The following is a 288,358-nucleotide window of genomic DNA, read 5'->3' as shown; positions in this document are numbered from 1 at the left end:
AGGGTCCGGAAACACCTGGTGGGTAATGAGGAAAGATGGTGAGATCCAGTGTGTGCCCCAAGGCAATCTAGCCTTGGGGAAGAACTAATTATGTGCTTTGAGTTGTGTTTTGCAGGAAACCAGACACGAGATGAGAAAAACCCAAACAAAGCCGGTACTGGTATCCCATGATGTCCAACGATAAGGCAGCCCTAAACTGTGGACTAGGCCTCAACTTGGAACTGTGACTCTAACCAAAAGGCAATGGACTAAAGCTAAACTGATGCTGGTGTTGATCCTTGATGACAAGACATCTGCCTTGAAGGACCGCATATGGACTATATATATATATATATATATATATATATATATATATATATATATATGTGGGATATAAGCAAATGCAATAATACAAAGATTGCGTGGAAAGACCAGTGTGGAATAAGGGGTGGAGAATGGAATGGTTTGACCCATGGCTTCCTCAGTAACCATTGTATCTAAGGAAGTTACAAGTATTCCACACGTGTCTTCCATGTAGCAGTGGGGAAGTGGTTTGGTTCTTTCTTCCAGGTGCTTGGCTGAGGAGCTGGAGGGAAGTGGTTGAAGTCTGGTCCCTCCGGTCCCTGGTGTTTCTCCTGTCCTGGGTGAGATTGTTTCATTCTTGTTCCCCTTCCCTGACGTTTTTAATTGTGTTTGTTTTGATTCATTCGGTTTCTTTGGGTTGGGTTAGTGTCTTCCCTATTTTCCGGCTAATCAATCCCCTTTTTCTCCCTTCCCCTCTCTCCTGGGGGGTGGGATCATATGTATTGTGTATACAGTGTGGTTTGTAAATGTTAGTAAATATAATTTATTCTTTTTATTCAGTTCAGTTTCTTTAGAGCACGTTTCTTTTCAGTTTTTTTTCCTTTCCTTTGGTGGGAAGGTTCTGGGAGGGGAAAGGGGGGCCAGTCCAGGGTTGGCAACAGCTAGGCCAAACCTGCGACATGCTTTTACTGTTGCCCTGGTGTTTGTACTAGGATAATACCAGTGTGCATACAATGTTATGGGTAAAAAGGTCTGCAGATACTGTGTATTTTCACTTTTGCCCTTCTAAATAACTCATTTGAATTGTGTCTGTGCACCTTGTAATGCCATACTTATTTTGAGTATTTCACAGGGTTCTACACTATTACAAAACCATTTAAGTGTTTAATGCCTGCTGACATAAGAATCCCATCCCAGAACTGGTATAATACATACACAATCATCCTGTCGCTAGTAATTACAAAGAATTTTATTCTTATTTGGTTGATTTTTTGGTTGTTTACCTTGGTTGCTAAACACAGCCAAAGAGAATCAAAGGACTGTGGCATAATAAATTTCAAACCATGAGTATTCAGCAAAGAAATAGGTATTTTAAAACATTTATATCCTGGATTACCCAGGAGTAAATCATAGTTGTTTCAAGAATAAGATTACTTCTCAAATATTTAGCTGCTCTCACTGCATAGCTGGTTAACAGCAAACTGTTGCAGAGCTTAATTCCTCACTTAGAAAGATAATTCCACACCTTCTGAGCTTAAAAATGTCAATTTACATTGTCTTAATTACATTCCCTTGGAAAGTTTGACTTTGGATTCTTAATGTAAACAGTGCATTTTAGGAAAGAAAGCACCTATGGCACCTGCAAGACGGGAAGGGGGTTGGAGACAGTCAGCAAGCAGTACCTAAGGGGCACCTACAAGAAGGCTGGAGAGGGACTTTTCACAAGAGCACAGGGGCAAGTGATAGGGTGAGGAGCAATGGTGTTAAGTTGAAGGAGAGTTGCTTTAGACTAGATATAGGGGAGAAATTCTTTACTGTGAGGGTGGTGAGGTACTGAAAGAGCCTTCCCAAAGAAGTGGATGCCCCACTCCTGGCAGTGTTCAAGACCAGGTTGGATTGGGTGGAGCTGTGAGCAACCCAGTCTAGTGGAGGTTGCCTTGCCCATGGCAGGGCTGTTGCAATTAAATGACCTTTAAAGTCCCTTCCAACCCAAACCATTTTATGATTCTGTACATTTGACAACTTCTGTGTGAAAACAAGCCTTTCAATGCTCCAGGAGTTCGTGAAGTTTCTTTTCTACCTGACTGTTTTTCATATCATAAATATAAGGGTTTGTCTAAGCCAAACTAAAGATAATATTGAGTTCTTACTGGGCTTCTTAGATAACTATTCTGTACATGCCATCTGCCATAACATTATTATAGAAGGCTATTCTATAAACTTAGTAAACCAATTTACATTTCTTTCCTTCATGTACCTATTCAGACTTCAAACCAAGTAATTCCATTTTTGAAAGCCCATCTGCCATCTTCTATCCTCTCTACTTCAAAATGCTCTTGCTTAATCAGAGCTGATGCCAATCTGCCCTTTTAAGACACAGTATGACAACTTATATATTTTATTAAACCTATAAATTATGTATCATTCATCTATGACACAATCTGAAGTTTCTCATGGCCATTTTCTCACATTGCAGTAGTCTACTAAATATTTATTTAGTTTTCTCATTTTTCATCTGGCTTTTATCATGGGATACAGTCCTGTGAATTGTAATTATCTGAAAAAGTATTTTCACAAGACCTGAATAAAGTATTGCCTTATTCTGAAAGAACTAATAGAATAAATGGGATTTTCAAAAGATAAATATTTGCAATATTATGATGTTTAGTATATAAATAAGTCCCAAATTTGTGTGCTTTTTCATCAGAGACATTTGAAATTTGCTCTTGTTTCAGATCTGAAGAGACCCTGCATAGAAAACAGTTAAGCCAATTCTTTCCAATAGTACCATCAATCTCCAAAGGATATTCCTTTTCACAGCAACCCTGCTTTTCTTAGACCCTTATCACAACATTGCTGCAAGACTCTTAGTTTAAGCACAAAAATACAAACTTTAAAAAATAAATTAGAAAAACATGAAATCAAAAGATCACTGCCATAGAAAGTTCAACCACTTGCATGCATACACATGTTCTGTTTCTTGCTCAAACTGGCAGCTGAACATACCTGCTGCTCACGGCATACTTTGTAATGTGCCTATGAAACACTACTGCAGCTCTTGATCTTTTAAGGATTTTGTAGTCTCTTAATAGATTTCTCTGCATTTAATAATCAATACCCATGTATAATTTGCTCCTATACAGATGTACTGCATTTCTGTAGGAAGTGAAACCTTCGTAACAGCCACTCCAAAGAACTGGGGAGAGGAAACATGGCTAACTCATGTCTGAGCACTGCCTCGGCAGAACCAACACGTAAGTTAGCCCAGAGGAAAGCATGGACTCAGCTGCTTAGGAATACAGCAGTAGATATACTCAACTTACGTGTTCAAGGATCCACACAAACCCTGTGGTGTCATGAGCGTTGTTTGGTTCTTACCTAACACAATGGAAGATATGGTTTAGTTGGAGACCATTCTCTGTGAAGCTAAACCAAGCAGAATCCAACATGGGTATGTTGTAGTTTGGGATTATTATGTAAATTCTCTCCCCTGCCACTAACTGCCCATGCCAGCAGTTAACAAAAGAAGCAGTTAACTACTGATCACTTGGATGGGGGCAGGTTTGTCTCTTTTGTTTTTTGGGGACATTTTTTTTCTTAGCTCCGTGGAAGGCAGGAGCGGGGGCTGCTGAGGAGAGAAGTGGCTCTGCTGGCACTGCTGGGGCTTCTGGCTGAGCTGCTTCTTTTTTCCTCCTCGCCGTGGCTGTTTCTCCCGGTTCCTGCATCTGGGATCCCGGCCTCTGTTCCAGCCTGACCACCGCCTGCACTGACCACCGCCTGCACCGTCACAGCCTGCCCGCCCCGGCTGGGGCAGTGACCCAGGAGAGAGAGAGGTTTGCAGCTGCTTTTGCAGGACACGTGGTGGTTCCCCACTTTCAGCTTTCTTTTTCCTTCATCTGGGACAAGAGACATAGAGTTCATCTGAGAGCTAACCACTCGTCTGTCTCGCTGGAGAGGGACTGGGAACTACTGGGAACTCACTCCGCAGCCAGCCGGGCTGTGACATTTGACACTGCTTAAGTATAACTTTTCCTCCTGGAGGAAAACCTGCTGGGTTTTGGTTTTTGTTTTTTTTTCTTTCTCTTGTGGTGTTGGGGAAGCGGTTTGCACTAGTCTGTTTATATATGGCAGTTAAGAACAGTTATCCTTCTTCTATTAAAATTCCTTTTTTTCTTAAATTTGATAAAGAGTGGCGTAATTATTGTGGAGAAGGCCCCCTCCCCTGCTTGTGGGTAAACATTTTGGGTTTTTTCCCCTCAAACCTAGACAGGGTAATAATGGGATGACTCTCTTTTCCAGAAAATGACATCTTAATTTAGGCATTTTTCATAATATTGCATCTGCAGTCCAAAACACATGGGGACCCCAGACACGGTTTCTGGCTTTCCTTGCTATAAAGGACACATTTAGGGAGGATTTGCACATACATATCTTCAGGAAATTAAATATGCTCATACAGTAGAGGTGGTTTCTAATAGAGCAATAACCCAGAGGAGACATCTGGAACAATTTTCCCTTAATCTCCATCTAAAGTTCAAAAGCATTTTCTCATCTATAAATTTTAACTGTTTTCCCTGTAAGTCAAAGCAGTTGCCAATTTCCATTCCACCAAGGTCCTTTCATTTTCATTTAGTATCTAGAAAAATGGCTGCATATCGTACTGTTTCCTTTGTTTTCCCAAGAAAAATCCCAGGTTTTACATTTCTGGTTTTTTAACTGAAGATCAGACAAAGACAGAAAAACTGCAGAGTTATAGGCGTCAAAATTGAAGTGCACATGGAGACCGATATACTGTGCTTCACAGTATTCAAATGATAATTATTCCATATTTTACTGAGTCAGAATCCAGTATATGCAGTATAACAGAGACATGGTTAAACCAAGCTACCATACAATGTGAGGGAAACTGCGTGGTTCAGCAGTACTTTTCCAATGGCTATTTTTATATTGAGACATATATATGCTGTAACGTTATAAACTAACACATATTAAAACATTTCAATATTGTCTGTTCTATAGATTATGCAGTGTTGGAAGGAAGGGAGAAGTCTCTGCCTGCCTCTGGATCCGAGGTGGCATGGAGAAGGTAGATAATGTGACCAGTTTGGGAGTCCAGGCAAGGAGAGTTTTTTGGGAAAATACCAAAGGTTTATAAGATCTCCAGGGGAAGGTGCCAGATCTGGGACTGGATTGTGTGAAAACTCAGGAAAGGGAAGGGTCTTAGGTACCCAGGCTAGCCAGTAGGAGAAACAAAGGGTAACAACCCAGAGAAAACCAGGGACTGGGGATAGACAGGGGCGGTAACCAATGGAATTGGGACAGGGACGGGGCTGGCTGCAGGCCCGGCCATGTTTTTCTGGCAGCGAGGCATAGGGATATCAAAAGTAGGGCTTCCCAGCTTGGACTGGCAGGACAGAGAGGAGAGGGGGCTTGGGGGCTTTCTGATTCCTGGGGATCCCTGTGGGGGGGGAAGTTGCCTGGCCCGGGACAAGACAAACCTGTTTAATGGGGATGAGCCATCCAGAGAACAAAGAAAGCTTGAGAGATACAATGGACAGGGTATGCTGATTCTAACAGCCCAGCAGGGCAGAGGTCACAGAACCAGGGAGGTGATACATAAACTTTGCAACTGACAAAACCCCATTACAATTTTAAAACTTCAGCAACAAGTCTCCCAGCAGTTCAATGTGCTTCTCCAGCGTCGTCTTCAAGATCCACAGTTGAAATCCGTTCTTTCCAGTCTTCATAATTTGGTGTGCTACCTGCAATAGATGACTCAGAGGAAACACCACTCACCCATCTCCCCATTTCACAAAACTGTCATTTCAACGCAGATACACCAGACCACATGGGAAATGCATGACTGCACCATCCAGTCCATCACATGAGGTTGGACCACTATGTAGACTTGTGCAGCATTAGGTTAAGCATAGATAAACAATTCAACTTTTGCCAAGAAACAGGACAAGTCTCCGAATACCTCCATCTGTTAGCTCAACAGGCTTTCTGACTGGGTTAATGCAAAGAAAACTTCTCCTGTCTTGAGAAATCATTAATGATAAAGGGAAGTATCAATCACCAGACATGCTGCAAAGTTTATAAAGTGAGCAACTTTGTAGTTTCCCTGTCTTTTCTCACAAGATTTGTATTGTAATATAATGAAAATGAATTATGAGTGGCCATTAATTATCAGATCTATGTCTGCCTGTGTTAGAAAAATCTTGAAAGAGGAAGATGAAATAAAAGTACCTATCGAACTAAGAAAAAACTACAAGAGGAAAACAGATTAAAACTTTACAGAATTAGCAAATTCATAACAAATAAAAAATCTGCAAGCCACAAGGGTAAGAGAATGTAATAGTCTCTCTAAGGAACAGTTAAAAGTCCAAGCTATCCAAAATGAGAAAACCGGGCAAAGTAGCTGCAGAAAAAAAGATGGGGAGAAGTTTATGGGAAAATTCACATAACACAGACTAAAAGATTTTCTAAGCACTGTAGAAGATGAAAAAAAAGTCTTCCCATTCTGAGCCAATACAGATGGGGAGAAAAAGAAGCATATGTGCCTTTTCTCTCCTTAGCACAAAGTTAAAGTCAGATACTGATGAGCATTTTACATTGTCATTTCTCCTTCTATAGTTTTACATGTTGAGCTTTTGAAACTGGACAGCAATTATTTTGTTCTCCCACTTTGTAATGGAAAATCCATTCACTGAAAAAATGATTAAAACATTTCTAGAGCTCATCTCACAAACTGCAGTACAGACTAGGAACTCTTTCTGTAGCATCAATTCTGCAGACATCTGTAGAGCTCGAGTTTACTGAAACTTGGTATTTGGCCTGCAGTTATCTAGTAGAATCAGGAGTAGGCATGCAAATGGCTAGTAATAAGTTTTCCTGCATATGGAACAATCAGCAAAGCAGAAAATGGATGAAATTCAGTGCAGAAAAATGCAAGATTATATATGGGAGAAGGATTGACCCTGATCTGGTCATTAATGCTCAGTATTGAGGCATTGCAGTTGGGGCAGGCTTTTGCCCAGAATCAGCAGCTCCAAGCTCAGTTGTAGTCAGAAAACTGAGACCTGAACTGGGACTTTTGAAAAACAAGTAGAGAATAGAACAGAAAATGCAATTGTGTCAGTTTACAAATCCTTTATCTGAATGTAGTACCTTGAATACTTTGAGTAGTTCTGATATCCCAGCTTCAAAGGAAACCCATTAGAACTGGAAAATGCTTGAATACACTTAACAAAGATACTCAAAAAACTATGGGGCAGCTTTCATGAAAACAATTTTAAATTTAGACAGCATAGACATGCTTAAGTGAAATGCTAGAGGCTTGCAGGTTCATAATTATCACAGAAGGAGTGGATAGGGACTGGCTGTTTCATATGCTAATGCAAATAAACAGAGGTCAGCAAATTATGGAGGCTGGAGTAAGGTTCAAAGCCAGTAAAAGGAGGCTGCTTACAAAGTTGGTCATATGTAGTTATGTGGAACCTCTTGCCAGAGAATGCTGTGGATGCAGGAACTTCAGGTGGCCTCAGGGAGTAAAGAAAATTATTTCACATTTTTTCAAAACACCTGTTTAGTGATAGTGAAAAACACTTCAAAATAAATAACTGCTAAGAAGATTTTTATCTTTTTAGCAGCAAAGGTATTTGTTGACAATGTTGGAGGCAAGCCAGTTCATAATGGGCAAAAACTTGCCTAACTTGTTTGTGTAAAATGAGCCATTTATACAGTCTTAAGTTCATAGTTAACATCTTCTCATTTCCATATTAATGACTGGGCAAAATCTTGGGTGGGACTTGGACATGACGCTGAGTGCCATGACCTGGTAAATGGACTGGAGCTGGACCAAGGGTTGGACTTGATGATCTCAGGGTCTTTTCCAACCCAATTAATTCTATGATTCCTTTTGACTTGAATTTGGGTAGTGGTCTCCTGACTTCATCCCTCAGGTGGTCTTGAAGCAGCTTCATCTCTGTTGGACTTATGCCTTTTCTTTGTCCATTGACATGACCTGTCAAACTTGTAAAATCTTGGCTTTAACTCTACAAAATCTTGGATCTTTACCATTTCATCCTACTGAAGTGTTTAGCTTACTTTAATGTATGACTTCTAATACATGGTACACTGGTCTCTATAATTGCTAGACAGTGTGTAACAGAACAAAGCAACTGCAGCACTTCATGCTGTTCATGAGTTAAGTGACCTTGCTGTGCAAACAACATTTATCAAAGCAGAATTATAAATTTCACAAAACTAGGGGGTTTTGGTCTTGTTTCTCTTTTTGTAGCAACAATTGAAACAGAACTCTCTTGAAACCAAAATTCCCAGCAACACCTGAATGACCTTCAGTAACAAGAACAATGCAAAAGGAAATCCATACTTTATCTTGCTTTCATCCAACCCGCTACAGTGTCTAAGCTGTAAGTTGGTCAAGGATTTAAATCCATTTTAAGCACCTGAAGCATTCTAATAGTGTTGTGTAACAGATGGACAGTTGTATGAATGAGTCATGGTCCTCTTCAGGTCTGCTTATACTACTCTGGTCCCTCTTAACACTTCATGTGCTCTCAGGACTGCAGATATCCACATGTGCTCCAAAAAATTAGTTTCCCTGCAGAATAGAGCCCCAAGGCTATGTTGCATTTCACAATATCATGGGAAAAGTCAAATTTTTAGCCCTTCAAGTACAGCTGAACAAAAATTCTGGTTATACCTAGCAGATACTAGTGAGGAGTAAAACATAATAAGATACAGAAGAATCAATTCATGAGGAATATTTTTTCAGAGACTCCATGGAATTCCACAGTGCATGCTATACTCAACATTACTGTCATGTATGAGAGCTAAATACTTATGATTTGTGCAGCGGATTTACTACTGAAGGTTTTTTAAACCATCTCCATCCTTCATTAAGTGGATTTAAGGTCTGAAATATAGAATTTAAAAGTTTGCTATAAGAAGGATTTTGAAAGTTTTCATGCAGCATTAGCTAACAATGATGTATTCCCTCATGTTGGAAGAAGCCTAGAGCAGCCCATAGCAACCAATCCCTCAATTACAAAGAGCTTTTCCAAAGCTATGCATGTCACAATGGACCTGAGCACTCAGAGATTCTGAGGTAACAGCATCTCAGCCCACATGGTAATGAAAAATGTGCCTGTTTGGAGGAAGATCAGGCATTGTTCCTTCCAGCAGCAGCAACTGAACTGGCCAATTCAAGAAAAAAAAAAAAAGAGTGAGTGACCATGATCTTCCTTATCTTATTGCTATACATCCAGCTCACATTGTTGAGCAACAAGCCTCTCTCCCTTCACACACCTACTTTGGCAACTCCTCAGTGAGCCCATTATAAACATTACTTATGACCCATACCTCCTCAATGTAGTGTTTCTTTCAGAAGTTCAGTGTGCTAAAAATAGTTACCAGACATTAAAGACCTGTCAAAAATTTCAGGTTTACATTTTTGAAAGCTCTCCTGGAAATGAGCAGCAAGCTCATTTTGAGATTATGAGGAATGTGCAGAACTAGGGGAGACATTGGAAAGTGAAAACTAAACAGCCTGGAGACACACTGGATATTCAGAAAGGCACCAAGAGGTGCCAAAGGAACATGGACCATTAACCCAGAGATTAAGAGTAAATCAAAGCTAACAAATGTCACGTGGGAGCAATAAGAAATGGACAGAAGACTCGATTCACCCCTCAGCAGAGCTCTGGTACGACGTGTGCTTGGGTATTTGTCAGGTACCTTTCCAGTGAGAGCAGCTATGACAAAGCATCATCTACAGTGTTATCTACAGCAGCTTTCTTCTCATGGCTGCCGAACCCTCACTCTGTATAATGCAAGGAAGACAGCAGCCCAAATTAAACAAGCAGGCAGTTCTCCCTAGCTGTTCAAATAAATGACAGCCCTGCCTAGCAATATCAGAACACAAATCTATATTAAATTTTTGCCAATATCTTTTGGAGCAGCAGTTTCATTTACTGAAAAGAAGGAGGAAATCAAAGGAGCAAATTAATTATACAGGGTGTAAGGTTTGCATTCTCACTGCAAGAAGCAAAGTACCATGGCCAAACACATGCCAAGTAGTGCAGACGAAACATGGGACATTACAAGCTGCTTTGCAGTTGAACAATACAGCAGAACAGCTTGGGATACAATAACGGCCCAGCTCCCACAGATGAAGACAACAGTGCTACCTGGCCACTATAAGCAATCTGAGGTCAAAAAGACGAAAAAGCTTCATGACTTTGTTTTCAATGTTATCTACCCATTCAGAAACAAGGACAGTATTACACTAGCAAGCAGTACCTGTTGGGGGTGTATGGAGACTTGAAAAAATGAAAATTCTCATCTAAGAGGAAAAATGTGTTCATAGTTTGCTACTAGTGATGAATGACAAGTCTCACACCTTGAAAAACTGTCATACCAGATGCAAAATTACAATCCTTGGTATTTCACCTTTTGCTTTTTGGGCAGATCTTCTATTGCAGAAGAGCCAGACAGCTCAGGGCAGGTTTTTCACAAACCTTTTAAGATTAGCTTAAGAAAGTCTGGCCCTTTAAATTTTTCCTATTTCAATTTATTTTCACTGACAATGTTAACAAATTAAATTTTAAAAACAACCTTTGAATGAAACAGAAAAAAATGTTGAACATTGTAGGGCTAAGGGGGGTAAGTTAGTTATGGCGATCAGAAGAGGTCGATACAGGTTCAGGCAGCAGCAGGAACAGAAGGCTTTGAACTTAGAACAAAGAGCTTTATTTTTAATACAACTTCACTTTTTATCTATTCTTGTACACAGTGTGTTATCACATAATTGGCTATTCAGTTCTCTAAGCATATATGGAAACATTCTACTGGCTACAAGGTCTGTAACATTCTTCAGGTGACTTCTTCATCCTTAAGGGTGCACTCCAAACTGCTTTTCTTTCAAGGATACACCTTGAACTCTTCAAGATCAATTCCCTCATCAATTACCTCAGACATCAGAGGATCCACAGACTCACTGACACGCCCACACAACATCTCTGATGAAACAGAATTCCTTGTATTTATTTGAAAAGGATATCTTTGTAAGTTTCAAAATATTTTGTCAAAATTAAGAATCTGTATCACCCAGTTTGAAATTAAAATGGCTTTAAAGAGTTTCTATTTCTATAAATTTACATCATTTGTTTGCCCACTCTATTATGACATATTGCAAAATAATTTCTTTTGCTGTGAAGGTTTCTAATGTCAAGATTCATTTCTGTAAAATTTTAGGACACTACAGCAAATAAAGAAGGGACAAAGATCCAGAAGAGAAAAATAAATAATTATTAAGTAGCAATAGCTCTGGGTAACTTTTGCAAGAGTAAAATTAGAACATGTAATGATTTCATGCCAGCAGCAGTGATAACACGGAAAAAGGCTTTTATAAGCTTAAACCCCTTACAACAATAAAATTTAACACTTTTCATATTTTAGAACATGGTGAAAATTTCAATATTTCTTCTTAAATTTCAAATTTTTTGGTGAATTTCCCCAAAATTTCAGAAAAGTGCTACAGTTTTAACAAAATGACATACTTGTCCAAAAGCAACCACCCTATTACTTTACAAAAAACCTAAAATCATCAAAGAATGTCCATATTTCTTCAGTGTTTTATTCTCTTTTTGAAGAATGTAAGGCAACACATTTGAGAGAAAAACCTGTGTTATTTATTTCCATAAGATATTTATCCTAGGATTTCTGGCATAAGGGACAATAGAAAAAGTTCAATTCATTGCAAAATTACATATTAGGAGTGTTGACAACTTAGAAAATGCATCTACAGTTTTAAACAAAATCAGTCCTATCTCAAAAGTAAGGAAACAGATACATATGCAAGTAGTTCTCAGTATTAATGAGACATAACAGACAATCTTGAAAGAGATTCTACTCCGGATATACTGGAGATATCTATATCTATATGACTTCTGTCAACTTGAGTCTACTTCACTGACTTTAAAAGCTGAAAACAGGGTTTATATTTGCTACCTACCTTCACGAGATCTTAAGGCAGTGGAAATAGTAACTGTGACCTGTATAAGTAACAGTAGGACTTCTCCTCCAATGACAAGATTTACCACAACAATCTGTTTGAGAAGATATGAAACCAGTCTCTTTGCACTAACTGGAGCTATCTTTTCATTTCATCTTTTGACTAAAACTGCCACACTCTGTGTCCTCTATCATAGCTTCCCTCTGTTCAGCCTGATACCACAAATCCACTTTTCCGCTTACTATTCTCATTATCAGGGAGAATAATGCTTATTTAGCTATATGACTTAATTTAAGTTTAAAATTCTGTTTTTGATATCATATGTTGCAGCCTTATTTGTGACAAGACTGGATTCTTGTATGCACTTTCGTCAGACCACTGTACTGATGGCTGATCAGCTCCCTGAAATATTTTTTAAGATTATTACTGCATATGAACTATTTTTTTCTACTTGATCACATGAAAGTAGACATGACCTTCTGAGAAATATTTGTCTAAATTAATCCAGTCTGCCTTTAAGGCAAGTGGAAACAATAGCAGGGCCAGGTGAACTTACTTTTGTGTCATCATAATATTATGTAAACTGGCCAAGTTTCTGTGCTTGAAGAGAACATCAAGTACTGTATTATGACTGACTTATAATCAGCCAGCGTAAGACTTGTACTAGAGAGTCTAGGAAAAATCTTAAAAGAAGCTCTATTTTTCTCCTAGGTTTTGTCTTTCTACAGCAAGATTTAGGTAATTATAATTTTTAGATGGACAGTTCAGTAACACTTACTTATAAACTTCTCCTTCCGTTTTATATGTGAAAAATTATGCTTTTCCTTATATCAGAAAAATTTTACTAAAATTAGATGGTTAAATACCTGCTCAGTTGCAGCTTCTCACTCGTGTTTCTAATTACATCTTGACACTACATTTATACAGTAAATGGATGTGTTTTATATCCAAAGCTGTAAAATAATCCTATCCATTCCAAAGGAATGACAAAAATACATTTCCCAAAATGTTTTTGTTCATAAATCAAACTGAGAAGTTTCCTGTTGATGATTTCATTCTAATTATTTTCAACATTTTTTGAAGAAAAAAAGTCTGGGATTATTTCAAATTAAACTATTAATACTGAAATTCAATTGCAGTATACCATACTGCATAAAACAAGGAAAGGCTCTTGGTTCACTTGCCTACTTTTAAGTGCCAGCTTTCACAAAGAGTGAGATGGGACTTCACATTAGCAGAAAGTGAGAAAAACAGTGGTGGTCGAAGTGGACCAGTTTACCAGACAGAGGTACAATAAGGAGAAATCATACTTGCCTTACCACAAAAGACATGTATGAGAAACTGGACTTTCTTAATTGCCTTAAAACATTGCTCCTGGAGTGAGCTGTATAAGCCTCCTTCCAGGGGATTGAAGATAAAGCTGAGGGGAGAAGGTCGTAGGGGAAGAGTCTTGGTTGTGTGATACCTCTTTAGGTGTGTGATTTTTACGTAAAGGAGGCCCATGGCACTCTCTGATTGTATGATTCTTGTCTCCTATGAACCAGACTGTGTCAAAGGGGCCCTATACACACACCCAGATCACTAGCCTGGGGAATACCTCTTAGTAGAGATGCCACAAAGGAACCCCTCCCCCCACCTAAATGACCTCACAAAAAACACTGCGAGTCTCTGCAAAAGCAGCCCCCATACATACACACAAGGTTGCACCAGCAGGATTTCCAAGGGTAGGTAAACCCAATGAATTTTGTGTTTCATGGACTTCTCTCCCCTACTACTCTGTGATGGACCAAGTCACCACATACAACAACCAGGTTAATGAAAAACCTCTGACGTTGTGACTTTAAACCCTTATTCTCTCTCTGTCTCTTTTCCCTATAACTCTGATTCTTTTCTTTTTCTCTTTCTCTCTCTTTCTCTCTCGCTTTCTCTCTTTCTCTCTGTCTCTTTCTGTCTTTGTCTTTGCCTTTCTCTTTCTCTCTCTCTCTCTCTCTTTCTCTCTGTCTCTTTCTTTCTGTCTTTGTCTTTCTCCTTCTCTCTCTCTCTTTCTCTCTCTTTCTCCTCCTCTCTCCCTCTCTGTCTCTCTCTTTTCCCTTACATATATTCTTGGGTGACTGTATTACAACCAAAACAGCTACATACCTGTTTTCCTTTGCAATACCTTTATGCTTTATATTGTCATACCACTGTAGATAAAACAGCTACATAACTATTTTCCTTTGCAACCAAATTGTTCTAAAATAAATCCTATACATTTATCTGCAAACAGTGATCATCTAGTATCATTTTACTTTAATTGACTCCAAGGGATATAATAATAAAACAAAAGTTACTCCAGACAGGTAGGGTGGGTTGTAAGAAAATGGGCACACCACACCCTGCCACCTTGCAGTTTCTGCATTGGTGACTCACATCACCAGCCTGCTCCATCAGAAGTTGCTGCCCCAAAGCCTCCCATCCACCACCTGTAGACCTGCCACCTTTCTGTCTTTTTCTCTTTAAACAAATATTTCAAAAATCTTGTCACAGGACCTTTGAGTGTGGATTTCTGAGAAATGGATGTATCTTGGATGATGAATATTGTGAAGGGCCTTGAGGGGAAGCCATATGAGGAATAGCTGAGGTCACTTATACTGTTCAGCCTGGAGAAGAGGAGCCTGAGTGGAGATCTTATTGCAGTTGCAACTTTCTTGTGAGGGGAAGGGGAGGGGGAGGCACTGATCTCTTGTCTGTGGTGATCAGTGACAGGACCTGAGGGAGTGGGCTGAAGTTGTGACAGGGAAGGTTTAGGCTGGGTATTGGAAAAAGGTTCTTGATCCACAGGGTGGTTGGGTGCCAGAACAGGCTCCCCAGGGAAGTGTCAGAGCAACAAGACTGACAGAGATCAAGAAGCATTTGGATGACTCTCAGACACCTGGTATGACTCTTGGGGATGGTCCTTTGCAGGGCTAAGGGTTGAACTCTATGATCCTTGTAGATCACTTCAAACTTGGCATATTCTGTGATTCTGTGAAGTCTTCTGGGGAAAGAGATTACATCTTTACCCAAATTTTAGAGAGAGAAGGACCTAAGAGGTCTAGCAACTGAGCTCTCAGTGACAGATGGCCTATACTGCTGGTCTTGCCTGTTACTTGAGAAGTCAGACCACAAGGATGAGGAAAGGTATCCTTCTTCTCCCTGCAGCTCTTTCCCAGCAACAACCGGATGCATTGTGAATCCACATCATGCAAAGTTCATTTAGAGAAGCAGCTGTCCAATGAATTGCACAGGAGGCATCTCATTTGCAGAGCTCATTCCTCACTAGCTGCCTTGATGCAGTGCGTACAGTGGGCAGGTAACTGATAGCAGAACCGGATTGCTCTCAGAAGTCCTGTACCCTAAACTTCAGATCTCTTTCTATGTTACAACAGAAGGGGGTTTTTGTATTTCCTTGAAATGTCACTAAATGGCCTAACAGTTTCCACCACAGACATTCGGAATGCATATTAGTAACATCAAGAAAATATGTTTGCCATTACCAATATTCTCTGAAAGTTGCTTGTCTGTTTTTCCCTCTGGCAAAAGCATACCCTATGGTTCCCTCCAGACACTGAGTTATCAGGAATCTTCATCAACCATCTTCAAAATTCTGCCATTTCAATTTCCTCTCCTGTTTCTTGATGTACCCTTGCTCAGACATTCAGAGCAATTCTGTGTCTGCAGCCAGTGTCAGCAGCTCCTGTGTGCTGTGAAGCACATAAATCTCAGAGCCAGCACATCAGATTAAAAAGTAACACCTGCATACAAGGGAAATTGCTAATAGTGAAATTGAAGCACTTTCCCTATTTCTCTTATTTGTGGTGGGTGTTAAAATGTTCTTCAGAACCTGGCAATCCATACTGCAAGTTGAAGACATCCCTAGACAGGCACATAAATGGTCAAAGGCAGCTGCCTACTCAGACACATTACTGTACAGCACCAGCAACCTCCACACAGCTGTAAAAACAAGAGTAACTCTACATGATGTAGTACTCAATATTGCACACCTGTTGCTTTCCAGCTCCTTCAGGATCATCAGTGGAAGAAGAGCAACATTGAACTTGAGGGGAGAGAGGAATAGGAATTACATTAATACCTTCTGCGATGAACTTACTTTGAGGAAATAAAATTATGTGCCTCTCACGAACACCACCTTTTTATGGTGGCAATTTAGAAAACTGCAGTTTCAGAGATCCAATTGTAGTCAATCTAGTTGTCTTGTAAGAACAAGTTCTTATTTTATCATTCCTTCATTAGTTCATTCTGTAATTTTTTTCCCTGGTAAATTAGCTCTGGCAAAGGATGTGGACAGCATTATTAATGTGTACATGGATGCAGCTTAGCATTACCATTATTAAGTAGTCACAGAGCAAATAAGGAACACAACAGTGCTTCATTTCAATATAATTTTCTTTCCTTGTTTCTTATTCATTGTTCCAAATTTGTTTTTTTCTCCACTGGCCCTTTTTCTTTTCATTAGAAAATGAAACTATACAATTATTCTAATTAAGACATCTTTTTTTTTTTTTTTAACTTTAGGAACTACAATAATTAACTATGAAAACAAATCCATCTGGAATTATATCCTATGCCTATGAAAGGTGTTGGCACATTTTGATTCATTTACATTCTCAGTGGTATCCTTGAATGCTATCCCACAGCCACAGAAATTGAGCCGAGTCTGAGCATAAAGGGAAATACACTATTGATTAAACCTTTATTATTTTAGTCCTGTGTAATTGGGCATCTTGCATACACTGATAATGCTTAAGGGTTGCCATTTTAAAATTCTATTCACAAACTCCTCATTATATTCCTCATTTGCAAGCTAACCCTACATTTGTCCTGGTTTTCAATTTTTAAAATAATTATATGCCTTTTTTAGATTCTTTGCTTAGCCCTTATTGAAAGTAACTACCTTTCCTTTATGTAACAATCAGCATTGTTAAAAAAGAAGGTTCAATAATTTCCTAGTATTGCACTTACAATTAGAAATGTATAACCCACAAGGAATTACATTGTGTTACTTACCTGGAATATTAAAGAAAGCCTGTTTCAGAAATTTTATTAAATTTTCTGGTCTGCACCAACAGTATTCCTCAGAGAAAGATGACTGAAAGGTTTTTCATGCCATTCATAATAAATGAATGACATTGTATTTGCTATAGGTTTTTCAGTGTTAGTGAAACTGAAATTTAACTGAAGTTGTTAACAAAATTATGTTGCTTCACAGGTAGCTAATTGCTGTTATTTGAGTCTGATAGCTGCTTTCTTTCAGCATTATGCTGTATGTTAATTCTAATAAGCATACAATATTTATGGTTGAAGCAGTTAAATGTCTTGAACTTAAGTGTAGAGCAAAATCCTAGAAGGCAGAAACACTTTTTTCCATAATTCTGGAAAGCACAGCTCTCATGGCTAGCAGGCAGGGGGCCATGTTTTAAGTAAACTTTGATTTTTCCTTTTGAAGCACAAAGCACTCACAAGTCTGTATGACACCTGCTGTGTCACTGCACACCTCTGCAGCAGTGCAAGTCTTAGTAAGGAGGATGCTACACTTGCATTGTCAAGTGCAAGGAGCAGCAAGTCTATACAAAACTGCACAAATAAATCTGTACATTTTCCTTGAGGTGATTTTATTATCCCTGCTGAATGAATGGATTTTTGTTAGGTTTCTGTGGAGGCTTTCTTGTAATTTTTATTTTTGTTTGTCTTGTTTTATTTTAAATAACATTGGCAACAGGAAATGTGTTAGAATGTCAGAGCATCCTTATTGATGAAGCTTGATTTTTTTTTTATGATGTTGCAATGCTTGCAAAACAAAGCAGCTAAAATCCTGCCTGGTGTCACAGGATTTGTTTGTTGATGTTTTTTATCCTGATTATACACCTATGTGCTGTAGCCATACTCTGTATTCCACATAAATCCATGACAAATTTAAACCAGAAGTTTTTGTCTGTAGACAGAAACTATGGAGTTTTCTTCCCAGCTCAAATCAAGCAGGGTTTGGTGTAGTAGAAAAGCTGTACTCTGTAGCAAGAATCAACAGGGTATATAGCACAGAAATCCAAAATACCTCTAAAGAGTTTTTGAAAAGCTATAGTCTAATGATAAATTTTCTGTAAAGCTTATTCAGTTCTTGAGAATAATACATTGTATGTCCTTGGGTCTGTTTTTTCTAAAAAAAATGTAAATCAGCTGCAGTTTAACTGCACTAATTGTAACTGCACTAATTGTAACAGCATGTGGAAGGCTGATGCACAGCTTTTGTCATCAGTAAAAAGGTGAGTATGAAGATATTAACTACACAGTTATAAAAAATTTACCACAGATTAGTCTGATGAAAACAAAAAAGACCTGACTTTTTTTTTCTAGATCTGTCAAGTGATATGCCAAAATATTGAAAATCTAACAATTACTGAGTGAAGTGAGGATCCCAATAAGGACATCTCCTCCCAAAACTAAATGTGATGAGTAAAATTACATAAATGTATTTGAGGGATAAACACTAATTTTGAAAAGGAACCTGTTCAAATATATGAGACCTTGAAAATTATGTAAACCTTATTTTTTTCTGAAACTCTAGGCATCAAAAACTTCTACACCCAGATTATAATAAAATCATTTAAATCCTCCTGGGAATTCAGGCAGATTTGGATAAAGTTCAGGCAAAGTCTGTTCCTGATAGAGCCAATTTTAAGTCTTTATTAATATTGAAATTATTTTTAAAGCTGAAGCTATTTGAATGTCATGCATTAATACCATGAGATGTAACAATTAACAAGCAGTTAACTTTGACATAGCAAGAACAATATTTCCTATAATTAAATTTACTATAATTTGATAAAACCAATGCCTTCCTTGTTTCAGGAACATTTCTGTGAAGTTAATAGTAACACTTTCTACTTTAAATCATTATCAGCCCTCTTTCATGTCTGATAAATCCCAGCAGATTACATATATTGGAATTATATGACCATACTATTAAGAATCCAGACAGTTTCAGCTACCATTGAACTTGATCTCAATTGGACTCTCACTTTTCCTTTGGGCTTCCACTAAAATCAACTTCTACTGAAAAATGACCTTTCCTTTCTTATATCTTGCTGACAGTTATCAACATAGTGCTAGTGGGTACTGGGTGAGTCACTATAATAATGTGCCTTGTAAACAAAGTGAAGAGACAACTCAGGGCAACATCCCAATCTCATTGCACATCCCAAGGTTTATCACATAAGATATCACTGGATTCAAGCACAGTTTACAGTGCTAGAATATTAAGATGTGTCTGAGCTAGGCTGAGAACAACATAGAAGTTGCCCTCTGCACTCATGACCACAACATCTTTATTAATCTATCTTGCTGGAAAACCTATGCTAGTTAACTTTTAATTAAATTCCACATCATGTGGCATCTTATTTTACTTCCATCCTTTAGCCTTGGCAATGATTACTGCACATCTGCTGTTGATCACTCATTTCTTCACAGGTGTAACAGATACCCTTCACTCCTGGGCATACTTTGATTCAGGTTGGCTAAGGAGCAACAGTACTCATGACATTGGAGTGAACCAACAAGCTAGAAAACCCCTGGATCACATTCAGAGGAATGAAAGTGTCTTAAATATATTTTCAGAGGTGGTTTTGAAAACCAAAAGTGCAAGATAGCTCAAGTACAGAACAAGATACCAGAGCTAGCACAAAGCCAACTATCTTGTCTGTACTACTGACTAGCAGCCAACTACTTAACTCCACAAATATTGCCATCAAGATGGGCCCAATTTGAGCTCTTCCTGACTTGCAGCTGGACTTCAGCAAGGACAGCTGTCAAGGGTAAGATTGGTCACCTGAGACTAAAAGATCTTTCACCCAAGGCAGGGAGATCACTTACCCACAACAGATCCTTAGTAAGTGACTGATAGTGTACTGAATTAATACTGTGAAATATTACTAACTGAAATATCTATTCAATATTATTATTTTATGAGTAACTCTATCATATAAAACCAGTTTACCACATCGGAAACTTAAAATTGGATCCAGAAGCAGCTAGCTCCAAAGGGAAAAGGCAAGGAGTTTAGGAAACAAGGGACTCCACTCTGAATCTTTTGACTAAATATGAGAGTACTCCTTAATCTTTGCATCTCCTGTCTCTGCATTGTTCATTCTGACTTGATTCCAACTCAATTTTCCTTACTATATTTCTTCCATGAAGCAATTAATAAGATGAATCTTGCAATCAACCTTATTAATTCTTTTCAAACCACAGTTAAAATTTCATAAATTTCATTGAACTTGTTGAACTCTGTCAAATTATTATTTTAACTTAATAAAACATATTGCTGCTTCCTTCTTTTGAGTGAGACTAATTCTACCCATCTGCAAAAACAGGAAACACAATGTGCCCTCCTTGCAACAGGTTACAGTCAAGACAAAAGTAACAGTGATGTAAAAGCTTGGCTGAAGTAATTCTGATTTTCCCTCCATTTTTTATTTTATTGGAATTCATTATAGCTGCACTGGTTTTGCAACCAGTACAACCACCAAATTGCAGAAGTAATCAGAAATGTTTTCCACCAGAGACACATATCTGTACTGTCTTCAGTTGTGCTGCTCCTCACACTCAAGATAACATGCAGTTTTCCTTGACTTGGTTACATCTTTCTGAGATGCAGTGTGTTCTTCAACACCACATACCAGCTGTAACTAATGTATCACTCACCCTACAGAACCATACATTTAGCTGATGGCTGACATCTCCCAAACTGCTTTTGAGGACAGAGGCCTTATCTTTTTTGTTTGGAAATGCATGCAAGCTGAAAATATTTATCATCCAACTTATATTTTTTATAATCATAAGATATTTTATATTATAGGATCATGATTATAAAATGTGATTTATATATTCCACAAGTCCTATATGATAAAAAGGACATGGGACAATTACTTCATAATTTAAATTGGTTGCTAGTGCATGTTCAGAATAATTTCCACTGTCTGCTGCAAAATTCATTCTGATATTTGCTATTTACAAATATTCCTGATACACAAAAGTGCTCACAAATACTGCAAGGAGAGTGAAAAAGTCTAGAATTAATTATGCAAACATGTAAACAAAATTACTAATGGAAACACAGTTCCATTATTCTAGCTACAATCAACTACATGTACTATTTCTAAAACCCCAAGAGATTGTATCAGTCATAAAGAGGGAGTTGAGATTTTGTTTGAACTCCACCTTTCCAATTGTAGTGTTGATTTTTCTGTTTGAAATTTTGAATCCTAATCTTAAAAAATGTTGTTTCTAAGTATTAAGGCCATATTTCTCCTTAGTAGTGGAATGTTGGGTCCCACCCCAAACACACATGAATAAATCAGAATAAAACTACAATGGAATCCCAGAACAGAGGGGTTTTTTTTCTAGATCATTATTAAATTTGGATAGTTAATATTTTGCTTGTGCACTGTTCATATTAAAATACAGCAGTTTTTTAATTCATTACTTCATGTGCATTGCCATTCATGTAACATACAACTAAACTAGCAAGGAAAGTCACCTTTTTACAATTTTCTTGGGTCCCGGGCGGTCTTATCTGAGGTACTTCTAAAAAGAATTCAATGCGCTAGTAATTCTACTGTCATGTCCCTGTAGCCTTTAGTCTGTGGTACAGCTACTGTGATGCAGGGCCCAGATCACCACAGCACAGCTGTGCATTCCTGGTTTAGTGTTACTGAAAAGGCAGTTATTGAGCTGTAGCAAAGTATAATAAAGTTAATGACAGGCAAGATATGAAACACTAAAAAAAATTACAAAAAGAACTTAAATCAGTATTTACAAGAGTAAAGAGAAAAACACAACATAAACCTTCTAAAGGAAAGAGTATGAAGGAAAAAGCAAAGCTAATAAGGCAGTTAAGTGAGCCTGAGGATCACCATATTCCAGTGCTGATAAAGACTGACATATCCTCACCTGACTGACAACAGTCCAGACAGCAAAGACCCACTAGGTGACTGCAAGTGGAAACACCTGATGTCCATGGTCCAGTGCTACCTAGATAATACTTTCAATACTTGCACAAGTTCTCTGGCAGAAAGGGCAGTTAGAATCATAGAATCATAGAATCGATTGGATTGGAAAAGACCTCTAAGATCATTGAGTCCAACCCTTGGTCCAACTCCAGTCCATTTACTAGATCATGGCACTCAATGCCACGTCCAATCTGCGTTTAAAAATCTCCAGGGATGGTGAATCCACCACCTCTCTGGACAGCCCATTCCAATGCCTGATTACTCTCTCTGGAAAGATTTTTTTTCTGATCTCCAACTTAAATTTCCCCTGGCAGAACTTAAGCCCATGCCCCCTTGTCCTGTTGCTGAGTGCCTGGGAGAAGAGACCAGCCCCCACCTGGCTATAACTTCTCTTCAGGTAGTTCTAGACAGTCACGAGGTCACCTCTGAGCCTCCTCTTCTCCAGGCTAAACAACCCCAGCTCCCTCAGCCTCTCCCCACAGGGCTTGTGCTCCAGTCCCTTCACCAGCCTTGTTGCTCTTCTCTGGACCCGCTCCAGCACCTCAATATCCTTTCTGAACTGAGGGGCCCAGAACTGAACACAGTACTCAAGGTGTGGCCTCACCAACGCAGAGTACAGGGGAAGGATCACTTCCCTGGTCCTGCTGGCCACGCTATTCTTGATACAGGCCAGGATCCCATTGGCCTTCTTGGCCACCTGGGCACACTGTTGGCTCATGCTGAGCTTCCTGTCAATTAGTACCCCAAGGTCCCTTTCTGCCTGGCTGCTCTCCAGCGACTCAGTGCCCAGCCAGTAGTGCTGCATGGGGTTGTTGTGGCCAAAGTGCAGGACCCAGAACTTGGCCTTATTGAACTTCATCCCATTGGAATCAGCCCATCTCTCAAGTCTATCCAGATCCCTCTGCAGAGCCCTCCTGCCTTCCAGCAGATCGACACTCCCTCCCAGCTTGGTGTCATCAGCAAATTTGCTGATGATGGACTCAATCCCCTCATCTAAATCATCAATAAAGATGTTAAACAGGACTGGACCCAACACAGACCCCTGGGGAACACCACTGGTGACTGGCCGCCAGCTCCGTTCACCAGCACTCTCTGGGCCCAACCCTCCAGCCAGCTCCTAATCCAGGAGAGGGTACACTTGTCTAGCCCATGGGCTACCAGCTTTTCCGGGAGTATATTATGGGAGACAGTGTCAAAGGCCTTGCTGAAGTCCAGATAGACACATGCACAGCCTTCCCCTCATCCACCAGGTGGGTCACCTGATCGTAAAAAGAGATCAGGTTGGTCAGACAGGACCTGCCCCTCCTAAACCCATGCTGGCTGGGTCTAATCCCTTGTCCACCCTGAAGGTGCTGTGTGATTGCACTCAGGATGAACTGCTCCATAACCCTGCCAGGCACAGAGGTCAGGCTGACAGGCCTGTAGTTGCCAGGGTCCTGCTTGCAGCCCTTTTTGTGGATTGGGGTGACATTGGCCAACCTCCAATCATCTGGGACCTCCCCAGAGAGCCAGGACAGTTGGAAGATGATGGAGAGCGGTTTGGCACGCTCTTCTGCCAGATCCTTCATCACCCTGGGATGGATCCAGTCTGGTCCCATAGACTTGTTAGGATCCAGCTGGCTCAGTAAGTCGGTCACTATTTCCTCCTGAAATACAGGAGGGCTATTCAGCTCCCTCTCCCTGTCTACCAGCTCCAAAGGCCAGTTGTCTTGAGGGCCACCTGTATTACTGGTGAAAACTGAGGCAAAGTAGGTGTTAAGTACCTCAGCCTTCTCCTCATCTTCCTTAACTATATTTCCCTCCAAGTCCAACAGAGAATGGAGGTTTTCCTTGCCCCTCCTTTTGTTATTAATGTATTTATAAAAGGACTTTTTGTTATCCCTAACTGAAATAGCCAAATTTACTTCAAATTCCACTTTTCTTTCCCTAATTTTTTTCCTACATGACCTAGCTCTATCTGTAAATTCTTCGTAAGTAGCCAGCCCTTTTTTCCATAGTCTGTAAACTTTCTTTTTATCCCTGATTTCTTGCAGAATCTCCCTATTTAACCAAGCTGGCCGTCTTCCCCTCTGGCTGGCCTTTCGGCACACTGGTATAGCCTGTTGATGTGCACTCAAAATTTCCTTCTTAAAACATGTCCAATCCTCCTGGACCCCCTTGCTTTTAAGGGTTGTTTCCCAGGGTATGCCCTGAATCAGTTCTTTGAATAGGCCAAAATCTGCTCTCCGGAAGTCCAAAGTAGAGGTTTTAATGGTGGCTCTCCTTATATCCCTGAGGACTGAAAATTCTATTATTTCATGGTCACTATTCCCCAGGTGGCCTCCAACCACTACACATCTACCAGCTCCTCTCTGTTTGTAAACAGTAGGTCTAGCGGGGCCTTACCCCTGGTAGGCTCATTTACCAGTTGATGAAGGAAACTGTCCTCTATACACTCCAGGAACCTCCTTGACTGCCTCTTCTCTGCAGTATGAAGCTCCCAGCAGATATCTGGCAGGTTAAAGTCACCCACAAGAACAAGGGCTGGAGATTTTGAGACATCTGCCAGCTGCTTGTAGAATAATTCATCTCCTTCACCATCCTGGTTGGGCGGTCTGTAACAGACTCCCACAAGGGTGTCAGCCTTGTTGGCCTTCCCCTGATTCTGGCCCACAGGCACTCAACCTTGTCACTGCTGACCTCAACTTCAACAGAGTCAAAAGACTCTCTAACATATAAAGCTATCCCTCCACCTCTCCTTCCCTGTCTCTCCTTTCTGAAGAGCTTGTAGCCCCCCATAGCAGCACTCCAGTCGTGTGAGTCATCCCACCACGTTTCTGTGACAGCAATTATGTCATAGTTTTCCTGTTGCACGATGGCTTCCAGCTCCTCTTGTTTGTTTCCCATACTGCGTTCATTGGTGTACATGCACTTCAGCTGGGCCATTGATTTCATTCTCAACTCGGGCTCTATGCCCTTAGGCCTATCTCTGGAGAGCCCAGTTGCTGACATACCTAGGCTTATGCCCTGCCTGTGCGAACTGCCGTGCAAACTGCCGTGCCACGCCCTCACTGACGTGCTACACCCCTGTTTGCCCGCTCCTGTTCACAGCACTCCAGGTCACTTGTGCTCCCTAGAGATGTTTTTAAAGCCTTCTCACTCTCCTGCTAACGAGCAAGCCATGCCTCCAACTCCCCTCTGAGTCACCTGCTGATATCTGAAGGAGCAGCAAACAAAGCCTGCCAGGCAATGTGGCCGTTTTCCCAAATAATGGTTCTTTCATCATTTTCTTTGTTTCAGCTACAACTATATGCCCTAGGAAAGATTCAGTTTGGTGAGCAGCAGCTGAAGCTGCTGGTAGTAGAAGACCTAGTCAGTATATTATCTCCATTCATTGATGGCAGGTACCCTACACATCAGCATTGTGCAAAACCCTGAAGATCTCCTGGACTTCTCCATACAGTGGGAGCAGTAGTATTAGTTTCCAAGTATTTGGGGTTTACTTTGTTTTCATGGTTTCTGTGGTTTTTTTCTCCTCCTCTTAGACAGGGACTGTGCATTTTTATCTCCACCGTGGGCTGCTAGGATGCTCCACAGCTGAAGCTGAACATGAGGATGATGCAGTTGTAACATTTGGAATTGAATGTGGCTGCCCAACTTCTCCATGTTCCAGCCTGCTGTGGATCCAACATCCTTGAAGTCTTGTTGCTTCCCAGGGACATTCTGATGACATTAAAAGCTTTTAATGCTCATTTTCACTGTTATTAATTGATGAAATCCAATGGGTATCAGAGGGTCCATTTTTGCTCTGTGAAACACTGCAGCTTCTGTACTCTGACAAGATGATAATAATAAAGCCATGCATAAATCATATTATGTTTGGAACAAGCAGAAGTATCTTACTTCATTTCAACTGATGGTGTTTGCAGAAACCTAACAAATGTTATGGTGGAATCTGTCAACAAAAAAACCTTTCATCACCTGTTTTCTGAAGGCTCAGAAGACCAACTCAAATAAGAACTTTGGTGAGGTCTATATGCTCTGTCAATATTGGAGATAAAACCACATGAGTACAATAATTTCTAGATTCATATTTTATGAGAGATGAACAAGAAAATATTCTCAGTAAGAAGATTAAGCTGTGGATTGGCATTGAAGTTAATTTAAAACTCCCTGCATCTTCAGATAAGATTGCAAGAAAGGTTTTCCACCAGTTTTAACACTCAAGATCTTGTATGCACCCCTTCATTCAAACAGCTTGCAAAGTTCTCCAATGCAAGGAAAAGGGCAAACACAATCCATACCTATTTGTCTTCACCCCTGTTAAACTTTACACAGAGGACACTCTAAAGTTTCCTACTTTCTGTAAGATTAAGCCTACTTCAAGGTTTTTTAATGTAGGTATGTTATACATAACTGTTGTAGTTTGGGATTATTATGTAAATTCTCTCCCCTGCCACTTAACTGCCCAGGCCAGCGGTTAACAAAAGAAAGCAGTTAACTGTGATCGCTGGGGTGGGGGCAGGTTTGTCTCTTTTGGTTTTTTTTTTGGATATTCTTCTCAGTCTTGGCTCGGCGGAACGCGGGAGTGGGGGCTCCGAGGAGGCAGGCTGCCCTGCTGGTTACTGCTGGGGTTTTTCCCTGGCTGTCTTGCCGCTGCCTACTTCGGACGGCTGTTTTCCTGCCGTGCTGCTGCCTGCCTTGGATTTGCTGCTTCTTGGACGGGGAACACAGGGGGAAGAGACTGAGTCCATCTGAAAGCCCACTGCTCGTCTGTTTCGCTGGAGAGGGACTGAAACTCACTCTGCAGCCAGCCGGGTTGTGACAAGGACACTTAAGTATAACCTTTTCTCCCGGAGGAAAACCTGCTGGGTTTTGTTGTTGTTTTTTTTTTTTCTCTCTTATGGTGTTGGGGAAGTGGGTTGCACTAGTCTGTTTACATATATATATATATATATAGCAGTTATCCTTCTTGTATTAAAATTCCTTTTCTTAATTTTGATAAAGAGTGGTGTGGTTATTGTGGAGGAGGCCCCTCCCCTGCTTGTGGGTAAAACATTTTGGTTTTTCCCCTCAAACCGAGACATTTCTTGGCGCCCAACGTGGGGCTTGTAAACAAAGAAGGATAACTGCTATTTTGTGGCACCATGTGGGTCTTGAGCTTAGAGTTCATCAGGACCATCCTGTATAATATATTGGCTTTTTGTTGGTACAAATTCATGCCAAAAGGAGCGGCAGGTTTAAGTCTTATCAACAAATCAATGAGCAAAACTCAAATAGCCGCAATTATTATTGAGTTCTTACTCTGGATTTATGGTGCCATGAATTCGATGCCTTTGGATGTCATGTGGGTGGTGCTCTCCAGGCTGTTTTCCTGCCGCAACCTAAGCTGCTACCTCTGGGGATTCAGTGATAATAGTACGGACCCTTGGGAAGGAACAAAGGGGAATCTCTTCTCCCAACCCTTTGTCCATTCCCCATTCAAGTCTGCTACAACAGCTTTTGAGATGTTTAAATTCTCCCTGGATGCCAGAGATATCTTGCTCTTTATGGTTTTTCTGCAGGGTTGTATCCCTGCAGCTTACAGAATGTTTGAAGGTAGGGCCAGGGTTTTTCCAGAATGCATTCAGAAACCTAGCCCAGTGAAGGGGGAAAAGCGAGAGAATAAAACCCCTGATGCCACAGTGAAGGGAGAAAAGGATGAGGCTAAACCAGGAGGACAGGCCAAGCCTATGGAAGTTGCCCCTATTCAGAAAAGGAAATATAAGACCAAATTAGACCATCCAGCAGACGATGAGGGGGCTGCTGCACCTCCACAGCAAGCAGACCCAGAGCCTGAGATCATCACTGAGTCATTGTCATTTGATAATCTCCGTAGTTTGCGGAAAGACATTGCTCGACACCCGGGTGAGCCCATCCTGACTTGGTTGATCCGAGTTTGGGACCTTATGGGTGAAACCTTACAACTGGATGGTGCTGAAGCCAGGTTTTTGGGGGCTCTGGCCCAGGACGTGGCTATTGAACAGGTGTTCGTGAGGGAATCAAAGCCCCTTTCACTCTGGGCACGACTTCTAACGAGTGTAAGAGAGAAGTTTGTTTATAGAGAAATCCTGCAGGAACATCATATTAGGAAGACTTGGAAGACGATGGAAGAAGGAATTTTACGTCTGAGGGAGATGGCAATGATGGACGTGCTTTTTGGAAGAGGTGGGCAAGCCAATAATGACCCTGACAAGGTCAGATGCACACCACATATGTGGTGGGACCTTTCACGCTCGGGGCCAGCTGAATACACCGATTTCCTGGCATCCATGTATAGGGAAGAGAACCATGAAACAGTGGGCGCAGTAGCAAATAAGCTCCGGATATATGAAAGCATGACCCACAGCCCAATGCAGGCCCGTATTTCTGCTGTAGAGACATTGGTCGAGAGTCTCAAGACGCTGCCTGCAGAGGTAAAAGCGATCAGAGAGGAAATTAGGGAAAGTCTCCAAGTGGCACCAGTGCGAATGAGAACCTCTGAAGTCAGAGCCAGACGCCCCCCAGCCAGAGGAAGTGGACAGACCTCACGAACTGAGATGTGGTACTTCCTGGCCAAACATGGAGAAGACATGGGACGGTGGGATGGGAAACCCACCCGTGCCCTTGCAGCCCGAGTACAAGAACTGAAGGAGAATGGAAGAAGGTCAGTGAGAGTAAGTGCAGTCCCAGTTTCCCACGGGCAAGAATCTGACCCACAGGAGGGCACCTCCCAGGTGTACTCATCGAGAAAAGGTTCTGACCGCTATGACCAGGATCAGTGTTAGAGGGGCCCTGCCTCTAGCCAGGTAGAGGCACGGGACAACCGTGTCTATTGGACTGTGTGGATTCGATGGCCTGGTACATCAGACCCACAAAAGTATAAGGCTTTGGTTGATACTGGCGCTCAATGCACATTAATGCCATCAGGACATGTGGGCTCAGAAACTATTTCTATTTCTGGGGTGACAGGGGGATCTCAAGAGTTGACTGTGCTAGAAGCTGAAGTGAGCTTGACAGGGAGAGATTGGCAGAAACACCCCATTGTGACTGGTCCAGCCGCCCCATGTATCCTGGGCATTGACTACCTCAGGAATGGATATTTTAAGGACCCAAAGGGGCATAGATGGGCTTTTGGAATAGCCACTGTACAGACAGAAGGGATTGAACAATTGAACTCATTGCCAGGTCTCTCAGAAAGTCCTTCTGCTGTTGGACTGTTGAAAGTTGAGGAACAGCAAGTGCCAATTGCCACCACGACAGTGCACCGTCGGCAATACCGAACGAACCGTGACGCTGTGATCCCCATCCATAAGATGATCCGTGAACTGGAGAGCCAAGGGGTGGTCAGCAAAACCCACTCACCCTTCAACAGCCCCATCTGGCCTGTGCATAAGTCTGATGGAGAATGGAGATTGACTGTGGACTATCGTGGCTTGAATGAAGTTACCCCACCGCTGAGTGCCGCTGTGCCGGACATGCTGGAGCTCCAGTATGAACTGGAGTCCAGGGCAGCAAAGTGGTATGCCACTATTGACATTGCTAATGCGTTCTTCTCCATTCCTCTGGCACCAGAGTGCAGGCCACAGTTTGCTTTCACCTGGAGGGGCGTGCAGTACACCTGGAACCGACTACCCCAGGGGTGGAAACACAGTCCCACCATCTGTCATGGACTGATCCAGACTGCACTGGAGAAGGGTGAGGCTCCAGAACACCTGCAATACATTGATGACATCATTGTGTGGGGGGACACAGCAGAAGAGGTTTTTCAGAAAGGAGAGAAAATCATCCAGATCCTTTTGGGAGCTGGCTTTGCCATCAAACGGAGTAAGGTTAAGGGACCAGCCCAAGAGATCCAGTTCCTGGGAGTGAAGTGGCAGGATGGACGCCGTCAGATTCCAACAGAAGTCATCAATAAGATCACAGCAATGTCTCCACCTACCAGCAAAAAGGAAACACAAGCCTTCCTGGGTGCCATAGGGTTCTGGAGGATGCATATCCCAGCATACAGTCAGATCGTAAGCCCTCTCTACTTGGTAACCCGTAAGAAGAATGATTTCCACTGGGGCCCTGAGCAGCAACAAGCCTTTGACCAGATCAAGCATGAGATTGCTCAGGCTGTAGCCCTTGGACCAGTCAGGACAGGACCAGACGTACAGAACATGCTCTACTCCGCCGCCGGGAATAATGGCCTGTCTTGGAGCCTTTGGCAGAAGGTGCCTGGTGAGACTCGAGGCCGACCACTTGGATTCTGGAGCCGAGGCTACAGAGGATCTGAAGCCAACTATACCCCCACAGAGAAAGAGATCCTAGCCGCCTATGAAGGAGTCCAAGCCGCCTCAGAGGTGATTGGCACAGAAGCACAGCTGTTTCTGGCACCTCGACTACCAGTGCTGAAGTGGATGTTGTCAGGACAGGCTGCCTCTACACATCACGCCACTGATGCTACCTGGAGCAAGTGGATTGCCCTGATTACGCAGCGCGCCCGTATAGGAAAATCAAATCGCCCTGGGATCCTGGAAATCATCACGAACTGGCCTGAAGGTGAAAATTTTGGTCTAGCAGATGAAGAGGAAGAGCAGGTGACACGTGCGGAAGAAGCTCCACCATACAATCAATTGCCAAAAGAGGAAATACGCTACGCCCTCTTCACCGATGGCTCCTGTCGCATTGTAGGGACTAATCGCAAATGGAAAGCAGCTGTATGGAGTCCCACACGACAAGTTGCAGAAGCTACTGAAGGAGAAGGTGGGTCGAGTCAGTTTGCAGAGCTTAAAGCCGTGCAGTTGGCCCTGGACATTGCTGAACGAGAGAAATGGCCAAAGCTTTACCTCTACACCGACTCATGGATGGTGGCCAATGCTCTCTGGGGATGGTTAGACCGATGGAAGAAAACCAATTGGAAACGCAGAGGGAAACCCATCTGGGCTGCCGATATATGGCAAGATATTGCCACCCGAGTAGAGAAGCTGATTGTGAGAGTCCGCCACGTAGACGCACACGTGCCCAAAAATCGGGCCAATGAGGAACATCTCAACAACCAACAGGCAGACCGAGCTGCGCAAGTGAAAGTATCACAGACAGATCTGGACTGGCAGCACAAGGGAGAGCTGTTCTTGGCTCGATGGGCCCATGATGCCTCGGGCCATCAGGGCAGAGATGCCACTTATAAATGGGCACGAGACCGAGGGGTGGATTTAACCATGGACATTATCTCTCAGGTTATCCACGACTGCGAGACATGTGCTGCCATTAAGCAGGCTAAGAGAGTGAAGCCCCTGTGGTATGGTGGGCGCTGGGATAAGTATAAGTACGGGGAGGCCTGGCAGGTTGACTACATCACACTGCCACAGACCCGCCAAGGCAAGCGCTATGTGCTCACCATGGTGGAAGCAACCACAGGGTGGCTGGAGACACACCCAGTGCCTCACGCCACTGCTCGGAACACCATCCTAGGCCTGGAAAAACAAGTGCTGTGGCGACATGGCACCCCAGAACGAATTGAGTCAGATAATGGAACTCATTTCAAAAACAGCTTAGTTGCTACCTGGGCGAGAGAACATGGCATTGAGTGGGTGTATCATATCCCCTACCATGCACCAGCTGCCGGGAAAGTTGAGCGGTGTAATGGACTGTTGAAAACCACTTTGAAGGCGTTGGGTGGAGGGACTTTCAAACACTGGGATCAACACTTAGCAAAGGCTACATGGCTAGTCAACACTAGAGGCTCTGTCAATCGAGCCGGCCCTGCCCAATCAGAACCCCTTCACACTGTAGATGGAGACAAAGTCCCTGTAATACACCTGAGAGGTATGCTAGGGAAAACAGTCTGGATCAACCCTGCCTCAGGCAAAGGCAAACCCATTCGTGGGGTTGTCTTTGCTCAAGGATCTGGTTCCACCTGGTGGGTGATGCAGGAAGATGGAGAGACACGATGTATACCTCAAGGGGAACTTATCTCTGGGTAAACGACTCATATTACTGTATTTGTAAACACTTAATTATTTGAAAGAAAATTTAAGTTTAATGTAGAGTATCGGCATGGAAGAGAATTTAGGGGTGGATAATGTTGTAGTTTGGGATTATTATGTAAATTCTCTCCCCTGCCACTTAACTGCCCAGGCCAGCGGTTAACAAAAGAAAGCAGTTAACTGTGATCGCTGGGGTGGGGGCAGGTTTGTCTCTTTTGGTTTTTTTTTTGGATATTCTTCTCAGTCTTGGCTCGGCGGAACGCGGGAGTGGGGGCTCCGAGGAGGCAGGCTGCCCTGCTGGTTACTGCTGGGGTTTTTCCCTGGCTGTCTTGCCGCTGCCTACTTCGGACGGCTGTTTTCCTGCCGTGCTGCTGCCTGCCTTGGATTTGCTGCTTCTTGGACGGGGAACACAGGGGGAAGAGACTGAGTCCATCTGAAAGCCCACTGCTCGTCTGTTTCGCTGGAGAGGGACTGAAACTCACTCTGCAGCCAGCCGGGTTGTGACAAGGACACTTAAGTATAACCTTTTCTCCCGGAGGAAAACCTGCTGGGTTTTGTTGTTGTTTTTTTTTTTTCTCTCTTATGGTGTTGGGGAAGTGGGTTGCACTAGTCTGTTTACATATATATATATATATATAGCAGTTATCCTTCTTGTATTAAAATTCCTTTTCTTAATTTTGATAAAGAGTGGTGTGGTTATTGTGGAGGAGGCCCCTCCCCTGCTTGTGGGTAAAACATTTTGGTTTTTCCCCTCAAACCGAGACAATAACTACAGCCTACCACAACAGTTCTCGCGTTAAGGTCAGACTAGACTGCACATTCCATAAATGCCTGCACATCTGTTTATTGCAGAATTGTGCTGGTTTGAAGGTGAACCAGCAAGGGAAAATGAACTCACCACGAGAGAGATTATAAGTCAGAGCTAAAATTTAATAATAATATTATTATAACAACACTGACACACAAGGGAAATTGCTTTCAACTCACAATACCCCAGCAGTATAACCCAGTGTCCTGGGGCACAAACCCAAGGGGGTTTGTTTGCCCTTGTGCTGAGACCCCTGTGGCTCCCCCAAGTCCAGAGCAAAAGGAAAAGAAAAACCTGTTGGTGCAGGCGAGGGCTGTGGTCTGGGCGAGAGTGGTGATCTCCTGCTGTCGAGGTCCTGCTGCTGCTCTGGATCCGACGAGAAGTCCCCGAGGTCTTCTTACCCACCACTTATGTACCCTCAGGAAGCACTCAGTCCCTCCCCCTGGGCGGGGACTCACACAATGGGTGATTGACTCTGGGAGCCAGGGGGTGTTGAGCTGTTGATGGCCCATTAGCAGCTCCGCCCCCCTCAGGCTGGGTGTGAAGGTGATAATGGCTCCCTGGGCAGCTGCTGCTAATGGCCCATTGTCCTTGGGGAATGAATAGAGGGGGTAGAATACACAGCTTTGATCACCCCCACACAGGGTTAGCTGGTCCCTCCTGCTGGACTAGGACATTATCCACCCCTTATTCTACTCCATCTAGTCATTCCCAAATTAATCCCCTTTTTACCTATACATATATATATATACATATATGCAATGAAACATTACAAACTCTTCTCGCTCAAAATTAGGTCCCCTTGTGGTACACAACGTGTTTCTCCATCTTTTTGCATTACCCACCAAGTGCAACCAGGTCCTTGAGCAAAGACAATCCCTCGGATGGGTTTGCCTTTGTTTGAGGTGGGACTCACCCAAACAGTCTTTCCTAACATACCTCTCATATGGACCACAGGGACTTTATCTCCATCTACAGTATTCAAGAGTTCTGATTGGGCAGGGCCAGCTCGATTGATGGAGCCCCGAGTGTTGACCAACCAGGTGGCCTTTGCCAAATGCAGCTCCCAGTGTTTGAAAGTTCCCCCACCCAACGCCTTCAAGGTTGTTTTCAGCAGTCCATTACATCGCTCAACTTTCCCGGCAGCTGGAGCATGGTAGGGGATATGATACACCCACTCAATGCCGTGCTCTCTGGCCCAGGTGTCTATGAGGCTGTTCTTGAAGTGGGTGCCGTTGTCAGACTCTATTCTCTCTGGGGTGCCGTGTCTCCACAGGACTTGTTTCTCAAGGCCCAGAATGGTATTCCGGGCAGTGGCGTGAGATACGGGGTATGTTTCCAGCCATCCAGTGGTTGCCTCTACCATGGTCAGCACATAGCGCTTGCCTTGGCGTGTTTGGGGAAGTGTGATGTAATCAACTTGCCAGGCTTCCCCATACCTGTATTTCGACCATCGTCCACCATACCATAGAGGCTTCACCCGCTTGGCCTGCTTGATGGCAGCACATGTGTCACAGTCGTGGATAACCTGTGAGACACTGTCCATGGTTAGATCCACCCCTCGGTCACGAGCCCATCTGTATGTCGCATCTCTGCCTTGATGACCAGAGGCATCATGGGCCCATCGGGCTAGAAACAATTCACCTTTATGCTGCCAATCCAGATCTACCTGAGAGACTTCAATCTTGGCAGCTCGATCCACCTGCTCGTTGTTACGATGCTCCTCATTAGCCCGGCTCTTGGGTACATGAGCATCTACGTGACGGACCTTCACACTCAGCTTCTCTACCCGGGCAGCGATGTCCTGCCACATCTCAGCCGCCCAGATGGGTTTCCCTTTGCGCTGCCAGCCGGCCTTTCTCCAACGCTCCAGCCATCCCCACAGAGCATTGGCCACCATCCACGAGTCAGTGTAAAGGTAGAGTCTTGGCCACTTCTCTCGTTCAGCGATATCCAAAGCCAGCTGAACAGCTTTCAGCTCTGCAACCTGACTTGATCCACCTTGTCCTTCAGTCGCTTCTGCAACTCGACGTGTAGGACTCCATACAGCTGCTTTCCATTTCCGGCTTGTCCCTACAATGAGGCAAGAGCCATCTGTGAAGAGAGCATATCGCTTCTCCTCTTCTGGTAGCTGGTTATATGGTGGGGCCTCCTCAGCTCGTGTCACCTGCTCCTCTTCTTCTTCAGAGGACAATCCGAAACTCTCACCTTCCGGCCAGTTGGTGATGATTTCCAAAATCCCAGGGCGATTAGGATTCCCTATCCGGGTTCGCTGCGTGATCAGAGCGATCCACTTACTCCATGTGGCATCAGTGGCGTGATGGGTAGAAGGAGCTTTTCCTTTGAACATCCAGCCCAACACTGGTAGTCGGGGTGCCAGGATGAGCTGTGCCTCAGTGCCAATCACTTCTGAGGCAGCTCGAACTCCTTCATAAGCTGCCAGGATCTCTTTCTCAGTTGGGGTGTAGCTGGCCTCAGATCCTTTGTATCCCCGACTCCAGAATCCCAGCGGTCGTCCTCGAGTCTCCCCAGGTACTTTCTGCCAGAGGCTCCAGGATGGGCCATTCTCCCCGGCTGCAGTGTAGAGCACATTCTTCACATCCTGTCCTGTCCTGACTGGCCCAAGGGCTACTGCATGGGTAATCTCCTGTTTAATCTGCTCAAAGGCTTGTTGTTGTTCAGGGCCCCACTGGAAATCATTTTTCTTCCGTGTCACAAGGTAGAGAGGGCTTACAATCTGACTGTACTCAGGGATATGCATCCTCCAAAAGCCCACGGCGCCTAGGAAAGCCTGAGTTTCCTTCTTGCTGGTCGGTGGGGACATAGCTGCTATTTTGTTGATCACCTCTGTTGGAATCTGACGACGCCCGTCTTGCCACTTCACTCCTAGGAACTGAATTTCCTGAGCAGGTCCCTTGACCTTACTTCGTTTAATGGCAAAACCAGCTCTTAGGAGAATCTGGATTATCTTCTTTCCTTTCTCAAAAACCTCCCCTGCTGTGTTCCCCCATACAATGATGTCATCGATGTACTGTAGATGTTCTGGAGCCTCACCCTTTTCCAATGCAGTCTGGATCAGTCCATGGCAAATGGTGGGACTGTGTTTCCACCCCTGGGGCAGTCGATTCCAGGTGTACTGCACCCCCTTCCAGGTGAAAGCGAACTGCGGCCTGCACTCTGCTGCCAACGGAATGGAGAAAAAGGCATTGGCAATGTCAATGGTGGCATACCACTTGGCTGCCTTGGACTCCAGCTCATACTGAAGCTCCAGCATGTCCGGCACGGCGGCACTCAGGGGGGGTGTGACCTCATTGAGGCCACGGTAATCCACCGTCAGCCTCCACTCTCCACTGAACTTTCGTACTGGCCATATGGGGCTATTAAAGGGTGAGTGAGTCTTGCTGACCACCCCTTGGCTCTCCAGCTCACGAATCATCTTGTGTATGGGGGTCACAGAGTCTCGGTCAGTGCGGTATTGCCGACGGTGCACTGTGGCTGTGGCCAGCGGTACCAATTGTTCTTCAACTTTCAGCAGTCCTACAGCAGAAGGGTCCTCTGAGAGGCCAGGCAAGGTGCTCAGCTGTCTGATTTCCTCTGTCTCCACAGCAGCTATGCCAAAGGCCCAACGCAGTCCCTTTGGGTCTTTGAAATATCCATTCCTCAGGTAGTCTATGCCAAGGATACACGGGGCTTCTGGACCAGTCACAATGGGGTGTCTATGCCATTCCTTGCCAGTCAAGCTGACTTCAGCTTCCAGTACAGTCAGCTGTTGGGATCCCCCTGTTACCCCAGAAATAGAGATGGATTCTACCCCGACGTATCCTGATGGCATCAACGTGCATTGTGCGCCAGTGTCCACTAAAGCTTTGTATTTCTGTGGGTCTGATGAGCCAGGCCACCGAATCCACACAGTCCAATAAACCCGATTGTCCCTCTCCTCTACCTGGCTAGAGGCAGGGCCCCCCTAGTTCTGGTCATGGTATTCACTGCGCTCTCCCTGTGAATATGACCGGGAGGTTCCTTCAAGAGGATCGGGCATAACATCATCATTCCTATACTGTCTGGAGCCTTGCCCACGAGAGACCGGAGCAGCCTTCAACCTTGAAGAATTCCCTGTGTTAGTTGTGCCTCTTTGCAATTCACGTACCCGAGCTGCTAAGGAAGAGGTGGGTTTCCCATCCCACTTTCTCATATCTTCTCCATGCTCATGGAGGTAAAACCACAGATTGCCGCGTGGAGTGTACCCTTTCTCCTTAGCTGGAAGACGCCTGCTTCTGATGGCGGAGACTCTTGTTTGTTCTGGAGAGATATGGAAGAGTCCTTCCTTAATCTTCTCTTCCAGTTCAGCCAGTTTTGTTTCCACAGCTGAGACATGGGCTCGTAATGGAGCAGTGACAGTGTCTTCATAAATCCTGAGTTTGCTGACCAGTGCGCCCACCTTGTCTTCTCCCTCTCTCCACTGCAATGTTGCAAGGTAGCGAGAATACATTTCTGGCCCAAGTCGTGCAAATTTTAACCACATCTGGGATGTGCACTGGACACCATCTGGACTTTTAGGGAATCTCTCATCCTCTGAAAAGATTATCTCCAGTACGGCTAATTCCCTTAAGCACCGGATACCTTGTTCCATCGTGTTCCACTGTCCTTGCTGTACGTGGAGGTCCTCCTTACAAAGATATCTCTCCCTCACGCTTGACAACAGTCGCCGCCAGAGGCTGAGAGTTTCCTGTCTCTTTCCAATGCCCTGATCAATGACAACATCTCGAGACAGGGATCCCAGCTGCCTTGCCTCACTCCCATCTAGAATGGTATCATTGGCTGCAGCATCCCAGATTCGAAGTAGCCAGGTCAAGATGGACTCATTTGCCTGTCGTGTGAACTCTCTCCGGAGCTCACGCAGCTCTCCCAGGGATAGGGACCGGGTGATTATTTCTGGCTCCATTTCTTCTGCTTGAGATGAAGGTCCTGACTCTTCCTCGTCATGCACTATACGAACTGATTTGGTCTTTGATTTTCTTTTCTGGACAGGGGCAACTGCTATCGGTTTCTGTTGTCCTTCTGGCTCCTCCATGGTTTGTGTGGACATGGTGCTGGTTGATGTATCTCTCTTCCTCTCTGGCTCAGTCATGGTCTGGGTGGACATGGCGCTGGTTGATGTATCTCTCTTCCTCTCTGGCTCAGTCATGGTCTGGGTGGACATGGCGCTGGTTGATGTATCTCTCTTCCTCTCTGGCTCAGTCATGGTCTGGGTGGACATGGCGCTAGTTGATGTATCTCTCTTCCTCTCTGGCTCAGTCATGGTCTGGGTGGACATGGCGCTAGTTGATGTATCTCTCTTCCTCTCTGGCTCAGTCATGGTCTTGGTGGACATGGCGCTAGTTGATGTATCTCTCTTCCTCTCTGGCTCAGTCATGGTCTGGGTGGACATGGTGCCTGTGGATTTGCTCCTTTTCTCCTCCTCCTGATGATGCTGTACCACACCAAGCAGTGTGCGGTAGGCAGTGGCCAGGGCCCAGCAGGTTGCTGTGAGCTGCACATCTCTGGGACTACCAGAGCATCTTCCTTTCACATAGCTTAGCATTTTGGCAGGGTCCTGCAGTTGTTCCGGGGTGAATTTCCAGATCATTTGAGGAGAGAAGGTCTCCAAGTACTGGCCCATATCTTCCCACTTCCCGTGCCACTCAACATCATCAGCTCCCAGGGCAGGCCTCCAGCAAGTCTCCTTAGAGAGCCCAGTTCTGACCCTAAACATGGTGTATACAGTACAGAGGAGACAAAGCAACACTAACAGCAAGATTATGCTGTCCCTAACATCAAAAGGAAGCTCAATATTTTCAATGATTGTTGTAGCAGAGGTGAAAAGGTGGAAGTAACCATCTCCGCCTGTTTTCCCCACAGTCTGGGTGTTATTTTTAATGAGACCCCAGAGGTAACAACCTAAACCAGGACAGGCACACCAGACTGAATATACATTCACAATGAAATTCATTGCTTCTGATGTTATGACAACATAAACATAGTATATTAATAAAGCAATTTTGATCCTTCTCCCTGGTATTAAAGAGAGCATCAAAACAGGCACATGGTTCCCCATGTGTCGAAATATGAACAGGCCCAGATACACCATCCACATGAATACATCAAGCAACATGGTAGTCAGGGAGTTTCTGTACCCAAATACACAAAATGAAATTGTAGTTCTGACTTCTCTCTCGTGCCCCACATTGGGCGCCAAAAGATGTGCTGGTTTGAAGGTGAACCAGCAAGGGAAAATGAACTCACCACGAGAGAGATTATAAGTCAGAGCTAAAATTTAATAATAATATTATTATAACAACACTGACACAAAAGGGAAATTGCTTTCAACTCACAATACCCCAGCAGTATAACCCAGTGTCCTGGGGCACAAACCCAAGGGGGTTTGTTTGCCCTTGTGCTGAGACCCCTGTGGTTCCCCCAAGTCCAGAGCAAAAGGAAAAGAAAAACCTGTTGGTGCAGGCGAGGGCTGTGGTCTGGGCGAGAGCGGTGATCTCCTGCTGTCGAGGTCCTGCTGCTGCTCTGGATCCAACGAGAAGTCCCCGAGGTCTTCTTACCCACCACTTATGTACCCTCAGGGAGCACTCAGTCCCTCCCCCTGGGCGGGGACTCACACAATGGGTGATTGACTCTGGGAGCCAGGGGGTGTTGAGCTGTTGATGGCCCATTAGCAGCTCCGCCCCCCTCAGGCTGGGTGTGAAGGTGATAATGGCTCCCTGGGCAGCTGCTGCTAATGGCCCATTGTCCTTGGGGAATGAATAGAGGGGGTAGAATACACAGCTTTGATCACCCCCACACAGGGTTAGCTGGTCCCTCCTGCTGAACTAGGACAAGAATAGAGGATGATTTCAGGAGCCATGCAACACAGACAATCCACACTCCTGAAAATACCATTTCCCACCATTTCTCTCCTTGCTATGCACTGCCAGACCCACTGAGATGCTGGTCCTGAAACATTATGTAGGCTCCTTTTTCTACCGGTTCTGTTGCTGCTGCTGGGCCTGGCAGCAGTGATTGTTTCCTGAAAGCCCCACATATTATATGATATACATATAAAATATGCATATAATCATAAACAAAAGAAGTTCAAGGTTATTTCAGTATTATGATTTTCCAACTGAAAAAAAACACCTAAAGACAAATAATATACAAAATGCAAAGAAATTTCCAGAAGATTTGAGCATTCCTACTCCTATAACTGTGACAAAATGTGACATGATAAAATGAACTGATATACTTGAGAACTCAGCTTTTTCAAGCAGCATGAGCCCTACTGAAACAATCCTGCACAACCTTTGGACAGGCACGATGGGACGAGATGATCTTGGAATTCCTTTCTTCAATCTCATTTGCCTGAAGCCAGGTCCAGTCTAGTTCTCTGCTATGGAATATGCAGAATTGCTTTTTGTCAATCTTAAATTTCTTTTTTCCTTGTTTATCACTAGCGTTGTTCAGGTTTTTCTTCAGTTTTTGGAACTAAAGCCTAAAATGTTGTTAAGTCAGACAAAACTCTCCCAGGTGTCAGTAGGAGCTTTGTCAATGTAAACACTTTAGTACAGACTTCAGAAATAATTGCACACACTTTCATGAAAACAAAGTTCCATGGAAGGCTTAAGTCTTGAAAAGAGTCCTACAGAAACAAACAGAAGTGAGCATTCATAGTGCAGGAAAAGAAAAATTTGTGGAGGATGGTTCTGCAAAAGACTTTACCTGAAGCTTTTTCATAATTATTTCATTCCTTTCTTTGCTTAAGCTGAATACGGATCTTTATGTGAAAAAGCATCACTAAACCCAACAATATTTACATTAGATTATTCAAATATTTGCATTTGAACTATGAAAGTCCTACAGTGATAAACACAGCTCTATGTGAGCACTGCTGCAAAAGCAGAAATTTAAGGGGCAGCTTTCTACCCAACCACACACCATGTCCTATGATCTCACCTGAAAATCATCTACATTTTCTTTTCTATCTTTCTTATTTCTTTGCTTAGGTACTCAAGGACCTTAATTCCAAATTTACTATCCAAAGAGTGAGAAAAAGACAAAAAGAGAGGGGTGTGGTCACGGTGCATTTTTACCATCAGTGATGCGGTCATGATATTTTGGGCTTATGGCTTTATTGGCAAAAGGAGGTGCTGGTGCTCTTATTTCACTGATTAGCCATTTTGACCAGATAGTATTTATATCTGAAAATGATTAATCACTTCATTTTCTGACTTTTATTGGGGTTTATAAATTAAACACAAAAATACACTTAAAATAATCACTGTTGCTCTCATTAGAACTAGTATTTAAACTCATTTCCTGATAGTCATCACAAAGGAAAGAGTGGCCATCGTTTGTAGTGAAACAAAATTAACAAGACAATAGGATCTAATCAAGAAAGATTCCACACAGACATCTCTTCGTTTAATATGGAAAGTCAAGCAAGTGAAGTGCTTTCAATTAATATTTCAGCCTCTTGCCCAGGAGACAACTGACCACAGTTGTCAGCTTGGGAAGGCAAACAGTACCAGGGTGCCCAGGGATCACACTGAAGGGTAGACTGCATTTCAGCAGAAGGCAATATAAAAAGGAGCAGCAGGAGCCCTGGACATATCACTGTCTCTCAGGCTCTTCCCATAATTTCCCCTTGCCCTGAGATCTCTCCTAAGAAGTAAAGGCATAGCTCCAACAGCAATGAAATTCGAGTGTGCCCAGAGCCCTCCCTTCTCTGTGATTACATTACTAGTCTTTCTCCCAGCCACCTCATTTTACCTGCTTCAGGTCTGCACTCACAGAGGGTTCAGCACAAGCATCAAGGCATTTTCTCAGCAGGATACTCTTCTGGCAACACTAATAAAAACCCCAAATGCTATGAATCAGTAATAATTCTGTGGTATGTGTGTAGGAAGAGATTTTTAAAGAAAACAATAAATTGAGAAATGCTCTAAGGTGGCACCATTTCATTCTTCTATTACTAATTGATTTTTTTAAGTAATTTTTTATAATTTACACAGTAAGAAGAGGAGCAAAGACCAAATAATGATCTTGATTCCCACTGGATCCCTAAAGCTTGCTCTCAAATATATATTCCAATCTAGATCATATCTATGCTGAACATAGAAACTTGTTAGTTGTTTTCTCTGGCATACATCAGCTGAGCACCAGGTGGATCAAATCTCAGTATCCCAATTTAACAGGAATTGTTGTAGTAGAATACCTCCTATAATATATGATAAATAATAATTATATATAATGTTACATATTTTAATGGCAGTTAAAATCAAAGTCTCAAGAAATTTGAGCCAATAATGAAAGATTAAAACACCATTTTTCTCTAAGTTAGGGATGAAAAACATTAACTTCCATGGGTTTTTTAAGAAAACAAAGAGACAAGCATAGTGATAGCCTACAGTCTTTTACCCTTTTTTCCACCTTAAAAACTATAGATCTAGAGCTGACATCACAAGATCGGTTGACTCCAAACCCCTTGGAAACTGCTGGTCCATAACATGAGCACATTCAGCTCTTATCCCCAGCTTTCTTTCAATAAAAACAGGATTTGCAATGTACCCTTCAAAGCTATTATTTTAATGTCTTGAAAATAAATGAGCCATACTGACTCCATGGACAGTGAAGCAGAAACTGCACCTCCTGTTTCTGTACTGTGCTGTATTTATAAACAAATTTTCATCAGCAGCACCACAGACTTACTGCTCATGCCTTACCAGACAAAAAAGAATGGTGATCATGTACAAAGACTAGAGTTTAGAGGACAACAGAACCTCCAGGATGACTTGTCAAAAGATTGGCAGTGTTTTTTAAAGTGAGTTCATTACTATTCACACATTGTGCCCTTTCAAGGTATTAACTATCATTCCAAGTGTTCTTTTTGTTAAGACAGGACTGGTGTTGTCAGCTGAGAGATTTAACATCAACTATTTCAGGATTTTAATGCCTATATACATTGATACAATGCAATCTTGACATCAATATAAGTATGGCAACATACCCATTCTCCTAATGATAACTGCCCATGAGCATTTCCAGGAATTTAAAGGTCAGTTGTGAGAATTTGAAGTGAAATTTTACATAACGTCTAGAAGAAATACTCTGTACAAACTTTACCCCAGCTGACTTGATCTTACTTAATTTCAGAGGCTATATTCTATAGTCATGTTTACATCTGGTAGGTACAGAGGACTCCCTGCCCTCCCAAACAGTTTCTGAGCAATCAGAATCTGTCCAAAACACAATGCAAATTGAAACATGTGAGACATACATGAAACATTTGCACAGGTGTGCACAGTGGTTCCTACTTCCTGAAAACAAATCCAAATTCATCAGATTTTTATACTGCTGAATCATAATGCGAAAAGTTTTCAGCTCTGCAGGAAATTATGTGAACTCAAGTCCCAGTGTGCTAAATACCATGCATGTATAGAATGACACATACTCTCTAAAACAAAGATCATAATCTAATAGTCTAATGCATGGTGAGATGCAATGAAGTCCTGGGGGAATGGAATAAAAAACAAAATAAGAAAAATAAAAGAACAGCCAAGAAGAATTTCTGAATAGACAGTGTAGTGGCTGTACTACATAATGGCATTATTATGAAATGACATGAAATTGCACCCAAACTGAGCTTTTCCTTGCCATTAAATGCAGTTTTGTTTTGTATACTGAATTCATACCTATGTTAAATTGAGGACAACAAACCTGAAACTCTACAGAGACTTTCTGTATATTTCTCCATCAAAGAGTAAGTGTTGACATGTTTTTAGTTTCTTGAAGAATTCAGTGAGTATCTTGATTACAGGAACTGGTAGACCACATTCAGCACTTAGGAGGAAACTTTCAAGGAAATTATCACTTCTTTAAAATTTATGCTTTAACTTTGGTAAAAACTTTTGCAATGCAATCTTTCTTCTCATGGGAATGTTCACTGTAGTATACAGTAGTAATTTCTTTTAAAAGCAAACACATGGAGATCTGTGGAAAAGTAGATTTTTTTGGTAATAATTCTATATGTTTATATCATTTTAGATATATTAAAAGATGCTTCTTCTTCAGAAAAATTAGAGTGCCAAATTATTTTCTGCAGTGCATATTATGTCCAACTCTCTGACCACTTCAGGTCTCCGCTGATCTCAGTGGCCTTTTAGCTAGCAGTGCCTGCTCTTCACCACCAAGACAGCTCCCTTGCTCACTCAGGACACAGTTCATACCCTCTCCTTACTCAAATTTCACGGGTAACCAAATCTGAAATTAAGTTAAATAAATTTTGTACTTCATATACTTGAAAAATGGACTCCTTTGGACAAGACATTCTTTTTAATGATTAGTTATCTTTAAAAAAAATAACCCCACCCCCCAAAAAAAAAATTACTGACTTTGTGCACACCCCAGGCTAGAGAGCTTCCTTCAGGCCTAGAGGTAAAATGCCTCTGAACAGTATCTCATCTTATCACACTGCTTAGTGCCTCAGCTACTGCATGAAATGAAATGTGCACCTTTTCAGCACGTTTCACAAAGGCTGGCCAGACCACAGCAAACTGTGCAATGTGACTGCTCTACAACAGAGCCATGATTCCTTGGGTTGTTACTATATTATGTTCTGCAGAAAGTGTCTGATTTGGCATTCAATTTCAAATTAAAATAAGTGGATTAAATCAAGTATAAATAAAATTGCAAAACTGGAAATCAAACTACAAAACCTTTTCATAAAATTTTCTCACTTATGTCAGCCTGGCTGTATGTATTATCAGCCCAGCCGTCAGATAAGATTTAATCTCCTTCTCAAGTGAACCCTGGAGGGATATAATTACACCTAATTTGTAGTAAATTACAGGAAAGAGAGCAATAATTTAGTGCTTCATCACAATTTTTATTCTTCAATAACTACTTTCACAGAGATTGGTTTTACAGACCTTTGAGACCAAAGCTGTTCACTTTGGACCTTAAAATTTCCCTGATGGGATGAAAACAGCTGAGGGAAGGGACCTTAAGCCATTTCTTCCTTCAGCGTTGTCTCACATCAGAGTTCTGGCAATCCATCAGTGGCACAGCATTGCTGGGCTGCAAGATCATAAAAGCCAGAAAGCAAGAAAAGAACTAATTCATCCTATGGGCTCATGGAAAAAGAGTTATTGGCAAGTTGAGGGACAAGGAAAAACAGCTTTAAGAATATTTACATGTGTAAACAGGAAATATTTCCTTTCCAGTCAGATAAGACAAAGATTTGATAAAAAGTAACTTTGTCTCTAAAAATGAGGTCACATGTCTTAAGGCAGTCATGGTGTTCAGTAGGGTAGAGATCTAAACAAGTCAGTAGGACTGAAGATGTTAAGCATTGCCTTGGGTTGAGCTGGCAAAATGCCAACTGCCCAACACAGAGTCAGTCTCTTTCCCCCCCACACTGAGAAAAGGGAGAAAGGGAAAAAAAACCCAAAAATCTTAATCTAGGTTTCAGTTTAAACTAACTATATATATATATTTATACAGAAAAGAGTAAATTAAAAGAAAACTGTAATATAACACACACTTACACAAGTTAGATATAACAACAATTTTCTACTTCCCACTTGGGATGTTAAAGGAAAAATTCTCTCCCAGCCGCTAATTCCCCATGCCATTGGTTAACAAAAGAAGGGGTCAATTGCTACCAATTCCTGCTTGATCGTTTTGGGTGGAGGGTAGACTGGGGGAAGCTGTGGCAGGGAACGGATTTGCACTGCCTCTTTTGGTTTTGGGGGACATCCACAGCTCTAGCTGAACGCTGCAGCTCTGTGTGTGTTGCTGTTGGAGAGAAGCCATTCTCCTGCTCATCTCCTGCTGTTTAGTGAGCTGGGGTTTTTTTTCTGGCCACTGCTGTTCTCCTGGTTTGGCATTGCGAGCCCGGTCATCGCCCCAGCTTCACGGTCGCCCACAGCTTCGTGGCCACCTGCCCCGCCATGGCAGTGACCCGAGAGAGAGACAGACAGAGAGGAGTCACAGCTGCTTTTGGGGCACGCTGCAGATCTTTCCTTCCTGGGAACAATCACCATCCCTCCACTCCCAGCTTTTTCCTTCTTCATTTGGGACAAAGGACAAGGAGAGAGTGAGAGTTCATGTGAGTGTTCACCCCTCGTCTCTGCCTCGCTGGGAAAAGACTGATAATTCACCTCACAGCCGGCCAAGGTGTGACACTGACATTGTCCAAAATATAACTGCTCCAGGAGGAACCTACCATCTGGGAGTTGTTCTCTTTTGTTGTTTTTTTTTTAACTTTTGGTGCTGGGGGAGTAGTTTGCTTTGGTCTGTTTACAGTTATATCTACATATATATGTAGATATATAGAAGTTAAGAACAATTGTCCTTCTTATATCCTTTTTCTCAAATTTAATAACGAGTGATGTGATAATTGTGGAGGAATCCTCTCCTCTGCTTTTTGGTAAACATTTTGGTTTTTCCTTCAAACTAAGACACCACCAAAACAGATTCCATCGCTCTAGATCCATAAGCATCCCACAAGACACACAGTAAAAAACAGAAAGTATAATAACAAAATGTTTCTACTTCCTTGAACTCAAACAAAATGCAAATAGCAGCAGCAGCAGCAGCAGGGCCTAAGACAGCAAGACAGCAGCTGCGTGTCTTGCTTTTACTTCAGCCATGATGGAACTGAGAAACTCCTCTTCCTTATCTCAAGTTTGCATCATCTGGTATGAAATATTTCTTTGGTTGCTTAAGTCAGGTGATACCTGTCTCTCCTAATCTACGTAGATTCTCTGAGCCTGCTAATTTGAGGCCTAGCTAAAACTACCACAACCATCAACAGAAAGTATCCATCTAGGATGTTTATTGTATCAGGTGTGTGTGTGGGGGGGTTGTTTGTGTTTTTGTTGTTGTTCTGGTTGTTGTTGTTTGTGTTGGGTTGTGGGGGTTTTTTCCTTTGGTTTGGTTGTTTTGTTGGGTTTTTTTGTTTTTTGTTTGTTTTTGGTTTTGTTGGTTTTTTTTTTAATGAGCGGAATACTGCTTCAGTAGTTCTGTAGTTCTCCATTAGAAAATAGCTAACCTCTATGCTCTTGGCCCCTCAAAACCACTACTAAGGAAAATCAGGGTTTAGTGACACAGATGTAAACAGCCTTGGGCTTCAAAATCTTGACTTTGCACAGAGCAGGTGAACTCTCTTAAGGAAAGGAAAACTGACTCAATTTACTCCAAATAAAAAGTGAGGTTGAAAAGGCTCAGCTTTTTGAGGATTTAATCACACAGATTTCCAAGATGAAGAATACTGACATTTTACTTACATTTCCCTTTGGTATATTTCAGTGGCAGCAGATCACTTATTTAACAGTGCTTTTCTCACCAAGAGGTCATGTATCAATTCAAGTTTAAGAAGTTCTTGTTCCTTTCTTTACGCCCCATTATTAGGATAATCTTCTTTATTATATTCAGCTACCATATATTTATGACATTCATTAAGAGTACTAGTCCATGAAGAGATTTCTATTCAGTACATAGATCATAAGAAAATGAAACATCAAGGATCATTTTTCAGAAAAGCCAAGGTCTTTTATAATACAGCCAAACAATGCTCTATATACAGTGGAATAATCTGTTCATTATCTTTGTATGAAGGACACTGACATCTTCTCATTTTTCTCAGTGACATGAATCCTGGCACCAAAAAATACTAAAAACTCTCCTACACATATTCATCCTTTGATGAAGCACTTCCTTTGAAGCTCTGTTCTCTGTGTGCTTTTGGCTTGTGCTCAATTTGGCATAATTGCACTACGTATTATATTTATGTATGCAAATAATCTCACTTAAAGTCAATGAGCCAACTCAAATGTTCTCTGCACTTGGGATCAAATCCTGAATCTGGAAGAATGAAGGTGGTTTTGCCCATACTGGAGAGCTGAACTTGTGAAAGTTGGTTCAGAAGCAACTCCTAAAAGGTTAAAATAATTACACATCCATTTTTGGAGTTTGTACCACAAAAAAAAAAATCTGTATATTGATAAATTAATTTTTATTTTCTTGGTTTTCATACCCAATTGGAAGGAACTTGTTACAGATACCCTTTTTTTCTACACCTAACATTTAGATGCTGTGATCCGCTAGGAATTTTTCATTTGTGCCCACATCTCTTGTCTTTCACTGATGTCCTAGTTCAGCAGTCAGAACCAGTTTATCACTCTGTGTGTGTGTGACTAAAGCTGTGTATTCTACATTCTCTATGTAATTTCTCATGAACTGTTAACAGTGGACCATTTGCCCAGGGCACACCTAACCTCTCAGGATGTAAACTGAATGTTAAAGAAGCCTGTGAGATAGGAACTGTGATAACTCCCCTCCAGGGAGTTTTTAGCACCTTCACACCCAGACTGAGGTGCAATGTCTGCTGATAGGCTGTAAATAATTCCAAAAATACCCCATGACTCACAGAGTTAGATCACCCATTATGGAACTCCCTGCCCTGGGGGACGTACTGGGCATTCCCACCTGACCCAGAGGGTATATAATCTTGGGGGCTGGAGACTTCTGGTACCACTTGTCGGATCCAGAGGAGGATCAGAACCTCAACAGGACTGAGACCACCACTCTCAGACAGACTGGGACCGTCATTTGCACTAACAGGTTTTCTCCCTTCCTTTTACTTTGGACTCAGAGGAACCACATGGGGCTCAGCTGTCCTAGTTCAGCAGGAGGGACCAGCTAACACTTTGTGAGGGTGATCAAAGCTGTGTATTCTACCCCCTCTATTCATTCCCCAAGGACAATGGGCCATTATAGCAGCAGCTGCCCAGGGAGTCATTATCACTTCACACCCAGCCTGAGGGAGTGTGGCTGCTAATGGGCCATCAACAGTTCAACAATACCCCATGGCTCCAGAGTTAATCACCCATTGTGTGAGTCCCCACCCAGGGGGAGGGACTGGGTGCTCTCTGAGGGTACATAAGTGGTGGGTAAGAAGACCTTGGGAACTTCTCATGGGATCCAGAGGAGCAGCAGGACCTCGACAGGAGGAGATCACTGCTCTCGCCCAGACCACAGCCCTCGCCTGCACCAACAGGTTTTTCACTTCCTTTTGCTCTGGACTTGGGGGGGGAACCACAGGGGTCTCAGCACAAGGGCAAACAAACCCCCTTGGGTTTGTGCCCCAGGACACTGGGTTATACTGCTGGGGTTTTGTGAATTGAAAGAAATTTCCCTTTTGTGTCAGTGTATTTATTGTAATATTATTATTAAATTTTAGCTCTGACTTATAATCTCTCTCATGGTGAGTTCATTTCCCCTGCTGGTTCGCCTTTAAACCAGCACATCAGCACAGGGACTAATGAGCACTATTGTGTTTGTGCCCCAGGGTGCTGGGTTATCCTTCTGGGGTTTGTGGGTTAAAACCAATTTCTCTTTGTATCATTGCATTTATTGTAATATTTTGATTGAATGAACTTATTATCTGATTTATAGTCTCTTTTGTGTTGGGTTCATTTCTCCTACTGGTTTACCTTTAAACCAGCACAACTGACTTGCACCTTACCCCACTGATTTTGATAAAAGTCTCTAAATCTTAGAAAACTTCCCAGAATGGCATTTCAATTAAATTCCATGGGAGGTTTTACAAATTCTGAAGTGCCCCATGTTTTGGGGGTTTTTTAGTTAATCTTTATTTCTTCCTGACATTTTCATCTGGGAAAATGGAGTAGTTTAACTCATGGAGAAACTTCTAGGTCCTTTACCTTAGCAAAGAAATTGTTCAAGTTTGTTTCATTCTTGTCATAATTCAAGCATTTATCAGAATGTGCCTCTTGCAGCCGGGCAGAATCTAAATATCAGACAAATCAGACAATAGCTTAAACTTTTATTATCAAGAATATTTGTTTGTCTTCTACAAATTAAAAAGAAGCTGAAAATTAAATCATATCAATTAGTCTTTTCCTTGCAGGTCATTCTTGAAATAAGGAATAGAGCATGATATGAGAAAAGTAAGCAAATCAATAAAATCCTAGGATAATTTCACTATATCTATCAGTTGCACATATTGTCTTGGAAAGCAATGAGAATTCTTCACACAGCTGAGAGATCTCCATACTCATCTGCTTCCTGCTAACAGCTTTTGTATTGCAACAGTAACAATGTAAAAGCACTGATGCTCATAGATGACCTGGCTATGGAGGAGCCTTTTTATGAAAAAATTATAATAATGAAGAAATACACTTCCTAGAATGCTTTCATGTTTCCTGTATGTATTCTTGTCATATTAGCTGTCGGTACAGAAAAATCAAAGGTGAGCAATTCAGATCTATATAGACCCTGTGAGACTGAAAGCAGGTATCAGCTGAGAAGCAGCAAAGCCACAGCTGCTGTTGTCTGGTAAAGGAGAAACCACTCCCTAGAAGAAGTTCTTAGCAACTCCCCAGAAGTTTCTCATGAGAACTCCTCAGGTTTCCCACAGGACTCCAGAGGTGTTCCTGAAAACAGTCAGGATGATTTCACCAAAACAATGGACTTTTGAGATATGGATTATAACCCATTAGGATTTGCAGTCAGATGATGTGAGGTTCAGTTTACCCAATAGAATGTAGTAGTACCCTCTATAAACCATGTGCAGTGTGAAATAAATGGCAGTCGCTTGATCACATTGGTCTGGTGCGTGGTGTCCTTATTCCTCTGCATTTTAAAATATTGTTTACTTTAATTAGCCACTGTAATTTTCAGATACAGACCCACTGCCATATTTCTGAATTGTCTTTGAGGTGCAGCATTGTGTACCTCTTTTTGTACAGTAATACTCTGCATAGCTATTTAACACACATTCTTACCGCAAAGGCTCATCTTGAGCATTTTAATTACCACCAGATCAATTTGGGAATAACAGGATTATTAGGTATTTGACTGCAGATCCCAAGTGGTATCTTGGTTACTTAGGATCCAAATTTGCTGTCTAGCTTAGTGACTTTTAGTTTGCAAAAAAAAGATGCACAACTTAACTAGTCATTCTAGTGAAAATGACTTGAGGTTTTCCAAACCCTTGGCATATTATTACATTGCCAACTTTGACTAACACAAAATCTGACATTTGTGCATTGATGAGAATATAATTTAAAATCCTCCCCAACATTGTAGCACATGTAAAGCAAGCCATATCAAAAGGCTGTATAGGAAGAAGAAGGGGAAGATTTTTTTCAGGAATGAAAAAAAAAAGCCCCAGCAACAGCAGATGTATTTTTTTCATGAGACTATCATGACAAGAATTAATTTCTTGTTTAAAGTAAACAAACTTCAGCAGAGAGAATGGACTTCACACAACAAATCCATGAGATTCATAGTGAAGACATTTTATTACACATAGCACACGGTTTATATAGGGTTAGAACTACAGCTTATTGGCTATAAAGAGTTACACACCAGCATGCTAGAAACTTTAATTGGTTAAACCCCGTATCTCACAAGTCCCATGTTTATAGTAACTTATCCTGGCTGTTTCCATGCACCTGCAGAGTCCTATGAATTCCTACTATGTGAATTCTTGGAGTGTAACCCTCCTCCCCACCAGCCAGCAGCAGCTGAGCTCTTTGCTGCTTCTGGCTGATAGCTAAGTCTCACAGGGTTCATGCAGGCTGGCTTCAGTCTCACAGGATCTTATATAGATCTGAATTGCTCACTTGTGATTTTACTGTATCAACACTTGTTCATGTGTTCAAATACAGAAAGACAGTGAGACCAGTGCAGACCTTTTAGCCTCTCATGGAAACTAAAGTAATTACTCAACCATAGTACCTTCTGGAAGAAAAGCCTCTCTGGCCTCAATTATACCTACTGGGGAGCAGGTTACATCCTTACATGAATTTCTTCTGAACATCCCTGTAGGGGGATTTAGTCATCCTCAGTGAAATCATATTTCTCAGGTGTTTCCCTCAGCTGCACTGTTTTCACTACAGACCAGCAAGGTCAAAAGGCAACACCCAATAACCTGGTGTCATCAGAGGAAGAGAACTAACACCGATTCAACTGTTATGTGCCCTGTCCAAAGCATGTTATATCCTAAGTTTTTACTTCTCCATAAATGGGATACACTACTGAAAAAAGATTTTGGCTCCTTCTTAGAGATTTAAAACTTGACTATTCTAACTATACCAACTCTATTCTCTTTCTAGAAGGTAGGGTAGCAAGTTTCCTGGGAAGTAATTTTGAAATTCTTATATACAAGGGAAAATGTAAATGTGTAATTTTTTTAATATGATTACTGCCAGCATATACAGAGTAGACATGACCTGGTTTCTTTAGGACTCCCTAAAAAAAAATTCCTATGAAATATATTTGGAATTCAATCTGTGTTATACAAAAAAATGAATGCTTTTAAAAAGAGCATGAGGTGGGGATGGTTTGTGTGTATCTACATTGTTCATAATAGCATGACAGAACACAGAACCCTGGTTGTGAGGTATTTAATAGAAATCTGTCAATAATAAATAAGGAAGTGTTACTGAATTGATCACAATATAACTAATATTTAGAATTTTAAACAAACTCTTCATGCAAGTGGATTTGTTCCACTTACTTTGAGCAAAGATGTAAAGATTTCCTCATAACAACATGTTGGGTCATATGAACAAAAAAAATAATTCCACAGGATGTATGTTGACTTCATCAATTTAAACCAGGCACCATCAATTTAAACTATGCTGTGAATAATGGTGGGAGCATTTTACACTTTATTCAAGAGGAAATTTGAGGAACCTGCAGCCTAAAATCTGCTTAAGATAAGCTATGGGGAAGAAACACGATTCCAAACATGTGATATTTTCTAATTGCAAGACTTTTTTTCAGTAGCCTCTTCTTACCTGCAAAACATTCATCAGAAAGACCTGGGTGTTGAGTCACACAGTACTTGTCAGCATGGTAGTACCATTCACTATTAATTGTCTCAAACCTTGCTAAGGAACTTTGCCAGGGCACACTTCATGCACAAAATACTATGATCTACATAGGAAGGTCTGGTGCTTGAACTAAATTCCAACATTTTGTTTGTTTACCTTTGGGAAAAATAGCTTTTATCCCTTAAAAGTGGCAGCTGTTTACATGATTTACATAAATAGGAGAAGTGTGGTCTGGATTAGAGGCTCTGCAGTAGTTTTGCCATCTAGCCCAGTTCCAGGCAGGTTTAGATATTGCTATTCAATTTGATTTTGCACCCAAAGTCAACTTTACTGAGTCTGAGACAAAGTCTGGTAGCAAGAAAGTTAAGAGAATCGTTATACATAACATTGCTACTGATGCATCCATTCCGGGGGACTGAAATGGGATTTAGACAACACAGAGACACTGGCTTGTTCCTCTGGTCATGGGTAAATGTCTTTATGATACTGCAGGAAGCAAAACACTCCCTTACCTCAGAAAGCCTTGGTGGTATTGTCAGAGAGCAAGAATTCCAGCTGATGTTGTGACACAAGTTGCAGCATTACATGTCCACTCTTGCAGAACTCAAGCAATGATAGAAACCCCAGAATTTTACTAACATTTTTAGAAAAAAAACTGCCAAGGTACATAAATATTTCAGTATACAGCATTTGTTCTTATATTGACAGATGTGATAATTCAAAGAAGTCGTCTTACAGTGTTCCTCTGAAAGTATATATACAAGAAAGCTGCTATTTACCAAATGCTTCAGTCACAGAACACCACAATAAGCTTTATAACACATTATCAAACATTGAATCCTCACTAAGACATGTCATTTAGTAATTTAAATAAGACACATGCAATGTTGCAGTCTTAAGAACTCACTGGCCATTACTAATAAAGCTATTGGAAAGCAAAACATCTTGGAAAATTTCACCATTTTATCAATCTTTCCAAATCATCAGCTGTTTCTACAAATAAAGTTTCTTAACTGAAGTGGAAATGTAAATTTCAGAAGAAAACAATATAGCCACATTAAAAATAGAAAACCATGTATTGCTATTTTTTTCTCTCCAAGTAACTAATGATTTAATTTTTTAATAAAGAAATTAATTCAAAGGTTGAATAAGACAGCTACTCCAAATTACTGGAAGATCTCCCAGTCGCTCTGGGAATGAAATGGTATAACAAACAAGTATTGTACGTATCATAATCTGACACAGTTGAAATTAATACAATGGTACAAAACCTTTCTACTAATGAAAAGGACCAGAGTAGGAATCAAAATGATGGTCTGATTGACTAGAAAGGATTGGAAGAATGAGAATGATGATGGGACCTACCCATGGAAGTGTGAACTTCCATTTTCTAATTTAGAGCATTTACAATTTGTGATTTAAACAATGATAAAAGTATTTTGGCTTTAACTGGTATAATAACATTGATATAGTTCACTAATCCTGAATGCTGATGTTATTTAACACTCCCTTCTATAAGAAGCCTTTTTAACTTCAATTGTTATGTTCAGTTCTTCAGGGCTGTAAGTTTTCTTACTTACTCCATTTTTTTGTTTAAATTCAGAGAGGTCAAATATCTAGAGAAATATCTCTCTGAAAAGGCAAAGCACAAACATGTATTTCTGGCAAAATACAAACCCACAAGCAATAAAGCTTTTTCTTTGTTCACAATCTCAACAGCCATCAATCTCTGATTACTATTTAAAGATCTCTGTAGACATATTCCTCTTCTGAACAGCCTCTATTGAGACCAAACTTTCAGAAGCCTTTATAAATAGTGCAGTTGAGTAATTTTATTTCATTTCCAATAAAAATCCAAACACTTCAGCTTACTCCCTGGACAGAAGGTATAGACATCAGTTATAAACACAATTTGCTTCAACTACAATGACTGGAATGGATAGTTTTCTGCTGGGAATGAATGGCTAAGTAGGAATAAATGATTTACTAGCCTATATCCAAATTCAAATAACTGCGATTCATTCCTGTCCTGGGAAATGTGAAAAATTTCTTTGAACAGGAATGCATTGGGGCAATAGTAAATTGAAATTATATGTCAAATCTGCATGCTTCTCTCTAGTGGTGACCTTTGAGCACAGGGACTTTGTCTTTGCTTTAGCACTAAAGAAAAAAAGATATATTTAGCCTTCAGAATAAGCAACCATAATACCCCCATATTACCCAGTATTGTAGTCTAAAGTATATATCAAATACCCAGTAACAGCCAATTCTCCCTCTAACTTCCTAGTTCAAACAAGATGGTAAATTCTTTATAATTCTTTACTTGTCTTACATAAGTTTTACGAAAGGAAAGTATTGTTGTTTATAATAGTGACACAAGCCTTTAGGGTTGAGGAATCTGGGAGATTTCATGACATAGAATCCAAAACAGAAATGGGGGGAGCAGCAGGTGAGATCATCCAGGGCCAGGGGTGCCAGTGATGTAAATGTAAATGACAATCAGTAAAGAGGAGCCTTTGAAAAGAATCAACTTACCTTGTATTTAAAACTATATATTTGCGTTTTTTCCAATGACACAGCAACTTTCCACTGAAAACACAGCTCTTTTGTGCTGTTCACTTTTTAATAGCTGCACATTTAAAATCTTCCAAAGTCAAAACCATCTCTGTTTAAATTAAGAAAGTAACTAATTGGTGTAAGGTGGTTTTGTTTTGGTTTGTTTGGTTTTTGTTGTTTTGGTGGAGCTTTTCCCGTTTGTTGGGTTATTTTAGATCCACCCATTGGGGTTTTTGTTTGTGGGTTTGTGGGATTGGTTGGTTCATTGGTTTGTTTATGTGATGGTGTGTTTTTATTTAGTGCTGGGGTTTTTTGCTTGTTTTGTTTTTCTGTTTTATTTCTTTTTTTAAAATAATCTAACTTACTCTATAAAATTTGTAGTAACAATTTGAATTAGAATTCTCTACTTGTCAATTTTCCCTTCAACCTTCTATCCACTCATAAAACACCTCATTTCATTTTTTCAGTGAGGAAGCTCAGATTCAGGGTTCCTTCTGCTAAAAACTGCCTTTGTTGTGCCTCAGTCAACTATATTTTGTAGCTGTCCCCCTAACTGCCTGCTGCTCACTCATCTGGTGCTGGAAAGTCAGGTGCAAAGTGGGCCCAGAGCACTTGTATCTAGAAACAACTTTTCTCTAGAATCCAGAAAGTAACATAAAATCATGTGGTGGACAAAATGAAAATTTGAAAATATTTATTAAAAGGAATTGTCAGAGAATTTCTTGAAAACCATTAGTAAATTCTGACATCTCATGCCCTCTGCATATCTCAAATACAGCTTTGTTACAAATGACAAAATATTTTGAAAATACAAGCCTGTGGGAACTACTCACTGTTTACACCACTGCTTTGCAGCAAGAAGCAGGTTGTAGTAAGGCCAAAAATATTATGGAATATAATAACACAATAAGGGTAACTACTTGATATAAATTTAGAATTATAACATTTCTGGTAAGAAAAATCTTAAACAAGGAAGCAAATTCCAAGATGTAGTTTTGTCTTCATAACTGTGTTTTGCAAAACTGAAAAATAAGTCTCTCGTGCATTATAGAAGTAGGTCCATCTCTGAAAAGCAGCACCAGATACCAAATTGGAGTAATTTAAAATTACAAGTAGTCAAGCCAAAAAGGCTTGTAAAGGCTTACTGCTCCTCAGCAAAGGTTGAGGAACATGTACAGGAGTACATGTCTGTGTTATAAGAAAAGATGTCATTTTACAGTTAATGTATGATGTAATAATCCTCTAAAACACATGACTTTACAACAACATGGGATTCTTTTTACAGAAGCCAGTGTTCCAAAAGTTGGCCACTTCTTATTTCCTCTAGTTTTCAAAGGTCTAGACATTTCACCTTTTGAGAATTTTATGTCACCAGGAATTTCTAATTCTGAAAGGTTAATTAGAAAATACTAGCACTTTCAAACTATTTTCCATTCTTTTTTTAGTCTTCTATTGGTGTGCACATGGAGACAGAAAAAGAGCTTTCTCCTTTGACTCATCTTGAAGAGTATTAAGAAAAGGTTCTCCACCCAGAGAGTGGCTGAGCACTGGAACAGGTTCCCCAGGAAAATGGTCACAGCACCAAGCCTGACAGAGTTCAAGAGGTGTTTGGATGATCTCTCAGGCACATGGAGTGATTCTTGGGTTTCCTCCAACTCAGAATGTTCTGTGATTCGTTCTGTGAAGTGGTCAAGACTTCAAAGTTGCAGCTTCCTGAATTATTTTCAGTACTAATTCTCCTTCAGAGTAGGTGTTTTGCCTCTTAACTCCTACACTGAATCTTTCAGAAGTGGTCCTACAACATTTTGTTTCTGTGTTTAGTCAGCCTAGGTTTGCATGCTCTTTAAAACTTATTGATAAAAAAATAACACTAGTCAAAGGTACACCTAAAACGAAACCAAAATTAGTTAGAGAGAAACATTTACTTTCTAATTCTTCAGAGCTCCAGCCTTTAGATCAGTAGGGCCAAGCCTTTCCCCTGGGCATTTTAATTTCTGATTAAAAAATAAATATGAAAAAATAAGAGATTTTTTTCAGTATCTTTTGATTATCAAATGTGTTTTTTCTGTAACTGGTACAATACCATCCCACTTGACTGCATTCAATAAGCAAGTTGAAGAGCAACAGAGAAGAAAAGAATCACTGCTAGAGGTAAGATATCCATTGCACAACTTCAGAAAGAGAAGGTTGACAGAAATTTCTGCTAGGAAGAAGGCTGATGAATGTTTTTCACAACATAAAAGAAAATAATTTTATAAAATAAGAAATAAAAGTTGATTTTTACAGCTTTATCCTTATCTACAATGTACACAAAGTCAAATAAATAATCTATTTATACACTTTTTTGGTTATATTATATGATATAACAGAATCACCAAATCACAGAATCATTTAGGTTAAGAAAGACCTCCAAGATTATTGAGTCCAAACTGTGACCAATCACCACTTAACTTTGTCAACTTTGTCAACTGCACCATGGACCTAAGTGCCACATCCAGTCATTTCTTCAACTCCACTGGGGATGGTGACTCCAACACCTTCCTAGGCAGCCACTTCCAATGTGTAAAATCCCTTTCCATGAAGAAATTTCTTCTCATGTCCAACCTGAATCTCTCCTGGCACAGCTTGAAGGTATTTCCTATCATCCTGTCACTAGTTGCCTTGGAGAAGAGGCTGATCCCCACCTGGCTACAACCTCCTTTCAGGTAATTGTGGAATATCCTTCTCTGGACACTCTCCAGCACCTCAATGTCTTTCTTGAAGTGAAGGTCCCATATCTGAACACAGGACTTGAGGTGCAGCCTCACTAGTGCCAAGTACAGGGTGATAAACACTTCCCTTGTCCTGCTGCCCACAGCATTCTTGATCCAAGTGAGGATGCCATTGGCCTTCTTGGCCACCTGGACATACTGCTGCCTTATATTTTGTCAGCTGTCAAACAGATGCCCCGGGTCCTTTGCTACTGGGTCGCTTTCCAGTCAAAGGCAGTACTGATAGGTATTTCAAGTAATCCGTCACATGTGCCATAGTGCAAGAAGAAAATAGACTAATATGTGGGCCTGCCTTGTTCCCATGAAGAAGCTCATAGTACCCAGGTCTGTATCCCAGCACTGGGTTACTGTCTTCTCTCAGTGACTGAGTTGCAGGTTTTCAGACTTGCAAGGGGAAAGAACTTATGTCTGTCTTTCTCTCTAAGGAGAACTGGTAAGCATCTGAAGCAAGACATGCACAGTCACCAGGATGAGTAACAAATCACAAGACAAATCTGCTGGATAGAGATTTGCACATATTGATCCAGAGGCAGGAATTGCTGCAGACATGTCAGCTGCAGCTCCTCCTGGTTGTCCTCCCATCCCTACAGGCAGCAAAGTACATTATCCTGTGCTGCACCAGCATAAATTGGCATCCTTTCCACATAAAGGAAAGGGTGAGTCAGTGAATCAGATGAGCTTAAAGCAATAGTAATTACATGTTGAGCACTGTGACGCTGTGGGGAGCTCACACAGCAATGGATTTCTCTGCCAGAGGTCCTCTCAGTGACCAGCCAAACACCAGCTTGAAGAACAGAAGCTGTTATGTATTTGGATGTTCTCCTTCCTCATTGTGCTGGTTTAAAGGTGAACCAGCAGGGGAAATGAACTCACCACGAGAGAGATTATAAGTCAGACCTAAAATTTAATAATAATATTACAATAACAACACGGACACACAAGGGAGATTGCTTTCAACTCACAAAACCCCAGCAGTATAACCCAGTGTCCTGGAGCACAAACCCAAGGGGGTTTGTTTGCCCTTGTGCTGAGACCCCTGTGGTTCCCCCAAGTCCAGAGCAAAAGGAAAAGAAAAACCTGTTGGTGCAGGCGAGGGCTGTGGTCTGGGCGAGAGCGGTGATCTCCTCCTGTCAAGGTCCTGCTGCTGCTCTGGATCCGACGAGAGGTTCCCGAGGTCTTCTTACCCACCCCTTATGTACCCTCAGGGAGCACTCAGTCCCTCCCCCTGGGCGGGGACTCACACAATGGGTGATTGACTCTGGGAGCCAGGGGGTGTTGAGCTGTTGATGGCCCATTAGCAGCTCCGCCCCCCTCAGGCTGGGTGTGAAGTGATAATGGCTCCCTGGGCAGCTGCTGCTAATGGCCCATTGACCTTGGGGAATGAATAGAGGGGGTAGAATACACAGCTTTGATCACCCCCACACAGGGTTAGCTGGTCCCTCCTGCTGAACTAGGACACTCATTGTGTGGCTTTAAAGGTAAACCAACTCAAGAGAAATTACAAGTCAGAGTTACAATTTAACTAAAAAAGATTACAATAAATTCAGTGATACAGAGAAAAAAAATTGGGTTTAACCCATGAAAAATGTCCCAGCACCCTGGGACATGAACAGAATGATGTTTGTTAGCTCCTGTGCTGAGTACCGCATGGTCCCCCTCAGTACAAAGTACAAGGAAAGGAAAACATTTTGGTGCAGATGATGGTCACAGTCTTGTCAAGACTGACAGTTACAGTCCTGTTGAGGTTCTGATCCTCCTCTGGATCCAACGAGTGCTACCAAAAGTCTCAAAACTCCAAAATAATACATGCTCAGGTTCAGATGGGAATGTCCAGTACCCTCCCACCCCCGCCCAGGGCAGAGAGTTTCACAATGGATGATTTAACTTTGTAAGTCATGGGGTATTTTTGGAATCTTTCATGGTCTAGGTCATTGCAACTACCTGTTATGCCAGTCCCTAATAACCCATTAGCAGACATGACCCCTGAGGCTGGGTGTGAAGGTGCTAATGCCTCCCCAGAGGAGAGTTATCACAGCTGAGTCACTGGTGTGAAAACAGAAACATTCCCATGCCTTGCAGGGTTCTTTAACACCCAGGTTGTAACCGGAGGTATCAGGTGTGCCTTGGGCAGCTGCTGCAAATGATCCATTATCATTTACTTACCTTGTTTTGCAAGTGATCTGCTTCTTGCTTATTATCCCAAGCCATCACACTAACTGGCTGCATGACTACTACAAGTGTTACAATTTCTGTGAAAAATAGCTAATTGTTCTATGCTTACAAATGTGGAGACATCAGGAAACAAGATGAGTTATTACATATGTTGCCTATTATTATAGGTAAAGTAGAAAGCAGTTCTTTAAAAAGTATGTTGAGGTGCATGGTGTACGTATGCGCAGAGCGTATGGGTGTGGGTGGCAAGGTGTGCACTGCAGTACAGGAGTTATACAAATTTATAACACTACCTAATTATCATAACCAAAGGCTACATCCAACCCAGGAACCACTCACCCTCAAACCACCTTGGTGCCATGCCCAGAACCTCCTCCAGACCTGCCACTTGGCACACTTCCTTGGAACTGAGTTGGAGGTCTCACGACTCCTTCTTCATCCATCATCACCATCTTCACACCACTTTTCCTTTACTGGTGCCTCTCTGAGGTTCCTAGGTCTTCTATCTTGTTTTGACTATATATGTCCTTGGTATTCTGTATCGGTACATGAATTCCAAGCAAGATGTTCCAGCAGCTATCTCATCCTTGAGACAGAAACTCAAGAATGTAGGACAGAGGTAGAAACTGTTAGTTGTTCCTTCAAATGTAAGAAACTTATACACCTATACAAATACGTAAAAACATATACTTATATACAAATATATATAAAGACTTAAGGCATCAAATATGTCACTCATTTGCAATTTACATGTAACATACAATACATACAAATATTAAAAGTCATCTTGGAGGATTCCCTGTTGAGAATCTTTCAGTGCAACCCACTTCTTAGGCCAGGAGAACTTAAAACACAATTATGTGCATACTAAGTCTTCCCTGAATCAAAACTCATAGAAGGTGTATTTTTCATTAAATTACTTTTAAGGCATTTCTTCCAGTGTAGGTGGCATTCAGTTTCGCAGTGCTATGGTTAATAAAGTTGCTTGTACCTAAGCTGCACCTAATAACTTGGCCTTTAGGTTTTACTTTCAACACATCCATAGACACCTGGCCAACAGGTAGGCAAGCAAGTGTGCACCCAGTGAGCAGTTTCTAAGGACACCTCTTCTTCATAACCAATCACTACATAGGTATAGGTGAACATCACCTCTATCCACAACTCATTTATCCTATCATCATTCAAACAAATTTTGAAGTATGCATTGTCAGAGCTTAAACCCTTAACTGTGTCTGTAATACAAAAAGCATTTAGCTGAAGACAGAAAGTCTTGTGAGCTCTGCCAAGCCAACAGGTCTTACCATTAATAAATCGATGGCAGAAGTGATGAAAATTAATTTACCTACTGATAATTTGATCTCTTTTAAAGGTAAAGTCTCAGCAACTGCTAATAAATCTACTCATACCATAGATTTTCTGTTTGATGGAAGGTTCCAAACAGTGAAGTAAGTTCTGCTTTTCAAAAACTGTGTATGCAGTGAAGGTCTGGTGTGATTAGCAAGAACATCAAATTTAAGACATGAAGCAGTGGTATTATTAATCAGTTTCAATATGGCACTGTTTTGAAGTGTGGTCTCTGTTAGAAAAACTTGCAATAAAGATTCTTATGCAGAGTAACTCAAGAAAAGTAGGGGTACAGAACCTTTAAATGTTAATTCTGTGCACAGTCACTACTAACTACAAACATGACCACTTTGACCAACACCAATAGGTTACCCATGACAAAGACAGGATTTTGGCTGCTGCTCATTAAGACTGCTTTTCTGATAGCCAGACAGAGCTCTGGCAGCAGCTGCACAAAGAAGAAGACCTGTGCTGGTTGTAGGTAGAAAGATGTAAAACTAGTCTTCTCTTCATGCAACATTTCTAAGCACCACCATCTACAAATAGCAATGGGTCAATAACAGAGGAGCATAACATGTAGGTGTTTCACAACAAAAAAGTATATGAGCAGGTAGGTTTATAAGAAAAACAGTCAATCTATTGTCCCTCAGTGTCTGTAAAAGAAAGCTGGAGGACAAAATTTGGCACTCTGAAAATAAGAACTGTCAGGCCAAATTGTCTTTGGTGCTTCAGTATGTTACCACCAGAATGTCTGTCAGACTACCTGGGCAGCCTTCAGCCCATGATAAAAACATTGTTTTCACTTCTCTTTTCTACTCAAATTATTTTGTCCTGTTCTAAATGTTTTTTTTCTATTTTCTTCAATTTTTTATTTTTATTTTTAATACATTTTGAAGCACAGAACAAATGTTTATGCACCATAACATTTGTGAAGATTTAAAATATTTGTGGTCTTCCCATTTGAAAGCATGATTTTTTAGATTTTGGAAATTAGATCATTTTTTACTCCAGACATTCAAACATCACTATTTCCAAGCATTATTTCTACATTTTTAAATTTAAAAAGGCTATAAGTAGGAAAAAGGGGCTAGTAGGTTTGACATCAGCTGAATAAGAGAAGAGAGCTGACTTTCCTTAGCAGGAGTCACAGAAGATGCAATTTGCCAAATGTATAAAAATAAAGGGCTCAAAATCTAAAATGTTAATACCATACAAGATTTTCCACTTTAAGTATCTCTAGAGCTTGTTCTATGAATCTCTGAAGAATAGTGTTGAAAATGGAGCTAATGTCTTGCAGATGATTGACTCCTATTTGTGTCCTATTAGATAATTGGGGTATCCTCAGAAAAGTTTGTTCCATTCTGTCCTAGCTCAGCAGGTGGGACCAGCTATCACTGGGGGGTGGGGTGTGTGTGATCAAAGCTGTGTATTCTACCCCCTCTATTCATTCCCCAAGGACAATGGACCATTAGCAGCAGCTGCCCAGGGAGTCATTATGACCTTCACACCCAGCCTGAGGGGGCGTGGCTGCTAATGGGCCATCAACAGTTCAACACCCCCTGGCTCCCAGAGTTAATCACCCATTGTGTGAGTCCCCACCCTGGGGGAGGGACTGGGTGCTCCCTTAGGGTACATAAGTGGTGGGTAAGACCTCAGGAAGCACTTGTCAGATCCAGAGGAGCAGCAGGACCTCAACAGGAGGAGACCACCGCTCTCGACCAGACAACAACTGCTACTCTCAACAAGACTACAGCCATCACCTGCACCAACAGGTTTCTCACTTCTTTTTGCTTTGGACTTGGGGTTGGGGAACCGCATGGGTCTCAGCACAAGGGCTAACAAACCCTTTTGGGTTTGTGCCCCAGGGCACTGGGTTATACTGCTGGGTTTTGTGAGTTGAAAGCAATTTCCCTTTGTGTCAGTGTATTTATTGTAATATTATTATTAAATTTTAGGTCTGACTTATAATCTCTCTCGTGGTGAGTTCATTTTCCCTGCTGGTTCACCTTTAAACCAGCACACATTCACAGACATCACAGATTTTGGACAGGGAAAACATTTATATTTTGTTAATGTCAAGGATTTAAATGCACAGTGTTGAACATGCTATTGTTCATTTGAGATAGATGTTAGTGGAAAGTGTACAAAGCTTAGGAAGCAGCTAATTAAAAACTTCATTTTGCACACTTCATTAGCCCCAGCCTTAATGCAAATAATTTTGAATTATCACAGGGACATTTTGTGGTCCTAAGGGCCCTCTCTACCCAGCACTGGTGAGGCTGCAGCTTGAATCCTGTGTTCAATTTTGGACCTCTCACAAGAAAGGCATTGAGGAACTGGAATGTGTCCAGGGAAGGGCAACAGAGCTGGATCACAAGTCCTATGAGGAGCAGCTGAGGGAGATGGGGGTGTTTAGCCTGGAGGAAAGGAGGCTCAGGGGAAATCTTACCACTCTCTGCAACTACATGAAGAATGTTGCAGCCAGATGGGGCTCAGCTTCTTCTCCCAGGTAACAAGTGGTAGAGCAAGAGGCAGTGGCCTCAAGGTGTGCCAGTAGAGGTTCAGATTGGATATTAGGAAAATGGTCTGCACAGAAAAGTTTGTAAAGAGTGGAACAAGCTGCCCAGTTAGGTGAAAATGAAAAGGAGCCAAGCAGTTTCTGAACATGAGCCAGGAATGTGCTCGGGTGGCCAAGAAAGCCAGTGGTATCCTGGCCTGTATAAGGAAGAGTGTGGCCAACAGAACCAGGGAATTGATTCTTCCCCTGTGCTTGACACTGGTGAAGCCAAATCTCGAGTGCTGTGTCCAGATCTGGGCTCCTCAATTTAGGAAGGATACTGAGGTACTGGAATGTGTCCAAAGAAGGGCAATGAGGCTGGTAAGGGGACTGGAGCACAAACCCTCTGAGGAGCAATTGAGGGAGCTGGGGTTATTCAGCCTGGAGAGGAGGAAGCTCAAAGCAGACCATATCACTCTCTACAACTACCTGAAAGGAGGTTGTAGCCAGATAGTCTATTCTCCCAGGCAACCAGCAATAGGACTAGAGGGGACTGTCTTCAGCTGCACCAAGGGAGGTTTAGGTTAGACATTAGGAATAAGTTCTTTACAGAGGGAGTGATTGGGCACTGGAATGGGCTTCCCAAGGAGTCAGTAGAGTCACTGTTCCTGGAGGTTTTTAAGAAGAGACTGGATGTGGCACTTAGTGCCATGGTCTAGTAGACAAGGTGGTGTTGGACCAGAGGTCTTTTTTCTAACCTAATTGATTATGTGATTCTGTGGTGGAATAACCATTCCTGGAGGGTATTTAAAACACATGTAGATATCGCACTTGGGGACATGGTTTAGAGGTGAACACGGTGATACTGGATTAATGATTGGACTTGATGATCTTAGAAAACTTTTCCAAATGATTCTATGATTCTACTCTATGATGCAAAACCAGCTGGAGCCAGTGTGGAGGTAACAGCACACTCTCTGGCTACAGGGTCTCAATCTTTCCACCTTCCTATAACATCTTCCTCAAGGAAGTAGATTGGTTCCCAATGCCACCTACTCTGAAACAACATCTCCTCCCTCTTTGTAGTCCTCCTTCCCAACAGAGCAAAGTCTGAGCTTGGTTCTACCTTAAGGCAGGAGACCAACAGTGTTTGATCAATTCTTGGAGAAAACTCTCCAAGCACAACCTTCATAAAGAAGCTTTACTAATAAAGCCCCAGACTTATGACAGTAATATTAATCAATAGTTTTGGTAAATAGTGAGAGGAATTTTAAAAACCCTTTTGCTCATCACAGCTTACGTAATGCTGATGAATCTCAGGACAGATTCATTTCCCTAGACACACAGTATGGACTAACTATCAGGTGCCTTATCTAAAGTTACATATCAGCAGAATTAACTGTGTATCTACAAACAAAAACAACACTTTCTAAACTAAAATACATTTATCTGATAAGCCACCATAACACCCACTCAGCCTAATTAATTACTTTAGTTCCCTTGCTTCAAATCTGATTTGTACTTGTGTTTTGCAGTATCAAACATGCAATCAAACTCACTAATGCAAATGAACTGATAAGGGCTGCCTAGTGACACATATCTCAGTCTTTACACCCACAGCACACACTGGGATGCTCTGAGAAAATGGCTCCTCACCACAAAAGTAAAATCTCCAATAGGGCTGCTAAGGGCTGTGCAGGGTGAATTTAAGAACACTATAAAAAAAAAAAAAGCACAGACTATCAAGTCAACTACTCTCTTTTACTCTTCAAGTTCCTTAATGGATAGAAAAGCATCATATCAAGGAATTATAGGTGGAGTCAATGACCCTTTCATAGAGGGTAATATGTGGATAACTGATGGACTCACTGAAGCAAAATCTTCATCACAAACCTGTGAAAAATTCCTGCCCTTCAAACTAACCCCAGTTCACCCTTTCATAGTCATGCAGTTATCTCCTGTAGCTGTACAGTGGATTTCAATGCTCATGTGTCTGCAGGACACCTCTGCACCTTTCTCAAGGACAACTTCTGAGCAGTCAGCAGGAATGCAGCAGCCCTGTGGTAAGTGTTGGTAGTCTCTTGGCTGACATTTACTTGACAGATCCAAACATCACATTTCTGTTGTTGCAGTAGAACATGAAGAAGATGCCAGGGCCTGCTCTTCTAGTCTCAGTATGAGAGATGATCACTGCACTAATGGTGATGCATGCTAAGGATGCACCTCCAAGAGGGTAAGCAGTGCTTTGGCTCCCTCAGGCAGATAAAGCTGCACTGCTTCTTCCTCACTGTGCAAGGCAGAGAACATGCTGCAGATGAGAAAGCAAGAGCAAGTCTACCTTTTCCAGTGAATCCATCCTTGACCAACACTAACATAAAAAATACCCTGCAGGCTGAAGGCTGGATGTCATTGGGTATTGACATGTGCAGAAAACAATAACCTTGAGCTAAAGTAGGAGGAACGACTAACACAAGGAGTACATAAAATTGACAGCTGATCACATCCATTTGATTTTTTTTGAATTCAGTGTTCTGTTTCTGAAACTGCTCCCTGTTTCAGCTGGCATAATTTTCTTCCTAGTATTTGGTTCATTGCTGCGTTTTAAATTCAGTATGAAAGTAGAGTTGACAACACTGTTGTTTTAATTTTTTTCTGAGCAGTATTTACTCTACGTCAAGGGTTTTGCAGTTTCTTGTGCTTTGCCAGTGAGCAGGTACATGAGAGGCTGGGAGGGAACATGGCCATGGGAGCTCCTCTGAACTAGAATAAGGGATAGTCCATACCATAGAACATTATGCCCAGTATGTAAACTGGAGGGAGTTGATTGGGAGTGGCTGATTGCTGCTTGGTGATGGACTGGGCATCAGTCAGCAGGTGGTGAGACCTTGAATTGTGCATCACTTTTTTGGTTTTTTTTGTTCTTCTCCTCTCTCTTTCTCCCCTTTCCATTGCTACTTTGTTCACTGTTATTCTAATATCGTTGTTACAGTTTTACAGAATCAAAAAATCACAGAATGTGCTGAGTTGAAAAGGACCCACAAGGATCAAGTCCAACTCCTGGCCCTGCACAGGACTATCCCCCAGAGTCACACCAGGTGCCCGAGATCATCATCCAAATGATTCTTGAAGTCTGCCAGGTTTGGTACTGTGACCACTTCCCTGGAAATCCTGTTCCAGTGCCCCGCCATCCTCAGCGGGAGGAACATTTTTCTAACATCCAACCTAAACCTCCCCTGAAAAAACTTCAGGCTATTCCCTCAGGTCCTGTCACTGGTCACCACAGGGAAGAGATCAGTGCCTGCCCCTCCTCTTCCCCTCATAAGGAAGTTGTAACTGCAATGAGGTCTCCCCTCAGTCTCTTCTTCTCCAGGCTGAACAGAACAAGTGACCTCAGACGCTGCTCATACAGCTTCCCCTCAAGGCCCTTCACCATCTTTGTTGCCCTCCTGTGGACACTCTCTAACAGCTTAATATCTTATATTGTGGCAGCCAAAACTGTACACAATATTAAGATGAGGCTGCCCCAGTGCAGAGCCAAACAGAACAATCCCCACTCTCACCCAGCTGGTGATGCTTTGCCTGATACCTCCCAGGACATGGTTGGTCCTCCTGGCTGCCAGGGCACTGCTGACTCAGTCAAATTTCCATCCACCAAGACCCCAAGGTCCTGCTCCAACCTCTCATTCCCCAGTCTGTACAAACATCCACGGTTGCTCCATTCCAGGTGCAGAATCCTGCACTTTCCCTTATTGAACTTCACATGGCTGGTGATTGCCCAGCCCTCTAATTTGCCCAGGTCTCTCTGAAGGGCCTCCTTGCCTTTGAGGCAGCTCCTCCCCATTTTATGTCATCTGCAAACTTGGTCAGTAACCCTTCCAATTCTGAATCCAAGCTATTCATAAAGGTGTTGAAGAGCACAGGGCCCAGGATGGAGCCCTGTGGAACCCCTCTAGTGACAGGTCACCAGTCTAATGTCACCCCATTCACTGTTACCCTCTGTTCTAGACCCATGAGCCAATTGCTCACCCACCACATTAAAGGAGGACAACATCTTTGCCCTGTGTGAGTATCAAACTCATGACCTTCAGAGTATGAGACTGATGCACTACCTACTGTACTAACAATGCTCTTAAAATTTCTTTTAATTATTAAACAGTTTGTATCTCAATCCACAGGTTTTATTTTTTTTCCCTCCTCTGCTAGGGAGGGAAGGTGAGAACAAACATCTGTGTGGGACTTAGATGCTGTCTGGGGTTAAACCATGCCACTAGGAGTAATTTTCTATATCTACAAACAAAATAAAAAATCTCAATGACAAGATTCACAACTGTAGACCAGAGATATTTCAGGTGTCGAGGCAATGAAAATAAACCAACAAACCTCACCTTTTTACTTCACACTGCCAGGAAAGAGATCATTAACCACACAAGCCATAAAGGCTAATATCCATGATGACTCACAGAATAATTTAGGGTTGAAAGGCACCTCTGAAGACAATACAACCCAGTTCCCCTGCCAAGGCAGAGTCATCTAAAGCAGGTTACCCAGGAACACATCTGGGTGGGTTTTGAACATTCCCAGGTAGGGAGACTTAATGAGCTCCCTGGGCAGCCTGTTCCAGTGCTCTGCCATCCTCAGTGTAAAGTAGTTCTTCCTCATATTGAAGTAGTGGGCCAGTCCTCAACCTGTGCTGGTACTTGGAGTTATTTCTCCCCAGGTGCAGAACTGTACACTTGCCCTTGTTGAGTGTCATTAGCTTACTCCCTGCCCAGTTCTTCAGCCTCCCAAGGTCCCACTGAAAGGCAGCACAACCTTCAGGTGTATCAGCCACTACCCCCGGTTTCATATGATCAGCATGAAATCAACCTTGAGTAAATGTGAAAAATTCAGAGACACCTGAGACACCTTTATGTACATACATAGATACAGATAACATTGTAAATGTATATATCTTGCCAGTATAAGATGGTCAAGTTATCAATTGATTCCAGTTAGCACTTGAAAGAAGGTAGGTATGTATGGCCAAACTTCGCGAACAAAGATTTGGGAAGGGCTTTCCCCACATGGGTGTGCCCTTCGAGCCTGCACAGTGGATTTTCTAGGTGAGGCACAGCGTGCGTAGAACTGGCCCCACCGTTTAAGTCCCAAGGTCCATCTGCCACGGCCGAGCGAGCTTGGACGTTAACAGTGAAGTCCTCAGGACTGTCACAGCACCTGGTACTAACCGGCGCTGACCCTCCTGAGCATCCGAAGTCTGATGGAATCGGATGGCAGGGAGGCATTGAACTGCCCGGTACGGTCTCCACTGAGACTCGAACTCACGACCTTGTGATCAGAGTCCAGAGTGCTCTCCATTACACCACGGGACCGCCCTAGAAGGTAGGTATTATTGTGATTAAATGATGCTTAACTAGATGGAAAATTCATTTTAGCCGAGTTCTCACAAATGAAAACTGATCATCACAAAACAATATACAAAGTCATCAGTACCTCTTAAAAATGGATATGTTAATTTAAGAATTTATTCTCTTAGGTGGATAAAAGGCAAATATTATGCAGTTGTATCATTCAATCATACTGGTTTTCCAAGCACAGACCAGAGTAACCACTAATGGGGAATCTATCCACAGTGCTTGTAGTCAGCAATTTAATACAGACTAACTCATCCTGCTGAGACAGGTAGGTAAAGAACATATTTGTCTGTCATCAGTGAAGGCTCAAGAGATGCCAGACTTCTGAACTAAACATCTCATCCAGAGACTGGTAGCAAAGCAACAGCATCCAGAAGCTCACAATCATAGAGATTAGAGTTATAATGCCTATTCACTCATTCCAGCTAATTCACCTGAAAACTCAATATCCTAGCCAGCACTCTGCAGAATTACCTCTCACTACTTTTATTATTGCAGCTTTTTTCTTCATTTTTGAGGTCAGTAACACACTGAGAAGGAATGGCTTGGAACAGTAAAACCTGTTTGTACTTTATCTGTAGAGAACTCTTTTGTCTCTCTTCAAATCATAACTCAGTTTATGAGAAAAATGGCAAGGAAAGCACAGATGATTGACTTGCAATATTTTTGTCTATTAAAATGAATGTTATTGTTCATATTTCTGAACTGAACAAGAAAAAATCAAAGTTCTTTTGAGCGAACTTGAATGGTCCTGTGCTGATGCCTTCTGTTGTTTAAACTAGTCATTTGGAAAAAAGGTATGTGCTCCAGACACTTCTTCCTGTAAGCTGTTCAGGGTTTTGGTTTATATATTTAAATTTTTTCCACTTATTAATAACTTAATCTGTGTATATATTATAGGAAAAACAAAAAATAAAAATAAAAATATGTCATCCAAAATGTACCTTCAAAATGAAGGGACCTAGTGACCTAAAATATCCAACAAATTTGTTATTCAGATAATGCAGATACATTAAAATTATAGAAAACTGAACTGAATTTGGGCTGTTAGGGCAGGTATCACAATAGTAGGAAGTCCCTTGTGAGAAATTTCTAGCTTTGATCTGAGTCAATTCTCAGAGGAACAAAGGTGTAGTTCTTAGACAAAACCAAAGACAATTCTAAGATTATTTTTGCATTTCAAAAGAGTCTTCTGAAAAGTTAACATAAGACTTGAAATGCCTAATGAATGCAGATGCTTCATTGCTGAAAGAAAGAAAGTTAGAAGTGGTACCCAAGGGTAGAGCAAAGAGTGACCTCTTCTTCAGATGAAATATAGGATCAATTACCCCATAAACAAATGGCTGAATACACCTTACTCTTTGCTTCTGAAACATGTTTATAGTTTCACATTAACAACAACAAAATCATTCATGACCAACAAGAGCTGCTGGGTAGCTCTGTCCAAAAGAAATGATATGAAGGAATGAAATTTGGCATTCTCCAAGTTTTTTGGTTTGGTTTTTTTTTTTTTTTTTGAGGAAAAGAAGTTCTGTTGCAACTAAATTCTTCAAGCACAACATAAACTTCAGACATGTTGATGGTCAGACATATGTAGAAAAAGCATCGATCTTTGCAATAGGCAACTTTCTAGACTATATTTGGAAGCAAAACAGAGGATAGAGAGAGTGACTATTTCTGGATACAGCAATAGGGACAGTTTCAGCCCTGAAAGAGAAATTGCATTTTAGGAATAAGGAAGTGAACTGGAATCCTAACTTTACTTATTTTTGTTCTGTCTGAGAACCCAGCACAGTGGGTTCCCAACTGCCTCATTGCACTACCAAAACATGGTAAAGGCAGGAAAAATCTTGTTCAGACTGTATTTTTGGACAAGCGCTGCCTCCCAGATGTGATTTCAGCATGAGAAGAACCTGCTGTGCTGACTGCACACCACCATCCAAAAGCCAAAGTTACCCTGCTCCACTTCTGAGCTGGCTGTTCTGGGAGCTATCCTTGGCACCAAAGCCATCAGCCTTCACTGCTTCATGAATGGCAACACAACACTTGGAGGAAGGGAAGTCAGTCTGGGATATTAGCTATCTAAGCAGGAGCAGAAAACCCTTCACAGCTTTGAGAGTGCTCCTTAAACCACAGTAATCCAGAGTGGAAAATTCAGAAGGGATATAAAAAGCACAGCAACAACAAAACCACATCTGTGGTCTGTCCCATCCCACCCCTTCCTGCTTCCCACTTGTACCAGCAACACTGTAGGAGAAAAGCCATTCGCAACACAAACAAACAAACAAACAAACAAAAAACTAACAAAAAAACCCCAACCAACCAAAAAAAAAAAACAACAAAACCCCAAACCAACAACCAGCAACAAATCACAGACCAATTAAATGAACTTTCATCTGAACCAGGGTGACAAAATGGAGGACAGATAGTATGACAGGATCAGCCTGACTCTTTTTTCCTGTGCTTCCCATCTTTACAACCTGTTTCCTAGACAACTGCATTGCTGCCTTCACACTTTCTATCTCCATTCTCTCAGGCACAGCCTGCTCTTTAACACAGAGAAGCCAAAGTATTAGTAAGGAGGGGTACCATCTGCAGTGCCAGTTTCAGTAATATCCAGATTTAGTCTGGCAGTCTCACACCTCCCCATTCTTTGCCAGCTGCAAACCTAAATGGGTTTGACAGAATATGATCAGAACTCAGTAGCACAAATGAAAATGGGGAAACACTGAGGATTCACCACAGGCCCGTACAAATATTTTTCTTAACATTCCTCCTTTATCATGTTATTTCAACAAAGAAATCAGATAGTAGAAAAGAATTTGATCTCTGTAATGATTTCCCTTGTATGTCTTTGCCTCATAGAACATTCTTTTTAAAATCAAGACAATTCTTTAAATACATATATATGTGTGTGTTGATATATATAGAGAGAGAAAGAGAGATGCATATATGTCTCTATATATAACTGAACCAACTGAAATGCTTCTTGTGTTAGCTCTCGGATGCATTACAAACATTTTTTCAGCTTTAGGCTTCAAGGCATAATTTGTTATGAGAAAGCATTGTAAGAAAATAAAATTTTATCCAGGTAAAAGCATTACAGAGAGTAGAAGTAAACATAAATGAAAGTTATTTCACATCATAAGAGGCTCTGAAAGTAGTTTCTGTTTCAGAAAAACTATGAAAAACAGCACTTGTGCATATTTTGTGGCTTTTCTGGAAAGCTTTGCTCCTAGGTCCTGAGTCCTGCTGACTGAAACTGGACTGTTCAAAGAGACAAATGTTTATCACTCAGCTCCCATACTTCAAAAAAAACACAAAGTTTTACTTAGTGAGTTTTAAATGGTTTAGAAAATGAACACAGACAAGGATCACAAAGTCTGGATGCTTATTTAAAACTCAAGACAGCCATACCATCTGGAAAAAAAGGATTCAAAGCCCTACAGAATTTGCTGTAACAAAAATTATTTTGTTCTGGCCTGACTCAGACATAACCTAAAAATTTCTTCCTTCTGCTATCCCACATTACCTAAGGCAGCTGCACACCCATAATTGTTGTCTCCATTTTAACGTCCTTTTTCTCACTTCAGAAGCCCAACCTTACAGACAGAATACAGAATTCCATCAGAATTTATTTTCCCTGTATTTATCTTTTGCTACTTTATCATCCCAGCCAAAATTTCACTCAATGTGAACATTAAATTCAACAACAGAGCCGATTGTGTTCCATCAGACCGTATATTGCCTTTTGAAGTTTAGTGATCCCTGAAATCATTTAGTCAAAATGAGGCTATTTTAAAACAGCATCATCAGCACTAACTAAATTAATCTCAGAAGATGATACAACCTATGCAGTCATTAATGCCATTCTCTAGACTGTACAGATGATGAACAGGACTTCCCTGAGGTTTGATGACCAAGTATAAGATCAAGACCCAATTTATTAAGACTCTCTGCCTTCTTTTCTAGCCTGCATAACATAAAAGCAATCAGAACAAAGCCAAGGCACTGAAAACAGTTTAGAAACTTGCAGAACTAACTCCAGCAAATGAACATAATAATATAAAGATAGGAGTGTTGATAACAGGTAATTGAGGAACAGCTATGAACCTCCCACTCATCATATGCACATGCACACACTGTAATTATTATAGAAAAGCTGTAAGTGATAAGGAGACTGAAGAGTTTACAAAGGTTTTTTAAAGGATTGACCCTTGACAAGAATCATCTTATCAACAGATTCTAGCAGACCACAAGAGCTGAACTTCCAAATCTTAAAAAAATTGTCCTGCTTATCCTTGTCTAAGAATTATATTAATACACTGGCCAAAATAAGTAAGTGATAGCAAATTCCACTGCCTCAAATGTAATTTTTCAGTTGATATCTAATTTTATGCTTTTAAAAAGGACATTTTATTTCTGTCTTGACTTTGTTCATAAGCACATTTAAACCACAGCATTCCCAACAAACCACTGCATCATCTTTGTATCTTCATGAGCACTTTGTACTAAGCTTTGTCTTCATTATACAGTCTTCTGTAACACTATCATATTCTTACTAAAAGCATAGAAAAAAAGTACCCCAGTTACTACATATGAAGGTCAGATTTCATTCATTGAAGATTAAAACCCATCTTGAAATCCTTGAAACCCTTCATGCCATCAGTATACAGAATATTTTTCTCATTTTTACTGCACAAAGCCTTGCAAAGAGGAGGATTCAAATCAAAGAAAACATAAGAGAAAAAGACAATAATGTTAAGAAGACAAAGTATAGCAAATTTGCTAAAGAAATCTCTCTATGTTAACAGGACTTAGGTTTTTTTAAGCCTTGTGTGTGGCTCAGCAGTGAAATACATTTCTTGACTGTGAGATGAGTGCCTTGAGATTTGCAGAGGTTTTGGGGTACTGGCCCTAGGAAATCCCAGTTTCTATGTGAAAGAACTACAGGTCAACCCAAAATAGAATTGTGTTGCTAACGAAGAGAAGCTATCACCTTTGCACCGTTTCAGACCGTTCCCTTTCTGGGGACCTAGAATGACTAATTCTGGTGTATGTGCAGCTACTCTATGGGTATTTATACTTCACGAAGCTCATCTCCCTCTTTGTGCCTGTATTGAGTTTTGCAACTTCACAGGTAATTGCATAAGTGAAAATCATCTACTCATTTTAAAAGGCCAGCCAGATGGGTCGTAGCCAAAAATCAAGCAAAATTAGACAATTTTCTTTGAATACTGCTAAGCTTATGATGGAAAAAGTACTATGCAAACCAAAACTCTTTTCTGACATGCCATGTACTGCTTCTGAAGCTGTACAAACACACCCACATTGTCCCAGGATTCTGAGTAATGAGTCTCCAAAAATACAAAACAACACACTCTTCATTGCATCAGCCTTGTCTTCTTCCCAGTCACCGTGAACTCCTGAGTACACTGGGTGGCAGGGGAACAGAAAATCTGACAATTTGCTTTACAATATTTTTCTTGATAAACACCTCCTCTTTGACCTGTGACAGTTGTAGAGTTAACCAGCACACAGCCTTCATTTAGACCTTATCAATAGGGCTACACAAAATAGATTCCCCTTAAACAGTGCAGAAGCTCTTAAATGTCCTCTGCACCTTCTATTTTCAGGTTATTGTTTTTAAGCACACTTCTCAAAAGTACATGCAGCGTGTGAAAAGCTTAGTTCACATTGCCTGGCGATTTTTCTGCCACAATTATCTTCCCCAGAGAAACCCAACCTGGACCTCATATTTATTTCAAATGCATCACCAGAATTATCAGAAGCTTTGTTCTCAACCTACTTATTGCCCCATTAATGCTCAGAGTACTGACATTTGCAGTCTGGTAAGCAAACTGCTGAAATCTTCCTTTGAAAAACTCAGAGATGCATTCTTACTGTGTGTTGAAATATCTCATACCACTACAAAAGACAGCTCAGTACCTTTTATATATAGTTTTCATAGTTTGTATTTCCATACGGTGTGCTAATACGCTGTGTAACTCAATGAAATAGGAAATCTTTGGTAACAGGAACTAAAGATTAAAGAGGAGATTTGTAGAGACACTGAGCATTCAAAAAGTTACTTTTGGGAACAACTGAATATTCTTTGTATATTCTGACTTAAGTTTTCAGATAAACAGCGATCCTGGGGTAACTCAGACAGTGGAGAAGAGCTGGAGCAAGGGCAATAATGAACTTAAAATCTTAAGTTTCATTTCATAGAATCACAGAGGTTTTTGTGTTGGAAGGGATTTTAAATACCATCTCATTCCAAATGCACTGCCATGTGCATGGACACCTTCCATTAGACTAAGTTGCTCAAAGCCTCATCCAGCTTGACCTTGAACACTTCTGGGGACAGGGCATTCACAACTTCTCTGGGCAACCTGTTCCAGTGCCTTACTATACTCACAGTAAAGAATTTCTTTCTAATATCTAATCTCAATCTGTCATCTTTCAGTTTAAAGCCATTACACCATGTCCTATCAATGCCTGCCCATATTAAAAGTCCCCTTCCAGCTTCTCTTCTAGAGGGTCTCACCGAATCACAGAATATGCTGAGTTGGAAGGAACCCACAAGAATCACCAAGTCCAACTCCTGGCCCTGCACAGAACCATCCCCCAAAGTCACACCAGGTGCTTGAGAATATAATCCAAACCCTTCTTCAGTTCTGCAGGTTTGGTGATCTGACCACTTCCTTGGAGACTCTGTTCCAGTGTTCAACCACCCTTTGGGGAAACAACCTTTTTCTAATAACTAGCCTAAACCTTCCCTGACACAACTTCAGGCTATTCCCTCAGGATCTGTCACTGGTCACCACAGAGAAGAGATCAGTGCCTGCCCCTCCTCTTCCCCTCACAAGGCAGTTTTAACAGCAATGAGGTCTCCCCTCAATCTCCTCTTCTCCAGGCTGAACAGAACAGGTGACCTCAGCTGCTTCTCATACAGCTTCCCCTTAAGGCCCTTCACAATCTTTGTTGCCCTCCTTTGGACACTCTCTAACGGCTTAAAATCTTTCTTATATTGTGGTGCCCCAGTGCAGAGCAGAGCGGGACAATCCCCTCCCTCAATCAGCTGGCGATGCTTTGCCTGATGCCCCCCAGGACATGGCTGGCCCTCCTAGCTGTCAGGGCACTGCTGACTCAGATTCAACTTGCCATCCACCATGACCCTCCCAGGTCCCTTTCTGTGGCACTGCTTTCCAGCCTCTCATTCCTCAGTCTGTACAAACATCCGGGTTTCCCCCATCCCAGGTGCAGAATCTGACACTTTGTCTTGTTGAACGTCACATGGTTGGTGATTGCTCATCTTTCTGATTTGTCCAGGTCTCTCTGAAGGACCTCCTTGCCATTGAGGGAGTCAACAGCTCCTCCCCATTTTGTGTCATCTGCAAATTTGGTCAGTAACGCTTCCAATCCTGAATCCAAGCTATTCATAAAAGGTGTTGAAGAGCACAAGGCCCAGGACAGAGCCCTGTGGAACCCCTCTAGTGACAGGTCACCAGTCTGATGTCACCCCATTCACTATTGCCCTCTGTGCTCGACCTGGGAGCCAAGTGCTCACCTACCATGTGATGTGTTTATCCAGCTGTGTGCTGCACATTTTGTCCAGAAGGGTCCTGTGAGAAACAGTATCAAAATCTTTACTGCAATCCAAAAAGATTACACCAGCTTGCTTTCCTTGATCAGCCAGGTGAGTTACGTTGTCATAGAAGGAACTCAGGATGGATAAGCAGGAATTTGCTTTCCTGAAGCTGTGCTGACTGTGACAATGACTACATTGTATTTCAGGTGTTTTTCAGTATTTCCCAGAATAATGTTCTCCATAATTTTAACAAGTACTGAAGTGAGACTGACAGGCCTATAGTTTATGGGGTCCTCCTTCTTGAACTTGAAAATCAGAACAACGTGCTTCAACTTCCAGTCAGCTGGGACCTCTCTGGATTTCAGACTGCTCAAAAATCGTTGAGAGAGGTTGTGCACTGACATCAGCCAGCTCTTTGAGGATTCTGGGATAAACCCCATCAGATCTCAGAGATTTGTAGCGATCCAGCTGAAGCTGCACATCCAGCAAAATTTGAGGCTGATCATTCTTAGTCATGGTCCTCCAGCTCAGGGAACAGACACATCCTTGTTCCATCACCTGTGTTGAAGACAGAGGCAAAGAAAGCATTAAACACCTCTGTCTTGTCTCTGTCCCTGTTTCTGAGGTGACTATCCTCATCCTATAATGGGCCAATGGTATTTCTACACTGCCTATTGCCATTAATGTATTTGCAAAGGCTCCTTTTATTGTCCTCTACATTTTTGGCAGCTTCAGTTCCAGCTGAGCTTTGTCCACTGAATTTTCTCCCTACAATGGCAAGCAGTATCTCTGAATTCCTCCCTTATCACCTGATGTGGCTTACACTAGGCATACATCTTCCTTTTTTGCCTTGTTTCCAAAAGAAGATTCCTGTTGAGCCAAGCTGGCCTTCTGCCTTTCCTGTTTGACTTTCAGTATTTGAGAATTGCTGCTCCTGTGCCCTTAGGAAGTGATGTTTACAAAGTCACCAGCAATGATGGACCTCAGCAACTGCAAAAACATTTTTTTCAGGGGATTTTACTGACTAATCCCATAAGCAGCCTGAATTCTGCTCCCCTCATGTCCAGAGCTGAGGTTTTTGCTGGCACTTTTCCCCCTGTCAGCAGAGATTTTTAAACTCTATCCCTTCATGGTTGCTGTGGTTAAGATGGCCAACAGTCTCCAGTTCACTCATGAGATCCTCTCTGTTGACATGCAGCAGATCAAGGAGGGCATCCTTCTGAGTTGTTTCCCCAGAGCCTTTGCTGTTTCTCTGAATAAATGATTCATCCTACTTCAGGTAATAAAATGGTACTGCAAACATGGATATCTAGAACTATATATCTCTGCAATCCTTTCATTTCTCTCAGCAGACATTTGTTAATGCACAAGGATATATGTGGAATTCATCTAATTCAGCCTTGAGGGAGAGACAAAATTAAAATTAAGTGCCTTGCCACTTGTCTGAAATTAAAACCCAAAACTATGATACTTCATGTGAAACACCAAACTTGCTTTATGTCCCAGTATACCATCTCCTGATGTCATTACACCACTACATAAAGAAAAGGAATTAAAACCACTTACAGAAACATTAAACCAAACCAAACCAAACTAATTAGAACAGTTGGAATTGTATCAACCAATATATCTGACCTTCTGAATAAAAATAAAATTAAAAAGGTAAAAAAACCCAACACAACACAACACCAAACAACCACAAAAAGCCAAATAAGTGCATATATTCTACAATGTAGTTTACATACTTCTTACTTTTTTCAAAAACTAATTCAAGGAAAAGCATTTGTTTTGCTATTTATAAATAATAGAGCCAACACAATCCTCTACCTATGAAATCTTCATGAGAAAATTTCCATCATGTACTGTTTCCATATATGAAAAAATTACTAATTTATGACAAAGTATTAGTTAGAGGAAAGCATGTATAGGTTTCTAATATTGCTGTTTTACAGGGACTGGGGGTGTGTGTTTGTTTAATTAGCAAAACTTCAGCTCTTCTAGCAGGTTCTATATGACTACAGAAGCACAACATCAGTAGCGCAGTGGAACACATGATATAATATGATGGATTGGTAATATTTGGGTTGAATAGAATTGACCATAATCAGCTATAGATTTGAATAACAAGTTCTAGTAAAGCCTGCTAATGCAAGCAAGTCTGTAGGACTTTATCGCCCATTTCTCCTTCCTGAACATCAAAAGCAACCACCTCTCAGGTAAAACTGTTATTTCATATTCAAAAATATTCCACCCCAAAAGAGAGCTGCAAGTTGTGTGTTTTCATTCATCCATTACATGGATAGAAAACTGTATCACACTGTTAGGATCTGCTATTGTCTGTTATGGTTTTAGTCAATACATGATTATACCTCCTCCTTCAGTGCACTACCATTAAAAATTGTCATTATCCTATTTATATTGCATTTGTTCTTCCTTTCTGCAGGTCCCTGTGCAGGAAGCTTTATTCAAATGAGGCTCTCTTGCCACAAGAGAGGTTAATCTCTGCCTATGCACACTGTCACTAGGCAAATATACACTTCAAGCAAATTGTATAGCAACTAGCTAACTCCAGGGTAAATGCATATGTCACCCTCTTAACTTGGACACACTCTCTGTAGTTTATACTCTGCTCCAAATTATAGCAATTTGATCAAAATAGGAATTTGCCTTAGTATTTCTGGTGGTTTTGGTAGATACCACTAGTGCCACATAGTTTAATAAGTCTTGAGTTAGCACACTGCAGTTCATTTTTGGTTGTCAGTTTAATTTTATATGAACCAAAAATCTGATCAGAAGTGGCTGAGGGAGCTGGAGTTGTTGCTCTGGAGAGACCTTATTGCTCTCTACAACTGTGTGAAGGAGGCTGTAATGGGGTGGGTGTCAGTCTCTTCTCCCAGGAAACAAGTGACAGGGCAAGAGGAAGTGCCCTCAAGTTGCAGTAGGGGAGGTTCAGATTGGTTATTAGGAAAAATTTAATCACCGAAAGGTTTGTCAAGCATTGGAACGGGTGGCCCAGGGAAGTTGCTGTCACTATCCCTGCAAGTGTTAAAAAACATGTGGATATGGCAACTGGGGACATGGGTTAGTAGTGACATGATGGTGATACTAGGCTGATGGTGGGATTTTACGATCTTAGAGTTTTTTTTCAATCTTTATGATTCTATGAAAGCAAAAAACATCAAATAAGAGTCTTACAGCTTTAGCTAAACTATTTTGCTTGAGCAACCCTTACTTGTGAAGTATGATGCATGCAAGGATACAACATACTATACCTGAACAGTAACGAGGTCTAAACAGAATCTGAAGCCAAAGTAAAGCAGCATTTCTGTCTGCTGTCCTTTAACCACCACCTGTCACCACAGTGAGGGTGCATCACATGATGCAAGCCCTTGCTGCTGCCTCTCCTGAGGGCAGAAACAATCAGTAAAATACCCAGACTGCAGCTATGTAAATGATATGTCTAGTCAGAACTCCTCATAGCACCAGCATACATGAGCATGAAGCAGCTTTCTAATTCTCTGCAGTGTCCATCCAATCCATACTGCTTGTGCTTCTCCAGTAAGGGCTTCCTTAGGAGCTGAATCATGGTTGCTCTTCACACACATTCCATTCATCTCAATACATTCAAGCAGCCACAGTACACAGCCAGTCTTCTAAATTTCAGTGCATTTTCTGAAAAAAACCCCCCAACAAAACAAAAAACAAACAAAAAAACCCAAACAAACCAAAACGGATGATTCCAAACAGACCCTTTTAACTGAGTTCTAGTGATGTTGAGATACTGCTGAGACATACAGACTGCAGATTCAAAAGGCAGCAGGTATAGAAGCACTATATTGCCATGCTGTTGATTGAACTTGTTCTGACAATGTTCATTAGCTCAAACATGAGCTAATTTGAGCATAAATTATAAACTAGAGGCTAATTCAGACAGATGAGCATGACTGCTGCTTCAGTGCTATAAGCAGTCATAACTAATGGCCCCTCTTTGAACCTACACATACAGATCCAAACACGGTGTTTCTGGTCACCTTTCTTGACTTGGGAATGGTAGATGCAATAATGCAAGGATAGCTGTAGCAAAGCCATATCTGGTGCAATGAAGATCATCAGTTTTGGCTCTGCATGGACTTTGGTAGAGCTGATTGTTGCAGAGTTTGTTCACATGAACCAGATTCTGGAAAAGCACAAAGCAGCAGACTGTGCCCAACATTGGCATGCAGATAGCAGAACCCCAGAAATCAAGTCCTGGAAGCAGAACACATTAAGAGCTCTGCAGAAGGAAAGACAGCCAGCTTTGACTTTCTGCCATAAAACCCTGCTAAAGCGTTGCTCGGTATAACCAACATCTCTACACCATTTATCAGTATGTTTTCTAATACTGACAATATCCAAGCAGTAAATTACAATTTTTCTGCTGTACGCACCCCCTAAAACACTCAACTGAGAAAAAGATCAAATCCTCCCATTTTTTACCCCAAGCGCACGTAATTTGCCTATTACTGACCCATGCTTTGTAATTTCGCATCTTAAAGAACTGAGAGGAATGAATGCCCTGGGTTAGGTGTCATTTGCTTCTATTACAGTTCTTAACAATTTCTTACAATAAGAGTGTATGTTAAACTTATTACTGTCAGAGCCATTTCACTTCAAATTGTGTTTCTAGAGGCTTGACTAAACTCTATTCTATTTATAGGTATTATGGCTTGTATTAGTTACTTTATCCAAATTTACTACAAAATGAAGTTGAGTCAGAACTTCAATTTAACCTGAAGCTGCACACAAAGTCCTTTGTACTTGCCTGGACTTAAGATTGCTTGGGCTTTTATTGTAGTAAGATTTTATTGCCGTTGAAGTGCAAACATAACTGTAGGCAATGGGAAGTAATAAAGATTTCCATATAATTTCTATTGAAAGAAGTGTTAAAATAACTGTGTGTGAATTGAATATTTGATAGACTGATAAATCCAGAGATAAGATCACAAAAAAACCCCAAACCAAACCAACCAACCAAATAAACAAAAAAAAACCCCAAACCAAACCAAACCAAAACAACAAAACAAAACAAAACAAAACAAAAAAAAAAACAAAAAAAAACAAAACAAAACAAACCCAAACACTCTGAAGGCGAAGCAAATATTCTTCTGGAGTTTGTTTGTTTGTTTGTTTTTCTTAATCAAAACTTCAAAGTCACATTTTTCACTGGTGATGCCTACAATAAGGCTTTATATCTAAATCTGGAGCATGCAAAAATGATCAAGAACAACTCTGTTATTGTCACTTGGTGTCTTACCACAGATTTGCTACTTTTAAGCTCTAAAGCTTTGGTCCTACGCACTTCTAGTGTGAGTTTATGGTGGTTTAAGTAAATGTATTGTGCTTCCTGTTTCAAGTAGGAGGACAACTTACACCAACAGTATACCAGCTCTGCCAAATGGAAACTCAATATGTCATGATTTCCATTGCTACTCTAAAAATATGGCTTTAAGCACCAAATAGCTTCTTCCTCCAAAAGACAAGAAATTCTGTCAAACTTGAATGCACCCAGATACAGGCTTCAAGGGTTAGCTTCACTGGGGAGCTCTGAAAAACATAATATCCTCGTAACAATCACAGAAACGCAAGTGAGTGCATGCACAATGAACAGCACATTACTCTGATACTGTTGCCTGTTTTCATCTGTTTTATCATTTTTGTAGTTTGGTATTATTCACTTCTTGTCTCTTTTACCATGTCAACTGTTATCACCTTCCTATTTTTCTTTTCAATTATATTTTATCTCCTAGACACACTTTTTCTCTCCTCTTCCTCCATAAAGTAGTCCATTTCTCTTCAACTCCTTTGAGGGTATCTTATATTTACCTGCTTACTATAAGCAGACAGTTAAAATTGTCCTATCCCAAGCTATGCAGAGAGCCCAGGCAGCAGAGAATATAACCCAACTTTGGTCAAACTCTGGTAAGGAGTCAGTGGCAGTAATGTGCAATTCAGATAAAATTAATCTACAAAAGCAACACTGTGACATCCAAGCTCCCATCCCAATCTCCAGGCTAGAGAAAACTAGTTTAAAAATACAGTAAATACAAAGGTGCATGTGGAGTTTTAGAACCATATCATCATAGAATGGCTTGGGTTGCAAGGGACCTTAAACACCATCTATTTCCTACCTACCCCTCTGCAACAGACAGGGACATCTTCCACTAGACCAGGCTGCTCAGAGCCTCATCCAGTCTGGCTTGAACACTTATATGGATGGGGCATCCACAACTTCTCTAGGCAGGCTGTTCCAGTGCTGCACCATCCTCACAGTAAAGAATATGTTTCTAATATCTAATCGAAACTTCACCTCTTTCAGTTTAAACCCATTCCCCTTTGACCTCTCACTACATGCCCTTGTAAATATAGTCTTGCCCCATCTTTCATTAAAGTTCCCTTGATGTACTGGAAGTCTGCAAATAGATAATCCCAAAGCCCTCTCTTCTCCAGAACAATCCCGGTTCTCTCAGCCTTTCCTCATAGGAGAGGTGTTCCCTCCTCTAATTATCTTGGTGACCTCCTCTGGACTTACTCCACAGGTTGATGTCCTTCCTGTGTTGAGGACCCCAGAGCTGGATGCAGCACTTCAGGTGGAGTCTCACTAGAGAAGAGCAGAGGAGCAGAATCCCTGCCCTGAAGGCCACACAGCTTTGGATGGAGACCAGGACACAACTGGCTTTCTGGGCTGTGAGTGCACATTGCTGGCTCATGTCCAGCCTCTCATCCACCAGCACCCCCAAGTCCTTGGCAGGGCTGCTCTCAAACAGTTCATCCCCAGGTTGTATTCATACCAGGGCTGCTTTGACACAGGAGCTGCACTTTATTTTTTGTCTTGTTAAACCACATTAGATTCCTATGGGCCCACTTCTTGAGCTTGTCCAGGTCTCTCTGGATGGCATCCCATCCTTCATGTGTGTCAACCACACCACTCAGCTTGAGATCATCTGCAAATCTGCTGAGGGTGCACTTGCTCCCTTCATTTATGTCAGTAATGAAGATATTAAGAAACACTGGTCCCACTACAGTCTCCTGAGGGACACATCAGTGATATCCACTGTGACTCTGAGCAGTTGTCCACTAACCATCCTTTGGATGTAACTCTCCAACCAATTCCTTATTCACCTAACAGTCCAGTTATTGAATCCATTTTTCTTCAATGTAGAGAGAAGGTTGTTGTGAAGGACTATTTCAAAGGCTTTATAGAAGTCCAGGCAAACTACATCTGCAGCCCTTTCCTTGTCCACTCTATCACAGAAGGCCACTAGGTTGGTCTGACAGGATTTCCGCTTGGTGAAGCTGCACTGGCTGTCTTGAATCACCTTCCTGTCCTTGATGTGCCTTAGCATAGCTTCTTGGAGAGCTTTTCCATGATATTCACAGGTACAGAGGTGAGCTCACAGGTCTGTAGTTCCCAGGGCCCTCTCTTCTACCTTTTTAATGATGGGTACCATGTTTCCCTTCTTCACCTGGGACTTCACCTGTCATGACGATCTTTCTCAAGTGCCAGTTGAAGCAAACATAGAATATTTCTGAAAGGCTGAGAAAATCTCCTCAATTTCTGACTACCAGTTTAAAATCTCCCAAGATTTAGAGCCAACGTAGTTCTCAATTGCCACTGGGTTTTATTTAGCTGCAGCTTGTGACTAACTTGGTTATTCTATGTATCTGTAAAGGTAACATAGCATGCTGTAATGAAACAACAGTCAACATCCCCATCTCAAATTTAGGTAAATGTCTCCCTTGCTTTTTTACAAATTGCCCAAGCCAACACTGCTAGTTTTGCATTGTGATTTAAGCATGTGCATGGCTGAGCATATGAGATGCCTCCAAACTAAACAAAGATCATCTGTCTCCAATTGTGAAAAAACCAAAACAAAACAAAAAACAGGACAAAAGGAATCTGTCCTTCATTCTTCAACCTCAGGGCAGACTTTGTGAGCAAATCCAACCCTAAACAATGCAAGATTGTATTATTATTTCCACAATTAATTTGCCAGCTGTAGGCCTCAAGGCAGAAAGTTTTTTTCAATTCTGCTTTTCTCAAAATAATCCTCCCTTTACAAGGAATCAAAATAAAATACCACCTCATCTTTCCTGGTCTTGCTCCTGAAATATCCTCTCTATCAAGGTTCAGATATTTCTATTTCCTTTTGACAGAATACCTGTAAGACCCCTTCACTCTGTGGAAATCCATATCCTCTTTTTACTATGGGTTCATCCAGTCTCTATATTCAAACACTGAGGTGTTCTCTGCTCTAACCTGCAAATAATCCTGTTTCTTTTGCGCACCAAGTAACATTAAGATACACTGAGTTTCACCATTTCACCTTCCTTAGAGTGAGAATTTTTCCAGCCCATCATTGCCTCTTCAATTTTTCTCCCCAAACCTCTTCACAGAACGAGACTCTCAAATCTTTGAGGGATCTTAGCAGTGTGTATAAATATCCAGTGTGAGAGACAAAGATTAGGGAGCCAAATTTCTCTGAGCGATGCTCACTGGCAGCACAAGAGGCAGTGAACACAAATTGAAACACGTGAAATTTCATATGAACACAAGATGTGAGGAGAGTCAAACAGTGTGCTCAGAGAGCTGTGGAACACTTACCTGCAGAGAGACTCAAAAGCAACTAGACATGGTTCTGGACAATCTGCTGCAGCTGACCCTGCTTGTACAGGGGGTGGGCTAGATGACCCTAAGAGGTCCCTTCCAACAAGAAAAATTCTGTGAATCTCATTTCCAGGTGCATGAGTTTGTTCAAATGCTTTCTCTCCCTCAATAATTAGGCCACTTAAGTTCCCATTTCATCAGTCCTAAGGAAAGCATGAAACACAAGGACAGACTCTGAACCACCTGTCACAAGGCTGATGAGCATTTTCCAGCACTAGACCCTCATCTGCTTTGGTACTGCTACTCCGCCCTGCTGTTACATTCCTTGCCATTCCTGTTTCACTGGCAATTTTCCCAGTTCTGTCCTCAACAATGCTCCTAAGCTATTGATAAAGCTTGATAAGACTCAGTCCTAATACAGAACCCTTGTGGCATCTTGCTGTTAACCTTTTGCCAGGCTGAAAACTGATTATTCACTCTCCTGATTTCTGCCAGTTCTTCAGATGCTAGAATTTCATCTCTGACTGCCACCACGACCCAGCTTCCCTTACAGCCTCTGTGCCACAGATTTCTGGAACAACTCTTCTCACTGAGCCTTGCAAAACCTCAATAAAGAGGCTGAAATGAAATTGTTGATTTCTGCACAAGTATTTCCGGAGGTGGAGAAGGAAAAAGAACTTCTGTAGAGCACAATTCCGCTTGCAGGGGTCAGGGATGGAGTATCAGAAGAGAGACAATAATACATCAAGATGCTTCAACAAATGACTATGGCTAGCAGTAAAACCCACATGAGGACTCTGGAGACCCAGGGTCTATTCACACATAATGCATTTCAGTATCATTGAATAGACTGCATACATAGCTCTGAAGACAGATAAGAGGATATAGGACTCATACCACTTTCTACACCCACAGCTGTTGTAAGAATTGATCTTCTCCCATCTTTTATTCCTGACCAGAGTGCTTGATGGCCTGCATACAATGATTTGTTTGTGCATTTAAAAACTGAAAGACACAAGTGCTAGTGAAGCAGGAAGCAGATGCAATAAAACAAGACCTGACTCCAGGTAGTATCATCATGGCTAGGGATCATGAACAAAGATTTGGGAAGGGCACTACCCACGCTTGCTGCAAGCGTGCTGGTGGCTAAAAAGGCCGATGCAGGATAGGCAGGTCAGGTCATGAAAGGCACAGTGGAAAGTCTTCTTAGGCGATAGTGGTGAGGAACGGTTCTTTCTGTGTTGTCTTTTCTTCTCAAGACTGACTCTGTGTGCATTCTCAAAGAAAGCAACATCATCATGAATGGTGTGTCTCCATGAATCCCGATTGAAGGCCAGAGTGGACCATTGATGGCAGTCAATATGGCCAAGGCTGGGGTGTTGTTTCAGGGAGCCCTTGTATCTCCTCTTCGGGGCTCCTCTCTCGCAGCAGCCGGTGGTGAGTTCACCACAGAGCACAATCTTCGGCAGACGGTGATCCTCCATCCTGGAGACGTGCCCTGCCCAGCGCAGCTGCATTCTCATCAGCATGGCCTCGATACTGCTGACCCCTGCCTGTTCAAGAACAGACACATTGGTCACATAATCTGTCCAGTGGATGTTTAGGACTGAACGGAGGCAGCGCTGATGGAAGCGTTCGAGGAGCTGCAGGTGCTGGTGGTAGATGACCCATGATTCAGACCCATATAAAAGAGCAGACAGTACAATGGCTCTGTAGACACTGATCTTTGTACTTTTCTTCAGGTGTTTATTGGACCAGTGTAATGGTTTGACCCATGGCTTCCTCAGTAACCATTGTATCTAAGGAAGTTACAAGTATTCCACATGTGTCTTCCACGTAGCGGGAGGGGGGGGTGGGGGGGGGTAGGGGGGGGGGAGTGGTTTGGGTTCCGGTTTTTTTCCCTGTCCTTGGCTGAGCAGCTGGAGGGAGGTGGTTGGAGTCTGGTCCCTCCGCTCCCTGGTGGTTCTCCTGTCCTGGGTGAGATTGTTTCATTCTTGTTCCCCTTCTTTGAGGTTTTTAATTGTGTTTGTTCTGATTCAATCAGTTTCTTTAGGTTGGGTTGGTGTCTTCCTTATTTTCCGGCTAATCAATCCCCTTTTCTCCCTTCCCCTCTCCTCTGGGGGTGGGATCCTATGTATTGTGTATACAGTGTGGTTTGTAAACATTAGTAAATATAATTTATTCTTTTTATTCAGTTCAGTGTCTTTAGAGTGCGTTTCTTTTCAGTGGTTTTTTTTTTCCCTTTCCTTTGCTGGGAAGGTTCTGTGAGGGGAAAGGGGGGCCAGTCCGGGGTTGGCAACAGCTAGGCCAAACCTGCGACAACCAGACTCTTTTATGGAGTTTCCCAGGGGCTCTGTATGTCCTTGCTAGCCTGTTGTCTATCTCTTTGTCAGTCTTACCATCTGAGGAAATGATACTTCCCAGATAGGTGAACTACTGGACTGACTTAAGCTCTGATTCACCTATGGTGATGTGAGGATGATGGAAGACTTCCTGAGGTGCAGATTGGTAGAGAACTTCTGTCTTCTTCAAGATGACTTCCAGCCCAAAAAGCTCAGCAGCCTCTGCAAAGCAGGATGTTAAGCGCTGCAGAGCTGCTTCTGTGTGAGCAACGAGGGCGGCATCATCAGCAAAAAGCAGCTCATGGACAAGGTGATTCAGGGTCTTGGTATGGGCCTTCAGTCGCCTTAGGTTGAATAGGCTTCCATCGGTACGATATCGGATGTAGATGCCATTTTCTTCATCGAGGTCTGCTGTGGTTCTTTGGAGCATCATGCTGAAGAAGATTGTGAATAGAGTTGGTGCAAGAATGCAACCTTGTTTCACACCATTGGTTATTGGAAAGGGCTCAGAGAGTGCATCACTGTATCTGCCTTGTTCACGCTGATGCTCATGTAGCAGAATAATCATTTGAGGAACTTGGGGAGACATCCTAAATGCTCCAAGATGTGCCACAGGCCTTTTCTGCTCACAGTGACGAAAGCTTTGGTGAGGTCAACGAAGGTTACCTAGAGACCTTTGTTCTGTTCCCTACACCTTTCTTGCAGTTGTCTGAGAACAAATGCCATGTCTGTGTGCTCCTATTGGCTCTGAAACCACACTGGCTTTCAGGTAGAAGATCTTCAGCAATAGTGGGTACTAATCTGTTCAAAAGTATTCTTGCAAGGATTTTACCAGCAATGGAGAGCAAAGTAATACCTCGGTAATTTGAGCAGTCTGATTTTTCTCCTTATTGTACAGGGTGATGATGACTGTGCCACGGAGACTTGGTGGTAGTTCCCCTTGTTCCCAGCAATGCACAAAATCCTCATGAAATTTGGCATGGAGTGCTTGACCTCCATGCTTCCAGATTTCAGGTGGAATTCCATCAACCCCAGCTGCCTTGCCAGTTTTCACTTGTTGTATGGCCTTAAGTGTCTCTCCCACAGTAGGGGCTGCATCCAATTCATTTTTCACCGGTTGTGTAATGTGCTGAATTGCTGAGCCTTGGACTACACGGTTGGCACAGAAGAGAGTCTGAAAATGCTCAGACCATCAGTTCAGGATGGAGGTTTTATCTGTGAGAAGCATTTGGCCATCTGCACTGAGTAGGGGGCTTTGAACCTGGTGAGTGGGTCCGTACACTGCTTTCAGGGCCTCATAGAATCCCCTTTGGTCACCCAAATCTGCACATAGTTGCGTCTTTTCTGCTAGGTCGAGCCACCATTTGTTCTGGATGTCTTTGAGTTTCCATTGGAGCTTGCTTCATGCAGGATGGAAAGGCGGCTTTTCTTATATGGCAAGATGGCTGAGCAAGGTGTGCTTCGTGAGTAGTTATCTTCTTCAACAACTCCTGAATCTCTTGATTGTTCTCATCAAACCAGTCTTTGTTTTTCTTGGAGGAGAACCCTAAGGACTCTTCAGAGGACTGCAGGATGCTATTTGTAATATGTTGCCAAAGTTCTTCACGAGAGGGATCTATGGGATTACCTTTAAGTCTAGTTTGAAGGTTTACCTGGAAGCTGTCTCTCACTGTAGCTGTTTGAAGATTGCTGACTTGGAGCCTCCTCCTCAGAATGCCGCCTCTCTTAGGTTTGGGCTTGAAGTGGAGGTTAAGTTTGCAGCGCACAAGACGGTGGTCTGTTTGACATTCTGCACTCGGGATCACTCGGGTATGACGGACATCACTGACATTTCTCTGTTGTACTAAGACATAGTCAGTGAGGTGCCAGTGCTTGGATCAAGGATGCATCCAGGTTGTCTTCAGGCTGTCTTTCTGTTGAAAGATAGTGTTGGTGATGGTGAGTTGCTGTTCTGCACAAAACTCTAGCAGGAGGTGTTCGTTGTCGTTGCAGTTTCCAACGTCATGCTTGCCCAGGACTGCTTTCCAGGCTTCAGAATTCTTACGTACTCTGGCATTGAAGTCACCAAGGATTATGATCTTATCATCTGCAGGAACCTTTTGGGTGAGACAGCGCAGGTCAGTGTAGAGTTGTCTTTTTCCGCTGGGTCAGCTTGGAGAGTTGGGGCATATCCACTAAAAAGAACAACATGTTGCTTGTGTAGTGGGAGGCGTAATGACATAATGCAATCGGAATGACCTGAGGACAAATTTTCAAGTTTGGAGGCAATGGAGTTTTTAATCATGAAGCCAACTCCTGAAAGGTGTCTTTCGGTTTTGGGTTTGCCTGACCAGTAGAGTGTGTAGCCAGCACCATGTTCTCTAAGGCTGCCTTCCTCGTGAAGACGAACTTCACTGAGAGCAGCAATGTCAATGTTGAGCCATGACAGTTCGTGGGCAATTAGAGCAGAACAACACTCAGGACGTCCACCATCCCCAGTATCAAACATGGTTCTGATGTTCCAACATGCAAGTGTTAATTTGAACATACCTTTGGAGGCAGGTGTATGCCTTTGAAATATCTTTGTTCTTGTTTGACTGCATGGAAGATGCCAGTTGGCCGCAGTTATCCAACCAGGTGTGAAGATGAGCTTTGTTTAGGCCAGTTTTTCTAGGCCCCTCTCCATGTGGAGCAAGCAGTGCTGTCCTTAGAAAAGGCTGCTTGGCCATTCAGGATGCTGCCGAATCAGACTGTCGTCTCCGGGGTCAAGTCTTGAATGACCCATATCCTGAACCGCCTGCATGCAGGGTTGGGTCTGCAGTTTCCAGCTGCTTCCTATCACCTGCCGTTTTCGACCCTCGCCTGTTGCTACAGGGCTTTGCAATGTGGGTGAACCCTTCAAGCCTGTGCAATGGATTTTTTAGGTGAGGCACAGCGTGTGCAGAACTGGTCCCACCCTTTACTCCTAAGATTCATCTGCCACAGCCTAGCGAGCTTGGACAGTGACAGTGAATACCTCAGGATGTAGGTTTGGTTAGAGTATCCTTCTCTTAGATGGATGGCCTTACAGGGCTAAGCGAGCTCCATCTGCCCAGGTTTGGAGTTAGAGTTGTCTTTCTCCTAGGATGGTTGCCAGATGGCTAGCGAGCCCATCCTGCCCGTGGACACACTTTGACCCTTCAGCTGAGACCTGTCTGGCATGGAAGACCCTATTGGAGGCACAAACCACTGCCAGCACAGCTCTCAACCTCATGAGGGCACACAAATTTCTCCCTGGCAACAAGGAGGTGTCCCTGGAGAAGCCAGGTAGTATAGTGTGGCAAAATACAGGGCAGAGCATTTCAGCAACTGAACAAAATAAAAACATTTTGTTGTATGTAGTCTATGTGTGTAAGCTGCCTGATGCTTAAAGCTGGGCTGATGAAGCATGAAAGTGAAGCTGCTGTTTTTAGGTCTCTATTCCCTTGCAAGCTCAGACAGTGAATCTAGAGGCATTCCTACAATCCAGATGTATGAGAATTTTTAATTTTTGTCAGTATCCTATAAAAAGATCTTCAAGATAAACCTAAATTTTTCAATTTAGTTTTTTTTATACAACAGAAAACCAAATTATAATAAATAAATAGTTAATTTCCAATAAAATAAAGACAACTTGGTTTACAATACTTGAAGCAACTTCAGAAATTACTCACAGTTTATTTTGGAAACACTGCCACACAACAAAATAACCAGCTTTACACTTTCTCTGCTCAGAACTTACCTGTCAGCAATTTCAATTTTCTCAGGTTGGTAAGTTATTGGATTTTTGTCTATGTTGTATAACTGATTAATCCAGTTTCCTGCATAACTTATTCTTATTTTCAACTGATACCGAAGGGATTTTTGATTTTTTCATTTTTATAGATTTTAGGAACACAATACTTGTAGCCATGATTTTTAGTAGGTTAATATTTCTGGCAGCCTAAGTTCATTGTTTACACGTCCTAACCTCTGCCATTTATTGGGAGCTCAAATTCTTTTTAGTTGTTTAGACTCTCTTCAAGGTAATGGGCTGAAGACTATCAGAACGCCTGCAAAACAAGACATAAACACGGGGCAGGGTGAGCCAGAAATCAGAACATCGGAGGAACTCCAAAGCCCGAGGAAGAGAACGATGAAGAGGAGGGTCTCGCCGACCCCACACCCAATTCCTGGGGGTGGAACAAGGGCAGGACCAGGGCTGGACCAAGAGATGTGTAAAGTAATGATTGGATGGATCATATCATAAAAGCCATTGAAACTAGAGCTTGGGGGTGCATGTGCATGTCATCATGTATTCCTGTAGGCACTAGACCTGTTATTAAAGGACTTTACTTTTTATGTTATCCCATACTAACGTGACTCAGAGTCCTGTTTTGTTGGGGGTCTCTCACGGCACCAAACCATAACCATAGATCATCAGAGAGGTCCCACAGCATTCTGCTACTTTCCCTGATTAACACCAAAGATTTTGCTGGTGCAAATACTGGAGAAATAAAAGTAACTTTTGGGTTAAATATTTCCTTCATTTATACATTTTGCATCTGCTTTTAAATGCTGCTTTAATAAATTTTCTTGTAGTGAGCAGTTAAAATTCCAGTGAAAAGGGATGACAACCTGCAACCTCAGTCAACTATGACTAAATTTTGTTGTCATTTTAAACACCATGTCTCTTTATTAGAGCTACACTCCATTATACAATTGGATAAGCTTTCCAGAGGTTAATTTGAAAATTGAAAACTAGTTTCTTACCATGTGAAACAATATGCAAGTTCAGCAAATTCATTTACCAAGGAATATTCATTGTGAATGTTTTCACAGCTTTAGAAGAGAAAACTTGACTTCAAAATTTATCTTTTATTAAAAGTGTGTTAAGAAGTCTAAAGAGAGGAATACAGAATTAAACCTTAGATTAAGTAGAAATCTTCTGTCAACCTACCAAATTTCATTCTTCCGAAAGGGAATGAAAAAGTGAACTACTTGCTCAACTCCATCCCAGGTGAGATGTTCTGCAAATACCAACATCCACCGCTTACTTCAGAAACGACACATACCTTGATGTGGGATGTGGTTTTATTCTGTATAACCAACCTTTAGGCAACATACTGTAGTTACATTTATGCATTGCTGGCAGAATTTGCTTGTTTGCAGCAAACTGTCTTGTGCTTCTTTTCACTTCACTTTAGACCCAAACTGATCACCCATTCTGCGTAAAATGGAAAACTTGCTCCTTCATGATCACTATTTTTAAGCATGCAGTATATCCTAGTCAGTGCAATAGTATATGCTCAGCCTAACAAAATGCTGCCTAGCCAGTGTGGGGCACAGAGGATGTTTAAGCATTCCTTATGAATACCCAACAACATTTTAAAAGGAGTTGGTTCCCCTTAATTTGCTTTCATTTTCCCCAGAATCAGCAAAATGTGGTATGAACAAGCTATTGTACTTTGTGAAATGTTTCTACAGAAGTAGTCAAGTCCGATTATCTGATGATCACCCATCATTAATAATCATAGCTAGCAGTGAGATGGAAACTGTGAACATTTTAAAATTAATAATCTTTTTGTTTTGTTTTGTTTTTAAACAAGGAGCATTGAAGCAAGACAAGGAAATTAGTTTGGAGAGCCTTGAAGATGTGCACCTGTTACAAAGGCACTGCTTTTGCTAAGTGAAGATGTGGCATGTTCAGCAGTTCAAACAACACCATGAACTGCAATTTAGGAGCATTACTAGAGATTGGAACTAAATAAAAACTGAGAAAAAAGTCAAGTACGGTAAACATTACTGAATTATATTAACTGTAAACCTCTTATCTGTGTTAATATGATGCAAAGAAGTGGTTTTATCACTGCTGAACAATCAGAGAAATGAGTCCATCTGTTACAATTTGCAGTTAAGAGCTAAGATTCTGCTTAGGACTTTGGCTGTCACTCCAGGTACCCTGAGAAAAAATGTCTGAACACCTGTTTGGACCAACAGGAGCTGAGTTTCCCTTCTGCATATCCCCTTAGGCTTAGAATCATAGAATCACAGAATGGTTTGGTTGGGAAGGAACCGTGAAGAGCATATAGTTCCAATCACAGTGCAATGGGCAGACACCGTCCACTAGACCAGGGTGCTAAGAGCCCCATCCAAAAGAGTAACTTAGGCGAAATATGTTGAGAAAATCAGATGAGGTCTTTGCCTCTCCAAAGACCTTAAGGAGAAAGAACTAAAAATGAATGGCGTGCATGGTGTCTCTTTCCTTGGAAGAGTTGAACACCTTCTCAGTCAAGGTACAATAGGCAGAATACCTGCTGCCAATAAATTAGCAGTGCCACAAGCACTCACTTCCCTGGCAAGAGCAGGGTTCTCTCCAGCAGCAGCACCCACAGGCACTCACTGCACCCTGCACTCCCTCTGCACCCTCCTGGGCCATGGTGATGGCTGAGATTTTCAGCAAACAACCCAGCCCTTGGACTTGCTCGCAAAGGACACAAAACCCTCCATCACTTCACTGAAAGGAAGGCAGCAGGGCATGGCTCCCTCCTGGCAAGGTAGGGAGTGCTGCAAGAACATAAGGCCACGGCCCTGCCCACGTTATCTGACCTGAAAGTGTTTGTAGAAGTAAATATTCCACTTGTATTTTGTATGAGATAAACACCGGAACTATCTAACAGAAACAAATTTTAGCATGGATAAATTTGCTACTTTAAGCTGAAAAAGATTTAACAGAATGCAATGAGATCACATGGGTTATTAACACTTCAGTTAAGCTGAAGGTCTAAAAATGGTCATCAACACACTAAAGCTAACTTTTTGAAGATGGAAGCCACAGAATTAGTCCCTCATTTAACTCTTACCAGTGACAGAAAAAAAATCTCCATCTTAACTATTGCCCCTTCTGAAAGCTAAATTGATAACATTTGTAAGCCTCAGGAGTTTAATTGTGATAGAAATAATAAAAAAAATCCCTATTTAAACACTTTTTGTCTTGAAAAGCAAAGCCTAAAGGGCAACACAATCAAATATCCTTCATCACAAGAATTTCAGAAACTGTGTTTTACTGCTTCAGTGTCAGCCCATTTGTTGTATTTGGTTTCCCTTCTTTCCCTAGAGACTGAAGTTAAAAATTTCAATAACACCAAAAAAGGCTATAGCTTGCTGCAGTCCTATTCCACTATCTTTCAGTGAAAATTTAACCCTAGATAAAAGGATTTAATGTAAAAGAATAGCATACAAGCAGTTCTTTTGCTGTTTCAAGATAAAATTTCTCTGTTTTGAGTACTAGATAGCTGCTGAGTGCAGGTGGGCATCTATTTTGCACTGTGCTCATTGACAATGGTTCTCATATAAACTGTTATGATTGATGATGATTGTTTTCATTTATAGTCCAAGCCTTGGAGTAAAATATTCCAAGATGAAAAGCTAAACACCTAGTAACAAATTTAACTTGTTCCCTAATGCATATGAAATGAACACATCCAGTTATTCAGAGACATTACTCAGAAAGTTAATCACAATGTTATCATGCTGTTATTAACCAAAAGTATGCCCATCATTCTTGACAGGGTCTCTACCAACATTAGTTATCATGCACTAAAATAAACTGCAGTTAACAGTCCACCATGTGAGGTAACAGTGTGCTTAGAGAATGATGTGGGGTCTGGCTCAGCTGCCTGCAGGACATGGCACAGGGAGCTTGGTGGCTTGGCCACACAGCAGAGAGCAGCCTTTCAGCCAGGGCTGGACTCCAGCAGGTGGTACTTGCCTTCGTCTGAAGCATCATGGACCACCGTTTGGCACTGACTATCCATAAAAAAGTACTACTCCCTGACTGTGGCCCACTGACTTAAGCGCTGGACTCGATGATCCTTGTGGGTCCCTTCCAACTCAGAATAGTCTGTGATTCTGTGATCTGCACTAGTTTTACACTGATCCACAGGCGTAGGGGCCCTGCAGATTAACTGTGCAACAAATGCAAATTCAATCAAATTACCATCAGGTTCTGGTAACTAATACAATACAAATTGTAACAATTCTTCTAGCAAACCTCTCCAAGTACAAAGCAGGAAACAATGAGTTATCACACGACTTCTGCTGACAGATGGCAACAGGTACAGGGGAGGTTTTGCATTCAGAAGTTTGAGTCCCAAGCAGCCTTTGATCCTCATGCCAAAGGAGGAGAGAAAGGCAAAACTTACTCTGCAAACAGAGAGAAGGTTTTGAAAATGGTTACTCCCCAAAGGGTCAGTAAAAAAAGGCTCAGATTTTTAAAAGCATGTGGTCATCTGGTAAGATTCTCAAAAGCCTGTAGGGGTCTTTAAAGAGCTAAAAAACAGAGCCTGGAAAAAAAAGTCTGACTTAATAGCTGAATCATTCCTTAATGATGCAAAGTTCATTTCAACTTTGAAGGTGGAAGACAAGCCCTTAAAAGGAAAAATATGAAAATGGAAATGAGCCTTCTCTTCCCCCTTCCACCTGCAAGTTACCAAAGACAAAGGCACACAGAAAGGAGCAGCTTTACACTCCAACTCCTGCAAGTAACTAATAAATAATTAAAAGTAAGCCTTATGTTTGCAAATAATTATTTCAATTGTAACCATCTGGGCCTAAACTTTTCAGTAGCAATTCTGAAGTATCCTGATAACATGCCTTTGATTAAAAAATGCAAAGAATTGAGATACTAAATATGGCAATTTTAAGTAGTCTAGGTACAGCCACAAATTAACTGGAATTAAATACTTATCTGCCTCTGGTGAGTTTCTGTGTTAAGATAGCCAGAAGTGAAACAGAAGGAACTCAAGAAAGAATTTTTTTCTTAAGAGAAATAAAGTATTTGGTGATTAAAATGAAAAGCCTCATCTTCAGAGAGAGGCATACACTGATGGTCTCTAACAACTCTTCAAATACAATCTAAGCTTCTTTTTCTCTGAGACAATTCCAAGGAATTATCTTTCGTGAAGGAATATTTGTGCTCACAGTCTTAATGCTTTCCCAACTCTTTCTGTTTGTATGGTTGAACACACAGTCAAGAAAGACCAATAGAAAGGGTAGAAAGTTATAGGTATACAATATGAAAAGAAGCAGCTCCTGATACTGAATTATAGTATTAACAGACTATATTAGCAGACTCTTCCCATTAATATGTATCAGTAAATTCCTTCAGACCTCTGAATTTAACCATAGCTTTGTGACCAATAAAAGGCTGTAATGGTATCAGAAAAAAGGTACAACCTAGGACAACACAGACTATGTTAGGAGTCATGGAAATGTTAAATGGTGTTTATTATTAAAAACTTAACAAAAAACATAGTTTAACAGCAAAAACAGAAAGTTGTTTTTACTTTTTTAACAGAAGTTATTTTCACCTTCCTCTAGGCTTTTCCATACAAGATAGAATGCTAGAGTTTTTGGTTTGGGGTTTTTCTTCTTTGTTTTTTTGAAATTAATTCGACAAAAAAAAAAAATCTTTTTTCTGCTTATTTAGAAGCCTTGTAAAAATTCTTGTAGCTGGGCAACTATTTCTGTGTCCACAGTTTCCATAAGGGCCTGAAAACCTTGTTCTCCCAATAATTCCTGCTGTGCCTTTAGCTTCTCATAGATGAACTGCTGCAATGACACAGTGTGTACAGGATCCTTCAGTGCAAGCTGTGGAAAACACGTAAGAGAAAAATACATTATAATGCATTAAAAAACACTCTGCAACTTACTAATTTCTATTATAACTTCAGCTCAAGAATGAAATCTGGTGGTTTTTTTTTTTCCTTTATACTTAATTGAGAAAGAAGGAGGAAGATTTCTGAAGAAAGGATCAAATTAAGTATTATCAAGGCAAATATTGGTTTAAAACTATTTGAAGCAGTGGCAAATCACTAGAATCTTATACTTTGCTGTAAGATTTCATCCACCTATAAGATAAAAACAATTCCAAGCTGCTTTATTGGTTAATGAACGAGTTTCCTGTAACTCCCAAAAATCCCATCAGACATTACCATGGCAAGCACTTTAGCAATGGCATGAACTATGGTCAGTTTTATTTTATTAGTAAGAAAACATAACACAGAAGTTGAACTAGTTTAGACTATATGACAAACAACAGTGAAAATAAACTGCCCATATCTATAAAGGATAGACACACTTCAGTAGTAGTACCTATAAACCTAAGCAGTCCAGTTAGATTATCCAATTTCCTTCTGGGCAGGAGGGACAGAGTATTTGCCACTATTTTACATATTAACTGCTTCTTAATGAAAGCAAACATAGGTAAAGAAGGGGTTACGTTGATAGAGGAAGTATTGTTCATTTCAGTGTCAGCAGACACATGGGTCAGCATTTGTCCCTCAGTCCACCAGGGGGTGGAAGGTGGGGACACCTGGAGCTTGCCACATCCTAAAGAAGTAGGATGTTGAAATCAATGGCCACTTAATGCAGACCTGTGATCTGTTCATCTCCAAACGAACAAAACCAAACAACACTACTCTTTATACTGGAAGGCCAGGAAACTATCAGTGCTAGATCTCAAAGCCCACTGAAACAGGAGACTTATAATACCTTGCTATACTGTCATTTCTAAAGAATTAAGGCATATTAAACTTGTACAACAGCTCTTTCAGCATGATCAAAAAAAAAAAAGAAACATTTAAATGTTAATATGGAGTCAAAGACATTGAACCTTAAGATTACTTACTTAACAGCAAGTTATTCAATATTCACTCAATATTTTATGAAAAAATATTGAGTGAATCAGCCACATATAAATAACATAGATTAAAACTTCCGAAATTACTGTAATTACTACAAAAGAGAAGTTAAGTTTATTTCTTACAAGTAACTCCAGTAAAAAAACAAGGCTGTTTTTTGGCCTCCTCCATCATTGCTTACAAGTTATTCTTTCTTATTATGGTCACCACACCTTTGATATTGTAAATCTCTTAAATATTCCCTCAGTATTCCTCATGTTGGCTTTTTAGCCTTTGATCCTTCACCATTTTGTAGTACACAGCTATTTTACATTTCAAAGGTAAGATATAATCTTTTTCTTCCTTACTCTTAATATTATATTCTTTTGAAAAAGGAAGTAATTGCAGTAATAGTTTAGTTTAGTATCTGAAGTATTTTTTTCCAGTAATGTAATTTGAATCTCTGGAATATAAAAGATTTTTCTAATGAAATTTCTAAATCACAACTACTCTACTCAAGATTTTCCAAGGTTAGTGACATCCTTTTGTAATAGCACTAGCACAATCTACGAGGGGGGGAACCCCAACAAGACTGTATTGCCCAGCAAAGAATCTGCAACAACTGTAATTTGGGATATATATTGAATTTATAATTAGTTAGTTTCAGTAAGTTAGTAGCTCTGAATAGTTATTAGTCTAGGGAATTTTGCACAGAAAAATAGGTATTAAAAATTGCCATATATAAGGGTTCTCATCCTTGTAACCCTGATACAGCAGGAACTAGATGAATGGCATACATTACAAAGTCACCTTGGGAAGTGCTGCCAAAAAAGCCTTTCTTTTACAACCTCTTATACCTACAAACCAATTAATCTGTGCATTTAGTTAACTCTATGACTTGTGCAACCCTACCATAAATCCTTGTTTAACTCATTCTGTACTCAGAATTAGAACGGGAAGCCAGAAAAAAGTTGACTTAAAATATCAACTTCAGGTGAATTTTGTTTCTCTTCTGCCAACGAAAATTAATTTAATCAGCAATTTCATGCTACAAAGTTTATTATCCAGATAACGTAAAAAAAGGAAGTAAATAAAAGGACTCGAGACTTAATTCAATGGTAAGTAAACTGCCTTCCCATATGCCAATTTTCACCAACGAGCCTCAACTTAAGTCCAATTATTTTCCAGTTTTAAAAAACTACTAGAATGCAAGTATCTCTGTAATGCTGTTCTAGCACCCCAACGACAATTTTCAAAGTCTGAACAAAAGTGTATTGTTTTGAAAATACAGGGTTTGAATTCTTGCTTATTTGCAAAATTTTCTGGAACTTCAAGTCTGAACTTTCTCCAGCATCTCTTACAATAATACTACAGAGATGGTCTCTAGTGTCTCAGACATCCCAAATCCCCAGGACCTGCCTCATCATGAGTGGTGATGATGGGTTTTGCAACAATCCTCTGAATTATCTCTGCAATACTAAGGAAAAGTAATTAATCTTGAAAAAACAACCAAAAGGAAGAAGATGACTAAACTTAATATACTACATAATTCAAAATTAATCTTTTATTCCAAGTGGCCCTGTCAGATCTGCACTGTGTTGGAAGTTCAGGAATATGCTACTGTATGCACTTCAATTTGTTACCTAATTACTGATAAATATTGTAATTCCATACTTTTTTCCCACAAAACTTCGGAGAACCTAGTCAAATTTGTACATTTAAAAGAAACCATTTACTAAGAAAGCAAAAGCATCCAATGACTTTTTAGTAAAAGTTCTGTACATTAGAAAAAGGTTCTGTGCAAACACATGAATTGTATTAAATATGAGAAATTTGGCCTGCCATGACATTTCAGTAAGGTTTGATTCTCTACTTTTTCCAATAAATTCTTTTTCTGTTGTCTGACTATTGGAATGTCCACAGATGCTGTTTATTTTGCCAATAGACTCCAAGCTGCAAAATGCAAGCAGAAGCGTAAGTGTTGTGGTTGCAAAATTTGTCATCATTTTCCTCTTTTGATTTAAGAGATGAATTTTCCAAGAACAATAGATGAACCAAAACTAAAAGGAATTTAGTGTGACAGAAGTGAAGCATATAAATCAGGTTTATAATTGAATAACAAATCTAAAACTTACCATTTTTTTCCTTTTGTCTTGTTCTGTGGGAGGTTCCTCATCATCTGTAGCTTTGGGCTCTTCAAAATGAGACATTAACATGCAGCTAAAAATGGGAATAAGAACAGTTTTAACATGCACTATCATTAAAACTTATTTTAAAGCACTTTTAAAAACACAGAACAGATATGAAAGAGTTTGCTGAAAGTCAGGCAATCTGTTAACAATTTTTTTTCTGAGAACACTGAATCTAATAAAGCCTGAATTGCGTGTTCTCTGTCACTTCAACCCCTGTAAAAATCTCTGCTACTCTCCATATTTTAGCTTAGGATGTGGTTTTCAAATGCATTTCTGTATATAGAAAATAGACTACATGGCCTTAAAAAAAGAATTAATATAGAAAAACTTATGGTTCCTAACTAAAAATTTCCATTCTTCTTAAGCAAGTGCTACACAAGCACTCTATCCTATCAACATGAAAGTCAAAATGGCACATGTACAAAGCTAGTAGAGCTTTCTCATGGCATTCATCTTTTTCTGTGAGACCTTTAATCTCACAGAACCTGAAAACTAATCAGGGCACTGCTACTGGTTCTACACTAACATCTGCTAGACACTGAAGAATAATGTTTCAGGCAGACAGAAATGAGCTAGCTTCTGCAATCATTTACTTAAACAGCTCTTTATAGGCAGGTAAGGCTAAGGTTTCAAACTAATTTTTTGATTGGCTTCAACTGGCAATATTTGCAAGTAACAGCCTTATTTTAACTATTATTTTTGTAGTGAGTACAAAACCAGAAAATATGGAGGAAAAAAGTAGTTTAAATGTCAGAGGTTTTTCTGTCTCTTGAAATAGTTTGAATAGACTTTATAAAGACATTGATGATAGGTATCCTATAGCAAGCATACCTTTCATTCACTTTGCACAATCTGCATTGAAAGAATTCACAAATATTCAACCACTTTACCAATTTTTTTCCTAGAAAATCTGCCTTAAAAACCAAAAGGTTTTAAAAACTACTCAGGTGACAACAACTTGTCACTATGAATTAGGTGTGTTTTAAGACAGGAAAGACACAACTCACACAATACAAAGCACAAAGACAGATGCACATTATTGCTCTTTTACAATCCTGCACTAATGTGTGTCTTTAACTGCTGCATTCTGCTAGCAGGTACAATGTTCCTTCAGCTGAATCCCTATTTTAAAGTTATAAAAATGAAAAAAAAAGTTGGAATTTTATGTGATTCTTATATAATTTTATAGGAAAATGTTCAGACTTATTTTGTTTATATATTTGGTTTTCTATTAAAATGTGTTTAGAACTGTATGAAACACTTCCTAAACAGCAAGCATGGCAAGCAGGGTCAAATGCTAACAAAGAAGCAATTTCTAATAAAAAGATTAGTAATTTCAAAATAATACAGCAAATTGCGTATCTCCTATGCTCACATATGCCTTATTGCCACTCAGTTTATTAAAGAAAAAGGAGACAAAAGTTGTATTTGCCAAAACATACCAAATTGAATTAACTTTTGCAGTCCTTACTAAATTCTAGGTACCACAAAGAGTAATTCAAAACACAAGAAGAGGAAGAATAACTAAGAGATGATGATAAAATTGGGGAAAATGTGAGTTTTGGTGAGACAAGACTAAAGTAAAGGAACACTCCTCTTTCCAGAAAATCTGAGGTCTGTGAAGAGTTTTTGTAATTATCATTATAATGCAAAACATAAGCACTAGGAAACCTCCATATTGTAAGCCAGGACTCTGTGTAAACATTTTCATAATACAATTAAAATTCAATTTAGAAAGTGGTGAGACATTTCTCTCTTCCAAAATCTCATTCCTCTAACTACAATAGTTTCTTCAAAATTTCTGTTTAAATATAATCATGGTCAGGTTAATAAGACACTTATGCCAACACTGCCATTTAAGACATTTAAGATACAATTTTCCCTGTGGAAGTTTATGTCGTCTTCATTCTCCAGTGGCTGCAGTTCTATATTGCTTCAGCCTTGATTCTCTGATGCTAAACATGCACATAGTTTTACTTTCTATACTACAGTAACTGGTTAATATGATAATCAGTGGAGTACACATTATTTTTTCCTGAACCAGTCCTGGCTTAACTCATGCTTCTTCAACCTGCAAAACCACAACAATATACCCGATTTATGATGAGTGCTCTCACTTGACTGAATTTCAGAAGTTCAAAATATATTACACAAATGTGGGAATCTTTCAAACAGCCCATTCAGCACCTGTCAATGTATGTCCTTGGTTCAGTGCAACTATATTATACAAAGTGAAAACAATGTCCAGAGTTTGGAAAAGTAGTGACAGCCTTCAGGCTTAAAATATGAAATGAACTAGAACAAATTTTTTTATTTCTCTATGAGAACTCTTTATAACAAGTGTTGGCAATGCAACATGCTTAGAAATAGAAGGGACTCTGTAATTTTGTCTCGAACAGTAAACAAAACCCACTGCCAGACTTGGTGTGCATTCCCAGAGTTTGGAGTTACATCTTCTTTACTGAGTTCAGCAGGAAGTAGTTTTGCAAGCAATTCTTGGGCAATAGTTCATGCTCAGCATAAATGTGGACCATTCTCTGTGCACACTTGTGTGCATATCACCTGTGTTATGCAGAGACAAACTTAATAGATTGCATCTCGTTGCTCTCTGCCACCTGGTTTCAGTGCCAACAAACACCCCCTGAAGCAATTAATTAATTAGTTCAGATACAGTCTGTTACACCACCAGGTAATTATCTGAAAGTTAGAAAATGTTTTGATTCTTAGTACCAAAGCATCCAGTAAGTACTGCTATTAGCATATAGTGTCTGCAAGAACATCCTGCAGAGCACCTTTTTTAATGTCTTACACCTCTACATCAACCTAAATCTCTGTAATCATTACAGAGAAAAAAACCAAAATTAAGATTTCGGTCCAAAATATATCTTACTATTTACTATTTTTTTATTTTTCCAGCTTTGATGGATTACCACCAGTAATTTGAGAGTCATCAGCAGGTGAATGTGTGTGGTGCTGGGCTGCAGTACACTCTGGGCACCCCCAACACCCGCCTTCCTGCCAGAAGCAAACTCTTGCTCCCAGCTCTGGATACTGTCTTCTGAGACATAACCTGTAGCAGCCAGTTAAGTGGAACAACTCAGGGGAGAGAACTGCCCTTGTAGGATAGGTTTTCAAGTTCTCCAAGCTGTGAAGTATTGTACACTAGGTTACACTTCTATGAGGCTGATGTCACACTCAAAAAAAACTTTGAGCTACCACCCTATCAACACACAAGCTTGTAGTATTGCAATTTTAGATGTAACAGTCCAGCAGGCAAAAAGCAAATCTAAGCACATGAACATTTTAAGACATCATTTAGCAGATAACTTAATGAACAATTAAAATTACAGTCATTTTAGGCTCCTATTTCTCCATTGCAATCATTTTTCCCTGAAAACCAAAAATTTCCTGTCTTACTAAAATATTCACACTTGAGAAAATAAACTATTACAACCATATCTCAACTGCCTACAGATTTTTTAAATCAAAACACTTTATATAAAACAGTACTGCTACTGTTAAACCCAGCAAAATTAGATTTTCCACTTACTCTTTGTATGTTCCTGTTTCAGAATCTTCAGTCATAACATCATGGAGCCCTTCCACTGAAATGTTGATGATACCACAAAATTTATCTTGGATAACACTGTAATAGAACAAAATTTATCTTGCATAACATTGGAAAAGAACAGGAAAATGACTTAGCTAAAGTAACTACACAGGAAATTTGCTCAGCAGCTGTAGAGCAAATTTATGGAGAGGTCTTTTCCTTGCTTACTGCTTAGCTGAGAATGCTATCACGCAAGTAATTCAGGTGGTCTTTTTAATTACAAAATGCCTTCAAAATATGTAAGAAACATTTTTCTTAAATATAATAAAACTCCATGTGCCACTGTTGAAAACTTAGAAATAATTGTCAATGGAATAAAAGAAAACATACATTAGTAGAGGAGTCAAGAACCAAGTGGGAAGGAAATGCCCCTGCCAGCTGGAAAGTCAGGAATACTGGCTTCTACTCCCAACACCACTTCTGCCACAACTATTCAATGTATAAACCTAGACATAAAACATTGAGCAGTGGCAGCTTGTAAAGATGGTATACTTCTCTACATATGTGTGTTTCTTCAACCTCCTAGGCAGCTGGCTGCCCTCAGAAGGTGAAAAATCCCTGTACTCAATCCTGGGGGTATGTCACTTCCCTGACTATACAGAGAAAAGTGGGGCAGGATTTCTCTGCTTGAACAAGGGCACCTCCTGCCATTTGAAACTCCAAGCTATTCAATGCAAATGCAAAGGGCTGGGAGATTTCACTCACGAGTTAAACAGGATGAGCACCTTTACCCAGCATGACCTGAAGGCCAGCCTAGATATATACCCAATGCCCAAAATTACACTAAACATGATTACACTTGCCCCTGCCTGGAGAACTGATGTGCCTGTAGGGTGAGGACATAGAAAAACATGATCTCCCTATGATGGGTAAATGCAAAGCTACCAGTTAGAGCTTCTGCTCAATCTTACGCTACTGCAGATCAAATGCCAGAGATGTGGATTGTGAGACCTTTGTGCTTGGACTGGTAAGACTGCATAACTTTCAGGTACATAAAGCAAAAAAAGGGAAAGGGCCTAACTGGTGATGGTAAACTACCGCCCTCTTCCTGGGACTGCCACTGACTGAAGCACTTTATTGCTTTCTGTTTCGAATTTCAGACTTACCTATACCCAAAACACACTCTTCCTGCCAAATAAGCAGAAGCAGACATATTCCATTTATTTACAAGCACTGAATACTAAGTTCATATGTTGTAGTTTGATTGTAGTTGATCATTGTTTTAACATAGACTAATCTATTTCTTAATGCTCTTTCATTTCGTTTTCTCTAGCACCTTGTACATTAGTTACTACATTTGAAAAACTTCTTATCAAACAAACAACAAATTTTAAGTATATGACAGAATGTCTCTAAAAATAGATGTTTGGGGGAAAATGTTTATTATGTTAGAATCCTAAGCATAGAGAATATTTCTTTTATATTTGTTTTGATACAATTTTTGATTATTTTTGTTCACTTTTTTTTATTCAGGTACTGCCAAATGCCAGTATCTGAACTATATATTGTGTAATCAAACTTGAAACTCCTGAACTCCACAAAATGAAAACTGACACAATTTTCATTATCTGACTGTCAGCTATATATTTTAAAAGACACTTTCTCCCTTGCCAAAAGCTTCCTCATCACATTCAGAACAGCAAAACAAAAATTCTCACCTTGTGAGACTTCTCTGTGGGGTTCTGCAGAGAGCAAACAAACAGTAAACAGACTATCTACCTCACAGCACTGCTGAGAAAGTGAACGCTGCCTGCTCAGCATCCGTGTAACAAGCCCACAGAGACACAGCAGGTTTCCTCACAGAGTCAAAGGTTTCTACCTACACACTTGCCATTAAAACTCATTTGCCTCATCCTTTTTTTTGAAACACATCTCTAGGAAAGTGTGATTATTATTTTCCAGTGTGAAAAAGGAAACACCTGTCCTCAGATCACGTCAACAGAGGACAAAAGGCATTCATCTGGGAACAACTGTGAACACTTTGTACCCTGGAGAAGTAAACTATGCCCTGTTCATACACACTATTTCATTAATAACACAAGCTGCTGTCTACTACCTGTATTCTTTCTTCCTTCCAAACTGCATGACTCATAGAATGGTTTGCATTGGAAGGGACATTAAAGATCATCTACTTCCAATTCACCTTCCACTAGAAACAACTTGCTCAGAGCACCATCTGACCTGGCCTTGAACAATGCCAGGGATGGGGCATCCACAGCTTCCCTGGGCAACCTGTGCCAGTGCCTTGCCACTCTCACAGTAAAGAAATTCTTCCTAACAACTAATTTAAACCTACTCATTCAGTTTGAAGCCATTCCCCTTCGTTCTGTCAGTACAGAAGAGGCCCTCTCTGTTTTTTCTGTAGGCCCCCCTTCAGATACTGAAAGGAGCTATGAGTTCCAGGCTGAAGAACCCCAACTTTCTCAGCCTGTTTACATAGGGAAGCTGCTCCAGGCTTCTTACCAACTTTGTGGCCCTTCTCTGGACTTGCTCCAATAGTTTCATGTCCTTCTTATATTTGGGGCCCCAGAGCTGGATGCAGCACTCAAAGTGGGGTCTCACTGGAGCAGAGTAGATGGGGAGACACCTCCCTTGACCTACTGGCCACACTGCCCAGAATTTCATCGGCTTTCTCAGCTGTGAGCACACACTGACAGCTTCAGTTTTTCATCTTTACCCTCAAGTCCTTCTCTGCAGGCCTGCTCTCAATCCTTCTTCAACCAAACTGATAAAGAAACCCTAGCTGTCAAGGAAATTTTATATTGGGAGTGGAAAAAAGGGTGTTTGATGCAATGAAGGCATAGTCTTTTGATCAGCTGCAGGGCTAATGATGGTCAATGTATTCAGGGAAGTTTAATTATCCAACACGTAAACAAATACTGTAGGCAAAGTGCTCATTAACAACATGAGTTTTTCCCATGCTTGCAGATTGACAGAATGAGCACACAGGGAGGCCCATTTCAGTAACTTGTGTTTCCAAGCGTCTATGAAATTTCCAGAAGAAACTGAGGATAGTAGTTGAAGATCAAACACTGTCCTTGATAACTGACCTTGAAAGTACATAGAGAAATCATTAATTTCTTTACTTGGAAAGAATATTTTTATTTTACGGCACAAATGAGAACTTGTATTTTACTTCTTTCTTTAACGAAGGTTGGTACATGTTTATCTTTCTTGGAGGAACACAAAGAATGCACAAGCCCTTTCAAAATGAGCTAGCTTGCCTACAGCTTTCAGTAAACATACCACCTTCTCTTTTCTTCTCTTCCTTCTTTTTCCCTTTAAATGGGACATGCATTTTCTTTCTATCAAAGACTCACTGAAACATTGACCAAGTATGGAAACATTAAACAATACAACTATTTTTAGAATACAAGACACATGCTGGTGAAAAATAATGATAAGATAGACTCATACTTTAAAAAAAGAAACCTCAGCTAAAGTTCAGTGAGAATATACAATTCAGCAGGCCTTAATTTCATAGACGAGAAAGCAAACCAAGTAACTCAGTGTAGCACCTTTTTAAAGAGAGTAAAAGTAGTCTGCTTGTTTCAAGAAATTAAAAAGTCATATGAACAGATTCAGAAAAGACAGAGACACTGTTTTAAGACAAACTTCTAAAACAGAGCAGTTCATACTTTCCATACTAAAATCTTAAACCTGGAGGATGGAACTGTTTAAGCAGTTTTCCCCTTCAACTGCATACAATTGAGATCAGAAAAGAAACAAACAAACATCATCATCAATTTCTAACTAGTTTATCTACCCAGTCTTTCTAAGTAAGCAGGACAAAACCTCATTTGGTATGCAGCAAAAAGTAAAAGGCCAAAGTTAGGACCTAAAACACTCCAGAACCCAGTTTCAAAGATACAATTAACACATTATTTTTTTTTAAACTACAGAAAGGATATTTTATGCTGCCTGTTAATAAAATGCACCTTGAGTATAATGAAATCAAAATTTAGCAATTAGGGAAGCTTCTACATGAATAATCTCAGAACTTTTGTTTCAAAGTTTGCATAAGTTTTTAGATAAGAGACTAAGAGCTTTGCAAAGGACAAAACAGACCACAACTGCTATGAATAAAGTAGTATTTATTTTTTCTCATCCTCTCTATAATTTCTAATACACTCAGCTATCCAACCTTTTTATTAGTCGGGTTTTATGCAAAAATCCACAATTTTGATTCTAATTACACAGATAAATACTGTAGATAAAGCTTTACCACCAACTTAGAACATACATCGTGATGAATTTTTAGTGGTGTTTAAATAAACTGGGCCCCATATCTGCTATGCATCTCATTCAGAAAGGGAAAAAAATCTGTATGGGAAAAACCTACTTTTTCCGAGATTAAAAGACAGAGAACGTATTTTCTCCTTTTCTACATTCACCAGGAGGAAGCAATAACCAGTTGGAGTTTGTATCTTTGCTAGTGTACAGACAGAGAAAGATTAATTAAATTCTTTATTCTTATCTCGTTAGCCAAGGAAATAGGTAGATTACTTTGCACATACTTGTGAGTGATGTAAATTATTATTACACAGACCCCTCAGGAACTGCACAGTACTGGAAGCTCCTAAAGCAATAAAGTAGCAGCTAAGACAGTATTTCCATGGGAGTCCTATGACTGACTGACCATGAAGCACCATTTTGCTTCATGAGGACAGACTCAAGTAATGAAACTGAACTAAGTCTTCTGATACAGTCCCTAATGATATTAATAGACATATTAACTACATGTGTACACGTTTGCTGGTGTGAACGTTTAAATATAAAAGATACCAACTGCAAAACGAAGTTATTTCCCTCACAACTGCATAATGAATCTCTCACTTCCTTATCAGTCTAATCCCACTGTTGACAAGCAGGATATTAGAGTATCTCCACTCCAAAGGATGCCTTCCAACCCTTCCAACTCTCTGCTTGCACAAACAGCTGTGGCAGCACTGGTTTCCTTTCATGCTCCATCCCCACAGATGGGGAGACTCGTACCTGGCAAACAACTTCTACAGCAGCCTGTCAGTGAAAAGGATGCACCTTCAGAGAGAACCTCTCAAGCTTTTCAGCAGAGAGCAGCTGTGGAAATCAGAGCCTAAAATAACAGCTGCTTCCTGACAGATTTCTTTGAGAATTAAGTTCGTTCAGTCTCAACCTCCATCCACTTCCAAAATTCCTCTGTAACCAAGGCATAGCAGCATTTCTAGCAAGGAAAACCCAACTAGTTTCCACTCAATTTCAAATCCATTATTTCTGAAAACATTCATATCATATTGAAAATTTAGAATTACACTGTTATAGTTTGGGCTGGCAAAATGCCAACTGCCTGGTACCCAGTCAAAAAGTCCACTCCCAGAGCAGGAGAGTGAGGGAAAACAGCAGAAACAAGGCTTTAAACACAGTGAGGTTTAAAACTGCCAAATCTACTACTGTGCAATCACCAATTGTGCTGCTGTTACTAAATGAAAACAAATTTAACATTTATCACAAGGAATTAGGTAGGAGAGACAGAATGTAACAAAAACAGGTAAAAGATGAAGAGATTGCAGTGAATTAGTAACCGAAAAAAAATAGTAACAGCCAGTATTTTCCCTCAAAAGCATTTGCCCATTATATTTACCATCTAATCTACAAGTAGAAAACTATTTTTAGAAATAGCTTCTACTCAAGCTATCCAAAACAGTTTAAGCTTTTGTCCAAGTAGCTGAATTGAGTGTTCCCTACAAGTATTTGATTATACAGAAAATTACAGTAAAATATAGTATTACAATATACTAAATTGTTCTTTCATTGCATTCAATAGAGACACGTAACAAGCAACAATAAGACACACTTGCACAGTGCAGACAAGGTTTGTATTTGTACTGGTAGCAGATGATATGTTTTCACTACTGGAAAAGAACTGCAGGTGGACAAACATGATAACAGGGAGCTGCACAACACAGCCATGCAGTATTACACCAGCAGGAAGCAGGCAGGACAGAAGAGCAACCCTGAGTGCAGTTCTGGCTCATCTGGAGAACACCAGAGCCCACAAGCTGGAGCCAGAACAGCAGCATACCTTTACACAATTTAAACTGACACCATGGAGGAGAAATTATCATTGCTCCCCACCTGCCCTTGAACAAAGAGATTTAAATGTAAACTGTGCAAAATAAACCACATGGTTGAAGTCTCTAAGGCATAGGCCTGTAGGACAAATATTATATGTATACCTATGTCCCAATTGTAGAAAACTTTACAAGATTGGACACTTTTGGAGCATATTTTTAGGACTTTTTTCCTGAATAAATTCTGAATTACTGGAAAAATAATCTGAAAAAGTCATGTTGAAAATAAAGCTATAATACAATAAACATAACCTGACAATAACAGAACATCAATATTTGAAACAGAAATAAAAAGTTAAACCCAAAGAAAACTATATAGGAAAATATCCTTATTTTCAAGAAGAAGCATTCACTAGGAACATGTACTCTGATCTGACACTTTCAAAAATAAACGAAATATGTAAATAAATTAGCAATTAATTTAGCAGTATGTATTTATAGTGTAGTGTATTTCTTCAATTTGTACCCCTTACTTCATCAACTAGTCCCGCAAACTATTACCACATAGATAACAAAATATCTTTTATTGACAATAATTATTCAGTTCTAATACCTTAGACATAATAAACTTGGTCAATGTCTCACTTCAAAAGAAATTCAGTTTCCCTTAACTCAAGTTTGGGGTGTTTAATAAAATGATACAGATACACATTATTAAAAAAGACACTTTAATGTATTCATTATACATACTGAATACACAATTTTATATATTAAAATGTTAGAGGTATTAATAGAATTTGTCCAGTTTTAAATTTTTCTCTTCCTCAAGAGTCTGAACATCCTAGCTGGAAATATGGTCACCTTTTTTTTGGCCACTGTGCTTATTAATAGGAAGTGGAGTAGAAACTGCATTCAAATAAATACATAAAGCACTGCTTTTTTTTCTCCTTCCCAAAGACTTCTTGGCTTTGTGATCATGCTAAGAACTGATGTTTTGCTTGCTTAAAGCTTCAAGTTAGCTATGCAATTTCTGTAGGAACTTGTATCATTAAGTACTGCAAATTAAATTAAATTAACATGTATTTTATACTGCATGTATACTTGAGCTATAGGTGAAAGATTCCTACAAACAAGGACAGAGGATAATAAATTTATGCATGTCAGATTTAAATTACATGTAATAAAATTATAAACTTCAAAACATTCAGGATGCAAAAGATGATGCAGTTTGTGCCCTTTCGCCCTTTCCCACAATTCTATCAAACAGTTGCTCTTAATCAGTGAAGGTACTTTTAGAAAATTGAGTTCTTGATTTCTTGACCTTTCATATCACAGTAATGTTAATATCAAAAAAATTTAGATAAATTACAATGATGAGTGTTCGAACAGTATTACCTGTGCCTGACTTTCTGAGGCTGTTCGCTTGAGCAGCCTAATTTGGTCCAGTTCTGAATGCCCCACTGATTTCCGAGTTAGAGACTGCACTGAGTCAGTTATGTTATATCTGCCAGGCTGATAAAAGCCATAATATTCTATTCTCTTTTCCTCTGAGTTTTCCAGCACCTTTAGTTTCTGCCTAAATTGAATAATTTTACAGGTTAAGAACAGGATTACAGCACAAGCCAGAATGAAAAAGGCTAGTAAAATGTCAAAAGCTTGATTCAGTTTTTCAACCTGTTGTGCACACATCAGGGATGTTTTTAATGACACGGGAGCAGCATCTGTTGGAAACAAATCTTCTTCTACGCTTCTGTTAATAGGTGTAATCTGTGTTGGTATTTGCACTGGTAGTGTTGATAATACTGTAGTTGCCGGTGACGGAATTTCAACAGTGTTTCCTTCATAGGGCGCAGGGGTAGCAGATGTAGCCGTAGTTCCTTCCCAGAAAGCAGCATGTTTAGGTTCAATATTGACAAACTGTTCAAATGTGTTGTGCCTGTTCCCTTTGTGCCATGCCATCAGCAACGTGGTAGCACTGTGATGGACACTGACAGACCCCAGACTCCAGGCAGTCTCTGGGCTGGCAGTAGGACTAATGCAGTTTGAAAACCGAGTCCACTTTATGTAGTGCAAAGGTCTACCACGCATACTCTGGGGATTCTGACAATGAATTCTCACAGAAACAAGAGAGGATGCCAGCCAATTAAGCAAACCAAGCACTTTGCAACTGCAGTTCCAAGGATTAAAATTTACCTGTAGATGTGTTAAAGATACTAAGGGTTTGAGCACTTCGGGTTCTAACTCTGTAATATTATTAAATGCTAAACTGAGTATTTTAAGTGAGTGTCCCATTTTTTCAAAGGTACCATCACCAATACTGGTTATTTTATTTCTGTCTAGCTGCAGATACATTAAATTGTTCAATAAAGTAAAAGTGCTGGAATTTATATTTTCTAAATCATTATAACTTAAGATTAACTGGCTAAGGTTGTTTAATCCAAAAAATCCATTTACAGCAATACATTTTAGTTTGACATTTTTCAAAGCCAGATACCTAAGCTTGTTAAGTTTATTAAATGCAAAAGGCTGTATTGATCCAATAGGATTGTGAGATAAAGAAAGTCTCTCAAGATTTTTGAGCTTTCCAATAGCATCCGATGGCACAAGCGTTAAGTTGTTGCCTTCAAGAAACAAATATGCAAGTTTTTCAAGATGATAAAATGCTGAATCTGATATCTGTGAAATCTTATTATTGGCTAGGTTTAGTGTTTTGAGACTTTTCATTCCCAAGAAAGTCCCACTTCCAAGGACACTGAGACGATTTCTTTGAAGTGTTAAATATCTAACAGAAAGAAGATCACTAAATAATCCCCTGGGAACAAAAGCTATTTGATTATTCTGAAGGTATAAACAATGAAGATTGGAAAGGCCTTCAAAGATTCCTGGATCCAGGCGTTTAATATTATTGTTATTTAGATGCAAGTAGCACATTTTGGGGAGTTCCACAAAAGCTTTAGGGTGTATGTACAAAATACTGGAGTTATCCATGTAGAGTGCAGCAAGCTTCTCAAGGCCTCTTAGTTCATTTGGAGTGACATGTGATATATTATTTCCACTGAGGTACACAAGAACTGTTGTTTTTGGAAAGTTCCAAGGGATGCTTGAAAGCCCTGCATTACGACAGCTAACTTGTCTCCCTGTGCAGAGCTGACAAGCAGATGGACAGCAAAAAGCTTCCTTCTGAAGCAGCAACAAAAGAAAACAATTAAGTATATACAGGAATGCTCCTGGGCAGGGTGGAGAACTTTGCAGAACACACATATCCCTGTCTTTGGCCTTCTTACTCATCTCTGACTTTGCTAGTAGAGATAAAAAGAAGTATATAAATATTATATCAAATATATTAAATGTATAAATATTATTATTAAGTAATTAAATCTGTGTGGATAGTCTTTAAAATATTAGCACTGCTCTCAGGACAAGTATTTTACATATTCTCCTTTCATGCCAAACAAGCAGTTTAACTTACTACGTCTAAACAGTCCCAAAAAAAATCTCAAAGTAAATGAACAATAAATAAATGTACTGCCAACCTAGACAGAAAATATTTAACTGGTTATATCATAAAAGCAACTAGGCTGCCAAAATAACAACTTCTATTACATTAAAAATACTATTTAATAACTATTTTTTATTATTAAGAATTACTAGGAAACGTTTCAAAAGCATTCAAGTAGATATGGCAATGCTAAACAAGTTTCCTTTCGCTGGCATTTCTAATTTGAATTTTACCTTTATAAAGCTGAGTTACAGTCAAAATAAATATAAAGAAATCCATACCCCAAATCTGAAGTCCATTATTTCTGTTATTTTGCTGTTTGCAGTTCACTGCAGTTACAAGATGACTGACTACACCCATCTGTGAAACCTTTATAAAGGCAGCATTGCTGCATACTACATCACTCACATTTTTTCCCCAGGATTTGCAACAGTTTGCTCAGGAAACTAAGAAAGAAGTGCTGAAAGTCAGGTTGCCATGGATTCAGGAAACTCTGGGACAGGAAGGCACTTTATCTGTGCTTCAGAAGTATTGTTGGAAAGGAAATAATGATTTTTTTCGAGAAAACCAAGAACTATCTTAGTCTCTTAACTGCTGCTGCTTTTTGTTTTGTACTTTTTTAATCGACTGATTTAAAAGGAGAGCTCAAAATAGTTTTCTCTTACTTAGGTATAACTTTCAGAATAAAGCATAACTATTTGTAACAGCACTATTGCACTACTTGTAACTCCTTTGTCTTCCAGCCAGAATCTGAAATATTTTTTTAGATCAACAGCAATGCGTACACTTTTCTCTCTCTGTCTACAGAGCCAGACTGCTGCCACCACACATGCACACACATTCCAGTGGCCCAGCAGAGAGGAAGAACAGTCTGGAGGGAACAGCCCCAGTGCCTCCAGCACTCTGGCAAGGCACACCCTGCCAGCAACCCCAGGGAAACCCAGGAAGTCTCTGAGATAAGAACACATGATGTGGTACTAAGCTGCTGCATGTTTCAGACTTGACTCAAGCACTTTGATAAGCCTTCCTTTAGGCCACTTTTTTAAAAGCAATTTATCCACAGAGGACTATGGTTCTGAGAGCCACACCTTTGGTCCGAAGTTCGTTTCCTGCAGTGTCCTTTGTGCAGATACACACTTGGTGCAAATGTGGGCTATAAATATCTCCCTTGCCTAAACACCGGAGATTACATCCTCAGTTTATCCATCACACACTTGCAAGGTCCAGTCACATCATTAAAGGGGGAAAGGGGAGATTAAGTCTACAAATAGCAACCTAACTATAAACCCATGATTTTACTGCAACAAGACCTTCTGCCCAGCCAAAGGACAAAGCCCATTAGCAGTCATAGCCTAGGAAGAGGCACAACAGCAGGAGAGTCAAGTCACTTCGGCTACAATGATCTCACAAAGGAAGCATGAATTCACCTAAGGGGTGAAATATAAGCCAAATATCCTTGTCTATATAATCCAAACTGAAACACCTGAAACACATGAGAAAAGGAAACAGAATAGACAAGGACACACTTTTGAAGAAGTTTTCTTTCAAATATCTTGTCTAAAATACAACATCAGTAGGACCAGTAAAATTGGTCCATGGCTCATTTTGGACAAAGCCTGTATCAGGTGCAACCCAGAATTAGAAGTGCATTTGGTCCTTTCAGCTGAGACCAATGAATAAATAGCAAAACTATTTCTTCTTTAGATTTAACTATTTATTTGTATGCTTTAATTTTTTTTCCTACTATTTAACATAATTGTTGACATAAAGAAAAGCAAAACTAAATATCAGATCATTTGTTTAAAGGGAAAATACTGCATAGTTCTGAACAGTTCACAGGAAGACTGGTGAGTTTTCCTGGGTAAAGGGCACAGAACACTAAGGAAAACAATCAACAACATCAAATAGAATCATATGAGGGGAAAATCACAAGACTGACCAAAAATGAAAAGTTACTTCAAAAAACTATCTTCTACCCAAAAAAGGTAGATAGGTTTCACTACCTGTAGCCTCTTTATGTAGATATTTTTATGGAAAAAACAAAACAAACAAACAAACAAAAAAAACCACAAAACCTTTTCTTCCAAGATGTGCTGTGTGAAACAACCCCTTAAGGCTACAGGAAGTAACTGAATTAAAAAAAAAGACAAGTTTAAAAAGGCAAAAATTAATAGATCTCTCCTTTTGCAAAATGTCAGAAGCAACATATTTCAAAAGACTAAATGAATTGATAAAGCTCTCTGGGATATGAGATAGCATGAAATTTAGAGAAACTGGTAGAGCAGTGGCTGGATAAAATGAAAGTTGATGCCCCACAAGGGGCTGAATGTCTCATGGCCTTATACTGGAGGTAGAAGAATGTAACAATATTCATAAAAATTTTGCTTAAATCCTAGCTGCCACTGTGGTCCTGAGCACCACTGACCCTTCCAATTACTGGATGCCGTGCCCAAAATGAGGAAAAAATAGTGCTTAATCCAGGTCGTGGGTCTTTACAGTTTTCACTAAAAAAATCTAGAGAAACTCCTGTTTTACGATTTGCAAATACGGCACCTGCAGATCCGATTGAATTGTAATTTAAAGTACACACTGTAAAATATCTGAAAGCAGTATCTGTTAAGAATGAGAGGCAAAATTATATGCCATATAACTGATACCATTTTGGAGGAAACCATAAAAAAGACTGGGATACACATGTAACTTGGATCAGCATTTGTCAAACTGGCTTGCACTGAAACAGTAAAATTCATTACTAGTTGTACACTAAGTAAAAAATAGGAAAGCCCCAAGCATTTCTTTCCAACAAGCTTAGGCAACTCTCATAGTGATTATTTTATTCACTGCAAATTTTGTTCTCCAGTGAGAGACATACTAGGTTTGTACCTGAATACAGTTTCACATGGCAACAGAGAAAATTATTTTTGAATCCTCACGTGAATTTTAACTTCATATGGCAACATTGATAAAGTTACTAATGTTCATTGCTTTTTAATATTAAAATCTAATTCAACCATGACTCCTTGTCAACGCAAGCATGAAGTTGAGTAACAGCAATTTGTCAAACTGTGGATAAAACAACAGGTCAACGTAATTGAAAGAACATACAAGCACTGCATTCCAGTTCAACCTTTTCAAAGGTTAGATTGAAGTCAATATAATTAACATTATTTAACCCTAAGTGGTCATCTGAATCCCATTTATGTATAGTAGAAAGTATGCAACAAGTTCAAAAACAGGGTCTAAAGTCAACTTTTGAAGAGGAATTTAATACTCATAATCACTATAAAATTATATTAAAATTCACAAGGGGAACCAATTTTCAGCACTGTAATTATTCTTTTAAGCTTATAAGAGTGAAACTATCTGTTGCACTCCCACTGCATAATTTAGCAAGTACCTTCATTTGCAAGTCCTCCTTCCTTCTATTTTCATTCTTCTCAGGTAGACTATTATACAACTCTCCTGTTTTGTTTTCAAATACCTACTTCCTTCTGCCCACATTGTCTCCATATATGACCACAAATCAAAGTAATTCATGTACTAACTTACTGCTTTGGTAGCACACACATCAACATTTAATTAACATCCAGTGGAGAAGTGACTGTGGACACCTCACTAACTTTTCATATCCCCAAACCTGTGTTTTGTATTTATCTTTATCATCTAATTTATCTAAAAATTTATGATTGTCTCAAATATTGCAGACTCTTTATAGTATTTCATACTTCTATTTATGTAAAAGTCATGATTTGCTGCTTCAGTTACTGCAGATTTCTCTGTTCCACACAGTGAAATCTACAGAATTTTTTTCCCATTGAGGATAAGAAAACAAGTTTTCCTTCCATAAATCTTATTTGACTTCAGACTCAAGTAAAATAATATGACAGAAAGCCTCTTGAGAAACTAAGGGCTCACTTTGAGAATGAATTTATTTCCTTAATTCAGAAAATAAAGTCTTCTATGGAGCAACCAGTAGGTGAGTGAACAAAACAGTAACATAAAAGATTTGGCCATCAATGAAGTCCACAGATGTGATATGCTGACACTAACCATAGTCATAGCTTAAGCCCTTATTATTCACTGTGGCATTTAGTAAATTCTGTTCAAACTATAAAATCAGTAAGAAATGCACTAATATGAGTTCAATTCAAACCAGAAGGCTTAAAGAATTCAAAACAGTTGTCCAAATTTCAAACAGAATAAAAAATTCACCTTTTAGAAATTAATTCAAAACTAAATTCAACTGCAAAGCAACACTATGCCTGCTAATATTTAGGAGACAAGATGGGAATACACTTGGCGTTAGCAACTAATAGCTTCCAAATATTTAACAAAGAGAGAAAACTTCAACAACTCCTAAAACCTACTAAAGATAATGCTCACACACAAAATACAAAAAAAAAAATGCATTCTTTACATTTAAGCACTTTTTGGTATCAGAACTTGGAATTTCTGCTTTCAACCTTTACTTTCTCATTAAATTGTTTGAATATGAAACATTATTTTTCAAGACAGTACTTATCTGCAGAAACGCTTTTAGTGAAATGGGTTGCAGTGTTAATCACTTTTGGTATCTTGTCATACATAGTCTGGCTCTCTTAAAAAAAGTCACCAAAAATCTCAGCTACTCTCTGGCAGTCTCATATTTCAGAGTATAGGGCAGAGACATAAGTGGATGTACCAAAACAGCTCAGAACAAACTCAGGTGCAAAACCGGCTGTAAATCTTTTTTTTTTAAGTTTGTTACAATCTTGTGATTTTTACACTTTTTAAATAATATGCTATAACTTCAGTCATTACTGATTCAATAACTTATTTGCAAACATGTTTTAAACCACACATTTCAAAGAATTTTAAGAAAGCTAGTTAGTCTGTTATCATTTTTGCTGTCTTTTATATAATTAAAATATTCAGTTTCAAGGTAAATCATATTTAGAGGCGCTTTAGGAAAGATTTCTGAAATTCTTTATAAAGGCCACAAACTAAACAAGGTATCAGCTGCAACCAAACCCTTGTGACTGCAGTTTGTTTTCTGCAGCAGTTCAGCTGCAATTAGTGACATAATTCATTGCCATCACTTGGTACATTTCTCCTTGAAATCAAGGCTTCCGGATCTTAGGGGAAAAGAAAATACATCCCTGACCAGTCAACACCAGCAATCAGGTATAGGAGAAAAATTAATGGAGATTGTGAAAAGGAAAAGTTTAATGAGGGTATCATTTTGCCAGTGCTACAGTGGGACATGCAATTAAGGAAGTGGCGGTACTCTGTGTAACCCTCTGAATTATGCAGACTCTGATAGTCACACTGAGACCAAAGCCACATTTTCCACTATTATCAGTAAAACTGAACTGTCACCTGTCAGGCAAGCTAAACAAATCCAAGGTCAAACACTGATGACAACTGCAGAATTTAAATGGCTCTTTTAAGTGCTAAAGAGCATCTATTAGAGGCATGGGTGAGCATAGCTTTGACTACAGAGATTTAAAAAAGTGAAGGGGGAAATAGGGAAATAGCTTCAGAGCATCATCTCTATAAAGAAAAGAGATGTACAAGTAGTTATGTAAGAAATTCTGACTTTACAAACGAGGACATAAATACCCCGAGGAGAACATGACATTTTATTAGGTACTTTCTTGTCTTTTCCTAACATTACATATAGACAACTTCTTGAGAGGGAAATTAAAATTTCTAACTAACTTTAACAAATGACAGAAGCAAAACTTCTATAATAACATAATGAAGATTTATAATTGCATACTGTAAGCACTTATATTCACAAAATGCCAATTATCTAACTGGCAGAATTCATACTGGCTGACGTATCAGACTTGATAAACAGTGAGAAAAAGCAGACATTCATTTACATAATGATTAGAAATGAGCAGAGAAACCTGGAGAACCTCTTAACCCTTTCCTCGTAATAGACAAACATATTTAACTCAAAGGGGGAAAATTAAAACTGCCACTACTCATGTTCCACAAATTAAAATGAAGAAAGACAAGATAAATTAAAATACTTCATGTTTCAAGTTCAGTAAAGTCTCCTCTGACCACAGAGGTGTTCCATTCTAGGCTGGTAGGTCCAACAAAAATGAGCCAATCTGCAAGGACCTGTGACTGTTTTGGAAAGCACTTAGAGTAAAAGCAAACTTGGTGATGTCCCATTCAAGAATGACAGACATAGCACAAATAACACCCGTTGAAGGACAGTGCTTAGCTTTCAGTATGGTCTCACTTGCTACCTGTGCAGTTTGGTACCATGCCCAACTAGGCTAATTGTTGCCACTATAATCTTCTCATATTCTGCTTCCATTTCCTTATTAGAAAATAAATATTCCTATCACTCTCAAGCATCTTTGGGTATTGTGTTTTACTAAAATACACAGAGAATAACTATAGGAATAAAAAAAAAAAAACATTTTGCCAAATAATTAATTAAAAGCTTTCAATAGCACAAAAGAATGACATTCCAAAATACTGTAAAGCTGACATTATACAAAGTTAGAGACATGCAGTAAGCAAGCTGATTATTTCCATATATATATATATATATGTATACAGGTATGAGAAGGGAACATAGTGCAATTTTAGCCAATTTAGCCTTAGGAAATACTAAGGGTGCTGAAGATTTGTATCACAAAGTGCAGACCCCTACATAGTGGTGGGGATCCCACCTTTCCCAAAATGGCCTAAACAAGAGGCAGACTCCTGCTCCTGATCATGTTCACGAGAGACCACAGGAATATCTAACAAAACTGATCTTCAAGAGTATTCTTGAAGCTGTAGGTTCACAAACAAGCCATTCAGATGGTAGACAAGCTGGAATATGACTGAACTAGACTAGGAAATCACTACATTTGTGAATTTACTCATCCAGGTTGCTATCACCTCTCACCTCTCACACTCTAGCTCAGATACAATTTTCCTCCACAAAACTTCCAAGCCCTTGTGTGTTTTAAAAAATCACTCCCTTTTACAGCTACAGTGTGTCTATGCATACTTCCCTCATGTACTGAACATGGAGACACTAAATCCACACGTACATCCTTACCACCTGAATCTTGTTACTGGACCAGATTGTTTTATACAATAGGTTTAAGACAGAGGTCTTTAACTTATTTTACAAAGTACTAAGAACTTTTGATAAATGAATTAAAATGCATGTGGACAGATATGAGTGATAAACAGGCAGTAAGAATACAAAACATGGAAAATAATCTCAATGCATTTACCTGTCAGACATAAAAACTGCTAACATTGATTGATCACACTTGGATAGCAAATGCAGATAATTATATGGTATTTAATTTATGCAAAATCCCCAAGTAATACCAGGAAATTACTGACATGTGAAAGGTGCTGCAACACGCTAATCAGGAAAGCTCTTTTTTTAACATGAATTTCTAAACACTAAAACGACGTGCAGCTGCAGGAAGATAAAATGGATGCGAGATAGAAGGACTATATACACACACGACTGAAATGCAGCACTGATACCAAAAACATATGACTGCCTATATACCCAGATGATATCAACTAGATAAAAAAAGTTACAGTATGGCTAGTAAGTTGTCACTTTATAACCTGCTCAATCCAACTAATTCCCCTAAAATGCAGAAAGTCCAAAGTCCGCATACATGTAATTGTAAACATGATCACTATAAACTGATGCTTCAGGTATTTGCTAGAGGAAGGACCTGGCAAAAGGAGAGAAATCCTCGGAAAGTGCTAAGACAGTGCAGATTCCTGTTTCCCTTATAGCAGAATCTTGAAAATCTGAGCTTGCTACTGGTACCAACCCTGACCATCATACAGCAGCAAACTGAGAGAAGAATCTCACTCTCACCTTGGTCTTTCCAAGACAGCCTACTAGCCATCCTCAGAAGACAATATTCTGTTCTGTCTCTGCAGCTTAAAAATCTTAGAATGAGTTTGGCTAGCCTAAGAAATATCTAATCAAGAACCTGGTTACTGAGGCATTCCAACAGAAAAAATTGCTTTAGTTTATTTTGAAAATATTGTTTATATTGAACAAAACATTTTGTTTAAATACTGTATTATATTTAAAGCATTTTTTCTTCAACTCTGCAAACAGATTTACACAAGAAGCCTGCTTTTGAAAACTTATTTTTAACAGAAGATTCAGATGTAGGATGCAGAAACCATGTGTAATATAATCCCTGTGATATGGCAAAACCAGAGTGACTCACATTGTTCTAGTAGAAGAAACAATCAGTTGAGAGAATCAATTTCACACATTCTGTCTGAAGGTATCTTTGGCAGTCAATCAATTGCATAAGTGAAATTTTCATAGCTTTGACATAAGTATGTTCACTAAAGAAAGAGTCTTTATTTAAGAAGCAGCTTTGTTAAATAATTTAAGTATCTGAAAAATAAAGCTGTCATTTGCAGAATGCTTTGTTATGTTAAGGACTGCCAGAAATAATTGGCTTTTACAGCAGGAAATCTGGAGCAGCTGAAGGTAGTTCAAAATAACATGGTTATCTAAAGGAATTCCTTTTTTCCTTCCTCTCTTTAGAAGAAACTTAACAGGAAGACAAATGTAGTTCAGCATCTCAAATTTTAGCTAACACCTCTTTAAAAACATTTTGAATATGCTCATAAACAATATAACACTGGTACATTTACTGGAAAAAATCCATTTCTTATAAAGCAGCTGCTTGCTTCACCTTTACATAGATGCTTATCCTGATGATAAAAAAGAAAGGGAAAGTTTCTGTGCATATTAAAAGCAATGAAGCCTCTAAGTTTTACAAGTAAGAGTTCCCTAATTTTTATTTTTAGGTAAAGACTACACATTCTACAGCTTTACAGATACTAACATAGCTTTAGGATTTGTGAGCAACATCTAAGTTCCCAATGGACAATACTTAAGACTTTTCAGGAAATCCAGCAGACCAAACATAAACTCATGCAGCCTTGTCTTCCTGAGTGTCAAACAGATAAGAATAATGTGAAGGTAACTATGGATTGAATTCTCACCTAAACGTATTATAAATGTATTCTAGTGGTGACAATTTCGAAGTCAGTGTGACATTATTTAGCATTTTCATTTCAAACTTTCATTTTATATGTATATTCACCAGTGATGATGGCTACTGAAAGGACAATAGTAAAAGCTGCTTGTTACAGAAATCTACAGTGCCAAAACTGTTTCACAGTCTTCAACAGCAACCCTCCCATTAAAGTTATAAAGAGGAAACGCAGGATGAAAGTTCAGACCATCTACAACAGGAAAGAAAACTAACCATTGTTCCCTGTAAGGGAACCAAAATACTAACATGCCAACCAAAGCAACTACTTAATCACAGATGAGAGGACAGTTCAGTGTCAATATGAGAATGGACAATAAAATCTGCAGCGCTGGTTCCTCATTTTTACTAAAAGACATTTTCCATTAAATACAAACAAGGCTACTGTAATGCTATGATGCCAAATAAAAGGGTAACACAATGCAGAATGAAAATTCTATCTTTTTTCTCTTGAGAATAAAAAAGGAGTAAATAAAACTACTTATATTGGAGTATTTAACTGCAGAATTCTGAAATATTGTAAAAGCCATCTCAAGGGCCTTTGAAGCATTCTTTTTTACAGCATTGTATATTTGCTTACCTATTCAATGAAGGCAGAAGTGAAAGCAATGCCAAAGCAGAAAGCTTCCTTCTTTCTGGCTGAGTGATGTTATCCATTCGATCAACCCACATTTCAATCATGTTACCAAGAATTTGGTCCAACTACAGTGGGAAACAGAATGTTTCTTTTTACTTATGAGTACGTCAACTGATTCAAAAATAATTTATTTGAATTTTTCTACCAACTGCATACATTATTCAGTCTTGGAAAGATACCAAACAGTTAAGTACATCTGACAGAAGCAGCAAGCAACAGTCATTGTTTAAATTTTCTATGACAATGCTTCCAGGCCCTAAAGCCTCCAAACCATTAATTGTAACCTAGAAGTTAAAAATTTATTTAATTCATGGACAGGGCACTGATTCAGAATACTGAATTACACAAATAGTTTTCTTCTAATAGTCTAATATATACAAAGCATGTGAAATTACTCTGTTTTGGTTAAACTGATGACAAATTAATAAAAAAAAGACTCAATTTTACCTGTTTGAAAACTTTATTACAGACAATGATAAGAAAATTATTAAAATGCCACTTAAAGACATAGTAGAAAACTTGTAGCAAAGGAACCTTAGTAACCTCATCATTGAAACTGTAGTGCACTGAACCTGATATTCTAGAAACTCGGGGTGGGGGGCAGGAGGGGGGTGAATGATTAGACCATTATCCAGGGTGCAAAAACAATCAAGTTGGCACAAGAAAACAAACACTCACCCTCCAATAACATGTGAACTAAAAGGGTTTAGATGGCTAAGTGTGGGATGTTTCAAGGTAAGTGTGGCAACATGTAAAAATGTAAAAGGATCTCAGTGGAAGGGGCAAAGGAGGGGCAAGGGCCCATTTTCAAGGTGAAATGGAGAGGAACAAGTATGGAAAACAGAGGAAAATGTTCCTTCAGATCAAAATAAGACAATACAGCTGAAATACCAAGACAAAAACCCCTGAAGGACAAAAAAAGACAATAATCTTACCTCCTGACCCAATTCATATGCCATCTGGCTCAGAAGTAATGAAAAAAATCTTGCATTTTGTAGTAGAACTCTACCCATGATCCCCAAATAAGCAGACATCACAACTGGGTATCTCTGAAACAAAAATACACCAAATCAAGGAGTGCTTAGTTTAACTGAAAGAAAAATATTTGACACAGAGCAGCAATACATGGGAAATACTTGACTGCATCCATTATATTTTTCATTAAATTTTAAAACATAAATTGTAATTTCAAAACATCTAAGAACAGAAGACTGAGTGAACAATTTTTACCAGAATGTTTCAATTCAAAACAGCCAAGGGAACTTGTAAGGTGATTTTACTTTTAAAATTTTAAAACCTGTATCTTAAGGAGTAAACAGTATATTATACCATTAAAAATTACTTTCAAAGTTGATTATGGTTCAAAATTACTGCTTATAATTTCAGTAACATTAAAGAATGTTTAGTAGTTCTGAAGTTGTTGTTACTTATTTCATAGAGAAACTATAATATTGGGGGTGTTTTAAAATTTACTGAATAAAGTAGCAAGCTCATTAGTTTATTATCTTTTGTTAACACTTTTAAAAGAAGTTACAGAGTTCTTTGTATTAAATTTGCATTTAACAATATAACTACATTTTTCAGAATAGCACACTTGAAAAACAAAATGCCAACATTTACCTGAAAATGGTAACACAGATTAATATATTTTCAATAGAGTACAATGAATTTATCAGTCTTAAATCAGAAGAAATTTTAAAAATCTTCTCTGTGCTCTGTACAGCAAAAAGTAGATTGCTATGTAGTATTACTTGGCTTAAATTTGGAAGTCTTATTTAACTTAATGATAATGGAAGCCAAATATTAATATTTGAAAAAGTCTTCATCTCTGGAAAAAAAGCAAAGGTTTTGATCAAAAAAGTCAAAAAGCATGAAGAATTGTACCCAATCATTCTTATGATTAAAATACTTTTATTTTTCTCCTGCTGGTACAGCAAAGTTCAACAGAGTTGAAGCATACTAGATTTCACTCCTTTCCATGCAACACAGGAGTTTGTTGAAGATGAGGAGAGAAAAGGGAGAATATCTAAGCCAGCAAAATCTTAAAGACTCTTCTGCCTCACATAAAGCATTTTCACATCCTTCAGCTCTTCATATTAGATATGTCAATTAAAAAAGGATCAAGTCAATGTTCTCCTTGTCCAGTTCATTTTTCTCTGGTACAGGTACATTTAATGAGTAGTGTGTGTCTTTAAAAAAACAAAAAAACCCTGAAACACCTACAAAGGATTAAACTAGACATACAGTTACCACACCTTCTAAGTGTTAATGGTAAAGGAACAGCAGAGCAGCAGAATAAAATTTATGCTATTTTATTAAAACAAACAGTATATGACAAAACCAGTTATGGATATGTTGGTTTATATCTCATGCTACTATGTTATTTTTACAGACTTTTAAAATAGCTGTCAAAAATCTAAATGATCTTAAAGCAAGAGAAAATGAAACATCAATATGAAAAAACTGGGATAGATAATAGAAGGTACTTTCACGTTTAAACAGAAAAGTAGAGAGTACTTAAAGTAATTCTTACCTCCCCATCTATAATCCCCCTGAATACTGATGGCAGAAGGGGTTGAAACATTTGAGGACCCAACACAGGGTTTACTTTTAGGACATTTTCGACAACCTTAAGAAGAAATGCAAGTTAGACAATTAGCAAAGTACATTCATACATCTTAACTGAAGCTTTAGAACCATATATACTGGTGTACATATATAAATTGCCAGTAGAATGTTTATCAGTAAATACCTGCAAACCTCAGGATTGCTTAAAGTATATTCTAGTAAAGTACTCCACAAACCAGATCTGCATAAATGGACCTGATGAAAACTGACATGCCAATGAAACCCAAATAGCTAAGCACCTCACGGGCCTCCCCACGGCCCTGGCAAAAGCTGATGAAGTGGTTTAGAAGGAAGGCCCTTGTTAAAGTTCCAAGCAAAGCAGCAGATTAAGGTGGGTTGGTAGTTCAAGCAGTTCAAGGCTTATTTTCATACATCTGCCTTGTCTTTTTTTTTTAGAGCACCATTGCATAGGAACTACCATCTCTTTGCAGAAGCAAAGTTCTTTGCAGGTGTGCTCTCAGAGGTGCTATTGTGGGTACCCTACAGTGGCTTACAGTGTTTACACTGTTTACCCTTTTCTCAATTCTTTCCCTGTTTACCCTTTTCTCCATTCTTTCCCCACCCCATCCCATTGAGCTGCTCTGTGAAGTAATTTTTGGTCTTGTGTTTTCTGTTTTTTCTTTTGCCCAGATGTCTGTGCTCTTCTCCTGTACTAAGATGGAGATGAGAAGAGGCTCTGAGATGAATGGGCTGACAGCTGTTCATTTCTAAGACAGAGAGCACAAAAACACATACACACACTGATGTATATAAAGCATATAAAAGTACCATAAAGGTAATTCCCTTAAACATTCTTAGTCTCTATTTACTTCCATCACAGAGGAACTTCCATGTAGAACTACTCTTCTGTGCTCTTGTCCAATCTACTCTACATATTTTTTCCCTTTTTGAACCTTGTTCCTAACTAGCTTGATTTAATATCCTCTATTTCTTGTCTTGAGAAAGACATTACACAGTTGACCTTTTTCAATGCCTCTCAACTGTATAGACTTTTAATATACATTAGTGTAAAAGAGGTATATTATACACCGATAGAAACAAAAATTTTCCCTCACTCATCTTTCTCGGTTCTGAAAGTTTTGGCTGACTCATTTGTTCCTTGCACAGTCTTATCAAACCTTTTACTGTCTGCTTCAGATAATTAGAAAACCAAGTAATATCAAGCCTCAGCAATCTTGCAATAATTGTATTATCAGTACAAAATAGTATTTTTCAACCTTATGCATTTACTTACTGTTCTAAAGTCTGTTTTCAATCCAGCCAAAGCTGCTTGTAATTAACTGTTTCAGAGAACACCCCCCCGGTGTTTCTGCTCACAGTATTTATCTTGGTGGTTTTTTTGTTTAACAAGTCAACATTGTGAAGCCTCAATAATGTTTTGCTTTTTGTAAAAATATTTACAAGTATTATAGCTCATTTATCCCTCTGGAATCAAGAGGGCATACTAGGAAGGTGTTCCAAGTATATCAGACAAATGTTGCAGAAAATGCAAGGCCACTCAGGAATCCAAGTGAATAAATGATTCTGTATTAGCAGCATCACTCAGTTTCAGAGATCTGATTAAAAACTGCTGCATAAATCATTTGCACAACTATAGACTCTAAATAATATTACTGATAGACTGAACTTGACATTTTAAATTGCAGAACTAGAGCCCTTAATCACCTCACAGCAGGAACTACAGACAGGGAGGTCTCTCATCTTCTCCTGTTCTCTGACCTGCGATTCTGCAAGCAGTTGTGCAACTCTCTAAAGAGGCAGGTGGGATCCAATTTATTTCGCATTGTATTTACAATTAATTGAACTTAAGTCCAAGTTTTTATAAGCAACACAGAGCCCTCTGTTAGTACAGCCACTGGAAACGTGAGTAGTAATACACTACACTACTACTCATCTTTCAGTGTATATGCTAAATTTATTTCCTGAAATTCCTGAAAAGACACCTCCAAAGTATCATTATTAATATCTGAAAAGCCTATGAATTTCACATTTCTTCATAATACGATTTGAAGTTTGTGCTGAAATATTTTTTTAGTACTTAGAAAACCCTCTAGCCACTCTATTTAAGCAGTTCTGGCCACTACAATAGCAACTTTTTCCTAAGGTAAACACTGAACACTACATCATGGTACATGTGAAGGTATGGTAAACAAAGTAATTTTACTGAGATCACACACATACAACATTCAGTATAGATTGGGAAAGCTTGCTTTAAGACCTATTAAGTCTCAATACACATGCAGATTTTAAATAAGTAGTTTATACCACGATTGACTCCAACGTAGAAAATAGCTATGTATTTAGCAGATTTTGACATGTTCTATATTCATCCTTCTTGAAAACATTACACCTACAGAGCTGAGTATCTAGGTATTATTTTATTATACTTCACCTTTAAAACTTGAACTTGACCTTCAGTAGTTATGTCCTTCAGAAGTTCACAAAATGATTGGCATAAACCAGCACCATATATCTGAAATAAAATGACAAAAAGGTATTATGCAAACATCTTTTGTATCTTTATTTATCAAAATACAGTTCATTAGGGATGAAAGACCCAAAGGGATGACCAAAGACCCAGCTCCTCTTCAAAGATCAAATATGCTAAAATGCTTATCATCCCTGAACTAATTAAAACCTAATTCAAGTATTTTGTTGGGTTTTTTAAGTCTGGAGGATGTTTTAAACAATCAATCTCAAAGAATTTTCTAATGTAGAATGTGTGAAAACAAGGCATAATAACTCTAGTTCAACTCTTGCTAGAATTTATGATAATTTTAATCTGGTAGGATTCTTAGAGTAACTAACTATAACTATCCCACACAGGACCTTTCCAGATACCAAGGTACTCAGTCAATCCACAATACATTAATTCTAAATAACCATCTTTGTCAAATCTGATCTGAGTGTTCACCATGCACCACAAAGAGCTAACATTAGAAAAATATGTTTGTATACACATAAATGAGTAAGAGCACAAATCATCAAGGCTCAGCTTCGTGAACGAAGATTTGGGAAGGGCTCTCCCCACGTGGGTGTGCCGTTTGAGCCTGCGCAGTGGATTTTTTAGGTGAGGCACAGCATGCACAGAACTGGCCCCATCCTTTAACTCCTCAGGTTCATCTGCCACAGCCGAGTGAGCTTGCACAGTGACAGTGAAGTCCCTTGGGACTAGAACCTACAGCCCCCGGCATTCCCAGGAGGTCTCCCATCCAAGTACTGACTGGGGCTGACCCTGCTCAGCTTCTGAGATCTGATGGGATCGGACGTCACGGTGGCATTTGACTAAGTGCAAGTATGATATTTTCCAAGATGAGAGACAAAAGAGTTTGACAGTAAGGAACTGAGATGCTAATAGGAAACTTTATAAAATTAAAACATACCTGTAAAAATTCAGATGATGATAAGAAAACATATGCATTGATGATCTTAAAGCAATTTTTGAGGTTTTCTGAACTGAGCTCTAGAAAAACCAGAAATCACAATTCACAACTTGATCATCAAACTGAAAATACAATCAAAACTATTTGCTTCTAAAAATCTCTTTCTTCTTACAGCTTACAGTGCCATGTGACAACAAGTAGAAAAAAAGTTATCTTAGATCCAGTACCAGTTGGATACCTTTCCCTAGCAGAAACAATTACAGAATTGGGACGACAACAGCTCTCATGTACTCAAAGCACAAGAAATTCTATGACCTCAAAAGCCAATTCTAATAAAAAAAGTTATAAAGAAAAGGTCAAATTTTGGACGTGATAGTGTGCTAAGAAGATATTAAAGAGAATAAATGAAACACATACTTGAGAGACCTAAAACTACTGATAAATGATCTCTCTCACATTTGAGTCAGTAAATGCTGAGCAGAAAGAATGAAATAAAGATTGTACTTTGACTCTTCTCACACAGATGCCATGTCAAACAGCAGTGAGCTGAAACACAGTGAGCTTTAGGGCACACCTTGAGGATTCCAGTAAGGAAAGCATACCCATTTGAGAGATAGATACAACAAAGGAGATGAGACAGAGCAACAGCTAGAAGAGAGAAAAAAGAAATATCCTCAAGATCTGTATGACTGTTTGATAAAAATCATCCTGGAACATCTATAAGCAGAACTCACAGTGAAACAAAAGGTTTCAAAGCTTCACATGGACACTGACACCAGTGTAGAAAGTCCACATCTGTCATTGTCGAAAAACAGGACTAAAGACGACAAAACTTCAAAGGCCTTGCTACATTTTCTTAAAACCAGACAAGCTATTCTTGGTAAAGAAACTGAACTTCTGCTCCACAACCTTTAATTGAAATATATAATCAAAGCATTATGTAGAGGTAACAGAAAAATACTTTCACAAAAGTTTTAAATAAAATTTTTTACCAGATTAAACTAACATCAGCAGCTGTCTAAGATCTCGTATGTCATCCATAAATGAAAGCAGCCTATATGTTGTGTGGATTTCACCTAGTGATGTTTATATAGAAAAACTTCTACCCCAAAATTATCAGCTGACAGAAAACCACAAATATGACAGCTTTTCCATTACAACATCTGTAAAGTTGTGAAGTTTCAGTAGTTTTTATTTTTTCCCCACCCATTAGATAGAATGTGAATGTTCCTTTCTTCAGTATGGCCATGGGACAGGTTCCCATTCACGACTACTTTCGTATGTCACTGCATGGACAGGATGCGTCTTGTTATAATTTATACTGACTATTAACATACCTTGACTTGAAAAGAGATTATTTTTCACTTATCCATCCAATATCCTCACCAAAAGATTCCAATACATCTATGAATTAGCTTTAGTAACATATTAATAGTGTTACACATTGTGTTCTCCTTAGGGGTCTGCAACTTGTGGTTTTTTTCTTAGTGAATACAAGAGACACTGATCCAAACACAAAAGTTCTAAGTAAATGGTCACATAAACATGAAGTGCTAATGAAGTCTTCCATAACTTTCCATTCTGTGATTCTGTGATAACTGATACAAAGGTAAAAAAGAATGTGTAGCAAACTTTATACTTTAAGTCAGAAGGAAAAAACAGGTAAGACAGATGTAATGGAAACAACAGAATTTTCAATCACTCACCCGTACATAAAGCTCAATGTCTAGTAAAACCATTTTTCTAGAAAGATACCACATTCAACTGATTACATCTAAAAGCTAATTGTGCATCCATTCTCTTGCCAAGTTTTTCTGGAATTAAACATTTATTTTTCTGAATTAATGTGCTCTTTTGGGCTTTATTACAGATCAGAGGAATTAATCCAACTCCACTAACTTGGTTTTTGCCATTACCTTTACAAATACAGCACAGGGACATTAAACCCTATGTTTTTTGAAACAGGTATGTCCAGACTTTGACCATATATCCAACCTGAAATTCTATCAGACTGAGCAGTCATTTTAAGTATCTCAATGCACAAATGCATTCCTCCTCAGAAAGTCCTATTTCTCACTACTAAGTTTATACTTTGTCAATTCAGTCAAAACTACTGTTTTTAATTTAAGTGCTGCTTGACCAAAATGCTTACAAAAATATTTAAGTATTTTGAAAACATCCTACTTTGTTATTAACTTGAATATGGAAAGTTAGTAACTGCATTCTGGCTGTAAACAGAAAGGCAACTGTTCATATAATCAGTACCACTAAAACTCAGCACACCTGGTGTTAAATTTCAGGAACTTCTTACAATAACCTCTAAAATGATAAATTTGTCTTTACTTTTGGGTACAAACCACCTTTAGTTTATTAAAAACAGAGAAATCTGGTAAGTAGATAATAAATATTAAAGAAGATGACAATCACATACTAAAAACCTGTTCCTTAATTTTTGAAAATTACAGCTTCGCAAGTTCCCTTAGTACTCGCAGCCATGACAGCATTACTTAATGCATGAACAACAAGCTGTAGGAAAAAAACCCTGAAATTTTATTAATAAGAGACTTACCAAGGAGGGCAGACATATTATCAAATATTCTAAGGAGCTCTGGTGTAAGACATGGACTATTTTCCAAGGTCACTAACCTAAGAATAAAATAAGCAAAATATTTCAGGTGATCTGTGAATAACATTGAGCATTCCCCGGCAGGCTTTGTTTGCTGCTCCTTCAGCTATCAGCAGGCGACTGAGAGGGGAGGTGGCGGTGTGGCTTGCTCGTTAGCAGTGGAGTGAGAAGGCCTTATAAACATCTCTAGGGAGCGCAAGCGACCTGGAGCATGAGGAACAGGAGCGGGCAAACAGGGGCGTGGCACGTCAGTGAGGGCGTGGCACGGCAGTTTGCACGGCAGTTCGCACAGGCAGGGCATAAGCCTAGGTATGTCAGCAACTGGGCTCTCCAGAGATAGGCCTAAGGGCATAGAGCCCGAGTTGAGAATGAAATCAATGGTCCAGCTGAAGTGCATGTACACCAATGAACGCAGTATGGGAAACAAACAAGAGGAGCTGGAAGCCATAGTGCAGCAGGAAAACTATGACATAATTGCTGTCACAGAAACGTGGTGGGATGACTCACACGACTGGAGTGCTGCTATGGGGGGCTACAAGCTCTTCAGAAAGGAGAGACAGGGAAGGAGAGGTGGAGGGGTGGCTTTATATGTTAGAGAGTCTTTTGACTCTGTTGAACTTGAGGTCAGCAGTGACAAGGTTGAGTGCCTGTGGGCCAGAATCAGGGGCAAGGCCAACAAGGCTGACACCCTTGTGGGTGTCTGTTACAGACCGCCCAACCAGGATGATGAAGGAGATGAATTGTTCTACAAGCAGCTGGTGGATGTCTCAAAATCTCCAGCCCTTGTTCTTGTGGGAGACTTTAACCTGCTAGATATCTGCTGGGAGCTTCATACTGCAGAGAAGAGGCAGTCAAGGAGGTTCCTGGAGTGTATAGAGGACAATTCCCTTCATCAACTGGTAAATGAGCCTACCAGGGGGAAGGCCCTGCGAGACCTACTGTTTACAAACAGAGAGGGGCTGGTAGATGATATAGTGGTTGGAGGCCGCCTTGGGCATAGTGACCATGAAATAATAGAATTTTCAGTCCTCAGGGATGTAAGGAGAGCCACCATTAAAACCTCCACTTTGGACTTCTGGAGAGCAGATTCTGGCCTATTCAAAGAACTGATTCAGAGCATACCCTGGGAAACAACCCTTAAAGGCAAGGGGGTCCAGGAGGGATGGACATGTTTTAAGAGGGAGATTTTGAATGCACAGCAACAGACTGTCCCAGTGTGCCGAAAGGCCAGCCGGAGGGGAAGACGGCCAGCTTGGTTAAATAGGGAGATTCTGAAAGAAATCAGGGATAAAAAGAAAGTTTACAGACTATGGAAAAAAGGGCTGGCTACTTACGAAGAATTTACAGATAGAGCTAGGTCATGTAGGAAAAAAATTAGGGAAAGAAAAGTGGAATTTGAAGTAAATTTGGCTATTTCAGTTAGGGATAACAAAAAGTCCTTTTATAAATACATTAATAACAAAAGGAGGGGCAAGGAAAACCTCCATTCTCTGTTGGACTTGAAGGGAAATATAGTAAAGAAGATGAGGAGAAGGCTGAGGTACTTAACACCTACTTTGCCTCAGTTTTCACCAGTAGGACAGGTGGCCCTCAAGACAACTGGCCTTTGGATCTGGTAGACAGGGAGAGGGAGCTGAATAACCCTCCTGTATTCCAGGAGGATATAGTTAGTGACTTACTGAGCCAGCTGGATCCTAACAAGTCTATGGGACCAGACGGGATCCATCCCAGGGTGATGAGGGAGCTGGCAGAAGAGCTTGCCAAACCGCTCTCCATCATCTTCCAACAGTCCCGGCTCTCTGGGGAGGTCCCAGATGATTGGAGGTTGGCCAATGTCACCCCAATCCACAAAAAGGGCTGCAAGCAGGACCCTGGCAACTACAGGCCTGTCAGCCTGACCTCTGTGCCTGGCAGGGTTATGGAGCAGTTCATCCTGAGTGCAATCACACAGCACCTTCAGGATGGACAAGGGATTAGACCCAGCCAGCATGGGTTTAGGAGGGGCAGGTCCTGTCTGACCAACCTGATCTCCTTTTACGATCTGCTGACCCACCTGGTGGATGAGGGGAAGGCTGTGGATGTGGTCTATCTGGACTTCAGCAAGGCCTTTGACACTGTCTCCCATAATATACTCCTGGTAAAGCTGGTAGCCCATGGCCTGGACAGGTGTACCCTCTCCTGGATTAAGAGCTGGTTGGAGGGTTGGGCCCAGAGAGTGCTGGTGAACGGAGCTGCATCCAGCTGGCGGCCAGTCACCAGTGGTGTTCTCCTGGGGTCTGTATGGGGTCCAGTCCTGTTTAACATCTTTATTGATGATTTAGATGAGGGGATTGAGTCCATCATCAGCAAATTTGCTGATGACACCAAGCGGGGAGGGAGTGTCGATCTGCTGGAAGGCAGGAGGGCTCTGCAGAGGGATCTGGATAGACTTGAGAGATGGGCTGATTCCAATGGGATGAAGTTCAATAAGGCCAAGTGCCGGGTCCTGCACTTTGGCCACAACAACCCCATGCAGCGCTACAGGCTGGGGACAGAGTGGCTGCAGAGCAGCCAGGCAGAAAGGGACCTTGGAGTACTAATTGACAGGAAGCTCAACATGAACCAACAGTGTGCCCAGATGGCCAAGAAGGCCAATGGGATCCTGTCCTGTATCAAAAATAGCGTGGCCAGCAGGACCAGAGAAGTGATCCTTCCCCTGTACTCTGCATTGGTGAGGCCACACCTTGAGTACTGTGTTCAGTTCTGGGCCCCTCAGTTCAGAAAGGATATTGAGGTGCTGGAGCGAGTCCAGAGAAGAGCTACAAGGCTGGTGAAGGGACTGGAGCACAAGCCCTATGGGGAGAGGCTGAGGGAGCTGGGGTTGTTTAGCCTGGAGAAGAGGAGGCTCAGAGGTGACCTCATCACTGTCTAGAACTACCTGAAGGGAAGTTCTAGCCAGGTGGGGGCTGGTCTCTTCTCCCAGGCACTCAGCAACAGGACAAGGGGGCACGGGCTTAAGCTCTGCCAGGGGAAATTTAAGTTGGATATCAGAAAAACATTCTTTCCAGAGAGAGTAATCAGGCATTGGAATGGGCTGCCCAGAGAGGTGGTGGATTCACCATCCCTGGAGATTTTTAAACGCAGATTGGACGTGGCGCTGAGTGCCATGATCTAGTAAATGGACTAGAGTTGGACCAAGGGTTGGACTTGATCATCTTGGGGGGTCTTTTCCAACCCAATCGATTCTATGATTCTATGACAGATGTAAACCAATCGCCACCACAACAGTGTGCTGCCGGCAATAGCGAACAAACCGCAATGCTGTGGTTCCCATCCATAAGATGATCCGTGAACTGGAGAGCCAAGGGGTGGTCAGCAAGACCCACTCACCCTTTAACATCCCCATCTGGCCCGTACATAATTCTGATGGAGAATGGAGATTGACTGTGGACTATCGTGGCTTGAATGAAGTTTTACCCCACCGCTGAGTGCCGTTGTGCCGGACATGCTGGAACCCAGAATGAGCTGGAGTCCAAGACAGCAAAGTGGTATGCCACTATTGACATTGCTAATGTGTCTTTCTCCATTCCTCTGGCACCAGAGTGCAGGCCACAGTTTGCTTTTACCTGGAGTGGCGTGCAGTACACCTGGAACCAAGTACCCTAGGGGTGGAAACACAGTCCCACCATCTGTCATGGACTGATCCAGACTGCACTGGAAAAGGGAGAGGCTCCAGAACACCTGCAGTACATTGATGACATCATTGTGTGGGGGGACACAGCAGAAGAGGTTTTTAAAAAAGGAAAGAAAATCATCCAGATCCTTTTCGGAGCTGGCTTTGCCATCAAACAGAGCAAGGTTAAGGGACCAGCCCGAGAGATCCAGTTCCTGGGAGTGAAGTGGCAGGATGGACTCCATCAGATTCTGACAGAAGTCATCAATAAGATCACAGCAATGTCTCCACCCACCAGCAAAAAGGAAACACAAGCCTTCCTGGGTGCCATAAGTTTCTGAAGGATGCATACCAACGATCAGGTAGCAGTTAACTACTTCTTTTGTTAACTAATGGCATGGGAAGTTAGTGGCAGAGAGAGAATTTACATTGTCATTCCAAACTACAACAACAATGTATCACAAGTACAGGAAGCACACTTCAAGCACAGCAACAGTCTTTACAATACACTAATCAGTATAGGCATGGTTCTTGCCAAGCTAGGAAAACCAGGGAAAGCATGGTACTGTCTTTTAAAGACAACATAAGGTCTGAAATGCAATAGTGAGAATGTCTAAGTACCCAGTCTGAGAACTCAGAGAATGTGGCTAGAAAGAAATATTTACAGTGCTAGGACAATGTGTAGTGCTGCACACCTCAAAGGAGCAGCTGAGGTGGCAGCCAGCTCATACCTTGACATATTATTGTTACGCCTGAAATGATGTATTGACAACCACACACAAAAGCAAAACTATATGCACAGTACTGTTTGTAACAATTTAAAATTCCTGAGGTTTGAAAACAGTAGCAATAAATTAAACTTGCATTTAAAGCCACAGCAACAAATTCCAGTTTGTTTCTAGATCTTAGGTGTAGGATTACCATATTTAAATAACATGTCTGATTATGCAAAATATCTTAGTGGTTCTCCTGCTCTTTGTTCAAGAAGCTGTAGAGTCTCAACTGTCTCTGACAGCTCCATACAAATTCCTCTGATGCTCTAGACATCTTAGAGATCATTCTTCTTCATAGACATCAGAATAGCAACATCAAGATCAGTATTATTAAGAAGATATAAAAGTTCTGAATTGCTACATGAAACCTGCCTCTGTACTGAACTTTGAAAAGCTCCTGCACTTCAACTTGATGCCATCAGCACTACAAATCTCAACTTTGCTGCACAAAGAACTGATAAACTGTGGCTTAAGTATTTGTAATTCAAATATTCATCTACAATTTAGATCAAAGGAATCCCTCACTTCTTTAAGACAAACTCTATTTATTCCTATTCTTCAGCAGAAATACGTGCTGAATTCAGTTCAGGTAAGAGTTTCCTACTTCTATAGTGTCAGCTACACCAGAAATAAACAAGTTAGGCTCGCAGTAAACTGTTCAAAACATCACCTCTTGTTTTATGTTAAATCATCAAATAGCCCAGAATCTAATAGGTAACTTCTACATTTTATCCTCCTAAACTTGACATCACTTCCTGCAACTAGCTCTGAGTGCCACTGGATCACTCTTCTCCCAAAGTGAAGCACATCAAATTCTTAGTTTAGCATGGACATTATAGCGAGTCTAGACTTTGTGTCTTGTTGTTCATTATCATTACAGAACTGTGTCTTCACTGCCAAATGTCTGAAAATGAATTATCTACTTAGTTATTTTTAATTGGATTTCTTTTATTAACTTCCTAACCTCAAGTCTTCCTAAGGAAAAGTCTGATACAGACGTCAAGGTAAGGTAACAGAACACATAAATTTTAATATTCAAAGCTTTTTACTTTTTTTTCTTCTGGGGATATAAAAGTAACTTATAAAATTACAAACTGAGAAAACATTCTTACCACAGCTCTAAGCCATCTTCCAGAAGATAGACATGTGGAGGCTGAGAAACATCTGTACTTAGTTGAATAACTGGTAGTAGAAAAGGATAGAGATTTTTGCTGTCTGCTCCCAGTCCCTACAAAAATAAGTAAGAAATGCAAAATATTTCACAAACATCAAACCTAGAATTTCAAGAACAGCACTGGAAGAAATCTGCAATGCTGTTATAGTCACATGTAAACATGTATTCAAGAAATAAAAGGTTGACCTTGCATCCATTTCACACAACGAATAGTCTGATACTCCTAAGCTTTCTCTCAGTGTGTTTTGAGAAAACTATCTTTTTCGAACATAGGCCTCTTACCAATATTCTCCAAGAAAAAACGTTAAACAATACACATTCCTAAAAGCATTCATTGGTCATCATCTTTCTCTGAGAAGTCACAAGTCTAACGAAGACTAAGTGATGAAATGCTGAATGTTTTACACATCAAGAAAATAATTACTCTTTCCCTTATCACATATGAAATCATTTGACATATTCCAAGAATCAGGAGAAGCATTTGTTTCCTTAGCTACACAAAGATTCACAGACTGATGACAGTGATTTATTTTTTAACTGGTCCATGAGCCATGCATAAAGATTTATTCCCAAGACTGCAAAGAATTTTTCAGCAACCACTTAGGAAGAAATTCTAATTTTTAAAACTAAACTAAATAGAACAATTGTCAAAACTAATAATAAACTCAAACTAATCCTAAAAGGAATGGAATTCTTAAATAGAGAACACCTGCTCATTACTGAACTGCATCACAACATATTGTAATATTACTACTCAAGAGAACTGAGCCTAATGGAATGCTGAATTTACCTAATTCCTACACTTTGATAGCAGTAAATTTAAAATTATTTGACATTTCTAAGTTAGGGGTTCTTTGTGTATTTATAAATTTATTTGAACAAATTTTTCATGACTGAGTCTTACATAAATTGGTATAATCTCTTTGTATCTACCCTATACAGAAAGACATCCCTTTTGTATACAAAAACACTTATATTTTTAGGGTCCACAGGGGCCAGAAACCAGAATTTCCAAAATTTGTTAATAGTAAAAGCATATTTCCTCTTTGTTTAAACTTACTGCACTTTTAAAAGAACTCTTATTTCTTCTTTCACTGTAATGTTTAGCCATTCCCTTTCCACTTTCCCTCCACTGCTAACTTTATAACACCATCCTCTTAGTCATGCATTTCCCACAAGTTCAAGACTCCCTGCATATTAAGTCTGTTCCTGTATGGACACTGTCCTACATCCTCAGAGCACTTCTCTTCATTTTTGCTGGTCCTACTGTATCTTGCTTGAGATGCAGGACTTGTTGGATAAGGTAGGATGGCACATAGTCCATCTTTAAGAAGTAGTTAATAGCATAGATGCTGCAGGCAATATAACTATGTACTGGTTTAGCATTAAGAAAGAACTGTAGGAGATATTGACAACATTTACATGACTCATTCCTTACCTGGACGAGATGGATTAGAGTGGTTAGAATGGCACATCGTAGCATATTGTGCTCCTCACTCTGCTTCCAAAGGAGTGGTAAATACTGAACCAAGCATCCTACATATGGTCGTATCTGAAGTTCAGAACACAAATCGGTTTCTCAACGTGTAAACAAGTCTATTAATTTATTCCAAGCACAGTTTCTGAAAAATGTAAGAGCTGCTTTTGTCACAGTAAAAATAGTTTGCTTTATTTTACTCCTCTTTCTGGAACACCATATTCTTTACTCTGTGACTGAAGTAACTTCTGACTGCAGAGTAGTTTGCAAAGAACACATTACTTAAACTGACATTTGTGCACAGTAATCAGGCTTAAGTAGTAAATAGAATATTAAAAATACTTACAATTTGATAACCAGTGATATTTTCATAGAAATATAGTCTTCACTGAGACAGGAGTCCTAAACAATGGCATTCTCTAAGATCAGAAACAGTCCCAGCAAAACAAAAAAAGCTGAATAACCTCTGAAGGCACTCATCTTTTGAGCAGGGTTATATAACTTACAGAGATTTCTCTTAACCTACATTTTTCTCTATTAGGCTCTTCAATACTAAAAGGTTAATCCATTTGCTTTCTTAAGTAATTAATTATGAAACAGATTCAAGGGTTCTTTCTCAGCTTCTTTTTAATGCTGTTTCTCTAGTTGATCTGAAATGCAAGGAAATCTGCTGTCATGTTGACTTTTCCTACAAGGGACAATTACATTTGGCTCTCAGACAGGATTACTTGCAGAAAGAGGAGATAAGCTCAAAAACATGCATTATCTCTGTCCTTAATACAGTAATACTGAAAAAATACAAAACACTAAAACAAAACCTGAGACAAAAGCAGTCGACTATTGATTCTTTAATTCTGCAAAACCATCTTAGATTTCTTTATATATAAGCTGAAGAACATAATTTAACATTAATGTAATGTGAATTTGAAACTTTTCATGCAGTTCAGGAGATTAGTGTATAGTCAACTGTGACCCATATCACTACCAATGAGAAACTACAAATTTAACTGTAAAATCCCTAGGAAAGCAAAGTATTTTGACCCCCACAAGGCTGAATAAAATATTAGTTCAAACATATGATGAGACAATCAGAATAAATCAGTAAAAAAACCCCACATTGCAAGACAACAAGCTGTGAAAATCCTCCTGTCCTCTAAAAGTGCGTCAATACAAAAAAACCTATTAACTAAAGAAAAGTAGTAACTAAGTAAGAACATTTTATACAAAAGTGAGAATTCAAAACAGAAAAGAGGACAATGAAATGCAAACATCTATAACAACAATAACTAGCCTATTAATTTATGATTTTTTTTTCCATTTTCTTTCACAATGTTGTGTTTTTAGGACAAAGCTAACTCTGAAGTATATAATAAAAATACCTGCATATTGACTCTTTCAATCACGTAAGACAGAACATGAAGAACATGCATTTTGGTGTCACATTGTGTTACTTCCTGAAGTAGCTGAAAGAGCAGTGTGAACATGGATTCCAGATACTAAAAGAAAAATAAAGAACTACAGATTAGACCATCAAAAATACAATTAGTGATATAAATGGATAATTTTCAAATTTATGCTTACAACTCTAAGACATCCATAAACTTTGAAAAACACTTCAGAAAGTGTGCAAAATATTACTCTTTCATTTGGAAAAACGCACAATACACAATCATTGCCTAAGCAAGGTGAAAAAACATTCAGATATGCTCTTACATAACGGTTCAAACATGATCAGTTTTAACACAGACCATTTTCATGTTTTCATGTTTTGGTAAGTGTAAACATGACTTCACAGATAAAATAGACTATCTCTCCGAAAGGAGAACTTTGTTAGTGTCAATACAAAAGTATGGTCTTCCAGGTTTTGGTCCAGTAGATAACATTTAAATATTGAACTAAAAAAGACATCTTAAAACTACTCCAATATTTACAGTCTAAATATACTCTGCAGAGAGTTGCAAGTAACATCGAAGTCACAATCAAATGAGAAACACCTGCTAAATTTGAGTGACAAAAGTTGCTGTACCTGTATTTTCATTATGTATTTAAAGGCAACAGCAACAACCACTGTAAAGAACACAAATAAAGAACATGAAAGTCTCTGTTTTAAGGCACTATTTTAACAACAAATTGGTATTTAGCATATACAAATATAATACAAACTTTGTATTTTCCAACAGCATGTTGCAAAGTACTGTATGAAACAGGCATATAGGAAAGCCACATTTGTGTGCTGACATTTGTCAGATACAGTATTAATATCTTCTTAGTGATAAGAAAATTACTATCTGTTAACAGCATAGAATATACAATACTAAACACATTGGTATGAAGTTGTGACAGCCATAATACTAAAATGTTCTGAATTGCATGTCTTTATATTGCACATTAGCAACCTAACAGCAGCAGTATGAATTTTTTTCATGCTCTACTCTATGGATTTACCTACTCCTCAGAATATATAAATAATCTTACCGGTAAGAACTGGTCAGTTCTGAACTCAAAGTCATCTACAGGTGAACAATCATTAAGGAATAATAGTATATATTGCAGATGGATACAAGACTCCAATAAGCAAATATTTCATGGATACATAAAAATTATGTGAAGAATCTGGTAATAAGTTTAAAATTGCTTATTTTCCAGTAACTCTGAATTAAGAATTAATGAAACCTCTTTGCAAATAAAAGGATATTTAACTTCAGTGTCGTGGCTGTCTCAATACGGACCTGAAAGACAGAAGTCAAAACCGCAATGCGTAAGTCCATTAAACATTTTGATTATCACCATAATATCTGATAATACCAAAACAGTTGATGTTTTGGCAGTTGAATCATTCTCTGTGTTCTGTCATCCTCTAAGAAATGTATTCGTTCAACTTATTTTCATTCACTTTCATTTTAATATTCTTTACATTTTATTTGGCATGGCTGAAGTGGTAGAAATTGGAGTAACTACTCCGGTAAAACTCTCATGAAGGACAAGAAAGATACCTTATTGTTTAATTCTATGTAGTCTGTGATAAAAACTCCAGCAACAGAGAAGGAGTTTAACTTGGAATTATCTCATGGCTTCCTGTCAACGAAGAAGAGTAGAATCAAATAAACTCAACAACTTAAATTGCTCTTCCTGGTAAATGCTGAGACACTTAAAAATCATTAAACAAAAACAGTTGACACAGAAACACAACCTGCTCCACTAAAGCTGTCTGGATTCACAGTAGTAACTTACGACTGTCAATTACTAACTGATATGTACCTACCCACTAGTTAAGGTTATCTGTTTTATTTGTGGGTTGCTAATTCTGTTTCTTTAAAAACAGAAACAAAATAAATAGCAAAATCAGTTTATCAACTTAATCTCACCTTCTGGTAAACTGAAGTTGTAGATTAAACCAACAGATTTGTACTCAAGCAGCTTGGCAACCAATGCCATTTATCATATCCTGGTAGCAGGTAACTTTAACACTTAAATAATCATAGAATCACAGAATCATTACCTATTACATATTACACATGAAAAAGATCAAGATCATCTAGTCCAACCATCAAACCAGCACCACCAGCACTAAACCATATCTCTAACTTGCGTATCCACACATTACTTGAACACTTCCAGGCATGACGACTCCACCTGTTTCAAAGCTTGACAACTCTTTCAGGGAAGAAATTCCTCCTGATGTCCAACCTGAACTTTCCCTGGTGCAGCTTGAGGCCATTTTGCCTCATCCTGTTGCCTGGGAGAAGAGCCTGACCCCACCTGGCTACAAACTCTTTTCAGGTGGTTGTAGAGAGCAGTATGGTCTTCCCTGAGCCTTCTTTTCTCCAGACTAAACACTCCCAGCTCCTTCAGCCTCTCCTCATAGGACTCATGCTCTAGACCTTCCCCAGCTCCATTGCCCTTCTCTGGACATGCTCCAGCATCTCTCTGGACATGCTCAGTGTCTTTCTTATAGTGAGGGACCCAGAACTGGACACAGGATTTAAGGTGTGGCCTCATCAGTGCTCATTAGAGGGACAATGATTTCCCTAGTCTTGCTCGCCACAGTACTTTTGATCCAAGCTAGAATGCCATTGGCCTTTTTAGCCACCAGAAACACTCCTAGCTCATGTTCAGCCACTGTCAAACAACACCTCCAGGTCCTTTTCAACCAGGCAGCTTTGCAGACACTCTATCAAAACCCTGCAAGATGGGATAATCCTTCTCATCATGCCAATGTCCTACCTTACATGATGACTCTGCTGTGAAACCCTCCCAGGAAACATGAAAGACATTTCACACCTAGCCTGAGCTATTCATCTCAGAGGATGCACATCATCCATTTTTAAACTCCCCACCCCAAGGGAGGTACAAGGCATTCCCACTGTTAAGTGTATGTAACTCATGGAATCTTTTAGTTTTGTTGGGGGGCTTCCCCCACCCCAATGGATAAGGACCATTGCTTCAACCAACAGACATCAAAGCTGCAACTACCAAATTTCACCGCTGCATCCAGTGGGTGGTGACGATATATATCTTAGGACCCTTATCCTTTCTTTCTCTCTCTCTCTCTTATACATTCTCTTAAGTGTCATTTTTATGCTTTAATATTGCTGTATTGCTGTAGATGATAACAACCAAAACAGCTACACACCTGTTTTCCTTTGAAACCAAATTGTTCTAAAATAAACCCTACATAAGTATATTTACAAACACCCATTACATGGTGTCAGTTCACTCCAATCCACTCCAAGGGATTTATTAACAAGAAACTGAGTTACTCTCCTGTTAAAGGTTCAAACTAAGGAAGGTGGTGTTGGGAGGAGTCCCTCAGAGAATTTTTCTCACCCTACCGACACAGAGTTTTGGGCATTGAAGTGCCAAGACTGCAGACAAAATTGTGGCTGATGACTTCAGATTCGAACTGAATGGTGGGGTGGAGGTGAGAAACAGAACCCCAGCACCTGGGGGTGGGAGAAGATTTTTCCTGTGTGCTGGCTTGACTTTTGGTTTTGTGCAGCTGCAGAAAAAGAGCCACTGTTTACTTATCTGGTGAGAGCTCTTTTCTGGCTCTGCTCCTTGCCTTCCCCCCTCCATCTCTGGGCACCCTCAGCTTTAGAGAGAGAGAGAAAGAAAGGGTCACAGCTGCTTCAGGACACACTGCAGACCTTCTGTTCCTGGGGACCAACTTGGACTGCAAGGAGATTCCTGGGAATTATCACCACTTGTCCACTCCCTGCTTTTCCTTCTTTTTGAACAAAGGACAAGGAGAAAGTCTGCTTTTACCCCACAAAAAAGGCTCCATCCTGCACCACATGAATTATTCGCTCCCTTGCCTCTGCCTCACTGGGAAAAGACGGAGAATTCATCTCACAGACAGCCAAGGTGGGACACTGACACTGTCCATAATATAACTGCACCAGAAGGAAGCTACAGGGTTTTTTGGGAGAGTAGTTTGCTCTGGTCTGTTTATAGTTATATCTATATCTACATACATATGCATATATATAGTAGTGAAAACCAGTTATCCTTCTTATATCCGTTTTCTAATTAAAGTTCCCTTCTTTTAAAATTTAATAAAGAGTGATGTAGCTACTGAGGAGGAATCCTCTCCTCTGGTTTTGGTAAACATTTTGGTTTCCCTCGAACTAAGACATCTCCCATTCTGAGGTGAGCTGTAAAAACATTTCACAACTTTCTTCTCACAAATAACAGGCTGTTGCTCTTGCGATTTATCTTCCCACCAAAGTCATCACTTACTGAACATCTTCAGGGCTGGTTTACGTTTTTTGACATTACTTCACAATTAAACACTGCCAAATCTTCCCAAAAGTTTATCTTTTGCAAGACGCAATAGACTTTAGGTATGATGTTATAAAATTATCAGTCAAGTTGATACAAGGCATGGTATTTATGTTTCACCTTTGTTTACAAAACAAATGTGTAATCCCAAACATTAGCAATTTATACTTACCACTAAGTCACGGTCTTGAAGCAAGTTACGAATTGCTTCATATAAAACAGGTCTCAAGTCTGATTTGAATTTTACAGAAATCCACTGTCCAATCAGCCATATTACTCGTCGGCGTATTGGTTTGTATCTTTAAAAGTAGGAGGAAAAAATTGCACTCCTTAACTTATTCTACTTAATGTTATAAAACACTTTGAAGAAATCCAAGAACTATGATGAAAATGTTATTACCCAAAACAATGAAAAGATTTAGTTTGTCAAGACCAGCTTTGGTGCACAAATCTTTTTCATCAAAATTCTTCACAAGAGGGCACAGGAAACACCAGCTTAGTTCGAGAAAGTTAATTTTCATTCTAAATGACTGAATCTCAAATGCCTCACTAGAGCACATAGCACATGAATTAAAAAAAAGGAAACAAAAGTTACATTTATTACTGCCATCATGGCATCTATTTTTGCCATAGTTCCTCGTAACTTCCTTGACCTTTATTTTATGCTCAAAAATTTTAGGTCAGATACATTTAAAAATGCAAACTTAAGGACTGTAGTACAGCAACTGTCCAAGTAGTTCATGCCATCACTCTAAAGCTATTCTAAGAACTGACATTACCTCATCTTGCACTACTGCTGTGACAAGGGCACATATCAAACAGCTTTATAGTCAGTGGGAAGAACCAGAACAACAACTGAGAGAAGCATTCTACGGAGCTTCTATTTTTCTCTGCTGATCATGTAACTCAGATTATATGTTTAACTTGCAGATGTAAAGTTCAGGAAGACAAACCCTATTCAGAGCATTTTAACTAACAAATCATTGTTGCCATAAATGTATGTTTCATTTGATGAAGTTCTAACCTTGTAAGCCATCAAGACACAATTTAAACTGAAGTTATTGATACTTCTCTATATTTAATAAATGTACTTTATTAAATATTCCCGCAACTGTAAGATTATAAACAAAGAACATTTTCAGAGAACCTGAAAGTTGTGGAAGTAGCATATATACTACAGTTCATTACACTGGAACACAAAACTAATGAAGACTAACAATCCAGTGTTGCTTGGTATTTACTGAGTGGCAATGAAGCATGAATAACCTGTGCTGAAGCATGGCTTACACATGGCATTGCCTCACTAACACATCCTTCTATTCATTCAAGAAGCTGTGATTATACAATTTTTGTTACGCTTAGAATGCCTGTGTCTCAAACTTAACCTTGCAAAAATCAGAATATTAAAAAAACTAAGTAATTTTCTTGAGACTGGAGTTAGATAGTTTTGAAACTACTATCACATAAAGGAAAGTTTTAATTGACATAAGTACATAACTGTCTGCTGACAGCAAGGATTTTCAGCTCTGATGATATCTGTGTTCAATCCATACATCCTATCTGCTTCTCTATAATCTCTATCTCTCCCTAGCAGAGAAAAGATAGCATGTTCTTCAGTTTTTTGGGAGTGGGTGTGTGTTTGGATTTTCTTTGGTTTGAGTTTTTTGGTTTTGCTTGCTTCTTTGGGTTTTGTCTTTGTTTTGGTTTGGTTTTTTGTTTTGGTTTTTGGTTTTGGTTTGGTTTTGGTTTGTTTTTGTTTGGGGGAGGCAGGGTTTAATTACTTAATTTCCTAGAATTTCTTCTGCTCATACATGCTCAGTTTTGAGGTCCTGTTTTCTCTACATTGACGACTCCTAGGAAAAGCTCAGCACTTACGACATTAGCTTTAACAAAAGGAGAACATACTGACTAAGCATAGGTCTACCACTGAGCACAGAGGACTTAAATCTCACATATGAAAAGTGACCATATTCCAAAATAAGGCAGCTTCTGTTGCAATAGTCATAGAACAGTATCTTTAAGCAGACTGAACAGTATCATATATTGAAGTCAAAGGTATTTTGCTTGGTATGAAATTCCTCTATGTCACATCAGTACTTTCTCTCTCAGCAGATGCCGCTTTACAAATTATTTATTGCAAAAAAATTGTACTCAGTAAACTACTGTTATATTATGGATAAGTTTCTGCTTAATCAGTACAAAACTAAGTATCATGGCAAGTGACAAATTTGGTAACAGAATGTTTCTAAAAATCCTTAAGAATGTTTTTTATTCATTCCCTATTTCTTCTACTGATATGGTCATGGTTGGCACATTTACTATCAAGAGGTAATGAAATATTCAAAGGAAACAAAACACCATACTCTCCACTCTCACTGCTGACAATACATATGTTTGTGTTTCTAAATATTCACCAGTTTGTGAGCAATGATGTTGATCCCTGTGGGAGAGCAGATCATGCCCTCCAACCCACTTTATCTAGACTGCATACATGTTCCTGAAGCCACTATTAAAGCAGGACTCCATTCAAACCACTAACACTGTCTCCCTTGTCATGATGGCCTCCAATCATGAAGGCAGTAGAAGCAGTTCAAATAAACAAAGCTTGAAATTTCTGCACAACTACTACTCTAAGCTTCTGTCTCCACAGGAATTTCACACTGGGATACCACAATTGCCAACAAAATGAGTGTCTTCCTGATTGTAATACAACTGTATCAACAACAGAGCACTTCTGTCAGTTTTACTTATAGGTGAATAATCAAAATGCCAAAGCCAGGATATAATAAAAATAACATGGCAGCTTTATTTAGAGATTGCTGCTGGTGGGGCATAACAGCAAATAATTAATCTTATACACAAGCTCTTTTGTTTTTTTCCTGCTCTTCTGACATTCAGCCCAACCATTAGAGTACATGACCATCTGTAGATGGCCAGGTGAAGTTGAAATCTTAGTTAAAAAGTCTAATGAGAAAAGGAATAAAAACATTAAGAGACAGAAGGTAAATAACCGTGGCAATTATTCTCTAACAGTGACATAAGGCTATACATCCAAAAGTAAGTAATTAATTTTTTAAAAAGTATATTGTAATGAAAGGAAGCATTTTAATATCTGTAAATTTAACAGGATCTCCCACTCTACATGAGACTGAACTCTGTTTGTAAGTGAAGTTTTTATTACTGGCATTTGGAAATAAAAAAGCAAATCGTTTACAATTTATAGTAGCTCCTAATGGTATAAGGAAACAAACGAGTTCATGTTTCAGATAACAATTACGTCTGGTATTAGAAATTGCAAATGTAGAAGAAAAATACAGTAACAGTCTTCAGATGACATCAGGGTCACTGCTAATGACTGCTGAATAAAACAGAACATACTTATTCAGAGTCAAAGGTTGACTTGAATGTATCTGATGAGAATTAGCACGCACAGTAGCGGTCACTATCCTTCCCCTGGGGAAAGAGTGACAGTTTGAGGAACAGGAGGACCTCTGTCTTCCAGAGAGTTTTAAAGAAGGCCAGCTCAGTCTGCGCTCAGATGCCAAAACTGATCTTTCCCCTCTTTATTGTGGGCAGAATTAACTGAAGAGAGTTACAGAAGGCTTGTATTTAAACTAGCAGAAGAACAAATCACTATTTTGGCTAAACTACAGTTTTACAGAGATTATTTCCACCATATCAGTTGGACTTTGCTGCCTGAAGAACTCTACAGTCTCCAGAGATCTAAATATCTTCCTTTAAGCAAGCGAGTGGTTGTCCTGAGAAGGTTCAATCAAGTCAAATATATGCAAGAGGACAGACTTAATGTACTTTTAGAGAACACTGGAAGTATCCACCATACAGTAATTAAAAAACACAGTGTTAAGAACAGTCACTTCAGTGACTGGATCAATTATTTGTATGTAATTCACACCTCTGCTTATTTAGTAGATATATTTAAAGGTTGAATATTTATCAACCCTGCAATTATTAGACATTATATATTATCAGATTTGTATCAACAGTTCATATTTCAGTGATGAAGGCATAACAAACCAAGAAGTTTACCTGTCATGAGAAACCTGTAGTTCTGCTAATAGTTGATTTTTAAACCATTGATCAAAATCCACACTATCAAATAGTTCATAAGCAGTCAGTCCAACAGCATTATACACTAGGGAAAAACAATAGTTATGCTTATTGTTTGCTTAAATGTTCAGTTTTTAATACTAAATAATTGGATTAATTTAAGATTCAAACCACATTTTTGGTAACCTGAGCATAATAAAGAAAATAAAGCTAAAGCCTATTTTTTTAGAAAGCTTTAACAGACCACACTGAAGGGAATTCTGGAGGACAGTTTAGTACAAGAAAGACAATAGACAAGAAAGCTCAGACTCTTGAAAATAGCTAGAAACTAAAAGAACAATAAGGATCTTACTCTAACAACAAGGATGGTTCCACCAGAAACAATACGTTTGTTTTGCCATAAAATCTCCGTATTTGTAAAATGAACAGAGTATCTCCACAGAAGCACAGAATCTCATTTAGTTGCAGACAGGACAGTCAAGGAGACTGGCTAAGGGTTTGTTCCACAAAAAAGCCAATAAGCACGGTATTTTTGCATAAGGATTTTGAAAAGTGCAGACTGACATAAACTGAAAGGAGAATTAGGATTTTTGTGCCACTTTCCAAATGTCTTTAAAAAAAATCTTGTAAATTCTTCATGCTATTTTTAAGAAGGCAAGCGCATACACAAAAGTGGTTCTGGTACTTCAAAAGTTAAAGTAAAAATTTACCAGCATCTTTGATCAGTATAGCATTGGTATCTTCTACGTTGGTAGGCCCTACAAGCCAAAATTAAGACAAAGAAAAAAGTGTCAGTAAAAGAAGGAACACAAGCAACTTTGCACTTAAAAGTTTTATTTACGTAAGCCATGAATTAAGACTGTTCCTCTGCTTTTGTTTCATTTACAATTTCAGTCATTTCGGTTTCAATACTTTCTTCAATGAATATATTAGAATCAAATTTCTGCTTTCACACCCTATTTTTGAGTGATTGCTTTGGAGATTAACATTTCTAATAGCAACATGCAGGTAAGTCAGAGGCATGTATTTTAAATGAACAGACTCAAAACCTGCAAATCACAGGTATCTGTCAGCCACACAGCAGTATCGCCAACAGGTCCTAGACCTAGTTCCCATACACTTTATATAGACATATGTATGTAAACTTGCAGAACCTAAGTAAAGATTTTCCAAAATTTTAAGAATTAATGAATTCTTAATATCACCTAGTGCTTCAACAGCAAATCTCAAGTTGAAAACATACAGAAGTGGCTATTACAGACTTCAAGAGAGAAAAAAAGTACAGATGTGCCTTTTAGCATGGCAGCATTAATACTATTAATACTCCTGTAATTTTTGGAAAACATATTAACTGTGTCAACCCTGTTGTAAGGAACTTTTTGCTATTCCCAGTATCAAAACAGCAAGCCATCTCAAAACCTATGTTTACAAAGGACTTTATGAAGAAATTCTGAGAAGTCAGAAACCACCCTCAGAAAATGAGTCTTTTTTTACTTAAATAGAATGTAATGATCTATCCTGGTAAGCCTAAATACAATATATTGTAAGTCAGCTAAGACGCTGTCTGGGGAAACAACCTAAGTTAAAATTATAGAGAAAAAAAAGCCATTTCCACTTATTATATTTCCTGCCCATTAAAAAACTTAATTTGGGGGCAAAGAATCATAGAGTAAAACAAAAAGAGAATGTGAAACATTCCTCAGCCTATGAAAATTTCAATCTTCACACAGAAACCAATAAATATTCAAAGCAGATTCTCCAGATTTGGAAAAGCCCTAGACTGTCCAAAATGACAACATAATTTAAAATGTTTCTCTGGAAGATTTTTTTTTCCCTCAGGATTTTGGCAGAGACATGGCATAAATTGCATTGCAACATTTGAACAAGAAGTTCCTGACAAAAAACAACCTAAACAATTTATTAAGCTTGTGGCCACCTCTCACAAAAGTGTGGAACCTCATGGAAGTATAAATACCCCAACAACCTTAGTCACTCATCTATAACAGTTATAATGAAAAGCAGGGAGTCCTTAGGATTTCCTCCTCCCAGACACACGATGTGTTTTCCTTAACATAGGTTTGGAAATAATTTTAAAATACTAACATGTCCTTTCAAAAATACAGAGTGAGTGCACTATATAAAATTAGATACTACAAGGTAAAATTGTTCAAATGTTGACAAAAGTAAATGTAAAGAATTCTATACTTTACACTTCCTTTATTTTTTCAGAACTTACCTTGTAGATTGTGAACCATTTCTAAAAGCACTGGGGTAAGAGTCTGATTATATTCATGGAAAATGTCCATAAAAAGAACTTCGGCGCATGGCTGAAAAATTAAAATATGGTTTAGAATATATGGTTTAGAATCTGTTAAAATGAAGTCAACTCAAATACATTTTATGTTAAAATTTCAAATGCTGAATATCTTGCACTGAAGGTCGTAATTTAAAGCACAATATACTGGTAGCAAAATTAGTATTGTATGAAATACCATTCTTCCTACTATACATTATACTCTGGCAAGAACTTGATGGCTGCAATTTTATCAGCCAGTTCTGTGGCAAAACAATGAATCTGTGGGGTGAAACAGCTGGTGTTGAGCAGCCAGTGACCACACTGTAGTATGTCATGGATTGGTTTTGGATTAGCTCTACTTGAGCGATTTGGACTAAATACCTATTTACAACTGCAACACACTAGATGCACAAGGTGTTTTTTTTCAAATTTCAAAGGAAAGTAATCCCGCAAATAAAGTGTGTGAGATCTCCCTGCAAAGCAAACTACACCAGTGACAACTGGAAGATTCACTATAATAGCATACTTCTGATCTGAACTAAATTAACAAATAACTAATTAACTAATATAATTAACTAATATAGATGCATCTGAAACTTTCTTCATTCGTTTTGTCTTCTAACCAAGTCATAGTATCAGTTACCAATTCAAAGAAGAGACAAGTTCTACTGACTTTAATCACCATCAGATACTACATAAAATACAAATGCTGAAGTAAGGTCCTTTTCCCTCCCTCCTGAAATATGAAGTGCATAGTTTCCAATGTGTTTCAGCATTTTTGAGCAATGATAAAGGAAAAAAGCTAATTTTTACTAATTCTAAAGAAATTTCCTTAAGGATTGTTTTAAAAAAGCACTATCCTTCACCCAGGTATCACCTCTCTCGGTTACAAAACTATCAAGAAATGCATTCAGCAATGTTTATTCACTTTCTTTCAAATGGAAACACTTACTCTGAGACTGTACTTCCAAGAATCTCCTCCTGTCTCTTCTACAGCTATTTTTTCACAAAAAAAAGAAAAAAGTGTTATTTCACCCATGGTCCAGATAAAGTTTGGTGTTTGGATATGAGGCTGTCATAATCATAGACTACTGAAAAATCTCTTATTATGCAAACAATCTCCAGAGAGAATATTTCTCCATATAAGAAGACTGTAGAAAATAGAACGATCAATATTTGCAGAGAGACAATGCTGGTATCAAATGTTTACACCAATATCTAATAAAATTGAAAGCAACTATAAAACATGTTTCTTACTGAAGCTCTCTGGATCCTCTTCCCACATGGTCAACTCTTCCTTTGTCAGCAAGAAATAGTGAGTGACTAATCTCCTACATATTTCCATTAGTGTTGGGTATGTGAAAAAAGATGTCTTTATCTTATGTGCTTCAAGAGTTTCAGGACTGCTGTCTGAAATAAAACATAGAAAACTGAATTACAATTAAGTGGCTTTATGATAGAAGACTAGTCTAGGAAAATTAGAAAGAAATCGATAAATAAAACATTCTTATCTTCTGAGAAAAAAATAAAAAATACATTTTCAGGACAGACTTCCAGCAGACTTTCAGGTGGTACTTTTTTTAATCAAACTAAACTCACAAATTATTTTACTTTTAAGAGAGTTCTCTGACAATGCAGTTAGACTGAAGGACTGTCAGGGCTTCATAAAGTATTTAAATTTCAGATGGCAGACAGATGAGAAGACAAACTGTTTAGCTTCTGCCTTGGGCATTTATATTTTTTTAGCATTACTGAATTTAAAAGCACGCAGAAGTCAAAGAAAGTTCCATGTATACATATTCAGAAAGTTTATCCAAATGCGATCTCAAAAATCACTTGGGATTTTTAGGAGTTAGTATTGGTTAAAGAAAGCAGCAATAAAGGCAAATACTATACACTATACCACAGACACTATATGTCAGAAATGAAGAAAAAAAACCTTTCTGTTCTACATTTTTTAGTAGTCAATCTTTCATCAGAATGTGCTACATTCCTCCTTTTTCAAATGACTACATCTATATTTCAAAACTCAAAGATCACTATGTCCTTTTGCAAGTAGAAATTTCTGTTAATAATCAATGGATTTAGGACCTTCTAAAGTGTTATAAAATTACAGAGTAACTCTGAAATACATCAATATTTTGAAGAATTTTAAACACTAGGTTACATACCAGTATGTTTATGAAATCTTTTCTTTGTTTTCACATTTAGAAAGAGAATGCTAATTTTTATCTAGTCATTGCCACATGTCAAGCTAGTGTAGAAGGTTATGGTGGGTTTTTAAGCTCTTCATACAGCAGTGTATGAATTTTCAAAATGAAAAACAGCCCTACAAAGCAGAACACATGAACTGCTTTATATTCAAATGCATCTCAAATCCACTGTGATTCTGTACTTCAGACTACTGGTATTAGTTAAACAGAGCAAAGACATAATTTTATCAAACGTATCTCAAGGGAAGGATACAACAAACTAGGTGATGAAAATAAATCAAATTCTATACATTTATAGTTTTTAAAATTACTTAAATCAAAAAAGAAAATATATTCATGCTCCTTCTGTATTTAAAATTCCTTTGGCAAGTCTTTATCTATATACATTAATGCTTTAAAAATTAAAATACGAATGATTAATATAGGGACAGAAGCTTTATTAATTACTAAGACATTAATAAAGGAGTTATAATGTTGGGAATAACTAGCAAAATGTTTCAGCAGACACAAAAAGTGGTTTTAGGAAATAGCAGCAATACCTTCTATATTTTTGGATGGCTTATATGCATAATTTTTTACAATCATCTTGATGATATTCATGCATTGTACAATAAACTGCTCAAATACTATTCCTTCACCAGCTTCTGTGAAAACGTAGCTTACAGAGAACTCCAGTGATCTCTGTATCAAAGCAGTGAACGAAAAAGGATGTTGATCCAGGAAGTCCAAAAGCTAAAAAAAAAAAAGAAAGAAGAAAAGCAAGAAAAAGAAATCAACATACTTTTTATGCAAGTCTTACTAAATGCTTTAAGAAATTTATCACTCAAAACAAGTGTCAACTTATACAAAATTATAGAAACCTGAACACAGACAGGAAACTAGGAAGAGAACAGTACCAATGATAAAAAACCCCACATTATTTAACACCAGCATTCTTGATTTGGATTAAAAATTGCTTATTTTTTAAGTTTGAGGAACAATATTCATCCTCAATTAGACCAGTTTGCTAGAAGTAAATAAAATACATTAGCCTTACTTGAAATAGTAAACATTTCAGCAGATAATTCATCCCTATTAGAGCTATTGTAAGTAAAAGAGGCATAAGGGATGTAACTTTTTTTTCCTCCCCCTCCACCACAGTACAAGCATTTGCTTCCTCAACTTAAGCTTTCCCAACTATCTGTTTAGAATGAACTGGTGGAATACTTTAATCTCCTCTACTTCTGCAAAAATGCCAAAACCTAAATTCTTGCATCCGAATTTCTAAATGGTAGATTATCTATTAATCAAGTGCATTTCCTCTTCAGATCTTTGAAAAAAGGTGCACTTTTGCAATATAAGTACTACTACTAAGACTTTTTGGGTCAGAGCATCTTCAGTTTGATTTTGGTGAAATATATCCATGGTCCCTAAATAAGAGTCTGAAAACAATGGGAAGTCTGCAAGTTTTATAACTTCAAAACAAAAAAAAAGAGCAAGTGACAATGCTAAAATTACCTTCTGTTAACTATGTAACTCCTTATAAAACATAGGAGGAAAAGTTATCTATTCTTTATTCCTCAATGCCATCACCATTGATTTAGTAAAACTCCCAAAATTATTCTTTGAGCAAAATCCTGGCTAAACAATTTACTTACGGAATGCGCTTAATTCAGTTTGAGCTAAGGAAATGTATTCTCCACTGACGAAACCTACATCAGCATGAGCAAACAGAAATCTTTTTCTTCAAAAAGATATTTCGTAACAGAACTTTTTACATTGTAGTACCTTCCATTTCTTTAAAAGATCAGAAATGTATATACTTTAAGGAGCATACTTATCTCCCTGGGGATTGCTACTACAGAACTATAAAATATTCAGTAATTGAAGGGAGAATATACTTACCACTTTAGTGAACAGAATTATAGTCTTCTCTAAACGATCTCTGCATATGTTTTCTGGTCTTATATTTCTACCTGGTAAATCAGACATTTAACCATAATTTTTCAGACTATCCACTTTTTTCTGGATAGCTAAGTATGTCAACTAGAAAACACTTCTATGGTAGAATATATCCAAACTCAAATTCAGGGTAATAAGCACCAGGAAAAAAAAGTCTTCATCTTAGCTGTAGTGAAAGTCACTGTACTTGATTAGGCTACAACAACTGGGACATCATTGCAGAAAATTTAATGATAGCAATGAAGGAAATGCTAGTATAGGAAAAAAAGCAAATAAGCACTGAAAATATCAGAATGTCCTTTTAATAAAACTATTGTATACCCTGATTGTATAATATTAGGCATATTTCTAGAAACTCCACCCTAAAGAATGATTTATTATGGTCACCAGAAAATATTCTGCATTTAAAACAAAACAAATAAACAACTATAAACAGACAAAGATCTCATTTACCAAAAAGGAAAGAAAAAACAAAAAGAGCCATAATGGAGGTATACAGGCAAAACCCATGATATAATAAATGTAAACACTAATCCTGTCAGGTAGCTGTACCTGCTTTTGCAAAACAATTTACTGATTAGAAAAATGGAAATGGGAAGGTTCCACTCAGTTCCTGTCTTGGGACACTCAGACCCCAGCGTCCTCATATTCTAGGGGTCTGCAATAACCACCAAACCTCAGGATGGGATGGCCTTCAATTCAGTCCATTCAAAAAGGCACCCTCTTGTCAAAAATGAAAGTACCTGATTATAGTACATATAGTAAAAGAGACAAACAGTGGCAGTTTCCATCTCTTCTAGAAATGAGGCTCAAAGCCCAGACCAGCCCCTCTAACCTATGTACAGGCTCCTGAGCCAAAGAACATCATCAAAATATGGAAAATATCAAAATTGTATATAGCTTATATAAAAATATTTCTTTCTACTCAGTTTAGACATCTGTTCTCTGAAACGGTGTTGTTGAATCCTAGAATAATGACCTGACAGGCTTCAAAAGAATGAATGGCTCACACCAGATCCATTACAAGGAAGGAGTGAGTTCAGGAGCAACACTGTCAAACATCTCCCTTTTGCTTGCTTCAGGTAAGTTCCCCGCAAAATCACTAACACTTGCCAGTTATATTTTTGATTCTGTTTACTGTTTTAGCCTGTGGTTTGCAACTCCTCCAGTTGCAAAGAACATATATTTGAATATGGTCTTCATTTCCCATTTGACACATACAAAAACACATAAACTTCTGGAAAAAGAAAAAAAATAGAACTCTCACAAAGAAGAAAACTCAAGATGATCTGGATTTTAGTAGCACCTCCATCTTTTACTACAGATACCCTGTCAATCTATGACTTGAGATCTTTTTCCCCATTACTGCTATGTTAACCAATATAATTTTGGTAGAATTTTCAGTCTGTTTATACAAAAAGACACTTCTACTGAAATTCTGAGTTTCATCAGCATTTAAAGTAATAGCTTTGCACTTCTAAAAACACATCTTGCACCTTATTGATTATTGCTAATGCTCTAAACTATTCTTTTCATCCAGTTTCCAATGTTTAACAATGAGTACAATGAAAATTACCCAGACACTTACTACACTCCAGAAACTGTTTCAGCCGTTCAAATACAGCATTTAGAAAGCCCTGAAAAACAAAAATGTATGCATCTCTTAAAGATGAAGGTTATTTTGCACTGTATTATGAGAACAAATTTGTGTCAAAACTGCAGTCACTTCAGATGTGTTACCAGCTCAGACATGACTTTATCACTTTTAACTTAACTATTTGATCATTTTAGACAAACAATTTCCACATGAAAATAATAATTAGCTAGCAAGCAGACTGCACAGATGATTCAAACAGACCTTATTATTACCACACAAAGAGCATAGCATCTCTAGCAGAAGGAGGGATAGGTAACTATAGACATATCTTTAAAATATGCTTATCCAGTTGTATTCTGTTCTCAACTTCCTAGTTTAAGACATAGGTCATAGGTACTCAATTCCTTGAGCAAAACAGGCAGCATTTGGGCTTAAGGAAGGTGCTTGGGTTTCTTTCTGACACTCACTCCCCTCTCCATGGGCTGCATACCACAGGCTTTTACCTCAATCCATCAAATTCCATCAACATAATGTGACAGAACAAATATGGCATCACATTCATCACTAAATGAAAACATTCTTTGAAATGAGGAGGGGAGAATACATGTAAGACATCTTTCAGTGAGCAACAGTGGTGTCACCATCATGTCGTGTGTAAATTGGAAGGAGTACCTTTTCTTTTTTTAAACATCATGCCATTTGTGCAACAGTGTTTAGGATCTACCTAGGACAAGTTTGAGAGCATGGTGCTTGATCTTCCTTTATGTAACACAGGGGCGGTCCCGCAGTGTAATGGTGAGCACTCCAGACTCTGATCACAAGGTCGTGAGCTCGAGTCTCAGTGGAGACCGTACCGGGCAGTTCAATGCCTCCCTGCCATCCGATCCCGTCAGATCTCAAGATGCTCAGCAGGGTCAGCCCTGGTTAGTACCGGGTGCTGTAGACAGTCCTGAGGACTTCACTGTCACTGTCCAAGCTCGCTCGGCCGTGGCAAATGGACCTTGGGACTTAAACGGTGGGGCCAGTTCTGCGCATGCTGAGCCTCACCTAAAAAAAACCCACTGTGCAGGCTCGAAGGGCACACCCCCACGTGGGAAGAGCCCTTCGCAAATCTTTGTTCGCAAAGTTTGGCCATACATACATACATACATACGTAACACAAATGTGTGCTTTCCAATGATTTTCAAACATAGCTCTAACACCTGAAATTATCACAAAATATTTATAAACTAGAACTAGAAACATATACATGTCACTTACCATCACCTCTGCATTCCAATGTGGTTCTACAAAGCCATGAACTGTTAGTTTCCGAAGCACTAGGAAAAAAAATACTTTTGTAGCTATTTATCAGCTCATTTCAACAGATTTCAGAACACAATTACAATACCAGTTCCTAAGACTTTCTTCCAACTCTACATTTAAAAAAATACACTTAATTTTAGCTTCCCAGATGCCTTATCCATATCTAACATTAACCTTGTTCAAATTACTTTATAATTCAGTACATTGTGTAAAGCAATGAAGAGAACTCTAAGAATTATTGAACCAGAAAGAATTCTGTAAAAACTAAGTATTCAACCTCTGACTGATTCTGCAGCAGGAAAACAGCCAAGTACAAACAAGCAAGCCCCTAAGCCATCCTATGAATTCTCTGAGTTTTACCATTGCCAGCAATGCAGAAAAGCTGCATGCTGCACTTTGAGAACCAATTCAAGACAGATATTATTTACACAGCAAGCAATGCACAAGAGCATCTCGATTCTTCAAAGCAGGAAAGTGCAGTTAGGAAATGTGTCTACTCCAGTGATATGTATTTGAGCAGTAACCTAAAGATCAACTGACTGCTAAAGTTAGTTCTTCACTGGAGACAATGTGAACTTCATGGAATGAAACTCATAGCTCAGCTTCCTCAAGCAAGTGCCAAAAGACACACAAGCCCAAATTACAACACATGTAAAAAAGCATTCTGTTATGCCCTCCACTTTATCACCTCCTAGACTTTGGCTTCTTACAACAAGCATGTTGGAATGGTGCATACTGAGAAACAAGACTAGTGGCTCCCCCTTCCACATGAGAAATCCTCCTGCCTTGCTAAAGGTACAAGTAAAATAAACAAAGATTACTGATTTTCTTAATGGGTTTGGCTTTGTCAGAAAATGTGAACTATTTATGAAAAGTCATACTTATTCACTGTGGAGAAAGTTAATCAATTCTTTATATTTAATATCACTCTATATTATTACCTTTCAATGACAACAAAGTCCTTTCTAGTGAGTTTGCAGCTGCACCTTCATTCCCTGCATAAATCTGCTGTAGGAATGAATCCGTATGATGATTCCACAAGGAACATGCAAAGCTATAAATACTTGTTGTAAGCTGAAAAAGAAAGAGATCAAGAACTTACTTCCTGAACTTTGTCATAGCGTAATAAATCCCTAAATTTTAAAGGCCAGCTTAGACTGCTAAATTATTTAATCAATCTTCTTGTATATCATGGGACACAACGCTTAATTTGCTTCTTTGCTCTACTGAGCTGTACTGACCCAAAGTTATTTTCCTGAAAAATATCTTAATTCCAAGATTTTGTGATAGAATCAGTGGTTTTCCTGACTACTTGGGTCTATAACTCTCATCTTAGAGATAACTATTTAAGGCTCCTATTTTTCATTAAATACCGCCACTGGTGTATAATATGATATTATGATTCAAAAAACTATCCTTATCACCTCTTCTCCCAGAAGACTTAAACTGTCTATCTTGCAGCATAGTTAATATCTGAATCAGCTTACTCTGGGACACAGCAGTTACACACCTCTCTCTAATAAAAATATTGAACAATGCCTATGCCAAAACTAACTTTATTTTGTTGACAGCTGCAAACACTGACCATTTCCTCTCCAATTTTGTAAAACATAGAAAGACAAGTAGTTTCTAATCAGGTAGTACTGAACAAATCTTAAACTTAATTTATCTCAGAGTTTCCATACAGAGCTTGACTGATAAAGACATCTCAATTACAAACAGAAGATAAAGAATTTCTCACTCAGTTATGGTAGCACTTGACAGCGTCACAATTAAGGAAGTCTGCACTCAGTCTGCTATACCTTACGTCAATGGAATCAAAAGCATGGGATCTGTTTATGTGGTTCCTTTGGCTAAGTAACGATTAGCTAGTAAAAGCAGTATTTACAGGAGTCAGTCCTCAGTGCCTTGGACTCCTGACAATTAAAATTTCACCTTAATAATTACACAGACAGGTATTTCCTAAATAGACAAACCTCCATAAACAATCTTTGTTTTCTGTGCTTTAAAAACTCCTTAAAATGGAGGAATAAGACAAAACTTTGAAAATTCTATTTTAACATGTTTGGAAAAGATATTTAACTCATTAAATTCAGTAAACTGTACTGCATCATTACCTAACTCCAAATGGGTTTGGAGATGCACAGCCTACAATCAAAGCTAAATCTGTGTTCTAACCACTGGATTCTCACAATGGAGAATGTAAGCTGCATATGACAAGATTTAGCATTTGCATTCACATCTTGCCTTTTAATTAACTTGGGAAGTTGGTCTGGAAAAAACATCACATTCCAACCAATGACAAAAACCAACAATACAGCAGTATGGAAGTACACAACACAGTATTTTTTAAAGACTATAATGAATTATGAATCCAAAGTTCACTTCCAAAAAACATCATAAATTCATATAATGTAAGATCTGCTGTATGGCATGACAAAGCTGATATGCAGATACCGTCCTGTAGATGAAACTCTGTTTCTTTGCACAAATTAAGACAAGAATACTGCAGCTGCATGCAGAATTCATAAATACCCCCAAAACACTTCACCTAGAAACTGACTTCCAGTTACTTCATGATATACATATACCGACTAACATAAGGGCACTTTTGTTTCAAGGACAGACATTGAAGTTCACAGACAAGCCATTAATGCCCTGACAGGTCAGCCCAGGAAGAGGCAAACATGTACATGTGGTTTGCATGCTCTACAATACTGCATCACTGTACTTACATCATAGAAAAGTTTTCTATCTGCAGCAAGCCGTTTGGATGACAGCGTCTTTGTAACATGATAAAAGGTAAGTAGTGCTCTGTGCTGTTGTAGATCGTCCTGCACCTTCACAGATTCCACAAGAGTGGGTATGAGTTCTGGCCATTGCCTTGGGCAGTCCACTCTGGCAACTTTAGCAATCAGTACAGAGATCTGAGTGGCTATCTGCAAAAAAGCAAAACAAAACATAGATAATGCAAAGTCAAAGGGCATTTAGAAAATGTACAACACAGAAATTAACAGTCAAATAAAACCTGAATCAAAAAAGGGTAGTATGATTTGCTAGATTTTTGTGTGCTTTTTCTGAAGCGATTTTTAAGTTTGCTGAATGCAAACAAATATGGGGAAAAACTATTTTATTTTATTCACATAAAATGCTAAACTTCATACCTTGTTTAAATTTTACATGAAGACTAGCAAATTTACTTGCTCTAGAAATCATATAAACAAAGGAACAGATATTTGGGAACCATTTTTTACTTAGTGATCTTTTCTACCACTTTCTATGAACACAGACTGCTGAATACACATTACCCTTAATTCTGCTCTACCTGAACCGACAGAGCTATTCCCACGCCCAGGCACAAGGGCCTGTAAGACACAGTCCCATTGCAGTAGCTGAAGCTGAGACTCTCTCTTGCTCCAGGATCCTCACATCACAGGCCAGGGGAATCTGCACCACTCCCATCATCTGACTTTGGTTGCTGCCCAAAAATCGCACTTGCACCAGCCCTACCAGGAACCAGCACCTCATCCTTGCAGCCCATACATGTGATGAACAGAGCAAGATTACACAGCAAGACAGGCAAGGGATGCAATCAAAAGACAAGTCAGGCAGTGGTGATTAGGCACAGGGTTTGTTCAGACACAGGTACAGATCACCCATAGCTGCTACATGACTGGCCCTTCTTACGCCCTCTTTCTGTCTGTTGCACCCTTTGCTGCTTTCCAATTCCATTCCCCTATACATTCCTTATTAAATTTTGTATGGTCCCTCAAAATCCCACCTCAATTATCCAAAAAGTTTGCATTTTTATTTTGCCTGTTCTTATCCCATTTCCACTGCAAAGGTCCTCAACTGACTAGATTAGTGAAGCAGACACTCCCAGCATGCAGAAGAAGTCACCTTCTTAAGCTACCAGAAGGAATCCAATCCATTTACAGAACTAAGAGAGAATAGCTCTCCTCTACTGCTTCTTCCTTCGCTGTTTCATCCGAAGTCTGACCATCCCACACAGATTCCTACGATATTCATTCCTACCAATCTGCTTATCAGGAAAATGACACCAACATTCTCAAGGAAGAGCTGGAGCCTTACTTATTATCGGATCAAATTGTATCAATTGGCAGTGGGGAGCAAACAAATTCCTCTCCATATGTGATATAAGAAGCAACCTCTCCTGGGAGGCCAAGAGTACCTTTTCCTTAAAGACTGGCTCTTTAAGTCAGAAGAAAAAAAAAAAGGACTCTGCTGTCACACGTATGAAATATTTTTGTTCCTCTGTTCCCTCCATATGGTAAATATTTACAGAGGGCACGGAAATTACACTCTTAACATACGGTATGTTCTCATTTCTTCTCTGCCTCCCATGGAAGTCAACTTGTATCATCACATCTCAACACTAGGCCTGTTTCGTACATTTTGTATGTATAAAATGAAAAACAACACAAAAGTCATAATTCTTCTGCCTTCAATGATGCAAAAAGCACAAGCAGATAGCAACCATGTTATGAACTATCTGAGACTGGGAAAGAGCACTCATCAAGAACACAAGATATCAAAACTCAGACATAGCAAGCCTGCTGAGGACTAAATGAAAAGGTTCTTTTGAAAGGAAACCTTAGGATACTTACAACACAGATTGGAGAGGAAGAAGAAAGAAAGGGAGATGGACTACTAATATTGCACACATTTTTAGCAATTATTTAGGCTGAGGACATAGAACAAAACCAAAATCCTCCACATCTTAAAAAATTACATCCAAAAAAATATTGTAAGAATGAACAAATAGAAACATAAACCCACTAGTCTTTAAAAGTTAATTTATAAAGATTGCAACCTCAGCTGCAACTGTAGTCTGAGAACTGCAGAACTGCTCTGTCAGCAGTGGAATTTACAAGTACAAAATATGCCATGCTATCGTCTTGGCAGGTAAACTGACTAAAGACTAACGAAGGTATCAAAAAATTATTGCTAAAAAGTTTGAATTGTTTTACAAACAATGCAATTAATAGGAAGTTTTTATATATGTAAAAAATGTGCAAACTCTTCCAAATGAAATATTTGTTAAATTATTTACTATCTAGTAGCATCATAAATGACACACACTTTATGGTCCAACTTGACATGCTTTGTAGTTCTTTTTGGTTAAAATAAAGAAAAAAAATTGGTCATATTTTTTATTTTCATACTATATCTGCACTATATTTTTAAGGTATTTTCTACATACCTGCGTTTTTTAAAGTTGCATTGGTAATTAAAACTTATAATTCTAATCAAAATTGTCTTCCATAAAGACTAAATTACCCTAATTTTGATAAATTGCTCTAATCCTAGAAATCACATTAATCACATTAAGGAATCCTTAAAATTTAAAATTCAGCTGTCTGCAGAACAAATGCTTATGTGCAATACCTTTTCTTTTAACCTTTACCTTTTGCCAATAATTTCTCTATTTTCTTGAAAAAGTTCTTTAAGATTTAGCTTAAAATATTAGCAAATAGTCCCTTGCAGAATCTTGTACTTCTATGACAAAGTCAGCAGAAGGAAGATTGATGTATCTAGTATAGGCATATTCTGAGTCCCTAACATTAGTTCTATACTCAATATAATGATTAATTCTTATTTTAATCAATATAGCACCTTATAATTAGTCACTTTATGGAAGACAAGACACTATCATACTTAAGTTTTATTACGCTTATTAAAATGCATTAATGCTGTAACTGTCCATGCAACAGCAAGACTGGTTAGGTGGGTTTATCTGGGAGGAACCTCCACAGCTCATTCCTGCTACACCACCACCATGCTTCCTTGCATGGCCATAGTGGAATTCAGGTCAGAGAACAGATACAGCTGGAAATACACCAAAAATCATTCAGGAACAGGTTATTTTTGAGCTCCATCCATTTCCTGAACCAATTCATAAAGTGCCTGCATAAACAGCGGGGGACAACATAAAGTTCCCCACAATAACAGAAGAAAACAAAACAAAGAGACAAAGCATGTTGTTTCCAACCAAAGTGATTCTAAAATTTTATGAATTATGACCTATGGAAAAAGGTATCACTTCAACATAAAGATCTGTCTGAAACACAATATGTAAACCGCAACTTTATTATTATAATTAAACACTTTGTAAAGAAAAAAATACAAGTTATGGACCCATAAAAGCATTTGCTGGAAGAGTAGCAAGCATTCATCACTAACCTGATTGACTGGCTCATTAAAGTTGGTGATAAGTCCAGCACGCAAGGTAGTTTTTTCTTCTTCAGAAAGAGCACTGTCAGGATATATTTATTAAAATATTACTTATTTTCAATTAAAAACTACTATTAATTCATATGTAACTATCAAAAATGTTATCAAAAGAACATCTCTTGTTTACCCACTATCTCAAGTATCTTTAAAAAGAGAGAGAACAGTGAAGCAAATACTTATGAGGCCTTTTAATCTCAGGTTTTGAGACCTGAGGTGACCTTTGTAAAGACGAATGGCAGAAGAAGAGAGAGTTGACAGAATAAGATACACAGATAAATAATGAAAAATGTAAAACTGTAGAAATTACATAGTGATTGCTATTGGACAATTAATATACAGTTATTACTGCCAGGATTGATGATTTGAGCATGAATTTGCCCATGTATACTAATGGACTACGACCAAAAAATGCCCAGAATACAGCAATCACCTTATGAGATGACAGCTCTTTATGACAAACCAATAAGTTCCTTCTATTACAAGCCCTTTTCTGCAAGTAAGTCTTATCTTAAAAGTATGGACCCTTTGAGAATTATACCCTTGGGTGAAAAGTATGTTGATAGATCCCCCAAAAAATGCAGGGGAAAACACTAAGAAGGACAAATTCTAAGTCATAAAAGTTAATTTGCATTCAAGAGTGACTTTGTGACATCTTAATACTTCGTTTTAAGTGACCTCTATCAATTTAAGACTACATGTTGCAATATCATATCACTCCTGTACTACTTTAGACTTTATATGACTCATGTTTTGTTAGTATTTATAGGTTATACTATCAGGAAAGAAAAAAAAGAAAGAAACAAAAAAACCACATTTTAAATCACTGATAGCACATACAATGCTGTTTCTTCTTTATAAAAAGCCATTAGATTACCACTCAAGGTTGTTTAGATGAAACAGTTCCACCTATAATATTGGAACAATTTAGAAGCATGAATGCAAATATCACATCTCAGTGAAGACTAGTGGCTGGAAATTAAAAAGATTAAACACACCAACACAACCACTTCCTGTTGTCTAACCTACCAGTTTATATATCGAGATTTAGAATTATGCCTAAAGCTGCCTAAAGCATACCTTTCACACTAATCAAGCAAAATCCTAAATATGAATCTCAAAAAAATAAAAAAAGACAGGATTTACCGTAAGATCAAACATTGGCAAAAGTATTACAGTTCTCATTTCCCCCCTCCAGCCTACATCTAAGTAGTCACTGTTTCCTAGATCAAAGACTAATCATTCAAAGTCTAGTACAAAAGCAAGGCAAATCACTGCTTCACTGATGACTCAGAACTGCACACTAAGTCTTACTTCCAAAGTTAATTTATAGCACAGGAACCACATTTAATTTTTTTTTAATCAAGACTTAGACTTTAAGATTTTTCTGCATAGAATTAAGTTATGCCTAAAACCCTTTTGGGCAAAATTTACAAAGATTTCTTCAACAGTAAGTTTTTCTGCAGGTAACTATTTAATTTATTAATCTAAAGGCACTAGATTACATTTCACAAAAATAAATTTTTGTGGTCGTTTTCATTTTAATATGAAAATGCAGTATATAATTTCCACACATACAGGCATACTCTCAGTGGTTTCGGAAACTCTGAGTTTTTACCAATACAGCTGAGAATTCTATTCTCAATTAAATGTAACTTGTACAATACCTCCCTTTTAGAAATAATAGAAAGCATCTAAAACCTGGTTTGTAAAGAAAAAAAACCCCTGTTTTATCATATTATTTTGTTTACCTTGTCTGTGAGCTTATGAGACCCCTTACACTAACTACTTCTTCTGTAATTATATTAAACTTATCATATGCATAGTCTAAGAGCAGCAAGAATTCAGTTCACTACTTACTGTAATTAAGCTTTTGCCATGGCAAACAAAACAAAGGAAAAGAAATAAATTCATGGGGGTGAATGCCTCCAATACAGATGCTTGTGATAAGCAAAGTTGAAAAACAATAATGAAAAAAACCCTCTAAGAATAATCAATGCTGATGCAAGCGGCACGCAGCAGTGTGTGACAGAACCTCTAAGGGTTCAGGGACCGTCGATGGAGGAATTTACTGCTTAAATAATACCACAGTGACATCTGCCGGAGAAGAGGGATATTCCCAACCCCCGCAGCTGCAACTCTGCCCCTGCAGGAGCCACAGGCATCGTCACTGGCACCACTGTCCTCATCTTCCATTAATGCATTGCAAGAAAGTCACACAAATCCATATCTAAAAGTTATAGGCAGGAGAGAACCTAGAAGGAATGTGTACCACTCAGCAAGTTATTTCCCTTCAGCACTGAATAGCAGCCCAAAAATTAAAGAAAGTTCATCTAGACATGAACTTCTAAGTATTTATGCTTTCCTCTTTCAAAATTCGCAATTTCAAAGTTTCCTTGACCTTTTTCTGTGTTTGCTGTATGGGGAAACACGTATCCAAATATTTACAAAGTTATCTTAGAGCTTTTAAAAAGTCTGTTATTTCAGATTTGGATTTCTGGCTTATAAGGAGTTATTTATAGTTATTACTCAAACAAAACTATGGATTTGAAAAGTATTACTAAAGTTGCTAAGATGGTACTCAAATAAGAGAATAAAGGACACAAGAAACAGGATTTAAAAGTCATATCTATAATACCAAAAACATGTTCAACATTTGAATAAAAGAAAAACCATTTCTGAAGAAAACAAAAACATGCAGAATTATCAAATGAGACCACCTTTTGAGGAGGCTGACAAGAAATTTCAAAAAGAGGCCAAACTGTGCCTGAAAAGAGGCTATGACAAGCCTGGGCTCACAGCTATCTGGAAAGCTGCCTGAAAAAGCAGGAGGGAGAAAGTTCACAGGCTCCACTCCAAAATCACTCCCACTGGAAAATGCTGTTTTAAGTCTGATCTGTAGATCAAAACGTGCTTTGATGTTCTACTATGGATGGAGAGGGGACAGCTGCTGATGAGAGACACAAGATGAAAGACACAAATTTTGCAAAGACAACAAAAATGCAGCCTGAACAATGAAGCCTGCAAAACATCATGACATCCAAAATATGCTTGGTTCATAAAACAATGATCTGAGAAATTACCGCTTAAATTGGCATTTCTCAAAATGCCCTGAACATATTCTGCTATGAGAAAAGTCATCCGTGATGATACCACATATAAGAAGTTTAGAAGGAAAATTAGAAATGGAGAAATAGTTGGACACAGAGTGAAAATTTAATACGTGTTTACCCCATGGAATCTTTAACAGCAGCCAACGATTTTTTTTAATTTATGTACTATTTTAATTGCATTAAAAATGAAAAAAAGGTGAAAAAATTAGAAACTGGTATAAAATAGGATTGCCCTGGAAATTTAATACAGATTCACCCCACAGAATCTTTAATAATAGCCAGTAATTTTTTATTTTTAAAATTACATTTAATTTAAAACTACAGGAAAACTACACTGAAAGATTGTTACTTAATTTTTACCTCAGTTCAAACAGTAAAATTGTAGTCATTACTTCTTCAAGAAACAAACCATCCCTTTTTCACTAGAAATGCTACTACTATCCAAAAATATTAACAAATTGTAACAATATTTAATTTCTTGGGATAATGCTTGCTAAATACCAGTACCGTAAGCAGCATCCATTAAACAGAAATGTCAGATATATGCCATTTTCCATGCAAAAGATGATATTTTCCTTTCACATAAAAGAGAATCCAAATGCTTGCAGATGTTTTGCAATGGTATACTAGTCCCCACATACAAACACCCTAGTGCTTTACATAATAATGAAAGAATACTACACTATTTAAAATGTGCTGTGGATACAGAATTTTATCATTTTTCCATCTTTGGATAGGTCTTTGGAAGAGCTTACAACGTAAGGCAAAACACATTAAACTATTTCAAGCAAAGAACAATGGAAATTATACCTTGTGTCATACTTTGTGCACCAGCTTAAATTCACAAGCCACAAACACTGGACCTAGAATGCCAATTAACACCCTAAATCTGACAGTGATGTCCCTCGTTAGTGTTTAAGAGAGATGAACACTGCCAGAGACACTGAACACTTGCAGGTCTATGTGAGTTCTGGAATTAAACTCTTCTTGAAATTACACCTATTTTAAAAGAAAAAAAAAAGAACTTCACAGAAAACACTGAGAAGGATCTAATTCTGTAGGTATGACATACTAAAATGGCACATTTCTCTAATTTTTAAGTAAATTATATGGTGCTCATGAATACTGCTTGTATCTTTATCATGCATTATCAGAACCCACATATCCAAAAAACACAAAATAATGAAGATCAGAACTTGTTAAACTCATAGGTACTGCTTCTTTTTGTGTACACATTCAGTATGAATCAGCTTCAATGAATGTCTTCATTGCTCTCCAAGAGATTTACTATGTGTCAGGTCTGCCACTATCAGACCGTCCAAGTGTTAACACTTACTGCAACACTTCAAAATCTACATATCTAAGAAATAGCCTTACAACTCAGTTTTAAAAAGTATATCATCAATAACCTTAAAAAGCAATATAAGACAAAAGGGCTTACTAGTGAGTTCGAAAACTGAAATATTTTATCAGTTTCACCACAAATTCTAAAGTAACTTCAGTGAACTAAGTATCTGCTGTTTTCCTGTTTGGCAACCATAACAAAGTCAACTGTAGAAAGTAAAGTGGAAAAAAAATCAGGACTTACTGTGGTGCAACCCGTCTCCAGTAGCGATCAATTCCATTTTTGAAGTACAGCACAGCTAACCACCTTACATTCACATCCAGGCTATGATTTGTAAAGATATTCTGTCAAAAAAAATTAAAGATTAAGTTAAAAACTGCTCAACACAACGAAATAGAAATTGTATCAACACATGACCTGGTACATATGTAAGTACACAGACCTCTGTGGGTACAGGTGCACATGAACAAAATGCATTAGACATTTAAGTGAAACACTGTGTTAAACATTAATTTTTAGATATTAAAAAAATGTTTATCACCAGTCCTAATACTCAATTTATTAAAAAAACAACATACACAACAAATGTGTTGCTAATTTTGTCTGGGCTGATCAGGGAATAAAAGCTTAATAATTAATAGAACCAGACAATCATTACACTCTTTAACAACATAGCTCTCCAGTCTATGGCACTGCACAGCACAGGATAATTCCTTATTTTATCAGAATCCAGCCTTCAGGTACACTCTCCATTATCTGCTCTTTATTCAAATTTTACTTAATAGCACTTTTCCACTGTATCTTACCAACAAGACCGAATAAAAACCTGGCTGTGTCTCCCACTGCTTCAGTTGTTCCTCAGCTGGCTTCAACAATGCAGTATCTTGGCTAGTAGCTTGTGTCAAGACTCGCAAAACAACAGCGCTAGCACTGTTGAGATCCATGAAAATCTGAGAACATTTAAAAAGGAGGAAGAACACTTAAGGAAAAAAGGATAGCAAGAATAGATAGGTATTTTCCATTCATATTTTCTGAACACCCCAAGGTAATTTTTCATTAGACTACACTGTGTAAAGACAGAATTACACCCACTCACAGGCAGTGTCAAGGCACAGTAATTAAACTATTTTGCTTTCAAAAATCTCTCAGCAGAAAAAGTAAGCATTGTCTGACATTACAAGCACATTTACTAGATTTGAGGAATTATAGGAAATAATTTTATTTTAAAACAGTTACCTCCCCTGTGAAGCACTGCAACTGAGAGGAAAACTGCAACTAGAGATAACTTCAGCTGTAAGCAGAGTAAACCATGGGGTTGTCTGAAAGAGGCAAAGATACAGATTATTAACACTTTTGTTTTTTCTTTTACCTTCAAGAGATAAAATGATCCATTTCAGATGAATACTATGATAATTCAATTTCATCAAAACAATTCCATCAATTAAAAAAATAAAGAATTAAGTTTCACAATTAGTCCTAAATTAAACAGAATTTTCCTCAATATATTCAATTTCCTCATCTAGTTAGCATACAAATGCTAATCAGCTGAACTATAAATGTCTATGAGTGCCTATCGCTCTATGAAGATAAAGCAAAACATTGTTCTCCAGATGACAGAGATTAGGTTTATAATGACCACAGAAACAACATTACAAGAAAAAAAAAGACATATGTATGTTAAAGAAACTATGAACTCAACTGGTTTTCTTTCCATTAAAAAACATCTGTTTACAACCTATGTAAACTTCTCCTAACACAGATACATGCCAAATATTCATGATATCTGAGTTTGGAGATGTAACAAGAACTAATAGTTTTCTGAGTGTACCACAGAAATTACATAAATCTGGGACAAGTGATTTAAAACAAGTAACGAAGCAAAGTAAAGAAACAATGAAGGGAACTGAAGTGGCCAGCCATGCAATATCAAGCTACTCTGTAACCAGCTGTATTGTCTTAAAGAAGTTCATAGGCAGACACTGAGAATTCTTGGGGGTTCCTGACACAGAGGACCATTAGAGACCCTCAGTGAAGCCCCCCAGAGACCTTATCAGGATAAATATATACAGCAGTAAGCGCTGGGAAAGGACATGAATAAGTAATAGAATGTGGAGAACAAACAATAAACAATCAAGTAATGCTATAGTGAAGGCACCTTTATGTGCATGTTGGCAAACTGATTCCCAGGGCAACTGGCATGCTGTGACCACGCAGTGTGTCATAATAAAGAATGCCTGGCTGCTAAAACTCACCAATTGGGCTTTAGAGGTTTTTTAAAGAGCAATTTTAGGCAATATTCATGTACTTGCATTTTCTAAATCAACAACTTAGAACAGTTTCTCCTCAAACAGGACAAGAGGAAATGGCCTCAAGCAGCATCAGGGAAGGTTCAGGTTGGACATTGTGAGGAATTTTTCATGGAAAGGGTTGTTAAGCATTGGAACGGGATGCCCAGGCAAGTGGTGGAGTGACCATTCTAGAAGGGGTTCAAGAAACAATATGTTGTGGCACTTGGTGCTATGGTCCAGTAGACAAGATGGTGATCAAAGGATGGACTCAATCTTTGAAGTACTTTCCAACCTTAAGGACTCTGATTCTATGTTTTTAATGTGCAAAAAGAGTTTATTTTTCCATCTTTAGGAAAAAATGGAGATTAAAATTGTTAGAGCAATGGTAAGAAAGCTGGTGAAACAGAATTTCATTCTGATGTAGGTGTAAAAGTTCTGATTTTTGACAAAACCACACTAACAACAAAACTAATACCAATATTAAAGACCTTTTATACCAGAATTAGCATTGCACAATTACAAAAAAAGTCCCTAAGAACTCCCAATCTATCAATTAACCTTAATGAAAACTGACTAAGAATTGAAGGTCCTAAGGTTAGAGAATTCTACTTACAAACCAATGAACCACAAAACCAGAACTCTCTTTACAGCAATAATTGAGCAGAACAAATTACTTCCTCTCTGCTTTATACTTCTCATGAGATGAACCTTTAATCTTTCTCCTTTAACCACTTGTGGTCAGGTTTTGGTAGTGGGGGACTACAGGGGTGGCTTCTGTCAGAAGCTGCCAGAAGCTTCCCTCAGAGCCAAGGAGCCAATGCCAAGAAGGACACACCACTGGCCAAGCCTGAGCCCATCAGCGATGAATACAGCACCTCTGGGATAATGTATTTAAAGGGGGGAGAAAAAAAACAAAGGGTTTTGATTCTACTTAAAATTTGTACATGTCATCTAGAACAGTTCTCATCAGAAGACACACTTAGTAAAGTATGAAAAGAAAAACCAGGCAGATTTTTTTAGCATTTTCTTGTTTCAAAATTATTAGCTTGGCAGCTCTAAGGACAACAACAAAAAAAAACACCACCAACAAAAATCAAAGAGAAATATTTGCAAAGCTTCTTTTTTTAAATAATGTTTCTCATTCCTGAAATGGTTTGGATTTGCATGTAAAAACTGGAACAGCTACTGCTGCTCCAAAAAATTAAAAAGCAAACTCAAGAAAAATCAAACTAAGCTTAGTGGATCAGAACAAAAATTCACTCAACCCAATGTTCTTTCTCTGACAAAACCATAGTAGATACCTACATCAGGACACTTCTCCACAGTGCTCTGCCACTATCCAGAACACAGTGGTTCAAGGATTTCCTAGTAAGAGGCAGAGAATTTAACAGCCCTCAAGAGATTAGTCTTCCATGAATCTGCATAATTGCTTTTTGGCCAAGGGAAACAACAGTCCACACACAACACTGGATGATGCTGTCACAAGCAAAATCAAGTTAAAAAATAATAAACTCCCTGAAGATGGGGCAGCTTTTAGATAAGGTTTATAAATACTGTAAAATGTTCAAAGACATAGTATATTCTCTATGATTTGGATGGCAAAAAATTAACTGGAAAAACATTAATGAACGTTCAGCAAATACGAATAGCATGACGCACAAATGGCAAAATACTTCATTAAAGTTGGGATTTTGCAAAGTCAATTGCAAACCTATACTCATAACAAAGAGCTGTTCACTGCCTTTACATTTCAAAAATTCATCTAAACAGCTTCTGTTTTCTTCTAGTAAGTCACCAGTCTTACCTGTACAATTGCTTTCTTTTTTTAAAAAAAGTAAATAAAAAAGAAAAATAGGTAATTTTTTTTAAATTATTTTGAACCAATCCTTACTGAACCAATCTTGAATTTGTGGTTTAAGCTAATACAAAGACATATGGTCATCAAAATAAATAGTATGTCTCTCTGTTTCTTCCCACACCCCTTAAATACCTGAAGCTGGAGTGGGGGAAAATGCTGTTTTGGTTTGGATCACGCAGAATGATCCAATCATTTTCACACCACACTGCTAGCCGGGTCAATGTGCTAGGCATAAAAGAGCAGGCAGAACAGAGATAAGCTGATTTTATTTCAGTCTCCTTCTCCCAAGTGAAGTAAACTTAGAGCAAACTTAAACATTATCACTGAGCCATCATTTCCCACAAAAGGTGGGAGGCACACACACCAACAACAACCAAAAAAAAAAAAAAGAATAATCAAACAAGCCAAAACGTTAAACCATCTGAGCACAGTGTTCCACAAACACAGGAGGACACTACAGGAGGAAGGAGCAGTACATGACTTCCAGCGGTGTCAAGCCATTACAGGCTCAGGTCTCAGCATGCAAATTCAACTCTGACAAAGTCTCCCCTTGCTTTCCCTCTCCACTAGGAGAATTTCTATTGAGAACTTATACTCTGCATGCCCTCCGTAAAGATGCTTGACTCAATGAGAGCATCAGCTCATACTCTGTTTTAATGGGATTCTCCCAAAACACAGTTTTAACTTCAGCCATGTGCAGATGCATGTGTGAAATTTATTTCTGCAGGCAGACACAGATGTGCTTCAGGGGTTTAAACCCAGATCTATCCAAGTTTAGTTTGGTGTGATCCTCTCTGACCACCCTCTTTTTTTTAACTGAAGCATCAAGGGTGTCTTCAGATCATAATGTAGGCAGAGGATGCTCTTAGACCCCACAGGACAGCAAAGGCTCATGAATATTGGCTCTAATATTACAGGATAGAGACAATTTTCACCTCTTACAAATCAGAGTTTGCTGTTGCACAGGAAAGCCAAAGGCACATGGGTTACACCACAGATAAGTTAATTCACAGAGACAAGGACTTTTTCCACAGTTTGTTGGGGACTTCTACAGCTTCACTCACTGTTAGGCTATTTCTACAAGATTAACCTAGAGATGAAACTCAGGAGGTAAATGTTACATGGCTGTTATCCTTTTGGGTGCCTTCAGAGCTATAAGGCATGTATAAAAATGCTGGCAGAGTCTGCCAACTTTGTAAGGAATGCACTCTTAGAAAGAAGGCAGGATCTGCACTTGGTGTCACAACACCCAGAATTTCTAGGTTTGATTACTGCGTAACAGTAGCATTTCCCATGGTTACTTCCTAATGTCAGACTGTCTTCACAATAAACACTGAGCAATTTCAGAGTGGTTGCTTTCTGCTACTCTTTTGTAGTTCACACCGATTGCTATAACAACTCAATTGCACATATAGGGTTAGCATGGAAGGAAAAGAAATCCCTTCCACCAGAAAGCATTCAATTCTCAGCTGCAAACCCAAGCATGACTGTATTGCCATGTCAGAATTTGTTCTTGTCTGAATCACACTAATCACACACAAGAAGAAAAATCTGCTGTCCAAGATCCCACTGAATATGACAATCCTAAACTAGACAACAGCATATTCTCAAATCTCATTCGAGAAGAAAACAAACTCAGTTACACCTAGAAGATAAGCAACACACATGTCCTGGTTTAAAAGTAAACCCAGCTCAAGAGAGATTACAAGTCAGTGTTACAATTTACTAAAAAATTACAATAATTGCAATGATACAGAGAAAAACTGGCTTTAACACACAAAACCAGATGTATAACGAGCACCCTTGGCACAAACAAAATGGTGTTCATTAGCCTCTGTGCTGAGCACCACGTGGTCCCCCTGAGTGCAAAATAAAAGGAAAAGAAACCTGTTGGTGAGAATGATGGTCAAAGTCTTGTTAAGAGTGGCAGTCACAGTCCTGTTGGGGTTCTGGTCCCCCTCCGGATCCCACAAGTGGTACCAAAAGTCCCCAAACTCCAAGATTACATATGCTCAGGTTCAAGTGAGAATGCTCAGTACCTTCCCCAGGGTGGAGAGTTCCACAATGGGTGATTTGACTCTATGAGTCACAGGATATTTTTTGGAATCTTTCATGGTCTAGGTCATTTCAACTGCCTATTATGCCAGTCCCTTATGGCCCATTAGCAGACATGATCCCTCAGGCTTGGTGTGAAGGTGCTAAGGCCTGCCCAGAGGGGAGTTATCACAGCTGAGTCACTCTGTGTCCCAGTGTTCTTTAACACCCAGCTTGTAGCCAGAGGTGTCAGGTGCGCCCTGGGCAGCTGCTGCAAATGATCTATTGTTAACAGTTCATCAGAAATTACATTGGAGGTGCAGAATACAGTTTTGGTTACACCCACACAGTGATTAACTAGACCCGACCCCTGTAAGGACAACAACACATCAAATGTCACCCCTCAGCACAATGAGTTAGTGTCTTCAGAAACCACATGTACCAATACCAGTTCCTTATCCTTACCATCCAATGTCCCACACTTCCATTCTCACTTCTGAACTACTTAATCTCCTTTCACTGGCAAAAATTGAAGACATGCTTCTGCTCTACTCTTCATTCTTTAATTCCCTGTCTTTCTCCTTGCCAGCAGATTGTACAACTAATAAACAACTATGTAGCTGCATACTCCATCTTGGGAAGTTCAAGTAGAAACTTAGGACTGATTATCTTTCACAGCACATTTGTTTTACAGAAAATGTGAAAAACAAAGTTCCCATGCTGAAAAGCCACAGGAACACCTTCTGAAACAAGTAACAGGATTGCCGGCATCCACAGTGATACTGATACAGCACAAACTGGTATTTACATTGATCTCTCTCCAGCCTTCTACAAACTTTTCCATTAATCTCTTTTCTAACATTTTAGTATCTGTACCAGTCAAGCCATATTTTAGTACTACTCAGCAGTCAACCCAAAACTAATAGTATTGTGGTTATTAAATCTACTACTCAAAACCACTAATGACTACAGTGATCACTCAAATCACACAATAACTTATGTCAGTTACTAAGACCCTTCAAACTCAATATATTAATTTTTCTTTATGTAAATGAACAAGGCTATCTATAGTTTGTACCATTTAAACCACAGCAAAGAAAACAAATAAAAATGTTTAAGCAGGAAAAATTTAGAGGTGTGTTTTACCATTCTGCTACTGACAAAAATGAAAGAATAAAACTTCCAAAATGTCATTTTTACAAAAAATTAAACACTGAAACTAAAATCTAGTTCTGAATAAAGTATGCATAAGACACAAAGCATAAAACAACAATGAACATTGAGGAACAGAGGAATAAAGGGCAGCAGCAAGCAAGGCTGATGATAATTTTAAGGGAAGCAAGTTAAATTATATTAAAAAACTGAGAAGAAGAATGGCCTTTCAGGTTAAACAGAAAGCACCAAAGTGATCAAAAACACCTAACAATAAAAACAAGCAGTAAAAAAATGAGTGGGACTATTTCAAGGATTAACTTGGATATAACACAGAAGTGATTATCACAGGGTTCAGTACTGATGACATAGGAAAAGTAAAATGGATATAGAGACAATAGCAGAATATTTTTAATGTTTAACAGTAAGTTTATAGAATAACTAATATGACATGGTCAATCTCATTCCCTGACTTCTTCCTAATTCATCTCATTTTAACAGACTTTCAAAGACACAAGACAGAACACTTTAGAACAAACTAATGCACAACAGCTGAGATGGAAATGCAAGTTTCAGTCTGCCCTCATGCTCTGGAATGGGTTTAAGCCATTTCAATTTAACTACAGTTGAATTGTACTTCTGATGATACAGTTTCAAAAGTTTATATATAAAGCACAGGTGGCAAAAACCTTTGGTGTGTCATTTATACATATGATAGCATATGCCCATCTGCAAAATGGTACAATGAAAGAAAAAGACAAGAAAAACATAGATCAATGAAACAACAGGCATTCCGATGAAGTTTCAAGAAACCAAAATCCAAAGGAATGTGGTATTTGCAAAAGCTTGGGTAGTTCTCATATATTATGGATGCTAATTTGAAAGACATGCCAAAGACATTACAGACCTGAGTTCATCTATGAGACATGGGAAGCAAGACACATGGGAGTATAACTGGGAAGTGGCATCAGTATTGCTTGAAGGGCCATGTTCTTGTATTTAACACACACTGCTGTCTTCTGAGGTAACAAACTTGAGAAATAACTCACCACTGCTGCATTCAGTCTGCGTCTGATGAAGGTAAAACTGTTACAAACAAAATCTGTTCTCTAGCCTGCAGGAAAAAAACACTATCAATGAAAGCAAATATATGCTCTTTTCCACAAAACCCCCCAAATTCTGACAGCAAACCATGCAGCTTAATGCCTCATATCCCTTTGATACCTTCCCCTTAATACTACCCCGACCAAAAACTGTTTCAGAAAGAAAAGGAGAAAGAGTTCCCTCCTATTAAGTGGCAGTTATTCCTTCCACCTCTGAGCAAAGCCTTGGCCAGTGCCAGTAGAAAAGGCAACGAAGGCCGCACTGCCTGATGCCCGGAGGTGGTGCGGCCGAGCTGGAACCGTGGCGGGCACAGACACAGGTACACCGCGGCGGGCATAGACACAGACACACCGTGGCGGGCACAGACACACCGCGGCGGGACCAGACCCAGACACACCGCGGCGGGACCAGACCCAAACACACCGGGGCGGGCACAGGCACAGACACACCGCGGCGGGACCAGACCCAAACACACCGGGGCGGGCACAGGCACAGACACACCGCGGCGGGACCAGACCCAGACACACCGGGGCGGGCACAGGCACAGACACACCGCGGCGGGACCAGACCCAGACACACCGCGGCGGGACCAGACCCAAACACACCGGGGCGGGCACAGGCACAGACACACCGCGGCGGGACCAGACCCAGACACACCGCGGCGGGACCAGACCCAAACACACCGGGGCGGGCACAGGCACACCGCGGCGGGACCAGACACAGCGCGGCGGCTCGGGGAGAGCCAACGTGGGCACGGCCCCTTGAGCAGCAGCAAAAGCGGGTGCGGAGTAGCAGCACCGCTCGCAGCGACACAGCCCCGGTGCTCTGTGCTCTGAGCGCTGCGCCGCTGAAAGCCGAGGCCGTCTTCCCCCCCTGCCCGCCCCTTCCAGCCTCGCACGAACCGGGAACGGCGATCCGGCGGCCCCACCACGGCGCTCCCCGGCGCGTCGTGCCGTCGTCACTGATCGGCGACACGAGGCGTGCGCTCCCCGCAGCGCGCCCTCAGGAGGCGGAAGAGGCGGAGCGGGGACGGGATCTCGGGGACAGGGGAGGGATCTCCGGTGGCAGGGGAGGGGTCTCGGGTGACAAGAGAGGGGGCTCGGGTGACAGGGAGGGGTCTCGAGTGACAGGGGAGGGGTCTCGGCTGAGGGGCGTGGCCTGTGGCGGCAGGGCCGCGGCACGCGATGACGTCACGCGACGCTGCGCGGTCAGGGGCGTTCCCGGTTCCCGCTTCCCGGTTCCCGAGCCGTTCTCGGGTCCCGAGCGCTTCCCAGATCTCGGGCGCGCCGCAGGATAAGCGGAGGAACACTGGAAGCTTGGCAGCGCTTCGCAGACGTGCCTTCTGGGCGGAGGGCGTGAGGGCGGAGATACGCCAACCCGCAAAACTGAAATATATATATAAGAAAGTAAAAAATACAAGAAATACATGAAAAATAAAGTGTACTTCATGCTAATGTGCCTGCTAATGCTAGTGAGTCGGTTTCTGCCCCTTCGGGGAGCAGCCAGCCCCCAGCCGGCCGTGCCCGCCCCGGACCCGCAGCTCCGGCGTGCCAGCGGCTGGGAATGGCCGGGAATGGCCGGGAATCGGTGCTGCGGCACGCGGCGCTTCCAGCCCTCTTGCCTTATCGGCGGAGATCCACAAGGGTTGCCCTGCAAATCCGTTCTCCCAAGGCTGCCACTGGACAGCAGGCGCTGGACTGGTGACAGAAGGAACGATTCCCGCAGTTTATACAGAACAGCCTAATGCTGAGGAGATACTCCCTGAAAAACAACGTTCCGTCCCTCGGATTCCCCGTGCTCCTTGATGTCCCGCAGCCTTTCCTGCCCTCTGCCCGCCCGCGTCTTTCGGCGGGTTGTCTCCCTTTCCCTCCGCGCACGGCGGGGCGGCCACGTCGAGCAGCTGCTCCCAAAAACCGCTTGTCCATCCCACCCCATCCCTCCCCGTGCCACACCGGGGCTCCCCCGGCCGAGGCATCCCGTGCGCGGACACGGCCGCCCCCTGCGGTGTGGGACCCGGGAGGACACGGGGGGCACTGTGTCTGTGTCGAGCACCGGCACTCGGGTGGCTGTGGAGACAGCCAAGGGCTGCTGGTGCTAACACGCTGTGAGAGGGAACAAGTGGTGGCTGGAGAAGGGGCCCTGAGGAGCTGGATCAGCACTTTCTGGGACACACATCCTTGCTCTAGTCCACAAAAGACAGCAGCAACACAGAAGCGGCCATGCTCTGCCGACCAAAGGTCAATCTAGTAAGGGAGGATAAGACCAACGAAGACCTCCAAATCCCTCCGACCCTTTTCCAGAAAGGTCTGAAAGAGCGGACTGAGCTTTTCTCTTTTCTTCCTTCCTGCCTTCCTGTCTTCTCATCATCCCTTCCTTTTCCCCTTCCTTTTTTGCTGTGTCTCTCCACCAACTCCCTTTAATTCATCTCTCTTTTCTCACTTCCTTTTCATCCTACCGCATTATTCAGACCGTGTGCCGTGTGCTTACAGAGAAGGTACGGGACTAACACACCGACTTCCATGCCGGCTGTAACTCTCTAACGAACCTTTGTAAGCCTTTGCGGACTTGGTGACTTTCGCCGCTCCCTTCGAGCGGAGCATTCGGAATCCCGGGAGCATCCCCGCCCTGAGCGGGACGTCCCGCGGGGCTCGGTCCTCCGGCCCGCCAGGGGGCGCCGTGCGGCGCGGCGGCACGCGGGGCGGGAGCGGCGGAATCGCGTGGCACGTGGAGCGCGGGCCGGGCCGGGCCGAGCCGATTCCGGCGCATCCCAAGGGATCCCAGCGGAGCCGCCGACATGCCCAAAGCGCGTGCCGCCAAGCGCCCGGACCGCCGGGAGGGCCGCGCCGGCGGTGAGTGCGGGTCGGGCGGGGCTGGGCGGGAGGCACCGCGGGAGCCGAGGGCCGAGCAGCCGCGATTACACGCCGGTCTCTGCCCTAGGCATCCTCTTCAACACCGGCGCCGGGCAGCACATCCTGAAGAACCCCCTCGTCGTCAACAGCATCATCGAGAAGGTGGGAGACGGCGGCGGCGCTGCCGGGAGCTCCGGGAACGCGCGGTCCCGGCCGGGCTCGGCCTCTGCCTGCCGCAGGGATCGCGGGTGCTGCTCCACACTCCCTTTGTGCTTATGTACGATGCTTTCGGTTTTTTCCAACGCGGCTGCTCTCTGGCTTTGCTGCGTGGCCAGGGATTCCTCATGGCCAGCATTAGGACCTTCTTGTGCTCCCTGTTTCCTGCTTCTTCCTTTCACGACTTTCCCGCTTTCCTTATAGCTGGTTTCAGCTTTCTGCTACGTAGAAAGCACTCGCCTTTCGTTCTAAAGTGAAATGGTTGCACGACATCCGTTCTAGGAAAGCACGCGAAATGCTCTTTGTCCTTAGGCTGCCCTGCGCCGCACGGATGTCATTCTGGAAGTCGGCCCGGGAACCGGGAACCTGACAGTAAAGATGCTGGAGAAGGTAAAAAAAGTAAGTGCAAATTCACACACAAACACCGCCTTACCAAGCTCTGACCACACTGTGGCTTGGACTGTGGTCTTTATGTGCTGGATTCAAATCGGTAGAATTACTGCATGGTTATTTTTCTTAACATTTGAATAATGCATATGAGTTTTTAGCTGCTTATGTAAATCTTGCGTAGTTTGATCAAACTGTGTTGCTGTTATCCATTTGTGTGGTACAGCTTGCATGTGTTTGGAGAGGGAGAAAGCTGCATAGCCAAAGAGGGAATTTTTAAGAATTATTTAAACCCATAGCAATAGATACAGGATTGGGTTTTTTTTATGATTAAAATTTTAATCCTACTTAGGAGGTGTTGCATAAAATTGCAAATACATAATTTTTTTCAGGTTATTGCGTGTGAAATTGACCCTAGACTTGTTGGTGAGCTTCAGAAGAGAGTCCAGGGCACGTAAGTAACAACTGGAAATAGTGAGCACTTGAAGCCGTGGAGCTGCTTGGCAAAACCTTGACAACATTCTTCTCTGAGGATAATAACGATTTTTTCCCCAGGTGTCTGGCAAACAAACTTGAAATCAAGGTTGGAGATATCTTGAAAACAGACTTACCATTCTTTGATGCATGTGTGGCTAATTTGCCTTACCAGGTATGGGCTAAAACAAATGGTAAAACTATTCTTTAAAATGCTAATTTCCCAGAAATTGTACTAACACTATTACTCTTTTCCTCAGATTTCTTCACCTTTTGTTTTCAAGTTACTGCTTCATAGACCTTTTTTCAGGTATGTGGAAGAGTAGAGCTCTGTATTACCTGGTAAGAAAATAGTTTTAAAAATATTTCCAGATCACTTTTTTTACTTGGTTCTTAAAATACCAGTTTGATGGATCAGAGCCATACCAAAATTTTTCTGTAATATAAACCTGACAGTGCCTGGAAATGAGGGTAGGTTGATGTATTAAGATGAGGAGGAGATTTAGTCTTGGCATCAGTGAGTGTCCAGCTGATAAAAAGAGGAGTTCCACCTCTTCAGTATTATAACTGGTTGTCATTCCAGAGATAAGTAGGGCATTGTAGCATTTCAGATGCCTTCCTACCTAAAATAGTAGTGTGGAAGGGTAGGGTCAAAACCAAGTCCCTTCCTGTTGTCTGGTCTAAAAATCTAATTGCTCAAGTGTTTCTGTGTGTTGTTCAGTATGTCAGCAGTTCTTGATTTCCCTCAACAAAGCACTTATGTTGGTGACATTACTGGACAGTTTGAATTTGAAGGATTCACCATAGAGTTGGTCAAAATGTTTTGTTACAGTCACTCTGAGACTAGCCTGTCGCTTTGATCTTGACTGATTTAGCAGTATTAATAATCAAATTCTGTTACAGCTTTGAGGAGACTTAGATCACTTCAGCAAGTTTTCTGATGGCTGTTTTTGTAGCACACTGAGCTAATTAGCAGAGTTTGTTTACGGTGAACTTTTGCTACTTGTAAGTGCTGAGTTAACAGCAGTGTTTTCCAACTGTGTTGACTTTTGACATAAAAATTTATTATTTAGAATTAATTTTCTTGATTTCTGTTATTCTCAGGTGTGCAATACTTATGTTTCAAAGGGAGTTTGCACTTCGTTTGGTTGCAAAACCAGGAACTAAACTGTACTGCAGGCTCTCTATTAATACTCAGTTACTAGCTCGAGTGGACCATCTGATGAAGGTACGTCATTTTATGTGAGGTAACAGAGCAGTTAAAGACAGAAGAGTGTTTCAGTGGATGTGAGGATTTGCTACTTATTCACGCAGCTGCCTGACTGTTCTTGACCAACAGGTTGGAAAGAACAACTTCAGGCCTCCTCCCAAAGTCGAATCCAGTGTTGTAAGAATAGAGCCAAAGAACCCACCACCACCTATCAACTTCCAGGTGAGCACTGTATTCTCAATGTAATGTACTAGTGATAATACTTAATTTTTCTTTTCACTTACTACTCGGTTCCGTGTGCTAATTTTACTATGAAGTATCAGATCAATATTAGAGTTTCCAAAATATGTACTCAATTCATTAGGCTTCTATTAGGACATTGACAGAACATGCCACCGTCAGTTTGGGCCCAGCTTCATGTACAGAAATTCTGGTAAGACTAAGGTCAGTTGGAAGGCTGCTGATAATGTCCCTTGCATTGTGGTTTATATATCCCTGAGACCTTTATGGCTGATGACTTGATCAAAGGAACCCCTTTGAGAAGTCGTATCCTCAGATGAGTGTGTGATCTCATAAGACAGATGTTACAGGATAGCATTCTTAATTTTTAAAACACTTAAAAGACCACTTCAGCCTTGCCCAATGTTAGCCAGATTTTCTTCAAATACCTGCCTTTGCAGCAGATAAGATTAGTCAAAAGTACAGTTCAAAAGCTCTTGTGGATAAAGTATTTTCTCCTCAATTTGTATTGCTTTGGCCAAGACTGGACAGGTTTTTTATTGCTTAGAAAGACATTTTCATAAAGGATTTTCCTTTGTGTTAAGTATTGTTGTAAAGTTGTCTGGAGTGACTATTCTTGTTTGTTGTGGTTGTATGTTACTTTCCATAAATTCTGAAATTTTTAATTTCAGGAGTGGGATGGTCTCGTAAGGATAGCCTTTGTTAGGAAAAACAAGACTCTCTCTGCAGCATTTAAGTAAGTAACTTCTATCAAAGAAATCTTTTCAAAGTTTGGGAACCCATCCATTTCTTGTAGAAAAAAATAGGCAGCTGTTTAAAGAGAACACCTTTCTGTAGCCCTTACAGTTTTTTATAGCAGAGATTAAGAACCAAGTAAAAAAGGTATTTATAGCTCAGTTTTTATTCTGAACTTGCGTTTCTTTCAGGTCAAGTGCTGTAGAGCAGTTGCTGGATCATAATTACCGAATTCATTGTTCCTTACATAATACAGTAAGTTTGTTTTTCTTATATTGTGTACTGTGACCTACCTGTATGCTGCCTTTTAGAAAAGTAAAAAATTAATACTGAAAGCTTAACATGTTAAAGTTTTCCCAAGAGAGTTTGAAGAAGCAACTTGACTGTTTTCTTAGTGAAAAATCTAAAAGGGTCACTACTATAGTGACAAAACTTAAAATCCAGTATGTTATTAAAATATTTTCTGTATATTTCAAGCTCTTTTACTAATCTAATAAAACATTTGGTGTTGTGCAATACTATTGTGATTCAGTTATAGTGCCTGAGATGAGAAATAAAAATTCAGATACAATAGAGTAATACAGCAATCCATAGAACAAAATGTGCAATTTACTTTTTAGCCCTTGAAATAAAAACTATTCTAAGAGCAGGAAAAAATAGATAATTTAAATGAACCTCTTTCTGTGCTATGAATAGACTATAATTTCTAACCTATTTTGCATTGACAGGAAATACCTGAAAACTTCAAAATAGGAGAGAAAATACAGACAGTCCTGAAAGATACAGGTTACTCTGAAAAACGAGCCCGTTCAATGGATATAGATGATTTCATTCGGTATTCTTTTTTTTTTTCTCTCTTTATGCCTTCCTTTCAAACGTCTTTAAATTCTATCTGCACCTGTACCTGTACTGCTCAGATTACTGTTGGGTTGCACAGGAATTGTAGTCTCCCTCTCAGTACCAGGCACTCCTCACTTCCAGTGCTGAACATGAAGAAATATTTATACCCCATATAAACTTTAAGTGCCGCTTATGGTATTGAGAAGCAAGTAGCTAAAGATTCCTATTTTTGGTGTTTGTGGACTAGACCTTTCCATGTCTTCTTTAAAAATGGCTTTAGTAATCTGTTACTAGAATTTCCCTGGAGATTTACACAACCTTTCTTTGCCTTGAGGATTAGACCATAGTCTATAGCATAATTTGACATACAAAAAGTTAAAGGCTATATACTGTTTTTATTTCTGGACAGTGGCACTGTCCAGACTCCTCTTCTAATTTGAGATAAAAGTTCATAGCTGTTTCTCAGTGTAATAACTAAGACAGCTCCTGCTTTTAAAGAAACCCAGTAAACCTGGTAGGATCCAACGTAACTAACTAGTTTGTAGCAGTTCTTTATTGCAGATGACCAGTGATGGCTGCTTTCATGCTATTTTCATTGCCAGCCAGCACATCTTAGAAATGCCTTAAGCTGAAGTATAAATTTGTACAATTGTAACATAAGTATTTCACTCTTTCAGATTGCTGCATGGCTTCAATTCAGAAGGAATCCATTTCTCATAGATCCTGCTGGAAGAATGAAAGGTGTTGCTTTTTGGCAGCAAAGTCTTACCTAAGCCAGAGTGCAATGGGACAAGCTTCCTGTAAGAGCAGTGCACGGTGTATACAGCTGGCCTGTTACTAAAATGTTAGATGCAGTTTTATCACAGATAGCAGGCAACCTGCTGCATGGTATTTTAAAAGCAGTAAATTTTTTCACAGTTGAAGTGAGGTGCTGGACTTCCACATGACAGTGGATCTCTCAAAACTGGACTGCTGCTGCCATAATTGAAATCTGTGTTCTCTGATCATGGACTTCAACTCAGTATATTCTTGCACAGTATTTCACAGTATAACCCATAACTCTGGTCTGGACAACAAAAATGAATCTGTGATCATTGTCTTTGGTTTTTGTTTGCTTGTTTTAAAGTGTAAATGCTTCCTTTTGGTTTGAAATGCCTGTTTTCCAGTTGTCCTCTGATAACAGTCCACATTCCAAGCCTGTTAGTAATCTGCTTCTCTTTAAAAAATCCCAGTAACTTTCTCAGGAACAAAAGCATTTTCTTGTAGGCTTGGTAGCACTTAGAGAAACATTATTGACATTTCTGAAACTACCTTTACCCTCTCCTCCCCCACTGTAGTAACCAGAAGAAAACTACCAAAGGGCCACATCTCATAAGCACAAACAGAAAGGCTGGGGATTTTTTTGACTAACTAAATTCAAGCAGCTATTTTTGTAAGGTGACTTCAAGGCAAGGAGTTTTAGCATAGATCAAAGTTTTTGGTGAGACTTAAGAGCAGTGCATGCTTGCATCCTCACAGAAAGGTACTGAAGTGTCTTAATAAATAGTTTTGAGTTTTATGTATATGTATATATATGAGTTAAGGACAAGGCAGAGCTTTCCCAAGGAAGTTTGAATTAACTCTGCATAGCAGCTGTCAAAAACATCAACTATGAACTATAGAATCATGCAGGGGTGAAGGCATCACCCTGTGTATTAAATACTACATCATTTTTTCCAGGTAGAGTATGGTATCTCTTTCCATAAGACAACAGTTAAGTGGAAAAGAAGGAAATTAGCAAAACCTCTAAGATAAGCGTTTCATTTGCACACCTCATTGAATCATTAGGTATGGAAAAAACATCTTGAGTCTCAACTAACACCACCATTGACATCCCCTGGCAGTTCTTTAAAAGTCACTGATTTAGAAGCATGTACAGAAATAGACTTGGATTTACTGGCATCCCGAGATGTTGACTTCAAAAACTGAATTGCTCATTTATTTCACAGTTTATTCAGTAATTCTGCTGCTTCACTACATGCAAAACTAAATTACGAGTCACGTAAGTAGCCACAAGGAATATGCCGAGACTAACACAGAAGGAACAAATGCTGGAGACTTGTGTCACACTTTATTAACGCTTTTGTTGGACAGGACAGGAGTTAAGCATGAGTTTGCCTGAGTCCTGTTAAAAAGTAATTTTCAGTCCATCATGGCAATGGGCTGCAGGAAGTCAGGTGCCATAAGAAGCCATATCAGGTTATCTTGATTCTCACTGCTTCAGTATCAGTTTAGATCACACAGCAGGCTCTGGCACAAAGACTGGCTGTAAACAGAGCTTGCATGTGCTGGCAGGACATACAATTACATAGCTTAGTAAAAAGCTGCTGAAAGTAGATTCTGTTTTTCATGTCCCCTTTGATACCAGCAGGAGGCCACGGCTTGGTTGTGGCTTTAGGTTTCATGGATGAATAATATGGAAGCCACTATGTGTGAATTTTCAGAGACATTTTAGAAAGTAAAAATTCTCTAGAAGCAGCTTCAAAGGGGCCCTCTGGTATTATACAGTAACTTGTACTATGACCTGCTAACAGAAGCTGCTGCCTTTGTTTTCATGTTTGTGGGTTTGGTGGTTTGTTTTGTTTGTTTTTCTTTTAACTGTGATGGACAATGCTCTTAAATGTTGAGAAAGAGGTGCGATGCTGCAAAACCGAAGTCAGAGCAGTGCTATATGACAAAAGAGTTGGCTCTAAAGATGTAACTGATGTGCTGACAAATTTAAACTCTTCCCAAACATAATAAAAACTCTCAGATGTAATTCATTTAATAGCTTAATTTATTAAACGCATTATGTAAAATCTACATTGTCTCAGTTTTCATGTTTACACACAGGAGGAGTTTCATTATTAACCATGATGCGACAAGAGCTTCCCATAGCCTACCTTTCTATGGGAGATACAAACATTGAACACTACAAGAAATTCTGGCTCATTTAACTCTCCTTTCATTGCCTTCCCTTTATTTCCCCCCAGGCCTGGCAGAAACAAACAAGCTTGTACTCCAAAAGTAATTTTTAAACAGTTCCAAGGGAAGGTCTGCCGATAAGAACTCCTGGAAACAGGGAGAACTCCTAGAGAGGTCTACAATTCTTCATTTGACAAGAAGTTCTTACATGAAAGGTCAATCTTTTTTGGATACTGACTTGCAAAAATAACTTGAGTGCCACCATCTAAAAAGTGCTGATATATATGGCGCCATTTATAAGAATTCAGGTACTTGTGGGATTTCTATTAGCACTAGGTAAAGATATTGTGCAAAATTGTCAAATGATGCAATTTCACCCCAGTTTTTAGCTGCTGGCACTGTACAAAGGGAAAAATAGGTATTAGCTACTTCTTAAAGCAACAGAACTACTCAAACTACCTGCAAACTACAGTTAATGTACATGTAAGTTTGTCATGCATCAAAAGCTAAGTTTTTAAAACAGTATGTGAAAGGCCAGTATGGATGTATTTATCCCCAATGTTTGACAGTTAAACTATCCATACACAGCATTATCACACCATACCACATAGCGTATATCTGCATTATCCTAAGATACAACTCTCTTCAGTACTTCAACATTACCCTTTATTATACATCAACTAAATCATATTTTTGTGGGTTTTTGTTGGTTTGTTCGGGGTTTTTTTTGGTTTTTTTTTTTTATTACCACAGATAAGATGTTAAAATTATAACCATTCTTTATGGTATTCAAATAAATCAAGATTTCAGATTTTTACAAGGAAAATGGAATGTCCAGCTGTTCATCCACTCCTAACAGTTTGCAGTTCCTGTTCAAATGATATGGCACATTCTGTGAAATGAAACTAGCCACTAAAAAATAAGTATTAAAACACATCAGAAATGTACACGCACTAGAAGTAATTTATATTGACAAATAAGGAATGTAGTTGTTTAAGGCTGTGCTTCTGAAAGGGTATTTAGGGTTCAAAGTAGCCTTCATCAAGGCACAGAATGGGAAGAGGTAAGCACAGCTGTCTGTAGAAGAGAAGTTACATAAAACCACTAGTGAGGTGTACATGCACGCCACAATTTTTAAACTGCACAGCTGGTTTTTGTAATAAAAGTGAACATGGTCAGAAGGAAGTGCTGTGACTTTAATGGCCACAGTTTTGATTCATTATTATAAACATGGCAAGTATTTCCAAACAAATCTCACTATTTGAGTAAAATACTAAAAGTGCTTCACAGATCTGAACCCTGCATGGATGTGGTATCAGGTCTAGAAGCATTTTGTAGACATAGGAGCATTTCACACAAAACTGAAAATATCATTCAGGTGAATAAGAAACAGGACATTTCCACAGACATTTCTAACGCTTTTACACTTTCAAGTAGTTGAGTTCCCCCGGCCACTGGGTTTTGTAACAAATATGTGCTACAGCAGTATGGGTTCGTGGGCTCCCTTAGCAGCAAAGGCCCATTTCAAAGGGCACGTGGTCTTTTCGGGTTGATCTGTTTACTGGCCTGTTCCTCCTCTTGAAGAGCTGCCCGGAACGATTTCACTTTGTCTTTAATGAAAACAGAAGAGAATGAGTACTGATGTGCCTGTGCTCAACAGATCTGGAAACTAAGGCCTAATCCTCCTCCACCCAGCCCTAATGCACAATAAAGAACATTCCTTCACAAGAACAGCTGATGGTACAAACTACAAGCTTGAATTCAATACTCACCACACAAGTTGCTTAGCAATTTAGTCCCTTCTTGGATGCTACCCCTTGTCTCTAGGCAGGAAAAGTTTGTAAACTGCACAACTGTATTCCCAGAATGTAAACTTAACACATTCTAATTCGGTCTTAGAGTTTCTAGGCAGATACACACCACATATGTCCTTTTCCTTCCCAGCAACTTCCAAACTCTTAGAAGCATACCAAATCACATTTAGTGTTTACTCAGCTACTTCTGTACATTCTAAAACCCAGTAGTCCCTCCTCTTTTCCTATCAATGTGAAAAGCATTTTTTAATAAATTTTGGAACTTACTCACTGTAAACAGATAAATGCATCATTCGTTTCATCATAAATAGTAAGAATGGGAGAAACCTGAGAAAGGAAGCATGGTGTCCTCATACTTCTAAGAAGGAACTACAATGACAACCTAAAGATGTCAGTCCCACAGTGACAAAAGTAAAAGTGAGTATTCAGTAACCCTTAATGCACCATGAACAGAATGCAGAAGATACTGAGACAGAATTTTTTTAGCTTAACAGGTGTTCCCTCCTGTAAAACTACACATACATTGTGTTGCCTGTAAAGATGCAAGGATCTCTTAGACAGCACTTTAGTATCTTGTTTCAAAAACAGTATCTAGTAAGTTTTCAAAGAACAGGAAGTCACCTAAACTGTGTTTTTCCACTACTGGTGCCTCAAACTGTCTTCAGAAGAGGAACCCACCATCCATAAAAAGAAAGGGAACCTGTAATTCCTAGCTAAAGGATAACTGGCATGTTTCCAAGGCAAGCAGGCTACACCTTCCTTGCTTGATGTATTCTTCTAATTTACAGCAGATAGTCAGACTGAGTAAAGTAAGATTTTAACTTATTGAAAAGCCACTCCCCTCAGGCCCCAGCCCCATCCTTAAGCTTTTACCAGTATAGCATGTCTCCTGAAGTCCAAATAGTTAACAAAAAATGAAAAAATTCATCTCCATGAGGTACCAAGGTGACAAGCTGATTTTAGAAGATAAATGGGAGAGTCAATTTTGGGCACTTAGAATTATCTACAATTTGTTTTTCAACAAAGACAGGCTGACAAAATTTGAACAGAAAGGCTGTTAAAAAAAGAATAATAACCAAGATACTCAGAGCTTGATGCCACTCTAAAGCACAGTCTTAAAACAATTAAAGCAGGCTCTTTGCTACATTACAGAATGCAACAGAGCAGAAACTAGGAGTTCCTACTACATTTTTCTCATTGCATTGCCTTCTGCTTTTTTTCACACAGTTGGTTTGGATTTTTGTACCTTCCTTAGTGTTTTGGAAAAAAAAGAAAATTTGAAGGATTGAACTTTCTGGAGGTAAAGCATAGACTCTTCCTTTAAGTTAGGATGAACTGAGCACAGATGTGAACTTTTTCTCAGTCAGCAGAATAAATGGTCCTTTCACAGGGCAGCTGCAGGGCAGCATAAGTGAATAAAAAATACCCTGGAATACATTCACACTCTTTTTCCCCCCCTCATTATTATGGCAAGACTCCATGCCATATGCTAATAATGCACAGAAAAGTGGTTAAAAGCAATTTACCTCTAAGTTCGGTCAGAATGTCAATTTTCTGCTCTAGAATTGCTTCAAGTTGGGTAGCATAAGAATCCACATCATAGTCTACTTCTTCTGTCATCTCAAGAAGTAGTTTTTCAGCTTCCAACCATCTAATAGATTCCTAGATAAAAGTTTAGGAAAAAAACAAAATATGTCAGCAAAGTTTCAAGAAAAGTGTCAAGTTAAAAGCTGATTTAGACTTTTTATCAAAATTACCACACGTTCAATATAACAGATTTGAATCCTAAAATGAAACCTTTTTCCTAATTCAGCAAAACTGTATCTTTTCTACAGTACTTGTTATTTGCAGTGGTCGTACCAGCAACAGGTAACCCCCAGCTACCCCCATTCTCTTCAAATTCAGAACATTAGGTGGTTTAAGGCCATGAAACTCAGCAAACAGAATTTTATGTCATGGTTGTGTCCCCTTAGGCAAGTTTCAAACTTTGAAATTAAGTTTATGAGCTGGTTACCACTGACTACAGTCCTACAGTCATTACTACAGTCAAGAAGCCAAGATAATTTTGTCCAATTTTAGCAGAAACTGTATAGAAGACCTGTTTTAAACTTATTAATTGTATGATCTGACTCCACACATACAGTAAAGGCTTGTTAAACCAACTCTCAGGCATCTTTGCACTCTGAATATTATGAAAAGAAAAAAAAGACTTGCAGCAAAGAAGAATTGAAACTTGAGCTGAAATCTTAAAGGACCATACAAAGCTGTGATCAGGAGAACTGATGCCATTGGAAATGCCTTGATTTAAAAAAAAGAAAGCAGTGACAGTTCTAGGCATGTTGGACCTGACACACTAAAATAAAATCTTACACTCTGTACTCAGCAACTTAAGCAAAGTTGAAAATGTAGTCCAAAACCCATTTGTTTTTGTTTGTTTGTTTTCAGGACAGAAGGGGCTTGCACTGGGATAAGACTTATCTCATTTAATGTAATCTTGTACATCCAAGGCAGAGAAACATCAACACCTCTAGAGTGTGATTCTTTGTGTTGGTATATTTTAGCCATTTTTGTAAGAAAGGATGTTTTGTATTGGATGCTTCAAGAAGAAAGCTGACAGAAGATGACTGATAGAGCTGGTACATTTTGTATCAGGACAGCCCAGCTACATGCACAGCATAAACTAACAAGCCATGCTACAAAACAAAGGAACCTGAGGCTCAGACACATTTCCTTCCAGTGATCGCTGGAAGGAGCAGTAATCTCCAGCAAAAAGCCAGAGGGACACAGAGAGTCGATACCATCTTTAATGCAGCCTGTCTCTCCAGAGGTCACAAGCATTAGGACACAGCCACAGCATATGGCTTATGACTTCCACACTTATGTAAGTTTTACTTCAGGGCTATTGTTTCACAATAACTAAGTCTCTGCATCTGTTGTAAAATGTGTTAGTTAGCACCCTACTGTATTACAAACACACATCAATGTTCCACTAAGATAGACACATAAATTGAGGAAGTATGTGTATTCCCTACAGGTTGAATGGTCTGCTCTTCTCTGGCAAACAGCCAGCCTGCCTAACCTCTAAGGTTATGAACAGAAGCAACTCACATTTTCTTCTGAAAACTACTAACTCATTGCCACAATTTATTTTGTGAGTGTAAAAGGCTCTGTAGCACTGACCAGCACTACACTGTGTGGGTAGCATTCCTCCTAAAAACCCTGACTAATAGCAAATGAAAACCTTTATGTAGCTGTAAAATGGAAGTAAACAGAGAGTATGAAATACACATCTCTTCTGGATCACAGAGGAAGATGTGACAAAAGCACACTCAGATACAATACTTGCAGGGAGTATTGCAGTATCTTAGAGGGAGGGAGACGACCAAACACAAATGGTGCTGACAGAGACATTAGTATTGACTACTAGCCCTGGCAAAGGAAAATTTTTCTGAATTGTTGGGATGATACAGAAATATGCTTCTCTTTCACCATAACGACAAAGGTCAGTGGTCATGGAATCTGTGGGCTTAGCATAACAAATCAATTGAAAAATTTTTGACAGGTCAGACTGGCCAGAGGACATTCTCCATCTTTAACAGTATGCGCTTCATTAGGAAAACTTGAATTCCTGGATTAGGATAAAACAAAGTACAACTCCATCTTTTACCTGGAAGATAGTCCTGTGGTGTTCTACTACTTGCTCTTCCATTTCTACCATTTGTGACACAGCTTCATGGAAATTAAACAACTGTGGAGAAACTTCCTCTTCCTAAAAATAATAATTAGCCTCGTTAGTCTGGAAAGAACTGTGGCTACAGAAACATATTGAATGTGAGCCGTTTCATCACAGAACATGGAATAAAATATGCAAAGGGTTCGTTCATCTGCCACGGCAGAGTGAGCTTGGATGGTGACAGTGAAGTCCTCAGGACTAGAACCTACAACCCCCGGTATTCCCAGGAGGTCTCCCATCCAAGTACTAACCAGGGCTGACCCTGCCCAGCTTCCGAGATCTGACAGGATCGGCTGTCAGGGTGGCATTTAACTGCCTAGCAAGTTGAAATAATGGGAAGAGGAAACCATAAAGGAAGAATTATAATTTTCAGTAGGTTTTAAAGCCTACAGAAAACTCTGGTTTTCTGTCTTGTTGTGCATTGCTGCAACAGACAGGCAACAGTTTTCAAAACAAGAGAACAATAATTACAGTCAATATGTTTCAGAAAATCAGAATTAAATTAATCCTTTGGAAAATAAAAGTTAAATGTCAAGTGAGAAATCTGAAATGTACACAGTGGTTTATACATTAGAGGAACACACTCATGGATTTACAAACTGGGTCAAACAGGACTTCTTTAGAAATGAATAGTTAACAATAAAAGAGGAAAGTGCTAGGTAGGCTGAAACTAATGTTTTAGCAAGACAGTACACTATACAATGTTTTTGAAATATTTTTTAAAGTTTGATTTCATTCCACATGAATAATGACTAAGTGTGATATGAAAGGATATCTGGGTGGAAGGACTGTTGAGTAAGAAGCTCTAGGAATCAATATGTTCCTATGACCCAGAGTCCTGAAAGAAAAGTCATTCACTAAGGTGAGAAATAGAGTAGACACCACAAAAAGGTGTCTGAGGAGGCAGGGTCTTACGAAAAATGTTAGGATAGTACGGATTTTTCCCTTCTGTTTCTCATCAGCATTTCACAAACTTAGTTTTAATCCCTATTCGATATTTAAGGAACCAGGACTAGAACTGATAATCAGCAATGAGGAAAAATGCTCTTTAGAAGGTGCCTTTCAGGTCCCCACTCCTGCAGCACTGGAAGACCTGTTGGAAACATCATATGGTTCTCTTCCCCAACAGTGCACTGCGGTTTCACTCAGGATGGTGGGAGGAAGAATGATGGGTAGCCAAATTTCTATATGCAGAGAAAGGCAAACACTTGAAATGGGTTTCGCATGCAGGGAAAATAATGCTCAAAACCAGAGTGTTAAATAAAACAGACAAATATCCCAGATGCTTCTGACTGCCTATAAAAATGTAAAGTTATAAAGGAAAAAAATGCACAGCACAGACCGCCAGAGCCTAAAGCAGACCCTGCCTAGACATTAAAAGTCCTAATCAGCAAGGAAGATTAGAAAAACACCTTCAAGAAATGTTTTTGGGCTTTCTTTTTCTTTTGTATGGAAATAACACAGTACCATAAAGTGAAAAGGTGAAGCGGCATGCCTGTATTTACTTGCAGATTTTGCTAACAGGCTAAATACACGTTAATCTCGATTTGTTCTGTCACTGTATGTCATCATCTCTTTCCATGTAATACTGTAAACTACTCACGTTTTGTTCACAAAGCAGTTTGAGATCATCTCTCTGAGGAGAGCTTCCCACACCCCATTGTGTCTCCAAGTCATCCATCTGATTGGGAGCATGGTGTATAATGGAACGGATATCCCCTGCGGTATTAGGATCGACCGTCAGCTCCTTCACCCTATGAACAGAAAATGTTTAATTTGCAAATTAGTAACCTTCTCTGCAAAAGAGTCACAACCAAAACCAAAGCTCTACAGGTTTATGTGTAATTAATTCATTTAATAAGAAAGATGATGATGTCAGCTTCACAAATATAATGTACTTTCTGTGACAAAAAGATGTTAGTCTGATTTTTTGTAAAAAGGATAGACCATTGCATTTTTATTACTTGCACATGGATTACAGTCAATCTTCTATCAAGAGGCATTTCCTGATTGAAATCTTAGTACTTCTTAACAGTTGGGAAGGCAAAAATCTCAAACCCCTCAAAGGTAACTCCTTAACAAGGAGAGGTATTTGAAAGAAAAGTTCATTTAGCATCCTAGACTGACCATGTTTATTTTTCTGTACACACAATTGTACTTTAAAAAAGTGAGTTAATCAGCACTCATTAGCTGTTATAAGCAAATCAACCAAGAAATTCTGAAGGAAATAATATCTTGCAACCAAGTATTTCAGAGAATAAATAGATCCTTTAATTTCAAAGGTGAAAACATTTTAATAAAATGTTAGGCTCTTGCAGTACAAAAGTAGTTTAAAGATTAATAAAGCTTCTGTTAAATAAAGCCCATTTAAAAGCAAGTTTATGAATAATGTATAAAAGTCTGAAAGTATAGCAAGTTTTAAAATATTCTTTATTTCTTTGATGGGAGAAATGTTTTTTCAAGTAGCACGTATTTACTACAAAGGAAAATATTTTTTATTTCTCTTCAGAGTGATGAGAATTTTTAATAATGCATATGTAGAAAAATTTTCGAGATACTCAAGTTAGCCTAAACACAGAATTGTTAGATTTGGTGCATTAAATGTGCAAAAGTGACATCACCATTTTTTTTTTAACGCATGAAGGAAACTAGCAAGCCTGGATACAGAATGTGGATGTTTAAGGAAGGTAAACAAAATACTGGGAAGATGATTGCAGATCATGCAGAACCATCACCTGCCAAACAAAAATAAAAACAAAATATGTGTGACTCAAGGCAAGGGGACTAATGAAAGGTTGGATTGTAAAATTACATAGCCAAAAAAAAACCCACGTAAAAATAAAGATTCCACGTATAGAATGAAGTAGACCTGGTGTTTGAAGGAGAAAAGTCGTCATACTCATAGGAAGGAGAGAGATCAGAGCGACTGCCACTACCCTGTGAGAAGGGAATGTCCGAAGGACTAATTCCAAACTCCTTTACTCTGCAGCAGCAAAATACAGTAGCAAATTAAAAGAAAATGTTCTCATGAACACAGTTAAAATGACAACTTTTTGTTTAGCATACTTTAATAGTTTAACTACACAATTATTTTTATACTAAAACGCAAGCATGCCAACATATTTAAACCTGTTGCAAACAGTTCAGATCACTAACAAAACCAAACAAAATCAGTGCTGCCAATTTGCAGAAACTATAATAGCAGTGTTTTTTAGAAGAGTAACGCCAGATTTTGGTTTGTGTCATTAATGAGATTTGGTCTACTTTTAATATTCCACTAAATGTCTCCTTTGAAAATATCAAACCACTACAGCTACAAAACTCTAAATTCTATTCTGCCTGCTTTCTTCACTGCATGCACACTAGTGTCTAGCACCTAAAAGTAACTGTAGTATGAAAATTATGTATTGTTAGAAAAAAAACCCAAAAAACTATATAAAACACATGAAGCAACATCACAGTGTCAGGTATATACTCCATAACACACAATTTTAACACCAAGGGGAGGACACAGTTTCAGCACAACTATTTAGTACACTAGAAACAGGTGTTTGCTTCTGTAGTGACTTCCTAGACTCACTTCAGCAACACAAGTTCTATAAGGGGTAAAAGTTCCAACGAGTCTTGAATGTGGAAGGTCCTTCGTTATGTTACTGTAAGCAGGTGAGTAGAGGCCTCCTTCTGTCCAGGCAGGAAATTACAGACTGGTCCAAGGCAGGCAGGTTCACTACTAGCTCCCTTGATTCAGACACAGGGACATTTGGGTATCTAGAGGAGCTGGCGGTAAGCCTTCCAGGCAGGCCTTTGTGCCCCGTCAGAGACTGGTTGTGGTGCCCAGCCAAGCAGGAACCATTGTGATTCTGCCATCTTCCACCGGAGCAAGCAGGCCAACACACAGTGAAAAACAGCAAAACCAGGGTTCCTGATGGCCCCTGTCTGCCACCTTCACTCTTTGCAGCAAAGCATGGGGTGTTGCTGGGTCGAGGTCTGACTGCAAGGACACACAAGACCTGATCATCCCATCTCCACTACATGTAGGAGAAGTGCAGCAGGTGAGTGCTCCTTTCACACTCACTGGAGAGAGCTGAACACCTTCTTAGAGCAGTACAGGTCTCCAAGGTGCTATATCTGCCTCTGGAGGTGTTAATTATTCTACAGTAATCAAAGTCTGTTGGATTTACTGCCTCTTTACTTAGGGGTCTCAGATATTTACCTGAATTTGTGAAGCATGAAATTTCATACGTACATATACTACAGACTGGCAACTGCACACAATTCCACCATGGAGATGAAAAAAAATACAACATCACAGAAAGGGATTTTAGCTGACTCCCCAGGGAATCATCAGGCTACCCCTAATGCAAGAGATAGTGCCTCCAGACCAGGGGCAAAGCTATCTCCCACATATCTTGCAGTCCACATTATCCACCTCCAGATAATGGTATAGATGTAATTTATATAGATTCTCTTACAATGGTTGTAAAAGGTGACAAATTAAATGTGAACCTGGATCAGTAATTTCATTTTAATCTTATTAACAAATGCAACTACAATTAAGTTATTCAAGTAGCTAAAATAATTATAGATCACGGAACAACACTATTTCAAATGTCAGTCATCAACAGCTAGTATTGCTATAAGAAATAACATTTTTCATACCTGTTTGCATATCTCAATGTATTTAGAGTGTTTTCACATGATGCCATCCCCGGAGAAATTGTAGCAATCTGGAAAAAGCAAACCACATGTTAATAATCTCTTTGTACAGATGAAAGGGTTGATCAATTCAAATTAACTTTATATACTTTTTTAATCTCTAGTTTCATTTGCAATCTTCTACAAAAAAACTCTATGTACAGCTGTCCTTTATATGATGACATCTCTGGGACACAAATGTCCAGTTAAAGCTTCAATTTAACTTCTTTAGCCATACAGTGAACATAAGAATCCATAGAAATTCAGTCCATTTCCTCAACCTCATCATCTTGGTAACATAATATGTAAATGGAAAACTCACAACTCTAACTAAAAAAATAAAAGACTCTTCAAAAAGGGATTTATGCAACTCAGGAGACTGTAAGTCTAATATATCCTGCAAACAACTACCAGGTTGCTTTTTTTAATACATCTTTGCAGGATGTTTTCTGTTCAAGGATACTCAATGCTGCTTTTCGCATTCTATGCTGAAAAGCATGACATAGTTGCAAAATGTCTTACTCAAACAGCACATTAGAACATCAGATCAAATCTTTGTCTTGTTGAGATGCACAATTTAGCTTTCTGATCCTGCACAGGATTTATGAAATTATAGTATTATAGAATGTTTTGGTTTGGAAGAGACTTTTTAAGTTCATTTAGTTCAACTCACTGCAGTAAGCAGAGGCATCTTCAGCTCTATCAGGTATGTATCAAAAGAAAACAATCCTGTCTTTTCATCAGAAAACTGGACAAAAAAAGGTTAATAAAAATGCTCTTTTATCACCATTTTCAAATCAGAGCTGGACTTAACAGCTAAAGGAAAGACTAGGCTGCCCTAACACCATGTTTGTCACATTGTGGTCTGCAGACTTCTTTGGCCTCCAGACTAAATAATTTCAAAGAGTTGGTGAAAAGTAAACAACACAAACAAGCTTAGAAATCGGTGTACACTGCAGAGTTTGCTTTCTCATTAGGTGAAATGTTAAGAATGCACAAATAAGACAACTGGACATCAGTGTTTTTATCTGTCCTGTCCACCATCTGTCAATAGAATTCTGTTTTCAGACTGATGCAAATTCACATTTACAAGTAATCAACAACTATTTACATATTTATATATACTCGTGTAATTATATATTTATAATAGTTAATAATAAATTATAATATTTCTAATTATTTTATGTTATTTTATATATTACATATAATTGTATATATTTTTCATATTTGTTTACAACTATTCATCCTATCTATCCCAGTAACTTTCCCCTCAACAGTCTGAAAGCATATTCTGATGGCCTTGATACCAACTTTTAGTCTTCGTCATTTGAAGACCAGAACTCATCTCTGTATTTCCTGTCTATACCACCTTTTCCAAAATTCAGCATTAACAAACAAGACTCTTATACAACTAAGACATTATTAAAAACAAACAGACAAACTTCCCAAGCTCAGAGTGTTTCTAGTTGCCTGCCTAGCTAGAAAACTAGAGGAAGATATAAGAAATGTCAATAAAAAGCGAAAAGGGAGCAAGTTATCTGAAATCGACGATCATTTCAGTTGGAAAACACCTCTAAAATCGTTGAGTTCAACCATTTACCCAGCCAAGCCCCACACCATGTCTGTAAGTGACACATCTACACATCTTTCAAACACCTCTAGGAATGGTGACTTGACCATTTTCCTAGGCAGCCTGTTCCAATGCTTGGCAACCTCTATGGTAAAAAAATTACACCTACTATTCAATCTCAACAATTCAGAAATGTCCCTGCTGAAATCGCCCTCCACATACATTATCAGTTAGTGGATAAATTTAAGTCCAACACATTGCCAGTAGCAAGTGACCAATTTTAAACATAAAAGCCTAAATTCACAGTGCCTTTTCTCTTTGTAATTGTTAGAACAATTAACCAAATCAACTTACCATACAGGTACGCGAGTTTTCTCCAATGAATGAATCTCTTAGCACCTGAGTAAGTTTACTTGCTCTGAAGGGTGTATGAGGTTTATTTCGGCCTAAGGCTCTAATGCACTCCTGAAAGAACAAAGAGGTTCTTTAACATGGATTAAGTTTATATATTAAAAATGCCGTTCAGAATCAAAAAATACACGCTTATTTTGTTGACCTCCTGTAAGATATTAAAATTTACCATTATCAGCTACAAAGCCTGAATGACCTACAACATCTGTCTACAGCAGGGACAGGGACATGTGTTAATGGTACCAACTAAAAGCAGTAGATTTGATTCTGACTTTACCACTGACTTTCTTCAGAGCTCAGAAGAAAGTAAACTTTTTGACAGCTTCCACAGGCCACAAATCTAGTAGGCAGAGCTTTCCACTGATGTACTTAGCATTGGAAGGCCCTTGAAAACATTAAGCCATTCCCTGTTTTAAAATACTCTTTATGTGAAAAAACAGGGATAAGGTCACCTCTTTCATTCACAGGCACATGGGGTAACATTAATATGTGCAATTGGTTTTGCCTACAGACACCTCTTCAGTTGCAAGGTTTCCTTAGTGCACTTTTAACATATCTACACACAGAACTTCCATAAACAACCATACTTCAAATGCTTCTGAAATCAGAGCTTTGCCTTCAGCTGCACTGATAGAATGCCCTTTGTGTTACATGAATGGTTCTACAGCAGTTCAACTAATTCTTCAGCTGCAGACAAGTCAGTGTGATCTTTTGAAATCTTCTAGAAACAGCTTCTTCCAAAAACCAGGCTAGAAACTGTTGGATGACAATCCAAGAAAGCACGGCAGCTGTGAATGGCATAAAACAGAACTAAAAATGGGCTTGGAGTAAAACTTCCATGACATAGGATGAACAACACAAGAGCGCTTTAACTAAAGTGATTATTGGAAAAACTCATCATCTGAATTGTATAGATTGGACACAGCTCAGAAAAACAGAAAGTCTGAAGCTTGTTGAATGTGAATATCACCTGTAAGTACTAAATTGGATTCAATACTTATAGGCAAGCAATGCAGTGCATTTCTGGAATGTCTTTAATTTATACATTAATACTGAACTTGCATAAAGAGAAAAGCATGTAAGACAAGAAGAGCAGCAACAGATTTTCAAAAAGTGACACTGCAGAATAAAAACAGTAACACAGGTATGCTGAATTACTGATATGGTAATCATCAAGTTTAATTAAGATATTTTAATTTACTGTAATTATTTTTAGTTTGCTTACTTCTGAAAAATTAGAACTGGATTATCTCCTTATTAGCAAAAGATTACAGAAGGAAACTGCCAGCTTCTAAATTCATGGAGCTTTTAACTACTTTCTGCTTTTCATTACAGCTCAGAAAACCAGGTAACAAAATTACAACACTACTTCCATGTACAGATGTTACAGAAACAACTTCTTATACCAAAATCTGAACAGGTTAAGACAAAACTGATATTCAGATACATACTGCAAATGTTGGATTTGTACCAAGGACCACTTTTCAGAACATACTAGTCTAATTGAACTTGACAATAACCTCATGGGTCCTGAATACAAATAGAAAAAGCTGTGTAATGTTTTTTGGGATAGATAAAAAATGAAAAACTAACTTATCATAGATCTCTGCAAAATCTTCATTTATTTTTATTTTCCCTTCCCCATAAAATTCAGATGAAAATCACTAGTACAATAGCAGCAGAACATTTTGCTATAATTGAAGGGCAACATGTATGAAAATTAACAAAATATGTTGCATGACCACTATCCAATACAAAATCAGTAAGTAAACTGAAAAGAAAACAAACTCCCAAAACAAAACAGCTTTATTCAATCACATTTAGAAAGACTAGAAACATCAACATATTCCCTGCATTGTTTACTTTGATACTAAAAAAGAAAAGGCCAAGGTTTTGTAATTGCTGCTACTACAATTTAGTAAGGACACACTATACGTCACAGTTTTGTGGTGTTTTATGAGATTTGTTTAGTCAGATACCAGTCTTCTCCCAAATTTATACTGGGAATAAAAAGTAAGCTCAGTGATTTAGGGATTCAGATTCTTTATATAAAACCACAGAGCTGGTGCACGGTATTTTGTAGCTCTCTTGATGTGCCTGGATTAAGGTATGAAATCTGTAAAGTTACATGGTATTGGACAATTTGCTGTGAAGAAGGTTGTTAAAGAAAACAAAAAATAAATGGCAGAGCAACTGGACTTCACACCAATCTATAAGATTCATAGTGAAGACCTTTTATTACACAAAGCACACAGTTTACATAGGGTTAGGACTACAGCTTATTGGCTAAAAAAATTACACACCACCACACTAGAAACTTCAATTGGTTAGAACCTATCTCTCACAAGTCCCATGTTTATATTATTTCATCCTGGCTGTTTTCGTGCACCTGCAGAGTTCTGTGAATTCCTACTCTGTGAATTCTTGGGCAGTAACCCTCCTCCCTAGCAGGCAGCAGCAGCTGAGCTCCTTGCTGCTTCCGGCTGATAGCTAAGTCTGACAGGGCTTTCTATAGATCTGAATTGCTCACTTATTTTACTGTAACATCAGGTTGTCAAAAATGGACTTCAACATCCAAGGCTTATTTTAATGTTGTATTTGTTAGTTCTTTCTTGATGTGTTGCTGTTGTTTTGCTTTAGTGAATATAGTAACAAAAGTAAATAAATATGTTGTCAATGTAATTTTATATTTTATTTAAAAAATCAAATATATACTGAGATCAGTACGCATATTTCTAGTTAGCATTTCATACCTTGAGTACCACACTAAGTCATTTGCCTTCCTATTTAAATCAGACATGTATGCAAATTCAACCATTAGGTTTTTTTGGTGTTTTTTTTTCTTTTACAAAAACTATGTGCAAGTTGATAAAACAATCTTTCCGCACTGTTTCTACTTCAGAAATATGAAGTGTTCCTTTAGACATTTAGAGGAAAAATCAATACATTATTTTACCTGTCACATCAGTAGACAATGTAGACAAGCAAAGCCTGCAAACTCATTAATCTTAATAGTTATTGCTATTATATGTAGGCTGCCACCTACTCAAAGGCAATAGAAACATTTAAGTTACCTTGAGTGCTAAAAGGCTCTTGTTAATTTCTGCACCTTCCAGTCTTGTCTGCCTGTCAGCACTAGAGGTATCTGCTCCTCTTTCATTGCCAGCCAAATCAATCAGAGAGAATTTACCATGCAATTTCCCTTTTCTTCTGAGAATAATCTGAAATACTGCATGGCTTCGAGATGAGTGTGCATTTGCCGATGTCTGGCCAGATGTCCTAAAGAAGGAAAGAAAAGAGAAGGACATCAGCAGACAAAGGACCAGAAGGTTAATCACCAACCTCACAATGTTGGTTTTTTCAGGGCAGATTCCTGCATTTTCTTACGTGTTGACAGCATGTTTAACACTCTTGTGAACACTGGAGATAGAACCCTAAGAATTGGATGAACATAGTACAATTATATCTTTTCTTCCATCTCTTCAAACAGAAATGCAAGATTAGCAACATTTTACCTCCCTTTTAAAAGCAAGAATAATCAGATCTTCAAATATTTCAGATTGTCAGAGAGTTTAAACATAAAATGCTGAAGGCACTTTTATCTGATCATGCAACAGTCCATGCACAAGGCTAATTTTAAAACCAACGAAGCTCGAGTATTAAAAAAAGACAAAATTTGCACTTAACCTCTGCCAGAACGCATCAAGGCCTTTTAGAGATGAAGAATCTGGCAGCATTCCAGATTTTAAATTATGTGAATTTAAGTCAGTAAGCTAGTTACAAAATGCACACAATTCACATACTGTTGAACAAGCAGTTTTTTCTCTCTAGGAGACAGAGGAAACCCTAAATAGCTTTATTTAAAAGGTAGATAGATTCCTTACTTGCAGACAGTATCATCAAAAAAACCACTGCATATTAATAAGGCATCAATATGAAGACACTCCAAAAAAATCTTGTTCTAGTTTTTTAACGTACAGTGAAAAACTGGTGTTAGCTGTGGAAGATACCTGCAGCTGTTGCCTACTTCAATAAGCTTAAGAACATCTTCAACACATTTGACTTCACGCTCCTGTAATCCCACCACCTGGACTTGCTGTTTACCATCTTCTAAAACTCTCAATTTTGTCTTCCTGTTCAACAAGTCAAAAACCTTACGGAAGGAGGAAAACAGAACAGTTAAAGAGGAGCTTTAAAAGACATTCCTGTTTCAATTACCTATCAAAATATGAAAACCATGCCATGAAAAAATATAATTGCAGGGAAATGTAAACAATTCTTTGAACTATATAGCTGTTAGTACAAGGAGGAAAAAATATTTTATGTGACAAGCTCAAAATATTGCTTGTGAATGAGCAATTCCCCTTTCCTCAGAGAAAGGCCAAGTTCTTACCTTACCACTGTAGATCTCAAAAAACGTTGCATATACTTGAAGTTCTAACTTCTTGTAGTTTGCCTTCTTTAACATGAAAAAGACATCTCGAGCTGTGGATAAATTTCGAGAATAAGAAGAAATCTTGTCATGTACTTTTATTAAGTGAAAACTCAATCATGTATAACTGTCTATTTTACAGCATCTCTCTTATTTTGCAAGAGTAAGAGAAAGTGGCACTAACTAGGTCTAAAACAACACAGTTTAAAATACTGTATTATTACTCTGGAAGTACTTTTGATGTTATCAAAGCTCCACTGTAATGTAAAATGTATAGACTGTTGTGTTGGTATGACAGGAAGTGGAAAATGTGTTGATCCTAACTAATCTGCCAAAAGCCAACTGATCAATGAAGTCTTACCTGCAAGGGCATATATGCCTTTGGAACAATCTTGGTTCTTTCCTGAAAAATCACCACCCATAGTCTACATTAAAAAAAAAAAAAAGGCACATAAAAATCACAGAACTGTAACTCACTACTTCTTACTTATCAGAACTCATAAGAGAATTGTATTGCTAACATGGAGAAGAAATACTTACATGTGTTTTTCCACTGCCTGTCTGTCCGTATGCAAAACAAGTGGCCATTCCCCTTTCAAATATGGTCTCCACTAGAGGTCGAGCAGTAAACCTTAAAAGCCAAAAACAACCATACTTAGAAACTGAAGTACTTTAAGATACTGTTACCAAAATAGTAAAAACATTAAAGCTAGAAGTGACACAATTAGTCCTGTACTTTGAGAAGTCAAAGGACATTTTATGCATAATTTCTGAACTAAAGAGATTTTCAGGTCTAAGGCATTAAAATTTTCCAAACAATCAAAAGCTACAAGGTCTCTCTCATTTCTTTTATAACAGTATTATCATACTTTAAACCCCAGGGAAAAGGAGTTCCCTGGTTTAATGATCCAACATATCACAGTCTACTACATGGACTCCTGAGACTTTGAAATGGAACATCAGCAGCAACAGATATGAGTTTTTGTCAATACTAAAATTCTGCTGTAGGTTTGTTTTCCTTCCCAAATCATCTTCCAGGATTAAATTCGAAAGACAAGTGGCCACAAAACTGCCTATCTTAGTATTTTGAGAGCATGCACACATTGAGAAAAGGCTTACAGGAATGGATATTCAAGCTCTTAAGAATGAAAACATTTGGTTATTCCTGAGGTACTTCTTGCTGTGTCAAAAATATTATCTGAAGTATCATTTCTTATTTTAGAGGTTTAATTTTTACTTTAAGAAAAATGGAGTTATTGTTCCTACTTCAACTGCTTGTTACCATTATTTCATGGAAAACTCCAAAAGCAAAGGGTAGACTAAAGGAGGGTTACAAATGGAGATGAGTCTCTTTGTAACAGTGTCCCTTTCTAAACTTTTTCCAGTTGTTTGCACATAAATTTCTATAAGTAATTGAAAAAGGAAAAATTGATTACAGAAAACAAGGAGGTGTTACAACCTTCTTTCATTCTGCTTTCAAACACAAGATTACTTAGAAAAACAATATAGGCAAGACCGAGCCATTTACCAACCATGTGTTACACAAAAAATTTATGTCTAACTGAATCATGAATTTTCATTAAGAATATACCACATGATTTCCTGATCAGCCTTAGTCTTTCTTTTTTGCTTCTTCTAAATATATGTGCCCTGTATTCTCAAGAGGACATTCCCAAATTTTGCTGTTTGTTCTTTCTATATATAAAAAAAATTCACAAAACCTATACACCTTAGAAGCATACTCAATTACTTCTGAGTTTGAAAGCATTTATTTTGCTGATTTATAAAAAAGGGACTTAACTGTATCTAAAGTAAAGTAAAATACAAACATGTTTAGCAGAGTTTTCACAAAGCATTAAACAGCTCCAAATGCTACTCTGTGAAAACAGTCCAACTTTACTTTTACTGGAACTTTTATTTGCAGTCTTCATGTTTCAGAACTGTTTCTCCTTTAAAACTCTTAAGGCACACCCATTGAAACTAGTGAGTATTTTCTAATATTAAAAAATCCTTGCAACTCAGTGTTGTGGTTCATGGCTTAAAAAATACTTAAAATATGGATTAAGCAAACTAATAATAGTAATGGTAAAAATGGTAATAATGGTGCTAATAATACAGTAGTACTTCTCTACCTCAAACTGAAGAATATTTATTTATTACAGATATACAGTAACTTTAGCATATAGGAGAAAACTGGAGCAACTTGAAGCAGTATTTTTTTCCTCAATGTAATACTGAAGTTTCAGTGAGACCAGAGGATGATACTTATCTTGTTCATACTTTTGTTATTAGAGGGCATCTTGAAGCAGATTTCCCTTCAAGTATTGATCACTATTGTACCATATGAGGGTGAAGGAGCAAGACTAGAGATTTACTGTTTCAGTATGAATACAGTAATTTCACAGTATTTCCATCTATTGCCATTAATGTATTACATGACTAATAAAAACTGCCTGGAGAAAACTCAGCACAAAAGTACAACAACATTGTATACTGAAACCACCTCTCACATTTAAACACTATGTTCACACAGATAAATAACAGGAAGGAGGGAGATTGTAAGAATGAATTGTCAAGCAGGAGAAGAATTATTTCACACATCACCAGCCAGCTAGCTCTCCCACAGCTCTTCAGTATCAAGGAAAGGAAACATACTACTAACAGACAACCAGCAGAGACAGAAATCTCTAAGGACACAGCTTTCCTATTTAGTAGTCTTTTGTTAGAGTAAACTAACAGACTGTAAGATTTTCCTTCTGCCATCCTTCTTGAATTCTATCAGGCATAAGACGTCTTTATTTTCACAATCTTTTTGGAATTTTTTTACTATGAATTTTCTACTATCCACTGACAGGATGGACAGCATCTAATACAGCTGATAGATCAGACGGCTAGTATCTGATAGATACCCATTGACAGTGGATAGCATCCACTATCCAACAAGTCACAATCCTAACTTTCACTTCCTAGTTGTGGATTAAAATCAAGAATTAAGATATTCGTCTATCAATACTCTTTAAAGCTATGGGAAGCACTTTCCAAGCATAAGGCAAAATATCTTCACTAAATTCTTTTTTAATCTCAATATTCCCTGAAAAAGCTTCACAGACTGTGTACCAAGAGAGTGACTTGGGGTGTCTAACCTTGCCTGCCACTGTATCTACTGCATTTGGTGACTGGTCTAAGGCAAATCGTGACTTCTAAACATGCTCTTAAAAGTGCTGTGTGCATAATTCTTTACCAGTAGGGGAAGTGAAACAGAAGACTAAAGGAGAAAATTGAGATCCAAATACCTTGGGCCTGAAAGTAGATGTGTGTCTTTGCTGCTGTTTATTTTTAAATCAGAAGGATTTGGTATTTTGAGCAAGACAACTTGGGTCCACACACTTCCATGATATATCAGCCAGATTGCTTCCAGCAGAACAGCTAGCTCAGGTATCTCGGCAATACAGCAGTAAAAACTCTCTCACTTTCTGGGTACTCTTTCCCAACCCTCTACTGATTTGTTTACGTCTCTTAATTATCCTATATTCAAACTGCAAGCTCTTTGGTGATAGGGTTGTCCTTTTCTTCCAGGTTTCCTAGAGATGGAAAGCTGTGACTCAGGTTCCTCAGGTGCTGCACACACACTGATCACAAGACAATAACCCTGACGCAAATGAAGAGTTCATTTCACGGCTCAAGTAATCAGCAGCTGAGGAGAAAGGTAATACTTCCTAGAGCCTGAAAACCAGCAGAGCTGGAAGGAGGAATAGGAGGACTGAGGTCAACAGAGGTGGAGATGACATTGCAGGTGAAGGATTAGGGATAACAAACCAAAAATAAACAGGCAGAAGAATGGAAGTAGCAATATATCACTCAGGTAACACAGAGAATAGGAATAAAGTCAATGATCAAGGTAAGTGCAACAGTTATTAACATGGAAAAAACATGAGAAAAAAGATTCACAAAAAAAAAGCATATACACATACCTGTAAACCATTTCATTAGGAGCCGTGTCATCAAAGGCATAATCAAACCGAAAAGTTTGGTTTTCTAGGTACCTTGTTAAATCCACCTTTTGTTTTGGCTCATGTACCATCACAACATCTTTACTAGGAATTGTTATTACATCAAGGTCTTTCATTAAAGTTTCTATAAAATAAGTGAAATATATATTTAACTAACAACACATCACTATTTTTTACATTTTTCCATTGTTTACACTCTTATAACATCTCAGATAACACAGCTCCTCCGAGTAACAACACTGCAATGGATTTGGGCTTCTGATGCCTCGATAGTTATCTGCTAAGTAAGAGATTTCATTTTGGAAGTCTAGTCATCCTATTCTGCCAGTTGCTAGAAATGAAAGAGAGGTTGTACAATGTTGATTAGAAAAAACTATGATCATTAAATAAAGTACTACCACTATAGTTTGCTATGTATTTTATAACACTTTTCACAGAATTGGGATCTTTTTCCTTCAAGATTCTATATTTTTTTACAGCTTGCTGCCATATTCTTTGACTTTGTATAATTACCTTCTCCAGTGGAGAAACTAGATGCTTAAAGTCCTATACTGCTCAGATGGTCAAACTTGCAAACACAAAAAAATTAATAGCCTTACGAAAATCTGTTTTATTTTAAAATTTTATCTTTATAATTTCTCTAAATCCTGGAAATTACAGTCATATGTTCATAGCTTTCAAAAAGAAAAATTTTGCTTTCATTCCTTACAGACATTTTCATTTCTGTATTCCCTGAAACCTACAGCACACACCTTTAATATATAATTTCTCTAAAGTAAAATCCTTTCTAAAAACTACCTTGTAAACAGAAAAAGCTGAAAATGCTAATGATCCTATCACTTCAACAGTGAGATCTAAGGTTATAATTTACTGTACAGCACTACAATTTAGTGCTAATTGTATGATATATGAGTCAGCGAAACAGAGATCTCAGTGATCCATTATATGCACAAAAATAAAGATCCTTTTTGTGTACAGTTGGGATTCAATATGTGTCCTACTTGCGTTTCTATGTAAAATTTCTTAGGGCATGGAGTTCAAGAGTTTAACATGACTTTATACAATCAGATAGAAACCCTTCGATGGGTTAACTGAATTACATTATACACCAACAGAGACATACATTCCAGTCAGTCACTGTACAATCAATTTCTCAACTGCACTGCAATAAAGTGCAATTATTCTGCAGTAATCATAGAGAAAAAATAAGGAACAGCAATGAAAAGAAATGTATGATGGACAATTTTTTGCAGCAAAAACTTTACAGTTTAACCAGTTGAAAGACAATTTTTCTTAAACAATTGTTTGAAATAAGACAGTTACCTGCTCACAGCAATTTGGTATGGGAACCTCCATTCCTTGTTGATGAGAATTAAGAGTAGTGTCTCTGAAACCCACCATACATTTCACGACTATAAATATATGTCACTGAAATAAAATCTTATTTAAAATGTCATTGTGATCATCTACTCCCTGCAAAGTCAAGCCATAGAACAATTGGTGCTGAGAACACCTCAATTTTTTGGTGATAGTTCTGTGTTTGCGAGATAACAATTTTATTTGTTCTATTCACAGGGTTACAGTCTAGTATCTTTAGTCATACTTTTCTATGATTCTATGAGAAATACTGTTTCTTATAAAGCGTTTTCATAAGATTGCATCATGTAGGTACTAGATTATCATCCCTTGCACATATTATTTAATTAATACATTTTTTACTATAGTTTATTCTTAAAAATGCACAGTGGCTTTCGTACTAAATTTATTTTCACTGAGACACTCATCTTTTTAGAAACATCTCTGATCTACTTTTTTAAAAGCTTCAAACTACTATTATCTCAGATATGCAATATTCACAAAATAAATCCTACTTCTGAATCCCAACTCATGTCTTAAGACAACTTATTCTCATTAACTGTAATGTCCCTTTGTCCACCCTAAGCACAGGTAGAAGGTGACATTTGTCCTAAATGTAAAAGAAAAAAGTAAAAGTGGAAAACCAAAATAGAGGTAGCAATGTGAAAGGGAGAAGTAATACAAAACCTAACTATATACTGGTATCAACATATGTATGGGAAAGTAATTCTTCAATTTTCCTCGTACTTCTGATGATACAAAAATAATAAATGCATCCAATGTTGTTTCAGCATCAGAGTGATGCTCTTTTGAGTCCTTCAGCTAAGCAGAATATAACAGAAAAAGAAGAAAAGAAACATCTTTCAGCACTGGATTCCAATAGGCTGTAATCCAGAAGCACTTGAGTTCTTTAATTCCCACTGAAAGTAAAGAACTTCCTAGGAAGATTGGAATTTAACTGGAGTTGAATCCTGAGCAGTTTTTGGGGGATTTTTTTGGAATACAGACTCCAGTATGGTAAGGAGGCAGTAAGAAAAATAGTTGTAATACTCATCACACACACAAATAAAAGCCACTAGGGAGCTATTTCAGTAACTAATAGCTTTTTAGTGGTGTTCGGTATGCTCTAACGTATCTTTGCCCAGCCCTGAGCAGCAGTTCCAGAGTATACAAGTCTCCTGTTTGTCTGTTATCCACCAGCCTTGTGAGGACATTGTGGAGATGTTTGGGCACCTACCATTCATAAGACACCAGCATCTGACTAGCTCCCTCGATGTCTGATTCAAAACCACTTCAAAGTATAAAAATACATGTACAAAAATGTGTACGGAAGTTTTCACATGTAACTCACTGATCAGATTGCTTGAAGGATACTTTAAAATAACAGTGATCCTAACGTGATGTAAGAATACTGAAGAAAATACCGTAGCATTGTATCCAGATAAACTAAATACATCTTAGATGACCTTGGAAGAAAAGTCTCTTTGTGCCTCAGCTCCCAATCCATAAAATTGTGACAGTAAAACTACTTTTCCTCCCATGTCTATCCAGGTTATGATGAGTCTATGAATTTCCTAGGTCCATCACACATTCTGTCTGGTGTAACAGTGTCTTTGATCAGTACTTCTAAAGCTCTTTAACACAAATAATACCACTATCAGAAGCAGATTACTGGATAAATAAATTAGCAGAATTTTCAATGATCATACCTTTTTTATTGAGTGGTCTTTTCCGTACACAAACACAAATCCTGTGCTCATCAATCTGCAAAGAAAAGTTTATCAGTGAACTATACCCCGAATCTACTATTAAGATATTTCACTTTGTTTTACTTCTGTTCTTGAATTAATTACCCAATCATTTAAACAAGGAGCATTTCCAAGATAGCAAGTAATCTGAACATGTAAAAGCCTCTTGTGTCTGCATGACAGCCAAGAACACAAAAGCGAGAACTGTACCTTGACACAACTCCCTGCACACAGTGATCTAATACCATAGAGTCTAAAGTACATCTTGCTCTATTGCAAACAAATCCAGCTTTAGCTTTATTGACAGAAATTGTGCACTGTCCCGAGCATCCCAGGAAAATTTACAATACAAAGGCTGAGTGACTACTTAGTACATATTGGCATTATTTAGCAGTAAAGAGATATTTAACTAACACAATTAATAGTAATCTAGCAACCTGGGACTCCCATAGCCTACTAATTGCAATATCACCAAATTACTGAAAAAAATAAGCTTAATGTTATAATGAATATTATTATACATTAAAAGACCTATGTTTCATGTTTACAGAGAGAAGCATAAGTAAAAAAAATGAAAACACAGAAGGATAAAGCATTTACATGTTGATGGTGTACTTACAGGATCTGCAGTTGTCAGTGGTCTATAATCCAAACTTCCCCTGAAATCTCTTATCATACACATAATTTCATAATTTGGGTTTGTAGCATCAACATCCTAGGAAAAAGTAAGCAAGAAAGTTTCTACTATACTCTTTGCTTTCTGAAATGGACTAAGTTCAGTAGGTTCTATACTTAGCTATAAGAAAAATACACAACAACTGACACTTTATTTTTTAATTCAAAATGCCAGAAATGTTTCTTGCAAGTTTAATGTACGTTTAATGACTTTTTCCATTCTGCTGGATCTAATTTACTGACCAGAAAGCAAAAGAATTACATGCTTCCTACTTCATGTTTTTGGCTGGCATGTAATAGAAAATTCTTTTTAATTAAGGACTCCTTTCTCAATAAAGAGAAATTATTTCCGCCTTTGTCAGAACCTTCACACTAAAGAAACATAGGGTCAGCACTTCTTAATCTGAAATACAGCACTCTGACAGATGCGCAGTACACTCCAGTACACAGGCAAAACACACAACACAGAAAACAGTGCAGGCACCCCAGCAACTCTAAACACAACCCTGCTGGATCCAAGTCAGCTAAAGAGGCTTGGTCCTAGTACTGGTCCTGTGTAAACTCCTACTCGGATGCATTATCTAACAGTCCCAGACCCTTAAAAACACAAAAGCAATGCCAAGAACACACAGGAGGCTACATCCAGGCTGTGCTGGTTTTGGCTGGAATAGAGTTAATTTTCTCCATAGAAGAATGTGGTATGCAGCTCTGTTTTGGATTTGTGCTGAAAACAGCTTTGATAATACTCAGATGTTTTAGATATTGCTGATCAGGTCTTACACAGCAAAGGCCTTTTCTGCTCCTCACTCCACCCCATCAGGGAAGAGGCCAACACTCCCAGGACAGCTGACCCCATGACACAGGCTCAGACCTCCTTTCCTTAAACCTGGAGCCATCAGTACCAGAGTGAATGGACATGTTAACAGGCCATGCACCGAGCACCACCAAGCCTTGCTAAGCCTGAGCCTACTGTGAGATGAGCTGGTTCTCTGCAAGACTGATTAAACAACCCTCCTGCCACTTCTTCCTGCAACTACCTGTTTTACAGTACTTCGGAAATTGCTGTTCATGCCATACATAGCCAGGTCTGGGCTCAGACATTACTAACTTTTGCATGGCTATCCCCATGCAATATAAAACTCCTTCTGGATCACAGCTGTTTGTGGGCACAGTGTAGGTGCTCTCAGAAAGCACTGCATAAGCATTACTAAGCTGAAAGGGAGTCAGCTCATTCTTCGCACCTCTGACACAGCCAATCCTCACCTCAGACAAGACTGTCCTGGTAATCAGAAGCTGAGTGTACCTTGATGTCATTCACTCCAACCGCAGTGAATGAAAAACTGCTGAAAGTAAGGCCTCATCAAATGCATTCCTGTTCAAACATTTCCTTCTAACATTCAGAAAGGAGTACTGCTTATGGTAAAAGCATTTGCTTAATATTCTTCAAGCCCTGTTTAAAGGTTTTGGACATCAGAAGTCCGTGCTTGGTGAATTACTGCTGCATTTCACAACAGCTTCCCCTCATTGACATATTTAAGATACAAAGGAACTCTTCACAGAACCAATAAAAAGAAAATGTTAGAAGTATCACCACTTCAAAGTATTGCAACATATAAAGCTAATACTGGTTGTTTCTCACACAAAAGCAACAATGTTTTGTATTTGTGTAAATGTTTGCAAATAGAGAAGGTGACATAGGTGATTCTAGGTCAACTTCGAAACATCATTAAACTATGAAAAGTAAATTGTCTGAATTATTTACTTTGTTATGGGAACTCTCATGTCAGCAGTGGATTGGTAGCATTTCTTTAGAGACTAACATGTACATACAGGGCTGCCAACAAGATTACGCTCTTGGTTTAGCTAAAGCTTTTACACCACTGTGACAGAAAGTCACTTAACATGAAGAGACTTTTGTCAAAGGATTACCAACTTAATTTCTTTCACAGAAGTTTTTAACAACTCGCTGCCAAGCTGCTTGCATGATGAAATCGTAAATGCATAGACTAATTTAAAGAGAGAAAAATTAAAAGTCACTGTTCAAACTTGACCCTCAAATAGATCTATAAGCATAGAAGATCATAAAGAAGAATTTATCATAATGTATTACCTCCTGTAGAATAGAAGACCCCTCTAAAAGTCAAAAGGTTTGTTATTTGCAACAATATCTTTTCCCTAAGAAATAGCTATCATCAGCAGTCATTCTTTGAAGAACATGCAGCAAGAGAGCAATTGAAAGCAATTATTTCTGTCGGAAGAAAAACAGGCGGAAAACCATCTAAAGTAGTAGTTATGAGAGTAATGCTACAAAACACCAAAACATTTATCAAACTTGTAACAGAATGAAAACATTAAATTTCAAGATTATCATAGTTCATAATTAAAGACTCAAAAAAGCATGATTTTGCAAATTTCTGTTGCTGACATGTTTCCAACCTGAGCTAAAAGTACTAACCTGAGCTCTTTTTTCTCTAAGTTCCTGCTGCTGCAACCTTCTTTTTTCACGCTTCTCTTGCAATTTTTCAACCTCTTTCACACAGTTAGATTTTCTACGTGCTTAAAGAAAAAGATTTAATTTTAAAATATTTTCCAGTGTTGTATGAATTTAGTATTTACAGTGTACACTTCAATTACATTAATATATCAATAATTAGAATATATTTCTATCGACTATATTTTCAAGCAAATCACTAATAGTACAGAATAATTATGGCATTTTAATTTCTAAAAGTCAAAAAATTTATTAGAAAAAAAGTCACGGAAATGGGACAAAAACTACACAACCAAAAATATATGGACAATGACCCTCAATAAATATTTGTAGAGATACATGTGATCTCTTGGTTTGAATTAAAAGAAAGCCCAGACAAATTAAAAAAAAAAAAAAGGCAAAACAATGTAACTATGGTTAAGTATGATAAAAAGAAATTCCAAATATTAGGACAATTATTATGAAAACGAACATTTTTTAGCCACAGATCTTTGGAAAAGCTCCTCAAGGAAGCTTACAGACATGAAGATCATGTAGACCATTTGTCATTTATAGACAACAACATAATCCAAGAGAATGTATATGTAATGCTCAGAATGAATGAGTCTTTGATACACGGTTTACATACAAGGGGGTCCAAATTCCTTTTTTGCAGCTTGAACTGGAGATATATCTGAAACAGTACCATTCTGCTGAGAGGAGGAAGACTGCTCAGGAAGCTGAGTAGGTCGTGGACGTGCAGAACCAACCACTGCAAAGGAAAAGCAAGAAGTTCATCTGGACACGGAAAAGTAACAGTTCCATCCATTTCTGAAATGCTTTGTTATGGTGAGATAAAATGAGGCCCCTTTCCAGACACGACAATTTACTAGGGGTGAGGAGGAGCCATCTCACAGAAAATCTATTAATAAAGATATCTGGTGTGCAGATGATTTTAACCTCGCACTATACACCAACACAACCTAATTACTAAGTACAAATGCTACACATGCATATTTTAAATACTGCTGAATTAGTACAACTTACTATGTGCACACAATGAAGAGTGTACTTCAAGATACGAAGTCCTGAAGCTTAAAGTGATGCAATTTTACTTATATTGTGATTATACCCGAAAACTAGTAAGAAAAGAAGTTCTAGTGTTTCACATTCTCAAGATTTTATAAAATGTTCCAACTCCACTGAGCCTATGATCTCTGGAGGAGCAGTAATAGAAATGAAAGCCAGCAAAGTGCAGCTCAACCTATGAGTGCAAGAAACAAACCTTTTTGACTCTACAGCAGAACGGATACAAATACAATCAGTATGTCTAAACTCAATTCTGTATGTGCTAAAGGTGACAATTTCTGAAGATGCTGTGATGCCTATTTCCAGCGAATGCAGTGGGAGTGTTGAGAATGCAAGACTCTTTGATAGAGCTGAATGCTTTGAATTGTTTTTCAAATAGTTGCTTGAAGCAGCTCTGCTTCAGCTGGCCCACTGCCTGCACACACTTCTAACAGTCTGCTAGAAGAGTACAAAAGTGAAGGTATCAGCTTTGATTAGCAGCCAGACATGGCACTCCAAGCAAAGACCATCTCACTGTGTAATAGGAAGGCAACTATGGAAACAGGTTTTGAACAGAACAGACAAGACAAATGCCCAGATCATTCCAGATATAATAGGAGATATAGCTTATAGCACAAACTGACTACATGAAACAAGACAGGGTGCTGAAAAAAGCCGAATTATAAGGCCAAAAAAGAAAAATATTTATAAACCATATTACTTTGGGAAAAAACAAAAATATATGCTATTCAGGAGATTTTCCATTTGGTTGATGCGCCCAGAGGCCAATGGCAGAAGGGTAAAAATGGTCCCAATCATTTACCAGAAGGGTATGGTAAGTTGCATGGGTATGCAAGCCCACTTGTTTTCCAAGTTAAAAAACATGGACTAGAATATAGTCTGAATTAATGACAGTAGATTGATATTTGGAAGAAGAATCATCACCACCATCGGCATAAGTTAGTTAAGTTGGACACAGGTGAAAATGAAAACAGTAAGCTGTAATTATTCTTTCACATGTTACAGACGCATCATATTTGTATTCATCCAATACATACTTTTCACCAATCCTCCTGTGGTATTTCAGCATTTTTTTTCAGAATTTTTGCTATTAACTGTAGGGCGAGAAAAAACCTGTGGGGCTTCAATATCCTTTCAATGACTATTTACACTCAGGCTGCTACAAAATCAAGTTAAAAAACTGAAAACGTAGGAATTTTAAGTGCACTAAGTTTATATTGAAACATTCAAATAAGCTGAGGATGCTTAGTCCCACATGAAAAGTCCACACCTGATTTAATGCTGCATAATTAATTACCTTATTTTTTTTTGCCCCCAGTTCATTCAGCTTAACTTTCACAATGCTATATTGCTTAAATTTGCATATAAATATTATTTGTATAGTATGCACTCCTAAATATACATAGGAATAACTCTAGGAATTATGTACCATCTCTTTTACATCTCACATGCATACATACCAAATGAGAAATGCAAAACTGTTTTGGAATACTAGATGAACAGTAGCCTAAAATATTCCCGTATCTTTTTACTTCCTTGAAATGGAAGGACGCAACATTTACCTCTATTATCTCTGGTAGGAGGGTCATTCTTAGCAGGTACCACAGTTCGTCGACTCTGTGAAGAAAGAAATCTCTTACTTGATCGCCACATTATTGAAAAAAAAGCTGCAGCCCCACCTCTGCTGCTTTCCAGTGAATGAAAACAACATGACAACAGCAACAGAGACATGACTGCTGCCAAATCCCTCCCTGAAAAGTGAAGGGGTGAAGATCAATTGAACTATATGTACTGTTTCAAAACAACTTTCAAAACATTTTCTGTACTTTTCATTGAGATATATTCAGTTATATAAATATTAGTTTCCAAATACCACCTGTGCCAAACCGAGTCTTAAAACATTTTAGAAATCCCTATTCACCACAGGAAAAAGAAACGAATACTATATATAGTACAACAAATAGCACAACAGAAACAGAAGTTAAAGTTAAAAATTCCAGCATAACATCATACATAGAATTGCTGTTCAGGTTTTCATGAACATGTTGCATAGGTATTACGAACCTTCACAATTTTGTTTACTTTGGAGGATGCAGCAGGTGGTGGTAGTGTCTCTGGACTAGGTTCAATATCTTCATCATGTGCAAGATCCGGGTTAAGTGAAAATATGCTCTCTAAATCAATCTGTGTAAAAGAACAAAAACACATTTATGAGACTTAAAACATAATAAACCCTCTCCAATTCTCCTATTATATTTGACAATAAGTTGTAAACTTATTTAATGTTTTTACCACACAATTTGTTAAATCTAAGATCTGAATTACCTTGTTTTGTGTTTGCTAAAAACAAACTCAGCTTTGGTCTTTGTATTATTTGAAAACACATCCTTCAGAAAATGGAGAAATTAAAAATGACCTACAAATAGTTGTAAGTGATTGAACCAAAACAGAAGTAGCTAGTATTACTGTGCCATTCTCCCTCTTAAAATTCTGATTTTTCTATTTGTGAGGATAACAAAGTTAGCCTTTGTAATCAGTTTCTAAACCAACAACAGATGAAAATAACTTCTTAAAATACATAACACAGAGCTCAGGAAGTCAAATTTACTACAACAGAAATCAGAATTTGCTTAACACTTTCTGTGCAAAACAGTTTGTAACCAAAGAAGCATCAAGTAAGTAAAGATTTATGTATCATTTTTGTTTCCAGCACAAATTCCACACTTATATTCATTTAGATTACACATTTTTTAAAAGAGAAAAAGTCTAAATAATTAATCTTACCTCTTTCCCTTTAGTATCGCCATTTTCAATCCATTCAACAGTTACACTTTCATTGTCTTCATTTAGGGATGTTACCATAGCTTGGTGAATTCGGCCTGGAAAGCAAACACAGATGATCACTGAATGGTGGAAAAAAAAAGCGGAACTTATTTTAATCTCTGCTCTGAAAAATGCAGAAATAAGTAGGAAGAAGAGAGTTAAAAAAAATGAGGTGATAAATACATGGTGATTCCAGGTCCCATACTGTGAAGTGCCTCAGACCTGATCCACCAGTGGAGGCTCCAATGGAACAGTCAGCATACAAGTGGAAAGGGCAAAGAACAGAAAACTGAGTGGTCCATAAGCAGAACATCGCACAAATCCCACACCACTTAAACACTGTTTCCTTGAAAGAGAACTCCAATGCTACAAGACTCTCACAGGTGCTAAAGTTGGCGGAGGTGCACTCCACAAAGGCCTATTTGTCTCCCTTCTAGGCTGATACAAGATTACACACCTCAACACAGAAGAGAAGCCCTTTGAAATTGTATTCTGATATCTATTTTTATGGGCATTCTATCAGTTGGTAGTCCACATAAAATTAAACTGCCTGGAACAATAATACAAACCATTATTTCAGAAAGAGCTACTTACACAGGCTGCTGACCTTCAGTTAAGGTGCTTTTGCTTTCACTCCTCCAGTGAAAGACCCAAAGGCAGAAAGTCCCCATAAAACTACAATAAAATCAGTAAATTTTCAGTAGGAGTAAGGATTTTTCTACTGAAATATGTAGTGCACTTTCATTTTTTTAATGTCCTATTTCCTATGCACAGTAGAGAAGAGTAACTGGAAGAGCAGAACAGCCATGCACTGACACAAAAGGATCAAGGTGTCACATTGAATTCACATCTATGCTTTGCCTCAAGAGCACCAAGAACTGATGTTTTTAAAGAACACAAGTACTATGAAATGTCTTCTCTCACACCCTCCTTTAATGAGCCACAGCATAAAGATGCAATACCTCAATCCACTCCCTAGGGCCACAGGAAGCTCCCTCCCTAAGCATGAGTGACTGTCCTGGAGCAGTTGGGTGTATGCTGTTGCTGCTGCCACTGCTGGGCACCTGCTTGGGGTGAAACACAGCACAGTCCGCACACATCTGCTCCAGTCTGGGCCTCCTCTGCCTTGCACCTTCTCTTTTCCCTTCCTAAAGCTACCAGCCTCACAAATCCCCTACCACTTTTCCACTCCACTGTTTCAATTTTTTGTTTTAGCCACCTCAGTCACAATTTGATAATTTTTCACAAACATAAAAATTAATGTTTTGATACAGTCTAAACCTGCTAGGGCCTGCTGAGGGACAGAAAGAAAAGTTGAGATAATTTGGGTTATCACTCAAGATTAACAGTGCAAGTAACAAATGTATTCCACTAATATTTTTTTTATTACAAAGGCTACGTAAAAATTCACATCTAGTTAAGATTCAGCAAGAAGAGAAACTACAGGGAAGTGTCATAGCAGGTAACAGCAATTCCCTGTACTCTAATAAAATGTGTGGAGGAAGAGACTGACTGCAATTTGGGCAGAGCATAGCACTTGGGGAACCCACAGAGCAGCCAGCAGCCCTGGGCACCATTGCTTTCACATCTGTGGCACTCACCTCAACAGCGACATACATCATATATGTATTTGCAACCCCCATGCCTCTCCTTGCCCAAAGCAGAACATTCACTCCACCACTTAAAGAAGGTTATTAAAAAAAAAAGCCTCCCCTTTTTGCTTCACTTGGTTGCTGTCCTCTGGCATTCTCGTGTTTTTACTTCCCTGACCCATGCTTTGTCTGAACAAACCCATTTGTGCTCCCTGAGCACCATTTTCACAATCCTCAATACACCTCTCCATTAGTATTTCAGCATTTAGTAACATCTCAGGACTTAATTTTAGGCAAGAACTGTCTGTTGTAGAAGTGTTTCAATGAGCTATCTGGTCCTTCAGCAATGCAGGAACAGAGAACACAAAAACTCTGGAAACTGGAAACTCAAGCTTATATTGGTATAATCTTAGGCTGCTGTTTTAAGGCTGTCAATCTAGAATCAAGAGAAAAACAATATATGAAATTTAAGTTTAGCAATACATATTCTATACAATATTCCAATAATAATCAGTATGTTATCAAATTTGATACATTTTTAAGAAAATTGCCAGTCACAGCTGAACCTATGACACTTTATTAGTCACAGAGCAGTCATATAAGTCCTGCTTCTGTGCTCTGTTACTTTTGACAGAGAACAATTAATAAAGGCTTAAGAGATCAAAGCAGACTGATGAATGAACAGAAAATACCCCACTCACTCAAAAACACAGTAAGCCACCATGTCATAACAAAAAATCACAATAAATCTTCCATCTCTGTACCAGATTTCACTCATCCCTTGGCCAAGAAAGTCAGAACTGAATAAAAAACAAAAAACTCCTCAATGCTAACAAAAGTTATATCCATCTTCCAAATATTTTCAGCTTAAACAAAAAAATGTTCACCACAATCTTTCAACTGGCAGTGTACTCATACAATTTCTTCCTAAAAATTCTTTATGTTTGTAGAAGTTTACATGCTACTGAAGTGCCAGATAGGACATTTACATCTTCACTACTGCTTCTTGCTCTCTGCAAACAGTATTCCATTATATTTTTCTAGTACACAGCTGAATACAGCAGCTGGCAAATTCAGGAATGCCAGCAACCAATTAGGCTGGCATAAACCTCGTCTAGCATATAAAGCAAGACCATGCTACAAATGCTAAAGAATGAGAGCCAAGTCAATCATCCCAAAGTGGTTCAACTCAATGTCTCTAATTTCTGATGCACTTTCTGAAGCTGGTACCAAAATGTGACATGTAAACCTGTCCACGTAAATGCAAACATGTATTATGACCCATAACACAACTGAAAAAGTTAACAAGTGATTCAAGGAAGATCATCTTTACACACATCTCAAAAACAAAGGAAGAAATTAGAGCTGATACAGCAACTATTCACTTGGTATTCCCTTAATTTCTAGTGTCCCTCCTCACATGATTAGAATTCAAATCACAAATACTTTCTTTTCTGGGAAGTTGTTGCATTGCTATAGGGCTCCTCAGGAAAGTGGTCACAGCATTGGGCCTGTCAGAGTTTAAGGAGTGTTAGGGTAACACTCTCAGGCATATGGTGTGATTCCTGGGGTGTCCTGTGTAGGGCCGGGAGTTGGACCCAATGATTCTGGTGGGTCACTTAAAACTCAGCATATACTATGATTCCATAGGGTTTAAAACTAATGGAGAAGTTATTTGAAAAATAGTATTTGTGTAAATACGTTCAGTCATATAACATGTGGCATCTGGCTTACCTCCTACTGACTAGAGCATGCAGAAAATACTACTGCCAATACAGCAATACAACACAGGGCTGCATGAAGCCAACACTTTACAATCACCTTAAATACACACACATTACAATATTCTCACTCTAATCAGTGCAAGTGAAAACTTAAGCTCAGACTCTGAATCAGGTAATGGAGAAGAGAGGCTCCTAACTTTCAGTATGACCATTCTCATTCCAGCTCCAAAAACAGTAGCAGCACTAAAGTAAACTAAATGGCAGAGGAACTGGACTCCACACAAATCTATGAGATTCATGGTGAAGACATTTTATTACACACAGCACACAGTTTACATAGGGTTAGGACTACAGCTTATTGGCTAAAGGAGTTACACACCACCACACTAGATACTTCAGTTGATTAGAACCTATCTCTCACAAGTCCCATGTTTATATTATTTCATCCTGGCTGTTTTCATGCACCTGCAGAGTCTTGTGAATTCTTACTATGTGAATTCTTAGAGAGTAAACCTCCTCCGTATCAGCCAGCAGCAGCTGAGCTCTTTGCTGCTTCTGGCTGATAGCTAAGTCTCACAGGGCTTTCTATAGATCTGAATTGCTCACTTTTGATTTTACTGTAACAACAGCAGCACCCTAGCTAGCAGTGTACATTATGACCATCATACAGTTGCTTAAGCCTTATCAGCTCAAACCCAAGCAACTCTTTTTAGCACAACCAGGTTATGGAAACGTTAACAGACCTCACCTTCATGGCTTGGACAAGTGTACCCTCTGCTGGATTAGGAGCTGGTTGGAGGGTCGGGCCCAGAGAGTGCTGGTGAACGGACCTGCATCCAGCTGGCGGCCGGTCACTAGTGGTGTTCCCCAGGGGTCTGTGTTGGGTCCAGTCCTGTTTAACATCTTTATTGATGATTTAGATGAGGGGATTGAGTCCATCATCAGCAAATTTGCTGATGACACCATGTTGGGAGGGAGTGTCGACCTGCTGGAAGGCAGGAGGGCTCTGCAGAGGGATCTGGATAGACTTGAGAGATGGGCTGATTCCAATGGGATGAAGTTCAATAAGGCCAAGTGTCGGGTCCTGCACTTTGGCCACAACAACCCCATGCAGCACTACCGGCTGGGCACAGAGTGGCTGGAGAGCAGCCAGGCAGAAAGGGACCTTGGAGTACTAATTGACAGAAAGCTAAACATGAGCCAACAGTGTGCCCAGGTGGCCAAGAAGGCCAATGGGATCCTGTCCTGTATCAAAAATAGTGTGGCCAGCAGGACCAGTGAAGTGATCCTTCCCCTGTACTCTGCATTGGTGAGGCCACCTTGAGTATTGTGTTCAGTTCTGGGCCTCTCAGTTCAGGAAAGATATTGAGGGGCTGGAGCAGGTCCAGAGAAGAGCAACAAGGCTGGTGAAGGGACTGGAGCACAAGCCCTATGGGAAAAGGCTGAGGGAGCTGGGATTGTTTAGCCTGGAGAAGAGGAGGCTCAGAGGTGACCTCATCACTGTCTAGAACTACCTGAAGGGAAGTTCTAGCCAGGTGGGGGCTGGTCTCTTCTCCCAGGCACTCAGCAACAGGACAAGGGGGCACAAGCTTAAGCTCTGCCAGGGGAAATTTAGGTTGGAGATCAGAAAAAAATTCTTTCCAGAGAGATTAATCAGGCATTGGAATGGGCTGCCCAGAGTGGTGGTGGATTCCCCATCCCTGGAGGTTTTTAAACTGAGATTGGACATGGCGCTGAGTGCCATTACCTAGTAAATGGACTGGAGTTGGACCAAGGGTTGACTTGATGATCTTGGAGGTCTTTTCCAACCCAATTCATTCTATGATTCTATGAACTCAGGGAAGTGAAAAAAAAATCCTCCTCTCACCAAATAATGCCTATAGCACATTTCACATTAAAAATCCCAAGCCAAAAAAGAATTCCAGGCTTGATGTCTCCAGCAGTGTCAGCTGTGAGGCTGTCCCTATTCAGACAATCAGCACTTGTCATGGTCTTTGTTCCTGGACTGCACAGACACTCCTGCTGCTAATTCCCCAAGCTAAAACCAGCAGTTACTGCTGACTGATGTTACTTTCTCCATAACGCTAAATATACTTGATTTGATTTTGTTTCAAAGTTTCATTTATCCACAAAATGTACATTTTTTATTTTCTTCCTATCTACCACAGTTACACTAGCTTTGTTGTACTTAATCATACAAATTTATTTTCAATTTTCCAGTCTTATTGTCTTGTCTGTTACCTAGTGTTATCACACTGTCAAATCGACTGCTACATATGCACAGTACCTACAATATTTCTAAAGCGAGTTCTTAAATACTAAAAACCCCATATAATTCTAATTAAATACACATTTTAAATTAATTTTTGTGAATGATCCATAGCTACTATTAATTTTGCTATGTTCTCTACATATCAGATAAGTCCTTCCTATGACACACATGTTACAACCAGATTTTATCATCTCTGTAAACCTCTACAAAGTAACAGATAGGGATTTTGAGAACAAAAACAAGTACTACCCAAATCAAGCTTCCTATTTCTGCCTATGAATTTCAGCTTTGAAATACAATTAATCTACTCTTGCCCCTGCAAAAAAAGCTGCCAAACTTAGAAATATCCCCAGCTAAGATACATATGTAATTTCTGTGAAAGTACAAATCATAGTGCTTTAGAAAGAATTCACAGATCTTACTGACAGTTCACTAAGGAATGAGGAGGTGAGATATACGCAACACACAGACATGCCACTGAACTGTGTATACCATTTAGATTCAAAATACAAGAGTGTATTTAATGTCGCCCATACAGCACACAAGACACAAGCAACTTTTTGGTTCCCCTTGCATTCAAGCCCCTCCACTCTGAACCACTTCATTCAAATTCACCATGCTGAGCCTAGCTGAACTTGTTAGCTCTCCATACTGAAGCACCTTCTCTAAAGTTACCAAGAGCAGCATCCCTGCATTGCTGCCATGGGTTTTGCTTCTCTAGTAATTGTGAAGTCCCCAATCTCTTCATGCTGCGATTTGTTAGTTTTTTCTGCTAGCATTTCATTTTGCAAGCTGATCTCTAGAATTTCCCTTTACATTCAAAGCAAGTTTCCTGTGGTTTCCCCAGGCAGTGGAACGCTTTGTTTATCACTTCCTTTCAAGGCAGGTCCAATATCTTTTAGGGGTGGGGACCTAATATTCTTTTAAGGACATTTCAAAGGGCATTACTGTACATTAATGAGCTCCTCTAAAAACATCTTCCCTTTATTTCCTTTCAGAAGCTTCAATTACGTGTTAAATCAATGGCACTCATCCCATCACCTTCACAAAAGGTTTTCGGTAGCATGTCATCACTCCAGCATTCAGAAGTTACAGCTACATATTGCCTCTGGAGGTGTCAGTGTCAGCACAAGACAGGAGATGTTTCTAAAGCAGCTGAATTGATAACAAAGTGTTATATCATGATGGCCAACAGATGCACTGATACGCAGATATTTACTAGTAAGTTATCTCAGCTGTCCCATGCCAGTCATCCTATTATCATTTTTAAAAGAGAGTAAGTTCTCTACTTGCTTACTAACTTACCCACCGAAAAGGTATTTGGAAGAAAGAACCTGTCTGGTTATATCTAATACATACTACTGTAAGTTCTCTAGAAAACTTTCACTAAACTGAACACATTTCACTCCTATGTTATTCAGTGGTCTGCCTCTGTTATTTACTCGAAAAGCTTCACTGGCACCTGGCTGTCAATATAAACAAAGAATTTTACAGATTGCATATGTTCACAGTCATTTAGTACTCTGCTTTTCTTTATGGCTTGTAACAAACACATCTGCACAAGAACTAACTACCTGTTTCAGTCTTTTAGGAGTATCTGCTTTTCCAACACTGTCAAGCAGGAGGAGCTGTAATATCCCAGAGAAGCTTCAGATTGCTTTCCACAGGAGCATTCACTGCCAAATAACAGTAATTCCAAAACAGCACCCACTTTTCCCCTTGGCACTGCACCCAGTGCCATAGTCCACACGTAGTTTCTGATTAGCAAGAACACCAAGGGTTTACGCCTGTCATTTACAGTTTATGACCTCCCTGTCTATAGCAAAAGTATATTCACTTTGAGCCACGTTTTACCCCAGTTGTTTCATTCCACATTTCCTAATCTTCCTGCATGGCACACATCTTCACAGAGATGATAATCGCATTCTAACACAGTAATGAAGTTTCCCAAGAACAGTGTTACTTTCTGTGTATTACTAACTTTCATGGATGGAAAAAGCAGCTGACAGTCCCAAAACTGTTTACAGAACATATGCTGTTAGTTAAAATTTAGTAGGTATGCTATCATCCCCTGCCTTTGACTCATGACTTTCCTTGTGTTAAGCTTCACCTGAGTAATTTTTCATACTCTACTCAGCAGTTCTTTAAATTCAGAGAAATAATGCTGCACAAAGGCTCTCCCATACTGATGCCCTGGTAGGGCCAAGCTCTGGTCAGGTCACTGCATTCCGGGCAGGAATCAACACCATGTTTACCTGTTCCACCTCTGGCACACTAGTTTGGGACACAGACACTAGGAGCACTTCAGCAGCTGTTCTCCACTGTCAGCTAATACTTTTAGTCAAGGCACAGCAGGCTCCTAGAATGATTTCATCAGATTTGTAATTTTTCCATGTGCTTTAGTGCAAAATCACACAGGATGAGCTCTAATCACTTCTGAAATTGATGTTCATGTGAGGCACAACTGCTTCATGACATGAAATGTTCTTATTCACTTATTTTGACTTTCTCATTCTGGTACCACAATGGTCATTCTCTTTGTCATGGGAAGGGGAAGAAACTCCTACAAGGATCTATACCCCTCACTGTTAGAGTAGACTGTGTCATGCTCTTACTGAGCCATGGCGTAATCCATGACCAACCTCCTTATTCTCAAACAGCAGAAGTATGAGGTTGTAACAAAAAACCTGAAGTCCTGGAGATCACCTCCGTGCCCTTTTTTTCAGACCACACTATGAACAGAAACTCTAAGACCACTGGTATGGAGTTGATTCATGTCCGCAACACTGGATGGGCAGCACTTCAGTGCTTATCCCAGGTTCCTCAGCTGTGCCACTGGTAGCAAGCACCACAGTGCTGCAACAGGAGCAGCAAGGTCTGCAACGCAAAGCATGTAGTGCTGGGCATCAGATACTCATACCGTGTGTTTTGGAGGGGACTGGGCAGTCTAGCATCACAGTCTGAACACTCCTTGTCAGAGTACATCATGTACGTATCTTGAGTGCACCCTCCAGCTACATTTCATACAAAAGGAATTGGTGTACTCCATATGTACATATGTATGGTCAAAGTTTGCGAATGCAAAGTGGCAGATGAGCTTCAACATAGACAAAGAAAAGGTAACACATCCAGAGAAAACAGATCTAAATTATGGGTAAAAGATGCTGAAACTGCAACTACAAGTCAAGAGATCCTTAAGTTGACACAGTTCTCTAAAAACATCATTGACTAAACATGCAGCTGCAAAGACAAAAAAGGTTGGTAAAACTTAAAAGCAAGTATCATTTTCAAAGTATAAATAAAACCTAGGTACACCCACATCTCAAGTACCATTGCATTAGTCTTTGCACCACAAAAAACCTGTAGTGGAATTAGAGTAGGTTAAGAGAAGGACAATTAAGAAGACAAAGAGAATGATAACATTAAGACAAGTAAGACTGCTCACTTTTGAGGGAAAGACTGGGGGTGGACTTGGTTGCGCTCTACAATCATAAAGGACAAAATGAGTGGAAACTGTTATTCACCACGTCCTGCAACACTAAAGCTGGGAGCAGTCTCTTAAGGTGTAATAAAAGTGGTAATTTACTTTTCTATGCAACAAGCAGGGAACTTCTCAACCTTGTTTCTGCAAGAGGCAGACAGTGTTTAAGTTTGGTAACAAAGATATTCAATAAATGCACAGACAATAGGTCTATTAATAGGACTAGGCAGAGCTAAACTTTAATATCCTAGATATAATTCTGAACAGTTGGGGAAGACAAAGACTGGACAGTGGCAAGGCTGACCTGCATTCCCTAAATAGCATCTCCAACAGCTGTTGGGCAAGATGAATCATCCATCTGAGCCACTAGGATACCTCTTATAGTAATGGTGAGCTTACTATAAGTACTGTAAGTGGCAAGGAAAGGGAGGAACCTGCAAAAAGGCAAAAATATTTCATAACATTTAAAAAACCCCAATGTTCTCCACTTTCAGCAGAAGTCTTATAAAGAGAGAAGGAAAAAGTTTTCAATCACTTTTCAAAAACTATGCTTAATTTTGTCATACATTCTCAAAGCAGTATCCTTTCCAAAGTCTGAAAAGAAAGCCCAAACCAAAACAGCAATAATCTACCCATTTTCAAAATTCCTGCAAGTTTTTCCAATGCCTGCTGGTAAGCAATGAGAGATGCAAACTTTATTCAAATGGGAACAAGACATTAATGTATGACATGATCGCATTTTCTGTGCTCTATCACATTTTCTTTTACTGGCATAGGTGAAGGTTTTCATTCAATACCTGGTAATGACATTTCCACCTGCCCCATGGGTTCACAACTGGTAAATAAATAGCAGGAATTGTTCAATGTCTTATACATATTTTTGTTAAGAGTTTTTTAAAACTGATTATAATATGACATCTTTTGTGCATTTAGTCAGTAGTTCATTGGAGTTCTTTAGTACAATTTTGCAGGCAGCTTCTGTAAATCTTTTTTACAACTGCTTCTCCAGGTTAGTCTCCATAATACATGGCTACATATTTTTGCAGATCCAGGCCCTCTGTTTTCAGTATAAACTTCAATACATTTATGATGTGCAAAAACAAAATCATATCAGTACAATTATGTCCTTGAATGGTATTGGCCAGGATAGTTATTTTTCTTCCCAGTAGCTAGTACTGTGTTTTTGATTTTGTAAGAAAACAATGTTGGTAACACTGATGTTTTGGTCACTGCTAATCAGTGCTTATCCCACATCAAGGACTTCTCAGTTTCCCATGCTCTGTCAGCAAGCAGGTGCACAAGAAGCTGGGAGGAAGCATGACCACGAGAGCTGACCCCAAATGGCCACATGGATATTTCATTCTTTTATAAGAACATGTAGTGAGTAGGGATAGGACAAGAGGAAGAGCTTTAAACTCAGAGAGTAAATTTAGATTAGGTATTTGGAAAAAATTCCTCATTGTGACAGTAATGAGGCACTGGAACAGGTTGTTGAGACAAGCTGTGGCTCCCCACCCCCACCTGGAAGTTTTCAAGGCCAGGCTGGATGAGGCTCTGAGTAACCTGGTCTAGTGGAAGGTGTCTCTGTCCACAGTGAAGGGGATGGGGCAGTGGAAAGATATGATCTTTAAGGTCCTTTTCAACTCAAACCATTCCATGATTCTGTGATTCCTTACCAGAGAACATCATGCCCAGTATATAAAGTAGGGGGAGTCAGCTTGGGCAACCAACTCGCTGCCTGGGGACAGGGTAGGCATCAGTCAGCAAGCAGCAAGACTTTACATCACTTGACTTTCTTTGGGTTTTATTTGTCTCTCTTACTGTTGTCTCCCTTTCCATTAAAATTATGTTGCTGTTGTTTCTATGATCATTATGACTGTATTTCTATTATCAAACTGTTCTTTCTTCAACCCATGGGGTTTTAAATTAATTTTTTTTTCTGATTCTCCTCCCCATCCCACCAGAGCCAGAGGTGTGTGTGAAGTGAGCAAATAGCTCTGTAGCACTTGGTCGCTGTGTGGGATTAAACCTGGACAGTCTTTCAAACAGCACTGGGGTATCGTGGTTGTTGAAGTTCATATAGTAACAGGATTTAAAATTGTGGTGGATTCCAACAGTGTGGAGAGTATCATCTTCAAAAGACTGAGATGACTTGGACAGTCTTCTCCCTCCCTTCTCCCTTTTTCATTTTGTTTGTTGCTTGAACAAACTGCAGAGACCTCCTTTTCATCATTTTCTCTACTTTCTCTGAAGCTGACAGTAGCTGCCTAGAAACTGTAGCTTTCTGCATCACACAGAAAATTTCTACCAGCACCTTCTATAGAAGTTTTCAAATAGTATCATTTGCCTTTCGTAACCCACATGTCACATAATGGTTTATTTGTTGGGGTCTTTTTTTCCCTCTACTGTAAAATACTACATTTAATATTGACCATAACTCAATTCATTACAGAGCTGCCAACTGTTGCTCCTGGTTAAAACTGAGAAGACTTTATTCTAATGCAAGTTTAAAGCCTGTACTTTATCTCAAGAAGGTTCTAAAAGTTTAAACCAACAAAAAAACTTTAATTAATGTTTTAATTCTTTTGTGTTTGATGAAAACTTATTGTAAGTTAAAAATCGTTTTAACTGAGATTAATATTCACCTCATTCATCATCATCTGAGTTCCTATCATACAAAAATGTCAAAATTAACTGTGAAGTTCAAATCATAAAAATACAGAACCACAAGAAGACACAACCAAAAATGGGATCAGAAATTCTGAGTATTGAAAATTTAAGTGTCGATGTACTTTTCAAACTGGATTTATTTTGACTGCCATCTACCTACAGCCAGCGATACTCATCAGCACATTGCTGTGCACGCCTGCATCTCCTGCAAACACTTTTTAGATCAGTTCGACATACTCCTCAAACTCCAGAGGAAGTTCAGCCACCAGAGAAAAGTAACACATTTTAGTGACTGCAAAACTACAGCCTTGAGCAACAAAATTTCTTGAGCCAAACTCTGCAAGGACACAACTATGCTATGCACCTTGCTTCTAAAGATTAAGCTTTAAACAAAGCCCAGCCTCCATCTCCCTCCACTCACACATTCCGTGTGTTCATCCACTGATGGCAACTCACACAACAATCCCGTAATTAACAGAAAAGACTGAAATTAGTCACACTCCTGATATCTGGAATTTCACAGAGTTAGGAGCGTCTGATGGGAGCCACGAGAACATCCAACTTGCACTTGGCAAAGCTTCAGTGGGATTACTGATACCTTGAAAGCAAGCAACCCTCCCCTACCTGAAAAGCATTACCACACTCATAAAAATGAAAACAAAGGGAAAATATTTTTTTGTTACCTGAAGTCACTTTGGTACTGATTGATCAGTTTTGCAGGGTGTTGGTGTTACACCACAGGTAGTTAATGCAGCAGACTGTCCTCTTGACAAGCCTGGGAAACCTGACAGTGGCTTATGCTTGAAGTAACAACTGCCCCTAGATAAAAACAAGCTACTCTCAAAGCACATTTATTTGAATAAAGCAAAATAAAAAATTCTACTACCACATTCAAACCTTTAAAAAACAAAATTCCTCATTTGTCTTTCAAGAGTCAAAATATCAGACTCAGTTTTGCTAAACAAGACCCAGTTAAAAAACAAAAAAACCCCAAGTGGCTTAATTACTAAATTTAACTGCTAATTCACATTTTTGTAAAACATAATTAAAAGTTTTGGTTAGACACACAGTACAGAGCTGTCTTATGAACCCCTACCTTCTCCTTTAAACTAAGCAATTCTAAAATTAACTTTGGATCCTAGCAACATGAAACAACTGAATTTAGACGGTAATAGAGTTATCAGAAGTCTTTAGCCATACACTGCTCACATAAATGATTCAGTGCACTACATACATTAAAGAAGTCTCATAAGCATAACTTGATAAATTCCTTCTCTTAACCAGGAAAGATAAGTCTAATGTTATTTTCCACACAGCTTTTTGTCTTTTGTCTAACAGATGTAAAATCAGGGTTTTACATATTTAGCAATGACCAAATTCAAATATTGCACACTTAGCTCTACAGAAAACTTTTTAATAGGGAAATAGCAGTGTCATCTTTGTAACACTGTCCCTGAGAACCTGTGGCTGTACCATTTCCTAGGATCAATTATCAGGCATGTTGAAGAGCGGCACAAGAGATGAACACCAAGCTCCTGTTCTATCTCCAAAGGGGGCCTGACTTCAGAAAAGCATTTAATATGGCAGACGAATTCTGACTTCTAGTACATCAATGGTTTATGAATGTTCTAAGCCACAACTGAGCTGTTTATCACAACATCTTCTGGGAATATGAACAAAGCACACTTCCAGGTTATTGGACACTGTCAGCACTGTTTCATGGTTAAACACTTATTACAGCATTCAAAGCATCCCTTTACAGAGGTCAAAGGTGTCAGAAAATCATGTCAATCACTTGTTTATCTCTATATTGGGAACACTATAGGAAACTACAGACTGTTTAATTTTTTGAGTGAAAATAAAAAACCAATACTCAAACAACAATATAAAACAGTGAACATTTTAAGGAAAGGAGCAAGGGCAGAAAAGAAGGAACAGCACAAATTCCTGTACATAGACAATACATAGAGGTTTGAGGACAGAGCTAACAGGAATTTTAGACAATCTATATCTAAACCATGTACCTAAACCATAGTTTTAGTTTCCTGCTCTCCCACTCTTACTCCCTACAACACCTCTAACTAAAAACTAACTCCCCCAAAACAGTGAGCAGACAAAAGCAGCCTGAAGTTACACATCTTTACAGTCAAAACCAACTGTAGCTAACTTAATTATGATGAGTGTCTAACAGTCTTACATAAGTACAAAAGTATCTGCCCAAACCCAGGAAAAAATGCATAAAACACTATAGCTAGGAACAACTGGCTTAACGTCTACATTCAGTCCACTTTTGAGAACAATTTAAATAAAACCACAAATACCAAGCCACAATAAATCCCAGAGGTTTGGAATAATTTTTAAAAGGGTATTGGAAGGAATTGTTAACTATTCCCTTCAAAAAACATAAAAAGACTTCTCAAAAGATGCAAGTCATAAAACTGGAAAACAAACAAACTTTCAAACAAGGAAAAATAACTGTTTTCATGTATCTGAAAGCTTTCTCATGTTTTTGAAACAGATGAACAGATATAACACAGAATTTATTATGACTGCATAAGAACCCTTTACCCCACATCTGGAAACACACACTGGAAGCATACACGCTTCCAAATACTTTAATCTATGCTACAGGGGCATAACAAGTAACTGACTATTAACAGCCAATATCTTCTTCAAAACACTTCAGTTTTAAGTTGCAAACACCATCATACCTGACCATTATATTTCCTACACATTCTCACTACTGGACAAAGTCAAGACAGCTTAGTAGTCCTTACTGTTAGCTTCCATATCATGTATGTTGCAATAAATTAGAAACTTAATTCTGAAGTTGACACACACCTTTAACATATCAAGAGCAATCGAATTATCTTCCTGTATGGAATACACATAATGTGAAAAATTATAGTGAACACCACATTTTAGTGCTCACCACAGGTTGACCACAGCATTTTCTTCTTGATCCCCAATTCAGTCATACAGTAGGGTACAGAAGACAAGATAAGACAGGAAGAAAAGTTGAAAAAAAAACACTACTCTATGATTTAAGCAGTAAATGGAAGAACTTAAACAGGAACACAGCAAAGAAGGGAATTTATTCCATTCTGTTACTTATTCCTCAAGCACAATAAAAAAATCACTGTAACACGCACCACAAGTCATGACAGCAAATATGCTACAGATTTTGTGCCCCAGGAAAGGAGTTCACCTGGTAAATATTTTACATACGTTTCTCTACATTGTGCCAAGTGGATATATGACAAAAACTCAGAAGGCTAGTTTATCTTGTAGAACAAATCGAAAAAGATACTTCTGCAATGGCATTACTTTTCATTCAGGCATGAATTCTTCCCAACAATTTACTGTCTTCTCCAACCCTGACCAGGTGAAAAGCTATGCTGGGTGTCAAAGCAGCACAGGAAAGTCTTCCATTCATAAAGCTGTAAGAAGAAAAGACAAGCAACACTAGGCCTGGGCAATAGGCCATCACAGCAAGTGGCTGGAAAGAATAATTTTCCCTTTTAAATGGAAACAAAGGATAGATTACTCCACATGATTAATGGGGGGAACGCAATACAAGCTGTGTGATCCCAGTTGCCACATACAGCTCTAAAAACATTACTGTCTATGTAATGCTGTATTCAACACACTTATGGAACAAAAATGAGATTCCCTGAAGATAAGGACTCAGCTCTTGCCATTTGAAAAAGCTATTTATACAAAATATAGAAGGCCTACATAAATATCTAAGAATCTGTGAGTTACAGTGAAAATTCACTTACTACTCAATGGAAGCTGAATGCTTAAAAAGTGATTTCAAAGGACACACAAAAATTAACACATCCTCCCTCATTCTTCTGAGGGAACAATCTCCAGAAACTCTGGATGTAACAAGGAGAACCTATGCTCAGTAAGTAAGCCTGTATGTTGGACCCACTAGCTGGACCAGCAATAGCAGACTTGAAAGCCCGGGTGTGTTCTGGCTACTGTGTAAGCACAAAGACACACTGTATTTGTATGGCTTACACAGGGATTAGGTAATTGAGTCAAATGATTTAAATGTGGTAACAAAAAAGTCTTAATCACAGGGAACAAATAGATGTATGTCACCAAAGGAAAGAGTAAAAGCACATTACCATTTAAATCTATCCTCATGAGCTTATAAAATAGGGTGACTACCCAAACCTGAACAGAATTTTTATAGCATCATTAAACCTTCTATCCTGCTATAAAATCATTCTTGCTATTGAGAGTTGCAGGTTAACATCACATCGTCATACAGGATTACCAAGACGACAGAGGATGCTAAGGACCTCTCAACTCTGACAAACATGAATTTCATAGAAGTTGGATTTTAAAGAAAAAACTACAGCCCTGACTGTTGCAAAAATGTAATCTATTTGTGGGGGAAAGTGAAAACAGCTACCATGACGTTTTGGCAAGACTAAGGAGAGAGGAGCTGCCAGCAGGTTTTTGGACTGGATGGATTACCCTTGAACATGACCAGTTCCAGCTGCTCAGAGACAAATGAAGAAAATTCTTAAGGAGGCAATTAAGAAAAACAGCCATGGGCAAGATTTCTTTCCATCTTACATCAGTTAGAGGTTACTTAAACTACAGATTCACGAAGAACAGAAACTACTGTTTACCTTTCCGGGGGTATTTTTTTTTTAGCTTTTAGTGCAAACCTGGATATTTCTACCATCCTTCTTAAAATTCTGCTATGCTTCTAGATTTGACCTCCTCTGGTAACAAGCTCCATGTGATAACCACTGACACAACTCCTGTTCTTGTATTATGAAAAACATGGGCACGAAGTCATGATCTTTCTTTTTTACACCACTGATGGCTAATCTTTTAAAAATTCAGCATTATTCCTTTCTTGAAAGTTCAATCTTCAGTTATTCTTCCAATTACAAAAACGTCCTTTCTCCTCGTGCCTGTGTATTATTTCTGACACAGAGAGATCACAATTGTATTTGTCCCTTCCTGCCCCTCATTACACTTTCAAAATGAGCAAATATATAATTAAATTCTCTGTCTTTCTAGGTAGCATTTCACATATGCAAAGACAGAGAAAATAAGAACAGCCTAAGGAGGAAATGGACAGAACACAGCTGGACTGAAAAAGTAAAGAAAAAAGGCCTACAGGGCAGAAGGGATTTATCTTATTTCAGTAAAAGACTGAATTTATGAGGAAAAAAAATGTGCAAGACTCTTTCTCCAAGTAGTTATACAGGTCTTTGTCATCATTAATGTGATAAAGGACAAGAGGTGTAGGTATAGGTGAAGTTCATACACAAAACCATGAGCTATTATTATTTAAGTAATGGGAATTCGTCAACAAATGCCCATATTTAGACCTCAATAAGGAGCATCTTCTGGATAGGACCATTACAGTGGGTCTGGGTCATGCCTTCTGGCTTCCTCCCCATCACCCCAAGCTTTGATGTGATAAGGCTCATTTTTCAAATGTGGAAATGCAGCCCATTCTTAGCAATTTGCAACCTAAACCAAAGAATTTCTTTCCCATTTCTAAGACAGACTACCAAAGCATATTTCAAGCAACCTACTGAAATAAGTAGTAAATATCAGTATCTGAAGTTATTATAAAAACCCAAACTAGGTGACAACTTAGTAAACTCTTATAATACATGAACATAACTAGTTATTCCAATTATAACTGGAAATATTATCAGCAACTGTAGGCAACATTTGTATCAATGTTTACCCACTGACAAAAAACAAATACACAGCAAGCAGCTCTGCAGCGTCAGTCCTAGAAAATGTTGGGTTTTATCCAAACACTGGTTTTCATGTGTTTTTGGCCATGACTTCTAACAATGCCTTTCTTTTGTACATCTATTTTCTATTCAGTTCTATAATAAATCTCTCATGAAACACTTAGGGCTAATTAGAACTTGTCAAAATGACAGAATATGTGACTTTTCCTTCCAGAATGTTCTGGTCTTACACTTTTAACACTCATGTTTCACCAAAAATGCATTTCTTTTAGCTTTCACTTTTATTTAAAAGAAAAATAGTTACCTGGAATCAATAAAACTCTGTAGCCATAAAAGGGTTTAACAACTGGTAAATAGAAAAAAATGTGTACTTTTCCACTGACCTCACTTAACAAAGTAAAACTTTACTCTTCTCTGGATTTGGTCAAATAAACAGGTAAATAAAGAAAAATAAAAGAATACTATACCTACCCCTCAAAATAAGATTTAGTTTTAAGAAAGGACTCCCTACAGACAACATGTAAAAAAAAGTCCATAAGAACACATCCTTCTCTCCAAAAGTTTCTTCAACAGTTCAAATTGTGCTTTCTCAGCCAAGGGTAACTGGTATGACACACAGCCCTGATTCTACCTAAGATACAGTTCTGGGTAGAGCAGATTCTGAAGTCTCTCTGTAACTGAACCAGTAGATCGTATGTGAAGACTTCCATGCCATCTTGGCCATACATTTTCTATATACTAATACTGCTGTGGTCACAGATCCCTCTGTGAGCTCTAGGAACACACTAAGTGTGCGGAAAACTAGCAAATCCAAAAGCTTTCTCCCGTGTTTACTGAATCAAGTCATCAATTAAGACACAAAATCATCAGAAAAAATTATCGTTAGCCACACTGGATGGGATACAGTCTGCAAGAACAACACAGCTGACAGAGGCACAGGCAGCAAGGCAAGACCCTTGCCTTGTTAAGTAGCAGCAAGATCAACTTCGACTGCCTGTGCAACCACAAGTGAGGTTAGAAAACTATCTTCTGAAAGGCAATGCAATGTAGTGCTGGCTGTCCTTCCATGTCTTTCTCAAAATGCTCCCCTTCCACATACCCTGGACAGTTTCTCCTATAGTTTAATGGTAAGAGAATGACACACAGCTGCAGAAGCCTGAGCCAGAACAGGGCATCTCCTCCAATCTCAATGAAAAAACAAGGACACCTCACAATAATCAGAACCCATCACCTGGAATGACACTGCAGTCTTGCTCACAGAAGGACCAACCTGACTCAATTGCTCAAAACCCTACAGTTCGAGCAATTGCTGTGAAGGTATCCCCCTAGTACATATACTTACTGTGCTGCATTGCATGTTTAAGTGATACGGCAAAATACATAAACCATTAACAGCAATAGAAATAATTATTGTTACATTTGAGAGTTATGAACTCATTTCTGACTTTAAAAAGTGTGCAGAACCCTGTAGGGGGTAAAAACAAGAGCAGCAAAGCATTTTCATGCCTTATTTTCGAAAGGCATACAAACCAAACAATAACATGTCTTTGAAATTCACACAGACCTCAGAAAAAGTTGGTTTTGCCTCAGAAAACCCAGAGATCCACAGGAGTTATGCAAACAACTGCGAGACCAATCACATTATTCACGTGACAGACAAGACATGAGGCACAAATTGAGGGGTTGGGTATAATACAGTGTCCTGCCAATACCAACCATTATTTTACTGTAGGGTTGGACTGCAGCATGGGACACAAGAAAGACGAGCGGTATAAAGCTTGTTGGCTGCTTTTTTCCTGCCTCATGACAAAACAATGCTAACTTCAGGGCCTTTGACCTCCAGATCTTTCTTCCCTTAGAAACATCTGTTTATTCTCTAGCAAACTCCTGGACCCCAGAGGGGAGGAAGGAAAAAAAAAAAAAGACCTTCCAGAAAATCTCAGCAGAACCCCACCCCAGTTTAGCAGGCTTCACAGACCTCACAGAGGCTGAGAACAGATCACATATTCCTGCTCAAATACAAGAGCTGAAGTCGTGAGTGACCTACCATTGATTCATCCAGTCGCCTTCCCATTTCAGTTCTCCTACTAGGCGTAATTACAGAATTGTTAGGGTTGGAAGGGCCCTCTGGAGATGACCTGGTCTAACCCTGCTGCCAAGGCAGGGTCACCTAGAGCAGGTGCAGATACACATCCAGGTGGGGTTTGAATGTCTCCAGAAACGAATATGAAGAGTGAGCAGCCTAAACCTGCCACACATGCCTCCTCGATACAAGTGTATTTTCAGACAGCACTATTCATCCTCCTGCCAGGAGATTCTGGGCAAGATGAGAAACACTGGATCCCCAATGGAGAAATTACAACTCACGGGCATAAATAGCAAGCACTCTTCTTACACTTTAATCACAAAGAACATCTGAAATAATAACATCATGCTTTCTGCCAAGTGATGGAAGCGTCCAAAGGCACTCCTGCCAGGGCATTACCGTTGTGTCATTCTTCAGAGCACCGGGGCAGACAAGAAGTTACCTCTTCACACGAAAAGCCCTTCCTCCCTCCATCACCTCATCCCCTCCCCGAAGGCCCTCCCACCTCCCTACCAAAAGCCCTCCGGCCCTCTTCCCACCCACCCAGGCCCGACCAGCGCCTCACACACCCACCCACGGCCTCCCCCGCACGTCCCGGTGCCCGCTCGCACCGCCGGGGCCCCCGCGGTCCCCCCGGCCCCGCCCGCACTCCCCTGACAACCGCAGCGCGCGCGGGGCGCGGCCCCGCCCCGGCCCCGCGCACACAATGGGCCTGGGCGCGCGCGGCCCCGCCCGCGCCGGAGCGCGGCCCCGCTCGGACAGCGCCGCGGGCGCGCGCGGGGGCCGCGGCCGCTGTTCCCCCCGGCCCGGGCCGCTCACCATCGCTGCGCTTGATCTCCACGTAGATCCCTATCTGAATCTTCCCGAAGCTGGCCGCTGCCATCGCTTCATAGGGCGCCAGGGGGAAGATCAGAGGCGCTGCCGGCCGCGCACACCGCAGGCAGGCAGGCAGGGAGGGAGGGAAGGAGGAAAGGAGGGAGGCCGCGCACGGTAGCGCCGGCGGCGGCTCTGGGCGGGGAGGAGAGGAAAGGCGCCGGCCGGATATATCAGGCGCCGCGGGCGGTGCTGCGCCTGCGCGGCGGCGCGTCACGGCGGGCCGGCCCGAAGGAGGGGGAGGGGGAGGGGATGGCGGCGGCCTCGGGCTGCACCCCCCGCACCCCACGCACCAGCACTGCCCTCGCCCCCCCGGACCAGCACTGCCCCCACCCCCCGCACCAGTACTGCCCTCACCCCCCGGACCAGCAGTGCCCCCACCCCCCACACCAGTACTGCCCTCACCCCCCGGACCGCGGCGACACTTAGAAGCGCCGCTGTTCCCCCAAAACGTCGCTCCCGGCCGCCCTGCCCGGCTCAACCGCAGCCTATCGTGCCACTCTCCACCTTTGGGACCTGTCCCCGGCTTGGTAATACACACAGAGGCTCACAATCACACAGACACATGCAAACACATAGGCAAACATAGGCACACAGACACGCCTGTTAGGCACCAGATGATGTCCGGGCGGCTCTGAAGTGTTAATGTAATAGCTCTATCTACCTGCTGCCTCCTCATGCCGGCCCTGTGCCGGTTAGAGCTGCTTAGGAGCACTATATCTGCTCCCTGGCCCACAGCTCCTGGGTCCAAGGAAGGCACATGGTGTGATTCTTGCAGATGGTCCTGAGTAGGGATGATTGTACATGATGATTCCTGTGTGTCCCTTCCAACTCAGGATATTCTGTGATTCTATAGAAGGCACCTTGTCGAGAGCATCCATCCATCTGGGGAGCCTACAGGGAAGCTGGATAAGGACTCTTCAGCGGGGACTGTTGTGATAGCACAAGGAGTAATGGGTGCAAATTGAACAAGAGGAAATTTAGGTTAAATACTGAAAAGAAACTCTTCTTTCTGAGAATGGTGAGACACTGGAACAGGTTGCCCAGAGAGGTCATGGATAATGCTCCAACCCTGCCAGTACTCAAAGCCAGGCTGAATAAGGCCTTGAGCAACCTGGTCTAATGGGAGGTATCCCCATGGCAGGGCAGGCTGGGACTGAGAATCTGTAGAGATTCTTCATGTGGATGCTCATGTGCCCAAAGGCTGAGCTAGTGAAGGAACAGCACACCTGGACTAGCAATAAGGGAGAATTGTTCCTGGCTCAATGGGCCCATGATGCCTCAGGCCACCTGCAGGTGGACGAGGCCGAGGGGTGGATTAAACCATGGACGTTATTTCCCAGGTTATCCACTATTGTGAAACCTCTGAGAAGGGGATAGTGACCCCAGTGTGGGGATAGTAATCCCTGAGAAGGGGATAGTGACCCCTGAGAAGGGGATGGAGACCCCTGAGAAGGGGATAGAGACCCCAGTGTGGGGCCAGTAACCCCCGTGTGGGGATGGAGACCCTAATGAGGGTATGGTGACCCCTGAGTAAGGGGATGGGATAATCCCAATGTGCACCTCAAGGACATTTAACCTTGAGGATAAAAAGGTAACTTGCATTTTCAGTTCTGTGTTGCAGGACATAAACCATCAGATGAAGAAGACCTGAGTTGAACTGGTGTTGGTGTTCAATGATGAACTGTTTTTTCCTGCCTGAAGTACCTACCCCATCCTAAGGGACTATTGCCTATAATATGGAGGGGTGGAAGATGGCCCTGGAAAGAACAAAGACTGCACGGGAATAGATAGATCTAAGATATGAGTGACGTAATATGGTATGGAATAAGGGGTGGAATATGTTATGGGTTTAGCCAGGTGGGCCTAAACTTAGGTTTTAAAGTTCAGCTAGGCCTAGGATTGTCAGCTGATTTAAGCTGGGCTGAGCTAGCTAACAGCTGACTTTTTCCAGCCAATAATATTGTATTCCATACCATACTACATCATCTCAAAGGGTGTAAAATCCAGTGTGTGGTAGTGGCTTAGTCAGTTCTGCCATGGCCGAGGTACAAGCTGGACATGACCCAGCTTTTTTCTTGAAGCAGGCCTTGCTCTGCCCCTGCTGCCTCTGCTTGCCTTTTGTTTGCATTCAGGGAAGTAGAAACATTTTTGTTGTTACTTTTTCTGTTTCTTGCTATGTGTCTCTTAGAGTACTTACAGATCTAGTGTAATAGACTTTGCTTTGTATTAATTGAGGAGTGAGAAGTTATGCCTTGTTATATATATGTAACTTGTGTAAGTGTGTGTTATATTGTAGTATCCTCTTAATTTTCTCTTCTCTGTATAAATACATGTAGTTAGTTTCAGCATAGACCTGGCTTTGGAAGTTTTTTTTTCCTCTCTCCCTCTTCTTTTCCCCTTAGCTGGTTGGGGGAAGGAGGAACTCTTTTCACTCTGTCTTGGACAGTTGGCGTTTTGCCAGCTCAACCCAGGACAATATTTAAGGTCCATTCCAACCCTTTAGCACTCTGTTATTCTATGACCTTTGCCTTGTCACTACCCCATGCCTTTTTACAGATGAAATAAAAATAAAACACTTTTCATGTTCCACATTTCGCTGACGTGACTCCTGTTCCCCGGACCGCATTACACATCACCCCTTGGATTTCTCCTCCAAGGGCAGTTCCCAATGTGGTGAAGCTGCCTGGTTCAAAATTGTCCTTTCTGTGCTGCTTCTGGTGCCCTTGAGCAGCATCACAATAAACTTCCTAAATACTTGCCTAGCAAAAGCAAGTCTAGTAAAAATAATCCCCCTGTCCAACGCTGACATGGTGCCACCCCCTGAGAGCTGTTCCCTCCCAGCCAGCCTGTTACTCTCCTTGCATCGCCTCTTGTCCCTGCCTCCACTGTCAGTTTTGTGGTGAAACCAATATTAAAGAGTCGGGCAATCAGTGCTCTCAATTCTTTAGCCTTTATACATGTATAGCGAGCAGCTGTGGTGATACAACTTCCATCCCAAGGCCACACTGCTATCTCAGAAATACTTGTTAGGCCTTGATGCACAGCACATGCAGATAAGCTGCTCTTGGGCTTATCTGCTTTCAGGAACTTATGTTGTCTAATGAGCTCCTGTTTTTCAGCCAGTAGCGCTGGAAATTTATCTTTCTTGCTTGAATAACAACCCAAGTGAAACTTGTTATTGAACTTTCAAGGAAATCAACAGACCTGAATTGTGGGCAGGATGGAAAACTGCTATGACTAAAGCCCACTCTTGCAATCCTATACACAATGATCCTAAGTGAGACCCTTTGAGCCTTGCTGAACTGTTTTATTTATGCTCAGTTTGGTTAAACCTTCCTTGATGTTTTTATGTCATGTAAAAATAGAAACATTAGATATAGAGCAGTAGAAAAACACCGCATTTGAATTAAATAAGAAATGATAAATTGTTATAGTCTTAAGTGCACATAAATCTGGAATTAACCCTGCAATCTTTGAAACACTTTGACCTTAGTGCAGCAATAATTTTAGAATGTTCTGGAGCATAAATTTGAAGCTGACTTATGAAAATAAGAACCGTAATTGTTGTTTTGCTGTATGCTCTGTGATAACTGAGATATTTTGTTATTGTCCTGAAGTACACATGGAAGCTTTCATAGAGCAAGTCAGTGATGTCCAGAAAAGTGCTTCTGTGTGCCTGGACAATGAACAGAACTAAGAGTAAATAAATCCAAAATATTTTTAAAATATGACAAAGTGTTATAGGAAGTTTTCTTATGGAAATAAAGATCCCTAATTGGTTGGGATTGTTTTAAGCACCTATTGCTTTTGTTTTAATTAAAAAGAGCTTCCTAAACTGTACTCCTGAGTACCAGGTTTTTCTTACCTAGTATTCTAAATGTATGTCTCTTAACAATTTCTGTTAATAATTCAGCATTAAATAGATTGAAAGGCTTGAATGACGAAACTTAGTTACACATTTTTAATTGAGGTACAAGAAAATCTTATTATATAGAGTCTTCCAATTTTTGGCTCCCAACACAGACTTTCTCTGATGATTTTTTAGAAAACATATTCATGGTATCTAAAATAACGTTTACAAAATTTCCAGGTGGTATGTGTGTACTTTTTATGTATCTGTACATGCTGCTCTTGCCAATACAGAGAAATAATATAATTACTGACTCTTTGGCATTCAGTTCAAAACTTTGGCTGTTGTAGGATTAGTAATCCAAAACAGTGGAAAATGATCATGCACCGTTTATGTTTCAGCTGTTAGCAGGGATCCTTCAGTCTTCAATAAACGCTAGCATCTGCTTTCATTTCACACAGACACAATCATATTAATTAAAAATATTAATTTACTGTATTTCAATATAAAAATTAAGCTATTCACATGAGTCTGCCTCACTGATAACTTAGAAGTCATTGATTATTAAGTATTTGAACTATTTAACTGCACTAATGAACTAATATGATTCATTAGAGTATACATTTAAAATCATACTGATAAAATTTTTTTTCTTTCAAAAGCTCAACTCGGAAAATATTTTTCTGTTTGCATGAATGCAAATGGTATTAAATGTGTATGCAGATTAGCCAAGAGTCGTTTAGAGGAACATGTGGTCACTTGTAAGAATAAAAAAAAAATTGTCAAAGTTTTATTGTATAAAAATAAAAAAGGAGACACCATAATACTGTATCTTCTCAAATCATCTTGAGATCTGTTACCAAGAGAAATGCAAAATTAATAACAATAGAGGTTTTCTTCAACTTAAGGATGAGTAAATATGCAAGTTTAGCATATTTAGCCTGAAGTAGTCTGAGATCCCCATTGCCCACTTAGACTGATGAGCTCTTCTTGTCCACTTCAGTACCATTGTGAAAAGAGTAACAGCTGAGCGCTCTGTTTCACAGCTCCCTTCTTGCTCTTTTTTCCTTTTGTCTCCATCTGTATTGTATCACTGTCTAAAACTACCCTCTGATGGACACAGTACTTCATAAATCATTGCACTATACAGCAGTATCAGAAAGTAGTAAAAGAGAATTGCCTTACATGTAGAGATAAAGTACTTTAACAGATTTCCCACTGCTTTACTACGTATAAAACTGATTTTTATGGTACTACCTGTGAGTGATAAATTATTGTGATATTTGTAACTTTGCATATCAACCTTATCTGACAGTAAAAATTTTTTCAACTGAGCACCCAAAGTTTCCTGACTAACCTTTTGTCTTCCACTCACAATTTCTAAATTCCATTGTGTTAAATGTCTACAAAATCTGCTGGTTATCTTCAACAAGTAATGACTTATTTGAATAACAATACTTTTGTGATTATAATTAACTAACTGTATCTTAGAAACAACATAGATGATTAAGGTTTCAGTTTTAAATAAGTATGTCTAAGGATAATAGCTTTCTCTGTATTAGACAATGCATATGCTGAAATTGTTGCTGTAAACTCATTCTTGTCATATGTCTAATTTAACAGAGCTGTCAGTGAGCTACTCAGCTGTTGTGAAGACCATCATTCCACATATGTCAGTTTTGGTACATTTCTACTGGTTTGAATGGTCAGTCGAAAGTGTTGAGGAAAGTAATTACTGAGCAAAGTTGTCCCTAAGGCAAATACAACTATACAAATAAAATTGTTATTTTGCTTGCTGCACTATTATTCCAGTTTGAGCTGCACTCCTAAAGAGCTTTTCCATGAAGAAAATCAGAGCATTACTAGATACTAAATGAAGAATCAGAAAGAGTGTGAATGTATTTCAATCTCTTCAAAGCAGGAGACATGCGAGAAACAAAGTGCTTTTGGGAAAAGCATACTTCCCTCTTTTATGATACCCTTCACTTCAGCTTTGCATTTGTAATAGTGGTGGCAACATTTCTGCTTTACCCTGTATTGCTACCTGTGCACCTTGCCTGGATTAGTTGTAACATGTCCCTAAGGTTAAAATGACAGTTAAGAAAAAATATACTAGTTCAAAGCTCAAAATAATACAGGAAGCAGTGAAGAATAATAAAGCTGGATGTGCTCATTGCAGTAGACAGTGATGTCATTATGGCTCTGGCACATACATTTACATATTCCCCTACTCGTTCTCTATGCTGCTGCTGAGTGTCTGGCCCAAGGCATATGGGGTCATACTTTCTTTTGCTTCCCTACTGATTGTATTAAACACAGGTAGACTTCTTGCTAAATAGCAAACTGCATTGGAAAAAAAAAAAACATGAGGAAAAGAAGATGAAACTCTGTCCAAGCCTCTTGATTTCTACAGGTAAGCCCAGAACAAATGCACCATGGATATTTATCTTTAGTCTTCATCCGCTTTTTTCTATTTCCTTTTCTCTCTTCTCACTCTCTCCAAGTCTTCAAGGAAATCTCAGAGGGACTATGGTAAAACAGCATTCTAGTCAAGCGATTTGACAGGCTGGTAAACACACATTTCCTACATCATTCTGCTATCTAATTTAGCTTTTCCGTCAGAAGTAAGTATTCTGTTTTGTAATACCTGTGAAACTAACTTTAGCATGAATGTATCTACCTCATAGCTTTGTCTAATATTTTCATCCCATCTTGGCACCACCAGTAAGGCTTCTGCAGTAAACCATGTAGACCTATTCTGACTCATAAAAACTGAAGGGTTTCTTTAGTTGTTAGAAGTTATTCTATTGCTGTCTTTCAATTTCTGCTTTACTAGCACACATAGCAAAACCAGGTATTCAGGCTTGAAGGATTTTTTTAAACACACAGTGGTTTTGCATATTTTCATGTTGGTATTTGAGTTAATATAGACTGTCAGCCTGCTTGTTTTGCGGTTCCATCCCTTTTTAATCCCTGTCATATGACCAGTGTAACATTTGTGTAATTAGCTGGAACTGTGCTTCATAATACTATGGCAACACCCAAACAGACGCTGGTCTTGATAATACGCCCAGAAGACATGGAACTCAATCTCAAATATGTCTGTTCCTCAACATACAACACACACATGAAAAAAAATAGAAAAATACCCATGTGCAGTTCTTTAATCATGAGATAGTTAGGATATAAATTCAAGCTTAAAGGATATTTCTTCTAAAGGAAGACATGCAATGGATTTAGCCACACAAATCCTGGCAAATAGAAAACACTGAAATTAGTATGATGATACAGCAATTCCAAGGTTCCTTCCAAGGACTAGTACAGATCTCTGACAGTAAATGTCTTTCTGCTTGGCATCCTGATTGTGCAACTGGAGCACATTTGTAAATGTAACAATGCATACTTTAATGAAGAAAAAATCATGAGGCAACTTTTTTTAAAATATCGGTAAATAAAACTGCACTTTTCATCCCTACCCTCCTACAAGACAGAATGTTGAGCAGTCAAGTGCATTTTTGTTCTGTGCTTTTTTCCATATAACAAAATCAAATATTTAAAAAAACCCCAAACAACAAACAAAAAAACAATTAAAAAATAAAAAATATATACTGAAACTTGCTTTATTAAAAAATTACTGCTAAATAAAATTATTTTCTTAAAATACATTTTTTTCTTTAATAATTTGACAGATTCTTTGAAAAAACTAATAAATCTATGTGAAAATAGATTAATGCACTTTTTCATCTTCATTGACAAATGAAGTTGCATGTATTTATTAGAATGAAGATTTTAAAAGGTATTTTAACAAAGGCTATTTATGTTTAGGGAAATTTACGAGTTATAAGAACAGCAAACATAACTTTTTGTCCTTAAAGTAAACAAACAGAAAACCCCAAAACTTAGATATAACTGGTTATTGTAATAATCAGAAAAGCTGAAAGTTCTTAATGCCCTGTCTCTTTTACTTTTTTTAAACAGCCTATTATATATTGTTTTTCTATATTAGAGGGATTTAGTCAAGCTATGTTAATTTTTCCTGGGTTTCAGAAACTTATACAGTTGAACAACCCTACTGTCCTCCAGTCCTCAGGCAAGTATCTGACTACTTCTTAGCTTGCCAAAGCAATGACAACAAAGTATTACAACTGGAAGAAATTATTGAAGTAACTTTTCAGTCAAAACAGATGTTAACCTCAATACAGTTTCAGCTGAACTGGTACTTTGCAATTATTTGAAATCAAGGATTCCATTGCATTCAATGTGTAGGAGGACAACTCACTGAAAAAACACAGGCATTTTATGGCAAGTGACATGGATAAACACTGAAATCCTACCCAATTTTAAGAAATTAGCTCTACTGGAATGGATTCTGTGGTATAGACATCTCTCAGGATCAAAATGCAAATGGGGTGAGGTTGCACTTTGGTGTGGAAGGGCTCTGGCAGACATCAGTGATTAGACAGGTCCTTTGAGGAGGCAGGAGTTCTGGGTCTCTCTGAACTGGGAGCATAAAAGCTCTCATACTGATTTGTGAACAGAGCCACCTCTGAAGAAGGTACTGTGGCTGGCTAAAAGGCATGGCATGGCTACAGTCACAGACAGCTCCTGTGGAGCAAATGAGTGGAATTATTTGGAAATACCAGCATGTTTCAATACACTGTGAATTTAGTGTATTTTCACTTGAATGTTCCTAATTGACTTCAAATGTTTCCAAGCTCACTAGATCAAAATCATGAAGGAAGAAATACTTAGAATATTTGGAATCCACCTACTTGAATACATTTAAATACATTTAAGCCTTTTTTACTTGTACTAAGTACTACACAGATAGTGAAAGTATATTGGGGAAAAGCTGCTTTTTATGTTTAGCTCTGAAAGTGGGTAGGAAATGTTTTGAAGTTGTTCTTTTGGCTTAAGGATATGTATTCATATTAATTTCTGGTTACTAAACATCTGGATTTGTTCTTGTGTAGTGCTGTAAGTATCATCTGAGACCCAGTGCCTTCCCTTAGAAAGATTGTTGCTTATTTTTTTTATTTCTTCTGGCAAAGATATGACTGATTTTCTCCTTTTTAGTGTAGTACTGCTGAAAATTCAGGCAAATGGCAGAAGGCTTGTGAAAGATAAACAAGTTTCATTTTATCCCCCTTGAGCTTGCTAACAATGATATTCTGTAGAGTTCCCTGAAAAGCCCACCTACAAGACATTTTTTTCCATGTTTCATTTTAAAAGAGATATTTTTTCTTCTTGTTAACATGCTCTGAGAAAGTGATTCAGAGAGTCACACAAGTATGGATAGTATTGCAATTACCTCAAAAATGTAACCTCAAAGAGCAGCTTTGTCCAACACAACTTCTTAAAAGAGCTGAGAAAAGGTTAAATGGATGGTGTCAGCTGGCCTGGCAGGTAGACTGAGCCAGCATTAGCAGCCTGTCAATCAACTGGGCATGTGGAAGAAAGCTACAATTCCCAAAATTTATTATATCAACAAGATTAAATGTGAACATTAAAATGTTAAACCTACAAAAGAGAAATCAGATATTGAAATCTGTGATAATAGTTCTTTGAAAATTACCTCGATTTGTAACATAACCACACTTAATACAACTTGGTGTCAAGCTCCTATTGCAGAAGCTGTAGTTGGTTCAGGCTGGAGTATATTATAGGGGGAAAAAAAAGCAAAACCACCTTTCTCTTAAAGGATAGTTAAGCCCCAGATCATACAGGGTGTTTGTCATAATTCTCCAGTGAAGGTGATTCAAGAAGAGATTAAGTGTCTGTTACAGATGGTACATATCCTGTCTCTGAGCAGGAGGATGGGCTTGATGACCTCTTTCAGATCCTTGCAACCTTAAATCTCTATTGTAATCATGACAAATCCTTTTTCTCCTGCTTAAACCCTCTCCCCCACCTGGATTAACAGATTTCATTTGAACTTCATGGCTGTTATAATTTTAGCAATGAGTTTAATGTTGTATGTTCAACCGTGACCCAAATTATTTACCTGGTAACATGGGCATACCTGCACTAACAAATTTGAAGAAAGAATACTTGACTTTCAATATGTTGGCAGAAGAGGTGGAGGCTTTTTTTCTGAGTAATTTTGTATAAAACCACGAAAATGCCTGTCTTGGTTTCTTGGGGAAAAAACCCAAAATGTTTACCAAAAAGCAGAGGAGAGGATTCCTTCACAATAATCACGTCACTCTTTATTAAATTTAAGAAAAGGAACTTTAATTAGAAAATGGATATAAGAAGGATAACTGTTCTTAACTACTATAGATATACACATATATATGTAGATATACATATAACTGTAAACAGACCTGAGCAAACTACTCCCCCAACACCACAAGTAAAACAAAAGAGAACAATCCCCAGAAACAGTAGATTCTTCCTGGAGCAGTTCTATTTATGGACGGTGTCAATGTTCCACCTCAGCTGGCTGCAAAATGAATTCTCAGTCTTTTCCCAGCGAGGCAGAGACAAGAGATGAGCACTCAGATGAATTCTCTCTCTCTCTCCTTGTCCTTTGTTCCAAACGAAGAAGGAAAGCTGGGAGTGGAGAGCTGCAGCGTGTCCCAAAAAGCAGCTGTGACTCCTCTCTCTTGGGTCGCTGCCGAGGTAGGGTGGGCAGCCGTGACGCTGTGGGCAATGGTAAAGCCGGAGTGGCGACCGGGGCCCCAGTGCCGAAACCAGGAGAAACAACAGTGGCAAGAAGAAACTAACTTATTCCATAGGAGCAGTGAGGAGCAGGAGAAAAGGTTTCTCTCCAACAGACAGCACACAAAGCTGCAACCTTCCCCCAGAGCTGTGTGATGTCCCCAAAACCAAAAGAGACAGAGCAAAACTCGTTCCTTGCCACACCTTCCCCCAGTCTGCCACCACCCAAAATGATCAAGAAGGAATTGGTAGCAGGTAACTGAGACGGTCAAAAACTACACGATCCCAGCTATGGGGAAGAAAACTGGAATACTTTATTGAACACCTGACCACTTTTTAAGGTTTCAGGGAGACACATGCTAATAGGTAGGAAGGGTTATGGTAATTTCAGGAATTTATGGAGGGAAGACAGCAGGGGATTACAACACCATCTGATAACATTCATTCTAGACTCTTTTCTTATGTTAAGGCAGGAGACAGCTTATCTTCAAGTTGATCATTACCAAGCCTCCTGTGTTCTTGGTGATGGAATTTCTCTCAGCCTTTGTTGACCAAGGCTTGCTGTTTAAGATTTCTAGCTCTTTTTGCTGTAAGCTGGATTTCAGATTCCTACAGGTAGCTTCTTTTGTTAACTAATGGCATGGGGAATTAGTGGCAGGGAGAGGATTTCCTTTATCATTCAAAACTATAACAGTGCCCTTCAGGAGCATTAAAATGAAGTTATTTACTAGTGACTCAGGTTGTTAGAGTTACTATCATTTCTCATTTTGTTATAGTTTGGGATCATTATGTAAATTCTCTCCCCTGCCACTTAACTGCCCAGGCCAGCAATTAACAAAAGAAGCAGTTAACTGTTGATCGCTGGGGTGGGGGCAGGTTTGTCTCTTTTGGGTTTTTTTTTGGATATTCTCCACAGTCTTGGCTCGGTGGAACGGGGGAGTGGGGGCTCGAAGGAGGCAGCTGCCCTGCTGGTTACTGCTGGGGTTTTCCTGGCTGTCTTGCCGCTGCCTACCCCGGACTACTTTTCGTGCCGTGCTGCTGCTGCTGCCTGCCTTGGATTTGCTGCTGGTTGCTCGTACCTTTCTGCTTCTTGGACGGGAACACAGGGGGAAGAGACTGAGTCCATCTGAAAGCTCACTGCTCGTCTGTCTCGCTGGAGAGGGACTGAAACTCACTCTGCAGCCAGCCGGGCTGTGACATGGACACTTGAGTATAACCTTTCCTCCCGGAGAAAAAAAACTGCTGGGTTTTGTTGTTGTTTTGTTTTTTTGGGTTTTTTTCCTCTCTTGTGGTGTTGGGGAAGTGGGTTGCACTAGTCTGTTTACATACATATATATATATAGCAGTTATCCTTCTTGTATTAAAATTCCTTTTCTTAAATTTGATAAAGAGTGGTGTGATTATCGTGGAGGAGGCCCCTCCCCTGCTTGTGGGTAAAACATTTTGGGTTTTTTCCCCTCAAACCGAGACATTTCTTGGCGCCCAACGTGGGGCTTGTAAACAAAGAAGGATAACTGCTATTTTGTGGCACCATGTGGGTCTTGAGCTTAGGGTTCATCAGGACCATCCTGTATAATATATTGGCTTTTTGTTGGTACAAATTCATGCCTAAAGGAGCGGCAGGTTTAAGTCTTATCAACAAATCAATGAGTAAAACTCAAATAGCCACAATTATTATTGAGTTCTTACTCTGGATTTATGGTGTCATGAATTCGATGCCTTTGGATGTCATGTGGGTGGTGTTCTCCAGACTGTTTTCCTGCCGTAACCTAAGCTGCTACCTCTGGGGATTCAGTGATAATAGTACGGACCCTTGGGAAGGAACAAAGGGGAACCTTTTCTCCCAATCCTTTGTCCATTCCCGATTCAAGTCTGCTACAACAGCTTTTGAGATGTTTAAATTCTCCCTGGATGCCAGAGATATCTTGCTCTTTATGGTTTTTCTGCAAGGTTGTATCCCTGCGGCTTACAGTATGTTTGAAGGTAGGGCCAGGGTTTTTCCAGAATGCATTCAGAAGCCTAGCCCAGTGAAGGGGGAAAAGCAAGAGAATAAAACCCCTGATGCCACAGTGAAAGGGGAAAAGGAAGAGAATAAAACCCCTGATGCCACAGTGAAGGGGGAAAAGGAAGAGAATAAAACTCCTGATGTTACAGTGAAGAGGGAGAAGGAAGAGGGTAAAACCCCTGACGTTACAGTGAAGAGGGAGAAGGAAGAGGGTAAAACCCCTGACGTTACAGTGATGCAGGATGGGGCTAAAAAAAGGGAAGAGGGTAAAACCTCTGATGTTACAGTGATGCAGGACGAGGCTAAATCAGGAGGACAGGCCAAGCCTATGGAAGTTGCCCCTATCCAGAAAAGGAAATATAAGACCAAATTAGACCATCCAGCGGACGATGAGGGGGCTGCTGCACCTCCACAGCAAGCAGACCCAGAGCCTGAGATCATCACTGAGTCATTGTCATTTGATAATCTCCGTAGTTGCGGAAAGACATTACTCAACACCCGGGTGAGCCCATCCTGACTTGATTGATCCGAGTTTGGGACCTTATGGGTGAAACCTTACAACTAGATGGTGCTGAAGCCAGGTTTTTGGGGGCTCTGGCCCAGGATGTGGCTATTGAACAGGTGTTCGTGAGGGAATCAAAGCCCCTTTCACTCTGGGCACGACTTCTAACGAGTGTAAGAGAGAAGTTTGTTTATAGAGAAATCCTGCAGGAACATCATATTAGGAAGACTTGGAAGACGATGGAAGAAGGAATTTTACGTCTGAGGGAGATGGCAATGATGGACGTGCTTTTTGGAAGGGGTGGGCAAACCAATAATGCCCCTGACAAGGTCAGATGCACACCACATATGTGGTGGAACCTTTCACACTCGGGGCCAGCTGAATACACCGATTTCCTGGCATCCATGTATAGGGAAGAAAACCAAGAAACAGTGGGTGCTGTAGCAAATAAGCTCCGGCTATATGAAGGCATGACCCACAGCCCAATGCAGGCCCGTATTTCTGCTGTAGAGACATTGGTTGAGAGTCTCAAGACGCTGCCTGCAGAGGTAAAAGCGATCAGAGAGGAAATTAGGGAAAGTCTCCAAGTGGCACCAGTGAGAATGAGAACCTCTGAAGTCAGAGCCAGATGTCCCCCAGCCAGAGGAAGTGGACAGACCTCACGAACTGAGATGTGGTACTACCTGGCCAAACACGGAGAAGACATGGGACGGTGGGATGGGAAACCCACCCGTGCCCTTGCAGCCCGAGTACAAGAACTGAAGGAGAATGGAAGAAGGTCAGTGAGAGTAAGTGCAGTCCCAGTTTCCCACGGGCAAGAATCTGACCCACAGGAGGGCACCTCCCAGGTGTACTCATCGAGAAAAGGTTCTGACCGCTATGACCAGGATCAGTGTTAGAGGGGCCCTGCCTCTAGCCAGGTAGAGGCACGGGACAACCGTGTCTATTTGGACTGTGTGGATTCGATGGCCTGGTACATCAGACCCACAAAAGTATAAGGCTTTGGTTGATACTGGCGCTCAATGCACATTAATGCCATCAGGACATGTGGGCTCAGCAACTATTTCTATTTCTGGGGTGACAGGGGGATCTCAAGAGTTGACTGTGCTAGAAGCTGAAGTGAGCTTGACAGGGAGAGATTGGCAGAAACACCCCACTGTGACTGGTCCAGCCGCCCCATGTATCCTGGGCATTGACTACCTCAGGAATGGATATTTTAAGGACCCAAAGGGGCCTAGATGGGCTTTTGGAATAGCCACGGTACAGACAGAAGGGATTGAACAATTGAACTCATTGCCAGGTCTCTCAGAAAGTCCTTCTGCTGTTGGACTGTTGAAAGTTGAGGAACAGCAAGTGCCAATTGCCACCACGACAGTGCACCGTCGGCAATACCGAACGAACCGCGATGCTGTGATCCCCATCCATAAGATGATCCGTGAACTGGAGAGCCAAGGGGTGGTCAGCAAAACCCACTCACCCTTCAACAGCCTCATCTGGCCTGTGCATAAGTCTGATGGAGAATGGAGATTGACTGTGGACTATCGTGGCTTGAATGAAGTTACCCCACCGCTGAGTGCCGCTGTGCCGGACATGCTGGAGCTCCAGTATGAACTGGAGTCCAGGGCAGCAAAGTGGTATGCCACTATTGACATTGCTAATGCATTCTTCTCCATTCCTCTGACACCAGAGTGCAGGCCACAGTTTGCTTTTACGTGGAGGGGCGTGCAGTACACCTGGAACCGACTACCCCAGGGGTGGAAACACAGTCCCACCATCTGTCATGGACTGATCCAGACTGCACTGGAGAAGGGTGAGGCTCCAGAACACCTGCAATACATTGATGACATCATTGTGTGGGGGGACACAGCAGAAGAGGTTTTTCAGAAAGGAGAGAAAATCATCCAGATCCTTTTGGGAGCTGGCTTTGCCATCAAACGGAGTAAGGTTAAGGGACCAGCCCAAGAGATCCAGTTCCTGTGAGTGAAGTGGCAGGATGGACGCCGTCAGATTCCAACAGAAGTCATCAATAAGATCACAGCAATGTCTCCATCTACCAGCAAAAAGGAAACACAAGCCTTCCTGGGTGCCATAGGGTTCTGGAGGATGCATATCCCAGCATACAGTCAGATCATAAGCCCTCTCTACTTGGTAACCCGTAAGAAGAATGATTTCCACTGGGGCCCTGAGCAGCAACAAGCCTTTGACCAGATCAAGCATGAGATTGCTCAGGCTGTAGCCCTTGGACCAGTCAGGACAGGACCAGACATACAGAACATGCTCTACTCCGCCGCCGGGAATAGTAGCCTGTCTTGGAGCCTTTGGCAGAAGGTGCCTAGTGAGACTCGAGGCTGACCACTTGGATTCTGGAGCCGAGGCTACAGAGGATCTGAAGCCAACTATACCCCCACAGAGAAAGAGATCCTAGCCGCCTATGAAGGAGTTCAAGCTGCCTCAGAGGTGATTGGCACAGAAGCACAGCTCTTTCTGGCACCTCGACTACCAGTGCTGAAGTGGATGTTGTCAGGACAGGCTGCCTCTACACATCACACCACTGATGCTACCTGGAGCAAGTGGATTGCCCTGATTACGCAGCGCGCCCGTATAGGAAAATCAAATTGCCCTGGGATCCTGGAAATCATCACGAACTGGCCTGAAGGTGAAAATTTTGGTCTAGCAGATGAAGAGGAAGAGCAGGTGACACGTGCGGAAGAAGGTCCACCATACAATCAATTGCCAGAAGAAGAAATATGCTACGCCCTCTTCACCAATGGCTCCTGTCGCATTGTAGGGACTAATCGCAAATGGAAAGCAGCTGTATGGAGTCCCACACGACAAGTTGCAGAAGCTACTGAAGGAGAAGGTGGGTCGAGTCAGTTTGCAGAGCTTAAAGCTGTGCAGTTGGCCCTGGACATTGCTGAATGAGAGAAATGGCCAAAGCTTTACCTCTACACCGACTCGTGAATGGTGGCCAATGCTCTCTGGGGATGGTTAGACCGATGGAAGAAAACCAATTGGAAACGCAGAGGGAAACCCATCTGGGCTGCCGATATATGGCAAGATATTGCCACCCGAGTAGAGAAGCTGATTGTGAGAGTCCGCCATGTAGACGCACACATGCCCAAAAATCGGGCCAATGAGGAACATCTCAACAACCAACAGGCAGATCGAGCTGCGCAAGTGAAAGTATCACAGACAGATCTGGACTGGCAGCACAAGGGAGAGCTGTTCTTGTATCGATGGGCCCATGATGCCTCGGGCCATCAGGGCAGAGATGCCACTTATAAATGGGCACGAGACCGAGGGGTGGATTTAACCATGGACATTATCTCTCAGGTTATCCACGACTGCGAGACATGTGCTGCCATTAAGCAGGCTAAGAGAGTGAAGCCCCTGTGGTATGGTGGACGCTGGGATAAGTATAAGTACGGGGAGGCCTGGCAGGTTGACTACATCACACTGCCACAGACCCACCAAGGCAAGCGCTATGTGCTCACCATGGTGGAAGAAACCACAGGGTGGCTGGAGACACACCCAGTGCCTCACGCCACTGCTCAGAACACCATCCTAGGCCTGGAAAAACAAGTGCTGTGGCGACATGGCACCCCAGAACGAATTGAGTCAGATAATGGAACTCATTTCAAGAACAGCTTAGTTGCTACCTGGGCGAGAGAACATGGCATTGAGTGGGTGTATCATATCCCCTACCATACACCAGCTGCCGGGAAAGTTGAGCGGTGTAATGGACTGTTGAAAACCACTTTGAAGGCATTGGGTGGAGGGACTTTCAAACACTGGGATCAACACTTAGCAAAGGCTACATGGCTAGTCAACACTAGAGGCTCTGTCAATCGAGCCGGTCCTGCCCAATCAGAACCCCTTCACACTGTAGATGGAGACAAAGTCCCTGTAATACACCTGAGAGGTATGCTAGGGAAAACAGTCTGGATCAACCCTGCCTCAGGCAAAGGCAAACCCATTCGTGGGGTTGTCTTTGCTCAAGGATCTGGTTCCACCTGGTGGGTGATGCAGGAAGATGGAGAGACACGATGTGTACCTCAAGGGGAACTTATCTCTGGATAAACGACTCATATTTGTAAACATTTAATTATTTGAAAGAAAATTTAAGTTTAATGTAGAGTATCGGCATGGAAGAGAATTTAGGGGTGGATAATGTTGTAGTTTGGGATTATTATGTAAATTCTCTCCCCTGCCACTTAACTGCCCAGGCCAGCGGTTAACAAAAGAAGCAGTTAACTGTTGATCGCTGGGGTGGGGGCAGGTTTGTCTCTTTTGGTTTTTTTTTTTGGATATTCTCCACAGTCTTGGCTCGGCGGAACGGGGGAGTGAGGGCTCGAAGGAGGCAGGCTGCCCTGCTGGTTACTGCTGGGGTTTTCCTGGCTGTCTTGCCGCTGCCTACTCCGGACTACTTTTCGTTCCGCGCTGCTGCCTGCCTTGGATTTGCTGCTGGTTGCTCGTACCTTTCTGCTTCTTGGATGGGGAACACAGGGGGAAGAGACTGAGTCCATCTGAAAGCTCACTGCTCGTCTGTCTCGCTGGAGAGGGACTGAAACTCACTCTGCAGCCAGCTGGGCTGTGACATGGACACTTGAGTATAACCTTTCCTCCCGGAGAAAAAAAACTGCTGGGTTTTGTTGTTGTTTTGGTTTTTTGGTTTTTTTTTCCTCTCTTGTGGTGTTGGGGAAGTGGGTTGCACTAGTCTGTTTACATATATATATATATATAGCAGTTATCCTTCTTGTATTAAAATTCCTTTTCTTAAATTTGATAAAGAGTGGTGTGATTACCGTGGAGGAGGCCCCTCCCCTGCTTGTGGGTAAAACATTTTGGTTTTTTCCCCTCAAACCGAGACACATTTCTAATTCCGAGGTTATAACCTCATCTAAGGAAATGATAAGCAACTGTCAAACTCAGCAGAATCAGATAATTCGAGGATATGCAGCACTTACACATCTCTATCAGAAAATTTCCTGACAAGTTTTTTTCTGTTGCTCAGAGGTCAACAACCATCCATACAAGATAAATAGAAAAGCAATAGGACCTGTAAAGTAAGAAATGTCGGTTTTTTGAGCTCCCCAGGTTCTGGCCCAGAGTGAAAGACGTGACCTCTGTAGGAGTATTGATCAGTGCTCTGATTTATTGTTTACATTACACACACACATATTGCATATTCTCTCAGTCCACAAATAGTACAGGAATATCATTGGTCAATGGCTAGGGCATGCTACCAGCTGGATTGGTGCTTTTCTCAAAACTATGCCTTTCTGTATCAATGTGTTTACCTGCTTCTCCCAATGGCTGCCGCATTCTATCTATTGTTTACTGCTCTTCTTGAAGCAGGCTCAAGGATACAGAGGCCCCGTTTCCCTCTCCATGGCCAGGGTTGTGCACCAAAAGCTTCTAAGTTCAAATTTCTTCCAACAGACCTGTTATGGTGTGAAAAAAAATCTCTATCCTCTAACTTTCCTGCCTTTATAACTTATAAATTCTTTATATTAACATTCTTCTAAAAGAAGTTTACATAAAGAGGTGAATTTTATGCAAATCGTTCATCCTCAGAGTAGAATAAATTAGTGAAGTAACCCAACACATTGAGAAACAATTAGATGGGTGACATCTGTTATAGGCAGCTGGGCGTTGGCTAGAATATCAGCATTTATTTTATTTAATAAGGAAAAAAATATTATTATTTATTAAGAAAAAAAAAAACAAACAGAAATTGATTTTAATAAGTGATAGCAGTGTCCAGCTCAGTTAGCCCCAGCCTCAGTGATTTCAGCTCTTTGTGAAGGCAAGAGAGGAGCAATACAGTGCTTGCAGCGTGGCAGAGCACTGGACGACCTAGGAGACCAGCTCCCAAAAGGTTCGTGCTTGACTTGGGCCAAAACCTCCTTTATATTCACTTTTTTTGGCGTAGGCCACGCCCCCTTGCGCATATGCAGTTCACGTCTTTCGCGAGAGTTGTGCAAACCGTGTCCCTTCTGTGCATGCCCAGTTCCTGTATTTCATAAGAGTTACGCAAACTGTGTCTCTTCTGCACATGCCCAGTTCTGTGGTGCAACATTCTGCGTTGTGTAAGCTTGAGGTATTGCGTAGTAGTTGCCGTTCAGCGGACGCTGGGCTGGTTCTGTGACTTTCCATGCGGCTGGCTGAAGATGGCAGTAATAGAGTTTCTAAGATGACTGGGCTACTCCACGTAGGGGTCTGGTCACAGCACTGTGGTGGTGGTTCACCCTGATGCGGCCGCAGGGCTGAGGTGGCTCCGGGAGCGACGTGGGTGGTGGCAGCAAATGTCTTGATACAGCGTAGAGGGTTCCACAGATACGGTGACCACTTCAGGCGGTGGCTGACCTGTCTCATATGCTGAACCAGTGGTGGGCTTGGCAGGAGACCAAAATTTTATTTATTAAAAAAACCCAGTAAACTGGAGTGTGGATAACTTGGGATGGGGAGAGTGGACGCGGCGCCAGTTCTAAGGGAGGAAGGGTGGTTACGGGGGAAGGGGGGGGGGGGGCAGGATGGACCGAGGTGGGAAGGGGAACGGGGACCGGGAGGGAGCTTTGGCGCTGCACGGTTTGGCAGCCATGGGCAGAGCCGGGCAGGCAAAAGCCGGTGGCTGGCACAAGCAGCCTTGGGGCTGGGGTCAGCACTGGCGGCGGTGCCGGCTGGGTGAAGAAACCGGGATGGGCTGGGGGACAGAAAAAAAAGAGGGGGGAACGGGGGACCAGCGGGCTAGCAAAACCGGGCTGGGGTTACGGGATTTAGTTCCCAGCGGGGCGGCTGGCGACAAAACTTCGGCACTGTGGTGGGAGCGGGGTTATGGGGTGTGGAGGGTGTTTTAGCCGGCGTGGGGCTGCACAGATCCGGTGCGGGGATCGTTTGGGGAGATGGGGCTGGCAGCCTAGGTTTGGAGAAGGGCTTTGCCAAATTTTGGGGGGGACCCGCGGGATTGAGACAGAGCACAGGGTCGGGAGGGTTGTCCGGGCACTGGCTTGGGAAGGGGGGGAAAGGTCACTATAGCGAAACTCGCGTCTGAGGGTGGGGGAGGCTTGATAAGGGAAAAACTGGGGGGGAGAAGGGGTAGACGCCGGGCTGAGAAGTACTGAAACCAGGATGGACTGAAGGGGGGGGGAAGGGAGGAGGGGGTTTACGGGAATGCAGCCGAGCCAGAGGTAGGCTTCTCCCAACCCCCTGCGGTGGGGGTCTGGAAGGTTGTAGTTTTGGTTCTTTTGTCCCTTTAATCATGGTTTCTTATCTTTGTGGCTCCTGCGGAAAAAAAACTGTCCCGCGCTGGGTTTCAACAGATTTTTAAACATATATACTTTTTAAACATTTATACATTTTTAAACATATACACTTCTATATTCAAATAAAAATCATCAAATACAATTTCAATTTGAGTTTAGCAAATTAATAAATTTCATCTATCACAACATCAAGGTTTCCATTCTACAGTTTACATCCAACTCATAAAGTTTCTACATGTTTTAGAGAGTGGTATTTAATTCCCAGTAGTTTTTGTTCACAGTTGTGATTACTTATTTTAATTAAATATCTTTGAAGAATTAAATTTTATACATCTCTAGGAAGGCAATAGTTGGTGTTAAACACTGTGAGAATGTGGTCTTGTAATTAGATATTCTGTTTATCTGGCCTAGATTTATAAGATCATCTCATAACTTCATGTCACATATTTATTAAGTCATCTTCCTGTGATGTCCCAGTATTCACCAAACAGAATGACTCTGCATGGTCATGGCACTTAGCAAACACATGGTCTAGAATATAAAGCTTTTTTTGCATGGAGTTTTAGTGTGTTCAGAGAAATCTATTTCAGTTGTAATAATCCTTTATAGTGACCTGTCCCTGCACACACAAGTGTAAAGTATTTTCATCAGAGTAAGTTTTAAATAAAACTTACATCGCTCTAAAATACCTGCCACACAGGAAGACTCTAATAATCACAGTGTAAGACTATGGGAAAAGCTTACTTTGAATAAGTAACAAATGGCTCAGCACCAGGAAGCTGCATGTACATAAGCCTAAACATTGCTGCTGTGTGGAAAGAGAGTGCTCACTACGCCTGGCTGAAACATGGCATTGAGACATCCTCAGTATCAAGACATCCTCCAAAGGTGATTTTTACTTAGACACCCTCAGTGGTGTTAGGACATCAGGACTGTGCAGAGTTATGCTCCCCCAAACTAAAGCATCAACATTCAGCAGAAGTCCATGAAGGCAAACACAAGAGCATTAACACTAGTGTTATCTCTGCTGTCCTATTTCTGCTAGAAAAAACTTGCCTTTCTGACCTAAACTGCTATTTGGAATAACAGAGCTAATTATTGAATTCATTTCTGTGGTTCAAATTTGATTCTTGTATCCCAGGAAACCTGAGGCATGAGGAGTCCTCCAATCTAAATACACCAAGTAAGAAAAAAATACAAGTACATACAGAAGGCCAGTGTTTCATATATTCTGTATGCTATGGGGATTTGTCCAGAGGACTGAACAACCATAGGAATTCATCCAGCAGTTACTATGTCTTTTAGTGTGGAAATGTTGTTACATATAAAGCTGTATATTAAAGACTGATTATGCTAGTGACAATATATCATAGTATTGTTGCACAGTCAATAACAGAAAAAATGCAGTGCAATGCTCTTTACTGAGAAAAATACCCATGTATCTTAGTCTAGTGCCTTACTAAGGAGTCTCACTAATCCCAGTTGAGAAACATAGTACCTGTGTTGGTCCAAGGCTGTGATTTATTACCTGAAAGCTTCTCCACATTTTTATCTCTTCTTTATGCCATTTACAAAGCTTAGCAGTTTGTACTGAGTATTGCCATATCATTTAGGTAAGACAAGATCCTTCCTTTTAATGAAATTCTATCAACATTTCTAAGATTTCTCTAAAACCTGTGTTTCTGTCAGGCAGATTGCAATTACTGACATTCTTTCTCAGTCTTCGTGGATATAAATCTTTAGCTTGATCCTCATCTTTCTTTGTGGATTTCATTTTTCTTGCTGCTTCTGGAGTATGTCGACAGGAATGCATTTCCAAATGATGTCACTTTTCTGCAGAAGATACGGGTTCCAACCACAAAGAAAAATAATGTGATTTCTCCCTTGTAAGAAACTCTCTGGCCTTGCCCATAGCTCCTTTCTCCCGAAGCTCAGTTGTTAACACAACAGGCAACCTGAAGAGGACAGGAACTTACCTGTGCAACTGGCTCAGGAACAGATTTTTAAAAAATCACTAAGGAAATAGTGTAAGACCACTACAGGGAAGATGACAGATGGGTCTGTTGTCATCTGAAAAGTCAAGAATCACAAGCAGCTTTTTTCTTTTTTCATTTCCCCAACCCCCAAAGAATAAGTGACTTGTCAGAATGCCATTATCTTTGCCACTATTCTCTCTTTATATATATACCTGGTTTATTTCTAGAACAGACTGTGTCCTTTTCTAGGAGAAGTTCTAAAACTGCCTTATAGGAACTATTTTCTCCTCACATCTTTCTCTATGCTATCTGTTGAAACAGTCTCCAAAGAAAATTAACTTCAGGGCTATCAACTTTTTTACTTGCTTTTAATTGTGAGTATCATAAATAAGATTTTTCTTATAAGCTCATTTCCTGGACTTATGTATTTAAACAAAAAACCTTTAAAACAACATATGACAATTTCTCGCAAGAGGAAGTGGAGAGTCAGATGCTGATCTTTTTTCTCTGATGACCAGTGACAGGACCTAAGGGAATGGCATGAAGCTGTATCAGGGAGATTCAGGCTGGATATCAGGAGATAGTTCTTCACCCACAGCTTGATTGGGCACTGGAGCAGTGTCACCCAGGAAGTGGCAACAGCACCAAGCCTGCCAGAGTTCAAGAAGCACTTGAACAACGCTCGCAGGCACATTGTGTGATTCTTGGGGCTGTTCTGGCTGAGAGGAGTTGGAATTTGATGTTCCTTGTGGGTTCTGTCCAACACAGGATATTCTATGATTCCTCAGCTTTTAGATTAGTACTTATTTTATAGGATCATAAGTATCCAAAGTAGGGTACAAAGATTTATCTACCCTCTAAAATCCACTGGTATTAGACAAGACAATTAGTAATTTATGGAATACCAGTAATAAAATTGCAAAATACAGGGATTAATGATATGTTTCTAACAGATGAAAACATATGATCAGAAATTCAGTACATGTGACTTCTCAGCCCTTAGTTCCACATCTGTCCCTTTCAAGGCCCTTGCAGTGTGAGGTGCAACAGGCTCACCCTCGTTCTGAGTTGCCCTCAACTGCCCTGTCCCGAAGTCATCCCAATCCTTTTCTATGATTCCCACCAGGAGCAATTGGTATTTATTTTACCTGCCTTATATTCTGTAATTATTTCACTCAAATTAGAATCTTTTTCCTCCCTGAAAAACCGTGACTGAGATATGGCAACCTGTCCTTTCAGTATCATATCATATGACCATATTATTGTCCTCTCCAGGCAATTTTGCATTAAGGAAATAGAATTACTTGCTAAAAATTCAAACATGCTTTTTCCAGAGACTCCACTGGGAGGATTAGTATACATAGTGTGCATGCTGGTTGTAGGCCAGCTCAGAGGTTTTCCACCTCAGCAGTAGAGCTCCCCTTTCCAGCACTTACCAGGTGGCTTTGGGTCCCTGTTTATGCAATGGACATGTGTGCAAGGGAGCTGCAGCACTGTCTCTTCTCCTGTCTTTGTAGAATCATACAATATTTGGGTTGTGATGGCCATTTAAAGGTCATTTAGACCAACTGCTTTACAAGAAGCAGGAACATCTTCAATTAAATCAGATTGTTCAGAGCTCTGTCCAACTTTTTTTGATCTCAAACCTACCTGCTCAAAGTTAAAATTGTTTTTATTGGCTCTAGCTGGGCCACCATCAAAGATGATTTTTTGGAATGGGAGTCTTCCTGGTTACCCACTAACTAGGTTAGTGATGACAGTGGTACATTAGACATGTGTCACATTCAAAATGGAGATTACAGTCAGAATGAGATATCTAGTTCCCAGGATCAATCAGAATTCATAAGCTTTTTAAAGACAGGCTTCCTGTGTGACTGCACATTTCTGAAATGTCCTAAATTGGTTTCTAAAAGATGTATGTGGAGAAACATGTTTCTAGTTTTTCTCATGAATTCTCTTGAATCTTGAATGATGGAAAAATGCTTATAATGTAAGAAACCATGCACAGAAAGCAATACAAGCTTTTCTGCAATATTTGGAATTTTCCTGATAATATTTTTGAAACTGTGTCACTTTTATGTGAAGTGCTAAATATTTAAATTCAAACTTAATCCTTGAAGTGTGCTAATTCTGTCTTTTAAAGTATTTGATAGTATTTGCAAGACAAACTCTAAGAACTATTAAAGCTAAAAACTATTAGAATAAAACAAAAAAACCCCAAACAAACAAAAATATGTCCCTTAATATAAAAATAAAGATGAAATTTGGCAAACTGTTTCCTCGAGTGTAGAGTTACACTCAATACATACCAATAATTTCATGTTTAAAATCAACAATGAATTGCATGCATAGAGATGAGGGATGAATTGTTGCAGTTCTCCATATGCCCAGTTTAAAACAGTGCATATCCATGATTAAGCATTGCTTGAGCATCAATTCTTTTTTTACTCTGAAAAGAAGTGTTTAGATTTGACTTCAGAATAGTATAAAATCTGAAATCAGTCATTGAGGACAATTAATCTCTGTGTTACATAGCATTTTCCTGTCACTTAGAGACAAGAATCATGAAAGGAAGGTGACAGGGGCTGGAAGAGGAAGAAAAATAATTCTCAGGAAGTACAGCAGAATTAGGGTCCTTGTTATACAATCTATGGCAGTAATTTTGTTTAGTAGAGAAGTAATATAGTGATGACTTTGATATAAGAGGTATAAACAGGTGAAAGATGTAAAAGAAGAATTTACAGAATGTATTTCTAAGCAATTTAAGGAAATAAATAAAAATTCAGCATTTTCAAAAATATTGACCTTTAATATTTTAAATGTTTAAAATGTTTAAATTGCAATATGTGTGCTTGACCAAAGTGATAACATTTACCACTGATGAGATAAATTTTGATAAAATGCCACTCCTAAGTGTGGATGCCAATTCTCCTTTCACTTGGCAAAATATTTGGAAGCAGTGAGACATGGCATCTCCTGACAGATGATTCAGAGAACCTTAAGGCAGTCCCCTTACTAGTTAAGATTTTAAAGAAGGATTTGAGAGTTTTATTCTTTTTTTTATAAGAGAAAGCAGTTGAATTTTAGACCTGAAAAGTAGAGTATCATCTTGGATACATGAAAAGAAATTCTCTTTCACAGATAGAGAAGAAACTGTCATTGCCTCATAGCTTAAACTTACTCTGAACATTCCTGTGCCCTAGATTTTTCCTTAATACATGGTACATGTTTTGAGATTAAAGTTGTTCTTTTTGATAATCAGAAATAATGAATGTAACTGCAGTAGCTTCATGCAATGTAATTATACTAGTTTTGTCAGTATGTTGGGACTCCAAACATGCAAAACTATTAAAAAACCAGGAAAAATACCGTGAAAGGTACTTACAAAGATTCCTGTCTTCCTGTTGTATTTTGCCTGATAATGGGCTGCACAGGCTTTGTTTTGATTCCTTCCCCTATAAGAATGGGGTACCTATATAAAGCAGAATTATTGGTACCTGGAGATAAATTATTGCTGCAACAGCCTTTGTGGGACTTGTCCCAACAGTGACAACCTAGAATCCTGTGCTAGCCACCCATTTTTCCTGCCTCCCTCAGAAATTCATCATAAGGGTTTCAGCTCAGGACAGCCTGCTGAGCAGGGAGCCTTCTGGTCTGGGTGGTTATTCCAGTGGTGTTTCTAGCAGGCACTCTGGAGACCACCTTGGTGAATAGGTTGGAGTGAAACCTCTGTTACTCCAGCATTTAACAGGGAACCCAACTGATAGCCATCCTCTCTGAGACAGAGGGAATGTGTTTGAACTGCTCCTTCGATGCAGAGCAAGATCGGTATCAAGGCAAGCCTTTTCATGCAGAGGCTTACTCATGGAGTCCCTCAGGACATCTACATTTTTGGGACACCATGAGGATCATGTTATATAAACTGATCACTGTACTAGAAAGGTGCATGGACTTTTATTACATGCAAACCAGCACTGGCCACTTCATGTGTGAATTCTGTCTATTTTAAAGATCTTTATGCTCACTAGTACCTAGTACTACGCTATTTATTTATGGATCTGATTTTTATGTTTTATAAAAATACAAACAAACTTATAAATTCTCCGTGTGTATAAAAAGCAGTCATATTTGCATGTCACTGTCACAACTTACCAAATACCTGTCAAGGGCCAGTCATTACTTTTCCAACAAATTTGCATAAAAATACATAATATATTAAGCAAAAATTTAATTTATTTAACACAGGGTGCGATTCTTCATAGCAAGAGACAATTATCTCACAGCAATAAATGGATTACACATAAGTGTACATTTAAAAAAAAAAGTAATCCCTTCCTAAATTCCTTTTTACTGACTTTTAACAGATTTGGAGCAGGCCTTTGGAGTACACATGCCATTACAGTTTTAAAAAAGCTTTTGGTATTCTCTGATGCTGACAGCTTTCCTGTTGCTTTGAGAACACCCTAATGAGATTAAGCCATGTGTTGTTCTAACAGCCCTGTACACAGGTAATGAGCCTTGGTGTCCTTATGGTGCCTGCAGAGAGGGCATGTCACATCCTAGACAATATTTTTGCAGATAGACTATTGGATATAATTCTAATGTCACTAAACTAGGTTTCTGTTTATTTTCTATGAGGAATGAATTGATGTCAACAGTAGGGGCTGTCACTGTTGCCTAAATGAAGCACAGATTATTCTTTGCTAAAGAAATATTAAGGGAAGTTTTGAGGTATTCAGAAATTCTAAAAATGGTGTATTGTTGTGGAAAGTATTCTATTCTCATCAGAACAGATCTTACTCTGTTGTGTTGGTAGATTAACATCATGAACCTTACCAGTGAAACCAAGTACAAGATCTGACACAAAATCCATAGAGCCGTTGCATTCCTGGGGTCTGTTGGAGATCTAGTCTACTGTATGTAAATGGTGTTAGTGTGTTTCATATAAAACATTTCAACTTTGGTACTCAAGCCCCTATACAGGGTTTTAGATAAATTTGCCTTTGTATAAGACTAAATGGTGCAACTTTGGTAAGAGAAACAAGAGGAGTAATGACAGGTTGCTGGAACAGGGAAAGCAGAAACTGTAGAAATTGTTTGGATCTCTTCTAGCACTTCTGCAGATAGAATTTCTGCAGTTTGTTGTCCCCAGAAGACAAAAACCAAAAAAAGCACATGTTCATGTCTGATGCTTATTTTTATGGGAAGTCACAAAAAGCATCTTTGATATTTACAGTGGAAATCAAGATCAGAGTTGATCAGACAGCTGCTGACAAGCTCCCCTGAAAGCAAAGCACAATGAGGTTGCTGTAGTCAAGAGTGTATTTTTGTTTCTCTTAGATTTAGTCTAATTTGTTTTGTAGAATAGTAAGAGAAAAACCTTCAGAGTGTAGCCTGGAAAGTCACATTTGCTGCTTTCTGCCCATTGTTAGATGTCCCATAATTATAAATAATAATACTTGTGGATGAATAACTCTCTCCCCAATATACCATGAATTTACTTTTCAGAAATTATGTCTCACTGAAGTATAATAAGGAATTTTCATTCATTTTTTGAAAAATGTTACTTTATCACTTTCAGCTTTGAAAAACAATTTATTATTCAAAAGTATCGTTAAGAAACCTTCAAACCTCATGCACAAAAGTAGGACTTCCCGATAGCTGCTGACATAATGTTGTAGCAGAAAAGACTTGGAATTCACTTTTATCTTTCTCAAGAAATGTGATTTCTGAATTAACTGGTACATGGCAAGAAAAAAGAGTACTGGAAGAAACCACAGTTATTAGTATTGAATATAATGAGAGGGCACTAAATTCTAAGTACAGATTTGCACACCTGCTTTCTCGTTAAGCCCTGGCATAAAGAGGTGATTTAACCTCTGGGTGAATGAAGTAGAGAACTGGCCCCACTTACCCAGATGGATTTTTGCAGTGACTTTTCTTTTTGATGTGCATTCAGTTATATTATTTGAACCTGGTAGCTTCTCTTTAGGTCAAGAATTACTGTGTGCTCATATCTCAGTGGATCTTTGTTGACCAAGAATATTTTAATTAAAAGGTCTTTGTTTTCTGCTTTTATTGTGATTTTTAATGTGTTCCACTTTTTATTTTATAGACTCAGAAGTCAGTAGTATTCTTGAATTTCTGTAGGAATGAAGTTTGACAATATCTGTTTAAATATAGCCATATAAACATGGAAGTCAGCCTCTTGAAATGATGCTATTCCTTTCAAATTCTTGATAAAAAACACTCATAGAATAGAGCTAGAGAAGGTGTTTTGGTAGCTGCAGCAGTAGCTTTTGAAACATCTTTGTAATTAGTGTTATCTACAGCTTATTTACTGTCTAGATTCACTGAAATTTGCTGCCAAATTAACGGTTTTTGCTCTCGTAGGACTTTTAAAATAACACAGTCCAACACACAGTTTTATTTCCAGCTTGCCTTGATTCTCTCTCTCTCTCTCCCTTTTTTTTTTCTTTAACCTTTAATGAGGCTGATTATTTGCCCATGTCTTTCATTCTGTTCTTCTGATGCACTCTTCTTCAGTGGAGGGGCGAGGGAGAAGTTAGAAAGAAAGCATATACAGATTTGAGATTAATATGGAAAAACTCCACAGTTATGAATAAGTATAAAGGAGTGAAGAAGAAACCTACAGTGCTTAATGTACTACAATACTGTTACCTCTCTTGGCCTGGGTTGTTACCTGGTAGTTGATACAATCTGCTAGGAGACGTTAATGATGCAGGAAACTCCACTTATTACCACAGGCAGAGTCAGAATATTTTTTTTAAATGAGGACTTAATTTTTGAAGAGGAGGTAGAGCATAACAATACTTTTTTGGCGAATGCCAAAAAATATGACTGCTGTTTCATTACAAAAGCAAAAGGACTCCAAAACTCCTGCTGGTGGACTTGTTTTATGGTAGAGAGAGGATTAACCTATGACTTTCCCAATTGACTTTTTAGTCCTATATGGATAAAAAAAGATTTAACTAGTTCTTTCCCAGTTCATTGTTGTGTTCTGTTGGCAGTAACAGTGTCAGGCTGCCACATGGTTCTGTATGTTGGTTGGGACAAAAGCAGTCATTAAAAAGGCTGGTGTCCAACTTCCCTTGCATGGTTTCAGCCCTAGCCAGAGAAGGTGAAGCTCTAGTGCCTGAGCACACCTGTCTGTGATTCAGCACTCAATGTAACCTGTAGAAATCTTCTGCCTTAACTGTAGTGGTCTTTGGGTCAGGAGATCCTGGGAGAAAAGCTTTGCCTGTTGGGTTATGCCTTCTTGTGATGGTCCAAAACAGCTATAGGAAACAGCAGGGCAATATTTTTTATTAGCTCACCTGTCTACTTCCTAATGAAGACAGATGTGAAGGCAGGGCCATACTTTGATCACCACTGGTCAGCACTGAAGTTCAGCAGCTGCAGTATGGATCACATCCATCTTCCTTGAGCTGCCATGAGGAGTTGAGTGAAAAGGGACTTCCCTTGCTTTACTCCCCAGAGCTGATGCCATGTGAGAAGCTCTGTTGTTTTGAAAACAGTAAATTGTCATACTGTAAGTTGAGGAACCAGTGACTGGAATGACTCTCCTTTAATCCTTTATACTGATGTCAAACCCTGGCCTTACTGGTGGGCTGTGTAACACCACTTCAGAGACAGTCCATTAAAACAAAATGTGCACTGCAGGTCCCAGTAGGTTGTCACATTTTTTAATGCCTCAAGTGGAATCTTCTTGAAGTTTTCTGAGATTTTCTCAGGGAGGTTTATTTATGTCAGAGCTTTGATAATGTAAGTCTGTGGAATGCTTCTCTTTTCCTTCTTGTGATTTGTTAGTAAAAACAAAGGAATGCTAAATATTTTATTTCACTGACTAACAACTTGATATTTTATGGCATTCACAGAAGCTTTGTCAGAGTGCTACAGCCATTTAGGAAAAGTTTGAAAATGTGTGAGTCTAAATTAGACAATATTGTCTAATAGTCCTACACCTGAAAGATGTGTGGGTATCCTTCTGAATCCATTGCAAAAGGCTCTGCTCAAGATGAGCAATAATGAAGGACCAAGAGTAAGTCTTTTCTGCTCACTTGTTTTCAAAGATATGAAAGACAAGAGAGAAGAGTTGAGTAAGGGGATCTTGTTAATCACAACTTTCTCAATTCATCTGTAAATACCACCTGGGACTAGATAATTCATTGCAGGTCATAAATCATGGCAGTGAAACACCATGTCCTATCCCTGGGTACAGGCTGGAGCTGAATGGCTTTCCCCCCATCCTCTGGCTCTGTGGCACTTCTCTGGATTGCTCAGCCAATTTGGGGAGGCTGTCCTTAGCCATGCTTGTTTCAGTGTGGCACTTGCAAAATAACAAGATGCGTTTTGAGAATTTGCCAGCACAAAGTTTGACAACTGCCTCCACAGAGAGAGATATCAGCCATCTACCAAGACTCTAGTTAAGGTGCGTGAACAAAGACTTTTAGCCTAGTAAAAATGATATATGTGTCCATGGACAGAGCCTATAAAGAGTAAAGGCTTCTGTTAAGAGGGGACTCCTTGCCTTTGTAGGCCTCGCTTGCTACTTGTAGTATTAGTTGTTAATAAAGTTGTTACTTGCTGGCAACTGTAGTAATACAGACCACCGCAGGTAGGCATGCAGGGGGTGGATTTGGATATCAATGGTGCGAGGGCACATGCCACCTCCTCCCTCAAGCAGAAGGTGACACAGCCATTGTCCCAGGAATGTGTTGTTTTGTACAGTACATCAGCCATTTTTGAGCACTGTGTCCTCCTCTCCTTTCAATGTGCTTTGCTTGACCTCACTGAGCTGCATATGGACCTCCCCAGCTGAGAGAAAGCTGCTGTGGAGGTACTGGACACAGGTGGATGATGGACACCTGCTTTTCAAGTTTTTGTGTCCCGTGCCCTGCACGTGGCAGGGCACTGCAGCAGTTAGCAGCTTCCCAGGGGCCAGGACCACAGGAACTTCCTGGGGCAGCAGGACAGGACAGGACACAGCCAGAATTGTCTCACCCCTGTTGCATTAAGGGTACAGGAACTTAGCAGAAAATAAACCTCCTCGTGTTCCCACTAGTCTTCAGAGATCAAAGAGGCAAGATGTGACAAGTCTTAATTTCTGGTTATAGCCAGTTTAACATTGTATGTCTAGCTGAGCTCAAAAGAAGAATTTGCACAAGCACTGACATACAAACAATGCAACTTACCAGTTCAGAACTATAGGTGTTGTAGGTACTATAGTACTACAGGTACTAATAGTTCAGTGCTATAGGTCTGATCACATTCAGTAAGGACATGCGCAATACAGATTCACAAATAGTGCATTTTATTGAAGCAACAGGAAAGCAGGTCCAGGATTGCTGGTGTTTGGGTTTGAAACCTTCGCAAAATGCCAGGGACTAACAACGGAGTCAGAGAGAGGCTCCCCTACCCTGAAGAAAAAGGAGGGGAAAAAAAGCTAGAACTAGAACTAAACCTTAAAATGGCAAGGTTTTTATATCTACACAGAAGAGAGAAAATTGAAAACAAAATGTAATATAACACATATATACATATGTAAAAAGAAACAATAACTCTGCAATGAGTCACCCACCCAGTAATGCAGATGCACCACCTCAGCCACAAAACACCTCAAAAGACACCTCCCAAGAGGCAGACTCAAGCAGAGAAAAACTAAAAATAAACATTTTACTTCCCCGAGATAACATAGTGGTGAGGTGGTGCTGCCCCTAACTCAGCAGGAGGGCAGCAGCACATCCTCCTCTCAGCCTGGCCATGAAGAAGGACCTAGATAACTCCTCCCTACACAGTTCTTATATTTACGTTGATGTCAACTGGTATGAAATATCTCTTTGATTGCCCAAGTCAAGTGACGCGTGTCCCCTCTAATCTATGTAGCCCTTTAAGGGTCTGCTAAACTAAGGCTTACTAAAATTAAGACCTAACTAAAACTAAGACCTACCTAGGCCAAAACTACCACACTCATGATAAATGTAAAGTAAAGGGTGTTGGCACAGGTTGCAACAGAAAGTATAGTAAGGGAGGTCTGTTGGCACTACGTATACCCATACACAACTGAATACCGCTGGGTCTATACAAACATGGCTAAAGACACAAAACTCCCCTGAAATAGTCCCTTCAGGAGAGGAGAGACACAGTCCATTGACAGATCCCAAGCAGGGAGAGATGTTTAGCTACTCCAGAGGCATTTTCTACCTCCAACTCTTTCTTCCCTGAAGCTTCCCTTTTATACTCTAGATTCTGGCCCATCCCAAGGGAATGGGACAATCGAGTGTTGTGGGTAGGCTTAGGTGACATTGGTCATCCATGTATTACACACATTATGTTCTTCATTTGCATTCTGAGGGCTATGTAAGTTAATACATAAATGGGACTTAATGACCATCTTGGTTAGTTCTGGTCAGGATTTATAGTTGACAAAAGAGGTAGAATAAACGTTTTGGTCATCTTCCACTTAAGAAGATGGCAATAAAGACTGTCTCATCAGTGGATCATTGCACCTATCCTTTTCTCCTTAATGAACTGCATTTACAAAAGGCTTGATTTCAGTGGAGAAGGGAGTGTGGCTATTGGGTGATACAGAGTCACGAGTGCTTTCCTGTGCCTCACTGAAACAGCACTGAGCTCTGAGACCTCAGCTTCAGCCCAGACACCATTCGGCTGCTAGTCCTCCCTCAAGATAGGTGCAAGATAAACAAGGCGCTCATGTTTTTCTCAACCAGTCTCATCAATTCTTCACTATCTTTAAGTGATACTGTACAATTCTGATCATTGACCACAACTCCCCAGCCCAGGAGCTGGACAGGATAAGGGCACAGCAAGTGACCCTGTCCCTGGGCCTTGGGCATCTGCCTGGGCATGGGTCAGTATCCACAGAGGGTTGCTGCAGCTTTATATATGTAAAGCATATGCTTTATTTGAAATAACAACACTCAGGGTCTTCAATTTTAAGTGCTCTAATTCCCCACTATTACTGAACAGCTTCACTAATGTCACTGGAAAAGAAGGACTCAAGAGGCCCTACAGCAACACTTTTGTAGCTTTATTGAAAATAAACTGTGGCTTTTAAAAAATAGCTTATTCCAGGGACTGTCTGTGCCTTCAGAGATTCTGTTAAAAGCCACTGGGCTACAGACAAAGCACATTACCCATTAATAAATGAAATCTCTTCCCATTCCCTGTGACCATATTTCCCTTCCCAAGCTCCCCACGTGAAGATGGTGAAAATTCCTTCCTGTTCTCTCAAGTGCTCTGAAGTCTCAGTGACTAACCTGCAGCAGTCTGAAAGAGAGAAATTATGTGTAAGGTGATAATAACAGAAAATGAAAGAGTGATACTTTCAGCAAACAAGAACTGACAAACAGCAGCAAATGCCCAATAGAAAACAAGCATCCAGCAGCGCACAAGCACTTGAACCCACTGAGAGCAGTAACAAAAGCCCCATTGACTTGTTGGGAACTGAGGTTTCAGCACTCATCTTTAGCAATTCAGCTGCAGAGTTTGTGACAAAAAGCAAGGTATTTATATGCAACACTGACCACCCAAAAAGATGGGACAACAGCCCTGGCAGTGAGCACAGAACAAAGGAGTGTTGAGCTGGATCCACATGCACTGCACAACACACTGGCTGCATCTGTACAATTAGCCCATCATGACGTGAGTCATGGATAATAAAGAGCTGTCTGTAATCCCACGCAGCAGTAGCAGCAGCAGCAGCAGCAGCAAAAGCAGCAGCAGCAGCAGCAGCAGCAGCAGCAGGAGTAGCAAGGCATGAAGAGTTGCAGCTGTGGCTATGCAGGCAAGATTCCTTAAAGAAGCCTATCAGGTTACTTGACATATGTTTGGTATCTGTATGGCCAAGCAAATAACTCATCCAAACACCTGGAAACATCATGGAATTGGTAAAAACAGATGCATGACTAACAGGAAAATACTGCAAGCCCAGTTTTCTCTTCATTGCATTCAAAAGTACCTGTGCGCTCGTTGAGGGAGATACTGATTCATATCTGTAAAAGAAATAGCCGTTAAAATTCTGCGTGAGTTCATTTATAAAATCACAGTGGCTAAAACAAAAGAGGCACACTTTGTAGATTCCACACAAAAGATAGTTTATTCAAAAAACTCCATGGAGAGAGGAAAAAACCAGCAAAGATAGAAAAAGGATGCCAACTAAACTTTAATTACTCAGTATATAATCTTAAATCTCACCTATAGTCACCTGTCATTCGTTGAATAGCTGTGTCTACACACCTTACTACAGCTTCTCATTGGATGCTACTCTGGTGCAGCTGCTTCTTCTCCCCTGTGAGAAAGTTATACTCCCCAAATTCTTTCTCATGGCAAGCTGACCCGATAGTCTCTTTATGTCACCTTGTTTTGACTAACCCACAAATCTTTCTCACAGGACCAATTAAGACTGCCGGAGTTCTCACTCCTGTAGGCCTCTGACAATGTCAGAGACTTTTTCTCACTTTAACAACCCTACACATATCCATTTTTTTAATTAAACTCATCTCTTTTAAATAAATGAAGTGTTGTGTTACTCTCTGTCCTAGTTCAGCAGGAGGGACCAGCTAACCCTGTGTGGGGGTGATCAAAGCTGTGTATTCTACCCCCTCTATTCATTCCCTAAGGTCAATGGGCCATTAGCAGCAGCTGCCCAGGGAGCCATTATCACTTCACACCCAGCCTGAGGGGGGCGGAGCTGCTAATGGGCCATCAACAGCTCAACACCCCCTGGCTCCCAGAGTTAATCACCCATTGTGTGAGTCCCCGCCCAGGGGGAGGGACTGAGAGCTCCCTGAGGGTACATAAGGGGTGGGTTAAGAAGACCTCGGGAACCTCTCGTCGGATCCAGAGCAGCAGTAGGACCTTGACAGGAGGAGATCCCTGCTCTCGCCCAGACCACAGCCCTCGCCTGCACCAACAGGTTTTTCTTTTCCTTTTGCTCTGGACTTGGGGGAACCACAGGGGTCTCAGCACAAGGGCAAGCAAACCCCCTTGGGTTTGTGCCCCAGGACACTGGGTTATACTGCTGGGGTTTTGTGAGTTGAAAGCAATTTCCCTTGTGTGCCAGTGTTGCTATTGTAATATTATTATTAAATTTTAGGTCTGACTTAGAATCTCTCTCGTGGTGAGTTCATTTCCCCTGCTGGTTCACCTTTAAACCAGCACATCTTTTGGCGCCCAGCGTGGGGCCACAAGAGAGAAGTCAGAATTACAATTTCATTTTGTGTATTTGGATACAGAAACTCCCTGACTACCATGTTGCTTGATGTATTCATGTGGATGGTGTATCTGGGCCTGTTCATATTTTGACACATGGGGAACCATGTGCCTATTTTGATGCTCTCTTTAATACCAGGGAGAAGGATCAAAATTGCTTTATTAATATACTATGTTTATGTTGTCATAACATCAGAAGCAATGAATTTCATTGTGAATGTATATTCAGTCTGGTGTGCCTGTCCTGGTTTGGGTTGTTACCTCTGGGGTCTCATTAAAAATAGCACCCAGACTGTGGGGAAAACAGGCGGAGATGGTTACTTCCACCTTTTCACCTCTGCTACAACAATCATTGAAAATATTGAGCTTCCTTTTGATGTTAGGGACAGTATAATCCTACTGTTAGTGCTGTTAGTGTTGCTTTGTCTCCTCTGTACTGTATACACCATGTTTAGGGTCAGAACTGGGCTTTCTAAGGAGACTTGCTGGAGGCCTGCCCTGGGAGCGGATGATGTTGAGTGGCACGGGAAGTGGGAAGATATGGGCCAGTATTTGGAGACCTTCTCTCCTCAAATGATCTGGAAATTCACCCCAGAACAACTGCAGGACCCTGCCAAAATGCTAAGCTATGTGAAAGGAAGATGCTCTGGCAGTCCCAGAGATGTGCAGCTCACAGCAACCTGCTGGGCCCTGGCCACTGCCTACCGCACACTGCTTGGTGTGGTACAGCATCATCAGGAGGAGGAGAAAAGGAGCAAATCCACAGGCACCATGTCCACCCAAACCACAGCTGAGCCAGAGAGGAAGAGAGATACATCAACCAGCACCATGTCCACCCAAACCATGGCTGAGTCAGAGAGAAGAGACACATCAACCAGCACCATGCCCACACAAACCACAGCTGAGCCAGAGAGAAAGGGAAACAAATCAACCAGCACCATGTCCACACAAACCATGGAGAAGCCAGAAGGACAACAGAAACCGATAGCAGTTGCCCCGTCCAGAAAAGAAAATCAAAGACCAAATCAGTTCGTATAGCGCATGACGAGGAAGAGTCAGGACCTTCATCTCAAGCAGAAGAAATGGAGCCAGAAATAATCACCCGGTCCCTATCCCTGGGAGAGCTGCGTGAGCTCCGGAGAGAGTTCACACGACAGGCAAATGAGTCCATCTTGACCTGGCTACTTCGAATCTGGGATGCTGCAGCCAATGACACAATTCTAGATGGGAGTGAGGCAAGGCAGCTGGGATCCCTTTCTCGAGATGTTGTCATTGATCAGGGCATTGGAAAGAGACAGGAAACTCTCAGCCTCTGGTGGCGACTGTTGTCAAGTGTGAGGGAGAGATATCTTTGTAAGGAGGACCTCCACGTACAGCAAGGACAATGGAACACGATGGAACAAGGTATCCGGTGCTTAAGGGAATTAGCCGTACTGGAGATAATCTTTTCAGAGGATGAGAGATTCCCTAAAAGTCCAGATGGTGTCCAGTGCACATCCCAGATGTGGTTAAAATTTGCACGACTTGGGCCAGAAATGTATTCTCGCTACCTTGCAACATTGCAGTGGAGAGAGGGAGAAGACAAGGTGGGTGCACTGGTCAGCAAACTCAGGATTTATGAAGACACTGTCACTGCTCCATTACGAGCCCACGTCTCAGCTGTGGAAACAAAACTGGCTGAACTGGAAGAGAAGATTAAGGAAGGACTCCCCCATATCTCTCCAGAACAAACGAGAGTCTCTGCCATCAGAAGCAGGCGTCTTCCAGCTAAGGAAAAAGGGTACACTCCACGCGGCAATCTGTGGTTTTACCTCCATGAGCATGGAGAAGATATGAGGAAGTGGGATGGGAAACCCACCTCTTCCTTAGCAGCTCGGGTACGTGAATTGCAAAGAGGCACAACTAACACAGGGAATTCTTCAAGGTTGAAGGCTGCTCCGGTCTCTCGTGGGCAAGGCTCCAGACAGTATAGGAATGATGATGTTATACCCGATCCTCTTGAAGGAACCTCCCGGTCATATTCACAGGGAGAGCGCAATGAATACCATGACCAGAACTAGGGGGGCCCTGCCTCTAGCCAGGTAGAGGAGAGGGACAATCGGGTTTATTGGACTGTGTGGATTCGGTGGCCTGGCTCATCAGACCCACAGAAATACAAAGCTTTAGTGGACACTGGTGCACAATGCACGTTGATGCCATCAGGATACGTTGGGGCAGAATCCATCTCTATTTCTGGAGTGACAGGGGGATCCCAACAGCTGACTGTACTGGAAGCTGAAGTCAGCTTGACTGGGAAGGAATGGCATAGACACCCCATTGTGACTGGTCCAGAAGCCCCATGTATCCTTGGCATAGACTACCTGAGGAATGGATATTTCAAAGACCCAAAGGGACTGCGTTGGGCCTTTGGCATAGTTGCTGTGGAGACAGAGGAAATCAGACAGCTGAGCACCTTGCCTGGCCTCTCAGAGGACCCTTCTGCTGTGGGACTGCTGAAAGTTGAAGAACAATTGGTACCGCTGGCCACAGCCACAGTGCACCGTCGGCAATACCGCACTGACCGAGACTCTGTGACCCCCATACACAAGATGATTCGTGAGCTGGAGAGCCAAGGGGTGGTCAGCAAGACTCACTCACCCTTTAATAGCCCCATATGGCCAGTACGAAAGTCCAGTGGAGAGTGGAGGCTGACGGTGGATTACCGTGGCCTCAATGAGGTCACACCCCCCCTGAGTGCCGCTGTGCCGGACATGCTGGAGCTTCAGTATGAGCTGGAGTCCAAGGCAGCCAAGTGGTATGCCACCATTGACATTGCCAATGCCTTTTTCTCCATTCCGTTGGCAGCAGAGTGCAGGCCGCAGTTCGCTTTCACCTGGAAGGGGGTGCAGTACACCTGGAATCGACTGCCGCAGCGGTGGAAACACAGTCCCACCATTTGCCATGGACTGATCCAGACTGCATTGGAAAAGGGTGAGGCTCCAGAACATCTACAGTACATCGATGACATCATTGTATGGGGGAACACAGCAGGGGAGGTTTTTGAGAAAGGAAAGAAGATAATCCAGATTCTCCTAAGAGCTGGTTTTGCCATTAAACGAAGTAAGGTCAAGGGACCTGCTCAGGAAATTCAGTTCCTAGGAGTGAAGTGGCAAGACGGGCGTCGTCAGATTCCAACAGAGGTGATCAACAAAATAGCAGCTATGTCCCCACCGACCAGCAAGAAGGAAACTCAGGCTTTCCTAGGTGCCGTGGGCTTTTGGAGGATGCATATCCCTGAGTACAGTCAGATTGTAAGCCCTCTCTACCTTGTGACACGGAAGAAAAATGATTTCCAGTGGGGCCCTGAACAACAACAAGCCTTTGAGCAGATTAAAGAGGAGATTACCCATGCAGTAGCCCTTGGGCCAGTCAGGACAGGACAGGATGTGAAGAATGTGCTCTACACTGCAGCCGGGGAGAATGGCCCATCCTGGAGCCTCTGGCAGAAAGTACCTGAGGAGACTCGAGGACGACCGTTGGGATTCTGGAGTCGGGGATACAAAGGATCTGAGGCCAGCTACACCCCAACTGAGAAAGAGATCCTGGCAGCTTATGAAGGAGTTCGAGCTGCCTCAGAAATGATTGGCACTGAGGCACAGCTCATCCTGGCACCCCGACTACCAGTGTTGGGCTGGATGTTCAAAGGAAAAGCTCCTTCTACCCATCACGCCACTGATGCCACATGGAGTAAGTGGATCGCTCTTATCACGCAGCGAACCCGGATAGGGAATCCTAATCGCCCTGGGATTTTGGAAATCATCACTAACTGGCCGGAAGGTGAGAGTTTCGGATTGTCCTCTGAAGAAGAAGAGGAGCAGGTGACATGAGCTGAGGAGGCCCCACCATATAACCAGCTACCAGAAGAGGAGAAGCGATATGCTCTCTTCACAGATGGCTCTTGCCACATTGTAGGGACAAGCCAGAAATGGAAAGCAGCTGTATGGAGTCCTACACGTCGAGTTGCAGAAGCGACTGAAGGACAAGGTGGATCAAGTCAGGTTGCAGAGCTGAAAGCTGTTCAGCTGGCTTTGGATATCGCTGAACGAGAGAAGTGGCCAAGACTCTACCTTTACACTGACTCGTGGATGGTGGCCAATGCTCTGTGGGGATGGCTGGAGCGTTGGAGAAAGGCCGGCTGGCAGCGCAAAGGGAAACCCATCTGGGCGGCTGAGATGTGGCAGGACATCGCTGCCCGGGTAGAGAAGCTGAGTGTGAAGGTCCGTCACGTAGATGCTCATGTACCCAAGAGCCAGGCTAATGAGGAGCATCGTAACAACGAGCAGGTGGATCGAGCTGCCAGGATCAAAGTTTCTCAGGTAGATCTGGATTGGCAGCATAAAGGTGAATTGTTTCTAGCCCGATGGGCCCATGATGCCTCTGGTCATCAGGGCAGAGATGCGACATACAGATGGGCTCGTGACCGAGGGGTGGATCTAACCATGGACAGTGTCTCACAGGTTATCCATGACTATGACACATGTGCTGCCATCAAGCAGGCCAAGCGGGTGAAGGCTCTATGGTATGGTGGACGGTGGTCGAAATACAGGTATGGGGAAGCCTGGCAAGTTGACTACATCACACTTCCCCAAACACGCCAAGGCAAGCGCTACGTGCTGACCATGGTAGAGGCAACCACTGGATGGCTGGAGACATACCCCGTATCTCACGCCACTGCCCGGAATACCATCCTGGGCCTTGAGAAACAAGTTCTGTGGAGACACGGCACCCCAGAGAGAATAGAGTCTGACAACGGCATCCACTTCAAGAACAGCCTCATAGACACCTGGGCCAGAGAGCACGGCATTGAGTGGGTGTATCATATCCCCTACCATGCTCCAGCTGCCGGGAAAGTTGAGCGATGTAATGGACTGCTGAAAACAACCTTGAAGGCGTTGGGTGGGGGAACTTTCAAACACTGGGAGCAGCATTTGGCAAAGGCCACCTGGTTGGTCAACACCCGGGGCTCCATCAATCAAGCTGGCCCTGCCCAATCAGAACTCTTGAATACTGTAGAAGGAGATAAAGTCCCTGTGGTCCATATGAGAGGTATGTTAGGAAAGACTGTTTGGGTGAGTCCCACCTCAAACAAAGGCAAACCCATCCAAGGGATTGTCTTTGCTCAAGGACCTGGTTGCACTTGGTGGGTAATGCAAAAAGATGGAGAAACACGATGTGTACCACAAGGGGACCTAATTTTGAGCGAGAAGAGTTTGTAATGTTTCATCGTATATATGTGTATATATATGTATAGGTAAAAAGGGGATTAATTTGGGAATGACTAGATGGAGTAGAATAAGGGGTGGATAATGTCCTAGTTCAGCAGGAGGGACCAGCTAACCCTGTGTGGGGGTGATCAAAGCTGTGTATTCTACCCCCTCTATTCATTCCCTAAGGTCAATGGGCCATTAGCAGCAGCTGCCCAGGGAGCCATTATCACTTCACACCCAGCCTGAGGGGGGCGGAGCTGCTAATGGGCCATCAACAGCTCAACACCCCCTGGCTCCCAGAGTTAATCACCCATTGTGTGAGTCCCCGCCCAGGGGGAGGGACTGAGAGCTCCCTGAGGGTACATAAGTGGTGGGTTAAGAAGACCTCGGGAACCTCTCGTCGGATCCAGAGCAGCAGTAGGACCTTGACAGGAGGAGATCCCTGCTCTCGCCCAGACCACAGCCCTCGCCTGCACCAACAGGTTTTTCTTTTCCTTTTGCTCTGGACTTGGGGGAACCACAGGGGTCTCAGCACAAGGGCAAGCAAACCCCCTTGGGTTTGTGCCCCAGGACACTGGGTTATACTGCTGGGGTTTTGTGAGTTGAAAGCAATTTCCCTTGTGTGCCAGTGTTGCTATTGTAATATTATTATTAAATTTTAGGTCTGACTTAGAATCTCTCTCGTGGTGAGTTCATTTCCCCTGCTGGTTCACCTTTAAACCAGCACACTCTCACTTAGATGAGTCCCAAATGTATAAGAATTAATGAGAGCAAAAAGTTTTTCAGAAAATGTTATCTCAGCTTATCAGTACTTCGGTCTCAGCCAAGACATATTATTCTTTCGTATGTCTATGAGTATGCATGCTTTGTTCTTTTGTGAACCCTTATAGAGACAGATGTCATCTTGGCTAGCTTGGCAAAAAACTTACAGCTTCCTCCTCTTGGCCACTCCTACAATGGCTACCAAGGCTCAGTGTGTTGCTGCAGAGTGACAGACAGGAGGCCATAGAAAACAACCTACAACTGAAGTTCAGTTTCAGAGTTCAGGGGACTCCTGTTAATATCTTGAAGCTCCCTTGAGTGTTGAGTACTGACATGTCTCCACAGCTTAATAGAGATTGGAAATCACTGATCTGAAGGATTTTAAACCAGCTAAAATCTAAAAACCAAGACTTTTTTCTTCTTAGGTTCAGGTAAAGGTAGCTTGGTTAGGTCAAACTTGTAGTCAGTTCTATAAAACTAGCTGTGAAGGACACCACCAGTCCTGCAGCACTTTCTGGTTTTAGTGAGACTTTCAGGTTAATGTGTTTACTTCCAGGAAATAACTGACTCTATTACTACATTCGTACTGATCCAGAGATTAGCTCAGTTGGTTAGAGCATGCTTGTGGGTTTGATTCCCATATGGGCCTTTCTCTATTGAAAGGTTGAACTCCATGATCCTTGCCATCAGTTTCACCTCAGAATATTCTGTGATTTCTGTAATTCTCATGAGGAAATATTAATAATTACATTGAGATGTTAATACAGCTATCATCTTTGTTGTTGTTCTTCATTGTTTTTTAAGGTGTTTTTCACAGGACCTGTAGTAGCGACTGCTGATCTTTAAAAATCATGATTTCATTTATCTTTTGATTTATGCAAAGATTTTAAAATAAACAAAGAAAGATCCTTCCAGAAGAAAAACACTGACAAAGTATTAATTCAAAAGAGCTGGTGATTAAAAAAAATTTGGAGTGTCATTTAGTATTAGACTTATCACTCACTTTGTACTTGTCATCTGAACTTGGTTTATAGAAATTTACCTAATTAAAAGAAACAGGAACAAGAATTTCGAAGAACTTTCTTAGAAATGTTCTGTCCTCAGCCTCAAGAAAATATGTTAGTCCAGATAGGTCAAGCTAGAATTTTTATTGCTCAGTCTTATCAGACAGATTAGAAGGGGATTTAGAAAAAGCATTGTTTACGTTTAAGCATTCAGTACATAAGCCTCCCAGGCTGTTGGTGTGTCAGGCATGCTCTACTCCTATCCCCTGGTCAGCAAAGACCACAGCAAGGACATTTCCAATATGTATTAATTCTGTATGTGTCAAAAAGTAAAATAAAATCACCTCCTAAAATAAGATTTCTTCGAATCATACATTTTAAAATAAAATGTACTATTCTATTTTGACTTGAACTTTTTAAGAATATATATCACATCATTTAAATGTATTTCTTTGGTTTGAATAGAAGCCTTAGTGCTTTAAATCCTAATGTTGCTGCAGAAAAATAATTTGTAAATTATAGTGAATAGTACAATTGACTGAGAAAGAACATAGGTTACTAATGGGTACTTAAAAGCAACTCCACCATTTATAAATTGGAGAACTCATCATGTGACACGTCTCTTCTGACTATGACAAAAATCCCTGCTTTCTTCTCTGTCACATCTATGGTTCATGAGTAACATAGTAATACCCTATTTGTTGAACCACTGTGGTCCCTTGCAAACTTACCCATTCTGTGATCCTATGATTTACAGTGACAGATCCCCTCAAGGGAAATGAAATAACTTATTTTCTTCTAAACAGGACAGAAAAATCTGGATGATATTCTATCCATGATCCATGGGTCCACGGCTGGGCATTCAGAAGCCATGACAAGATCTACTTCAATGCTTAACTATGTGACTGCCTTCATAGGTCTTGGGAAATGCTCCTAATGCTACATCTGGCATGCAGAGCTGCTTTTAGAGGAAGTCGCAGTTTTAGTGAAGATCTTCAATTAACACAACTTTGTGGTCTAAATTCTGCTTTAGTCCATAATCACTGATTTTTTTTCATGTCTGTATTTTAGTTCATCCACTGTGATCCAACTGACTCTCTTGTTGAGGGAACTTAGCTTTGTAGACTCTATTCCTTTCCCATATGCCCCTACACTGATCATCCTTCAGATCTCAAAACCTTACCATTATACAGAAAATCTTCTAGGAGGGAAATTCTGTCCCCCTTTCTAGTGTATGGGGGAGTTATCTCAGTTATGAAAGATGGGCATGTCAGTTTAACTCTTGAGGAGTCAGCTTCTTGGCTGATCAGGGCAAGAAGAGCCTTTAAGTGAAGGAATTGATTCATTCCCTCCCTGGCCACAGGCCTTTTTCTGATGTAGTGCAAACATCTCTGGCAGCCAGGGCAAAGGAAACTGGCTGACACCAGACCATCAAGGAAGATGAACCTTGCTCCAACACTTGAAAAGGATAATGCTGTGCCAGATCCAACTATTAAAAAGAGTTGGAGGAGAATCCTGGACTAGAGCCTCCTCTGTGTTGGTACAGTAAAATCAAAAGTGAGCAATTCAGATCTACAGAAGACCCTGTGAGACTGAAGGCAGCTAAGAATAAACAAGTCACAGCTGCTCGGAGGAGTTAGTGTCTCATGGGAGCTCCTCAGGTTTCTCACAGCAGACCGGAGAAGTTCTTGAAAACATCTAGGATAAGTTCACCAAAACATGGGACTTGTGACATAATGGGTTCTAGCCAACTGAAGTTTCTAGTGTGGTGTTGTGCAACTTTTTTTTTAGCTGATAAGCTGTAGTTCTAACCATAAATAAACTGTGTGCTATGTGTTATAAAATGTCTTCACTATGAATCTCATAGATTTGTCTGAAGTCCAGTTCCTCCGCCGTTTATTTTTTGTTTACTTTACCTCTGTTTGGTTTATTCTGGACTTGAACAGAGATGAGGCCTTTAATGACAAGGGTTAATGGTCCCTGGAAAACTTCTGTACGTTTGTGTCAGGCAAGTGCTACTGCCAGGCATCCTACATTGCTGTACAAAAACATGGGAAACTTGGATCTGTCCTTTGGATTTAAACAAGGGATAAGAACCCTCTATTTTACTTGCTTGGTCCTGAGTAAAGGTGAGAACCCCCTGTTTAATGTTAGCTGACCTATTAAAGGCAAGCTGACAATACTCATGCTAGTCTATGTTATTGACTTGTTCTCCTGTAGTAGAAAATATATACCTCCCCTAGCCATGAAAACATTTAATTTTATAGCCTGGACTCTTCAGGGAAAGGTGGTGGGGTTTATTGGCCTGGGAAAGGTTTGTTTCCTGAGTTCCTAAAGAGATGTCATCATCCTTTTCTGGGCTTATCGTTTACTGTAACCTTGCCATGATGGCTTGTAATGTACATGTCTCCTCAAGACTTCTTAATTGCTTTTTTTTATAGGACAGAAACAATCAGTTTGGTAATTTTCTTGAAGGAATTAATAAATCTGTGCTGTCAGAATTGCTGGTGCAAGGTTTGTAACACCATCCACTATGTAGATTCCTTGTTGTGAGGAGGAAGACCCTATCTGGCCCAGGGTGAAAGTAGCCACTATGTCAGAATTTACTTGTATGTGTTCGTTTTAATCCTATTAATATATTTTCTCCTGGAATTTATTACTTTTTATTAGTGTAATCCCTTTTTATCTTTAAAAAGAAAATATATTAAAATATACCTTTTTTACTTCTGTAATTCTGCATTATTTACCAATTCAAACCTATCCTGAATGTCCAAACTTCAGAAGTTAAGCAGTTTTGTGTTTCTTCAAATATATTTTCCAGGAACTAGTTGTGTAAGCCCTTTGTTCATTTCATCCTTCACCCCAGTTAATACATTCTAAGCCAAAAGGCCATACTGACATTGAATGATACCAGTTAAACTCTAGGTCTGACAATCTTTTCAAAAGTAGAGCAAAAGCTGCTTCAAGTTATTTTCTCTTACAAGCAGATACTTGCAATCAAAACAGACTTAATGGGGACAAGATCTACTTTTGGTTATGCTGGTGCATAGCCATGGCAAATGAGTGAAAATTCCTGTGAGTGGAAATGGGTGTGTTTCAGAGCCATTTCAGTTGCTTTATACAGACGTGGTGGTAAAGCTGGCATCAGACTTCTCTTGCTTTGGCTTTATGTTTGGAAGAAGATGGTTGTTGTTAAGCACATGCATGCTCATGATGTTCTCTACCAGTGCTGACAGAAGTACCAATTTCAGCTCTCAGAAACTCTTCCATATTTCTTCTAGGATAAGCTGTTTTTCACAGCTGAATTCAACATTTGGAAGGCTAGAGTTATAGACAGTTCAAAGCATTTCTTCAGATATATCTCAAAAAGACATTACAATGGGAATGGAAGTATTTCAGGATCACATAATTTTGCTGAGTTTTAGAGGCCAATTAAGCAATTCATCTTTCTCTTCTTTACATATGACCTAATCACACATGTCCTTATTAAACTAAATTCATTAAAGCCAAACTTTCATTTAAGTGATTTACGCAAAAATAATTTTATTTTCAGAGGTTCATTTCTCTAATTCTGTTTTTTTCCTAAAATAAATTTAAAAATACATTTTAAATGTTAATAATCTAAATGCTCATGAGCAATACTGTAATAAACCAGCACTTTAACATGCTGCAGAGGCTTACTTTAGTGAAGGAATAGATTTAAACTTTGAGTTTCCAACAGGGTATGTGAAAAAATATAATGGGTCAAATTCAATGCTAATTTGGATATCTAAAGCAGTATCTAAGCACTGATTTATACCATATGGAACCTCACAATAAATTTTTTCACTTGGACAAAGCAAAGCTGTATACCAGCCTGAGGCAGAATCTAACATCGCAGGAAGGCTGTGGTCTTCCCTGGAGAGCAAGACAGTACAGGAAGACTGTTGCATGCACATAAAGGCAAATACTGACTTAAAAAGAGTCATGCAAGCAACCCTGCCTGTGTATGGTGCAGTGGCCAGACTGCTTGGCATTGGCTTTGTGCTGTGCCCATGTAAATCTGTGCCTGGCAGTGCAAAGTGCAGCCAGTTTAAATTAAAGGACTCTGAGCAATGATTAAACATGGGTGAAAGTCTAATTGTGCAGGTGACTCAGAGCAGGTGGAGTCAGCTGAGGGTGGGGAGGAGAATGAGAGGAGGTTTGGGCAGACAAGAAATGTGTGAGTGCTATGGTGGGGAGAGGGATTTGTTGAGGCTGAGCTAGCACCTTCTGGACAGGCCATACTGAACTTTTTATCCATACTCAGCAATAAGTCAAGGCAGATGTTTTCAGGTTGAGGAAACAGCATGAGAGACATTGCTATGATGGGAAAGGAAACACCTTTACAAAGCAGTCAGGATTGGAAACCAGGCAAAAGTGCTGTAAAAGTACAATGCTAATTCATATTGTATGTGTGAACTGCTTTGAGATAAAAGTCTTTGCTTCTCTCTAAGCATCTTCAAAGATTCCAGTTTAAAACAAATATCTCCTGCAGGAAAGAATATAATATGATAGTTAAGAAGTATTCAGTCCTTCCATAGATGGGAGCACCTATCGCTATATTAGAGAGGTTTTAGATCTGGAGGAGATACATATACTCATTCTCCAAATTACATATCATCTGTACAGTGCCAAAGTGGTGTAGAAAGGTCTATAAAAAGTGAATTCCTAACTGGCCACTACAGATTTCATGATACTCCACCTCCCTGCTTTGGCTATGGGTGGATTTGTATCTGTCCTGACATTCCTCTTTCCCAGCTGGAAGAGCACTGCCATCACCCAGCTGCTCCCCAGCATAGCTAATTAGAACAGAGTGTGCAAATTTGCCATGTAAGTATTCTCAGAAGACTAAAAGTTTAGAAGTAATAATACCAGTGAAATGAAAGAAAAAAGGTAAGGAAAGGTAAGGATATGGCAAGGACAAAGGCAAAGGCAAGGCTAGGGAGGGAAAGGCAAGGCAGGCAAAGGCAAGGGCAAAGGCAAAGGAAGGAGAAGGGGAAGGGGAAGGGGAAAGGGAAGGGGAAGGGAAGACACCCCCCCCCCCAGGTACCAGCTATGCATCTTCTAAAATATGAAAATTTTGCATAAGACTGAATAGGCACACCTCACTGTAGAGGAAATACATTTCAGTGCTCTTAATAAAGATATTCCTATTTTTTTCCCTTTCCCTAAAATTAAAAGATTAAGACTAATTCTTTCTCTGTGTCCTTTCTGAGGTACATTACTATATCATACTTGTTGATAACAACACAAAAACCAAAGATATACTGGCTGTTGTATTTGCAGCAATTCTTACCTTCAATATTTTTTCATTACCGCACCTTCTATTTCTGTATAACTCTTCATTATATGTTGTAAATTTGGTGATCATAAATATATATCAGCAATAGGTCTGATGGGATCCAAGAGTTCTTTATACACTGTCCATTTATTCAATTAAGGACAGTTACTTTATTTTGGTATGTTGTCTCTCTCTAGATCTTTTGGTGTAATGTTTTGCAATTTGAGCCATTTTTTTCACAGTATGAGCCTGTGTGTGTGACTTACTGAGAAGTCTAAAAGCCTATGTACTGTCCTGTAAAAAAAGTAGACAGGATCACCTGTTACAAACTCCACTACAGACCCAATGATGACATAGATTCACATTAGTATGGTAGGTGCATCTTCAACAAGCTGGTTTCCTCTTCTCCAGAAAGAGGTGTGACTATTGCAGGTGCTTGATGTTTCCATTCGTATCCACTGAAGAAGAGTATTTTCCATCACAGTTTAATCACTACATTCAGGGACATTCTTATGAATTTGGATGACAGTGAAGTTGTTATTTTGGGCTTTTCTACATTTAAGACTAATTTTCTATTAAAGGAGGACACAGTACTTTCAGCCTACAGATCAATGTTCCTGGCAGCTATAGCCAAATTGCTGAAAGACAATAAGAGGAAAATGTTCTACTTCATAATTAGTTTCCTACCCTAGAGCTCAGGTTCATCAATTTCATACCATAGTGTGCTGGTTTTGGCTGTGCTACAGGTTCATTTCCTTCACAGTGGCTAGTATGTAACTATGTTTTGTATTTGTATTTGTGATGGTTTGACTCTGGCTGAAGGCCAGGTGTCCACCAAAGCCAGTCTCACTGTCCTCCTCAAGAGGACAGGGTGGAGAAACTGTAGTGAAAATCCCATGAGTTGACTTAAGGGCAGGGAGAGGTCAGTCCACCTATCAGTGTTCTGTGCAAAACAGACCTGACTTGGAGAAATTAATTGAATTTATTACCAATTAAAGCAGAGTAGGATAATGTGAAGTAAAACAAATCTTAAAGACACCTTCCCCCCATCCCTTCCTCTTTTCCAGGCTTAATTTTATTCCCAGTTCTCTAACTCCTTCCCATAGGTGGCACAGGGAGATGGGTAATGGGGGTTATGGTCAGTTCATTACATGCTGTTTATGCCACTGCTTTCTGCTCATGGAGAGGAGTTCTACCCCTGCTCCAGCATGTGGTCCCCACTGGAGACAGTCCTCCATGAACTTTTCCAATGTGAGTCCTTCCCAGGGATTCAGCTCTTCACAAACTGCTTCAGCATCCTTCACTGCCACAGGGTGCAGCCTCTCAGGAGCAGGCTGCTCCAGTGTGGGTCCCCTACAGGATCACAAATCCTGCCAGCAAATCCTCTCCAGGATAGGCTCATCTCTCCATGGTGCCACAGAGCTTGCCAGGAGCCTTTGGGCAGGGCTCCACTGTAGGCTACAGCTGGACCTCTGCACCACTGTGGACCTTCATGGTTTGCAGGGACACAGCTG

General features: G+C 39.8%; 4 protein-coding genes across 7 annotated transcripts; 1 reads left to right on the top strand and 3 right to left on the bottom strand.

Moving 5' to 3' along the window:
• Window positions 1–97,328: 97,328 nt before the first annotated feature.
• IPO11 (importin 11) lies at window positions 97,329–178,838 on the bottom strand. The gene is made up of 32 exons (XM_071580708.1): window positions 178,753–178,838; window positions 177,796–177,860; window positions 170,651–170,733; window positions 170,221–170,364; window positions 169,658–169,758; window positions 164,909–164,981; window positions 161,440–161,643; window positions 159,646–159,778; window positions 158,660–158,718; window positions 157,391–157,439; window positions 155,746–155,816; window positions 154,401–154,593; window positions 152,906–153,058; window positions 152,601–152,644; window positions 151,589–151,679; window positions 150,063–150,110; window positions 149,332–149,437; window positions 145,457–145,583; window positions 142,199–142,232; window positions 141,979–142,019; window positions 140,883–140,999; window positions 139,465–139,578; window positions 137,965–138,080; window positions 132,371–132,447; window positions 129,802–129,881; window positions 128,811–128,891; window positions 126,324–126,419; window positions 124,726–124,839; window positions 123,734–123,855; window positions 104,489–104,584; window positions 100,882–100,966; window positions 97,329–97,715 (listed from the first exon to the last, which is right to left on the bottom strand). Exons 4-32 carry the CDS (start codon window positions 170,356–170,358, stop codon window positions 97,551–97,553), a joined length of 2,928 nt encoding a protein of 975 aa, XP_071436809.1. The 5' UTR covers window positions 170,359–170,364; window positions 170,651–170,733; window positions 177,796–177,860; window positions 178,753–178,838; the 3' UTR covers window positions 97,329–97,550.
• Window positions 111,030–114,507, bottom strand: LRRC70 (leucine rich repeat containing 70). The gene is made up of 2 exons (XM_071580709.1): window positions 114,379–114,507; window positions 111,030–113,897 (listed from the first exon to the last, which is right to left on the bottom strand). Exons 1-2 carry the CDS (start codon window positions 114,455–114,457, stop codon window positions 111,964–111,966), a joined length of 2,013 nt encoding a protein of 670 aa, XP_071436810.1. The 5' UTR covers window positions 114,458–114,507; the 3' UTR covers window positions 111,030–111,963.
• Window positions 178,839–180,541: 1,703 nt separating the features above from the next.
• Window positions 180,542–187,642, top strand: DIMT1 (DIM1 rRNA methyltransferase and ribosome maturation factor). Its single transcript, XM_071581751.1, has 12 exons — window positions 180,542–180,699; window positions 180,788–180,861; window positions 181,228–181,314; window positions 181,695–181,756; window positions 181,858–181,951; window positions 182,037–182,086; window positions 182,881–183,004; window positions 183,116–183,208; window positions 183,898–183,962; window positions 184,153–184,216; window positions 184,690–184,796; window positions 185,479–187,642. The coding sequence occupies exons 1-12, from the start codon at window positions 180,645–180,647 to the stop codon at window positions 185,519–185,521; spliced, it is 918 nt and encodes a 305-aa protein (XP_071437852.1). The 5' UTR covers window positions 180,542–180,644; the 3' UTR covers window positions 185,522–187,642.
• Window positions 187,579–239,185, bottom strand: KIF2A (kinesin family member 2A). Of its 4 annotated transcripts, none has more exons than XM_071581746.1 (21): window positions 238,959–239,185; window positions 218,532–218,626; window positions 217,812–217,931; window positions 217,310–217,364; window positions 215,308–215,430; window positions 214,644–214,744; window positions 212,133–212,228; window positions 211,475–211,529; window positions 208,371–208,533; window positions 204,940–205,030; window positions 204,761–204,824; window positions 204,361–204,452; window positions 203,978–204,120; window positions 203,042–203,246; window positions 199,911–200,021; window positions 197,951–198,018; window positions 196,161–196,274; window positions 194,895–195,045; window positions 193,226–193,327; window positions 191,085–191,220; window positions 187,579–189,354 (listed from the first exon to the last, which is right to left on the bottom strand). In XM_071581746.1, the coding sequence occupies exons 1-21, from the start codon at window positions 239,020–239,022 to the stop codon at window positions 189,269–189,271; spliced, it is 2,235 nt and encodes a 744-aa protein (XP_071437847.1). In that variant the 5' UTR covers window positions 239,023–239,185; the 3' UTR covers window positions 187,579–189,268. The 4 variants fall into 4 exon arrangements, with proteins under 4 accessions (XP_071437847.1, XP_071437849.1, XP_071437850.1 ...); XM_071581748.1 differs by having other exon boundaries at window positions 215,365–215,430; XM_071581749.1 differs by lacking the exon at window positions 196,161–196,274 and having other exon boundaries at window positions 187,580–189,354.
• Window positions 239,186–288,358: the final 49,173 nt, after the last annotated feature.

This window comes from Pithys albifrons, chromosome Z (genome assembly GCF_047495875.1).
Source record: "Pithys albifrons albifrons isolate INPA30051 chromosome Z, PitAlb_v1, whole genome shotgun sequence".
Taxonomy (NCBI): Eukaryota; Metazoa; Chordata; class Aves; order Passeriformes; family Thamnophilidae; genus Pithys; species Pithys albifrons.
The sequence above is the reverse complement of the archived record's forward strand: the minus strand, read 5'-3'. Positions and strand labels throughout refer to the sequence as shown.

Bases quoted from the DNA above. Each gene is read 5' to 3' on its own strand.
- LRRC70 (XM_071580709.1), bottom strand. From the start codon at position 114,457: ATGGGTGTAGTCAGTCATCTTGTAACTGCAGTGAACTGCAAACAGCAA. The intron at 113,898-114,378 runs GTATGGATTTCT...TATCTCTACTAG, and splicing joins TAATGGACTTCAGATTTGGG to CAAAGTCAGAGATGAGTAAG.
- IPO11 (XM_071580708.1), bottom strand. From the start codon at position 170,358: ATGGATCTCAACAGTGCTAGCGCTGTTGTTTTGCGAGTCTTGACACAA. The intron at 152,645-152,905 runs GTAAGAAACATG...GTGAAAAAATAG, and splicing joins AGAGGATCCAGAGAGCTTCA to CTGTAGAAGAGACAGGAGGA. The intron at 139,579-140,882 runs GTATTTTTATTA...TCTGAACTTCAG, and splicing joins TTGAAAGAGTCAATATGCAG to ATACGACCATATGTAGGATG.
- DIMT1 (XM_071581751.1), top strand. From the start codon at position 180,645: ATGCCCAAAGCGCGTGCCGCCAAGCGCCCGGACCGCCGGGAGGGCCGC. The intron at 181,757-181,857 runs GTAAGTAACAAC...TTTTTTCCCCAG, and splicing joins CAGAAGAGAGTCCAGGGCAC to GTGTCTGGCAAACAAACTTG. The intron at 183,005-183,115 runs GTACGTCATTTT...CTTGACCAACAG, and splicing joins GAGTGGACCATCTGATGAAG to GTTGGAAAGAACAACTTCAG.
- KIF2A (XM_071581746.1), bottom strand. From the start codon at position 239,022: ATGGCAGCGGCCAGCTTCGGGAAGATTCAGATAGGGATCTACGTGGAG. The intron at 211,530-212,132 runs GTAAGTACACCA...TTTTCTTTGCAG, and splicing joins CACTGACAACTGCAGATCCT to ATTGATGAGCACAGGATTTG. The intron at 208,534-211,474 runs GTATGATCATTG...CTTATTTTATAG, and splicing joins AAGACCACTCAATAAAAAAG to AAACTTTAATGAAAGACCTT.